At 35.3% G+C, this 248,191-nt stretch overlaps 6 protein-coding genes across 9 annotated transcripts; 4 read left to right on the top strand and 2 right to left on the bottom strand.

Moving 5' to 3' along the window:
- Positions 1 to 38,723: 38,723 nt before the first annotated feature.
- LOC118266947 (annexin B9) lies at positions 38,724 to 67,045 on the bottom strand. Of its 4 annotated transcripts, none has more exons than XM_035580607.2 (9): positions 66,754 to 67,045; positions 65,406 to 65,924; positions 62,447 to 62,623; positions 58,435 to 58,639; positions 51,310 to 51,389; positions 50,709 to 50,781; positions 42,522 to 42,695; positions 41,728 to 41,909; positions 38,724 to 41,250 (listed from the first exon to the last, which is right to left on the bottom strand). In XM_035580607.2, the coding sequence occupies exons 1-9, from the start codon at positions 66,769 to 66,771 to the stop codon at positions 41,194 to 41,196; spliced, it is 1,485 nt and encodes a 494-aa protein (XP_035436500.2). In that variant the 5' UTR covers positions 66,772 to 67,045; the 3' UTR covers positions 38,724 to 41,193. The 4 variants fall into 4 exon arrangements, with proteins under 4 accessions (XP_035436500.2, XP_035436501.1, XP_035436503.1 ...); XM_035580608.2 differs by having other exon boundaries at positions 65,775 to 65,924; positions 66,754 to 67,043; XM_035580610.2 differs by lacking the exon at positions 65,406 to 65,924 and having other exon boundaries at positions 66,754 to 67,040.
- LOC126912157 (uncharacterized) lies at positions 46,798 to 47,827 on the top strand. The gene is made up of 2 exons (XM_050702911.1): positions 46,798 to 47,082; positions 47,182 to 47,827. Exons 1-2 carry the CDS (start codon positions 46,825 to 46,827, stop codon positions 47,821 to 47,823), a joined length of 900 nt encoding a protein of 299 aa, XP_050558868.1. The 5' UTR covers positions 46,798 to 46,824; the 3' UTR covers positions 47,824 to 47,827.
- A 2,435-nt stretch (positions 67,046 to 69,480) lies between the features above and the next one.
- Positions 69,481 to 73,519, top strand: LOC118266956 (15-hydroxyprostaglandin dehydrogenase [NAD(+)]). Its single transcript, XM_035580624.2, has 5 exons — positions 69,481 to 69,920; positions 70,507 to 70,749; positions 71,261 to 71,434; positions 72,593 to 72,738; positions 73,273 to 73,519. The coding sequence occupies exons 1-5, from the start codon at positions 69,633 to 69,635 to the stop codon at positions 73,418 to 73,420; spliced, it is 999 nt and encodes a 332-aa protein (XP_035436517.2). The 5' UTR covers positions 69,481 to 69,632; the 3' UTR covers positions 73,421 to 73,519.
- A 2,325-nt stretch (positions 73,520 to 75,844) lies between these two features.
- LOC118266781 (uncharacterized) lies at positions 75,845 to 87,886 on the top strand. Its single transcript, XM_050702947.1, has 10 exons — positions 75,845 to 76,001; positions 78,813 to 79,055; positions 79,443 to 79,616; positions 80,171 to 80,316; positions 81,050 to 81,205; positions 84,267 to 84,369; positions 84,759 to 84,995; positions 85,547 to 85,720; positions 86,619 to 86,773; positions 87,545 to 87,886. Exons 1-10 carry the CDS (start codon positions 75,906 to 75,908, stop codon positions 87,693 to 87,695), a joined length of 1,635 nt encoding a protein of 544 aa, XP_050558904.1. The 5' UTR covers positions 75,845 to 75,905; the 3' UTR covers positions 87,696 to 87,886.
- Positions 87,887 to 88,816: 930 nt separating this feature from the next.
- On the bottom strand, positions 88,817 to 239,384 carry LOC118266770 (uncharacterized). The gene is made up of 14 exons (XM_035580309.2): positions 238,692 to 239,384; positions 197,566 to 197,856; positions 142,159 to 142,295; positions 99,146 to 99,437; positions 98,184 to 98,773; positions 96,699 to 97,054; positions 96,314 to 96,547; positions 95,647 to 95,835; positions 95,001 to 95,207; positions 94,285 to 94,498; positions 93,737 to 93,967; positions 93,040 to 93,227; positions 92,340 to 92,562; positions 88,817 to 91,971 (listed from the first exon to the last, which is right to left on the bottom strand). The coding sequence occupies exons 1-14, from the start codon at positions 238,705 to 238,707 to the stop codon at positions 91,864 to 91,866; spliced, it is 3,276 nt and encodes a 1,091-aa protein (XP_035436202.1). The 5' UTR covers positions 238,708 to 239,384; the 3' UTR covers positions 88,817 to 91,863.
- LOC118266772 (15-hydroxyprostaglandin dehydrogenase [NAD(+)]) lies at positions 110,600 to 120,790 on the top strand. Its single transcript, XM_035580313.2, has 5 exons — positions 110,600 to 110,825; positions 113,386 to 113,625; positions 115,285 to 115,458; positions 116,896 to 117,038; positions 120,580 to 120,790. Exons 1-5 carry the CDS (start codon positions 110,706 to 110,708, stop codon positions 120,719 to 120,721), a joined length of 819 nt encoding a protein of 272 aa, XP_035436206.1. The 5' UTR covers positions 110,600 to 110,705; the 3' UTR covers positions 120,722 to 120,790.
- Positions 239,385 to 248,191: the final 8,807 nt, after the last annotated feature.

The following is a 248,191-nucleotide window of genomic DNA, read 5'->3' as shown; positions in this document are numbered from 1 at the left end:
AAGGCTGAACCTAAATATTTTATACGCAGACAGTATTCGATTCGTATTACATTTTCATTGTCTTTCAGCCATCCCTTTGGTATTGGTTTAAATATTAATATGTCTCTGTATATCTGATTCTGTAAGCTCTTTGCTATGTTAATATTTTCTTCATATTTATTTATGGTTCACACTGGTTTTTGGTAGGCTTGCAAAGTTTTGTAAAAGGTAATATCGACCTCTTACATTTGTTCTTGTTTTTAAGGAATCTGCAAGACTTGTGGTGAGTGAATAGATTGCTTATTGGTAGACATGCTTCATCGTAAGCCGCATGATCGCTTACCATCAGGCGAGATAGTGACCGAACGTCGTCCCATCATAAACCGAACATGATCGTTTTAAACCAATCTCATTGCCATAATATTCTAAGAAAATTGTTAGCTATGCTTGCATAATGTGCGAGTAGTTAATTCGGTATCAAATAGAGATAAATATGAATTACCTACATTCATCCAAAATTAAGAGAAAGTGCTTTTCTTTGGCATGCATTCACTTTCACCGCTCCCATTTTCGCTCTATTAAGTTAGCTCCTTTAACAACTTAAGTAGTTATTATTTCTTCTTACTTAAACTATAATAGTGGCTTAACTTGTTACTGGTTGACTTACAACATACAATTGTGTTCGTTAAATCTTAAGTAAAGTTAAACTTCACACAATAGACTTGTATTTCTAAGTTACAAGTGGAAACTTATTCCTTTCAATCCTCTTACTTAGTGTTGGTGTAAGTGGATTATTTTTGATGTTAAAAATATCAAGAATAGTTTCAAAAGTTTAGTTTGAAAAATATACACATGAATTTTCTTTGTAATCGGATTGTAAACATATGTAGGTTTTATATTCTGTATTCAATACATTGGTTTTTACTTATGTTTCTAGAGTAAACCACCGGCCCTGCGAACTTTTCAACTTGGATTTTTTTCTGTGCATCGTTGTTAATTTTTTACATAAGAACCTTATATACAAAAAAGAATTAGCGAAATCGGTTACCCGGAGCTGCGGACTACCTAGCGAGTTTACCGGGACTCCAGCTCGAAAAGCAGGTGTAGGAACGGGGTGGTTTTAGTCATTAAGAGTCTGATACTCCATCTCGCCACGTCCAAGGCTGGAGAAGTAATTGGATGTTTTTGTCGTCCATAAAAAAAACAAAGCCAAATCGGTTCACTTAAACCTAACTCCTAAACTAGAGCGCGATACATTTCAGTCTATAACAACGTTTGATTAATTTTAAACTTTATTTTATTCATAACATTACACAAAAATAGTCCTTACGTCAAATGTTTATCGTTGAAAACTAATTTACATTCGCTTGAAAATATAAGAAACACGTGAGTGATTTACGATTGGCCATGTCCCTTAGGAATGAAGGTTGAATAGAAAGTGTTGAAACAGACCTGTCTCAGCACTGAATTGGGTCTAGATTTATTACAATATTCTTGCCGATAAATATTAGTCGCAAAATAGTCTGCCTTTTATGTAGGCTGAGGTGTACTAGTGTACATTACGGTACTAGTCCTACCTATTATTCGTGTGTACCTATAGTCAAAAATAGAGGTCTTCGACATGATAGTAGATAAAGGAATACAGTCGACTCCAGATCTTATTTGTCATGAATTCTAAGTTGTCACGAAACTAAATCAATAGATACATTTTTGTGCACTACATAATTTGAAGAAAAAAATCATTGTTACGTAACCATATGACTCGTAATTCGAACTTCAGACTCTCGAGAATTCGAAGTTGCAGAGAGAGGAACAGAAAGATCTCAGAATTTGCAGAGAATTTGGAGAGACCTAAATTCCGTGGCAAGTTCAAATGTCAGATATTACGTACATTCAGTAATTAGAAATATTTTAAAAGTCCCTTGAATTTCGAATTAACGTGTGTCGTCTGTATATTCGTTACGATAAAATACTAATAAATAATAGGTACCATAACATGAAATCTCGTACAAATTATATAATGGACATGAAATCTCGTGAAAATGATACTTGGTATCTACCAACTTTATTATGATCCAATTTATCTAGATTGGATCATAATAACGTTTTGAATTTCATCCACAAAGGGACATATTTAACTAATATATAATTTCAAATACTAGTTAATGCCTAAATTATTGATGCTAGTGCTATTTAATTGGGACATAATTAGCGATCCTGATTAATCATACTCCGCTTAAACAAACGTATTCATAGGATTCATAATTATATCAGCAGATAAATAAATAAGTCCAAAGAAGCATCCCGTAAGCTTTTTTTGAAAAAAATATTTTTTGCGAGGGGAAAATCATCCAATTATTTCTGCTGCCTCGGGCGAGGCGACAGGGAGTGTCAGACTCTTACTGACTAAAAACCACCCGTTCCTATTCCTGCTTTTCGAGCCGGAGCCCCGGTTAACCCACCTTGGCCCCATCTGTGGTGGTCTTTGGCGCCGTATGCACGGGTCTGGTTCTGGTCGGGCGGCGAGCCACCCTTACTCGCTGTGTGGACAGCTTAGGACCCTCACTTGCGGTGTTGCGTGATCCCCGACGCCCGAAATGTCTCTCGCGACGGCTGGAGATTCTAAAACAGCTTGCTTGCTGATTTCGGCAAATTGCCAATGAAAATTCTACCTTTGTGCATAGCAACAAAGATGAAATTGATGTCGATGTTACTGAAGCGTGTACACTGTACATGCATGTTTTATCTCCCGTTTTGCTTGAGCGCGCATGCATTCTTATTTATCGTTGCACGGGTAACTATTCAATGCATTCAATTGCTTTACAGCTGTGTACTCCGCTGTTTCGCTTCAAGCTTATAAATGCAGCTGCTGAATTTGCAATGAACAGAACTGTTTTCTAACGATAACTGTTTGTACGATATACGTACCGTAGCTATTGTTGCTTTTGTTTGTTGTGTTGACCAATCTAAGCATTAAAGTCCTAAATCTTGTATTTATAGGTGAAGAAGGCACGTTTGGGAATAATGTGTATATGTGAACTTGTATGCTTGTAAACGCACCCACGACACAAGAGAAATACTATTGTTGGGAAAAGTTCATTTAAAAAAAAAAAAAAATAGCGTGAAAGTGCATGAGCAACGAGCAGGCGTCTCAAGGAACAATCATCATAAAATGAAAAAGTATATTTACCGTCTTTTACTTTAGTACCTAGCTTTCTAGCTCATAAACTACGAAACTTAAATACCTCCATATGAAACGAGTGCACCTCACAACTTCTGCAGTGGAAGACACCGAATGAGATGGTATATATAGGTATTATATAAAATAAATGGTACGTAAATACGCTTCCCTGTAGTTAGCTCCCCGCCTAATTGCATGGAACTCAAAATATAGCATTTAGATAAGGTAAAGTTCCCTAAGATCGGAAAAGGAGGATCCTCCGACCAGGCGAGGTGATCGTGTCTGGTGGACTTTCTGCCCAACCTTCGTTGGGGTTTTCGATCCCTGTTTATTCGCATTTATACGTGCGATGTAGGATTTATGACGTCATTATTTAATTGGCTCGTCGGTCGTCGTTGTGTGACTTTTGTCATCTGTCACTTGTCATATTTCACTACAAGCTGCAGAAATCGACACTGGTATCTAGTCGTCAACACTGTATTGGAGAATCGGTTGCCATTTAAGAAAAAGAGGACGCTGGAGAAACGCTTTTCTGCCTACCCTTTTGGTTACTTAAACACGAGACATTTATACAGCCTTTCGAAATATTATATGCGAAACATAATTTTCTTTGAACACAAAAGTTGAAACTTCATCAAAGATTTTGTGTAACACAGTTTATTTATTAACTTCGTTGTATCATTGAATTAAATGATAAACTTCATTCCTTTGATAACATCTATAAGATGTAGCTAATTTAGGAAACTTTAATTACAGTGACTTTTGATATTTGACGAAGTTATCCAGACTTATTTATTGAATTCTTCATTTACAACTTGGTGATATAGTCTGTTAGTTAGTTTATTAAAAGTAAGGCTTACTGTCTATCTGCCGTACTCAGAGATATTTAATGGTTACTTAAACTGTTCTTTAATAACAATTTTCTTCCGAAAGCCATAGCTGAGGACTGGGTTAAGAAATCATTAAATGTCTAAATACGGCCATAAGTAATCTAGTATACTTCTTATCATTGAACATATTAATAATTTGGGCTACTGTCAACGTATACTGCATGTCATACACTTTCGTCAATTATTGGAAGACGAACGCGTGCATCTGCCTTTCTATTACATAGACAGTGTTTTCAATGAAAAGAAGTATCTTTTAGGCGACAACGTTCAGCTAAGAATATAATTAGACATCAAGTTTATTTTTATATAGCATTTAAGTGCTAAGAATAAAAACATGAGTGGATAGTACGCAAACAAGTATAGTACAGAGTAAACCTTGCATAAGCCTTGATACAACATTAAAGCTAGAACGTGTCTGCCCTGGATTTATTAAAAAAAATACCAAACGAAGAAAGAAAGATAAAAATACGAATACACAGGCAGGTACGCGTATCACAATAAAATACTACGCAGTACGCAGTACGAAACTTTTAAAGGTAACCTAAATATATGTGCATGCATTTACATGTAACGTTTTGTTTACGAAGCGAGGGGTCGATGAACTCTGAATACTGAAAAGAGCTACATAAACTAGATTTTTAATTTAATATAGGACTGTCTGTAGTCGCTAAACAAGGCCTTAGGTTGGTTTCTCAGATCTGATAAAATAGTACATCTTATTTTTTACTTCAAAAAACGGTTTAGGAAAATATCAATTTCTACGTAATAGCTTAAACACCTTTAAACATATGGGTTTTTTAAGAAAAAAAAACAAAGTACGACATTTTTTGCCAAAATAAAATGCACATAATATACTATAGCCACTTTTCACCATCAACATGAATAGCCTATAAGTGACCAAAGCCCTCTTCCAACACGGCAAAGGTTTGAGCATTAATCACTACGCTTGCTCAATGCGGGTTGGCTTTTCACCATGTTGCACCCAATTGACTAATCAAATATACAATCTCGCATCTTTATAAAAAAAGGAAAAGATACTGTATATTTCCTCTCTCTTTCTCACTTCCCTTCATGCTATGCTATCAAAGGATCTTTAAAACGATGACTCAACGAATATTCAAAATTAAAAGTTAAGTAACTTACAAAAGAATTTCAATTAAGATTGTTTACGGGTGCCCTTCATTATATAGGACGAGCGATTTCCTTAATATATCAATATCAGTGCGATGCGCCTTAGTTCAACGTCTTTTTTAATGTACTTTTGCCTCAATGTAATCTAATAGAGCTGTTTTCTTTGGTAACTCGCATTAGTATTGGAAAGTTGCAGTTGCTGTTTAAAATAGGTACTTTTTAAATGACGGACTAGCTGATAAAGGTTTTGATCCACATTTTCATACACAACACTATTAAAAACAGAAAATAAAGATAATTGACTGTACGGGTGGTTCGATGGCTGCCCTGCAACGTGTACCGGATCCGATTCCCGCACGGAGCAAATCTTTGTGTGATAATTATAAACAAAATGTAATAGAATTAAAATAATAAAGACTGAAAATCAAAATTGGTTTAGGATTTAAACGAATATAATTGAAAGGCCTTCAGAAAGAAAGTGAGTGCGACTTCTTTGTGATGAAAATAATTTTATATTCCAGAGGAGAAGAGTGCACTTCGACAGGTCCTCCTGTTAAACCAGATGCGACTCGAGGAGGTACTACAGATTTAGCAAAAGTTAAATTTTCATCGCATTCAAGTCGTTTACAAATAGGAAATATCAAGGACAGTTTTTTTTTTATCATTTTCATTTAAAATGTATACACTTTGACCTACTCATTTCTTTTATTTTTCTTTTTCTTTAGCTATATAATGTAGCTTTCATCACTACATAGTATGAAAAAGTCGCTTTCTCTGTCTCTATGTCCTTATGTATGCTTAAATCTTTAAAAGTACGCAACGGATTTTGACGCGGTTTTTTATAGATATAGTGATTCGAGAGGAAGTTTTATAATGCTTGCGTAATATACCATTGCACTCATGCGAAGCTGGGGCGGGTCGCTAGTTATATTATAATAAACAAGTGTTCCTTTATTTATCTGCACTATTTCATGTAAATAAAAGTTTTTAATTAAACAAAATGCATTTAAACGTTAATAAGCTCCGAATAATAAGATAAAAAATAGGTTGCATTGTTTGTAGGGTAAAATATACATAAACTTATTAAAATATAGACATGATGATAAGGAACAAAGACAAGGCAACACGTGGAAGAGCATTAGCATTCCTCGGAGGTAGATACTCTAGTTGTGATAGAAAATAGTGGTGCGCTTCAAAACTAAAACTACATTATTTCATTATTAAACGTTACGTTGAATTAAAATACAGAAAAAGTTGGAGCAGAAACAGGTGGAGAAATAACTATAGATCTACTGCAAAACGTCAAACGGATAATTTTTTAATCGTCTTTAAAAATGAACGTAGGGGATTGACGTCGGTTTTTGATGTTGTTTATTTACTAAACAAAATCGACGACTTTGGTGTAACCCAGTATATTATATGTTTAAAATATATAAATACACCATTATTGCAATACATGTCTTACATCTGCAAATGGTTTTTCCGTATGAAAATTTCATTTTGATCAAAATGCATCATTATTATTATCTGCCATCATCGAAAAATGGTAAGGGTTTGCCAGGGTTCCGACTAGAAGGGCAGGAGAAGTAACGGGGTGGTTTTTAGTTAGTAAGAGTCTGACACTCAACACTCCCTTTCGCCTCGCCCAACGTGGGAATAGTAATGGGATGATTTTCCCACTATAAAAAAAAGTTCATCGCTATCGACACTGAAACTATCGTACACTACAACCCTATAGAGTAGAAAATAAGCAAAGTTTTGTGTCAACGCGTTGCTACATAAGTCGTAACTCATAATAAGACTGCCAACTTGTTATCCACAGAGGTAATTGTATGGGAAACCGAGCGTGTGTTCAGTACCCTCAGTATGAGTTTGCATTACGTTGAACGAAACGAGAGCACGTTCGGCGCTCTGATTGGTTAGTTTATTCGAGCCGGCCAATCAGTTTCGATTTACAAAGGTTGTTTTACTATGAATCTAAGAAGATGTATAGTTGAATAGGTACATTTTGTCACCACCTCTACTCCCCTCCTGGGTATCGTAAGAGACAAGATTATGCGCATGCATTTACATGTAACGTTTTGTTTACGAAGCGAGGGGTCGATGAACTCTGAACACTGAAAAGAGCTACATAAACTAGATTTTTTATTCAATTGAAAAGAAAATTCACATATGCGACACCCACTTTTCACCATCAACATCAATAGCCTATAAGTGGCGACTGCTGACCAAAGGCCTCTTCTAACCCGGAAAAGGTTTGAACATTAATCACCACGCTTGCTCAATGCGGGTTGGCTTTTCACCATGTTGCACCCAATTGACTAATCAAATATACAATCTCGCACCTTTACAAAAAAAAAGGAAAAGCTACTATGTATTCCCTCTCTCTTTCTCACTTCCCTTCATGCTATGCTATCAAAGGATCTTTAGAACGATGACTCAACGAATATTCAAAATTAAAAGTTAAGTAACTTACAAAAGAATTTCAATTAAGATTGTTTACGGGTGCCCTTCATTATGTAGGACGAGCGATTTCCTTAATATATCAATATCAGTGCGATGCGCCTTGGTTCAACGTCTTTTTAATGTACTTTTGCCTTAACGTAATCTAATAGAGCTGTTTTCTTTGGTAACTCGCATTTGTGTTGTAAAGTTGCAGTTGATGTTTAAATTACGCATTTTTTTAATGACGGACTAGCTAAGCAAAGGTTTTGCTCCACATTTTTATACACGTAGATATACAACACTATTTAGAAACAGAAAATAAAGATAATTTACTGTAAGGGTGGCTGGGCAAACGGCTGCCCTGCAACGTGTAGCGGATCCGATTCCCGCACGGAGCAAATCTTTGTGTGAACCACAAATAGTTGTTTCGTTGGGTGTCATGTGTATGTGAACTTGTATGTTTGTAAATGCACCTACGATATAGAAAATCCGTGTGGGCAAAGTTTAAAAAAATAAAATAAATGAGAGATAATTATGAAAAAGAAATGTAATAATATTAAAATAATAAAGACTGAAAAACAAAATTGGTTTAGGATTTAAACGAATATAATTGAAAGGCCTTCAGAAGGAAGTGAGTGCAATTTCTTTGTGATGAAAATAATTTTATATTCCAGAGGAGAAGAGTGCACTTCGACAGGTCCTCCTGTTAAACCAGCTGCGACTCGAGGAGGTACTACAGATTTAGCAAAAGTTAAATTTTCATCGCATTCAAGTCGTTTTCTAGGTGTTCAACAAATAGGAAATATCAAGAAGAGTTTTCATTTAAAGTTAACTTAACCTACTCTTTTATTTTGTTTTTCTAAAGAAAACTACCTATAATATATTGAGAGCTATAGCTTCTCAATATATTATAATAAACGAGTGTTATTTTATTAATCTGCACTATTTCGTTAAAATAAAACTTTTTAACAGAATAAAATGCATCTAAAATGATAGTAAGGTTTAAACAATAAGAAAAAACACCAAAATTAAAAGATAAAAATTAATAGGTTGCATTTTTTGTAGGAAAAAAATACATATAAGAATAAACTTATTAAAATATAGACATGATGATAAGGAACAAAGACAAGGCAACACGTGGAAGAACATTAGCATTCCTCGGAGGTAGATACTCTAGTTGTGATAGAAAATAGTGGTGCACTTCAAAACTGAAACTATCGATATAATTGTTATAAAATATAGATGAGTAAAACTATCTTTATTTAATTGTTAATGTTACGTAGAGCTAAGTAAAATTCAGAAAAAGTGTGTGCAGAAAAAGAAATAAACACGAAACGCAAACGCGAAAGCGCTTCGCTGGTGGAACTCTTTGCCGGAGTCTGAATTTCCTGATGCGTATAACCTGGGTATCTTCAAGGCCCGAGTGAATAAGCTACTTATGGGCAGAAGTACTCCATTGTAGGCCGCATTATCACTAACCACTAAGCGAAATAGCAGCCAAACGTCCATCCATAAATTAAAAAAAAACAATATCGATAATTTAACTAATGTATTTAAATATATATAAATACATCATTATTGCAACACAATGTCATGTCTTACATCTGCAAATGGTATTTCTTTGTGAAAATTTCATGTTGATTAAAATACTTAAAAAAGTACCTACTCGAAAAATGGTAAGGTTCATCGCTATCGACACCAAAACTATCGTAGTACTTACCACAACCCTATAAAGTAGAAAATAAGCAAAGTTTTGTGTCAACGCGTTGCTACATAAGTCGTAACTCATAATAAGACTGCCAACTTGTTATCCACAGAGGTAATTGTATGGGAAACCGAGCGTGTGTTCAGTACCCTCAGTACGAGTTGGCATTACGTTGAACGAAAACATAAGGAGAGCATGTTCGACGCTCTCATTGGTTAGTTTATTCAAGTCGGCCAATCAGAGCGCTGAACGCGTTCTCGTTTCGATTTACAAAGGTTGTTTTACTATGAATCTAAGAAGATGTATAGTTGAATAGGTACATTTTGTCACCACCTCTACTCCCCTCCTGGGTATCGTAAGAGACAAGATATGGGCAGCAGCACTCAGCAAAAACGAAAGGCACTCTGTAAACTTGATCCTTTTTAAATAAATAAATAATCCTTTCCTTTTAAACAGCGATCTCCAAATTACGTGACTGGCTTGAAACAATACTAAGGTCTAATTAGCAGAAGCATTTCTTTGTGTGATCCACATTGTTGTTTCGTGTCTGGGTGTCATGTGTAAGTGAACTTGTATGTTTGTAAACGCACCCACGATATGTATATATATATGCATAGCCTCATCTAGTTATTTGAAATATTGACGTGTAAAAGTGTTATTTTATAATCTATTTACAGAAATAAATATCATTTATCATTTATAGAACAAAATCCTAGTGTGGGGCAACAGTTAAAAAAAATTAGCAAGATAAAGTCTGGTACGATTTAAAATTAATTGAAAGAGGTTATAATAAATATTGGGTAGCTCCATACTTACCTATGTTAGATTGAAGCCTTGAAACTTGGCTCAAGTCAGCAAATCGAATTACGTGCACCTACTACACAGCAGTAGTTCTCACTAAGATATCAGCAGAATTATCTTGAGTGGAATATGTGGTTTAGTTTCTATTTGAAACTGCTACAAATCTTATAATCTATATATTAATACGTGATGCAAAAACTTTGGACCCCTTTTTACGAAAATGGCGCGGACGTAGGAGCATAAAATTTGGTACACTTACACTTATAGTTTATGTGTAGGAGAAGTGCTGAACGCTAATATTTTTCAAAATTAATGCTTATAAAGTACATTAAATCAATAAATAAACCATCACTCACACTACCATGATCTGTATCTGATCGTATCTGACAAAACGTCTAAATCGACCGACATTGCGATGATATTCTCACATCTCATATGAATAGAGTTTTCCTGTTCATGATGCGCCCGAATATATTAATTTGAATTTTACAAAACTAATAGCAATTCGTTAAATACAAATTATCCTTGAACGTATGTTAAGTGTTATTGTAAATTCAATCGTATATGGTCGAATTTCGACCACTAGGCGACCACTAGTCATAAGAAATACTCGTACTTAAGTAAATAAAATATTTAGATTTCACTTAACATATATCTTCGCTTCTGCTTACCCAATCGACACTTGGTCAATTGGGTCATCAAGATTTCTGCTACGAATTTATAAACGTTGATATTAAAACTAGTTTTATGTTAAACTAGCTTTTGCCAGCGGTTTCTCCCGCGTACCCTTGGGATAAAAACTTCAGCTGATACTCTGACAAAAAAATACGTGTTAAATATTATTTTCATTACCTAACTAACGGATTTTTTATTTTCATATCCCGTCATCATCCCTTTTGTACGATTTAACGAATCTTATAACTTTTGTAAACATTAATTAGTTAATCAGATAAGTAGCGAACCAATGGTTACTATATCTGTACTGAATCAATCTTTATTTGCTTATCTGCATACAAAATAACCCAATTAAAATCCCTATTTGACATACTATCAAGAAAATAACCTATGTAAGGACCGTTACCTACTTTACCCACGGAAAAAATTAGGAAACACACTTAACCCACGGCATCTGCCCCTCACGGTGCCTCTCAACAAAATTACCTTCAAATCGAGCTTTTAAATAGATTTCCGTAATTCCTCTCGAAATTCGATGTCGTTCCGTGTTGACTGAATTATACAATATTTTGGATGTTATTTTGAAGATACAGATAAATTGTTGTCTTATGGTTTATAGAAATTGAGTTGTTATTTGAACAAACGGTTAAGGAAAACTGTGAGAGAACCTGACCTAACTTCTATACCTAAGCTAACCTAAATCTAATTTCGAATTATAATTTTGAATTCGACAAACCACATTGAGCTAGTGTGGTGATTAATGCTCAAACCTTTACCTGCCGTGGCATCTGGTCAGCAGTGGCCATTATAGGCTGTTGACGTATTAGTGATGTAGGTATATTATGAACATCTTGAATTAGAATTAGAGTCGATTACTCAATTTGGCAAAATAGCCTTTGAGAAGTTATAAGGTTTCCTCACGATTTTTTCCTTCACCGTTTTGTCAGTACTTAGTAATCTTAGAAAGCTGTTCAGAATACTAAACTTGTGACTAAAGAACACTTTGTCACAAGTACGAATAACTATCCCCAAAACCAAAATCATTTTACTATAAACAACCACAACAAACTAAACATATAGTAAACAAAAAACAACTTCACATCATTAGCGTTAAGACACAAAACAGATTGATAGAATATGAACACACGCGCCAGTCAAGTGATGGATGAAAGCCATCAAATGTTTGATGGTAAGACGTAAGATAGTTCTGTCATTATAATCCTTCGTGAAGGAATGATTTCATCGTGGCATATATGATTTACGTTTGTCTACCATTATTAATTGGAGATTCAGCTTGATGAGGAACGAATTAATGATGAGGATAAGATGGTTTCACACTAATATTTCCTTGAAGGAGTAAGTATATGTGTTTTAGGGGTAGTAAATTCGGTAAATAAAATGTCATAGCTGTTTTTTTTTAAGGTGAAGCAAATACAAAGAGGAAATGTCATAACTGGATTTCCCATTAACATAATGCGTGACACTTTACGGGAAGCACGGGACGTTACAAACCACGCTCCTCTCTACCATACTCCCATAACATTAAGTAACAGTCAGCCTATACTTCTACACGTTGCCAATTGTCTACTTTTTATTGTGTCACTTTTTGAGCGCTTACACCTGCACCTTTTTACTTACAATATCATGGTGTAGGGCCCATTACTTTTTACAGTGCACAAACATAAAATAGCATCACCTCTTTGTATTTATGTTGATTGAAAATCATCAAATTACTTCAAGATAAAAATTAAAAAAATGAGATTCCAAATTTTTGTACCCAACACTGGAAATAAATCAGTGACCTTGAGACATGACCACAATGAAGCAAACGAATTTACAAATAGATAAAAAATACAATATTTTTCGTTTTCAATTTTATTTTTCTTTTGATAGCTGTCGCTTGCAAACCCACTTGTTGCGGAAAGGTCGGAGTCACGGTAACTTCGGTGTGAATTTTCATTCATATATATTTTTTTGTAAAGTAGAAAATGAAAGTGATAAGTATGATAAAAAAGGGTGGAAAATTATTAGTTTTAATACTTTACTGAGTGATTTTACAAACTTTTATAGGAATCACCACTAATCGCAACTTTGACGGTGAATCGCAAATCAGACACTTGCATTTCTTGATTTTTTTATGAAGGAACTCCATAAAAATTGCTCGTTCGTCTCCATACGAAGCTACACTTTGGAGCCAGCAGGTGCTGGTTCACTGACAGACAGACTGACGGGTAATTCAATTTGCCGTTTCGTTTCAAAAGTGCCTAATCAAGGATTAATTGAAATCAGTGCTTTGACTTTGACTTTGAAAATCAAGAATCTTTATAGTATCTACTCACTATACACACTTTTTATAGCCAATTAAGTAAAATTCTACTCAAAATAATTAATTATCAAAATAATTTTCCTATTACATATCATGATTGTGACAGACGGGTACAGTAATGTACAACACAAAGTCAAAGTATACGGCGACTGGTTCGAGCTTCGTTAGAGTTAGCTGTTTGACTAGCGTTGACGTGCTCCCTCTGTACTTGCCAAATATACAAATACGTTATGTTGTGGGCCTTTAAAATGGCGTGTAACTGTGTCATTATTGTTAATTAGTTATGGATATAAAATATAATTGTTTATTTAATAAAAGCTTATAAAGAATTGTCACAAATTGATAAAACTGTGACGTGAACAAAATAAATAAGTAAGTATAATATATTTACTTTTTCTGTGATAAAAAGCTATAAGAAAACTTCAAGATATTTTTCGCTACACCTACGGACATGCATCGTAGTTTGATAATTTACGGAGATTAAAATGATGTCAAATGGAAAAGAAAATGCGTTAGGTACCTAACACAACACCATGTAATACTTATATATCAAAATTAATTCACTTTTTTGAGATAAACGTTTCCTAAAACACTTAAAACAAGAATATGAACCTAAGGTATCCAATTTTCCGCTTATTTGATGGCCAAACTACATGAAACGTGTATTCGTCCTTTTTACTTAACCGTCAAAAGTTACCATTGTGTAGCTAACGTTTCGATGAAACTGGGTAATGTGAGCTAGACTATGCTAGTATTTTAGTTGTAAGTCCTATTATTTTGGTATTCATGAAGTCTAGACTTTAATGTAGTACTAACTAAGGTACACATTGTAATAATTTCAATGACTAAGTACTGAGATCACTAAGTTATTGAATTATGTATGTAAGTTCATGAACTTGCTGTAGGCTTTGTAATTGGTTGGAATATAACTATACAGTATGGAGATCACTCTTTTGACTTAAATGTGATCGTCTACAGAAGCATAATGCAACTTAATACTTCAACGACAACCGAAAATTAAAAAAAAATTAAGATATCAAACAAAATAAATAGTTAATAATTATTAAAGTATTAAATTCTGTGTGAAAAGCTCCATGTCCCTTGATCACAGAAGAATTGTAATATTGTAGGCTAAGAAAAAGCTGTCTAGAAACGTTTCGGACATGTGCCGCGGCTGTTTGTAACGAGTGTTCAAATTAGCTCAAAGATAATAATGCACTTTTTAGCTTACCTACTGGGTCTATTTCGTCATTTTCAGCCAAGATGATAACAAATTAGTGGTTTAAATTAAGTCATAAGAGGTTTCCCTATACGGTATAACTTAAAATCAAAGATGTTTATATGTCATAATACAAACACACGTTGTCTTATTAGTTTATTGGTTGCCCTGGCGGCTGTGATAATATAATGGAGTATGTATAATGACTACATAAATAATGGCTATAATGACTATCAAAAAGTTTACACATTGGAGGCAAACTGTTGTTTTAGAGACAAAGATAGGCAGATCTAGTGGAACTTTACTTTATTAATATCTTTCTCATCTGAGTTACACAGCACACATTTAACATTTTTCCAGAACAGAACGTATCAATGTAAAACAAAGAACAACCGAATAAATTAAAAACAGAACACATCAGCACAGAATTATAAGTAAAACATCAGTGTGACCAACATTGGAACATAATTGCACTGCAGACAACCTAATCATATGTATAAACATTGTCATATTATTAACACAAACCTTCATATATTTTTTTCTAAAAATAACAACTATAAGGCTATATTATTTACACACAAAAGCGTATAAAACCACGATCACCCAATGATTACACTGGTAAGTGCAACCACATGTCCACGATAGGTCATTAATGAGGTCTAAAAGTCGCCATTAAGTCGCCGCGTCGCACTAACGGGCGCGTTATTAAAAGCGGTGACGACAATAGCGTGTGATTGCGGTGTGAAGTGAACTCATAGTAGTGGCCAATAATGATGCTATTACTATTGGTTTGTTACTCATATTTTTTATTTTATCACTAGAATTAACTAGACAAGTGGTAATAAACACTAATAAAAAGTCAAAAGGTTTGACATTTTTGACACTCCTTCGACTAACGTTTGAAATGCCATTTGACAAAAAGTTGATCAGTTTAACGGTGTTTTACTTTCATACCTCTCTCCTCTCTGATTGTGTGTGATCACTACACCTTTTTCACTAATTAAAATACTTGTCGAAAACTATAAAATACAACAATACCCTAAATTTGAGTTGGCTTTAGCGTTCTGATTGGTTGGTTTATTCGAGCCGGCCAATCAGAGCGCCGAGCGGGCTCTCGTTTTGATTACTTTAAAACGTAAAGCAAACTCGTACTAAGGGTACAGTAATCTCACAACACTAATAAAATGACGACAATTTGATTTAAAAGACACTTAAGAAAATATTATTAATCCCTAGACGACCAATTGAAGAAAATGTCCAAATCTTCCTGTCAGAAAATATGCAGAAACAATAAAACAAGTGAGATAAAAAAATATACGAAACTGCCTAACTTTGGCAGACGCTTTGCTTTTGTTCACAATTTATGATTATTAGAAAGTACCAACAAACGAATGAACAAAGTACCAAAGGAATAGAGATATTAAATAAGGTGAAAATATTTGAATTTTGAAGTACTAAATAGGTATTAAAAGTTTTTTTTAGAGTTCAGTTTGAAACCACTTAATACACTTTATTGAAAACTATTATATTTTTATGTTATAGTTATAGGTACTAGTATTGGCAGTAACAAAGTTATGACCCGCTTGATAGTAAGCGGCCACTATAACCTTCACCCGCGTTCCCGTGGGTAAAAAGTCAGCGTCTTTGACGGACAAACATCCAAACAACAACAAACAACCTTGCTCATTTATAATATTAGTAGTGCTTACATTTTCAAGTGCATTATTTTGAAAACTTGGGTACACATTTTTAAAGAAAGAAAGAAACATTAATTATTTCCTTTATTATAATATTATTATTTTTACTCTTACCTTCGACACTAGCTCTTTACATAACGTTTATAATACTATTGTATAGGTACTAACCATCTAAAGTCAAATTTTAATAACTTCATACACAATTCTGAGAGATATATCATCAACCTGAGCAGGTAACATTGATAGTCAATACCCAATCTAAATCTCCGATGACTATGATGCCCCAAGAATATTCAGCTAAACCCATCAGAAAGCAATCGGATAGTTTGACTGACGGGAATCAATCAGTAAACGTTGGTGTATCAAAGAGCGGGTCGGTCTCAATACTCGATCCCGTAACGTATAAACATCGGGGCAATGGAAACGCACTGTCAAACTTCAGGGTTGACAAACTCAAAGAGATACACAGTCAAGGCAATCTCTGATAAATGAAGGAAACAAATGAGTGAAATGAAGTAACAATGAAACGTCAATCCATAGGCTTGACATAGGTTAGGCTTATCTAATGGTTATTTTAGTGCTATTGACTGAATCAATAATCAGTGACAGCACGGTTATTGCGCTGGTTGTGAATTCGATTCCCGCACGGAGCAACTCTGTGAGTGATTCACAAATGGTTGTTTTGAGTCTGGATTCTATGTGTATGTGAACTTGTATGTTTGTAAACGCACCCACGATACAAGACAAAATCTTAATGTGGGACAATGTTTAAAAAAATCGATGAAATATCGGAACTAGCGGTAACAGAGTAATCACGTTTAACCGATCCTATAAAATCGGTTATGCTATCGTATTATTGTCCCTGTCCCTGTCACTTCCCTCCGCGCGCGCGCACGGTGCAGTGGTGCTCTTATCGCTGTTAATTATTTCTTTTATTTTTTTTTTTGCTATCTCCGTGGCCTATTCCGGTTTGTGTTGTTTATGTTGTGTGCCCTGTGTCTGAGTGTGGTATAAGTAAGTAGTTAGGCGAATTAATCCACGTAATTACGTTTTATGCAGCACATTTTCGGTAAGTCCATTTATTTCTTTTATTGCGGGTGGCAAGATATAAACTTGTGTGTAATTTTATAGTTTATTTCTTTATATTCGTACGAAGTTTTATTTCCAATTGTTGCCGAGAATTATATACTTAATAATAAACGATGTCGTCGCATAATGACCCGCCCGATCGTGACGGATTTCGAAAAAGCCGATTAACTCCGCGATCGCCGCCGTGTAGCTCAAAGCGGTTATTCAGCGAGATCGAATCTTCAACGTACGCGACTCCCGAGGATAGGTCGTCCAAGCGTGTACAAACCTGCGTTTCACCGAATTTGTCATCCCCGGCGAGTGAGAGTAATAAGGGCTACACAGACCTTATGACTGAGGCAACACAACTATTGTCGAAAATTAATGAAGTCGTGCTCGATTCGCGTTTAGCCACAGGCAGCAAAACAACGATCGTTGAGTTAACCCAGCGCGTCACGGGTATTGTCGCGATTTTGGCGGTGAAATCGTCCTGCGTCGAGACGAAGCTGTCGAACACGGAACGCGAGTTGGATAAATTTAAAACGTCATCATCAGTGATAGCGGACAGTAAGCCGGTGCAAAATAAGCTCTCGTATGCCGAATCGTTAAAACTGCGTTTGCCCAGCAAGATCGCGCCCGCGATGGAATCCCGCGCGCCGCTTCCGTGTGTTGTCGCCTACCCCACAACCGAGCGCTCAGCTGATTTTGCGTCGTCATCGGCGACTAAACAGGCGCTTATGAAGGCGATTAAACCTTGCGACGACGGTTTTCAAATTGTAGGAGTTAAAAAAACCGCGAAGTCGGGTGTCGTATTGCGTGTTGCTGACGAGCGGCAGATAAAGAAGCTTGAGTCCGTAGCAGCGATTCGTACCGCCGGTTTGCGTTTGGAAAAGCCAAAAGGTCGTAGGCCGCGTATCCTTGTCAAGGACATCCCGGGTTCTATGGAGGACGCCGCGTTTTTGACCTCACTGTATCGTCAAAATATTAGTGGGGAAATCGAAGTAAAGGAGCAAGATTTTATTAAATCTTGTAAAATTACCCGCCGGCGTACTTTGCAAAACGGTCGTAAGTGGGTTGGCATTGAACTAGACGCTAATATACGTAAACATCTTGTTACGACAAAAGATAAACTTTTTATAGATTGGGCTACTTGCCGATTCATAGACGATGTAGAATTAGTTAAATGCCACTTGTGTCAGCAGTTCGGCCACGTTAGGAAACATTGCACGGTTAAAACACCCACCTGCGGTAATTGTGCTGAGGCGCATGAATCACACGACTGCCCTCATATAAATAATAAAAATTTTATTCCAACATGCGTGGCGTGCAAACGTTTCAAAAAACCTCACGACCACCGTTGTGGTTCGCCCGAGTGTGGCACCTACAAAGCTAAACTCGAACAACTCATATTAAACACCACCTATTAAATAATAATATGGATAGGTTGACTATAGGGCAACTAAATCTACATAACGACAGGGTTGCGACGTCCGAGTTAGACAAACTAATAGTCGACTATCAGCTTGACATTGTACTTGTTCAAGAACAGTATCAAAATGCCCACTTAAGGCACAGGGTAGTGCAGCTGAACAGTAGGTCACGAGCTGGAATTTACGTCACGAGATCATCTAATTTCACAGTAACATCTATAACTAATTTAATGACGTCACACTGTGCCGTGGCGGAGATTGCCTCAGAAAACTTTAAACTTTACGCTGTGAGCTGTTACTTTCAATATTCTGACTCAGTTACTCCTCACATTCATCACCTCCGTCACGTCTTGCAGTCGCTTGCGGGCTCCAAAATTATAATTGGCGCCGACGTTAATGCGTCTTCATCCTTATGGTATGGCAAAGTTAGGGCTACTGACATGGAGCGGCGTTGTGCCGTTGAAGAATTCATTGCCGAAATGAATCTCTCCATACATAACACCCCTGATGCACCACCTACTTTTTGCAGCCAAATGGGCGAATCTTGTATTGACGTCACACTTTCTAGTTCGGACGTTAGCTTGGATAGGTGGCGTGTCCTACCGGATGCGTCATGTAGTGACCATCGCCTGATCGTGTACGAATTTGTCTCGGGATTACCCCGGGGTCCAACGCTTTGCAGTAGTGGCTTTAGATATAAAACTAAGGGCGCGGACTGGAACTTCTTTAGCTTATTATTTGCATCTCAGGCCACAGACTTCACTCGCAAAGACCTTTCGGCAGAAGAAGGTGCTGAAATCATGTCGGATACTTTTACTTACTGTGCCGACATTGCGTTTGGTCGGGGATCCTTGACCAGTACGCGCAGATGTGACTGGTGGAATAATTATCTAGTCGAACAACGTAAATGTTTTCGTAAAGCGCGCAAACAATTAAATAGACTAAAAAAACGTAAAGTTACTGGTTTTGCATTTGATGAAGCATTGATTGCGTTTAGAGTTGCCAGGTCACGTTATAGGGCTTCAGTGGAGAAAGCTAAGGGTAACCTGTTGCGGAGAGTAGTGCAGAGGCTGGAAAGCGAGGGTCCGTGGTCGCCTCTGTACCATGAGTTCAAAGCCAATAGATCCGTCGATCTGGCGTTCGTACAGAACATAAAAGTCAACAATGTTCACACCACTGGTATTGAGGAGACAACGGAAGTTCTACTCGATGAACTCATCCCTGACGATGTATCCGAGACAGATAGCGATTATCATCAACAGATTAGGTCGTGGGCGGCTATACCACCCAATTCACCGGTGTCTGATCTACCTTCCATCAATGAGCTCGTAACTGTTATTAAAACGTTGCCTATGAATAAATCGTCTGGTGAGGATAAAGTTTCAAATAAAATGATAATAGAAGCGTGCAAATCTGCGGCTGACGCGATCCTGTCTGTCTTTAATCGTTGTATAGCGGAGGGCGTCTTTCCTCGTATATGGCGACGTGGATTCATTCGCATAATACCTAAGAATGGAAATAAACCACCCGATGACCCTAAGTCATACCGGCCTATTACGCTTTTACCATCATTAGGAAAACTTCTTGAGCGGCTTATCGTTCCTCGTTTGCTGCCCGGTGGACCGAAATTTCACAATAATCAATTTGGTTTTACTGTGGGTAAATCTACTGTAGACGCAGCTCTCTCTGTCCGAACCATAGTGACTTCGTCTGAGCACAAATATGTAGTAGGCATTTTTCTAGACATTTCCGGTGCCTTTGATAACGCGTGGTGGCCAATGCTACTCCTTAAACTGAAGGGTCGTGGTTGCTTTAGTAACATATACAAACTATTATACACTTATTTTCTTCATGGTTCTGTAAAACTGAAACTTGGTAATTTTTCTCGGTCGAAGTCGTTGTCAATGGGATGTCCTCAGGGCTCGGTTATTGGCCCGTATCTGTGGAATTTAGGGTTTGATGACTTGCTCGCGACCCCCCTTCCTTCTGGTTGTACGTTGACTGGATATGCGGATGATGGCCTTTTGTTAATACAATCAAATACTCGAGCCGGACTAGAGAATTTAGCTAAGGACTGCCTCAGTAGGATCTCGCGATGGGGCGAACGTAATCGATTAACTTTTGCACCCCATAAAACCTATCAATTATTGCTTAAAGGAAATTTGAAATCATGGCCGTCTATTAAATTCAATAACGTTCCCGTCAAACGTAAGGAGTCGGTTTGCTATCTCGGTCTAGTCCTAGAAAAAAACTTTTCTTTTATTGAACATATTAAGACTATTAGTGAGAAAGCCAAAAACAATTTCTATGCGCTCACGCGAATTTCGAAGGCTACCTGGGGTCTCTCTTTTCTTACGCTCAGAACCATCTACGGAGCAACCTACCTGGGATGCGTGTGCTACGGGGCACCAGTGTGGGCTGATAGGGCCACAATAGGCGCGGTACGGCGAAAGCTTCTCCAAGGTCAGCGTTTAGCCTTGATCTTTCTGTGTAAGGCTTATAGGACGGTTAGCACAGAGGCCCTACCTGTGCTCGCGGGACTACTTCCAGTCGATCTTGAGGTGCAGCGACGTGCTGCCATGTACTATAATGCGAGACCTAACTTTTCCGCAAACTTTCTAGCACAACGTGATCGAAGCAAAATTGATAGATTGCTCAAGCCTTTAACGGACGTCTGGGATGAACTTCTGACTGAGTGGCAGTGTAGATGGGAATCTTCTACCAAGGGCCGCCACCTCTATCAATTCTTTCCATCCGTGCATGAGCGTCTGGAGAGGACATGGTTGGAGGTGGATCACTGTGTTGCCCAATTTCTTACTGGCCATGGCAACTTTAAAAGCAAATTGTTCTCATTTAAACTCGTTGATTCACCATGGTGCCAATGTTCGACAGCGGAGTTGCAACATGAGCAATCCGCCCATCACATACTCTGGGAGTGTGGTCTCTGGCAATCTGAGCGTGACACTATGTTGGATAATTTAATTGTTTCATCAGGTGTAGTTTATTACACGGACCTTGTGGAGTCTCGAGCAAATTTCCGTGCGTTTAGGCGTTTTTGCCATACCTATTATTGGAAGCAAGTATAACAGCTCACGCATAGGACCCATTTAGTATTAGCATTAAATATTTTAGTTTTAAGTAAAATTTCCGTGGTGCTTGGCGACTGGGCTTCTCCCAGTTGTGCAGTCTCTTTTGTGCCTTAAGGCTTAAGTCATCCTGTCTCCTGCATTAAATTCACCGAGGGAAGTGGAAACTATCGTTTTCTTTTCTTCTCCTCTAATAACATCTTCTGATTTGTTTCGTTGCGGGATCCAAGACAGTCATTCATTTCCCTGGGACGCGCCGGACTTCAGTGTTCCGGTGTTTTCATGTTTGTATCTACTGTAGATCCTGGCTTACAGGAGTTGCAGCGGTATGGGAGGTTGTGGCGGGCTTGTCCCATATCGTATTATATTATTCTACAAAGTTTTTGACCCAGTTAGACAGCGAAATTTTTAATAACTATTGAGAACCCTAACCAAAGTCTAGAAATTCAAATAAAGCTCAATACTACACTCCACAGGTGGCTAAAAGCCAACGTGCTTACGTGATGTGAAATGCACAGGACTTGCTTCGTTAATGCACAGGCCACATTTGCTCATTTGCACAGCCCACGTGTGTCAAATGCTAAATAATGCAACGGCGGTGAAACGTGCTGAGATAGATTAAGTTAGCTTCTGAATTTCTTAAAGTTGAAGCTGCAACGTCACGCCTTTTATCCCCGAAGGGGTAGGCAGAGGTGCTCATTACGACACATAATGCCGCTATACAATGTACACCCACTTTTCACCATTTGAGTTATAAGTCCCATGTAATAGGGGGTGAGCTTTTTGTCATATACTGGGCACAATTCCAGATTCCGCGCTACTACTGAGGAATTTTCGAAAAGCCGAACAAAGTTCAGCAATACTTTCCCCGACCCGAGAATCGAACCCGAGACCCCTTTTTCGGCAGTCGCACTTGCGACCACTCGACCAACGAGGCAGCCTCAAAGTTAAAAGTGGGCACAATTCCAGACTCCGTGCTACTACTGAGAAATTTTTAAAAACTGAAAAAGCCCAATAATACTTTGCCCGACCTGGGAATCGAAACTGTTGTACTTGCGACCATTTCACCAACGAGGCAGTCGTATTCTGAATAATTATACAATACATTTAAAAACGACATTGATTAACGGCGCATTCCAATAAACTACGGATCGGTAGATGTGCCTACGAGCCGTAGAATTTTGACACATTTTGTATGGAGCTTATGTCAAAATTCTACGGCTCGTAGGCAAATTTACCGATCGGTAGTTTATTGGAATGCGCCGTAAAACTACACTAACCTATGTACAATGTACATAAATAGGTACATCAAAAAGCCTCTCACAAAACTGGCACAAAAAAGCATTCATTTTAAATACATAAATTACCTGTTTTACCTTTTTCAAAGGCAAAGCTTGGGATACAAATAGTGTCCGCATGTCCACACAACGATTTGGGACCAAGATGAATCAGCAGTCGGCTTATTGCGGCTACCCTCACTCTTGTATTGTAATTTTATTTTTATCATACCTTCGTAATCCCGAGGATGCGGCGGCCATGTTGAAAATTACGTCATTTGTTTTTTTTTATATAGTATACCTGTGTTTTTTTTATTAAAAAACTTTACTACTTTACTTTTACTTGACTGATTTGTTGGGAAGGTGATAATAATCGCAACTAATTGCAAGATGTCAACAGTTCCAATGTCTGGGTGCTTTTTATGGAATAGGGGGCAAACAAGTAGAACCGTCATCTGATAGTAAGCGATAAGCTGCATGAGGGTGTCCATGGGTGGCCCTGATCGCAACATCAGAGGATTCACAGGTACGTTGCCAGCCTTGAGTTGGGTTTACCTACGATTTGAAAATTACTTTTCTCCTGTAATGTTGAGCACATTCACTTCATAAATAAGTCAAAATTAATTTAAATCCTACAATATCATGCATACGTGGCTGATAAGTACCGTGTATTAAGCAACAAAAATTGGCAGTAATTATAGCATCTCAAGTATAATAATTATGACTGCGATCTAAATTATATACGTAACAAAAACACATCCCACAATTTCATACCAACATGAACCCTTATACCTCCTTAGAAAGTAAATAAAACATGCACAAACTTACACAATACCTTCCAAATGCAATATTCCACAACTTGAAGAGATCTGAAGCCGCCATATTGCATTCTAAGTGCCTTAGAACCGTGTTTGCATTACCTTTGTCCGAACAAAGGGGAACCACAGGAAAAGATTGGAGGCAAAACTATTTCAATCTGGTAGAAGTTTCTAGATTCTTCTAATTTGTAGGTAGCTGGTGAATTGAATTCAGCCGTCAACTCCTCTGCGGTGTTAGAAACTTGTTCAGACGGAGACAGCGACTTGCCTGTCGCAGCAATTCTCTCCGTTCGTTGGTAGTTAGGTTTGTCGGCTCATTGCATCTTGGTGATGAGAATTTTAGTTTGTCTAATTAACATAACAAACTGTATAATAGGTATAAACATTAAAAATCAACTTACTACTGGTAATGAAAAATAAAAAGTACGAGTCTAACGTTTTAAAATAATCTACAAGACGGTCATTCAAATAAATATTAGTAATCTGCCCTATTAAATTGATGATTTAGTTAAATTAAAAATGATGCTCCGTGATGAAAAAATGTAGCGAAACACTACGGTGCTTTCAAAACTTGAAGTCAGCCCCTTTACAAACTTGTCAAGGCCAAAAAAAGAACATCAATTTAATTGGAAAAAGAAACAAATATCGTTACAAGCTGTCAAACATTATTTCGGACGATTTCCTCGCAAAGATTTAAAAAAAAGCTTATAGGATATTTCACAAAGGGGGCAAATATCTGATGTTAAATCAACCCTTTAAAAAGGGGTACAAAATGTCCTTGTTGAATACTTGTTTCTAATACAATACATATTATGTCCTTTGTGATTGTAAACATCGTCTTTTCTGTATTTTAATGAGTTTTCCCTTAGCATAGTGGAAAGATTATGAAACTTTTGTTCACAATCTGTAAACATTGTAGGTATACATTTTTATACCTCATCCGACCACATCTAGTTATTTAAGAGATTGACGTGTAAAAATGTTATCTTGTAACCAATTTAAAAAATAAATCATTTATAACTAACTAAAATACAATTAGTTTTCTTATATATACAATGTGATAGGCTTGGGACTTCTAACCCGTTAAGGCTGAGTACTACATCTAATTTTATCTACAAAAATAATAATATGAGGTGTTGAAACCCTAATTGAAAATATTGAAAAATAGTGATTTTTTCGGTAAAAATAATTCACAAATAATTTTTTCTCACCAAAACATTATCAAACATATGAAAAAAGTAATGAATTAGTTAGCCAAGGTTATTAGCTACCGTTTGTCGTTTTTTTTTGTTTCTACGACGCATACAACCTTTGATATCAAAAAAAGTAAAGAAAATATTAAAATAGCCATAACTTTTAGGGGGAGGGGATTCGACCCCTTCGACCCGGGGACTTTTGTCCATAAAATTAGATGTAGAACTCAGCCTTAACGGGTTAGAAGTCTCAACCCTATCACATTGTATATTTTTTTAGTAAGTAATAAGTTTTTTAGTTTAGTTGCAAATATTATGTTTTACTTCAATAGCTATATTGCGTATTTTTGGTCCCATAAGAAGTTAAAATACACGTCACGTCATTTGAAATATTTCTAAAATAAAATCTTAAAAAGAGAGCTACTGCCGTGCCGTAACGAGAGTAGTAAGAAAAAATAATAAAATTATGGAAGTCAACACCACCTGCCTCTATAAAAACGACTTTTAAAATACTTTTAAATGACATAAATATTTTTACATGAGTGAGCTATCGTCACGCGAGTGTTAACCCATTGCAGCATTGTAAGCCCGAATAAATCACATCCATCCTGGTATTTGAACTGTTAATTAAGTTTGTAACAAGCGGCGTGGACAGGGTTATTCGTTCTCGACTATTATTTGCGAAAGTCAACATTCGTTTTGCATAATGAATGGGGAAATTATTTGTTTCAGTGTGCCTGTGTAGGTAATGAAATGAGTTATTTAACTTATTGTTTAATACTATAAAATAAAACTATATGTCATATAAATCTGTAGGTACAGTGAAGGACAGATCCGCCTGATGATTTCAAAATTCTATTGCTTGAACCCAGCAATTAGGCCATATCCTATAAATATTTCATTAAATAGAAAAGCGGTAACGTCGCAGCTTAGTGACGCAACTCTTGTAATCCTCTGGACAGAGGTGCGTTTAATGTTGTTTGGCAACCTGCACCAGCGCCGACACCGCTTACCACCCTGCTTTATTCGTCAATTCAAGGTCATGAGGCGGGGCTAAAGAGCGGATCTTATGATCGGGTGCAAGCAAACATAAACTTAGTGGTAGTCAGGCGCATGTGACCACCATTGTACCCATTAGCGATTTCATAGTGAATACGGATATTCTTAAGTATAATAAAGTATAATATTCCAGATTAAAAAAGACTGTATTTTTTTAATGATACGCTACAATTACTGCATAATTGGGTGAGTCTAACTTTAACTACGGTATCACAAAAAACAAATAAAAAACATACTCACGTTAAAAAACCGAATACAATAATATACTTGACCGGAACACCAGATAACCTGTCCCCTACGATGTAAATAATTAACACAAAACAAAGTTTAATATTCAACCCAGTCACACGGCAAAAATCATCAACAAAGTTAAATCAATCCGTCGGCTTAACAAAAGTAAATTAACTCACAATTTTACCCGCACTGTGGTTCAATTTAAATGACAATAATGTTTTATAACGGGTTCATTTATTACCCACTCCTCGGACTTTCGGTAAATTGGAAGCTACGTGTGTGAAGGGTTTTGTCCGTGAAAATATGTTTATTGGAACACAATGCGATTTTAGGAGGTACCTGATTCAGGTGATAATTGAGAGTTTTGTGGATATACTATGTGGTGGATTCGGTAGTCAAGTGGTGGTAGGTGTGACTATAGAAGGTTTCGAGGAAAACAAATCAGTAATAGCACAAAGCTCGGAGTCTGGGATTAGTATGGTGCCTTTCCACTAGAGAGGTGCTATACTAGGTTGGCTTCCACAGCAGTGTGGATGTGTTATATGGATGACTTCCCGTCTTCCAATGATCTTTGTCGCACAGCTACATAGTAGCATGTTGGTAGGTATCAGTGGAAATGGTCACATAGTTTCACAGCTTAGCTATTACATTTTCATAGCATAGTTACATAGCACATCTCTGGTGGAAAAGCACCCAATATATTAGACTCGGCGATAAAAAGTCGACCTTATTATAAATCACATCAATAATAGTTTGCTAAAACAACATCAAAAAATGCTTATTTTAAAGTTTACAAAGACGTAGAAAGATTCTGCTAAAAGGAAGAAAAAAATGCGTTCACAATTCGCCCTACGTTCTTCAAGTTCAAAGCATATAAATTGCATTATAAACATCTTAAGATGGTTCAATGCCTCAAATATTTAAAGAAATGATTTTCTCTGGCCATCTTAGAATGAAGAAAAAGGGACTATTCGAGGGAAGAAAGAAAATAACTCTATTTTCATAACGGATTTATACGTTTGCTTGAAGACTCCGCAATGGAATTTGATTTTATTATATTAATTTAAGATGTTATTATTGTCCTATTGAAGATTTGTGGTAGTATATTATATACGTGAAGGTTTAGAAAAGTTTCAGGTGATAAAAGGTATTATTGAGTTTTTCTATTTGGTTTTTTTTTTCGGCGAGAATCGACTTGCGACCTTGCGGCCACTCGACCAATAAGGCAGTCAAGTCTAGCCGATAAGGTCAAAGTCAAAGTCAAAGCATTTATTTCAATTAATCCTAAATTAAGCACTTTTGAAACGTCAAATTGAATTATCCGTCAGTCTGTCTGTCAGTGAAGCTAGGCGTTCGTTCAAAAGTCTTGGACTTCGAATGGAGAAGAACGAGCAAGAAACTCTATCAAAAGTTTACAAAATTTTGATAAAGGAATAAGATCTACCGTTTTGCTAATTACTTGAATTGTAAATTAATGAATACCTAGATATAATAACAATGTGCTGTAATTTCAAGTCTTTGGCACGAATTACTGATGTTCCCTTTGAAGTACTTATAATCTATGAAGTCAGGCTAACATCTATTCGTTAAAGTAAACTATTGTGTATTTGAATTAGGTCTTTAAACTAATCTCCTTCTAATTGGGTTTCTCTTGATCACATAGTTTATAATAGGGATGATGACGGAGTATGAAAAATAAAAATCTATTTAGTTCCTCAATTAGGTAATGAAAAAATGACACGTATTTTTTTTATATTGTCATACAGTACGGAAATCACACATATGAATCAATGCCAATAATATTTCTAAATTGTCTGCCAAGATGATAACAAATATGTGGTTTAAATTAAGGTCATAACAGGTTTCCCCATACGATATAAGATAACAATACTTAGATTGAAGTCTGTTTTTCCTGATGGGTATAACCTGAGTGTCGTAAAGGCCCGAGTGAATAAGTTGCTCATGGGCAAACGTGCTGCATCATCACTTATCACCAGGGAGATAGCGGCCAAACGTCGCCCATAAAATATAAAAAAGGATAACCCGAATCAAAGTTTGGGAGTGGGTGCAAATACGTTATTTCTACGTATAAAATGTACCTAGATGTATCATGTAAATTAAATCATCTACAATTAAAACTGCACTGTTAAATTGTGTAGCATGCATAAGTACTTATAGTTCACAATAAAGTACGTATGAGTACAATACTCATTGTCATTACTGACCAATCAAATTATAGTGACGAGCCAATGATTTTATGCAAATTAATTATATTAATTGGAACAAAATTTCCCATATTTACATCATTAGGGGAATGACTGTCATATTAAATTAATTGGGAAATCATTAAATAATTTTGTTTTGGTGTATAAGTGGTATTGGCCTCGTTGCGTCAAGTGACGAATGCATGCATCCTTCACAAATAAAAGACGGCCTGCTGCTTGTCTCTCTAGGAAACATTGAAAACTGTCTACGTTAAATCTTATTGGTAATTGGTAACCGGTAATTACATACGCATATGGTTCATTTAAGTGTGAAACAATTACTTATATTTTAAATCAATGCCTGTTACTGTGGCCAGTGTTTGGTAAAACGGTTCATTATCTGTTATCACACTTCACACAGTGTAATCACATTTCAAGACTGGTTTACATAGATTCTACTAAGAAAACATCACAGCAAACTTTTCTGAAGACTTATTGACTTCTTTTTAGCCTTCTCATGATCAGATGTCTACTTGAGAACTAAAATTGCTTCCTGATACTTTAGTAAACAGGTTACAATGTAAAGAAATGCGAGCACTTTGCCTTGCGGTTGCAATCTTAACTTTAGTTTACTTTAACCGATAGAATTTAAGTAGTTGCTCACCACTTTATTGGACACCGTTTCTCAAAGTGTGTCTCGATATGGAACATGTCAAAATGATTTGAAAAATCTTCGCTATACTTCACATAACATTTTGATTAAATTGATGATCAAAACTATGTAATAACTAACACTTCTTTCAAAAACAGCTTTAATAAAACTAAAAAACTACTAAGAATAAATCTTGTCTACGACTGTCGTGAGCGTTACACCAAGTAGAAGTATTTTTTATGACCCACACTAGGTTATTCCTCCTGTGTCGTGGTTGCGTTTACAAACATACAACTTCAATTTGTGAATCACACAAAGAGTTGCTCCGTGTAGGAATCGAACCCGCTGCACGTTACGCGGCAGCCCGTTGCCAAGCCACCGCCGTACAGTCAATTCATTACATTGTCAATTGTTTGAATGAACATATATAACTATTAACGTATTTTAGTCTAATCGAATCTATCAGGGATACGACATTACGATTGAGCCGGTAATTTATTTATTTCAATTTTAATTTATCGCTTTCGAATAGGTAATGTTGAGAATCACTGTGATGGAGTATCTCAACTTTCTTCTGATGTTCTTGCACAGGTGAGCACTCGGTCTCGGTTCCCGCTAACCTGCACTTAAATTAACAAGTTTTAATTTCTTGTTAAAGGAAACTTTGTGGACCTGATTTGTTTACTTTGATTAGAAACTATCGTCGAGGTAAAACACTTGTAAAAGGATGAAAACATAATATACAAAACTATTTAATGACTCAAAGAAAATTATGAACTTCTTGGAACGGATAAAAGTTCATGTTTTGAAAAAAAAATCTAGAGAAACAACCACTGCACTTGTGATAACCCCAACAATTCACACTGGCATAAAATATTCCAATGCCATTACGACCACAAAGCTAATACACGTCTACAGAGTAGCCGATAAATACAGAGCAGTCAGAATAAGCTAAAAACGCATTTTCATTTATAAAGATATAAGCAAAAGAATACGCATAATAACAGCGTTGTGTTTATGGCAATGTATGAAGAATACATTTATTGCTAGCTCTTATGGGCAAATTCACTTATGTAGGGTATGTATGTAAAAATAAGCTTAAAATTTGCAGAGTAGGCAGAGGTGCACATTACGGCACGTAATGCCGCTATGTATTGTACACTCACTTTTCCCCATTTGTGTTATAAGTCCCATGTAATAGGGCACTGGGCACAATTCATATTGCCATAATGTTCACCTCTGCCTACTCCTTCGGGGATTAATGGTGTGACGTAGGCACAATTCCAGACTCCGTGCTACTACTGAGAATTTTCGAAAAACCGAAAAACGCCAAGCAATGCTTTGCCCGACCAACGAGGTAGGCAGTCAGTTAGCCAAGCTTAAAATTGTGATACTCGAATCTTACTTTAAAGTAATAATTTACTTGTATATAATAGTAATACTTATTAATTATTACTATATTGATTCTTTATATTTAATACTAGTGGTCGCCTAGTGGTCGAAATTCGACCATATACGATTTAATTTACAATACCACTTAACATACGTTCAAGGATAATTTTTATTTAACGAATTGCTATTCGTTTTGTAAAATTCAAACCTCCTTCAATGAGAAACCTCTTTTCATATGAGACGTGAGAATATCATCGCAATGTCTGTCAATTTTGACGTTTTGTCAAATACGATACTATGCATGGTAGTGTGTGTAATGTTTTATTTATTGATTTAATGTATTTTATAAGCATTATTTTTGAAAAATATTAACGTTCTGCAATTCTCCTACACATAAACTATAAGTGTACCAAATTTTATGCTCCTACGTCCGCGCAATTTTCGTAAAAACAGTTACAAAGTTTTTGCTTCACGTATTAATATATAGATTAATACTTGCACAGATTATAGTTAAAATACGCTTAATTTGTCTCTCTCTTCACCTGAAACGCAATAAATATTCCCATCTCTATCTCGTACCTGCTCTATGCACACACAAAGGTCTAGTTGACACGTATACTCAAATCAAACAACGATGTCCACACAAAGCCTCGCAACACGGCATGTGACGCAACTTTATTGAATGAGGCTTGAAAAAACTATAACGTTGGATGAACTGGAAATATGAAAAATAAGTGAAGTGGACTCTATGTCGTACTCAGAGTCATTTAATAGTTACCTATTTAACCCAGGCCTTAGCAGTTGTTTTCGGAATAAAAACGCAACTAAGGAATAGTTTAAGAAATCATTAAATAATGTTTCTGAGTACGGCAGTTTGTTTAGAATATACATAGAAAAGAGGAGTTTTAATTTTGAATGTTTTAAGGATGCACGTGATAAAAGTTTTTTTTTCTCAATTATTACACTTCCCGTGTCGTAGTGGCCCGAGTGTTTAAGACGAAGAGTGCTTCTCGTGCATGAGAGTGCGGGTTCGAGTTATACGTAGTTTCTAAGATTATTTACATACCACTGATAAACGATGAAATACTACATCGTGAGCAAAGCTCGGGCTTATCATTTCTAATTATAAGTCTGAAATCACCAACCCGCATTGAAGAAATATAAAACTTTTGAATAATTACCTAATATTACCTATCCCCCTATAAATTATTTTTCATTAATATTAAACATTTAAATAATTACCTAATTAAACCACAAAACTACACTGCAAACATAGGTAGGCTAATGTTAAGTCTGAAAAAAATGCGTCCTGAAATAAATCTGCGCGGTTTACTTACAGGGGCAAAACACTTACACGTAATATCAAGTTGCCAGCAGAAGTGGTGTAACTCAAATTTTTTTTTATTTTATACTAGGCTTTTTCGCATATATATTTTGTACTTTATTTATGCTATACTAGCTTCTGCTAACGGCTTCGCCGAAATAGCCGTGGGATAAAACTTATCCTATCATAAGTTCAGCTCATACCCTGTCGTGTATACCAATTTCATCAAAATCCGTACAGTAGTTTCATTGTTTTTATTACTTAACTTTCTAATGTGAACACTGGACTGAAAATAAAATACATACATACTTATATCAACACTTAACTAAAAATGCTGTTCAACGAGACATACACCCTGTGTTAACCAAAAATCTCACACATCAGAGTAGGCTGCGCGACATTGCCGCGTCTGCGCACCTGCTCATGATAAAAAGTCTCTTAATGAGCTTTTCTCTATTAATTACGTGTATTCTACGTAATTTTTATTTAATTTAGTATGTCTTACGATAGTTATTATAAAAATATAAACAACCCAAGCACACCATTTTATTAATTCGAAGGTTACACCATGTCCGTTTAGGAATTATTTTATAAAAATGCGAAGAAAAGGGTGTCTGTGGAATTATCCCAAGTTTTTACATGTAGCGGAAAATTGGGAGGCTCTCATTAGACGCGGGCAATTTGTTTCAGCTCGTCCCTACAACTGCCTTCTACTTTACGTAAGACTATTTTATTGTTGACGGATCTGCATAATTTATGAGGAGGACCACCTCACATTTTCTACGGCGAAGATACGAATAAATTGTAGAAGCTAAAAGACTTAATAAGTTTATGCAATATTAAACTTAACAAATGTAAATAAGACATAGTAAAAACTAACGAAAACTCGTCCAAACATCAACCTAATCAAAACATAATGCAACTCATTAGAATTTACCAAATAACAGTTCCATTAGAATTGCGGAATTAGCAAAACAGTTGGATACATTGGAATTGTTCGCACCCATTCGTACCATTTGAGCAATGGAAATAATTTGTAATTAGCACAGTTGCGATTGGATGCCATGGACACATAATATGCTAATGAATCGCGTAACGCCGACGAATATGCCAACAACTTTGTTAATAAGCATTCTGATAGTTTGCAGACGGCTCAGTGAATAGTTACCGCCATGTTTCAATCGAATTCTCTATTCGTGTTTCATTTTAGCGTTTAATGTAACTAAGATTGATAGATTAATGCTGTGGTTAATGCACACTTCAATTGAAATAGCAAATTAAAATGCTCAAAAGTGCCTTCCTGGTCAATTATAAATAAATAATTTTGACTTTAACTATAAAAATGTATATTGTTAAGTCGAACCGAGTTTTATGTGTGGCATTCGTTCTTGATGTGAAAAGCGTTTAGTGTTAATTGCATAGTTCTTTATAGAAAATCTAAGTAAAATGGTAGATTTTACTCTATAAGTATGAGTTTGTGCATGTTTGTATTCTATGCCTGAGTTCATGTAGATATATCTGTAATGTCGGTAAAAAGTATATAATGATCCTAGATCAAATAGTATACAGGTAGATAGTAAAATAGTATCATACCCATACTCATGACACATCATTCAACTTTTAATTTTTCCTCAAAGTAAAGTATATGTGACAATTACGGTGACTTTTTGCTTGAGAACAATTTTGTTGACAGACGAAAATAACTTATGACATGGGTTGTTCGCAGACATTTTTGGGTCACGGATTATTTCCAAAATGGGCATCGAGCTTCACCTTTGGACAGACAGACGTCCGTCTGTCTGTGTTTAGCTATGTATAATTTTTACGTTCAAAATGGAATTTTAATTGGTGTTATTTGGATATATTTTGGCTTGAATTGTAGGTATGAATATGTGGCGTGGTACTATGTGGCGACACATAATTATGATGCGACACTTGACTTTGTCGCGACACCTGACAAATGACAGACGACAGAAGTCGCACATAGACGACTAAATCAATGGATGACGTCATAAATATCCTGCATCGCAAATGTGAAGTTTATATGCGAATAAACATGGATGGAAAATCCCAACGAACTACAGTTGGACAGAAAGCCCGCCAGGCATGATCACCTCGCCTGGTCGGAGGATTCTTCTTTTCTTAGGGAACTTTACTCTCTGTTCCCTAAAACTGTAATAGTAACACGCCCGTCGCCCATGGGGGTAAGCAGACCCGATGGAACACCAATTGCTACGAATCTTACATAGCTCTTTCGCTTCATCAACAGTTATCAGTCTTTTCAAGCATATTCGTCAGTTAAGACTGGCTGTGCCCATGGACGGATGTGCAATTATCCATACCATCATCTAAATGTAATCATAAGTGCATTGTTGATCTTTTAACCAAACAATTCAAAGGAATTTTAATACAAAGGAGTATTTATGTACATGCATTACTTTCTGCACATTGATACAATTCCAGCTTTTATTTTCGATCAGAATATTTAAAATTGTTCAGATTCAGTCGCAACATTGCAATGTCTGCATTTCCATTGTTCGTGAATACAGGAATGAATGAAATTCCTTGCATTTCATTTTATCGTTTAAATATATTTTCGATTTCTACTGACGTAATTACTATGCACATTACATAGGTACGTATACCACATATGCATGTATTTCCTTCCCAAAATGCATAGTTAGAAGTGAATAAAATTAAGCCCATAATAATTGATTTTGTAGTAAAAAATACTATGCATTTTTTTTACTAAACGTATAACATACATACTAAAATGTAAGTTCATGGGATACAATATTTAATAATATACGATAAGACGTTAGTGAAGAAAATTGCATATTACGTGTAATTGACAATTCTACGAATCACGAATCGCTCGCGAGTACAATATTATAATTTCTCGTAGACAGGGCTACAGAGCTACGACGCTACCATACTACGCCGCTACATTGCTACGAGACTACGCCGCTACGGATGTACCAGACAGGTAATAAACGCAAGTCTGATTAGTTCCATTACGGCTCTATTCATTTCAGTAACATCTTAGTTCTTGTATTACAAGACGCAGATTAATATAATTAGCCGTTGTATAATTACGTAGTATTTATTAACTGATTTTTATTTATAGTTTTTTCTTTATGCTGTGTTACTTTTTTTTGAGGGGGGAATATTATCCAATGACTTCTCCCGCCTTGGGTGAGGCGAAAGGGTGTGTCATACTCTATTTCTCCTACTTTGAGCCGGAGCCCCGGTAACCTGTTACATTGTCCGCAGCTCAGGTGCTACTTGTGGTCTTATTTCACGTCAAAATATCCTCAAAAATATACCAATTAAGTTCAAAATCCTTTACAAACAGAAAAGTAAACCTTCTGTTTATCCTGTAATGCTTCTATAAAAATGAGTTTCGCTGAAAATCCTCAAGTTTCCGCTCCTCAAAGTAAGGAGAGTTAATTGATTGGCTGCATTTTGTTTGCATATCTGATACCCGATTCATCATTCCCTTTATTCGAAGTATCGCGTTCGACTCTGTTATAATTTTTGTTGTAATCGTCATCAATCATTTTGTAAACGAATATTTATCATCCTGAATTAATGAGTTAATATTTCTAGTTGGTTTTAGGCTCGTGATTATTAAGTGAAGTTTTGCTTGATTTTTTTTTAGCTGAGCTCGTTAGTGGTTGGAACTATTGGAGACAAGTCGAAAAGAAAAATAGGTAGATATTTATATTGAACTTGAAGTGTTTTTTTTAACTGGGTTTGAAGATATTCGAACTATATAATATTTGATTCTCAAAGAAAACCACGTACCTATTGATTATTATATTAATCAAATTAGCTATTATTTTAGCTAACTGGAGGCCTTTGTTCAAGAGTGGATGTCTTCCGGCTGATGCTAATGATTAACTGAGTATTTTTCTAGAACCTGAACTAATCCCTGATTTTGGAAAAGTACAATTCCTCCAATCAAGTTACGTGATCACGGCTGAATCACTACTACTTAATAGCACCTACCAATAGCATAACTGGTTATTGTTGACAGAGAAGAAATAAATTTAAGCACAAAACCGAGGTTATTTTAGTCTGGCAACACATGTGTTAAAGTATTGCCAGGCACAAGCAATATTACTCGATTTATCTGGTAATTAATCACAATCGCACTTATTACGAACAAATAATTTATTTGTGTTTCATTTCGTAGATTTTCAGTCAACACTCACGACATGACGCGTTTACTTAATTAATTGTTTGTTCTGATATTTCGAAATTTTACGGTGCATGAGCATGTGGGTTAATTGATTGTTTAATTTTGAGCCATCCGATCTGATTGTAAATTTTAGGTAAAGTACTAAAGGTAATAAATAAATTGCCTAATGTTACTGTGCCCGACCAGGGAATTGAACACAAAATCCCTTGTCCGGCAGCTATACTTTCGACCACACAACTATCGAGGCAGTTTTACCAATTTAAATCAGGGTTGTTAGGGCTGCAAAAATAGATATCCGCGATACAGGCGTGGATGCGAATATAATGCAAATGTGATTAAAAGATAATTAGGTATTTACATTTTAAGTGCATGACCACATACAATAACGCGAAGCAAGAGCGACTTTGACTCCACCCACTTTCTTTCCATGTAGTTACTTGCGTTGTGAATCTGCATCGGTTAACAACTCCGCACTGATTGATACGGATGTGAATGTGGATACGAATATTCGTAACAACCCTGGTTTAGATAATTGAAACAATGTAATTAAATCCATGCGTAGCTATGTTATATGCATGTAGGTACACAATAACTTACTCATGTTCACCCAAACTTCAAGCTATGATGAAAGAAAAATAAAATTCACTCTATTTTTCCTTTTTTTTCTTTATACTTCCTTTTAGATGCATATAAAATGAAACTTCTTACTTACCTGACTTCAAAAATAGTCAGGAAGCTTGATCAACGATTTGCAAAGCTTACTTTAACATTTTCATCTCGATCTCCTACGGGAATGGTATCGAATACTCTGCGGACAAAGTCACGGGCGATTCCTTTAAGAAATAAAACTAAGTTTGAGCTAGTAACCTCATACTCAACAAGTGATTGCAAGTTAACCGTCGGAGTTGTGACCGTACAGTCAACAACATAAATATTGGGAACGTATTTGTAAGTATAAGTTGGTGAAGGAATCTTTAAATACTTAACAATTTATAATATGTAAAAAAAACACTGTTAGCAATTACCCTCAACACGGGAATCAAATTTGAAGTAATAATCAAGCATTTTTCTTTGATTGAATTGAGGTATTCATGCATATTTGTTAAATGGTCGGAAAGTTAAATTATTATCAAACCGAGATCTCATTTTGTTTGGCTATACATAACACATCCCTGTTTGCCACATTGCACGGACCTGCAAATGTATACTTAGCAAAAAAACTCATAACTTAATTTCATAACTCACCTTACCTACAAATCTCCCGAACCCGACTATTATGTAGTTAATTTTGCTGTCGACTGTCCACACATGTCCCTTTCAGAGGCAACCCACTTCAATTTGAAGTCGGTTAAAAATTGAGTTGCCGATTGAATAATAAATAGGTTTAAGTGCACTTCCACGTACCTGGAGGAGGACTGAGGAGGTTCACTACTGCCGATGGTACTCTGTAGGATTTTATTGGGCATTTAGAGGCGAATTAAATGGTTTAGTTACATGTTTAAGAATCGATGAAGGCAACTTTGTTATTTGTGCAGTTTAAGATTAGTAAAATGAGTGTACCAAGTTACGCGTAGGTAACTTCAAGTTTCTGTTAATCACATTAGTCTTAAAAATGTGAAAGTTGGTTTGTTTGGATACTTTGGTCCTATCAGACTAAGTGAACAGATTTCGATAAAATTTGATATAGATTAGACAGGGTACCTGACCTGACTTGTAGTTATGGCGAGAGCGAGAAGATCAAAATTAAATAAGCTTTGGTTACCCCACGGGAACACGGTACCACTGGTAGAATCTAGCTTTACTTATTAAATAAACGTTTGTTCGGCCTTTTGATTGGAGCGCATGAACTGGTGCAAAATCACAGCGCCTAACGCGCTTGCGAACCTAAGGATAGAAAATTTAATAAGGACATTGTTACAGATTGGTCAATAAATATGTTTTTTATTGTATAACCTTGGTACAAACATCGTACTCATCAGAAACTGTTCCGTTCATATTACTTATTTCGTAGGATTCCCAGTATCAAATTGAAATCATCTAAAGACTTAGCTAAATTAATGAGTCATTCTCAAGCAAGCCCCGTGAACCATCTGGAAGGGATGAAACAAATTAACTTGTGAAGTAATTTCAGCTTCCTTCAGATTTGATGCACCTGTTGAATCATTTTCATAACGTAGGACATTTGTTATAGAAACGATGGTTAATAATACCTGTCTCGTTGGTTGAGGGGTCGTAGGTGCGACTGTCAAGCAAGGGGTGTCGGATTTGATTCACTGACCGGGTATTATAATGACGGATGTCGCTTATGAAGTCGGATTTCGCTTATGATTACGGATTCATTTCTGATGGCGGATTATCAAAATAATTATTTTATAAACGCTGCCGCCACGGCGTTTTTTTATTTAATATTTTGCAATACAATAAATTGCTTTTATTTTACGGACCAGTCACAAAGAAATTGCTCTGTTCGGGGTATCGAACCCGCTACTGGCTACAAGTATACGCAACAGCCGATTGCCCAGCGACCGCGGCAATCGTGTAGTCAATAATTAATTAATTCTTAACTAACAAATAACAGTTTTTGCAACAGATATTTTCAGAAATCGCTCCCTGCTCAAATTATATTTTTATACGGAAAGTAGGTAATGATAGGTAACATTTAATATTAACTAAACCTCACAATGAAAAATCTTAACGTTACTTTAATAAAAGGTACAGAAATAAAACAAAACATCACTTACATAATCATTTATTAAATAAATTACACGTTTGAGTGTATAAAATACAGAACAATTGGCGTATAGGCGTCAAGAAACGTTGTCACACAACTAGGCACGTAGAGAGGTCTAGAGCACCCATACCGATACAATAAGCATTTACTTTTACTATATTCGAAACTTTATGTTCTTAACAATAGGGTTGAATATTAAAAGCTATTCAAATATTAGAGAGTAACCTTTGCTATTTTTATAATGTGTTCGAATTATTTCACTTAGGTGTCAATGAACTTTTGATAATTTGAAATAAGAATCGTATAGGCACCAATACGTGAGTATAAACTTTGAACGAGTAGCTTCACTAGTGAATTGGAACCAATTAATGTTTGAGAATAAATGTATTAGTAGAAATGGTATTAAAATATTTCATTTCGTTAAAAAGCAAACATCAGACACGACATTTTAGATAATTTCGTTATTACAATACTGAAATAAAAAAAAAAGGAATTTTTACCCAATCAGCGTACGTAAATTCTAAACAATTGAATTTTCGCTTCATTGGATTAAAAACTAAATTAAATATACTATTACGCTATGACGTACAAAAATCACTGCGTTTTAGTGCATAAGTTTTAGTTGATAGCGGTTACAGGTTTATAATCTGAATAGCTTTTAAATGGGGACTAACGTTATTTTTACTCACCAGATGGAGCTAGTGTAAACGTCTTGTCTTTACGTCCAATAGGGAATTAACTAGTGTCACACCATTGGTCGTAAAATTTCTTACAGCTGACAGTGATTGGACTAAATACTTCTTGCTACACTACGCCATCTGGTAAGTACAAAAACGGTAACCCCCATTTGTATATGGAATAAGGCGTGTGCGCATGTTTCCTTGGTAGTGGTGGGAGAAATCGTAATATAATATCAATCTTATTTGTAATTGTAATTATTAATATTTAAAAATATTGTAAATTGTGTATTTGTTTTCCAATATTAATTATTTATTTTGTATAAGGCGACGTTCAGGAACTCTTGCTTTAAAATTAGTGACATATATTTTAGGCATGTATAATAATTTATATTTATCGTTGAAAAGACAAATAAATAGATATAATTTGAAGCCTGTCTTTTAATTTTATTATCTTTAACTTAAATGCAGACAAACCATTAATTAATAGAATAACAATAAAAAATCTATATTTTAACTTAAATTCTGAACAGATTCGTACATTATTGTGATTAAACTTAATAGTTTTAATTAAAAATGGTATGAAATACAAAATGAACCTTAAAAACACATTTTGATACAAATATAAAAAAGTATAATTACTTTTTTAATATTGTTTTTATAAATGAAACATATACCTACCAAGAAGTAATGAAATATTTTCTACTAAGCTATACGTAATTCTATCCCATAATGTCATAGAGAAAGGGACAGAGCTATACAAAGCACGCATAGCAAATCTAGTTATCTCTTTCTAGCATTTTAATATTGTATATGCTTTAACGAGTATAATAATTATGTAGCTTAAAAAATGGGGCGTCTTTTGAACACTGTACGAGGTACATACATTTTTTTAGGCACAATATATTCGAATTATTTTAATAACTTAAGAGTCAAACTCTGAATAAATATAGAATTTTCAATAATACCAATATTATAATACAGTTTTTTTTTACTTTTTGTAAAAGTAAAGAGATTTTTTGTTCAGATCCCGTGGACGAATTGCGTTAATTTTTTTTATTTTTAATAAATAAATTTCAATGTTTAATGAGCGAGAAATAATAATATATTAGATTTGTATGTAAACAGTGTAACTATACTTAATTAAAATTACAGCTTATTTTAATAAGGCGTTGTATTTTAATTTGCGATATTTATAAATTTTTAATAAGATCGTCATAGTTGAGATAGAAAAATCCTTAAAAACCCTTTTTCTGAAGGGAAATCATCAAAAGATCTAAAGCAATTAGTATAACATTCGAAAGCCAATATTAATACCTTTTAAGGACGTTTAGTTACAATATGTCACGTTAGATGTCACTATTCAATACCGGTATAGCGCCATCTATTGATAATAATCTAAAACTTTTTTGCAGAAAAGTAGTTTTTGCTTTTTTTATTGGTTTATATACAATCGATGTAGGTGCATGTACAATAGTATTCATATGCTGAAATATTTGGGTTTTTTGAAATATGTAAAGTGTAAGATATTCGAAATGTATGTTCATAAAGTCGTTTTTTAAAATCTACATCGATCATAAACAAACCAATATGACGTTGAAAACTTACTGTAGACGTATTAAAAAATGTATAGAAAACTTACTAATAAAAATAATAACATTGAGATACTTCAGACAATCTTAAAAATAATATGAATTACATCGATAACCATTGAGATTTAAAGAGTAATAATAAATGAAACATTAAATTACGATGTACTTGGGAAGCTGATGGCGGGCATCAGGTGCTTCTGAGTTTAGTAGAGGCCGAGGAGCGCTAGCAGACACTTCTTGTAGTGGCCGGAGCAGTCACCCTGGAAGAAAAGGAATGGATTTGATTAGTAATACTGATTTATCTTTTAGTAAAGTAGTTATCTTATTATCGTTTGTTTACGCGTTTAGATTTTTTGTTTTCCTTATTATGCATTTTTATGTACCAGTGGTCAAACCACACTACACTACATTTTGCTTTTTTTTATGTCGCATCTAGCCGACCGATGTTGAATTCAAGAAAAAGTGATATAAAATTGACGATGGAATAAGTCACTTTAAATTTCTAAATATTTAAACAATCATAAAGTTATAACGGTGGGTTAATCAATCGGTTTGCTGTGCAACTTAGGTTACCGGGGTTTAATTTTCTCCATCAACCCCAATCCTTGATCCTAAAAAACCCAAAATACCGGTAAAGACCACTTGCAACAACTCTGATGTTGTTAATGTATACTATCTATACCATTAAAAGCTCAATAATTATAATAGGGATATTCTGAACGTTAAGAGAAACATACCTCAATCCAGCTCTGCAGCGTCTCTCCATATTTAGCCTGGAAGGCGTCTGATATGTCTCCAAGGTCGATCTCGCTCCGTGTGACCATGATGCGGATGAGCTGACGGTCGTTGGTGCCCAGACCTTTCATCGACTTGTGCAGACGTTCCGCGAAGAACATCGGCTTGTTGCGGACGCTTTTCACTGTAAATTAGAATGATTTGTTTAGTAAAGATTTAGTATGTAACTACACAAAGTATTGAATTTGAGTGGGTGCTTATGCACATAAATTAATCTAGACCCACAAATCAATTACAATTGCAAATCAATAAGTTTTTATTATGGAATAGGGAGCAAACGAGCAAACGTTTCACCTGATGCTAAACGATCAGCGCCGCCCATGGACACACGCAACACCAATTTTGTAATTTGTGGCTATGATGGCTACGTAATTAGATGCTAATAGAGCAACCACACATTATGGGTCTAATGCCCATTCAAATTTTAAACAAACACCTTTTGATGCATACGAGGATCAATCTTGCAGCACATTTTTATAGCATTTTGTAACATTCATTCAACGAATCATCTTCACACCTTTAATCCCCGAAGGGGTAGGCAGAGGTGCACATTATGGCATCTAATGCCACTACAGTGTACACCCACTTTTCACAATTTATGTTGTACCTAAGTCCCATGTAATAGGTGGTGAGCCTATTGCCATAACATTAACATTAACATCAACGAATCACTTAAAAAATAAACACTCCTTTCACACACGCCTACTTTAACATTATAACAACATTAAATTCTTACCGATAGCCCTCAAAGCCTTCTCAAGGTCACCGGAGAACTCAGCCTTGATGGCGTCATCGATGTCGTGTCCAGTCAGATACTGGTACTCTTGGAATATGGCCTTCAGCTGCGGGAAGGAACGGGAGCAGAGTACCGCGTTGAAGACTGATTCGTCAGTGCCGAGACGTAGTTCACCTGGAAGAAGAATATTTAAATATATATTAAACACTAGCTACTTCTGCGCGGTTTCACCCGCTCTGCTTAGCTCCTATTGGTCATAGCGTGATGTTTTATATATGCCTATAGCCTTCCTCGATAAATGCACTATTCAACACAAATGGAATTATTCAATTCGAACCAATAGTTCCGGAGATTAGCGCGTTCAAACAAACAAACAAACAAACTCTTCAGCTTTATAATATTATAGTATAGATTGTAATTCAATATTAACCTACGAATAAATATATTTTAAGAAATGGAAAACCTTTTCACATCACACATCAACAGCTTATATGAGGCTACTGCTGACCAAAGGCCTCTTATCACACGGAGGTTGGAGCATTAGGTAATCACCACGCTTGCTGAATGGGGGTTGGCGATTTCAAACTAATAACTAGAAATTATAAGCTCAAATTTCTTCACAATGTTTTCCTTTACCGTTTGTCAATAAGTGTCTAAATAATCTTAGAAAGTACATATAACTCGGAAAAAGTCACATTAGTACTTTGCCGTTGATAGGTTTCGAACCCGCACTCTCATGCATGAGAATGCATTGTCACATGACTAATAGTTATTATGGTCTAATGAAGTTATAAACAACCCAATCATAATAGTTATGACTAATACATCTCCTCACAAATTACTACTCTATCTAATTCAATCTATTTTCAGAACAACACTCATACACCTTTTAAAGAGAATCCCTATTACTCCTACCTACGTCACAAAGCATATAAACAAACCATCAAATGACGTAGATATAAAAACTCGACCACTGGCCTTAAAGACAGTCATTTATTATAATGACGTCACATTTCTGGGTCAAAGCGTTGTGCAATAATGACGTCATGGTTTAATCATCGAATTTGAAGATTAAGGTTGTGACGTAGTGCTTACGGAAAAGGATAGTGGGTTTTTAAAGAACGTCACTATTGGAATAAACTGTGAATAGGCCTCGAACGTTAGAATATTTTATTATGACACAGCTTTGTCTTGATGGGCTGATTTAATGTTCGGTTTTTCTGGCAGTGAATTAATGGATATCTAAATGATGGGATTATTTCCAAAATTTCACATTTTTATGCGCATATACTGGTAACTAAGCGACAAGGAGGCACATAGAGTAGTTTCCTAGAAATTATTACATTTAACACACCATCATAATATGTAGTTAGAGCTCAACAGCTCGATGAAGTATATTTGAACTGTATATACAACAATTCTAGAGAATAGATAAACAGTGAAGTTATAGTCAGAGCTAGTGACGTCACTCATCTTTGGTGTATCTGGTCTGATACTATTTCGTGTGTAACTCATTGGACCTATTTAGCGAATCTGAGTAACATTAATGGATGTATACTAACGTCAGTACATGACTCACACACATCAAAAACTAAACTGAATTACTATATCATCAAGACCATTAGTCATAAAACAAAAGTAATTTTTCTTTTTTACTTTAAACAGGTATTACGCATAGGACAATCTTAGCTCATTATACATACATACAACTAGACGTTTAAACAGGTGATACACATCTTTGTTGACGCTATTTTGATTCATATCACGTTAAAAATGTGGTAGGAAATCATTTGTTCTGTACTATTCATATACAATCCTTTGTTATGCTGACAAGGTCAATGTCATATGTATTGAAGTTAGGATTTTATGGAGCTATTGATAATAAAACTTGGCTTAAAGTAAACACCAAATTAACACCTATTTAAATAAAGATAATTCTTGAGCAAACTGTACTTAAGACAGTAGTTTGGTAACAAATGAAATCTACAACACAATCTGATTCCAAAACACACTAATTGCCAGTTTCAACATTAATTTATTGATGTATTTGGTTACTAAATTTTAATATAGTTTTAAACTTACTCTCCATATATTATAAAATGACTTCTCCCACCTTGGGCGAGGCGAGACGGAATGTCAGACTATTACTGACTAAAAACCACCCCGTTCCTTCTCCTGCTTTACGAGCCAGAGTCCGCAGCTCCGGATCGAACTATTCTATGTCTAGTTTAGAGATAGGTTATTGAAACTGGATGTAGGATTACTTCTAACTGACTTTTTGTTTAATCAACTTATAAAAGGATGTCTTTATATTTATTTCATACATTTTATTTATCTTATATGGTCGGTTATGTAACAAACACTTAAGCTAATTTGAAGGTTAACCTCAACACGATAAGGTGTATATTTCGTCTTGAGGTAACTCTTCTAAGTAGGTACTTATATACAGGTTGATTCACAGTAAACATGAGTTGGAAACAAGTCGAACGCACTTGAACTTTGATTATCATACGAGGGCCTCTTAGCATTCGTTACTTCAATGAAATAATAAGATTCAAAGAACACGAAATGATTTGGAATCATTGTGAGGAAATTTTGTATTAAATACATCACTTTAAATGAGATAAGTGGGCTTATATTGATCATAGTGTGAAGATTTTATAGCCTACCTATAGGCTGCCTCGATAAACAGACTATCTAACACAAAAATAATTATTCAATTTGAACCAGCAGTTTCAGAGATTAATGCGTTCAAACAAAGAAACTCTTTAGTTATAAAGAATCTATATCTATAGATTTATTTATATGGATGTAAGCATACTTGTACATAATTATATGGGTGTGACTGTCAGTATATCTGCGTTCTTGTTTTAAAATAGGAACCAAACTGGTTCGTAATTAAATTCAACTGGTGTCCGATTTGACCGCATTGTTGATTATTATTTTATACAGCCACAGATGCATTATCACATCCTGTATACTATAAAAAATATCGTCAGTATTGTCACTTTATTTTTAAAATAAACGTTGCTCTAGATTTTTTCCGTGTGCGTGGGTGCGTTTACAAACATACAATTTCATATACACATGACACCTAGACTCGGAACAACAATTTGTGGATCACGCAAAGAGGTTCATGCAGGATGCAAAATCAGTATTTAAACGAGACGTCTAGTTTTAATGTTCTTTCCTAGTTAGTTAATTTATTACAACAGTAATCCTACACTTGTGTTTGCGTCACTTTCTTTGAATGAGCAATATAATTATTGCTGATTATATGCAGATTAATCTTAATTTATAATCCTGTCCACTGAATTAAGCACATTCTACTCTTTCATTACATTTTCAACCTTATTTCTTTTGTAGTAGAATTGAAAATGCTTTAAAGATGACTTTGCCTATAATAAAATTAGCACCTATATGCCACTTCAGATATGTCACATGTATTGAATTAGTCCGATAATTTGAAGGCAAATAGTCTAGTTTCTTTAAGGACGCGTTCTCAAATCTGACGTAAATAAGCTATTTTTCAGTACATATTACGACCAAAAGAAACTTAACTGAACATAACTAACAATTACAATAGATAGATCACTTCTTTATCTCCAAAATATTGATTTGTAATGTGAAAAATATATATTTTATTATTGCAAACACGATTTTTCTTTACCTCTTCACACAAAATTGACAAAAAAGGGTTGAGTTTAGGAACATTTTACTGCTACTACACGCATAATTCTGAATCTCAAAAAAATATCCCGGGGAAGCAGACATAATCAAAAATTATACTATGGGAAAAAATTACGAAAATATTTCAAATTGTCTCGGAAATAAATAAAAGTTCCCGTTTAATTTTTCCTCCTATTTTGCTGTCAGACATCACCTTTAAAGCGTAGCAATAAGGGTTATTTTATTTGTTTACTATTTAGATTTATTGGATAGAAAATGTCAAATGAAATTTCAGTCTGCGCTCGAGCGCTGTCGTGGGTGGACGCTGCGTCGCCTGTTACAAAAAATGGCCTTGAAAAAGATCGCTGTACGAGTACAAAATATTTGATATTATACTTCACAAACCAATCTTGATATTTTTACCGACTTCACAAAAAGGAGGAGGTACTATGTTCGGCTGTTTGTATGTTTTTTTACACATTCTGTACGAGCAACACTTTACTGAATATAGAATGTTTCGTTATATTATTTTGAACATGAGGTTAAATCAAAATCCAAGATGGCGCCGACAAGATTTGCCAACTTTCCATCATGGGTGTCATTTTCATGCTTTTTGGGGTCGCTTATAGCGAATATGGAGTCAAAATCAAAATCCAAGATGGCGCCGACAAGATTTGCCAACTTTCCACCATGGGTGTCATTTTCATGGTTTTTGGGGTCGCTTATAGCGAATATGGAGTCAAAATCAAAATCCAAGATGGCGCCGACAAGATTTGCCAACTTTCCATCATGGGTGTCATTTTCGTGGTTTTTGGGGTCGCTTATAGCGAATATGGAGTCAAAATCAAAATCCAAGATGGCGCCGACAAGATTTGCCAACTTTCCAACATGGGTGTCATTTTCATGGTTTTTGGGGTCGCTTATAGCGAATATGGAGTCAAAATCAAAATCCAAGATGGCGCCGACAAGATTTGCCAACTTTCCAACATAGGTGTCATTTTCATGGTTTTTGGGGTCGCTTATAGCGAATATGGAGTCAAAATCAAAATCCAAGATGGCGCCGACAAGATTTGCCAACTTTCCAACATGGGTGTCATTTTCATGGTTTTTGGGGTCGCTTATAGCGAATATGGAGTCAAAATCAAAATCCAAGATGGCGCCGACTAGATTTGCCAACTTTCCATCATGGGTGTCATTTTCGTGGTTTTTGGGGTCGCTTATAGCGAATATGGAGTCAAAATCAAAATCCAAGATGGCGCCGACAAGATTTGCCAACTTTCCATCATGGGTGTCATTTTCATGGTTTTTGGGGTCGCTTATAGCGAATATGGAGTCAAAATCAAAATCCAAGATGGCGCCGACTAGATTTGCCAACTTTCCATCATGGGTGTCATTTTCGTGGTTTTTGGGGTCGCTTATAGCGAATATGGAGTCAAAATCAAAATCCAAGATGGCGCCGACAAGATTTGCCAACTTTCCATCATGGGTGTCATTTTCATGGTTTTTGGGGTCGCTTATAGCGAATATGGAGTCAAAATCAAAATCCAAGATGGCGCCGACTAGATTTGCCAACTTTCCATCATGGGTGTCATTTTCATGGTTTTTGGGGTCGCTTATAACGAATATAAAGTGAAAATCTAAGTTCAAGATGGCGCCGACATAAATATATAAATGACCATGCCAGATCCCCCACTAAATTTCATCAATGTACAAAAAATGTAAATTAATCAAAATTATGCAATGAAAATAAGACCCTTGGTTACTTAATTATTATTCTGATAAACTTGCGGATAAAAATTAGGAAATAAAAAGAATTTAAAAAACCCAAGGCCTATTTCCTGTATTTATCGCGACCCTCTGCGTTTCTTAGTACGCTTGCACAAGGAACAAAACGAGTAATTCAATAAAAAAAAAGATTTATTAATGTAATGTGTACGAATTTTAATATGAATTTGGTTTTAATACATACTGCTAGTAAATTTTTTTTTTATAATATATATTATAATGAATGCATATTATAATTATGATTTCGTGTTTGAACGTTAGTGATTAGATGTAACGAAACCTCATTGGCGTGCGTGTGTCATTATGTCCAAAAAGTCATTATTTGACATTCGCTCTGTCTGTTCTGTTTACATTGTTGTTTCGTTATGATTATGAATTAAAGTAGGATTACTAAAGGTGATATTGGTGATGAGTGATGACATTCCTTCCTTTCATAGCTAAACACCCTATGATAGCATTGTAATTTAATTATTTCTACTATTATAACTGCAATTAACCTAACCTAAATGTAATATTTTGTACTTAGATTCATATAGAAACCGCAAGATCTAAAGGCTTTTAATCATGTTTTTAGTTATCACTAATAGAGCAGCAATAGAATGCTACATTTGGCATGTCAGTACACTATATTTTTTTGGTGGGACAAAGCTCTATAGAGATTCTGGCAATGTCATTTTTCGACATGAGTGTCATTGTTGTGGTTTTTGGGGTCGCTAATATCGAATACGGAGTGAATCATTCGATTTTATAAAAATTGTCTTCTTACGGAATTAATTGACCCAAGACAGGCAAGAAATATGAATTTACGGGCTCATTCCTCGCATATTCAAACAAATATCGTGAAAATAAAGAATTGATGTTTAATTTATTTTATGTATTTTCTTTGTTTGTTCCACCCAGGTCTTGTCACGTTCGTTACCATAATTGTTTTTTTTTTATCTTGGCGACCCCGAAAACCATTGATATAAAACCATAATAAAATATACAATGTGATAGGGGTGAGACTTCTAACCCGTTAAGGCTGAGTTCTACATCTAATTTTATCGACAAAAGTCGGGGGTCGAAGGGGTCGAATCCCCCTTAAAATTATGGCAATTTTAATATTTTTTTTACTTTTTTTGATATCAAAGGTTGTATGCGTCGTAGAAACAAAAAAAAACGACAAACGGTAGCTAATAACCTTGGCTAACTAATTCATTACTTTTTTCAAATGTTTGATAATGTTTTGGTGAGAAAAAAATCATTTGTGAATTATTTTTACCGAAAAAATCACAATTTTTCAATATTTTCAATTAGGGGTTCAACCCCCATATTATTTTTTTTGTCGATAAAATTAGATGTAGTACTCAGCCTTAACGGGTTAGAAGTCCCACCCCTATCACATTGTAGATTAAAAAAACTTAAAAACATGTTTTTGTGATGAACCGAACAAAATAATTTTAATATTAATACTAACAGTAGGCGGAAAATTTAGTATTGTTATGAGAATAATTAGTATAAAAGATATGGCGAAAAAGTGCTCATCACGCTAAATATCTTTTCTTGAAAGTATATTCAAATCTCTTCAGGTTCGGCTGGGCTGGAGTCCATGTCAGGGATTCTACATCCTCGATTTTCGTATGGCGCTAAAATGTGCTCATCACGCTGAACAACTTTTCTTAAGATAGTATATTCATATAAAATGCTCATCACGCTAAATATCTTTTGTTGAAAGTATATTTAAATCTCTTCAGGTTCGACTGGGCTGGAGTCCATGTCAGGGATTCTACATCCTCGATTTTCGTATGGCGCTAAAATGTGCTCATCACGCTGAACAACTTTTCTTAAGATAGTATATTCATATCTCTTCAGGTTCATCTGGGCTGTTAAGTGTCCACGTCAGGGATTCCTGACCCTTGATTAATTTCTACGAGGTATTAATTTGCCACCGGTCCTTGATAAGTCTACAAAGTTTGAACGAAATCGGTCCGTTTAAAATGGGTAAAAATCGAGTTGGAAGAGGTCGGTTATATAGAATTGACGTGTAAAAGTGTTATTTTATAATCTATTTACAGAAATAAATATCATTTATCATTTATCATTTATCATTTATGAAACATACAAACAAACACACATACATACATCCTTTACATATGAAACTAAATAAAAGCATGTAAAAAGTTAGTTTTGCGTTGGCACCATTTGATTTTTGATTTCGAACGCTTACTTTCCGAAAACTATGAAAATGACACCAATCGAATAATCCGAGCCCAAATTCGGCACTGAACGGAATTGAACAACAGATAACACAAAACATTTGAGTCTACGCACGCACTAAACAAAATAAAAATATTAAAAAAGAAAGTAAGAAAATATTCAAACTTTCAAAGTATCAAGTTCATTTTGTCATAATTTCCGCAGCTATCCGTGCGTATGTGTGTATTGTCGAGAGTCGTGTCAATGTAGTGATGCGATTCGATACCTGTCAATTATGAGAACGCGTCCTTAAGGAAGCTAGAACCTTAAAAAGATTACATTCAAACTATTGTTTTGGTACTAATAACAGCATAGAACAACCTAAGTATTAACCTAGGTCGTGTGTCATCGACCTATACATTGTATAATCATGCAATTTTCGACCTTATTTTAACGTTTTATGGTTTATTTTTGTTTGAACTGAGCAGTGATATTTATTGGGTATTATTCACAGATTTTTCATTCTTATGGCTATAGTAATAAGGTTCAATATCTTACCAGCTTGGAGCAAGCTCCTGGCGTCCTCCCTAGCCTTCTCTGCGTCAACGTGGAAGTCCTCAGATCGGTTGCCCTAGAAACGATAGTAAATAAAATCGTTAGATAACATTAAATACATTCATGCAATAGTTAAAAATCCTTAAATACATTCATGCAATATTAAAAAAATATATATTCCGTCAATTTAAAAATATAAAGTTAGTTTAATATCTCATTTGAAATTTACTAGAGGAACTTATCTTACAAAACTCTCATATTAAAAATGCGAAAGTTTGTTACTTCGTGTGCATGTTTATTACTCAATCACGTTAAAATGGCTGAAGGAATTATTGAATGAAATTTACAACGGATATGGATTATGACTATAGCCTTTTAATTCCACAAGAACGCGGGAGATGCCGCTGACAGAAGCTAGTATTTTGATAAAATTAATTAGCATAGTGATACTTAGTATCACCATTGTCCTATTAATCCTGAGATGCTTATCGTTCCTTAGAAGGGTAAGCAGAGGAAGATCGTTTTTAACCTCTTTGTAAAAGAATGCGAGTCACAGACCAAAACCACAGCAAAAAAAAAAAATTCATTTAAAAAAATAACTTACCATAGAGAGTGACGTCATCAGCCGTTTGAAGTTCCCGGATGTGTCACCGCGCAGATCGTCCTCAAGAAGATTTCCGTACACTGTGAAACAAATAAACGTTTAATGAATAAATTAATTCGTAATAGGACATGGGTATTTTGTAACTCGCAGAAAACCGACGTGAAACAACTTGCGTTGGGTGAGTAAGTTTACCTAAGGCCCAATTACTCCCCTTTCCCAATCTTCTCAATTCCCGATTCCCTAACAACTCTTAAATTCCTAACCCCCAAAAGGTCGGCAACACACTTGTAACGCCTCTGGTGTTTCGAATGTCCAAGCACGGCGGTGCTTACTATCAATCGATCCATCGGCAAGTTTACTGTGATCTAACTGCTAGTTTACAGGGTTAAACTACTAAAAAAAATTTTTGAAGTTATTTCATTCTCCTTACAAATACATATTTTAATTGCGAAATTATATTACTCTATCTCTTTGTTAAAACCTTCCCGCTTTCCGTCTAAGCTAGTGGCCCAATATAAATGAAACTTGGCATGAGAATAGTTAGGTAAACCGGGAAGCACATAAAATAGTATTGAATGGGATAATTCACTGAATTACACGTGGGTGAAATCGCTAGCAGATGCTAGTAAAACATAATTTGAACTCTGTATCATCGTTTTAAAGTTGAAAATCCTACGAAAATGTTGACCTAATCACGGATACTGGTGTAATTTCACGATAAACATTTAAAATAAGCAATGAGTGTACTCAATGCTATTGTTCTCTTCACCATACTTTCTCGTAACAGTGACGTATACTTTGGAGGGTTGCCTACAACAATATTACTAAGAACTAAAGAGTTTCTATGTGTGCCAAGAATCAATGATTTTCCCGCTAACAGATTTCCTATTTTCATATCGGTTGATCAGAATCTAAATATGAATATAATGAATCTTGTAGAATGTTTGGAAGTATAAAAATCCAGGACTGGTTTATGCCCAAAGCCTTAGAATTGTGTTGAATAAAGCACGAAGAAAAATTTTATTAGACTTTTCAATTTAGAACTGTAGGTAGGTATAGAGTACTATAATAGTATTAGTAATTTGCTCCTCTATTTATCTAGCCCGGTGGAAATTCTCACAGATTTCCCATGTCGTGGGGTCGATGGACTATTACCGGCTAAAACCACCGTGGCGGTCCTCCACTGCCTGTGGCCGTGATCCGGGTTATCCTTACGGAATTACCATGACATCCTGAGCTTGTGATGTTGAGAATTTAAGAACAAGGAGTATAATATGATGACATCTGATAAAGGACAATGAAAAAAGAAAACATTTACGCTAATTCCATATAACTCGGAATGAAAAAAGCAGAAGTACCGAGTCGTTAACATAATTTGCATAGCATCTGACAGCGTGTAGAAACAATCTCGACCCTACCACATAGAGCTTAAAACAGAAATTCCTCCAATTACAAGCAATCAATCTTCTACTCGAGAAGAAATCGAAGGCTATATTATCTAACTGGCAATATTAAGCAAAAAACTGTTGAATCATCGCATCAAAAAGCCTATGACGTAATATTTCGTGTGAAGTCAGACATTTTGTCAGCGCGCCAAAAATATTGTTCTGTTCCGTATAAAAATCGTTTATACATCGTTTTAATGCCAGTTTACTTTACAAACGAAAGGAATTTTATGAATAACGCAGATTTTGTTATAAATACTTATGTAATAAGATGAGAAAAAGATTTGAAATGTACCTATGCGTGATATTGGTTGCTGGTCGCGTGACTACAAAAGCGACTATCGATATTACGATCTCAAGTTCCATTGTCGTGTTGAGAAAAGTACATATTAATGAATGAAAAAAATATTAGCACTACATAAAGCATTGACATTGTGATACCAATAGATTACAAAACATCTAAGCCTATTCAGAAGTCCAATCACTTTTAAACTAAAAATAATCTGAGTAGCTATTAGTAAAGTCAAAATGATTTTTAAATTAAAATCTCATTAGTATAGTGTATTACAATATTAGGTACATTCCAATCTTTATAAACTTAAATAACAGTAAATAAGAAGAAAACATGACGATACTGCTAATTGATATACAATTTCCTTAACTCGTTAACTGCCATTTGGCACGCTTTACGAAGGATTTGCTTTCAACAGTTTTATTTCGGCAGTTAAAGCTTTAAAGATCATACAAGAAATGGTTTCTGTAGGAAAACTTAGTAACAGCTGAATGTCAGACTAGACCAGACTAGACTACAATATGGATTTTTCAATAGACTCCGTAACGATCTTCACTTGGCATCGTGCCCAAAACCACCAACGCAAATCACTAGGATTTTTCAAACGCATTTTGTACTATGAAACTAGGTTCGCACGTTACACACATTTTTATCCCAGTAGTATACTGTGACATAAAATATATTTGGTATGCAGGTAAAGAATATTAAGATTGGTTCAGTACAGATAGAGACAGTACGCAAACATTGGTTGGCTGCTGAAATGACATGGTTAAAAAAGACATGGCTTCGAAGAAAGCATACAATACAATTTAGTACCTAGATCACAAATTCCTTTAATAAGTAGCGACAGTAACAAAATGTATCTGCCGTCCTCAGAGACATTTAATGCTTACTTAAACTATTCTATTCCTTAATAACGATTTTGCTCCATAAGGACCTTTTTTTAAGGGAGGAAAATCATCCAATGTCTTCTCCTGCCTTGGGCGAAGCGAGAGGGAGTGTCAGACTCTTACTGACTAAAAACCATCCCGTTCCTACTCCTTCTTTTCGAGCCGGAGCCCCGGTAAACCCATTAGGTAGTCATCAGCTGTAAACAATAGCTAAGGACTGGGTTAAGAAAGTACTAAATGACTTTGAATACGGAGGTAATGGAGGCATGTCATCAATCTTTGTTTCAGAATGACAGAGAGAGCAACATTATACCTCTCACTCTGGACGATATTGACAAATTGCTAACGAATTAACATTACAAATGTAGGTCGGTTATTATACCACAACTTCACCTGACACGAAAATGACGAAAAAGGTCGCACGTTTTATGGTAAACATGTTTTCTACAACCGTGTTCGAGAGGAAAAGGAATTTAAAACGAGACAATTAATTATATTTTTAACCATAGCAACGTCACGCCTTTTATCCCCGAAGGGGTAGGCAGAGGTGCTCATTACGACACGTAATGCCGCTATACAATGTACACCCACTTTTCACCATTTGTGTTATAAATCCCATGTAATAGGGGGTGAGCCTATTGCCATATACTGGGCACAATTCCAGACTCAATGCTACTACTGAGAAATTTTCGGAAAACCGAATAAAGCCCAGTAATACTCGACCAAGGAAGCAAGTCATTTTTAACTGTGCACACATACTATTATTATCTCCACAAAAATGGAAATTTTCCATTTGTATATTAGGTACTTATTATATAAAGCCAAGGTGGTAATATAACAGGAAAATTGCATTCAATAATAGTACTCGGAATCAATACCTAGGTACATGACTTTCCATATTATTTGAATTCACTATATAAAGTAAACAAATATGTGAAAGGACCGTGAATACACCAACAAGTGTTTTTGTTATTTATTTAAAATCCAGTCTATTGAGTTGATACTGAACACACACTCATACACTTCTGGGTTTTTCCCCGATCACTATTTCATATTAAAACTCCTTTATGTATAATGACAATGGAAATTAAGAATATCATAATCGGTAGTTGGGACATAATGTTTATGTTGAAGGAATTTAAACTCAATTAACAGAGTATACGGTTGAAATTACAATGAAGAAAAATAAAAGATCTTTTTCGGATTCAGACTATGGATAACGAAACAAAAGAAGTTCACTAGCAGGTCTAGGGGAAAAATATCCGACATTAATGTTTATGTTGAAGGAATTTAAACTTCAATTAACAGAGTATAAGGTTGATATTCCAATGAAGAGAAAAAAGATCTTTATCACACATACCTACCTACGTTATTTAATGTTTATGTTAAAGGAATTTAAACTCAATTAACAGAGCATAAGATTGATATTACAATGAACAGAAATCAAGAAATAAAAGAACTACCTACGTTATTTAAGTACTATAGCACTGGATCGGAACTGACCCGCAGTGGCCGCAGTATATTAGGCGTTTGAAGGAAACGTTTCATTACGCTAGCCCAAGGACTAGTGTCCTAGAAACTCTTAGTTTTGCACCAATTTACGCAATTTCATACCAATCGTGTATCATCGTTGCAAATGGCATTGCTTGTATCCGCCGCGAGATTATAAGCGTAGGTATGTCGCGTTGTGAATGTAAATGAATTGTTCATGTGACTTGTACTGTTTAACTTTATGCTGTAGTGTATTTACTATGAAAAAATCTTAATGAAGTTTTGTTTATCAGTTTTTTCTAAATAAGAGAAACGTTGACATGCCTGTTAAATCCCTTAAACTACTATTTTCTTTGGTGTCATCTCGTCTGTACAAACATACTATTTCACATACCTACACATGACATCCAAACCCAAAACAATTATTTGTGGATCACACAAAGAGTTGCTCCGTGCGGGCATCGGGCCTGCTATATGCTGCAAGGCAGTCAGTTGCCTAGCATCGCACCAACCGTGCAGTCACATTTTGACATTTATATTGAGTGCTATGTAAATAATTGGCCTACCGACGTAACCTAATCACATGGACTTTTATCTATTCTATAACAATTTAGATCAAGCTAATTCTTTCAACTTGCTACATACCTAATTTACGTCTACAGTAGCTATTAAGTAAGAAGATAATCTACATATCAATCAACTCATTATGTCAGGTAGTCATCACCTGACGAGACGCGTTGACGCATTCATTCATTCGTAGCACGATAGAGCGAGACAGATGTGAATAGAGCGAGACGCAAAATCAACCTGTATAATGTGTAGCTATGTATGTATAGAGTATAACATGCCATCAGAATGCCAAGTGCGAGTTTTTCTACGTTTAACGTAATCGAAACATTACACCGTTTAACGTTTTAATTGGTTGGCGAATTGGAAAAGGCCAATCAGTACTTTTAGTACTGGTTTCCTTTACGTTTAAAGTAATCGAAACGTGAACGCGTTCGGAGCTCTGATTAGCTGGCTCAAATAAACCAACCAATGCGAGCGCTGAACGTCATAAGCGTGTCGAACGCGTTAACATATAACAAACTTGCACTAGGCCTTCAGATTCTAACTAGGTACAAACACTACACAATAATTAGAACTGAAATGGGTACAATGAGTGCTTGATATTTATCAGTAGTTAGTATCCGCACGATGACGTATGCACATGAGTGCATACGTCATGTATGAACAAGGCATATAAAAAACAAATACATACATAATTTGAACCTTATTTCAAAGTGCATAAAGTTGCATTTTCTGTAGTCAATGGAAAATATAAGCGTTGAAAAGCTATGTAGGTATGTGGTAAACTGAAAAATAGTTTTGGTAGATTATATTTGCATGCTGTCAAAAGATAAAAGGGTTTTTCCCTAACATATTACCTACCTACAGTATAAATTAATTTCAAGGCTTCCACATACATGGAGATAAATACCAGTTTATAAATACCATAAGACTGAGTAAAATATTTTGTAGTAAAAAAACCGATTACAATTTTAGACCCTAAGTTATGAGTGTTAGGACATTTAATTGAACACCTCAATAAATTATTTATTAGGAAACGTCGCAACTAAGTATCTACTCAAAAAACGAATAAAATTCTCGAAGATATTTTAGCCAAAAAATATGAATTGGTGATAAAATAATAATAATATATAAATTAATATATAATAATAAATAATATATAATATATAATAATATATAAATAATAAAATCGTATTGTGCGACAGCGTTAAAAATATCTAACGCTGTTCCACAATGTCTCGTTGTGAGTGCGTTTACAAACGTACAAGTTCACAAACACATGTCACTCAGACACGAAACAACAATTTATAGATCACACAAAGCCTTGCTCCGCGTAAGAAACGTTGCGCGGTAGCTGCTTGCCTAGGCACCGCACTAACCGTGCAGTCAAAGATATCACCAGAGACGTCTAGGAATAGCTACGATTCAGATTCAGAATACCACAGCTTAGACGTCGCAAAAACAGGTATAATGATAACTATTCAGAAGCCATAACGATTAAATGATCCAAAAATAAAACGATTGACAGCTAACGCCGATTAAAAACTGTTACATTACACAATGGACAACAGACACCAATTAAAAACTGTTCACAAAATATAAGTTTTTAAACTGACTGTCACTAGTAATATCATTAGAACTTTAGTTAAAACGGGATATTTACCTTGTTTATTCCTTTATGTGATTTTGCACTTGCAACAGTGCCAAAATATTGGAAACTCACAAAAACTAATAAGCATTGGTAAACATCCCGTTTTAACTTCTAATGTAATGTTCACAAAATATTTATTTAAACCGGTTATCATTATCGGACAACGTATAACAAAAACAATATAAATAAATTTATGACAATGTCAAAACCAGCAGTTACCAATTAACCGACCCACTAAGTTTAAATTACTGAATTATTTATCATATTTTGCGGTTTACCTCAACGGTCAGTAACATAGTACCATTCCATTATTCAGGATAATAACATAACATTACCCACAAAATGGTAGTTAAAGATGGACTTATGTACGTACATAGTTATGAATAATGATGTAATAACACCCTTAAGGGCAGAAAGTACGTGTATAATAAATACCACTTCAATGGAAACACGATATTTAACTTAATTAAAATATTATGTAGTCTAGCTAGAACAACCATAAATATAACAGAAACGTTGAAATGATACAAGTACTTGCTTAACTTGCTTTACTTACATGGGAAATGATACAAGTGCCTATCACTTTAAGATTCAAAATCAGAAAGGAAATCAAATTAGAACAAGAATAAGAACAACCCCTAAAAGCAAAACTAGAAAAGGGCTGAACCGTTGCGGATAATTCTTTTTTGTCTTCATTAAAAATCTAAAAGCCTCGTGGAGCAAAGTTAAGCTAGATCAAGATAAAAGAAAAGAAAAGAAAAAAAATATAACAGGGGAGGTACTCACTAGCAGTATAAGTCTGCTTGATGACGTTGATCTCATGGTTGGACATGGTGCACATGACTTCAATGAGAACGTCCTCGTCAGTGCCGATGCCCGCGATGGCATCATGGAGCTCCTTGCAGTAGAACTGGGGCAAGGGAGTCATCAGAGCCACCAGCAGATCCTCAAACTTGCCACTGGTTTCACTCTTCAAGTCCGCCACCAGATCCTGGGAGAAGAAAATAAGATTATTATGATTTCTTCACCCAATAGTGGGGAGTTTATATCTTATACTTATTACGTAAAGCTGAAGAGTTGTTTGTTTGTTTGAACACGCTAATCCTTGGAACCACTGGTCTGAATTAAAATATTATTTTTGTGTTGGATAGCCCATTTATCGAGGAACATTATAAGCTATAAAACATCACGCTACGATCAATAGGAGGCGAGCTGAGTGGGTGAAAACGCGCGGAAGTAGCTAGTTTTGTATACTTCTTACTACTAAATTATCTCGTGCTAAACAAGAACATTGTTCAGAAGCGTCGATTTCTAATAAAAATTGCATGAAATGCTATTTGGTCAAGCTTTTAATGACAAACAGATCGTTTTGTACCTATCTGAACACCATGACATTGTACCATGGACATTTAGGAGTAGTTAAGGCAAAGTAAGTAATATGAATATGAATAAGTATGTTTATTTAAACAATTCAATAGACGACACCGGTAAACTGAACCAATGAATAACTGTCAAGTCCAGAAGACCGAACGAAGCATCTATTATCTAAAGCAAAGTTTGTTTTAACTCAAAATGTATAGCTTGTGTAGCGACATCGCACTTTCGGTTATAGCCTTGACTGGCCTTGAGTTGTTCCCATGAGGAAAATCCACTAATGACGAATTAAGTTACGTCATACGACGGCCACGCTTCGAGTCGCGAACTAGTTTAAACTCACTACGAGTTCTTTCTAGGAAACTGTCTAACAAGGTAAAACATTCTTAGAACAGCTAATCCCATATTGCTAGAAAAATCAATATAGAAACATTATTAAGAGCGCATGCTGTAACGGTTTACATATAAACTTAAAAATCGTCCACTGTTGAACACAGGCTCTCCATTCCCTCTAAAATTCATTAAAAGTTCACAACATTGAAAAATACGACTTACGTTACTGATTATATTCACATATTTATGTACGGCGTATGAGTATAGAGTTTCATTAAAATCGGTTTATTTATTCAATGATAATATGTATATGAGAATTTTTTATTTTCAAAAAACTGCACTACGTAAACGCTCACGCTAAAATATTTATGTACTTACCTACTTTTTCCTCATGTGCATGTGACAATATTACTTAATAAAAACTTTTCCCTAATAACATAATAATACCTGGTATATTATGATTTTGGTTTCAACGACAATGATTTCATAATGTATTAATTTGTATCCTATTTCATTTAGATTTTAGAGTTGCTAGTATAAGTTTCAATCCTACGCACTTTTTATAAAAGATCTAGATGTCTACCACCTTAATTGGTTACGTTCTATATGAATGAGTTTATGTACGTCTAATACTTGGTAGCACTCCATTCTAAGAAAGATATAGTTATCATATAGTTACATATCTAGTCAGTGTTACAAGGTTAGTGTTGGGGACAAAATAATCGATAAATGACGTTTCGATATTGGATTGGCCATCCGATCCGAATGTTAGGGGATGGAGGACTTGTCTACGAGTCAAAAGGTGTATATAACCGATGTAAACCTGGATCGATATACCTAATGGCGATTATGCGTCCCGCCGAAAATAGGTTTTGGGGCGTTTTTACTAGGTATTTTGCCTGTATAACTTCAACAGTATTGAGTTTGCATGTCGCAATAATAGCAGGGAACCTATGAGTCTCTAGCTCTCTTATTATCTTCTAGTATAGTAATTGTATATTAAAATTACTATATGCCTGAATGTTGATTGTGAACTGGTCAAAATGTAAAATTAAACTAAATTCTTTAACGATATTTCTACACATTGTTTGAGGAAAACTAAGTTCTGTATGATGCATGATTTCTATAAATATTTGTACTAAAAACAACATTGCATGCAGCCGTGTGACGTGAACACTATAGGTAGACTTAATAACCTAGTTGGAAATGCGGTTATCGTATTCATTAGTTCTCGAATATAGGTACCATATAAACCATAGCTCTAATTTATTTATAAATACGTTATGTACCCCAAGGCCAGTATTAGAACTTACAATCACTTGTTAGATAACAATAACTGATTTTTTTTAAGCTCAAACAAAAATAGCCTTGTAGTAAACACAAAAAAAAAATCAGCGTGCCTATTTATGCCGTACGTTCTATCTATCCATTATTCCTTAACTTTAGTTATAGGCATCAAATCAAATCACTTTAATGCATCCATAGTATACAGTGTGATCAATTTCAATCATCTCTATGCGAACATTTATCAAAATTGATCTAGCAATCTCGTACATGCTACAAATATTTTGTCTACATTCAATGATACGTGTAATGAAACCGAAACGCCAACAGAGAAATTTGGTATTTTAAATTATAACGTCATTAACTTACTACCATATTCAGTGACATTAGAGATATTTAATAATTACTTAAACTATCCGACGACAATTTAATATAATTATTAAATGACTGAGTGCGGCGCTAAGTCAGATTCTAAACTTAATTAATGTATTACCTATATTATAGACGTAAATGTCAATATAGGTAACACTTCTCATAGTTATACCTAAAGGTAAGTCTGCAAAATAAATTCATTGGCATTTAAGTAATTAATTAAAATAAATGGGAAGCGACGTGTAATTAATAAGTTGATGGGAGCTGCCTTTTAGTTAATTGGAAAATTGTCACCCCAAGGGCAGACGGTTGCAATTACTTTCGTATTAAACCAATCCAACGGTAAATGGGTATAAAATATTGTTTTTTTTTTTAACGATCTGAATCGATGTACACGATATTAATGCCTTATAAGTTATAGGTAAGACTTAGATGTAGAGGGATTTTAAGAGTTGGAAGAATGGCATTATGCATGTGGCCCTTTTCGTTAGGTACGGCCAGACCACCACAGATGGAACCCAGGAGGGCTGATGCCCGATCCGGATCTGCGCACAACGTAACAGGGTACCGGGCTCCATCTAGCTATCTCCATCACGACTAGACATCCAAAATGTCGATAAGCGCCATTATAAGAAAAAACAAAAGTAATAAAAATTTATTCGATGACTTATCTGAAGATTCTAATCTTAATACGAAACCGACAATGTAAACAAGTAAACAATGTTGTTAAGATATCGTCTTATCGTGATCGTACCTACAATATAATGACTAAGTACCTACTCACCCACTACTGCTACTACATTCCTGATAAAATTGTTTAGTTACAAAATTATTCCAGTATGCACGAATGCACAGTAACTAAATTTAACGCGTTTTGCCCATGAAATTGTTATAGGGATGGGACTTCTTGTGTCGACATTAAAATATGTCTCGTCAAGTATGTTATATGTTACACAGCGCAAATCTCAAGAAATGCTGAACTGATACGGATAAATAGTTTTTTACAGGAAGTATCAGAGATTGAGGAAAACAATTATGAATAAAGAATTATAGTAACCGAGTTATATTCTTTTTGACACATTTTGTATGGAGCTTATGTCAAAATTCTACCGCTGGTAGGCAAATCTACCGATAGGTAGGTTATTGGAATGCGCCGTTAGTAGTTAGCAATTAAACGTTTGTTTATACTAAATCAATAACATCATGAAAAGTAAATGTTGTCACATAAAACGCATTTCAATTCTTTCTTTAAATTCAATAACAAGTTTTTAAACGAATTTTTTGAACTTCCAACTATTTACGAAAACAGAACAGTATTATGCAAATATTCTAAAAATCATTTAAAATAGTCTAGGCTAGCGCCGCCGGCGCCACAGACCTTGAGCTGAAGAGAAGAGCAAACAAACAAAAATACGTCCATCTCTTTCTAACTTACCTTTCCGTAAAGAGTCTTGAACTCGAAGGCGATTCGGAGACGCTGTTCATTGGTGCGTCTTGCTAGGACGTGGATGATTGCCTTCTCGTCAGTGCCGAAGCCTTTCATGGCCTTCCGAAGGACGGCGGCATCTTCCCGAGGGTCGAAGGGATTTGCCGGCACAACAGTCGGCTTCGTCTGAAAGGGGAAACATCTTTAGTATTGAGAATTTTGGTAGGTAGGTATTTAACTGGATATAGGTAAGAAAATGTTGTTAATAAGTAGGCTAGGGTATAAATATTATAAAGTGTAAGTATTGTATGGTAAAGTAATATAAGCCATACGTGTAAAGAGCTTCGTGCCTTAGTGTAAACAACTTCAAAAATACCATTTTTTTCAATTACAATCTACACAAATGGCGTCATAAAATGCAATCTAAGGACTATTATATTATTGAACGCTGCATATGCACTACAATCACTAGAATGGGTACCCAGGCCCGAAAGACAGGACATCAGCCAATCAGATTGAGGCTAGCGTTAGCGTAAGCATTATTTGATTTAAGCGGTCGTAGAGACATGGGTCTCTTTTCAAAAGATGGTACCTATAATAGAGCTGGTATAAATAGTTCAAAAAGAGTAATAATACAATGCATTATGAACAGCAGGGAGATATTTTCACGATGAACATTATTTAAAGGTTATTCCGATCAAAGAAACCAATAACCAAATCCATTTTTGTCAGTTTAATGGTCTTAATCAAACATTTTAAAGGATTTAACAGACTTTAAAAGGCAATGATCTAAACTACTCAATAACAGTAATTGTATCGCTGATAAACAAGCAATTGGGTTAGATATTCGCTAAAACGTTATCTATAACGCGACAGCACTTAGTTTAATGGCTAAAACATGACCTAATATCGCTTTAAGGCCAAAATACTCTTAACTCGCTAACTACCTATAAAATAATGTAATAGGAACATTCATAACAAATCGAACAGTTTAACTTGTTAACTCTAGCTCGATTGTCTTACAATTGCGAGACACAATTGAAACTAATTCGTCATTGAAACATAAAAGAAAATAAATACCGTATAACGGAACGATTTGAATCCTCGTCGTATACCAATTGATGCTCTGTAAGCACTGCGCATACTCGAATTGGATGTTACTGAAGACATATTAAACTCGATACTTTTTGTCGATAACACAATTAACAGCGTCACATCACTATTAAACACTATTATAGATTAAATATTGTGTTTAGAGGTGAGATTAAAGGTGTATTTGGAGATCACTACATCCATTGTAGTGGGGACCAATGCCAAGACTGAATCGTTCGTGGCTTTGATAAATGTACTGAGAGGCGAAGTGAGCATAACAATGTAATTGCAGCAAAATGTTCCTTGAATAGAGTCACAGTACGAGTAGGTACGTCCACTGTCCAGCCTCCTGTGTTACTCTAAATAATGTGACGTCGGGAATTTAGAACGAGCTCTTTATGTTTTTCTTTTTCTTAATTTTAGGGTAAAGAATTAATTTCAATCGATAATAGTTAATGTCTTCATTAAAATTGAAATCATCATCATAAAAAAATATAAAAAAGAAGCAACACAATTTTACTATATCTACTCTAACCTAATGCTTACTCTACTAATCATTTCAATAATAATTTATTCGCCAATATATCTATGTATCTGACGCTAAGCAGAAGTTACAACGAGGTAGTTGCTAATAGTCAGTAAAATTCTGAAACTCTTAGAGATACCTCAAAAAAAACCTAGTACATAATACATCAAAAGGTTAAATTTATGAGAGAACCGAATTCAACCTTAACCTACATGATAGGGCGTTCTGTTGACCGATTTCCGACGCCTCAGTGACCGTTAAAACTAATCCCATTAAGGCAATAGGCGCAGCGGATCGGCAATTTTGCGAAGTAGAACAGGCGAATTCAGTTTTGACAAGATAATGCTCTAATGCTGTTTCTTTTTTTATTTTGGAACAGTAATTTCTTTGCTTTTAAAATAATGTTTGTTACTACAAATATAAAACAAAGTTGCTCTCCCTGTCCCTTTGTATGCTTAAATCTTTAAAACTAACTAACTATGTAACGGTTTATGATGCGGTTTTTTTTTTTTAATAAATAGAGTCCAGAGGAAGGTTTATATGTATAATACATGCATAATATATCACCATTGCACCCATGCGAAGCTGGGGCGGGGCGCTAGTTGGAATATAAAAATTTTAAAAATGTTTGTCATGTATATGAGACCCAAACGAGTAGGTGTGCAACATACTTCTTATTCATATGCTAACTAGTTAATGGCAAACTACCAATGAAAGTGCATGAAAGCTAAAAATAGCATTGCCAATCAACTGCCAATATCTAATGCAATTGAGTGAAAATTAATGACTCATATTATGGTTGCCATATTTTAAGAGAAAACAAAAAGACATTACTCATCATTAAGTTACCTTTATATTTTCATCGCTATTCAAGTAAATTACAATTGACGACGCTAAAACCAGAGTGATCTAAGTATATTAAATTGAAAAAATTGAATATACAGCTCATACGTTTCCAATAACGCTTAACGCATTTCCTCAATTTTCTCAGAAACATATTTTTGTGCCCTAGATCACTCTGGTTTTAGCATCGTCAATTGAAATATTGAATCAATCACGTTAGATCAGTTACTTACAAATAATTAAATGGTAACAAAGATGATCAAGCCCTTCATTCAAGCACCAAAAAGCATAATAGATAGTAAACACAAGTAATCATGCAAATAATAATAGCATTGTTCTGCTTATCACAAAATAAGTAGCACTTCAATAAGATTAGTTAGTACGACAATAAATAACTAAGAGCCAACTTGTAAAACATAACTCATCAACTTGGAAGAGATAGGAAAATAAGACAAGAATATAATTATATTTGCGAAGTAGCCTATTAATAAAAGCGGTTTAACGTACCTTTGGCATTGCAACATATGATGAAGACGTATTGTAAGCTTGTTGGCTAGCATGAGACTGACTATACTGTTGTTGCCCCTGGTATTGGTTAGTTTGCGGGTAACCCGGACTACTTTGCGGGTAACCTGGACTACTTTGTGGGTAACCAGGATTATTTTGCCCTTGAACAGGGTAACTACTTTGAGCAGGCTGGGCATACCCCTGTTGAGCCTGTTGAGGGTACCCCTGTTGAGCCTGTTGGGGGTACCCCGTTTGAGCAGTCTGTGGGTAACCCTGACCTGGGTACCCTTGAGCAGAATTTGGATAACCCTGATTCGCTTGTTGTCTCGGATATGGAGAATTTTGTTGTTGAGGGTAACCCTGCGATACCTGGGGGTATCCGGGAGCGCCACCAGGCTGGGGTCCTGGGTATCCCATTGTTGGCATTCCTGGCATAGGCATTGGGTTCCCAAAAGACTGTGGGGCACTGTTGCAGAATCCAATATTGTGATAGTATTGTTGTTGCGGGTTTCCTTGGCCCTTGAAGGAAATTAAAATGTACATCAATTCATTATCCTATTGATAATGTGACACAACAACCCTACATATAAATAGCATAGACCTATGAGAGGTCAGGCCTTATCGCTATCCTCATATCAAGTCCTCCATTATTGAACATAGGCCTCAACCGATTACTTAGAGATCAGATTTGAAATTATATTCTTTCTCTCTATTCTCCTAGTTATTAAAAGTAGCAATTCTCCATAATTTAAAATTTAAATCAAATAAAACCTTCATTTATTTGCATAATCTGTACAGATTCAGTCAAATTTAATTAGCAACTTTATAGTTATTTTATCATAAAAAATATTTAGTCACAATAGAATCAGTCCTGCAATTGAGCACAAAATGAATTCTTTCAAAAAGAAAGTAGGTTGAGAACATGCAATAACCTACTTTTAGAAACTTTTGTGTTAAGAATAATGAATTGAAATAAGTCTACATTTGTTTTTATTTATTTAAGTACTAAGTATTACATTATGAATAGGATACTTATTGTTATTTTATAACTTTTAAATGACCTGATCTAAAATCTTCAAATAAGATTATCTATTATAACATTTCAGACATAACTTTCCCAATAAAATTAAGTTTAGATCATTAACAAATTATCTGCGATAAAAATCATAACAATAAACATAAAATCCAACTTATTTTTGTGATAAACAAAACAGTTGCCGGCTAAAATACAGAGATATCACGAAACTAACTTTAGCAAACTCGTTCCGTTCATTCAATCTAAACATGCGTTGAAGAAAACCAAGACCAAGCTAACACTAACTACTAAATAACGAAAATAATTACTTACTTGTTGCCACGGATTCATTTTAATACAACTTTATTGATGTACAACTTTTTACACAATGAGGAAGTGAGCGCCGATGGTTTACTAAAGACCGATCTGGTTTAATATGATGACGAACACACGAGTCAGTGACTAATTGTATTGCACAATAAACACAAGACCCTAATGTGATGACGTGGGATGTTTTCCTAGTCTACTCCTACTTTTTATAAAAACTACTTTAGCGAGAACTGGATGCAATAACCGAATGCTATGACGTCTACAATTAGCAAGCACGCAAATGTCATTGACACTATCATCTGAGTTGACAATTGACATCAAGATAACAATGACAGCGGACGCGCGGTGTTGCCAACTACTATTGCAATAAAACTTCTAAAGTCCACAGATACTTTTATATTTAATAGTTTGTAGCAAAATTCCACGACATAAATACAACTTGTTACTTATATAATTATTTTTTACTGCTAACTACTTTTCTGTGAATAAAACACTTCAGGAATTTCTTAAATACAATCGACCCAAATCTACCAGAGTACTAAATAAAATTATGTTTGGCAACCCTGGTGGATACAGACGAGAGGCGCGAACTTTTGAATTTGAAAATGAATATAATAATTCAATGGAGAATACCGTGGAAAATATTAAATCAAGTTATCTTATCACGACCAAATCACGGCATATTATACTCATTAACATTCGTATTAATCTCTTGTTTGTCAGTATATTATGAGACACAATAAAAATACCTTGTGTCTCGCGTAGATCTGTGTTCCGACCCACAACGTTTTAAGTGCGGGAAAGTCATGGGTGGGCTCCACCGGAGTGATCCTCCACGGTCTCACAGAAAACTCACGTGAAACAACGTTTGCGTTGTGTTTCATTGTATGAGTGAGGTTACCGGAGGCCGAATTACCCCTATCTCAATTTTTCAAATTTCCCGATTCGAACCATGCTGATGCCGCCATGGGTGGCGGTGAATTAAGGATTCCATCGAAAACTCAGTAAAGCTGCCACACCACAAGAAATCATAAATATTTTTATCGGCTTACTTACGTACCTACGTAGGTAACTGTTTAATTATTAAACGGGTAAATTATGTACCTAATTTGAGTAGTTTCAAACCACGTTAGGGGCTTATACTCATAAGCGGCATTGTGCGACCACAAGACGCGTCATAACTGACGTCACACAATCAACTGAGTAAGCCGTTTAACGTCAACGTAAGTTATTTTTATATCTTAGTTTTTGTCAGCGGCTTCGCCCGTGTTCCCAGTATAAAAATACCTACCCTATGTGTTATTATCACAGAGTGCAGACTATAATCTCTCACTGTACCACTGTACTTACTGTACCCAATGTTCTTTAAACTCATCCTAATAAACGTTTTCATTTAAAACAGGTGACCCACTACCTAGGACCTACCTAGATTCCGATAAGATGCTTTACTCAAATTGAAAATTGTTTTTTTTTTATGGAAGCAGATGGTGTCACCTTATATTAAGCTAACAGCACCATCCATGGACAACCGCATTACCAGAGGAGTCATAGGTGCGTATCTAGACACACGGCAGTGTGTCCGCCAAGTTCGAGCAAAAAAACCGACACACCGGCCGTGGGTTATATTACACGAACCATTTCGGGCCAAGTTCGACCCACCTATAACTCAAAATCTATTTTATCTACGCATATGAAATTTCTAGTATCTGTCGAGATCTACTTACTTATTTAAAATACAAAATTTCATTAATGTACCTATTGTAGGTCTTGAGATATTGACGTCAGAAAATCGCTATTTTTACTATACACTCACTGACTGACTCACTCACTCATCAAAAACCTAGACCACTTCCAATGGTCGTATTGACTTGAAATTTGGCATGGAGGTAGGTCTTTAGGTCAAGGTAAAGGAAAAAATCTGAAAATGGCCAAGTGTGAGTCGGTTTTAAAAATAATGAAGGTGTAAATTCATACCCCTAAGGAACTAAAACAAAAAAAAATATCTATATCTTCCAATGGTCGTACCGACCTAAAATTCGTTACGAAGGTTTGTATTTAGTCAAAGTAAAGTAAAATAAGAAAAAAAGAAAATAAACCTTACAAAAATAAATGAAATCCCACCCAAAACATAAATGTGAAAGGCTGCCAAGTTTAATATTGGAATGCTTCGCCTATAAAAGAAGTGAGATCTAAATAAGTACCAAGTTCCATACACAGACCTCAGTTAAAAATGATATAACTTGGCAAGTTTTAATAGAAAATTATATACTTGACTGATTGCGTTTAGTAGGTTTATAACAATGTGTGTGAAAACTTGCCAACTTGTTATATCATTTTTAACTGAGGTCTGTGTATGGAACTTGGTACTTATTTAGATCTCACTTCTTTTATAGGCGAAGCATTCCAATATTATCGAACTTGGCAGCCTTTCACATTTATGTTTTGGGTGGGTACGCTCTTTCCTTGAGAAACCGATACGGTTCGGAAATACCGCCGACGACAGCTCGCTCTACAGTTTTGCTGTGTGAGGCTGAAAGTTTCGAGAGAAACGCACAATTATTGTGGCCTGCCAACTATCTATAATGATGTGGATGGAAACACTGCAGTGTAGGTCGATGGCGAAAAGACGCGGCAGATGTTCATTTACATCATTGTAACAAAGAAGTAAAATCAAAGAGTTTTTATAAGAAGTACCTACCCACCTACAAATAGAGAGTCAAGTCAAAATCACGTCACATTATGTCACCGTGTTAAGTCATCGTTTTGTGGTTTTCCAAATGTGCGTGAACATAATATGTATAAAAATCATTAAGTTAACAAAAAAGAAACCAAAAGTATGATCAATACCTTTTTCCGTGCAGTTTATTAGGGAAGATAGCAAAATGGCTACTAGTAGGGCCTTGTTGGCGAGTCGAAATTACTTTTCAAGTGTAATTTTTACCAATCAAAAGTGCAACACAACACCCACTCCATGTCAGTCTCAGAGTATCAATAGCTCACGATACTTGTTGAAAAAACCATTATGTGACATCAATTTAATTCGTGGTTTACATACGAGATCTAAAGATGCGGTCAAGTATGATTGGCAAAATGCTGCTTTAATCGTCGTGGGCGCTTGTAAAGGCATTGGCGCCCATGTCCTAAAAATGGCTTTGAATGAAGGTGTCGAGGTAATTCTTTTTTTAAGAAAACACAATTTATATATTATACAGATCAATAAAGTAGTACGTAAGATAAAGGAATCATTATAGACCCGAGAGATAGACACTATTTTAGTGTACCTAACCAGGTATAGGTTAAATAAGTTGCCTTCCAGTCCGCCTGTGCCTGCCAACCATGAAGCAAGTACAAAGAGGAGATGACATAATGTGATTGTGCACTGTGACACAAAAAACGGTCCTGCCTAGTAATATTATAAATAGAAGAATGTAGATAGGTTACAAGCGCTCAGAAAGTGGCACATTAAAACGTTTTTGTAGGACCGCTAGGTGGAAATTAGAAAGTTTTTAACGTCCCGTGCTCTCCGTATAAAGTGTCATGCATAATGTTATAAAGGGAGATCCAGTTATGACGTCTCCTCTTTGTTATTCCGCTTTATGCTACCAATCATCGAGATTGTGGAAAGCGGTATGAAGAGGTCGCTAATCTAACAGGGACTATCACAGGCTGTTGATGTTGTTCATCTACCTTGGATTTAACATAACGAATATTGAGTACCATTAATTACCTATCACGCACAATTTATTTTCTTTACAGTCTGTAACCAACTTGGACATAAATGAAAAAGCTGGTTTCGCTATGCAATACGAATTGAATCAGAAATACAGTGACAAAAATAAAGTGAGATTCCTAAAATGTGACATCACCGATGAACATCAACATATTGACACTTTGCAAAACCTTTTGGTCGATAGAAGAAAGACTTATGTAATAGTCAATAATGCTGGTCTAATAGAACAACGTCCAGATATGAGTAAAGAAGCAATTGATAGTAATGTGGTGAGTGATTTTATACAATTTTAGGGAACACTTAGGTATGTCCCTATAAAGAACCTCCTTCCGTTTTTGTTCGACTACTGAAGAGAGCCTTTACATTTATAGTTTCAAATTAATTTTAACTTTCAAGTCAGTTCACCAATCTTCACGAGATTCACCATTAAATGCACCTGTACCCTTAGTACGAATTTGCTTCACGTTAAACGATAGCGAAGCGATAGCGAGAGCGCGTTCGGCGCTCCGATTGGCCGGCGCGAATGAACCAACCAATCAGATCGCACTGTCGTTTCGATCTTATAAAACGTAAAACAAACTCGTACTAAGGGTACTGTAATATTTGAGGCATCGTTAGAGTATTGGCGACTTTTTTAATTTATGGGATATTCCCTAATGAAGTCATCCACCTAAGTACATGAAGGGGGTTCCTAGTCAAGCATTGGAATATCATTGGCTATTGATGATGATGAAACCCTCTTATTCGTTTTTAATCCAGATATATTTTCTTTCTCTTCAGGTTGCTATAGTGACCAGTAGTGTAACAGCCTTAGAGCTGATGCGCAAAGATGAGAAGGGCAGCGGCGGTGCAATTATCAACCTTGCTCCAGTGTCCATCCTATGTCATCTGCCATATTTTCAATGCTACAATGCTACCAAAAGTTCTATTTTGACTTTCAATATGAGTCTTGGCGTAAGTACTTCGATAACATTATGTATAGAGTATTAAAGACTTAACACACATTAACGGTAGCTTTCCCATCCAGCTATAAACTTGTCATTTAAAGGAGATGACTAAATGACTGACCCAGGCATAATAACAAGAATACGAATTTCACGCTAACCCGTATCATTTAAATATTCACTTATGAATTATTTTGTGTTTAACTAATTCTTATAACTTGGTGAACAAAAATTAACAAAAAATAAGTTTCATAATTGATTTTTTTCTGTTGTGGTTTGACATGACAACACGGAAGTAGGTACTGCAAGCTATTATTAGGACATTAGTTTCCCCGAAAATCAAATCGAAATAATTAAACGAACATCAATTTTTAATAACGGTAATATAATGACTTTTTTCTGAAACCAAATAATTGTAAATGTTTTGATCGACACAAAATATATATTTTGTATAAGATTGCACAATCTTACTATATGTTTTGTGTCTGTCCTTGGTTACTTTGTGTTCATTATCTAGTATAAGCAGAATTGTTTACCTATCTACCTCATATATAAATAACTTTCGGCTCAGGTACATCAAAACGCCTTGGTAAAAGTTCACAGCAATGTTATAATTTGAAGTTTTTGTAACGTTGTTTGACGTAGGAACCCTACTTTATTTTCAGGATTGCGCAGATATGCCAAGTTTCTGGACCTTCTTAATTACAAAATATCAATTTTTAATTATGCGGCTTTATTTATTGCTAGGTACCATATTTATACCATATTTATTTGTACGGGTTACGACGTCCATACTTTGGTTTAGCCATGTCCTTTGAACATTAAATCTTATGTCGTATGATATATTTTGTAATCCCGTCCCGGAACCATGCCGTTCATGTAGACATTACATAGCAGTTCATAGACAGCGATTTTCATAGACATTACATTGCGGCGTATTCACATAACAGAACTGCTTGAACCGGTTGTTCAACTAGTTTCAAAGCACGATAGAGCTCAAAAACTGTGCCTCTCGTGAAATAAAAGCATTGGTACGGTGTAATATTTTTTTTTTTTTTTATGAGACATGTAAACGAGCAGACGTATTACCTGATGGTAAGCAATCGCCGCCGCCCATTCTACAGAAAATAAAGTTATTTCTTCTGAGAGAAAATGTGTTTCTTTCCAGGACGAAGAATTTTTCTCGAAGACTGGTGTACGTGTATTGTCCGTGTGCTATGGTGCCACCGACGAAGGCCTCGTTCCCATCGTGAATGCTAAAGACAAGGAAGAAATCGAAAAGTTAATGAAAACCAAGGAAGGTTTACTAACGAAGTAAGTTTTTACATTTTGCTACTTTAAATGTTTTATTCATTAACATATAGAATATGACTTTTTCATGGTATGAGCCGGTAAATGAGTTGACGGATCACCTGATGTTAAGCAATCGCCCATGGACACCCGAAACACCAGAGGCGTTACAAGTGTGTTGCCGGCCTTTTGCAGGTTAGGAATTTTAGGATTGTTAGAGAATCGGGGATTAAGAAGATTGGGGATTCGGCTTTTGGGGGTAATAGGGCCTCCAGCAACCACAGTCACACAATGCAACATAACGCACGTAACAACGTGTTGTTTCACGTCGGTTTACTGTGAGGCCGTGGTATCACTCCGGTCGAGCCAGCCCATTCGTGTCGACGTTCAATTTGACGTTTCAAAAGTGCCTAATTTAGGATTAATTGAAATAAATGCTTTGACTTTAACTTTGACCGAAGCATGACCTTCCTACACTTTCATTTCACTTCTAATGTTGACTTCTAAAGTTTGACTCATCACACATAGGACAATAGTTAATCTTAATTTATTTTGTAGAGAAAAAGCAGCAGCTAAAGCCGTAATTGAAATATATAAAACGGGCAGGACCGGCAGTACTTGGCTTTCAAAGGAGATAAAACCAGCTGAAGACATAACAGAGTTCATCAAAAACATTTACAGTGATACGACAGAAATACAATGGTAATGTGCTTTCGTGCAAGTGATGTAATGTGATAAATTGTGAACGTTGTTGTAACCCTATGTCTATATGTCATGATTCAATAAAAACTTATATTTTTTTAAATTGTGAAGTTTTATTTTCTTTCGCGAAATTCTTTAAAAAAATTACTTCGAATAAGTAGCTTCACTTAACTTTTTTTGTTATGACGTTGAAAAGAACCTTCCTGGTCTAATTGAAAAAAAAAAAATACTTTGAAAATAATTTTAACTCTTATAACCTATAACAAAATTAACTCTATTTTTAACCCCCGACGCAAAAAGAGGGGTGTTATAAGTTTGTTAATCCTTGAGCCTATATTATTTTTAACCCCCGACGCAAAAAGAGCGGTGTTATAAGTTTGACGTGTCTGTCTGTCTGTCTGTCTGTCTGTCTGTCTGTCTGTAGCATCATAACTCCCGAACGGATGCAGTGATTTCAATTTAGTTTTTTTCGTATTAAAGGGGACTTATGTGCGAGTGTTGTTAGACATGTTTGATGAAAATCGGTTGAGCCGTTTTAAAGTTATGGGCGGTGAAAGTAACGTAAGTGGGAGATTAACCGAAGGTCTGCAAATATACTGGGATGGGGTCTCAAATGAAACCGCACTGAAAGAAAATATTGAATGACATAATTTTTTTCGTATTAACAAAAATAAAAAAAAATATAAAAATATTTAAAAAAAATAAAAAAATATATTAAAAATTTAAAAAAATTAAAAATAAAATTAAATATTTTATAAAATACAAAAATATAAAACCTGCACCAATGTAATCTTTAGCCTACTTATAGAAACAAAAACTAGTAAATAATAAGTAAAAAAAAATCAAAGCGAACGAGCTTGACCTTGAATGTAATCTTTACCTTACAAGAATTGAAATTATATGAGTAAATAAATAATAATTATAGTAATAAATAGTAATAATAAATAATAAATTATAATTATAGTAAGTATATGTAACCTAACTTAACCTAACCTATAAAAAGGATGAAATAAAAAATTAAATTAAAAATTTAAAAAACCCCCGACACAAAAACTTAATTTCCCTTTAAAAAGTAAAAAATAATAAATAGAAAAAAAATACGTCGCGTTGGGGGACCGCATGAATACGGACTGCACACCGCCGCCCGCGCCGCTATATTTCTATTTTCTGCGTTATAGTTGAGTACTTAAACATCAATTTACTTTAATGTTAACACCAAGCATGTGATACTTATGACAAAATCGTAGATAAGTAAGAAATAATTAGGAGCGGTCCCCCAACGCGACGTATTTTTTTTCTATTTATTATTTTTTACTTTTTAAAGGGAAATTAAGTTTTTGTGTCGGGGGTTTTTTAAATTTTTAATTTAATTTTTTAATATTGGTAAATAAAGTGCGCCTAAACATATTTTTTGCGCATTTTATCACATTTGCTCTATGCTATGAGTTGCTCAGAGAATTTGCTTTCTTAAATAGTACCTTCGTGTTTAATAACTACATGTATGTAGATAATTAAGTTTTTTTTAAAATTTCCAATTAGGTGCCAACTTTTATTTGAATCAATATTTATAGATATTGAAGTATTCATTGTAAGAAGCAGAACTAAATAGGTACCTGTGCCATCTAGCGTTTCATTGTCCCTGTCTATTAAGTATTTTCTTAGCTAATTACCAATTAATTGCACAAATACTGGAAGAGACAGTACCTACTTACTAAAATGCGACAACTTAATAATTCAATAGTTATTGACGTCTTCAAATATTTCTACATTCGAATAATAATATAAAAATGCTGTGTACGTAACTACGTACTAGGCTTATTGACTCATTAATGTCAATGTCCCAGCCAGTTCGTAGGAATGATCATTTCGAAATGTGCCATGTCACATTTTTTATGAGGGAAAATCATCCAATGACTTCTCCCGCTTCGGGTGAGGCGAGGGAGTGTCAGACTTTTGCTGACTAAAATCAACCCTGTTCGTTGGAACGGTGTTCGAAGAGTAGGAGAAGCCTGCTTTTAAAAATACATGCCACATCATGATACTGTTGGGCAGTAAATTTAAAATCAACTTAAAAAAAAGAATGAGGTTTTTATTTAAACCTGTAACGTATGTATGTTTGTTTGTCCACAATTATCTCGTAATTGGCTGAACTGATTTTGATGTAGTTTTCTGAAAAGTATATGTTGCACTTAGGTTTTTTTTCGGCTTATAAATAATCGGCTTAAAAAACGAGGTTGAATTCATTTTTTTAAATGTTTACGTTAAACTTACCTGTTGTTTCAAATTGTGAAATCCTCACCGGTCACATGGCGAAATGATTAATTCTTCGATATGTCCACGACATTAAACCTACCAAAATAGATAGGTGCCTACTTAAATCAAACATGTTGATATGTACCTACTTATGATAATAAATACATGTATACATATATCTTGATGAAATGTGTACGTGAATTGTTAGTTACTATCGAGTGAGCATCGGAGTGATCATGTACGACTTGAAGGACAAAGTAGCTGTTGTGACGGGGGCATCCAATGGCATCGGGGCTAGTTTTGTTAGAGAAATTCTTGAGGAAGGTGTTAAGGTAAGATTATTTACTTTTTATAGTAGCCTAGCATCAACACGCGGCTTCGTCAGCGTCCCCGTAGGATAAAAAATAGCCTGTGTTTTAATTCCAAACCATAAACTACCCTCTGCACGCTATTCCAAGTTTTATCCGGATCCGTTCAGTGGTTTTGACGTGATTGAGTAACAGGCATAGACACAGACTCACAAACTTTCTTTCCCTCGAGTTTTCTCCTCGAGGGTTGCTTTGTTATCATTTAAATAAATAAATATTATGTTAGGATACCTAAACGTCTGTATAGGTATATTAAGAAGCCTAAACTGTCTAGTTTAGGCTTTTTTTGAGGGGGAAAAATCATCCAATTACTTCTCCCGCCATGGGCGAGGCAAATGGTAGTGTCAGACTTTTACTCCGTTCCTACTCCTGCTTTTCGAGCCGGAGCCCCGGTAGGCTAGGCATTCCGCAGCTCCGGATCAGGGGACAGTTTAGGTTTGGCGCAAACGCAGCACCGAGTACAACCACCGTGGGCTGGCGCACGCTTCGGACACTTTTGTAACAGTATCAGAACCAATCGACAGCCACCGAGGGAAGTGGAAACTATCTTTTATTTCTTTTTCTTCTCCTCTAATAACATCTTCTGATTTTTTTCGTTGCGGGATCCAAGACAGTCATTCATTTCTCTGGGACGCGCCGGACGACTTTAGTGTTCGGGGTTTTCATGTTTGTATCTACTGTAGATCCTGGCTTACAGGAGTTGCAGCGGTATGGGAGGTTGTGGCGGGCTTGACCGATAAAAAAAGCCACTGATGTTCGGAAATCGCTACACATTATGCTCTGCTGCACAGTCTTCGATGGACTCAAATACGGAAAGTTTGTTCAAACTATTGATAAGTGACTGTCGCTAGCCATCAGTAGCTGTCGGTGACCCATTTGCGCCGACCCTTAGACCCTCAGAAAACAATTAAATATTAGAAAACAAACACCTAATGATCTATCTGTTTGCGATAAAATCAAGACTAGGGGCTAAATTGTGTACTATGTTCATAAAAAGTTCACTTTTTAAATAAAAATATTTAAAAAGTTTAGGTATAATGCGTAAAGATAAAACAGAACAGAAAGCTAGTGGTCAGAGTCTGTGTTTCTAGAAGAGTACAATTTGAGTACCTATCTTCAAAACTCTTTTTGAAGTCTCAAGTGAAATAGACCACTAAACTTAAAAATAGGTAGGCGTGCTTCATTGTCAGCCACATTATCGCTTATTAGGTCAGTTAGTGAACTACAATCATAACCGACACCACATTTTCCAAAAAATCATAACTATGTACTATGGTTTATAGTCAAAATCAAATGAAGCTTTACGTTGAACGAAAACGAAACAAGAGCGGGTTCGGCGCTCTGATTGGCCGGCGTAAATTAACGAACCAAACAGATTCGAGTTTCGATCTCGTTAGAGGTAAAGCAAACTCGTACTAAGGGTACTGTTGTGCTTTTTAGTAGTGCGCATCCCTCGGTGTATATTGCCTATGGCACTCTTCCTTTTCATAACTTGTGAAACAGTAGAAAAGTAGACCTGTATACTTACAAATATTATAGCATCCTATATTTTAATATTACATTCACTCGTTTTCAAAACAGCCAAAAGATCTTATCTGCTTTATTATGCTGTGTTTCAAATCTTCTTTGTATGCGATTGAATAATATCTAATCACATTTTTGGCTAACAATAACACTGAAAAACTGACGTCAATTTCAAATTTTCTAATCAGTTGATCAACATCTTGATTGGTATCAATTAAATAATTACCTAAGTTATTTGCGAATATTAATTTACCTAAATCAACATTTTTTTTTTGTTTATTAACATGTTGTATGTTGGACCGCAGATCTACGCGAGACACAATGTATTTTCTATTGTGTCTCATATACCGTCAGACAAGATTTTAAACTCTAGTACTCGTATTTTGATCGAGGCTAGTAGCTGAGCTTAAAATGTTATGCCAAATAAATTGACTTTAAATGCAACCAAATCCCATAGTTGCATGATCAAACAAATATTCACAATCAGAAAACAATCAGATTCTACCGATAAAAGTAGATATAGATTAGGAAAACATGTAGCTATGTAGAAAGCAGCAGATAATAAATCGATCTTCGACCTACATAGGAGAGGCCCGCAGGTGGCTGACTAGGGCAGTCAGACGTCCGCTGTAAGGATGGGAGTAGGTAGTGTACGCGCTTCTTGAGGAAAGGGTAGCCTACCATGAGATACGGTGAATACGCAGAGGCGAGTCTGGTCGAGGCCACAGGCTGAGGAGAGGTGGTTTTAGCCGATAAGAGTCCGGAACCGTCGTCTCCACGACTAGGACAGTCAATAAGCATTTCCGATAAAAAAAGACAAAAAAGCAGATAAGAAATAAACAAAACCTCAAAGTGTAGTTGCTAAATAAAATTATTTTTAATGATAACATTTAAATGGAAACTCATCGCTTCTTACCATATATCATCATCTTATAAACCATTGACGGCCACTGTTGGCTTAGTGACGACAACGACCTAATAAAGATTGGAGGAACGTTTGGTTACAAGTTGCTTCCAAATAGGCACTCAATGACTTCCAATTGGCGGAGGTTTATATTAACTAATTCTGTACAATAAAATTAATTTTAATGGTTTCATTATTACCTAATACTCAACCCTAAGCTAATAGATAAAAGAAAAAAAAAGACTTCTTCTTTTTAAAGGAGAGAGAGGAGAAAGGCTAGCTATTGATTATTCGATAATAAATATCTGAAACTGTAGAATAATAATTTAATAATTTCTTTTCCACAGCACGTGAGATTACTAGATATAGACAAGAAGACAGGTAACGCGCTACAAGACGAATTACGACAAAAATATGGAAAGGATAAAGTAAAATTTGTCAAATGTGACGTCACGGACGATGGGCAGTTCTTCAAAGCTTTAGAAGATGCTAAAAAGGATAATGGTTACCTAGACCTTTTAGTCAATAACGCTGGAGTGGCTGAACAAGACAGTTTTGCGAGGATACGGAAACTGATTGAAATTAATGTTGTAAGTATAAATCATAATCGCTAAGTAAATTGTTTAGCATAAAATGCGTGTAGATTTAAATAAAGAACTGAAATACTTTTGAGTAAAACAATTTTACATCATAGCAAAGATAATGTTGATGAAGCGAAAGAAATATGTAAGATTCGTAGTCAATTAAGCGTTCCATTATCTCTGCCTACTCAATCCCATTGGGATATATCCCTGTATAGCGTGAGGAAATGAATGATAATATTACTAATATTGTCTTTTAATAAATCATTTACAGTAATTAGACTTTTACCAAAACTCACCTTGACATAGTAAATTAAATAGTGACAAAACCACCATAAAACCAAAATTCTCTAAAGTGATAAGGAACTAAATTCATTGATTAATTTATATTTTCAGACAGCCTTAATAAATGGGACTCTCAAAGCTATTGAGATGATGCGTACAGATAAAGGAGGAAGAGGAGGTGCTGTTATCAATGTGTGCTCAGTCGGTTCACTGATACCGGTCTCGCCTATGTTTCTTTACTCAACATCAAAACGCGCTGCAATGCACTTCACAACTTGTGTTGGAGTAAGTAGACGGTGATAACATTTCTATAATAAGTATTGTCACTTGACTAATCGACACTTTATGCCTTATGATCAAGTTCAATAATAGGATCCCATGGTGAATGACACGAATTGATGGGTCAAATAGCGAATTTAAATTTTAGTAATTGTTTTAAAAATTGACTGTCTCGTTGGCCGAGTGTTGCAAGTGCGACGACGGGCAAGGGGTCTCGGGTTCGATTCCCGGGTCGGGCGGTATTTAGAAAATTTCTCAGTAATAGTACGGAGTCTGAAATTGGCAATAGGCTCACCACTTATTACATGGGACTTAAAACATATAAGTATTGTGAGAAGTGGGTGTACATTGTACAGTGGCATTACGTTTCATAATGTGCACCTCTGCCTACCCCTTCGGGGATAAAAGGCGTGACGATATATAGATATAGAATTTTAAACACTGTATTATGCCTCTTGGGCAGCTTTTTGCGTTACTATTATACAAGTAATATCTGTAAGTCTTCGACTTTGACTTTAGAGAAATAAGCTTCAGTACTGACGTTAATTTTTATTTTTTAGCGGGTTCCCTGTGAGAATACTGATGTGCGAGTCATGGCTGCATGCATTGGTGTCACAGACACAGCTATGCTAGAGAAACTTACATGCTACACCAAGGACCTGTATGAGAAAGCACAAAAAGTATTGGCAAGTCATCCAATGCAGAGGTCAGTGGCGCAAAGGTCTTATATGTATACTAGCTTTCCGCCCGCGGCTTCGCCCACGTGTAATTCGGTTTTGACAATTTCATAGATCTGTTTAAGTATTTGCGTCTGATAGTCATCATCCCATGTGAATGAGCTGATGATGGAAGGTACAACTCCTCAACGGTTAGGAGTTGAAAGAAAATTCTTACGAAGTTATACGTACATGTGAAGCTATTAGGTTGACCTGATAATAAAAAGTAAATCTCATTAACGTTAAGAATTTAGGTGAAAATGGATGCGGACAAATTTCGTCTCTTCACTTATTTCCTTTTAGCTGTTTGTATGGGTAGTGTTAACACAAAATAGGGATTTAAAGGCGTGATGTTATTAATGTTATGCATGTATGTACATAATTATGTATGTTATTATGTATGTTAAAGAGACGACTGAAAGTTGTCATACAAAGTCTTTTTTTTAAGGATGGGAAATTACACTAGCGTAGCACTGATGGAAAATAACACTAAGCTATGGTTTTTAAATGGAAAGATGCGTGCTATGGAGGGCTTTTCTAATATCAATACATCGCATACTCGAGCTGCGCAATTTCATCGCACAGCTACATAGCTTGGTATCGTATCGGAAACGGTCACATAGTTTCACAGCTTAGCTATTACATCTTCGTACCATGCTATATAGCACATCTACACATCAACATTAGAACGTAAAAAGTAACGAATGTTTTTTTTACTTCTAGTTCTGCAGCAGCAGCCCGGTGTATGGTTGAAATGTATCAAAAGGGCGGACCAGCTTCTATTTGGTTGATACGAGGAGGTCTACCGGCCCAGGACGTCACTGCACAGCTAGATAAGGCAGATGAGGAAATGGAAGCGATCATTAGAAAAATAGACTAGGAAAGATTACTATTAAATTGACATGTACTATGTTTATGCCTTAGTTGCTGTGTTATTTTTAATGTGTGATATTAATAAAGATGCCCTAACTAAACAACAAAGATGGCTCCTAATTTGTTAATGTATTCAGTTAATGTGAGCCGAACAGCACATATACAGCACCATCTTTTTTAAATTTCTCGTGACTTACCTAATTGTATTCTCCATTCTTTGGATGGCTAAGATAACGATCGTCACTTTTATTTATCTTGAGGATATTATAATAGTTCATGACAGTCGATTGTTAGTTGCCAATGGGTACCCTATACTCAAGAGTATTTGTCGTATTCTTCAAGCCTTATTTTGAGCAGATAAGTCATTCAATGACTCTTACTGATTAAAAGCCGCCCTTACTCCGGATTTTCGAGCCGGAGCCCCGCTACGCAGTTCGCAGCACCAGCTTCTCCACGCCTGGCAGTATGTTGTAAGACTTAAAGTGCAGCTGCACTGTCTTATGGTCTATGAATAGAATTTTCCGATACCCGTGTCAAAGACAACGGTGGAAATGCAGTGTATTCTACTATGCCAGCACCACACAACATACATTTTAGTTAAATCTATGTAATTTTTCTTATACTTACGTTATTCAATTCCAAGGCTCGAGACGATGTCAAAACTAGGAATAGGTATTTTAAATATAACGTGCAGTTTTATAATAATGATAGGTTTATATATTCAAGGTGAGATGGGGTTTCAAACAAAGTTATTTAAATAAAATGTAAAGAATGAAATGTTTTGCTCATATTATGACTGAGAACTAGAAAGAAGTTCCGTTTGTATCTAACTAAACTTAACTATTGTGACTAAAATATTCTTGACAATATTTTTGTATAATTCTATATGTTGTACTGTTTTTAAAAGAATTTCTCGGCGCATTTTATATTGCCTGGAGTTAAGAGACCGTGACCCGTTGGTCGAAAGATGGCGAGATCGCAAGCTGCATTAACCGCATACGACCAACTCGACGCTTGGCATTGGGTTGATCGGTTCAGTTTCCAACCTACCTAAAGTTAATATAATTTTTTCAGTAGTACCACGGTACCTGGAATTGTGCTCGGTACTTTATATGGCAATAAGCTCATCCTCTATTGCACGGGGCACCTGGGCCTGGGCCTTCAAGGATTAAAATGTGTGACGGTATGCTTTACTACATTTTCTGAAGAGATTTTTTTATGATATAAGCCGGTAAACGATCTGTCTGATATAAGCCGGTAAATGATTTGTCCGGGCCTCTTGGGCCTAAGGGTTGTTGGGGAATCGGGGATTGGGAAAAAGGGTAATTGGGCCTCTTATAATGTCACTCACTCAATGCAAGAGTTGTTTCACGTCGGTTTTTTGCGAGAACGTGGTATCACTTCGGTTGAGCATGGCTGTCCCACTTTGAGTTTGTTTTGGACATCTATTTTTAGCATAATTTACTGAATAAATTATAGTACTTATCAGTATGAAGCAGTTCAAGGTCTTTATGAATATTATGCCTCCGCCTATCCCTGCGACATAGACGTAAAGTTATGTTATCTTATGCAAATTTGAATTAAATGATAAATGATGTTTATTTCTGTAAATAGGTTATAAAAGAACACTTTTACACGTCAATATTTCAAATAGCTAGATGAGGCCGGCGGAATTATATTTAACTTCAATTTGTGTGAAGGTTAACTTGATTTAGTTTTGTCCTCATACATTATTAAAATTAATTAGATCAAACTTTACATAAAACGTGTACCTTAGATTAGATTACTTAAACATTGACTGACTGTAAAATATTTACTACTGACAACGACTTGATAAAATGAATTCTTGTTCTACGTCTGTAGAAATATTGTAATTTTTTCGAACTCTAGTAAATGATTTTGCCCTTCAACTATGTGCCGGTATATTATTACATAAGTAAATATAAAATATTAGCTTCGAATAGCCTCGCAGACCTACCTTTGCCTCGATTAATTAGTGCCACCTTGAATTAAAATATCGACGTGTAAAGCCAACTTCACACGATCGTTTACGAACTAAGCGACTTTTTCTCTGAAACTCGATATTCTTAAACATTTTGTTGTAATTGATATACAGATTTGAACAATAAAACTTGAAAATTATTCTAAATACATTAATTGACCGTTGTTTGTGTATTATGAATAGGCAAAAAACATGGTTTCACTGTCACTAATACAGACAGCCTGACTGACGGACTCAATTTGGCGTAAAAGTGCGTAATTTTACTAATTTGATTTTTATTTCTAATCAAACAAAACGAATACTATAGACAATTAAAATAGTTGTCGAGTATCTTACATCGGCAACGACAAATAAATAATGTACAGCCTTGACAATTATTTACATTACGATTCGCATTTTATTAGTAGGTAAAAACTATTCAGACGTTAGCCCATAAATTATACAGTATACTGCATAAAAATAGACGTAGAATAATTCGCTGCGATTTGTGAAGGTTTATGTGAAGTAGCTCTAACTTGTTCTCGATGTATACCGTCTGTCTGTATAAGGTAACATCCAAGAGCGAATGAAGTTTCCAACAAGTACATTTTTGTTTTGATTCAGAATAACTCTTGACTCGGTGTGATACGGCTGACTTTTGTGCAACATAAATTAATTTAAATAGAATTATATTAATTACTGACACAGTTTCAAGCGATTGTGTGAATTAATTAAATTATTAGTGCTTTAGTAAGTATTGTGTCGTGATAATTTGTGTGTTCCATTTTATTTTTTTCTTAATTAAAACAATTGGTTATCTATATTGCAATAAAATTAAGAATGCCAACAACACGATATTATCATTCAGTTAATTAAATACAATTAAGAAACACTTTAGGAATCTCTATTTAACGATTCTTTTGTCAAATATTTGTATACCTACACGTGAAAGAATGATAATTTCTGTATAAAATTTCTAAGATAATATATGCTTTTCACAGCAGTTATTAGGGTGTCTGCCGCATAGAATAGACGTCATCGTGACATTCAGAGGTCGTGTATCGTTAAATTGGAATATCGTTAAATTCAGAGAATGTTTGAAGTGAGGGATAAAGTATTTTTCATCACCGGTGCTGCTGCGGGCATTGGCGCCGCGATTGTAAAGGCATTTTTGGAAGAAGGAGCAAAAGTAAGTAAAAGACTATATTTTCTTAGTGTTATTAGATTGGAACTACTTTTTTTAAGAAAAGGTTTTATTTAACTTTACTAGTTTGAGTCACAAGCAACTAGTATTTTACTCCTTTCCTGATGATAGACTGAATTGATTTTTGGTACACACTCTTTTTAATCTACTTTTTTAATAACTATCTCCATTTCTCTCTCTCAATTTAGCTAAAAATTGGTGGGAAGGTAATTTAGAAGCGGGAGACGGATATAAAATATATTTATCCAAAGATTTTATATATTAGGATTTTATATTATCGGGAAAAAGTGGAATTGCGCGTGCCAAGATTTAACCAAGTCGTACGCAGAAGTCAGTAATAAATAAATCTTATACATATGTAATTTTCTTTCCAGCATGTAGCAGCCCTAGACGTCGATGTTAAGAATGGCACGGCTTTAGAAGAGGAACTAGCAGAAAAGTATGGGAACGACAAAATCAAGTTTTATAAATGTGACGTCACATCGAATGACTTAGATGCAGTCTATGATAGAGTACTTAATGACGTCGAGTATATTGATGTTGTCATTAACTGTGCTGGCATTATGAATGACAGACCTAATGCGTATTTGAAAGAGATTGATGTGAATGTGGTAAGTATTTCGTAAACACTTTTATTTCCATTGAAAATATGAATAAGAGTCCCGATGTTACTTGAAACTAGTCGAGGTTTCCTCGTGAGTGAACCGTGGAGATTATTCAATTCGTTTAGTAGGATTCATAATATTTATTAGGTACTTTATCTTACTTAATCCATTTGTGAGTAATGAAAATACAGGGTTTATTATTTTTCCATTGATTCCGAATAATCCTTTGACTAGGTCAGGTTGTCATGCCTGGGCAGCTGCTACCAACAAATTATGGTTGAGCTGTCACAGGTATGTGACAAATTAAAATTCTGGGTAAAATAATAGCTATGCAACATGACAAGGTAAAATTCATATTTATTTAGGTACTTGACACACTTTTTGACATATTATATCCAATAAATGACCTATAGAAACCTGTAATATTTTCCTGTTTGTGTAGGTATTTCGATTCTATAATACCTAATATTAAAGGTATACTAACTTTGTTACTCTAATATTCTTATTAGGTATAAAAATTTTCATTGTTGTAAATTATTTTATCATTTTTCTTCCAGACTGCCCTAATAAAAAGTTCTTTCAAAGCATTCGACTTAATGCGTGAAGACCAGGGTGGCAAAGGTGGCACGATCATAAATATTTCTTCGATAGTGGGATTGTTCCAAGCACATCTTCTCCCAGTGTATACTGCTACGAAGAGTGCAGTGCTGCAGTTCAGCAATTGTCTTGGAGTAAGTTTTTTCAGTTTTTATGGGTTAGGCGAACGAAGTAACGGTGATCCGTTAGTCAGGTGATCCTGATGGCAAGATCAAGAGAATCAAAGACACATGTAACTTAAGTAAATCGTGTTAAACTGTATCAACACCACATCATGATTCGGGAAAAGTCCACTGTTAAACTAAAGCCTATTCAAACACAATATATACGATCTGTTTAGTGTATTTTGTTATCTTGGGGATCTTAGAAACAAATAATGAATGTGAGTTACATTTGTTGACAAAGTGACATAAAGATAACGATGAAAATCTCCACATAACTTGAATTTGCAACTTGGCTACTACTACTGTTGATTGAAAATGTGGTGTAGTTTTAGCCAACTTGAACCTGTTTGTTGTTTTAATGTTACTAGTGGTCGCCTAGTGGTCGAAATTCGACCATATACGATTTAATTTACAATACCACTTAACATACGTTCAAGGATAATTTTTATTTGACTCAAACTCAAACAAACTCTTTTATAAAACTCTATTCATATGAGACGTTAGAATATCATCGCAATGTCTGTCAATTTTGACATTTTGTCAAATACGATGCTATGCATGGTAGTGTGTGTAATGTTTTATTTATTGATTTAATGTACTTTATAAGCATTATTTTTGAAAAATATTAGCATTTTTCACTTCTCCTTCACATAAACTATAAGTGTACCAAATTTTATGCTCCTACGTCCGCGCAATTTTCGTAAAAAGGTTCCGAAAGTTTTTGCATCACGTATTAATATATAGATAATATAACTACACACAGATTTTTTATTAGGAACTTAGAGTAAGGGCACAAAGATGTTATTTACCTATGCCAAGGTAATTCCTACTTTACGTTAACCTAGTTACGTTGCATTTTCCATTTCAGAAAGAGCCACATTGCACACGATCCGGAGTACGAGTACTCACAATATGTTTTGGATGCACTGACACCAGTTTATTCAGTGCTTCAAAAATGGGAGGTTTTGACAAAGAAACTGATGAACTACTTGCCAAGAGTTTAGGAGTTTTACCGATGCAAACGTAAGTAATATGATAAACTAGAACATTGCCAAAATCTACTGAGGTCATTTGGGATACCCAAAAACGTTTTAAATTATCAACACATTCTTGAGACTAGACTTATTCATGGCTATTAATGCAAATAAACTTATTATAAATCAAATAATAAGGAAAATGCATAAGTTTTTTTGACTAGAGGTCACATTTTGTAGGAAAAATTTCATAATTGACGTGACATGGCAATTTAATAGCAAAATTGGTTTGTTTACATCCATCATTTTTGTTTTTTCGGTTATAATATAAGGTTTTAACCAAGACATGGAACAAAAAGTGAGACGAAAAAGACATAATGATGTATGACCTATTATTTGTTCCTCTTATTTTTGTTGTTTTGTCTGTATTGTACATAAAATTATAGGTACAGACGTACCGACCGTCTGCATCTGACTTATTATTACATTATTTTCTTAAACACTTTTTGGCAATAATAAAAAAAAGTTGATTCTTCAAGTTACTTTTGATAAGTGAGGCTTAGATATGCTAGTAGCTTGCAACGATTGTTACGTATACTTATAAATGTTTCCTTTACGTCTGTCTCGAAGAATTGTACTAGTATAAATAAACAAATATCAACTTAGTTTATGCAACATATTTGAACTTCATCATCAGTATTTTCCTGCTCACTGCTAAACAACAGCCTCTCTCATAGCACAAAAATGGTACTTGACCGAACAGAAACCTCACTGATAGCACACCAATAGTATATGAACTTAAATTTCTCAATTGTTCCAGGATACAATCAGCAGTGGACGGGCTGGTCCATGCTTACAAACATGGAGCGAGCGCCAGCACCTGGCTGATCACATCAGACAGGCCTGCTGAGGATATCACCGACAACGTTTCCAAAGGATACGAGATTATGAGCCAAGGAGTCTTTAGTTAAATCCCTAACTATACTTGAAATAATGGCTATTCCTTAATCTATATACGTATATAAGGTTATTATAGATATAAGAATAATTATTGTGATTTAAATATTATTTTGTAGGGTAGTCTCTACTTTATTATTATGAAAATGGAATGTATACTTTCGCCCTTTTTAAGTCCAATAAATATTTACAGACTTTAAACTGACATCTTGGCTTTCAAATGATTTTATAATATAAGTAATTATTTTATAATATAAGAAAGTTATAAGAAATTAACTAATTAAAGTTATAATAAAGTATAAAAGCCAAAAGGAATTTAGCGATTTATTCAATAGGCCTACGTTTCATTTACGATTATTAATTTGCTATATTTCTGGCGTTATAGTATGTGATAGATGCGGATAGGCGGCCTTAAATTGAGGTATATAAGTATACAATTATAGGGGATGCTCGACTAGTTTCGTGTCCAATCGGAGTTCTCTCTTGTAACTTTATCGCTACCTCGTAAAGTCGCGTTGTTTCTCGCCATTGCGCCTTCGCTACGTAGCATTATGTCATACAAAAAAAATGTGACATTTGACCATCTAAATGTCTAGGTTATTAAATTGTATTCCACAAACTTGGTCAAGGTTTATTGGAATAGCAGCAAATTGTTCGTCGGTCATGTTTAAACAGTTCGAATGAATATTAAATCATATGCAAATTCGATACAACATCAACAAGTTGGAACAAAAATAATTAACATTTGTTAGTTAACAGAGTGGGAGACGCTGTTCTTAATTTTTTCATAATTGTGATCGATTTTATTATTGGGCTCGTTTAAGTTAAACGAGATTATTGACAGGTGGCATACACATTCTTGCTTAGATTAGAACGCTATTTAATAAAGAAATGCACTCCTTTCTATCCCTACAGGTATAAAGATGTGGTAATATATTTAGGGTCGTTTCATATCTGAAGCAAAATACGTCGAGCATATTTTCGGTCGCATAAACGTATCATCGTTTGGGTGTGAACGGTCAAGTGTGTTTCTATACATTTAGGTATCTGTTCTGGCATTACGCGACCGATAATACGCATATTCTCTGAGATATGAAGCGACCCGTTAAACGTACGGAAATAAAACAAAAAAACATCATGCAGTAAATACTTTTATTTTTAAAAACCTCTTATTATCATCATAACTCTTCGTAATCATTGTTTTGAACGTGAAATTATGTAACTCTGCTTATTACAGCTATTATCCATCATTATTGTCTTCCAGGATAACACCTGACTCTGTTTAATTATTATCCGTATTCAATTATCGTATCTGATATGGCGTAACGTATTGGAGGAAAAGAAAACCGGAGTTCTCATTTACATTATGGAAGACGATACAAACGTTCTACTCCATTTTGTCTAATAAATCCTTAAAATTACAATTATCTAAATATAAATAATTAAACGTATTCATAAAAACAATAATAATGACAGCGATATTTATCTAATTTCTAACGACTTGGCGCGCCAACTGCCGCCATCTTATTTTAAACGTCATAAAAAGGCGCGAAATCCCATAGATAATAATTATTGAGCTGCCATCTTTAATTACTACAGTATTATTAAATATTCAAAATAAAACCTTAAACAACTTGAAATAATTTTGTTAATTAACTAAATACTATCAGTATTTTTATTATATTGTTCAAATAAACAAAATATATACATAGCTTCTCTCTGATAAATAAATATATTTGAATTTTTTTCAATCTGTTGAAATTATTAAATTACCTAGATTTTCACTAATAGTTAACGCGATATAATAAACTTTAATAATTTCCTTGGGAAACAAACATATTATATCACTTCAATACATTTCTAAGATATGAATAGTTTTTTTTTAAGATTTTATTTACATCGCTTTTTATTCAATTAGGGGTATATACCATTATTTCTGATGTTTCTACAATATTAAAATTCTTCGAATGATTTTTTTAATAGGAATATTATTTAATATAATTTCTCCGTTATTTTATAAAGCTTCTGATAAAGATTTTTTTTATTGTTAGTTTTAATGTCATCTGTTGGGCGGCAAACGCAACAAGAATGCCTACTCGACACTGGCAGTATAGTCGACAACTTCGTATTGGAGACTTGGTTGCCATCAAGGAAAAAAAAAACAAGAATGCCAAAATAATAGAATACATTGAAGACATATCCATTAATCTATAACATTTTGCTAATTTTCGTTAATTGAACATGAATATTCTTATAAAAATGGCAGTTTCATATCACGTATACGAATTTAGAGTAACGTTTAGAATACAAAGGGCTTAATACGAGTTTGTTTTACGTTTAACGAGATCGAAACGCGACCGCATTCGGCGCTTTGATTGGTTCGTTCATTGGAGCAGGCCAATCGAGTTTCTATATCGTTCATCGTGAAACAAACTTGTACTAAGCCCTCATGTCAACGTTTATTCGATTCCTTCAATCAATAAATTATTAGAAATTATTGCCGCGAATTTATTTAACACGATCTTCGCTACAAAAATGATACACGAACATGATTATTATAATTTTAAATTTAATATTTCTACTTAACTACTTTTATACACGCACATATTTAAACAACCTTGGTTTAAAATAGAGCTGTCTATAAAATATTGCAACATTCTTATTAATAAAAGGAAATTAAAATACCTAATTCATAATAATTCATTGGCAACATCCCGTTTGTCCAAATAAATCAATTTCACTATCGATTAAACTTAAAGACAGCTCTATTTTATTTATTTCTCTAACACCAAGCGTTGTATAATCAATTTAGTGTTCGTGTATCATTTTTGCATTAGACTCCAATATACCTAAATAACGATTTAACAAACCTTGATTAAGAGACACTACAAATATTTACAAAATGCCAATCGATAAATGAAATCAAAATTGTGCTTCGTTCGATCGGTCATCTTACAATTGCTTGTGCGTTTGTCTGCATACTAAAACCACTATAACTTGACACTTAACACATGCCAAATTTATCATACACCATAGAATCACTAGTTCCCGATTTTACCGCGAGTCAAGTTATACTGGTTTTCAAATGTTATTCACAACAATTTATCTTATTTTTTTTTCAATTGAACACATAAGTGGTAACCTTGCATTCTTGATACTTTCTGTGGTCGGAAACAATCGTCGTACGTACTTAGGTCACGCAATGAGCAAAATAATAATATGGAAGGAAGATAAATTATTAATGTATCCGTAAAACAGGTTTAATTACTGAGGGAAATAAATAGATATCATTATTACAAATGTAAAAGAAAAATGAAGTGTTAATAGAGTAGTATACATAAAGAAATATTGCATAAAGCCAAAAGTATTGAAGTCAGTTGCATCAATACAATCAAAATACAGAATTAGGAAATCAACATAAACTTGTATTTTTATAATAACTATCGTGAGACATACTAAATTAACTAAAAAAATCACGATTTACTCACGTACATTAATGGAAAAAGCTCTACTAGTTTCGAGTCACAGAGGGACTCTTCATCATGAGCAGCGTGCGCAGGCTGCGCGACGTTGCCGCGTCTGGCATCGAAACTAGTAGAGCTTTTCTCCATTAAAGTACGTGAGTAAATTGGTGATTTTTTAGTTAATAAAATTGTATTTTCTTAAATTCAACAGTAGCCAATAAAATAATATCTAAATCTATTCATCTTTCCAATAATTCATCACCTGTAACTGTTTCATTAACCATCTTATTTATATCAACGACCCAACTCCAAGTTTGGCCAAGCCTTGGCCACCGATCGACAGCACTTGGTCCAAAATTTATATTCGCACTAACATTATCTACTTTATTTATTTATAATCACATTTATTTACATTAGTATCCTCATAGACATCAGTGACATTATTTTCGTACAACTTTCTATGAGTAACAATTTTGTCTTCACATAATTTCAATTCAAATTCATTATGCTATACCCTCAATCAACCAACAATTGACCCACTACTTAGAGGAATCGGTCAAATATATTTTACTACGTGGCTACCTTTAGAGGTGGTTGTCCACCATTTCGAAAATTTTATCATTATAATAGTTAAGTATTGTTTGGACTCTGCGCGGGAAAGCGGTCACACAGTGGTGACGCGATCTATTTCCACGTATCGCACAGAGTCCTCGCTTGGTCAGCAAATCACTTCTTTTTCGTCGAAGATGGCCGTGTCTGAGGACAGGCTCTTGAGCCGCTGCTGCAGCGCCGACCGACGCCGCCGGCAGGAACGGGCTGCCGTTATCTGAAATGGCAAATAAAGAGTTTTTGTTAACCATGGATATCACAAATGAGGTTAAACTTATCAGAAATGTTTATATACTTTGTGTTATGTACTTGTATATTTGATAAAGTAAAGTACTAAATTGAGTAAGTGTGTACTTCTGGCTCTGAAATCATCTACATAAATTGACGAATAATAGCAACACATATTAAGTCAACTGATAACACCGATCAAGGCTTTTAAGAGCTTTAACTCTTTGTCTGTCGGTAGATAAGTATCGGAGGCAGATAATGCTTCTTCTATTAAAGCATATAAGCATTTTTACCGTGCAGACACTTAAGGATTAAAGAATTAAATTCAAATTTTAAAGTAATACAGATTTAACTTACCACAGCAAAAGCAGCAAGTAAAGTTAGCGCTAAAAACATGAGTGCATAATGCGCTGGTACTCGCAGAAGAGCGGAGCAGTGGGCGAGCCGCTCGTCCTCCCCCCGGGGGCAGTGGGGGATGCCGTCGCACCACAGGGCCGCTGCAATGCATGCGTCCAGAGACGCACACCTGTACTCACATTCACCAGACAGCGCGAACACGCCACCATGGGAACTTGCGTGTCTGTAAAAGTGATGTATGAATATAAAAGCTGTTGTTAAAAACCCCAATATGTTAATGTAATAGAATTCAAATAATAAATGAGGAAAATCGATATAATTGTTTTCGGAGAACGCTTTTAAATGTCCACTAAGTTTGCAACACATTTGATTATCTCTTATTGAAAGTGAACCTTAGCCTACGTTATCGGTTTACAATAAGGTGGGCCTTAAGTTTTATCGTTACTTATGAAAAATAGCAGTAATAAATGTTATTTTAATTTGGTGAACGACTTTTTTAACTTGCTTAACTACAACAACACACAAGGTCCGGAGCTGCGGACAACGTAACAGGTTACCGGGGCTCCGGCTCAAAACAGGAGAAGGAACAGGGTGGTTTTTAGTCAGTAAGAGTCTGACACTCCCTCTCGCCTCGCCCAAGGCTGAAAAAGTCATTGGATGACTAAAACAAGGTCAAATTATAGTTATAGTTAAGACATACCTTCTAGAAAGTTCCAACCACGTAACATAATAGGAAGCAGGTTCTACAGCAATGAGTTCTACACTCAGTGATCTTGGCCAGTCCAAGTCGAAATGATCGGAGGCAGAAGGAGAAGCAAATACGTGTCGGGCAAGAGGATCCACTTCTCTGGACCAACCATCGGAGAAAACTTCCACCATGTCTTCCATCTGAAAATAGTAGTAAACGAATATATTAAAATTATTCCCTAATCTTGAAATGAAAAGATCTCCGGTTCCCCTGAATAAAATCCTAACCTCCAAAAGGCTGGCTACGCACTTGTAATACCTATGGTGTTTTGGTTGTCCATCGGCGCTTGTCCATTTGGCGGTGGCGATTGCTTACCATTAGGTGACCCGTCTGCTCGTTTACCGGCTTATACCACAAAAAATCATTTTGTTGTCTGTTGACTTTCAGTTCCAGTATCATCAAAAATTGTTTCGTTTATGTTATGGAGCCTCTATGTGTGTGATAATAGGATTGTAACTTTTTGAACACAACTTATGTATAATTAGAAAATAGGTATTAAAATGTAACATATCCGCATCTTGGCCCACCAACAAAAGACATTATGTTACGCTATTTGAAACGGAGGTCGACTCAACGAAGTCGTTCTATAAAGTTTGAATCTTTTGTATGGACTATTTTTTTAAACTATAAGTTCATAAACAAAATTTACCTGTTCTTCAGGAGGTTCTGGACAAATGAAAGTAGGTGCAAGACCTCCAGTATAAACTGCTATTCGGTTTGGAGTTCTGCAAAGGTGTCTCATGTCTGGAGCCACAGTGATATTGTTTAGAAGAGTGAAGTTATCTAATTCTGGTTCCCTGATGATGCTTCCTCGGATTTGGAGGTAGAGATACCGGCCTGGAGAAGGATCGATTAGCCAAGGACGACGTTCGCAGCGTTCCTGGAAGAAAAATATAAACTTGATAATTTTACCCAAAAATTTCACCAATTTTTGGATTTAACTGTGTCAAAAATAATGTGAAATGGTAACATAATCGAGAGTAAAAATAAGTCTTCAAGTCGATGTAACTTTTTTCCAGTTTCTTTATTTAACATAAAATGATTAAGGTCCTTTGAAGCACGATAGGCCTTAAAAGGCCACAAGGCTGGAGAGGGTTTTCATACATTTTTGGGCGTTATCCTATCAAATCTGCAATCTAAAGTGCAAAGAACACCAGCCAGTATTAAGGTACGGTTATTTTATGTTAAAATGCTTACCGATTCAGACATCGGATTTGAAGAAGCAAGTCTCATTTCTCCACTAGCACCATAAACGCGATGAGAAGTTTCACAGCCAGCTTCCAATCGTACGAATTCTACAGAAGCTTCGAATCCAAAGGATCTGAAGTCATCTGAAGCAGTCATGTTCACCACGTCGAATCTTAGCTCAGCAACAGTCGAGAGAGAAGTGAATTCATAATCACCAACGTCACTGGAAAATAGAATAAATTTTGTTTTAAATTCTGTCTTCTTTGTTTGAATGAACAGTACATACTGTTTCATCCCCGAGACTAGCATTATTGTAAATATATATCGACAGTTGAACAGCTAATTCATATTATAAGATATTAATTTATATATTTACATATTCGGAAACACCGAATGATTTATACTATAACTCAATATCGCCTCTTAATCACGCTTCTGGTGTTTCAAGTGTCCATGGGCGGAGGCGATTGTTTACTATGAGGTTATCCGTGTGCTCGTTTACCGGCTTATGCCGTAAAAAAAACGCAAAATATGTCTCTTAGCCTCTCAATCGTTGATAACTTTTTCAATTATCCCAGGTTCAGCATTGTTTCCGGCATTTAATCTCCTTTATCTTTTGACTGCCAAAAGAAAACTGTTGAAAACAAATCCTCTGCTAACGTCGGTCACCGGTAACCAAAAAACAGTACGGTACATCAAACAAATGAATTGATGTTATTAGTTACCTGCATAAACAGTCTCTAGGTATTCTGGAACCAGCGTCTCTCCAGGGTTTGTCGAAGATCCTGACGGCTGCAGTAATGTCCCCAGCACAGCGGTACCATGGTGAGTGGGCTGAATGCACAGACCGGCACAGTCGACCTCCACTCCTTATACCCCACACTCGAACTCTTATTACTTCACCAGGATTTGCTTCGAAGCGGTATGTGCAACTGAAATTATAATTAGTGGGAAATTAGTGAATGTTGCTTAAAAGTAATTAAGTAAGAGCTAAACAATAGTAATTAACCAATTTGACTGCACAGTTGGTGCGGTGGCTGGGTAACCGGCTGCCGCGCTACATGTAACGGGCTTGATTCCCGCTCGGAGCATCTCTTTGTGTGATCCGTAAATTGCTGTTGCGGGTCTGGGTGTCATGTGTATGTGAACTTGTATGTTTGTACGCACCCATGACATAGAAAATACTATACACACACATACACTTAAAAAAACCCATACAAAATTCTATCTATGTATTATTTAGCCGAAAAGTACCACACTACAAGCACATGTTTATGATGACAAATATATTGATTAATTTTTAACTATCCGCATTGGTGATTTGAACAAAATCTGTTAAATTGCTTATCTCTAATTAATTCTAGTGCATACCTAATATTTCTATTTCCTCCTCTCCCGTACAGAAACACATCTCTTGGCGATGAAAACGTTATCGGTGGATCAGGTGGTGCTTCTGGGAATGAACGTGAAGCAAATCGTCTGGAACAAGACCCTCGACCCCAAGGCTCTCCATCTTGATGTAAATCCACAAACTCATAAAGCGCTTTGAAGTAAACTGGTCTGAAATTAAAACGAACAAATATTTAGCACAAATAAAAAAAAATGTCATAAGTCTAAAAAAAACTTTTCTCTATTAGTATTATAAGTATTTATATCCCATAAAATAGGGAGTGAGCATATTGCCATATACTGAGTGCAACTAAGAAATTTTAGAATTTATAACCAAAAAAAGCCCATTAATGCTTTGCCTGAACCGGGAATTGAACCCAAAACTCCTTGCCAAATAGGCAGTCAGCACAAAATATCCTAAAGGAAATGCAAGAATACTAGAATAGTAAACAGCAGCAGTAAACTCTCAACCCCAAAGAATCACAATTTCACAAAATTGTCACAGAACTTAAGAATACATGTTGTACAATTCCAAGACTTCCTCGTACCTTGTTAGACATTTACTAAGCACTATACAATTCTACGCTACCAATGGAATATTTACAGACATCAGACTACCGTATCATTTGCATTTTACATCCGAACTTACTTCAATGCGGTCCCCTGCGTCAATTTTAGCTCCAGTGTCAATGAGTCCCCCTTTGAAAGAAAACTTTCTGTTTTTGCACAGGCCCTGGATCTTCGTAACAACGCGTGTTCACATGTCCTTGGGGCACGCTCCCGACAGAACCTTGCGACTAAGGTAGCATTTGTTGGAGGTCGACCCACTATCACTGATTGAGGGGAGGTCGCCCGAGACATCTGCACTGACCTCTCTTTGTCGCTACAAGGAAAAAAAGTTTAGAAAGGTTAATACCGACATATACTTACATAGCAAGTAAATTACATAAGTTAAACTAAATATGAAAATTTTCCAAACATTATTTTCAATTGAAATTTTCAATGAACTGGTGCTAGCATGAAAAATGACTCACCAAAATATATCGCTGCAACCGGGCGATATTCTCATCGGACCATCCCATATATTCAAATGACTCCCACAGTACTCGTCCTCGGGCAAGTTAGGATTTAAAGCGTTTGTCACATAAAATTTCAATACTGAAAACCACACTCTGAAACGTGGAGCTGAAAACGAGGGCCTTCTGTAAATTATGTTGCGACCCGAGGGGCCAGAGGTGTCTATTCCTTGCATGTGGTAAAGGCATGTGGTATTCGGAGGCAAGGAATGTTGCGGGTGCTCCAAAACCCCTCGGCCAGTCCCTCTAATCCAAAACTCGCAGGCCCTTTTGTTCTTCGCGTACGTCGGCGACTGTTGATCCACAAACCTGACCTAAAATTGATTAATTATGTGATAACTGCGACAGACATGGCTTACAGTCCTTTATTATAATGGAAGGTATAATTAGAAGGAATTCATTGTTTGAGGATACCAAGTTGGATATTGTTTGGGGAAGTAAAATACAATCGCTTTATATTGACAGTGTGATTGAGTTTAAACCTTTTTCGGATTCTATTTCAGTCTGCATTAGGATTGAAACATTGGTGAGCTAACAACGCCTACCAAATATAAAAGGGTCATCAAAAAAGTAATAAAAAAGAGTTATATAGAAAAGTGAAAGATTGGGGTCGTCCTAATTTTATAAGTTAGAACAATGTGGGTTGGTGTAGAGTTCGCTCGGTTCATTATTGTGACCGTCCGTGCAAGCCTACGTTACTAATTACACTTTGGCAGGGGCCCAAGTAAACCTCTAGGGCACTACTTGATTTATTATTGTTCACTGAAAACGAAACACTTTAAATAACACTCTACGATGATATATTAGTCCATTAACCTAGTTTTAGGATCATATGTGGAGCGATTAGTTTAAATCTCGTAATTGTTGGAAAGCTCCGAAATCATACCGTTTATGGCAGACGGAAAAAATAAATTAAACACTTCTTTCATCTTCACTGCATATAATGCCTAATTCACTTTTTTCTAATAGAATAAAAATATTAAGGGAAAATGAAATAATAAGGAAAAAATAGTTTCCAATTTCCATAATCTGTTACACAGGGTGCGGTTATCATGAAAAAGTTCCAACCGTTCCTGTAATTCCAATTTGGCCGGTGTCCAAATATGAACTGGTTTTTTTTGGGAAACTCGTATTAAAAGTGGAAAATGGACCCATTAGCGAGAAGGGTGAATACTCCTTTGAGTTTCTAAATTAGGAACAAAATGAGGGATGTATGTGATTTAGTAATGAGGTACTACGTAACACTGGGGATTGTGTGGTTCATTGAAATAGATTGTTGCTGTAATTACCTACCGCATTTAGAACTGTTTATTGTGTAGGTAATGACATCAACGATTAAGCAAATGGCTATGTGTGTGACGGGAGATTTATTGGTGATACAAAATATAACAAAACTTTAAAACTATGTCAGGATGGTAACAACTAGAATATATAAAATCTCACCTCCACTTCCAACTGGAATCCATGAAGAGATTGTGACGTTACTGGTTGTAAAAACGTTCCGAAAGGTGAAGTCGTAAATTCCACTAACAATTCAGGACCACTCGATATCGCCTCGGGCACGGATACACCTCCTCCACAAAATCTCAATATGACTGGATCTCTTGTTGTATAGCCATCGTAAACCGTTACATAGTCTTGAACTTCGTCACATTGTTGCCAAAATTTCAGCTCCCGTCCATTATTACCCCGTTCTTGTTGCGCTGCGTACAAAGCCTTCTGGCTCCTAATGGAAACTAGTTGGCCGTTCGGCTGTTTAACAACAATTAGGGCGTGCTTTCCTTGAGGCACTTCATGCTGTCGTACCGCATAGTAACAAGTCAAGTTTCTAGGGTACACACCGGGAAAATTTGGTGACTGTAACCTACAATTTTTACGATCACAGTCGCTGAATATCCGTGAGCAATAAGTTCCAGAAATCAAATCCCCGAGGTAATACTCGGGAGTTTTTGTCGTCTTGGCTACAGTCGTATCCTCGCCGCGTGATATGTTTACGGGATAAGGCATTGGTCTCAGTTTGAAAAAAGGCCGTTCTGAAATGAGATACTGTTATTAGATGGAGACATTGATCTTGGAATTTTATTATGTAAGACATAAGGGAAGGTTGTGAAATTCTGTTATGTTTTATGAGCAATTCCCTTTGTTGTTCATTTACATATTTGGTTTACAGATTATCTCAATAAGCGCTGGTTTAGATAAAGGACATTTATATGATGGTACAATACAATATTCGTTGATTACATAAGCTATCAGTAAAGCTGATCAAACATTTTTATCAGGCTCTTTTGTGTCCACTTGTAAATGTATTCCGTCCAAATAAATGCCTATGATCAACATTTCGCAAACTATCTTTAGCAACAGAATACAAAGCTGGCCGTTTGTCAGAATCAAAATGATTTACGTACCCGAAGGAGGGGTTCCTCCGTATCGGACGGTGGCATATTCCCTTCTCAAAACCTTATAAGCCATTCTGAAGTCGAAATTATAGTTGTTCTGTTCTTTCGATAAGTGCAAGAGTCTGATGATGAGGGTGATGGATTTTGTTTCGCTGTAGTAGATGGAAGGGCCCCAGGAGGTTCCACACCATGAGCCTCCGACTTGTGGTCTGCTGGCTTCTTGGATCTGCATGTAGCCGTCTGGACAGCCATCTTCTGTGAAGGATGTGAAGCGGCCAAGAGTGAAGCTATCGAAGAGGACCTGGAAAGATGAGATAGTTTTGTTAAGTTTTTGTAGTAGACATACAATAAAGAACAATCTCAATGTTTTCTCAAAGTAATTTACGAGTTTTAGAGAAGGTGCATAATTTTGTTGACTAAATTCCTTTTATTTCTGAAATTGCATTGCTAAATAATTGAAATCCATTAACATGAACCTAGTCTAAACAAGTCCTCAGCTAACTGAGAGTTCTAGTAATTTGCACTCCGCTTTATATGGACCAATTTGAATTAAAGAGCATTTCCTAAACTTCAATACTACTCCTGATGTCGAAGTTAAACGTCAAGTAATGGATTCTATTATTCCAACGTTGACGTGGTTCGTGTGGTTCTAGTTTTGGTCCTTAAACCAATACTGGAACTTAGTCTGATGGCTTTTTAATTTAAGTATTTAATTCAGGGTTATAGGTTTTGAATTAATAAGGATATTTGATTGTATTTAGTAAGATATTTATGATGACAAAGGAGTCAGTAATGACTTACTTTAAAATTACGTTACGTTTGTTTTTAGCTTTTAGATTGTGTTTACTAAAGCCAAAGCCAAGATACACATAGTGCTGGTTTTAAAATAAATATAAACACTACACTAAATGGATCATATCACCGTTCGCTAATACTTCCTACAAAACTCATTCGAAATTATTGAACTGAACACTGAATACTCAATGTGTTGATAGGAACCTATTTTTATCGAATACCCAATTTTTTATAAATTATTTACCTATTTTTATCATTAACATTTTATAAGATGATGAGTGTACGAATTTCACGAACCATACCATATTACAGTTTATTCAACATTGGCGTCGAAAAGCTGAGATTGGAAAAGTAATGGAATTGCATTTCACACGAGTCTCATTTCCCTTACCTATAATGTCGGTTGGATTGACATGTATGTTTGTATGTATGTACGTCTTTATTGCTTTTCATATCATTTTTATCGCACAATTCTCAACCCAATCATTCACGATGGTCCCTTAGCAAATCAGAAACGCTTTTCTTAAATAAAGTGTTATTTTTGCAAGTAAAATATTGTATTTGTTACATTTGAAAGAATGTTTTGTCTGTCAGAGGGTTCAAATATAAGGGTCGTGTCGTATTGTTTGATTATCTCATTGCCTATTATCATTTCTTATATTTTATATATGTAATTAATTATAGGTATTGTTTTATCACTGTCAACTCATGAAACTATTAGTTTTGATTTGTTCAAAAACCTACTTCATTTGCACATTATCAGGCTATTAGTGGCCTCTGCTGACCAAAGGCACAGAGAAGGTTTGAGCATTAATCACAACGCTTGCTCAATGCGGGTTGGCGATTTCAAACTTATGACTAGAAATTACAAGCCCAGTTTTCTTCACGATTTGTCGCATCCTCATGCATGAGGACTCAAACCTACGGGCCACCACTTCATTTACATTTATAAAAACGAACTATGATGTCTCTAGTTTTACATAATTGCATTTCAATAAAAGAAAGGTTACTACCATAAATCTGCTAAGCATTTCTCTAGTCAACCAACAAATAAATAGATGACGTCAGAAAATGCAAAACATCCATGAATTATGATTCACTTTTATTCAACAGAAGTGGGCCAACTGAATGGGACTTAGTAACGCGGAAACGTAAATTGCGGTTGCAAATTGCATCTGTGTATCTGCGGGATAAAGTGTCGATAAGGCTTTACCTCCATTGAGAATTTATGCTTCGTTGCAACAAAGAAATTTCAGATTTTATTTCGTTGAACTACAATCCGGACATTATTGTTCTCTGGCCTTTTTATTGGGGGTGTTTTGTAGACTTATTTTCTAGGTAATTTTTCTGTTTTCAATACTATAATAATTTTAATTCAATTTTATGGGTTTATAGAATCTCTATAGAAACACATTTTCTGCTATTCGTGAGAAGATTACCGATGTCAAAGTCAAAGCATTTATTTCAATTACATCTAAATTAGGCACTTTTGTAACGTCAAATTTAATTGTCCGTCAGTCTGTCTGTCAGTGAAGCTGGTTGCTGGCTGACTGGTGCTCGTTCCAAATCTATATTACCTTAATTGAAAATTCAGTGAAATAACAAGTATTATTAATATTGAATACTTTAAATGCACGAAAGACAAAATCATCACCCTAAATAACAATGCAAATAATCTCAAAGGTATCACTATCAACAAAATGGAATCTGGGTACAAAATGAAATAGGAATCGACGGCGGGAAGTCGAAATGTGAAAGACATGTCCCTTCATATTCGTTCCTCTCAAGCAGAAAATACAATTTTGCACAGCTAGGGATGTTCTCGCGGGTCTTTGATGAAATTTAAATGTGCTCCTGCCGTCGGAAACGCGTTGTGGCGTTTCAATTTATGTTCCGAGAATGTGCGAAGAAAAAAATTATATTAGTGTCTAGACGCGGACGGATTTAAAACTGAGTTGGATTTTAACAATATGGCGCCTACTCTAGTTTACTTTTAATTAAGATTAGAGGTGCAGTTTTCTGTGGACTCACACACGTTTATTTTTTACGCAAGGGATTATTTTATAGTTTTATTTACCTAGCGTACTGTTGACGAAATGAAAAGTATACTGCAGTGGTCTACCTGTATGAAAAACATTACTTCAGTAGAAATTAAAAACCATTTACATTTAAAGTCCAAATTAATTATAGTTCTACTAGTTTCCCTTGAATTAAGAGTCCCTCTGTGACTCCAAACTAGCAGAGCTTTTCTCCATTATTATACGTTGGTAAACCGTGATTTTTAATTAATTTAGTATGTCTCACGAGAGTTATTATAAAGATGCTAGTCCATTTTATTATATTTATTGTTAGAACAAGTATAAATCCAAAGTGTAGGTAGATGTGGGCACCAAAATTGTAGAATTCTTTTCAAAACAAACAGATTCTACATTTCCTTATTCATTGTATGTCTTTTTCGAATATAAAATAAAATATTTAAAACATTTCGCTTCCACAATTTTTATTTTATTCAAATGCATAAGGATTCACTCTGCATTCCGCATTCACGACAATTCTGAAGATTTTCAATTTAGTCATGTATTGTTACGCTAATATTAAAGTGCTCAAATTCTTGTGCTTCAAGTCTGCATTCTTCACGTCAGAAAGTCTAAATTTATATCTACGTATTTTGTATAATTTAAATTGCGTCTTTTCAGTAGTATTTCGGATAAATATTTAATTATCTTGTGGATTTTCTATCCATGTTTATTCGCGTGTAAACTTTATAATATATGCGATGTAGGACTAAATAAGTCATCCGTTAATTTGCTTGTCGATAGTCTATGTGCGACTTCTGTCATTTGTTAAAGGTATCTAGCACTAGGTAGATATCCTCGATTTTATGAATGAATGAATATTCACATTCTGACAGTTAAAAAATCCAGAATGAAATGAAAACTTTGAACCAAATCTCCAACACTAAATCGGTGATAAACTCACCTTTACCAATACGATTTATCATGAAACACAATATGACTCACACATATGGCACAATGGCAAAACACACAACACAAGCGCAGTGGAGCCAGAAAGTAATTACCATTGCTAGCCACATCCAGAATTCATATTGAATAGTCCGATTGTTTTAAAGCATCGAAATTGGTTACCGATTCTCCTCTGGGAATATTGCTGGTTGAAAGCTGAAGAGTAGTGTGAAGAACCGGTTATATTTGAAAGGGAGAAAATTGGTAACAAATTGTAGGTTTTTGTTTGGTATTTTTGTTAGATGGTGTCAGAGTTTTGTGAAAACTCTTGTATTGTGTTTGCATTTTTAATTTTTGTGTAGAAAAATTTGAGATTAGCATGTAGGTAGAAATCTGACTAGTGTACAACTAAGCTTTTCTTGCCAATTATTATAATGATAGAAAAATGGTAATATATGATAAGTATGTCTAAATATGTTCGTCTACAAGGGTTCTAAAGAGTCACAGCCATGCTATATGGAGAAATTTTAAACAGAATTCTTTTAAGGGTATCTAATTTGAACCAAAGCTGCGGACTGCCTAGCGGGTTACCGGAGCTTGCAAAAGCAGAAGTCGGAACGGGGTTTTGAGTCAATAAGAGACTGACATTCCATTTCACGTCGCCCAAGGTAGGAGAAGATGGATGAAAGGTACTTAATTGATAAAAACCTAATGAATACAATTTAAATTGTTTTTGAAAACCAAATACATGTAGCATTACTTGTATAGCTAGAATTCTCTATATCAGTTACCTCCATTGGAACTGCAGACAAGATATTCAAACTTCTACCATCTCCAACTTCGACCAAGTTGAACTGTACTGCGCTTTAATCATTACTTATTCGTCCACACTACTGAATAGAAATTTGAGAGGTACAACTTGTGATACCTGTGTTCATGTACGTTCTTACATTAGTTAAGTTTTAGTTACCAGTCTGTGAGAGTCAGGTAAGACATAGTTTTGATGTGTGCTGAAAATAGATGTGTTGAGTATTTACATTAAAATTAAGGAGAAATTACCTAAATGGGTGTCATCCTCGTTATTATCCTGAATTTATTCACTGCTGGGAAAATTATTTGTTACTAGCTTTTGCCCGCCACTTCGTTCGCGTGGAATAGTGACTTCCGGCAAATTTTTGGTTTTAACCATATAGTTCCCATAGCTATAGGCTGATGATGATGATGATGATGATGATTGATGAGTTCCGATCTCGCGGGATCTTTTGAGATGTGGAAGATATTCCAGGGAACTCTTCAAAAATCAACATAATGAGCTCTGCGTTTGAATTTAATAGATGTATAGTTGTTGGAAATCGGGTTTTAGGAAGATTGGGAAGGGGGTTAATCGGGCCTCCAGTACCTCGCTTTGATTCACGTCGTTTTACTGTGTGGCCGTGGTATCCACTCCGGTCGAGCCGGCTCATTCGTGCCAAAGCATGGCTCTCCCACACTTAGATTAGATATAATTATTTATTATTAAAGTTAAGGAAAAATAATCAAAATGTATAGCATCTTCGCCATTCTCAACCTGAATTTGTTCACTGCTGGGCAAATACTTCATTGTAGAAGAGAGAGGCTTGTCCCAATCTCCGTGTTTGGCAGACGACTAAACTGTTTCAATGGCACTAATCAATGGAATAAGTACCATTTGTTAATATTTTCAGCATTTTGAGAATACCTTTTCGAGGAAAAAGAAGTTTAATTGCTTCAAAAGATGAACCGAGCAAAAGTTTCTCTAAAACAAAATCCCCAAAACTAAGCCAGCTGCCACCATACCGTTTAAGCAACAAAGAATGTTCGACGTGATTCTTTAATTTGACATAACTTTTTTATTTATGAACCGATTGACATGAAACAAACACTTTAAATTTAAGCATCCCACAATAATTCGTGAAAACCGCATCCAACTCCAGTTTCGAGATTAGCGCGCACAGACGAACAGACAAACAGACAAACAGACGACAAACAGACAAACAGACAAAAAAAAGTTAATCACATTTTTGGGTTCGACATCGACATAACAATAACCCCTGCTATTTTTTTTATTTTTATTTTCAATGTACAGACAGCACTTTTCTACGGTTGTTTGCAATTGTGGTTTTCCAGTTTCGGTCCTAGTAATAAAATATTAAACACGTTTAAAATTTAAACTGTACATAGTGTCAAAGTGCTCTCGGTGCAGTGTTTGCAAACAGCGCCATCTGTTGAGCGTTAAGCACTTCACGTGAATTATTTACCGAGTGCTGTAACCCCCGTATTACTAGTAAGCGCCGCACTTAATTTACATTTTGCATTCTATTTTAATTTTATTGTTTTATAATGGAAATGAGTTGAAATTTTCTGTTACAATTTTTCGGAAAATGAACGCATTGAAAGCCGTGGTGGTCACTGGTGACCGAAATTAGTGGAGGATTTGCCTCCTACAATTTTCGATTGGCAGTCAAAGACTTAATGTTTATTTTTCTTTCATAGTATCCTATTTTTCAGTTCAATGAATACTCTTAAAAGAATTTCTAAGCAGTTTAACATTGTGATAAGGAAATTAAGGATAAATACTCCAAAATACAAAGTGAGCACAATTATTCAAGATGTTTTACAAACTTACCAAAAATGTACAAGTCTTTAAACAAAAAATACAACGAACTCCACTATTTAGACTAGAATCTATTATTTAATTAATTCTGCACTATATCTGCCTGAAAATACGTGTTATTTTACCTAAAATATGATAATGTTTAATATTCCTGGCTCCTTGCTATTTTAACGTTCGCTGGGGAACTGAAGTGTTAAGAGTAAATTACGTGCAATGGCGCCAACCGCTTCAACTAAATATGTACCTTGGGTTCTAGAGTAAATAATGCTCAAATTACTACTGTAGATATATCTTCTAGGTTCTTTTATTAATTTGGTAGTGATGAGGATTTAAAAGTAAAGACAACAGAATATTAACTATGAATAAAACGTTTTTTTTAAGAGAATCGCCTTCTATTTTCTTTACCGGATCCTTTCGTTTTTAAATCAGGTAATATCCCTAAATCATTTGTTAAAGTTTGAAAAATACAATGCCAAAAATCACATCAAAATTCCTTCATCCAAACGCGAAATAATCGCACACAAACATACATCCTTTTTAATGCGGTTAAAAACTAAAGGTAAGTCAAGCATTGAAAAAATCTGTGCACCTGAACAAAGTTTACAAGCATTAAGTCACTCTTAAGAATTCTCTTATGGTGCTACAATGTCTAGGTGCCTAAATAAAAGCTGGCAATATTAGCTTTGTCAGTTGTCTTTTAAAAAATGATCTTCACTGATTACTAAAATATAATTTACTCACAAATTTTTACTTCCAAAAATATTGTAGCCTTATACTATTTTCAAAGTATTGAGATGCAGAATTTAGCATTGCAAAATTATAGTACTCGTAGTTTGTGGTATCTACAAAGGCTCTACAAAATATGATTTGATGATTTGAATTTTGCAGATCTACAAAATATGCAAAATTCTTTCGATTCAACCTGCTTAATAAAATATTAATTTGCCTAACAGAAACTATTCTGTTATCAGCAAATACTATCAATTTTCTAAGAAATATTTTTTTAACCAGCACATTTTTTTAAAAATCATACTAAATGCCTGCCTACTTAGGGAGGTCCCTAACCAACTTCCAAAAATCACTCTAGCCTTCTTTCTTGCCACAGATGTTACGGTTGCACTATTCTGTAAAGTATTTCGATTCAGGATTCTAGTAGAGTATCTTCAGAAGAAGCTTTTCTCTAAAATCCTTTCGGTTTATTTGTTTCTCCACAAGTAAGAACACGAGGCGTTCCACAGACTTGCATTTTGTATTTGCGTATCTCACTTCGGCAAGGACAAAGACGGCGTTTGACCTCGGGTAGGGTTGGGAAGTTTTAGTGAAGATTGAATTTTCTTAAAAGTTAATATTTGTTGGTAAATTGCAATTAATTGAATACAGAAATATTTTAAGGCTATGTTGGTAGGTTTAATTGCCATACGTGTGGTTCGATAAAATTTAATTTGATAGTTATACCTTCGTACAACTTAAGTACTACTTTTATCATTACCAATGGCATTAAAAATAAGTATATGTATATTGATTGTTGTTAAATTAATATAGTAAGATAATATGATGTAGGGCCCACCCTTACATGGGTCCCCAGACTTATATAAGTTTGTACACTAGCAGAAGTAGTATCACTGAATTACTTAAAATAGTGAGCCTACCATTTTTATGGTATAAACCGGTAAACGAGCAAACGGATCACCTGATGGTAAGCAATCGCCGCCGCCCATGGACATTTGAAACCCCAAAGGCGTTACAAGCGCGTTGAAACTATTACTAAAACTAAAATGTTTATTATTTTAGTTATTTTTCTATAGAAAACAGATTTCAATCGCCAAATCGCTTTGGCTAGTAACAAGATTACCATGGACGAGTGGACGAACAAAGTTAAATCCTTTTTTATTGTCAACCCTACGCGTTTCAGCTATGAGATTTGTTTGCGGGGACACCCACAGCTCCAGCTTTGTTTGACTTGTGCCTCGTTGAAACGCTTTTTTCCACCAGCTATCTTACTCTTTTATTTCCAAGCACTTTTTTCTTTTAACAGTTTTGTTCAAAAGTGTATCGCTAAAGGCTTTGAGTGTTGTGGTAGAAAAAGTTTCGAGTATCTAACGAGTTTAAGCCGCAAGTTGGTTGCAGTTTAGTGTGGAACACGTTTTGTCCAGAAACAGGCGAGCACATTAAACATTGCTTAGTCGGTGCTGGTTTTGCATAGTTTTAGTTTTAGTTTGCAGAATTTTGCTACGAGTTCATCGAAATATAAAATTCATATTAAACTTTAGTAATTAGAAAACTTCATTTGTGCGTTGAATAGTGTACCAGTTATTAAAATATTTTAGGGAATAAAGGATTTATGTACCTACATACAAGTATGTAAGTAGAACGGTTAGTTCCTACGTGATTTTTACACAATCTCAAAAGCAATTTGATTGCTACTAAGATAATCCAGATAGTGACAAACAAAATTTCTTCTTACATGCGTAATGTAATAATTTCATCTCAGATATATTGTTCCCAAAGGTGGCGCATAACTCGGAAAGATAAGTATCAGGCTCCACTCTTCAGGGATTCGCTTCAAAGATTTACGATTCCTTATCCATGCAGTGGGTCCTAAAAATGTGCGATTTATGACTGACTGTCAGTATTCCCCGGTATGAGTTGAATTGGATTTATTATACGAACTAGTTTCAACTCGTAATTTCAGCACAGTGTGTGCGAAATGATTTTTTCATCCGTTTTATGTTCTTTATGTCTTTTTAGTCCTTTATAGTGCTGGGGCTCTAAAATTTTATTATGAACGTAATTGGTTTTATCTTCTTTGATATTTTTATGTGTACTTTTAGTGATGTTTTATGATTTTGCTTATGTTTTCATTTCAAGTTTATTACGAGACTCACGATCTAGTCTCGAATGTACTCGTGGTGTCAAATGATCCTTTTTATTACTTCGGCAATAGTTTCAATATAAATACCTCAAGCTCCATCTTCCACAGCTTGAAAAACGAGCTGTCTGTTATCTGTTAACATTATTACATGGACACCAAGCGCCCATAAGTTACCCGTCGCATCGTATAGTTTACATATTCTCACCTTTTCCACCTCAATTCGAAGCATGAACCAACCACATTTCCCATTCAACGCCACCCTTAGAAACCAGTCACGCAGCACTTACATTTTTCTTTCATCGCGCTAGTAAAATATGCGTGTACAGTAAGCCAGTACTGGCGCGTGTAAACCGACACTAGTACACTTATATAGAGCTGTGATGACTTGTTCACATACTCGCATTCCATGAAGTGCTATGCTTTGTTTACGTTTTATTATTTTGCGAGTTTGCGCCTCACATGTTAATAAAGGGGAATGTACGAGCCAGAAATAATTAAAATAAAAACTGGAATGTCTGACTTTAAATGTCTGGGAATGAAAATGTTATTTTCCAAGTTAGGGCATGTCATCAGGCCGCGGCCGCCACGCCGTACCGTATGTTATGCGGGATATTTTATGTGAAACGTGAAAAATTGTTTTCGTTGCTTTTGTAACGGGACTTGGTAATCTTTGTGGTTGTGTTTTCTTTATTATAATTACTTGGTTTTTGGGTTTTCATACATGTTTAACGCTTGAGAGTATGATTGTTGTTTTTGAGCGAATCTACGAGTAACTAATTATCTTTAGTTGTAAAATTTAAATAATTCACTTTTCTTCAAACTCGTTTATAAGTATTAAAATCTTGTTAGTTAATAGTTTATGGTTATAATCTTTCAACTGCTTAATACTATGCAAACTAAAACACAAACAGGAAAAGTAGATTTTCAATCAAACGACGGCTATAGCTTCAAAGTACACATTTCTGATGTGACACTACCTTTGTTTCTCACTCTTGGCTCTTCAGTGATCTGTATAAGAGCTATATCAATCTTGGGTTGGTACTTCGAGATGCTCCCTGTGGCGGCTCATTTCGAGTCGAGGGGTTGACGCGGCGAAGCGGCTAAAGCGCCGTCACCGCCGTCAAGAGGCGCAGCCATTGACTACGCAACAATAACGCCTAATAGCAGGCCAGATTTTAACGATGCTTTTTCGAGCCAGAGAAAATGTATAGAGGGGTTCCAAGTACGGATTTTTCGTGAAGCACCTATCTGAATTTTATAATCTTGATCGTTTTTGGATATCCGTGCTTGTGGAATGGCGTGAAATGACGGGTTTTTCGGTCAACGGACGTTTTTAAGAATGTTTGGGTGTTCTTTAAAACCGATATTTTCAATTGCTAACATGCCATTCGGTTTATCCGCATCAATCCAAGCAAAATTACCTATGTTTCGGGTTATAAATGATTATCAAACACAAATATTCCAACTTCATGCGGTTTATTTGGTTAAAACTAATCTTAAAGAAGTAGATACGACTTAAAATATACAAAACCTTCCGTTGTCAATAAAGATAAAAACGTAATCAAAGTTAAAATAACAAACAAATAATCTCAGTAGGTACACTACAATCGCTAAATGGATTTATTATAAGCTATTGATAAAAATTACTGTAGCGATCCGCCACTCATACACATGTATTATGACGTCATGTTCCTTATTCTTTGAAGGGTTTGGCATAGACGTACGACTTGTTCAAGTAAAAATATTTATTTCAATTTGAAGTGAATCATCACATCATTGAAATCTTTATGTTTATTTACATAAAGATATATATATATATATTATACCTATAAATATTATAATTATAATTCTTTTAATACTATTTAAAACAATGTTACCAATTATTATGTAAGTAGATTAAGTACTTTTGCGGTGCCCAAAAGGGCCCATAGTTGGAACATATTACTGTATAAAATTGTAGACCACACTGTACACAATGGATGCATTAAAGTGATTTGATTTGAAATGAAGTTCGTTGCTCATTCCAAAGTGATCAAACAACAATTGTTATAGTTACGAAACCTATAGCACTATGCAGGACCTAGGAACCCTAGAGCACGTACTCCACAAAGAAGAAACACATACTTAATAAGATAAACCAATAAAATTCGTCCAATTCTCATTGCTTATCGTACGATAACTACATAGTATCAGCGTAGAGAAATTAGTTCGATAACACACTTTGTTATGACCGCACGACGCGTTGTCGCTCCTCAATAATATCTATTATCTCTTAAGTGATGAAATAAATGTAATATTTAATTTAAAATGGCCGCTAGTTTTGTGAAAAGGTGGTTGAGTGTTGAAGATAAAGTTTTTTTAGTGACTGGAGGTGCAGCGGGTGTTGGGGCGGGGATTGTGAGGGCGCTGTTACATGAAAATGCCAGGGTAAGTAAATGACGTCTTCGCGTTTCTCAAAGTGCCATCAGACCACCACAGATGGGGTCCAGTAGGGCTGATGCCCAAACCGAGGTTACCGAGGCTCCGGCTTGAACAGCAGGATTATGAACGGGGTTGGATTTTAGTCAGTAAGAGTCTGACACACACTCTCGCCTCACCCTAGGCCGGAGAAGTTATGGTATGATTTTCTCTACTCAAAAACATAAGTACTAATTCACTGTCTACAGTAAACCACTTAGAGTGTTGTTGAACTTGTGACGTATATTGATATGCCTAATTTAAACTGTATTTGAGGGGGTGAAGCAGGTGAAGTATTATTATTCTGACACTAAAGTATGACCTTACAAACTTGACATTAAGCTATTTCGATAGAATAGCAATTATTATTTGCATTAAAACGTGTATAAAAAGACTAACATCTTTCAAGATTGGAAGTTTCCCCTCTAGTAGGTACTCGTAGGTACAAGATTTTTACAATTCAAAAACTTTGCGGTACTTTTTGCATTTCACTATAAAATCTGCATTACTATTTCTTTTGAGGAGGAAAATCATCCAATGTCTTCTCCCACCTTGGGCGACGCGAGAGTAAGTAAGTAAGACTTAAAACTACTCCGTTCCTGCTCCTGCTTTACGAGCCCAAGCCCCGGTAACCCGATAGGCAGTTCGCAGTTCTGCATTACTCTAGGTATAATAATACAATTCATACCTATGCCTATACAACGTGTAACAAAATACCCATATACATCAAGAAGCGCTGATGAATACAGGTTGAATAGAACCTCTACACAAAGTTTCAGCTTAAAATACGATTAAAAAAATTAGTACCAAATACTTGTACAAAAAAATATCGCATAGTTCTTGGTTTCAAATCATACAAACATGTCACAACACTACAGGGATCACTCGCTAGTATTACGAAACATTTCTTCTGTCAATCTGATCGCCTAGTACCTGTCTACCTAATTTTGAATCACGCGGCGGCGCGATTTGAAAAATTCATTACTTGGTACCATGAAAACATGAGTTTAAAAAACCCTTACCGTATCGTTTGTTATGTTATCTAGAAGCCTTGCAATTGATATGTATACCCCCTTTTTGTTACACGTTGTATATGAATCGGTCTACATACTAATGCTATGAATTCCCGATAGAATGTATGTTATTAAATTATCAACTAAAACAATAGAAATTATCTGTAAACATCGCTGAGCATCGTCAAACATTACTGTCGTACGCCTAGTGATATAGTTATTAACCGACTTCAAATAATGGAGGATAGGTATTATTCGCCAATTTTGTTATAACTTTATGTAGTCCATTTAATAACGGAGTGAGTTTATCAAGCGAAATAGAATAAATAAAATTAAAAAAAACATTATAACGCCATCCTGCCATTTTATACCCATACAATTATCAACTTTGTTCCACAAACATTAAAGTTGCTTTTCAAATAAACTTAATCTTTTGGTTCCTTGACATGACATTGACTCTTAATTCATTGATATTGTTGAAGACACACCCCACATGACGGAAACAATGTCTTTGATAATAAAAAAGATAAAATTGTTGACATCTGATAAGGGGCTATACAAATTGATAAGTATTTTAATAAAATAATGATTTCATCATACAGTTCATTGCAAGAATGACATTACAGTTATTATGATAAATTAGTTGTAAGCTTAAATACGATTATAATCCCGGAGCTGCGGACTGCCTAGCGAGTTACCGAGGCTCCGGCTAAGAATTCTGTAGTTCAGGAATAGGAACGAGGTGGTTTTTACTCAATAAGAGTCTGATACTCCATCTTGCTTCACTCAAGGCTGGCGAAGTAATTTGATGAATTTTCTACTCAAAAAAAAAAGGCCTAGACATAAATAAATTTGCAATAACACAAGAGAATACATATTTAAAAGAGAACAAAGAAAAATGTTCACAACCAAAACGCAACTAGTGGAACATAGAGGTATTCGTACAAGCTCAAAACACGAACTAAAATTCTAAACGGATTACCAAAAACATTCAACACACGGAACTTTGCCAGTCCTGTTTGAAAACACACTCGTATTATGAGTCACAAACTGTAAAATGGTAATTTAATGAACAAAATATTAAACTCTATTTCAATGGAACCTTGTGTTATGTAATTCACCATTTTATGTTACCGTTTTTGAAGTTATAGTGGTATCCAAGCATTTATGTGGAAATTATTTTGATGGTACAGTAATAAAGGTGCATAGAGTAATATTTTCGATGTTCAAGCTAAAAACAACGGATTAAGTTTAAATTTCGCAGAAAATTATACAAATAAAATCCGATTTTACAACTAGTGTTATTTAAATTTCAATACAAAAATGTGAGGATATTTAAAAAAAAGTAATTGTTTGTATATTACTTTTATTCAATTTACCTACTCTACCAATTATTATTTGTATACACTTAGGTAATGTTATTTAACATAATTATACAACTACACGAAACATCTTTGTCGTGGGTTACCACAAAATAAATGCAATAAAGACAATAATAAACTTTTATTGCTTTCCAGCACGTTGCCTTCCTGGACATCGCAGACAGAGAAGGTTCAGCTCTGGAGTCTGAGCTGATAACCAAGTATGGAGCTCTAAAAGCCAAGTTCATAAAATGTGACATTTCTGATGATGGCCAATTAGCTGCCGCTTATAGACAGGTGCTTGACAAGTACCGGAGACTGGATGGAGTTATCAACAATGCTGCCGTACTGACTGTGGACGAACGAAACATTAGGAGAATGGTTGATGTTAATTTTGTAAGTATTTTGTAACTAATAATTGGCTCGCCACGCCTTTTATCCCCAAAAGGACCCCTAGGCAGGGTACATTACAACACTACTGTACAATTTCCACTCACTTTACATTCTTCTCAATCTTCCTAATTTCCGATTCCTCAATAACCTTTAACTTCTAAATCCCCAAAAGGCCGGCAACGCACTTGTAACGCCCCTGGTCTTTCGGGTGTCCAAGGGCGGCGGCGTTTACTTACCATCAGGTGAAAGGTTTACTAGCTTATACCATAAAATAGTTCCTTCCTCTTTTTGGAGTAGGTAAAAATAACACAATCTTCTTTTTATCTCCAAGCCGTATTTTGGGACCATGTTTCTTCATACTGGTAACAGAGAACGAAATCTTTAATTAAACTATATTGAACAATATCTTGTCATATACTCCAAATATGGAACTGAAGATAGTTGCAAACTGCTGCGGTTTCTGTCAAGGAACAGAGCGACCGATGTTAATAATTTCTTGACTTATGAGTTTACGCGTGAGTAACACAGACTTATTTGCTTTGATTCAATTAGATACGGAATGCTTTTCATGTAGTGTTTTAATGGAAACGTGTTTTGGTTGTTCAAAAACTGCCTGCAGTATTTTTAGGTCTTTATCTCAAAGTAATTTACAGTTCGGCCTGAGAATTTTAGTACTTAATATGAATCTGGAAATGAAACCATAAAATTTTTCGTTTACAATATTTCAGCTGTGGAGCGCCCCAAACACATAACATAAAGGTACAAAATCTTTTTAGCTAATATCAACGTTTGAAAGTCGCCACGTCACTGATGAACATCTAATATTAGGTAGCTTTTGAGAACAAAATTATAAAAAATAGATCACGCGGAAAGACAATTTTAGTGAGCAAACAAAAACAAAGAAAAGTTATGAAAGAAACGAAACCTTGAATTATTTTTTGTTAACAAAATTACGTTCCGGGCTACGTTTTAGCTGTGAGGCGGAAATTGGTAGTAGCAAATTGATTTTACAACATAAACAAAACAAATAAAAGTAAACAATTCCAGTAATCCAATTTATTAGAGCATTACTAAGCAAATATTTTAGATCAAAATTAATTTACTGTTAATAAAGTTATTGTGTTTTTGTTTATTGTTAAAGTTAGTATTTGTTTGGCAAAACTATAAATTAAACTATAGATATACCATGTTATAAGGGTATCCTCTCGATAGGTACTTAACTATCTATACGAAGTTGAAAATTAATCTAATATTATGGAATATTTCATACACATTCCTGTGATGTATTTGACTTAATATCCTATGTCCCTTGCACGGGGCTGAGGGCGTCCATAGAAGATCTTCATTCTTTCATCAGAAAATAATGTTTCTACCTCCCCTATAAAAACACCTTCTAATGCCCCATAATATTATCTTAAGTCACACGAGGTTGGAACAATGGTATGATTGTCTTGATTCTTCTTCTTTCTCAATTCTTACCTATCAGACCTCATCCTATTACAAACTCTCTTCTCTTATACATCATCCTTCACCTATTACCACTCATCAACTTACAATAAAATTCTTACACTTAAATTAGCAAGAACATGACCCCATGTGAAGATAATAGTTATGGATTATAGTATTAAGATTGACTAAGTAACGTGGCTCTTTATCTTTCAGACTGCAACAGTCAGCAGTACAATGAAGGCGCTGGAAATTATGGGAGTCAATAAGGGTGGTGGTGGGGGCACCGTTATCAATATCTCATCCCTGTTAGCACTCAACCTTGGCAGTCATCTCCCAGTGTACGCTGCTACTAAAACTGCTGTTCTACAGTTCAGTATCGCTATGGGCGTAAGTGTCATTTTAATAAATTATACTTCTATATTAGTGTCATATTTGTATTTTAAACTGCACGGTTAGCGCGGTGGCTGCTGTGCAACATGTAGCGGGTTCAATTCCCGCACGGAGCAACTCTTTGTGTCATCCACAAATTGTTGTTTCAGGTCTAGGTGTCATGTGTTTGTGAACTTGTACGTTTGTAAACGCACCCACGATACAGGAGAAAATCCTAGTGTGCGACAAAGTTTATATTAATATATGTAAGTTTGAATGGATTCTTATAATTAATTCATGCAAAAATTGTACTTGGAATAAATAAACGATAAAAATGCAAGAGTTTCGTGATATAGATGTTAAGTTCCTACGACACTATAGATTAAAGCAATAGTTAATTGATGACAAGTATGTGGCTCTGTTATTGTGGATTTTATTGTGTTCAATGTCTCAGTCAATTAGCTCAACCACGAATTGCAATGCAACTGAAACATCCAGCTCATTCTTAAATAATCGAAACACCAAAGGTAAACTACATTTTAGCGAAAGATTTTATTTTTAAAAATCGCGTGGGTTACGTGTGTCTTTGTGACTAATAAAAGTAACCTAAGTTACTCCATATCAACTACTTGCTAATAAAATTCCCGTCAAAATCAGTACAGCCATTTCAAAGATTAGCCAGAACAAACAGACAGACAGACTGACAAAAAAGTAAAAAATATTATTTTGGTGTATATGTATGTATGTATTTATGTCTGCATGTAGTAAAAAGCGGTTATTTCAATGTTACAAACAGACACTCCAATTTAATTTATTAGTCTAGATAAGATGTAGGTTAATTAAAAACTTATCTATAATCTTTTTCAAAGAACATTTTAAAGGTCTCGGAAGAAAAGAAGTTAACGCTGACCTCTGGTATTTGTTAAATTTTTAATCTAAACAGGATTACGTCAGCTGTTTTGTTGTTTAAAATAAAAGGCCTAGCTGCGAGCTCTATGTTATTTTTTAAGCAAAAAATGTTTTACCCCATTGGTTGAATAAACGCCGATGAAATTCCAGCATCGAGCTCTGATCGAGTTTGGCAAAAAGTTAATGTTAATATTTTATCAATATATTTATATTCTAAGGGCCTCTAGGTTACCACTGAGGTTAAAAGTAGCACCAATAACAGTCGCAAAATATTAGAAATTCAAGCGAATTTATTTTCATTTCTTTAAACTTAATGAAATGGAAATTTTCTATAGTTAGTTTTTAGGGATGGAATGTATCGGAATAGAAATTAAGCCTAGACAAATCTAGCGAACCATTATTATAGCATGCAATTCCGCTTGTTGAGTATTGAGGGCTTTTGTATTACAAACAAGAAGTGTATTAGAAAAATGCTACGTAAAGTCAGAGTGCAAAAAATCATAGTCCAAGAAAATTTTCTAACTTAATTTAAACTTTAATCCACAGGCAGAGGAAAGATATTCAGAGAGCAAGGTGCGAGTCATTACAGTGTGCCTCGGACCGACAGACACGGCCATTTTAAATAGAAGTAACTTGGACAACTTCGACAAAGATCAGCCAATCGCGTCCCGAGTAGCCGTCAGACAGAAGTAAGTGTAATTAGGATGCGTTTACAGTATGGAGTATACGGATATAAGATGACATAAGTTTATCAGTCGCCAGCATCGTATAGACAATCGGAATTAATCAAAAGTAAATAGACGTTTTGTTTGCTACACAAAAAAATGTTAGTACAGTACATTGGGAGTACTAGTGCACATATGTAGTACTTAGTAGTAGTAGTATCGTTACGGCTTTTATCCCCGAAACGGCAGGCGGAGGTGCACAATACAGCACGTAATGCCACAGTACAATATACATTATGTATGCAACCAAATCAGCTAAACATTAATTTAATGACGTAGTATTAGCTTAGACTAATTTTAGTTGAAACTAGCTTTTGCCCGCGACTTCGTTCGCGTGGAATAGTGACTTCCGGCAAATTTTTGGTTTTAACCACATAGTTCCCGATCTCGCGGGATCTCTTCAAAAATGAGATGTGGAAGATATTCCAGGGAACTCTTCAAAAATCAACATAATGAGCTCTGCGTTTGAATTTAATAGATGTATACTCACTTAGGGCATTGAAAAAATAGTTTAAAAACGGACTTAAACTAACTTAAAACTAAAGAAAGCTACGAATTACGAATTTATAACAATTAAAAAAGAAACTATATTACAACCTATCCTCTATGCTATAATAACCAAGCTTAAACTAAATAATTTAAAAGAAACGACTTAAATCTAATCTAATTAATTTATAAATTAGACTTACAATTTTATTAAAAAAACTAACTACAGTAACTACTAATAATCGATATCAAACTAAACCTACGTTAAATAGTTTAACCAAAAAACCAGGAAAACCCAACAAATAAACTTATTAATTGACAAATACAACGAAACCAATTTAGAATATACGAAACAGCAGGACCACTACAGACAAATAATCATACGACTGATAATACACTTTTTCTACGATAGTACCGAAGCGCTCGGCCGATACCCAACCAAATGAATGTAACGAAACCATAGCGCGATCTATTTCGATCCCAACGCCATCTATCGAGGATAAAGACAACTTGGATTATTTATTATACTCCGTTCGGGCATTTTCTTTGTACTAAAAGTTTAATTATATTGATATTATTTTTTTCATACCTTTTTACTATTTATTTACTTTTTTCGATGAATTAAAACAATAACATGAACCGAAGTCGTGTAACGATCGACATAGAATTATCTATACTCCGTTAGAGCATTTTCTTTGTACTAAATGTTTTATTATATTGATATTATTTTTTTCATACCTTTTTACTATTTATTTACTTTTTTTCGATGAATTAAAACAATAACATGAACCGAAGTCGTGTAACGATCGACATAGAATTATTTATAAATAATTTATTTCTTATTTTTATTTTTTGATTTTTGAAATAAAAATATATCTATGTCCTTTCTAAGGTTCTAAACTATATCTGTACCAAATTTCAACCAAATCCGTCAAATAGTTGCGGAGATTAATGGTATAAGCATAGAATGTTCGACGTGATTCTTTAATTTGACATAACTTTTTTATTTATGAACCGATTGACATGAAACAAACACTAAATGTAAATTTAAGCATCCCACAATATATTCGTGAAAACCGCATCCAACTCGGATCAGCCGTTTCTGAGATTAGCGCGCACAGACGAACAGACAAACAGACAAACAGACAAACAGACAAACAGACAAAAAAAAGTTAATTACATTTTTGGGTTCGACATCGACATAACAATAACCCCTGCTATTTTTTTTATTTTTATTTTCAATGTACAGACAGCACTTTTCTACGATTTTATTATATGTATAGATTTTTGAAATAAAAATATGTATATCTATGTCCTTTCTAAGGTTCTAAACTATATCTGTACCAAATTTCAACCAAATCCGTCAAATAGTTGCGGAGCTTAATGGTATAAGCATAGAATGTGCGACGTGATTCTTTAATTTGACACAACTTTTTTATTTATGAACCGATTGACATGAAACAAACACTAAATGTAAATTTAAGCATCCCACAATATATTCGTGAAAACCGCATCCAACTCGGATAAGCCGTTTCTGAGATTAGCGCGCACAGACGAACAGACAAACAGACAAAAAAAAAGTTAATTACATTTTTGGGTTCGACATCGACATAACAATAAATTGTGCCCTGCTATTTTTTTTATTTTTATTTTCAATGTACAGACTTAGCACTTTTCTACGATTTTATTATATGTATAGATGGATTACCTAGTCAAGTAAATAGCGTTAAAAAAAATGAGAATTTCGTATCCATTTTTGATATCTTTACTCAAAAGTCACAGTACTCTGAAGCATCGCGTGTTGCATGCGCTGTATCGCAAAATGCTTTTCTTACACGAGTGACCTTATTTGCGCGTTCCAGATGAAGTTTGCGTTGATGAAGATAGTTTGGCAGCAACGAGTTTCATACTAAAATTGAACAGTGAAAGTTTTGCTTTGCGAAAACGTGCAAGAATTTTTAGATAAGTTACAGCGACAAGTTTTCGGGTTTTTTTTAAGTTTTTAAGCGAATTGACAAGTCTTTTATGACACAGTCTCTGTACAATTTTTACTTAATTTTGGCAGACACATTGAGCAAAATTGATAATGGTGAAAAGTGGGTGTTAGGTTTTTTAATATGTGCACTTTGATGAAAGATTAGATATATGTTTTTTTTAATTCTGTAATCTTAGTACGAGTTTGCTTTACGTTTAACAAGATCGAAACGAGAGCACGTTCGACGCTGTGATTGGTTAGTTCATTGGCGCCGTCCAATCAAAGAGCCTACCGCGTACTCGTTCAACGTAAAGCATACTCGTTCTAAGGGTACTGATCGATGATTGTAACTATAGGTTTTGTTGGTTTTGGATCATGTAAACTTAGGTTATTTACCGTAAATAGTATCTGGAAAGGCACAAAATAATTTATTCAATTTTGGTCTAAAAAGATGTATACCAATAATAGCAACAGTAAAAGATGAAGTCTCAGGTTGTCTGCAAACAATTTCTTCGTTTATATTAAGTTCTGGTTTGTGGTTCAGTTCGCAACACAAAAACTTCCACAAAGTTTAATTTTAAACCGTTTGTATTGAACATTTTAGTAAAGTCTTACCGAACCCTTTGACAGTTCCAATGATAATTATACAAAACATGATTTGTGGTTAAGAAAGCGATTTATTCTAAATAGAAATACATACTTGACATGAAATGCTCAAAAGAATAGGAAGCTACACATAGAGAAAATAACACCTACTTTTCCTTGTTGTATAATGAGTCTCATGAATTGGTCGTTTTTTTGAGTGCCTTGGGGGCCTTGCCTGCCTGCACGCCTTGGGTGAGGCAAGAAGGAGTGTCAGACTCTTACTGACTAAAAATACCCCGTTCCTACTCCTGAACCGAGCCCCGGTAACCCATTACACCAGACTGGTGCACTTATGAATACTCGACCACTGAGACAGTCTTTAATTGAAATTAAAGCCTTTGAAATTAAAGCCTTTTTATGAATTACATTAATAACAGTTAATCTTTTTATTTGTTCTAGGGTTGAATCAGCTGTATCAGGCATACTGAAAGTCTTAGAAGAAGGAAAATCTGGTTCCACGTGGATTGTGAAGAACGATCAACCGGCTTACGACTACACAGAAACGTTAAACACAGCATTTGCAGTCTTATCAGATACATAAATACTTTCGAATTTAAGACTTACTGTGATTATGATAAGATTAAAAATTGATTCCGTTTGCGAGTTTCTCTGCCGTCATTTTTATTCATTCCGATATTTTTGTAATATTTCCTGTAATTTTATGAATTCACCGACATTAACAAATTATGTATTAAGTGCGTGTTAATGTGTATTTTTACATTATTTCTTTTAATTTAATTATGTTTTACCTACCTGTGTTAAGATTTTTTTAAATACATATTAATATTGATTATTTACCAAACTGGTTATTGACTTTTGAATTGGTTTTGATATGAATGAACGTTTCATTTTTATACGAGTTTCAGTTATTTTATAAAGAAAGGGTTTAGAATTTAAAAAAATATTCCTCAAAAACATAAAACCTTTACCACACCAAAACAAAAGCATGTTTATCGAGAATGGAAATGTGAAAAATATTTTTTTAATTCCGATCCAACGTTCAGTCGCATGAACACTGAGCGTTCTTTGTCATCAATGCATATATAGGTTGTAAACGGAACGCTCCCGAACGCCGCAAACAGGTGATGGTAAAAAACTATATTTTTTCATAAAGTTGAAACACTTGGTTTCAAGAAATTACGGAGTACAATGTTTATTTTTTGTAATAATAGTTGTTAATGTTTCGTGAATAATATGAAAACAAAAACGATTATAATTATAAAAACAAACGATCTTTTGTAGTGTTTTTCGAGAGCGTTCCATTTACAATCTGCACAGATACTATATCAGTAGAAACGATGTACCGTATCGATAGTAGAGGAGCCATTCTTAGCACACATCCATAGCAGGCGTCTTTCCATTTAAAAACAGCTAAGCTGAATCCGTTTCCAATAGTGCTATGCTATGTGTAACAATGAATATGGTTCGTCAGCCATTGGAAGCCAGACGCATCCACAGCAACGTAGCATAGCATAACTCTGCTGGAAAAGCACCCTTATGCACGTGATCATGTACTCACTTCATGCATGCCTCTACATAACATCACCAAGCGACTTCCAATACAACTATGCACTCCAAGTATTACCTAACTTATCTCACTTTAGAATCCGTATCACTGGAATCTAGATCCCGGTATTTGGGACGAACAAGAAGCGCAATCATGAGACTAATTTACTATGTGTTCGTAGCAGACAGTTGAAACTTGGCACCGTAAGCAGTCAAAATGCACTACGTCACTGCATACTCTCTAAGGATTTGGACTAATTTATGCTTCGGATTTACCGCTAATCCATACTTAAGTATTCCTGCTTTCTTCCCCCCCTCCATTCCCGCTTCGTAGCCCTACTTTGTAACATGAATAATGTTAGCAAAAAGTTTACCGAAGATGGATTTTTTCAAACTTCACCGAAGCGTACAATCTTCGCAAATGATACGGACTCCGCGTTCGAACTTCTCGTTCGTTCGAATTTACTTTCGCAAGTTCAGTTAGTTCACAGTTTGTGTGTCTAAATGTTAAGATTTTTGTACACAATCATATTTACTTGTTTCCTTTGTTTGTATTCAGGGTACGGAGGTAATATAGAATTGTCCGGATAACTTTCCGCGAGTAGAAGTTACAACCACGTTTGAAATTGGATTCATGCACCATGCTTGCTACTGGGAAATCTCGCGTTAGTTGCCCGCTATGCGAAAAATGTTGGCAATAAATATTCTATGTTGGATTATGTAGATTTACATAAGCTATGTCACATGCCAAGCAGTTCAGGAGAAAATGTTTTGAATTTTCCAGAGCTAGCTCAGGTCATACTAAGGTAAGTTGACGTTGAAATATTATTTTGCATGAAATTACTATGAACTACAACTTTTATAAGAATAAAGTGCTGAAAAGAATTAGGGTGCTTTTCTACCAGAGATGTGCCATGTAGCTTTGCTGCGAAGATGTAGTAGCTAAGCTGTGAAACTATGTGACTGTTTCCACTGATATTGAACTATGTAGCGGTAGCAGCTAAAATGTGCTATAAAATTGTGCCGCGGCATAGCAGCTTCATGATGAAAAACCGCAGCAGAAGCAAAAAAAAAGTTTAGAACAAAAGTAGATAACTTAAAAAAATTTCACGACAAAACCAAAATAATATCAACACAGAAACAAAACTACAAGATACGCCATCAAATATTAAGGAACGGACCAATTAAACGAGCTACAACATCCGAACAGTCACAAGTGAGGCGGAATCAATTTATAACTAAGCCACTGGTATCTGCGGACGTCCATTAGAACTGGCTCTTCTAGTAACCGGGACCCGTAATTATTAATTCAGTGGCGTTAAGTCGAAGCACATCAAATCGGCACGGATCGCCTCTGAATGTTTGCCAAATCCGAGCCCCGCAGTGTTTAACTATTCACTGGTATGTTTCAACGGATCCGAATTAGAGCACTGATTCTACATAAACGTGAGCTGCTTGTTATTTGTTTGTTCGGTTAGGTTTTCTTTACAATTTGTTTTTTAATTAGTTTGGGTTTTTTTTTATTTTACAAATGCCTTTGATGGTCTGGGTATGTGTAGGGAGTTTGTATGTTGCAAGCGTTTTGTTTTTGTTTTGTACAACACTAGCTTACTAATTATATTTACTTTAGGCAGTTATGGCAAATAAATATAAAAAATATCCTTTGTTTTACTGACTAGGTATAGTTTTGTGTTTCTTTTATTTTTTATCAAAACAAAGATTTATGTATGGGATCGTCATGCTTCTGCACGAATGGCCTCCTCCGGCTAGGCCGGAGTGATATGCTTCACAGAAAACCGATGTGAAACAACGCTTGTGTTGTGTTTTGTTGTGTGAGTGAGGTTACCGAAGACCCAATTACTCCTCTCTCCAATTTTCCTAATCCCCGATTCTCCAACAACCCTTAAATTTTTAATCCCCAACAGGTCGACATTTGTAATGCCCCATGGTGTTTCGGGTGTCCATGGACGGCGGCAATTGCTTACCATCAGGTGATACGTTTGCCCGTTTACCGGTTTATACCATAAAAAATCTTCAATCTTTTACTCATCGCACTCAAATGTTTATCGATTTCATAACTTATTTTGCCATTAAATTTACAAATCACGTATTGCGATTAAGTACCTGTGGACCCAAAAAATAAAATTAAACATTCAATTTGCATTCTCAGCTAGAAGAACAGTAACTTAAAAATAAATATGTAAAATTAGAGCTACATTGATATTCGATCCTAAAAACGGAGATCCCATTTTTGAGGGCGATGGACCCGAAAATTTTGCAAAATTATGTCTTGGGAACTGAATAAACTTTGTACCGCATGCTATAATCTGATACTTTTCGTGTATTATGGAAATAAGTAGACTGTATCTATCACTTTCTTTTGCATGGAGAAAGTAATTCTGTAGTAAACTAAACAACGTAAAAACGTAAAATAGTATGTTTTACAAATAAATAATGTACTTACTGTAATTTAATGATTAGCATTTAATAAAATATCCGATTAAAAGAGGTGCCACGCCTTAAAACACAAAAATTGGATCCGTCTTCAAATCCTATTTTTCTTTTAGATAAGGTTTTAGTAATCCACATCAGCATAATTGGAAACGTGTCTTGCTAATTTTACGCTCAAATTGGAGACTGATACAAAGAATTAACTTGGTTAGGGGAATATTTCTCAAAAAATGGTTTCCCCTTGCTTACTCCAGTAAGGGCAGGGTACTTAAGAGCCTATACAAAGTTCCTCCTTGCGAAGCGTTCGCCAATCGCATGAAACTTTTGACTGATCTCAAAGGGGGATGAAAAAAACGTGTAATGAGGGACTCTCCAAACCCGTTTTTTTTTTTTTTTTTTTGTTTTTCATCTCAAATTATTTTGCAAAGAGTTGAATTACTTTGAAATAGGAGCATCACGTTGTTTCTTTGTTATTTTTTTACGACGAAATACTCGAGTTGTTTTGTTTCCTTTTTTTTTGATAATGCGAGGTCCTTATTACGGCTTGACACTTTTGATTTGAGAGAAATATTTTACTTTGTTTGTGCCTCTGCCAAACGTAAAGATAATGACATACTCTGATGATTTTGTTTTGTTAAAATCTTGCTTGTATTCTTCTTTAATTTCTGTTTCCTTTTACCCATTGTCTAATAAAAACTAGTATGGAAGAAAAAGCTATTTGCTTGTGAGAAAATCCACTATCTACTAAATATTGCATTCGTAGGAAACTGGGGCGTGTTTCTAGACATAGATTAAATCCCACAAAAACATTTCATGTTAAATGTTGCCAAGACGAGACCATATAGCTCGCACTGTCAAAAAGTAATCAGATCCCGTGTAGAGCCAAGTTTCTAACCCTTGGACGTAACTGGCGAGTTGGCCGCACGAAAAGAGTTTAGAAGATTGAATAGATTTTTAAGCTCAAGCCCATATGACGAATAGCAAAAAGTCCGTGCGGCCGACTCGCCAGTTACGTCCAAGGGTTAGAAACTTGGCTCTACACGGGATCTGATTACTTTTTGACAGTGCGAGCTATATGGTCTCGTCTTGGCAACATTTAACATGAAATGTTTTTGTGGGATTTCATTTCTTTTTGTAGGTCAAATTATTCTCACTAAGTCGTACCTACATAAACAACTATAAACATATTATACCTACTAACCTATACTACTTAATTGCAAATACCTACTTATTCAATCTTTGAATTTCTTAATTAAATTTGTGAGAAAATTGCAAACGTAATGCTAATACTTTTTATCAATGAAAATTAAAACACTAGTACCTAACTAAACCTTCACCTACTAAACTACTAAATTTATAAGAAAATTGCAAACGTAATCCTAATACTTTTTATCAATGAAAATTAAAACACTAGTATCTAAACCTTTACCTACTAAACTACTAACAATTAAATATTAGGCAAATGGTTTTTTTCTCCGCGATAGCAAACTTTTAAATCACCGAAATATTCCGAAAATTTTTCATTCAACGAGACAACCGTCAACGACGTCTGCCCTCGCGCGTCTGTCCGCGTTCGGGTGCCGCGCTCGCTGACGGGCCGATTATTTTTAGCTACTGCGCGGGGACGAGGGGGCAGGCGGCGGGCGTTGGCGCTTACTATACTTACGATGCTTATGTTCAAAAGTATAGGTTGATTAATAAACACTTACCGAAGTGAAGTGTAGTAATATTATTCATATCTAAGTACTTATGGTTAGGATAATGTTTTGATTTGATGAAAAGTTTGTGTTCTATGTACTTGTGTATAATTTTCAGATCTCAAGCAGGAAATAGGGAATTAAGTTTCCCTATTTCAGATTTTTACCCCTCCGCGGCCGCATTCAGACCTCTAGCGTCAAAAGTTGCGGAAGTCTCGAACAAACTTTCACCCCCTAGTTTAAGGGGTTGGGGGGTAAAAGTTCCAAGTTTTAGGATTTTTTTGTTGTTTGGGTACTAATACTAGCTTACATACCAAATTTCAGTTTTCTAGGACTTCAGGAAGTACCTTAAGAATTTTGTTGATCATCAGTGAGTGAGTGACGAAATCGGGGTATTTTAGATATCAATAAAATCTAAAGTATAAGAGCTATGCAATTGAAACTTTAGAGGTTTATTAAGTCTACCACTGACATTATATCCTGAAAATTTTGTTTATCTGGTATAACCCAAACTCAAGTTATGAAGGTTCAAAAATACGACAAAGCGCTTCGAGAAAAGGTAGGTAGTGCCCTTGCGCTTGCGCTTCGCTTGGCTCGTCTTGGCGGGGGCACTACCGTGCCCCCAGATGCAATAAAATACATTGTCCAATGAGTTGGCCCTTCGCCTGTTTGCATTTTAAAACTAGGCACAAATCCAAGAGTTTAAAACAATTTGTTTGTGTCTAAGTTGTGTTTTTAATCTGGCTGGAAAATGTTTTTGTTTTGTACTTTATCAGTTTTACTTTTTAAAGATACGTATTTTATAGTTAATCTTTATCAAAAATTTTGATTTGGTCTTTGTGAAAACAAAATAGACTACATAAGACTAAAAGAAAGGATATAGGAATTATCGATAAAACAAAAAATATTTTATGCATTAACTAAAAATCATGGTTTACTAACGTAGATCAATGGAGAAAAGCTCTACTTATTTCGAATCACAGAGAAACTCTTCTTATAAGCAGCGTGCACAGGTGCGTTTACTTACGTGAGTTAATCGTGATTTTTAGTCAATTTAGTATATCTCACGATAGTTATTACACAAATAATTTATGCATTTATTAAACTCATACCTCTAGTCTCACAAATTTCACTAGTCCAACGACCCACAAAAATGGAAAAAAATACCATCAAATTGCAACCAATTATTGCAAAAAATATTATAGTTTAAACGCAAAAATCTCGGTATCACAGGGATCTAAGTAATATTTATCGTGTGGAGGGTACGGACACAATTTCCGGTCACTGCGTGGACACAGCTGACCTAGTTTCTGACGCGACTTTGCCTAGCCAAGTCTAATGTATTGTTCAGGATTGCTCACGTTTTTTCAATGTTACTCCCCATCGCATGTTAATTAGTTTGTATAAAATGTGGTGGTTTTATTGTTGTTTCTTGGTTAAGTATGTGTGTGTAATGCTTTTCTATTTTTAGTCTAGTGTGTTAGACAGAAAATGGAAAAAATAGGTTACAAAACTTCATATAATACAGGTTGGATGCAGGAGGATATTTGGAAGTCATTGGGGGAGGCCTATGTTCAGCAGTGGACCACCACCATGGAGTCTTATGACTGAAATGATAATGACAATAATATAATTCAGCTCTTAAAAAGTTTTGAGAAAGGTAATTCAAAAATTAAAACATTGAAAATGATTTTCGATTTTATAGTCTACATAAGGTCTTGAGCTCAACCCTGAATCAAACCTCACGATTTTAAAACACATAAAATAAAAAATCAGACACGTGTAAAATTCTATTCGACTAATAATACCGCATAAATAAAATACTACGAAATATATTTTCAAAGCACTTTGAACCTTATCGTCTTTATATTTGAAACAATGAGAATTATATTCCAACATCGAGTATCAGATTTATTTTACGATACACGAGTTTGTGAAGTTATAATAAATTTATTTTCGTAGCTGCCCTTTTCTGAACCCTGTGTAATTAATAAAGGAAAATGTCAACTTTTTTTCTTTTATTCTAGGCTTATGCATACATATATAGATGGTTTATTATTACTGAAAATAAGGTGATGTTGGGATTTAGGTTTATTTTGATTGAGTTATGTATAGAAATAGAATTCTTTATACACAAGTGTGTGTCTTGTACACAAGTGTGTGAGAGCCATGCTTCGGCACGAATGGGCCGGCTCGACCGGAGTGATATCACGGCCTCATAGTAAACCGACGTGAAGCAATGCTTGCGTTGTATTTGTGAGGTTACCGGGTGCCCAATTACCCCTCTTTCCAATCTTCCCAATCCCCGATTCCCTAACAACCCCAAAAAGTTTCGGGTGTCTATAGGCGGCGGCGATTGCTTACCATCAGGTGATTCGTAAGCTCGTTTACTGTTCCATAAAAAAAAACAAAGAAAAAAAAAACGAAAAGAGGTTACAGAGAAAAAAATGTATGGTCATTTACATTGACTGCCTTTATATTTAACAGACTGGAAAAGTACTTTTGGAAAACAAATAATTTAGAAAACACATTATTAGAAGCATCGTTTACAGTGTAAACGTGAATATTTCTACTTCATTATGTCCAGAACAACTCGTAAAATATCGCACGAGTTCAAGTTAGCACACATGACTAACGACTCCAATTTGTTACCGCCAACGTTTTATTTGAATGCAAAATGTTTGCTAGCCCAGCTATGTCCGGGACTCCATTCAAATTTATGTGGTTTCGAGACGACCGACAAATCTGTGATGGAGCTGAGGCTATGTAGATAAGGGTGCTGGTGCACTAAGCTCTGTTCTGTGTCAGTGAGAGAAGAATTGATAGGAATTGCATCTGAATCTGCAAAGTTATAAACAAACTGTTGCATATTAAGCACTCTTGTATTCGGCTTTGAATAAAAACCACACATTGTCAAAACTACAGGTGATTCTCCTCCAATTCTTCTAAGAAATGTTTTACCTGATACACTGTTTGAGGGCCCCAGATAGGTATCTAAAATAATCTTTAAAATTTTCTTTCGTACTTCACAGTAACTCACTTCGATAGGCGAAGTTTCAAGGCCAAAAGTATTTCTTCAACAAAAATACTAATTTAACAAGAAAAACAGACCGTACTGAAAAAATCTCGTGTACAAACACCCTTAGTAACAGACCGCCAATAAACGAAAAAGTTCGATGACCAAAGTATTTTTAATTAAATGCAAATTAAATGGCGGCGGAGTTTGAAGGGAAACAGGGGTTTAAAACAAGAAGTAATGGCATGTAATGAGAGTTTACCTGTACAGTAATTATAAAGCCCGCATCTTTGGGCCAGGTATTGGGCCAACCTGTTGGGCCAACGGGAAGAGATCTACTTGGTGGTATGTTGGTAGCGACGGTCGGTTGGCGCCAATGTTGGCGACTCAACCATATGTTGTTGGTTTTTACAAGCTTTTATTTAACTTGCAATGTATGTGTGTGTGAAGTGGAATCTTGCAACTGAATTTTGAAGCAGATATTTCAATTAATTGAACTGAAAATTTGTATACATGTTTCATTTGCATGACTATAAATGCCAAGCTGTATAAAGTTTGTTTTTGCAAAGTTTTTAGTATACATTCATTTGTCCACTCATCAAGGAACTTGACGCGCTCCGTAAACAGTGTTCATAGAATTTTGGACAAATAGGTTGGCCCAATATTTTGGCCCAATGTGTGTTGCTGGCTCAAAGGTTTGTTGTATGAGTTTGTGTAGCTATGTTGCGATTTAACGACAATTATTGTTACGTTTACCTCATGTGGGGAGCGAATATAAATGGCGGTCCTTATATTGTTCTACGCAATTCGGATTAAAATTTTATGGCAAGGTTTTGTTTTGTTTTCATAAAAGTTGAATTGGAATGGAATTTTGAGTTTATTCAAATACTTGTTTAACGAAAAATATGGTGTTTTTTATTTTGTAGCGTATGTTGGAGCAATTTCTTTGAAATAGAGTTGAGTAGTTAGTAGTAGAAGTAAAGAAAAAAATACTAATTTTAATACTCAAAAAATGTTCCGTAGAGTAGGCTCCGCATGTACAAAAGGACTGAAATTGTATCATTTTTAGGTTAGGAGGTTATTAGTTTGACCTGTATGTATATGTATAGATCTATGAACCGATTTTGATGCGGTTTTTGGCATAGTATTTTTCAGACTCAGCAGAAAAATTCAGAGAATATTACCTGACCTAAAAAATAACGGCGGTTAAGGAAATTAAAGGTGGTCCTTTTTTGGGAGGAGCGACTCTTTGAGTAATCCACCAATTGTTGTTTTGGGTCTGTGTGTCCTGTGTACGACACACGGCAAAATACTAGTGACGAGCAAAGATTAAAAAAATCCTTATACCTACACATCTACCAATCCCTTCTGCAAATAACAGCCGTTACATAATTATCTAAAAACTACATTCCTTTATTCTCGACTAAAAATGTTCGAACCTTTCCCAACTGACCGCTTCAATGAACCTATTCCAAGTTGGCTGAATAGGTTCACTTAATTTCTTTCAACCGTAGTTCTATTTAGTCAGCATAAAGTAATGAGGATACGACCTTGTTATAATGTGGTCAGTATATTGTGTATTTATTGGATTATATGTACTAGAAACGTATTGTTGAAGTCAATTGTTGGTGGAGGACGGTTTTTTATTTAAATGTGTGATATTGAGCGTTATTTTTGTAGGATTGTAACCAAAATATTGGCATCAAGACTTATTATCGTTTTTTAACGCGTCGTGTGCCGGATTGCAGACACAAGACAGACGGACACAATGTATTTTATATACTGGCATACGAAAGCTCAAGATTATTTACAACATTGTTAAAATGACCCAGAGGTTTAAGACATAAGACATGCGGGTGCGGGCTCAAAACCTACCAAAACGGCAGCTTTTTTTGATTAATTATACTAGGCACACTGAGAAACTTTCGAAAAACCGACCAAAAAGGCAGTCAATTTAATACTAAACAAAATCTTCCTCACATACAAAACAATGACCTACTTAAACAAATCAAATAACACATTTCCACTAAAGAATCGCAACACTCTCTAGGCAATATTAACTCCGTCATTGCTCAGCTTGATGTTACATTCCCCATGCGCGTTCGTAAACAAAGTGATAAAACAATAGGAATGAAAACAAATGCCGAGCGGCATGTTCAATTTCAAATGTTGAGCTGCGTGCACACTGGTGACGTGTGAGTAATGCTATTTTCTTGGAATTTTAGCCGTCGATGCTAGAAGAGGCGTCTGTTTGCCTGTGTGTTTACATGACATCGTAACTCTTTAATGAATAACCCCATTTGAAAGTTTTTTTTTTACTGAAACCTTTTTGGTACTTTTTAGTGCTAGCAAAAATTGCTCGAAAAATGTGTTAATCTGTTTAACTAAACACGAGCACCTAGTTTCACTGACAGACAGACTAACGGACAATTAGACGTTTCAAAAGTGTCTAATTAAGGATTAATTGAAATAAATGTTTTGATTTTGACTTTGACACGCTCAGAGTAGAGTTAAAAGCACTTCTTTATGTCATTTAACAGGAGTTTATCTGAAATTCTTTTAAAATATATCTTTTTATGCAAAAAAAAATGTTGAATGATAAACTCCCACTAATAGAAATTATTACAATCCTACATAACAAACGACAGTCAATGATTCCGTGTTATGAATATAACAATATGACATCAATATGCACGCGGCCTTACGAGTAGAACATGGGAGAGATTTAATAATGTTTCGATTTTGCACAAACTGGTCTTGTAAGGGATTATAACATTGTATGACTTTAATACTTACAGTGTTCATGGTGGTAGATCGTTTGTAATGCAATCTTTTTGGCATTTATTTTGATGAAAGAGATTCTTTATATAATATTTTTAACCGACTCCAAAAAAAGAGGATATGGTGTATGTATGTGCGCGATTATCTCGATTTTGGCTGCACCGACTTTGATGCGGTTTTCAACATAGTATTTTCAGACTTAAGAGAAGGTGTTAGGTATTACCTGGCTTAAAAAAGGAGGCAGTAAAGAATATTGCAGGTGGATTCCTGTTTTGTTAGTTAGGTATATATTATTTAGCTCACCACCTATTATATGGGATTTACAACATAAATTGTGAAAAGTGGGTGTACACAGTGGCATTACGTGTCAGTCACAATCGAGTAATAAAATAATAGACACCGTTATCATTTTCAGAAAAGGTCAAATCAAAAATCGTTCTAAATAAATTAATTAATCCCAGAAAAGGTGGAGATTAATTACAGTCTCGTCGTAAAGTAATACAAAAATACAACACATATACAAATACAAGCCAAAATGGGATTACAACGAGTTGATGACTTACTCCCACAACTTCTTTGAATTTTGTGAGTAATTGTATTAATGTAATGGTATGTATATGTCGCAGTAAGATAGATAAAGCCGTAATATAGTTATATCCCTTTTTGAGGGGGGGGTGAGTCATCCAATGACTCTCTCGCTTTGGGCAAGCCGAGAGAGAGTGTCAGACTCTTACTGACTAAAAACCACCCCGTTCCTACTCCTGCTCTTCTTCGTGCAAGAGCTCCGGTAACCCGCTAGGCAGTCCGCAGCTCCGGGATAGTTATATCCCTAGGGATATAATAATATATTGTAACATACGAAATTAATTCTTTACTATCTCACGAGGAATAAAGTTATAAAAAGTGTGTTCCTGTAAAAATTTAATATTTCCGAATTTTCAGCGAATACATAACAACTTCAATAGAAATTACTTAAAATTGTGAGAACCATTTTTATGTACAAAAAATGCGTATTGACCGATGTCAAGACCGATAAAATGTTTTTCACACTTTAAAATCTACTTGTATAACGATCGGTTCTGCTTCGTACTCGCAATCCCGGTTTTTTTCCGATTCCGTAGAAATTTCGGGAAATCCATGAATAAAAAGTATTCTATGTCCGTCTCCTGGTTTTAACCCCACCACCAATTGTAAGCAAATTAAAAAAATGTAAGTAACATGACTTCTTTTATATCATTTATGTTAAGTAACAATAAAAATCTTTACTACTCTGTAAGCTTAATTAAATTTGGTCTAGAGTGACTTGTTCCATCGGTAAGCAAGTGTATTGTTGACAAAAAGATAGATTTGTTGATAGGGTCCTGTAGGCGGCAATTTCATCGACCCGTTCCTGTCACAAGCAGGGACTACCCAAGATGTACTGCTATTTTCTTTGAAAGAAAAGAAGGCGTAGGCAATATTAACGCCTTTGTAAATATTGTTTGTACGCAGTAAATAACGTAGATATTACTTTGGATGCTGAAGATATGTGTATATAAAAATAATAGCTTCTGCCAGTTACTTCGCCCGCGTTCCCACGGGATAAAAAGTAGTCTATGTTTTATTCCAGACCATATCCAAATTACTTCCCTATCCCTTTAGTCCTTTCGACCTGATTGAGTAATAAACATACAACAAAAACTCACGAACTTTCGCATGTATAATGTAAGATAAGATTTTTTTAACCATGAATTTGTAAAGTAATGAAATCGGTATGTGAAATTTTAAACAAGAACATTACCCATGACTTTGCTCATGTGATTTCGGAAGAAACAATACTGAAATCTCATTATTTTTAAGAAATATATATTTCCTTTAAATTTTATACAAAAACAACAACAACTTGAATCGAAGACAGAAAACATCACAAGAATACTACAAACCCATTCTTTAGATCTACCACAAAACACAGTTTCATAATACACATAAATTTTGTAAAACCCGTTCGTGTGTACAACGCTTAACTTGTTTGTTCAGAAGGTGTAAAATCTAATGTCAAATGGTTAAAGTTCACGATTGCGTCGACGTCTAAGTTTTGTGTTACTGCAGATAACTTTGAACTCACTTTCCCAACAACATCAAAGTACTGAGCTTTGTGAGAGAATTGTGACTCTGTGGGTGAACAAACATGTCAAAATAGAAAGAAGTTAGTGTCAAAATAAAAGTGATTACCTAACCAATACTAGACATAAATATTAAAGTTACTGAATAACTGACTCAGGGTACAGGTAGTTACTATTATCAGAGACTATATATTCAAGTGTGGGAGAGTCATGCTTCGGCACGAATGGGCCGGCTTATTTTCCCAAACTTCTTAATCCTCGATTCCCCACCAACCTTCAAATTCTTAACCACCAAAAGCCGGCAACGTAGTTGTGACGCCTCTGGTGTTTCGGGTGTCCATGAGCGGCGACGATGCTAATCATTAAAAAAATACCATAAAAAAGACGTACACGAAGTAATTTTTCAAAATACCTGCAGGAATGGCAAAGTTCATGTTCCCGTAAAAACTTAGGAAAATTTCAGAAGTTTGGTCATCACTAAAAATATGTTTGTTAGAAGCACGAGTAACCTATTCGAAACGTACAATAAAAACAAACGAAGAGAGAATATTCATATAGAGTAGATAAATGTAAAAAGATAAAGTTAATATTCACTAGAGGTATCTCAACAAAATTCTCTTAATACACCTTTAAAGACTAAAACAGCTATATAAAAACCACTCAAACTTACACCGAAAATATTTTACGTAACAAAATAATCCAGGCATAATACTAAGGTCTAAAATTGAGCCCTAAAACCAGGTATTAAAAAGGTGAGGCGTCTAAAAATACAGAATACAAAGCGTCAACTCAGGCATACGCTTACACCTCGTAATTGTGAGGGTTTTAAAGGGTCGGCCGGGTTTATCGGGGGCAGTAGCCTCCCTTGTGATGTGACGAGCCTCCTCCGGGAGCTAAGCTAAATAAGCATCACTTGTATATCATGAGTCTTTTTTCATTAAGTATGAATATTGTGTCTGGTGATGCTTTGAAGATGGTGGTCTTTTTGTGATGGGAGAGAGACGTGGATAATGTTTGGAAAGATTTTTAGTTGTAGTAGTAAATATTGTATAATGTCAAGACGTGACTGAGCTAGCTAACGCAAGGTCGTGTCTAAAACTCATTCCATTTTTGTACGAGTAAATATGGCCAATTTTTTCTAAACTCCCGATTTTATTGGTGTTGGATACTTCCATACTAATAATTATGCCAATTTTATAATAAATATTCCCTTTATGCTCCATTTTCGCTTGTAAACACTATAAATCCACTCGTAAACTCTCAGGTTTTCAGGGTTATAAGATATAAGGCGCTAATCTACATTACATCATTCAAATACTATTCCAATAATTAAACAGCATAACAGACAAGGTTTATACAAAGAACCTCTCAAGGGATTCAAAAGGGGTTTAATAAAATATTGTTAGAAATAACATTTTATCTCAATATCCCAACTCTCGTGTCTCTTTAAATGGACTTGTGACCCAAATTTTATTGTAAGTGATAGTAGAAATTAAAACACCCTGTGCCTCTCCAACCGTTTTGTAAGTCCCGCAATTAATGGTACTACCTAAACCCAGATCGCATTACGGAATTCGAAATAATAGGTTTCCCTTGTGTTACCTGATTTATAATGAGTGTTTTTTTCTTTTTAAATTGGATTAGGTTTCTGTTAAAACATTTTATATATAGGTAGTAATGTTACGCTTTTTAGTAGATCGAGATTATATATCAGGTACAGTTCTGTGCTAAGTGCTTGCTAACACTTGAAGATTAATGTTCAGAAAATACTTTAGCCGCTTCAGAAATCAAACTCGAGGCTTCTTATGTACTGCTATTCCGAATTGAGTAGAAAATTGATTATTTGGTAAATTATATAACTGGTAAAAATTAGAAGAAACATTTGGTGACTCATTGGGGACATTTATAGGCACTTGTTTATTTTTTAAACGTTCTCCCACATTATGATTTTGTCTTGTGTCGTGGGTGCGTTTACAAACATACAATTTCACATACACAATGACACCCAGACGCAAAACAACAATCTGTAGATCACACAAAGAGTTGTTCCGTGTGAGAATCGAACCCGCGACCCGTTGCACGGCAGCTGGTTGCCCCGCCACAGCGTCAACCGTGCATCAAGTTACACTTAAAGTTCTCTACCGTACAACTTCTAGTCCAATAGATTTTTTAATATAATTGATTGAATTAAATCTTCTCCGTTGAACGCCACTTAAAGTCCTCGAAAATTCTTTCGAAGAATAACAATTTTTCGAATTTCGCTTTTTTCCTTGTTAACAGACAAACTGGGTTTTATACTATTTTCCTTTCCACTTCGTTTTGCATCACTTGACCTATTTCCCTGAATTAAAAATGATTTTTTGTTCCCTCCGATTACTTTTAAAATTAAATTATGGGATGGAGCGGCTGTGTGTACATGGAGAGAGTTTACACATTGGATTAATTTAATCAAGATAAACTTGTTACTAAATAATATTTTTACAGAATTGTTTGTTTTCAACGAAATATTGATGCAGGTAGATACCCAATTATTTTCTCGATTGAGTTAAATAAGAGCTTCAGTTATATATTTCTCCTATAAAATATATAATACAAGAATTCTAAATAAATTACTGGTCACTATATTTTTTCAAAAGCCATGATCGTCCCTGCAGACCAAAGGTCTTCTTCTTCTTCCACTCTTCTATATAAAGCTTTTTGCAGGCAATCCGTGTCATAGATGTTTATTGTTATTTTCATAGATAAATAAGACAAGGTATGAGCTGACTTGGGTGATAGAATACTTTTTATCTCATGGGAATGCAGGCGAAACCGCTGGCAGAAGCTAGTATTCCATAAAATTAAAATTACCAGACTATTTAACACATAATTTAGCATTTCTTTTTCTTTTCTTTAAAAAGGAAGATACGGAAGGAAACTTGATCACAAAGGGAACTCAGAACAATAAGTCTAAATTCTCCAACATTTTTCAGCCAACGTATTTCAGATTAGTTAACAATAGCTCTGATTAAAGCTGAAATGTCTTCAGACCTATTATTTCTTCTGATTAGTACGGCGGCCGGATGAATCCTTAATTAATTTACTTTTTTTTTCTTTATTTAAGTACCATGTAACGTTAATTAGGTAAGGAAGAATATATGCAAAATTTTAGGCAGTTATGAAAATTAGAATTACCAGATAACCTTTAAAAAGGTACAAAACGATCTTAAGACGTTATAGTGACTAATAAGTCAGTTCACTTTCTACCTCGGACATGTTATTATTTCACATGTTACCGCCGTATTCAGAGTCAGTTAATGATTATTCATCCCAGTCCTTAGCAATTGTTTTCGGTACAAAATCGTTACTAAGGAATTATTTAAGTAATCACTAAATGTCTTTGAGTACGACAGTATGTACAGAATTATCCTTTTGGGAAACCATGAATCTGGTCTTAATTATTCAAAGTTTTGTTTATTGTTTAGACATAAATATTTTATTTTCGTATGTAGAACCTACAGTTCTATAAATATGCATAATCCAATAAAATAAAGTACTAATACAAAGCCGTTTATAATAAAACTTTTCGCGAATAGCTATCAAACAAAATAATATTCCCTCTATATTTTTACGAGGGGAAAGTTCTGGAAAAAATAGCAACTAATTCAATCGAAATTCTTTCTCAATAAATAAAAAGATGAATGGTAGAGGGAAAGTAAAGTACTTATTAAAACAAAGGAACCTTTTATAGATTGTAAGCATCTTTGTTCTTTAATATTATTGGAGGGAATATTTCTTTTCAAATAAAAGCTATTATTGGTAAGGCAAAGAGCATACGATTTTAAATCGACATTTTAAAAGAGACTTTAATTCGATGATATACGATTTTATTTGTATTACCAACCATATCCAGTCTTCAGTAGTTTTATTAAGAGTATCATGTTACATGAGACGTACCTTTTTATTACAAAAAAAAAAATTATACAATGTCTCAACAGTACTTTGTCAGCAAAAATCGAGCCCAGAACTAAACTAAATACTAAAAAAAATACTAAGCATATCTTCACAAACTATTATTATACAAAACTGTTTCATTAAAATAAACAAAAACAAACTAAGGATAGAATCTAGACACACGGCAGTGTGTCCGCCAAGTTCGAGCAAAAAACCGACACACCGGCCGTGGGTTATATTACACGAACCATTTCGGGCCAAGTTCGACCCACCTATAACTCAAAATCTATTTTATCTACGCATATGAAATTTCTAGTATCTGTCGAGATCTACTTACTTATCTAAAATACAAAATTTCATAAATGTACCTATTGTAGGTCTTGAGATATTGACGTCAGAAAATCGCTATTTTTACTATACACTCACTGACTGACTCACTCATCAAAAACCTAGACCACTTCCAATGGTCGTATTGACTTGAAATTTGGCATGGAGGTAGGTGTTTAGGTCAAGGTAAAGGAAAAAATCTGAAAATGGCCAAGTGTGAGTCGGTTTTATCAACCTAATGAAGGTGTAAAATCATACCCCTAAGGAACTAAAACAAAAAAATTATCTATATCTTCCAATGGTCGTACCGACCTAAAATTCGTTACGAAGGTTTGTATTTAGTCAAAGTAAAGTAAAAAAAGAAAATAAACCTTACAAAAATAAATGAAATCCCACCCAAAACATAAATGTGAAAGGCTGCCAAGTTCGATAATATTGGAATGCTTCGCCTATAAAAGAAGTGAGATCTAAATAAGTACCAAGTTCCATACACAGACTTCAGTTAAAAATGATATAACTTGGCAAGTTTTAATAGAAAATTATATACTTGACGCATTGCGTTTAGTAGGTTTATAACAAAGTGTGTGAAAACTTGCCAACTTGTTATATCATTTTTAACTGAGGTCTGTGTATGGAACTTGGTACTTATTTAGATCTCACTTCTTTTATAGGCGAAGCATTCCAATATTATCGAACTTGGCAGCCTTTCACATTTATGTTTTGGGTGGGATTAAATTGACCTGATTGAAATCTATCAGACCTGGCCTACTTTCACAGGAGTCATTGTCAAACGGACGCATGAGTCAGCAATCGTTTCCATCAACCTTTTTGTATGGGACGGAACCCGACGCACAATGCACGACCACAGAGCACCTCGATGTGCGTGACATTTGTGCCCAGTTGGCAATAAGCTATGTGTACTACCTATATTTATTTCAGTGTTTATTTACTTAAGGGTGGGTCATAAAATTGTAGGATAATATACCAGCTATTATATTATATTTCACGGAGCAATTCTTTGTGTAATCCACAAATTGTCGTTTCGGATCTGGGTGCCATGTGTTTGTGAACTTATATGTTTAAAAACACACCCACGACACGGGAGAAAATTCTAATGCAGGGCAACAGTAAACTGCGGACTATCTAGCGGGTTTATCGAGGCCCCGGCTCGAAAAGCAGGAGTATGAATAGGGTGGTTTTAAGTCAGTAAGAGTCTGACCTGCTACGCCTCGCTCAAGGCCGGAGAAATCATTTGATGATTTTGAATTATAAATGTATATTTGACATCCGGTTCGTTGTCTATAAAATAAGATAGATGAGATTGCCGTACATGTATTATGTCTACTATCATAAAGGAAATATATAAAATAAAATACACTATCACTTCATTTCCTTCGTATTATGATCTGATTGTGTCCGGTCTAACAAATTCAAAGTCACAATAAGCTAATTCACAGGTCAAACACCAATGAAACACGGTACATACCCCTACTCATATTTTCCAAGAAAAATTACGTTACATTAAGTTCTCATTTCAAATTTTGTATATACTTACCGTTGGTGTCAATTGTGGGCGCAGAAAAAACGATATGGCTTTTACGAAATGATATTACTTACGGTTAACACCTACATCTACTTTTGTAATAACAGCTATAATATCAATTTCTCAAAACAGTAATGTAATAGATATAAAAAAGTAACAGTAAGATGAGCCGTAGTGACAGAACCGAAACAATTTTGAAACAATATACAAATATCTACCTACGCCTCGGCCCACATTGTGCCCTGCCCTTAAGGGGTACAGGGAGAAGGGGAGTGACTATAGGTACCCAAAGGTATGTATAAAACGACATCTCTGACAGGCCATTTTTCATATTCTGCCCATTCCGTGGGTCCCTAAAAAGCTCGAGTACATTTCACCTCATATTTTTGGTACAACCGACTTCGTATATTATAAAAGGGCGTTGGTAAGGAAAACAAAAGAAAAGGCGAGCATAGTTTAGGTAGCGTTTAAAAAAATGTGGTTTATAAGAAAACATTTTAAGGGCGGATGAATTGATAATTATACTTGTTTGTTTATCAGTTGAACAGTTTTAAAAATAGAAAGAAAACCATGGCCCTTACTAGGATTTTCTCCTGTGTCGTGAGTGTCACAGTATTGTTGAGTTTTTTTACCCGACTGCGCCAGAAGGAGGGTTATTTAACAATAAAATTATATTTAGAAAATCCAACAGACCACAGATAAAAGAAACATCTGGTGCAAAGAAAAATTTAAATGAGAATTGTCATTTGGACTCTCACCACCTATTACATGGGACTTACAACACAAATGGTGAAAAGTGGGCGTACAATGTATATAATAAATTGACATCATCAGTATTTTAATTAATTAACGAGTAGTGTAATTCACTGAATATTAAACGTGCAACCCCAGGTATTTGTAGGTGTTTAAAATTATGCTATAACGATAATTTCTGTAACCCACATTTTAGTGATACCATTATTTTATTCATGTTAAAAATTAAATGTTTAGCGGATTTTATGGTTTATCACAAAGTTTGGATTTATACATTCATATAAAAAAATAATAAGAAGCAGTTTTAGCTATCTAGGTGGTGATATTCATTCATTGAATCATATTTTTTAAGTGGAAAAATCATGCTAATACTTCTCCCGCCTTGGGCGAGGCGAGAGACTGTCAGACTCTTACCGAATAAAAACCACCCCGTTCCTACTCCTGTTTTCGAGCCGGTAATATATAAACAAGTACCTGCCACCCACTTTTGTGGCAGACACATAAAATCCCATAAGAATTGCGGCTCCCATGTACAAAGTAAATTTCCTATAAGACCCTTGGGTATTTACGGGAAAACCTGCACTGTTTACCTAACATACTTTCCCTTTTATACAAAATATATGGCTTCTTACAAGTAACGGTTTTACAAGGAGCTTAATATGTTAATCTAAGATCAAACGCGATGGATATGAAAACTCAAAATGTTGGTTCTCGTAATTGTAATAATATTACCTACTGACTGCTTCGCTTTGTTTTTCGAGTCACATATTTTATGACTGCTGCTGAATAATCTAAGTCTATATTCGTATCAAGAAAAGTGTATTTTTTGCTTATGTGGCTTCAGTGGGCATTTCAAAATTTTACATAGTTAATTGACAATTGTTTTAATGTCCACTCAACTAAATACGTGACTTGTGTATCATAATTATTTTTCATGGTATAAGCCGTTTAACGACGAGACGAATCACCTGATGGTAAGCAATCGCCGCCGCCCATGGACACTTGAAACACCTGTGGTATACAAGTTTGTTGCCGGTCTTTAGGGGTTAGGAATTTAGGGGTTGTAATTGTAGATTAATATGAGGAACGATGGTAATAGGGCCTCCGGTAACCTCACTCACACAACGAAACACAACGCACGCGTTGTTTCACGTGTGTGAGGCCGTGGTATCACTCCGGTCGAACCGGCCCATTCGTGCCGAAGCATGGCTCTCCCACACAAATATATGAAATGAAAAAATAAAAAGACTAGATAATACAAAATTCTACAACACAAAGTCAATAGTGTCAGCAGTTACTCGTAATGTAATTAATTACACCAGCTTCTGCGGGATGAAAGACTTAGTTATCAAAGTTCTCGGTAAGTACTAACAAGTACTCCCACGATATTACATTAATTCTAACTGATTATAGAAGCTCAAATATTATATTTCGTTTCACGTTAAATTTATTTAGAAGGATAGATAGACGCCCAAGATAGATAGAAGCTACTTTAGTCTGCTCAATGGAATTTCGGTCTTATTATTTTGATACAGAGTTGAAAACAAATTAAAAATGTTGAAATTGTCAAAATATAACAATGTTACATTTACTTTGAGTAACACTCTTTCAATCTCTTTACTTAAAGACCCAGAATTGTGTATAATTATGCATGTCTCTTAAAGTAATAGCTTAATATGAAAAACTTACATGAAAACACAGGCTAAAGTAATTAATATGATAATTAAGCTATTAATATGAAAAACTTACACAGGCAACTGTAGCCTGATACATTTTACGGACTAGCCATTTATTAATAACCAAGTGCCCAAGAGGGCACTAGCTTTAATAATACAACTAGACATTAAACTGCTATCAAAGGTCACTGACCTGCACCAAGTCACCATGGATTCCACCAGCGGCTGTAATAGTGAGGAGACAGACGTAAGGCACCAGGTCCTCCCGAGGACGATGTAGTTCCAGCTCATACGTTCTTCCGATATCGCCGTAGTAGGTCTTGTTGCAACCTGTGGACAAAGAACGTTTGGAAATAAATGATTTTGTTGAATAAAGTTTTAAGGATTGTATTTTGAAAGAGTCGACATATTATTTTTCGGTCCTCCATGGAGCATCTTCGGGAGTTTTCGACTCGACGGCGCAATATATAATTATGTTAAATGTTTTGTTGCCTGTCGGGTGTGTGTTTTTGTGTTGCACCTGTACTACGTGAGCATTTAATTACGGGAGGGTAAAACACCTCGTGCTGAAAATACATCTACAAACGGAATAACAACAAAAAAAAATATATTATATGATAAGTATAGGGTGGATTTCTGAAAAGTAACGCCTGATTCTATTCTATATAGTTGTTAATATGTAAAGTAAAACCAGATAATGATAGCCTGTTACGCTAACTATACTATACATTCCACATCATTAAACCCACAGTAAGAACTTAACACAACCTCAATTTATGTTTTAAAGTGTATCAAGAACCAAACTACTAAGTGCTCAACACGTTACAAAGCTTTGAAAACTTCACCTAACTGTGTTACGCACCTTTTGTGAAACATGTATCTTATTACAAAGACTTCTTAACATTGTACAGACTAAGATGCTAGCAGATCAACCTACCCCAGTCTGTCAATATTTTCATTGGATTTTCCACTTTACAAAGTAACAATAAAGTTGAAATTCTAACTTGACTGGAAGGTGTAAATTGACTTGCTGGTGTCTGAGCTAGGGAACAAGTTTTGTCTTAGTCATCAATACAAGGGTGAATGTTATGAAACGTTAGACTTTTATGACATAGAGGGCAATGTAATAGGTGCTTTGTTGGTCTGATGATAAAGGAGGTTTTCTTTTGTTTTGTTTTGTTATTGCATGAACAAAGGTGTTGTAACACTGGGTTGCATTAGGGATAGGTCTTTGAGATGATGACAATATGTATGTCTGTTTGTTCAATATAGCTGTATGATATCATTATAAAATATTAACATGAAATATGGAACTTAATATAGTTGTAAATGTACAAATAACGTTTTTTTGATAATGTTACTTATTTAATTATTAAAAATGTCAATGCCAGAATCTCTATAGAGCTTTGCCCCACCAAAAAACTATATTGTACAGGCATGCCAAATGTAGCATTCTATTGCTGCTTTATTAGTGATAACTAAAAACATGTTTAAAAGCCTTTAAGAGTTGCGGTTTTTATGTAAATCTAAGAAAAAAATACCACTTTTAGGTTAAGTACCAGGTTAGGTTAATTGCAGTTATAATAGAAATAATTAAATGAAGTGCTTTATATTATTACAATGCTAGCATAGGGTGTTTAGCTATGAAATGCAGGAATGTTATCACCAATATCACCTTTAGTAATCATACTTTTAATTCATAGTCATAACGAAACAACAATGTAAACAGAACAGACAGAGCGAATGTCAAATAATGACTTTTTGGACATAACTGGCGCACGCACGCCAATGACGTTTCGTTACATTTAATCACTAACGTTCAAACACGAAATAATAATTAGAATATGCATTCATTATAATATATATTATAAAAAAAAATTAAATTAACTAACAAACGGTTTTAATACATACGTATTAAAACCAAATTCATATTAAAATCCGTACACGTTACATTAATAAATCTTTTTTTATTGAATAACTCGTTTTCTTCCTCGTGTACATACGTACTAAGAAACGCAGATGGTCGCCATAGGAACAGAAAATAGGCCTTGGGTTTTTTAAATTATTTTTATTTCCTACTTTTTATCCGCAACTTTATCAGAATAATTATTAAGTAACCAAGGGTCCTATTTTCATTGCATAAATTTTGATTAATTTACTTTTCTTGTACATTTATGAAATTGAGTGGGGCAGGATCTGGCATTGTCATTTTTGCAACTTTATTGAACAAGGGTGGAGTTAATGCCGTAGGCATTTTTGCTAGCTAACCTTTAGGTGATGCAATGAGAATGCCGTCGGATCAATAAAGTAATAGAGAAAAAGAAACGTAGTTTATAAAATGTACACAATATAATATAAGAAACAAAATATATCATAAGTCACGCGCAACTATAATATTAAAAAATCTAAGCACCAATTCCAAAACTCATTTTACAACAAAAATACAAAGTCCTCTTTTCAGCACTAGTTATTTTATTTCCTAGCTATGGTACTTAAGAGATTCCACGTGTCCAATCTCTTGAAGATCACTTCGACGGGCATCGAGGGAGAACACAGGGTCCTACCGGCATTGTTTTATAACTCGCAACAAATTTAATCAAAAGAAAAAAATGACCTCTCCTGACCCTACACGTTTTGTACCGAGAAAATGCTATTTTTCTCCGAAGCAGGATTATGCTCGGATATTGTCTTGACACAACGTTACTCGGAAGTTCGTTTTTTAGAGCCAGTTTGTAAAATTAATATCTTGGACGTATTGTGTCTAATTTTAGCACTTAGTTATAATAACTATCGTGAGACATACTAAATTAACTAAAAAAATCACGGTTTTCTCACGCGTTTAAGCTGATATAGGCTGCGTGATGTCACCGCGTCTGCGTACGCGGTTCATGATTAAGAGTCCTTCTGTGAGTCGAAACTATTAGGGCTTTTCTCCATAATTAATGTATGTGAGTAAACGGTGATTTTTTAGTTTTTATTTGATGATTTCATATGTCAAATTCTCGAATCTTTTGTTAACATAACTGTTGTCTGTAAAGAGGCTACATTAGAATTGCTTTTTATAATTTTTTTACAACCAAAAAAGATATAAATCCTCCAAAATATAACAACAAGAGCCTATAATCCGAGCCTACACATAAAGCAAGAAAAATATTCGCCTCTAACTAAAAACAAACGACTTGTATCACGAACTTCGCTTTGTTTGTGATGTAACGTGTAACTTGCAACGAGACGTAGAACAGAAAGTTGTAGCAACGCTTTCAAGTTGATTGCCTAAACAATAAATACGCGTCGAGTTGAACAGCTCACGAATATGAGTGAGGAATTAGCTGGAGTATTGTGTTTGACTCGTTGCTGTAACAATCTAAAGCAGTGTTGCTGCTAAATAGAACTGGGCTGTGCATTGATCAGGTTTTATCGACACGACTTTATCTGTGTGAAATTACTTTTGATGTTTTTTTTTTTTAAGGGGAAAATCATCCTATGCTTTCTCCCGCCTTGGGCGAGCCGAGAGGGAGTGTCAGACTCTGACAGACTAAAAACCACCCCGTTCCTACTCCTGCTTTTCGAGCCGGAGCCCCGGTAAACCAGCTCAGTAGTACGCATCTCCGGATCAGGCATATTAGGCATATACTGGGCCCCATCTGTGGTGGTCTGATGGCTCTTAGGCGCGCGAAACGCTCGATGTTAGCTGTAGAAGATAACTATGTTTAGAGTCATTTTTGTCTGTCTATCTTTCTTATTAGACTTATACATAAGTAGTAAATCTTGATATAAGTAGTTCTGAAAAGAATAAAAGGTATAATGGAATAGAAATTTCCAATTACATGTTTCGAAGAACTGATTTCCATTTGATTAGACTAATGCGCTAGACGTCTAGACTTCTTCGTTGAGGTTGAGGTGATATATTTTAAGATATATGTTTGTAGAAGGTTGTCAAATAGTTATTCTTAATTTATTTTTAAGATTTTTTTTTGTTGGAATTATTTTAGTCACAGTTATTATTTTTATTTAGTTAATAAATACATTATTGAAGGTATACCATGGTTGATGGAGTACCTAAATTCTTGACAGTAAAAAATATGGTATCGGAAATTTTATGAGAAGTCATGAATTGACAGTGTCGCTGCTTCTGAATATAAATATGAGATGTTCTTCTAAATACGCAACCCAATATAATTTTCTGCAAAATGTTGGTATAGTGCAAACATATTTCTATAATTGCACAACCATACCGGATTTAGCGAGCTTTTCCACCAGAGATGTGCTATGTAGCTATGCTACGAAGATGTAATAGCTAAGCTGTGAAACTATGTGACCATTTCCACTGATACTAAGCTATGTAGCTGTGCGAGGAAAATGTGCAGCTCGAGTATGCAATGTATCGATAGTAGGGAAATCATCCTTTTATTCGTAAACAGTATCATTGGGAGATACAATTACTTTTATTGAAATTATTCTCGTGAAACGCAGATATCAACTGAATATTTTCAACGAAAATAATAATTTAAATACGGCTGGAAATTATATTTGTATTTATTTTATTCTGTATTTGCATTTTATACGATGAAAGTGTATCTTTAATATCATTTATTCGTTTAAATAATATAAAATTTCATTTTCAATGATTGGATAAATAATACATAAGTAGAATAAATCAGAGGTTATGTTTGCATAAACAACAGTTTCTTTATATTTGGAGTAGCCTTTATGCTATTACTAATAATATAATTTACAATAAACTAAAAAGCTCACGAATTAAACTAGAAAACTCTGTATTAACCAGTCATTTTTGCCACCGTTCGCCTAAATATGCATTAACACAACTTTGCACACAAAAATAATGTCTAAATCGAACCCTTTAGTTCCAACCCCTTTGTGCAAGCTACACACTTTCCCCTTTAACTGCACAGTTTTAACTGTACAGTCGGACTGTACAGTACCCTTAGTATGAAATAGCTTTACGTTTAAACTAATTGATACCAGACCGCGGTCGGCGCTCTGATTGGTTGGTTTATTCGAGCCGGCCAATCAGAGCGCCAAATGCGCACTCATTTTGATTACTTTAAACGTAAAGCAAACTCATACTAAGGGTTCAGTTCCTTTTTTAAGTACTTTGCTCTCTACGGGTTCGAATCCGTGCCCTTGTCATACAATTAGTTTAAGTTTTACAGTCAATAATACTTATTACAAAGATATTTCATACTACACGACTGTATATTTAAAACTGCAAAGTTAAATCGTACAGTGTGTAGCGTGCATTACAAAGACCATACCTCTTTCCTTTACTACCTTAGAATACTCAAATGAACATTCATGAACATTACTGTCATATTTCAGTAGCGTGCTTGTTTCTCATTCTAAATGGCGTGACGTCATCCGTGACGAGTTATCAGACTAAAATATACCAATATAATCTGACCCCTTATATCACGCAATAACAATGTAATGGAAGACCTGATTATAATGGAAATGATAGCTATTGGGACAAAGGTTTTGTTTAGTGTGTGTATGTGTGGGTTTTAGGGTTGATGGGTTTTGCTATTAGCTGTATTATCTACATATAATATGTATTATGTTTATAGAGATAATGTTTAATATCTTTTTAATAGGATAAGCTTATGAATATTTTATCCTGAAGATAAATAAATTATGTCATAGTGTTTCTATAAATATGGTATAACAAACTACGACAATAATTTCCTATATGATAGAGGACATTTCAAGAAAATAATGTCAAATTACTAATAGAAAGTACGTATTAAGTACATTTAATAAGCACTTTTTTAAGGGGAAAAATCATCCAATGACTTCTCTCGCCTTTGGCGATGCGAGAGGGAGTATCAGACTCTTACTGACTAAAAACCACTTCGTTCCTACTCCTGCTCTTTGAGCCGGAGCCCCGGTAAAGCCACTAGGTAATCCGCAGCTCCGGAATATGCATCTCTGCGTGCCCCTTTCCAAAAATAGAAGCGTCAAACATAATGTTATATTAAAATAGAATAATTTGAGGTCACGGTAATCACAATAACGGTAGTCATTATTATATAATCAGTCAAACCTTTAATAATAGTGAATTATAAAAACCATTAGGTACAGCTTAACCGCTCATTAATCAAATTATAGTCATTATGCGCTTGCCTTGGGACATTTTCTTCATATTTTTTATCGAAGTAAGAATTTACCCCTCTGGCTGTATGGGGTTAAGTGATTTAAATATGAGCTAATGACAGTTATTCATAATATTCATTAGCAACTTTTGAAAGTTAACTTATAACATGAAAATATCAAAACAATTGGACGCAGGTCGCTTAAAAGCAAATAATCTGGAAGTGATTGGGGGATCTGGAAGTCATAGTCTCAGTAGTGAACATCTTAAAAAAGGTACTTCTTCGGATTTATATGTACTTTCTAATCATATTTAGATGTCAGACAAACGGTGAAAAAGAAACATCGTGAGAATACCTGGATTTATAATTTTTAATTATAATTTAAAATCGCCAACCCGCATTGAGCAAGCGTGGTGCTTAATGTTCAAATCTTTTCCGTGAGAGAAGTCTTTGGTCAGTAGTGGCCACTATAGGCTTTATATCATCTGTCTCAACAGATAATGATGAATAAACCGTAAATATCAACACTCCGAACTTGCAACCATAAAAGTACAATCCGAACAAAAAAACCGAAACTCGTTAAACAAAAATCATCATCATATCATTTCAACTGTGAAATAACCGAAACTTTTCAGCTTAACATGCAAATTTGACAGTGACATATACAAATGAGTATCGTGTTTGAACTGAATTTCAGTATTTACAGTGTCCCAGGAACGTTTGGTGCGCGTTAAATTATTTTGGACTCATTACGTAGTTGCTGCGTTGCGTTAACTGGACAGTTTAAGCGAGTTATTGTGTTTAATGGGTGACAGTCACCAAATACTATTACGAAACAGACACGAAAAGTAAGGTTCAGTTTCCTAGATGGACATAGTATTGAGATGTTTAGTGATAGTCAGTGATAGAGGTAGTATATATCTTAATTTTTTTTTATTATCAGATACAAATATTAGTAAAGAAGGCAGTGGTTTTTTTGTATGTACATGAATATTCCAGATTTATAAACCAGTTATACAAATTAATTGTGTGATTGAAATATTGAGAAATACATTTTCTGGAAACATTCTTCGAATATATTATAACATCGCTTTTCTAGGACCTCATGATAAATGATATGGCATATTTTTGGCTAAGTCACGTCAGTCAGTCACTAAGACAAAAGTTTTATATACATATAGGTATATGTTCTGTCCTATATGTGTATATTCAAAAAAAGTTATGCAAATTAATTGTGTTTGTATCGGTAAATAGTTTAATTTTATGTTGGTATGTACCAATATTATATTAATTAAACATTAAGTTATATTTAGCATAATCAGTTTAATAAACAAAACATTAATTATATTATTTACTTAGTACATTTAGATAAAACCCAAATTATTTATATTTACTAGCGTTCAAAGTAAATACCAATTAGTTTGAATTGTGTAAACTATTATTAATTATGTTAATTGTACCGGAAAGTACAGGAATATTTGGTCGGATTAGTCTACATATTATGTATTACTCGTTAATATGGTAAATAACGCAGTCTGTTTGATTGTTTAAATAATACTAAACGTATTGTTGATGATATATAATATGACTGCACGGTGGATGGGTAACTGGCTACTGCACAAGGTGTAGCGGGTTCCATTTCCTTACGAAACTACTCTTTGTTTGATCCACAATTTGTTGTTTTAGGTCTGGGTGTCATATGTATGTGAAATTGTATGTTGGTAAACGCATCAACGATACAGGAGAAAATCGTAGTGTGGGGCAACGTTTAAAAAAATATCCTTACAATTGGAAACCTCTAAATTTTTTTCAGAAATAGCAAAGTTTCAATTGGTACCTGGTAGTAGACCAGACCACTATCACTTGAGTCTTTTATAACACCGAGCGAAAAGTGAGTGTCACATTTAAAATAATGACTTCTGTTAACTTTACAAGGAATTACAGACATCTTGCTCAACAAGGTAGTGATCCCATAATTTTCTCTTCCTTCAATACTAAAAAAAAATCCTGAAGTGAAACAAAAATGAAAAAATGTAACAAAACAAGAGCCAGTTGCTATTTCACTTCTAATAAAAACACTATACTTTTTCCAGAAGAAAAATAGCTTATAAATATTGCCATGCCCTCAATTTCACCCTCATAAATTTTGGTACCTATGGGAACCCACACCTGGCGCATCCCATGAACAGTTCATCATTATGTACCTCTAGCTTATTGGAAACTGGAAAAGTAATAAATTATATACCATAATATTGCTTCCTCGAAATAATGTCATGATTAAAATGAAAACTAATTTATGTCATAATACTTTATAAAATATAGCAAAACAATCTACTATATATAGTATGAAATGTTGTGCACGGTATTTGGAAATAGGTTTATTAATGGAATTCACAACATAACTGATGAAAATTGTTACATTGTGAGTGAGGTTAGCGGAGGCTCAATTACCCATTTTCCCAATCTTCCCAATCCCCAATTGTCTACCCTTAAATTCCTAACCCCCAAAAGGCTGACAACGCACTTGTAACGCCACTGGTGTCGATGAGCGACAGGGATTTTTAAATAGGTTTACCGGCTTATACCCTAAAATACCACCTATGGAAATAATTTCATTCACTTAAAATCCTTACAAACCATATCCCAACTCACATACCATGCTCCATAACACTTATCATAACATACCCATATCTTTTCAAGTTTTCACTAGCCAAATCGAATTCGTACAAAGCGCTGCAACTTAGCCAGACTGACAGAACAAAGAAACAAACTTGTCGTTTACTAAAAGCTCTCTCTTTGATTGCAGGAGCCGTACGAAGGGAGACCGAGGTATTGGTATGATAGTGTGTTTGTGGGACACGGTACGGCCACTTGGCAGCCGAGGGCCCTACAGTTGATGCATTTCGGTACTTAGAGCTTCCGTGCTAGTTTTTATGTCTGTGGTTTTTTTTTCTTTGCGACTGACGTGTCGTGTTTTGTTTATAGAGATGGGGTGTTCTTTTTTTAAATTTTGGGGGATGGTCTTGTGATCTGTTTGGAATATCATGTGCCTAATAACTGTGTTATGAAAGGCAAGACTTCATAGAGTTTAGGGTGCTTTCTACCAGAGTATGTAGTAGCTGTGCGAGGATAGAGGTGCACCTCTTCACATCTTACATCGCATACTCGAGCTGCAGCTAAAATATGCGATGTATCTATAGTAGCGAAGACATCCATAGTACAAATCCATTGCACGAATCAGCATGAATCTTTCCGTATAAAAAAACAGTAAGTTTAGTTGAATGAGCTAAGCGTACGACGACGAATATGATTGGTGGAAGTCAAACGCATCCACAGCAACGTAGCATAGCACACATAGCACATCTCTAGTGGAAAAGCACCTAAACTGTGATAACTCAACAGAAATGAGTTCTAATATCTAGCATTTTTATTATGCTCACCATAATTTAAATTCAAATTATCAACGAAATTGAACCCACCGATGAGAGAGAATTACATAAAACAAAATACAATAATTTAAAAACAATAAGTCTAAATAGAAAAAGAAATGAAAGCCAGTACGTGTTGTAAAGGGACCGTAACATCGGCAAACATGTAAAACAATAAAAGAAAATAGCATGTTATGAAACGTGGAATGAAATATGTATGCCTGTGCCTACCTTTTTTATTACAGTAATGTTAGATCTTAAAATTGAATAGTATTGAATCAGATGGTGACGTGTTTGGTATTCAAGATACCTTCATTACATTTATTTAAATGTACACAAAAAAATTAAATAGTGGTAAATAAAGCGAACTTATTACATCACTTCTGGTTGAATGTACTAGAATGTAAAAGACACACCCAAACTCAAATGCTGTTTGTTGATGTTCTATTTTATTTTCTAGTTTACTTTTTATTTGTCGTTCTATACAATTGAATATGTATTACTTAATGTTAACAGCACTTTCTACCAGTCATTCTATTAGAGAAACCCAATAGTTAAATATATTTCTTCAAATGTCGTACCGCCTCAAACATTTTGTTCTCACCTTTTAAACCTTAATAAATAACTCAAGACCAAAATTATCGAGATTGGACCAGCTGCTCTCGAGTTTTAGCGAGACTAACCCAATAGCAATCAATTTTATATATATAGAGATTATTCACGAGGTGACTTGTTTAGCTAAAAAGGTCCCAAAACCTTTGTCAATACTCCCTCATAGTAACTTCTAATTTTAGTCTGACTCCAAAACCTCATTCCAATATATCGTCTCAAAATGAAACTCTATTTCTGTTTTCCCCGATAACATTGACATAGTTTCATGGCACCATAGCGTACAGAACTCCTTAATTAAACCCGTCCCTAACAATATTTGACCGGCCGACTTGAAATACGATATTTCCCACTATGCTGCAATACACATGGTTCTAAATACCCGGCCTAAGCGATAAACATCAACCCTTTAAATTAACAGTCACATGTGAATATTTCACAAAGTGGGCCCAAAACAAAGAGGATAAAGCGAACATAGAAATCCGAATCTCACATCTTTTGTTACCACTATCCCGATCATCATGTGAAAGTGTGTGTGTGTCTGTTTGTTTCTTCTTCTTTTAAGGCAAAACGGAGCGACGAATTGACATGATTTTATAAGTGAAGATAGTTGAAGGATTGAAGAGTGACATAGTCTACTCATTGGTCTTTTCCTAAAATGGGGGTCGAAGTTTGTAGCGTTTCGCAATTTTCAAGATGGAAAGCTGGTAATTGGTACGCAGGCTATTTGTGACACTAACGAATAAATCATTTATAATCATTCATTTTTGTAAATGCCTATATCCTCAACGCCTTAAAATAGCGCGCACAAAACCGCAGGCAAAAGAAAATTCTCTACATATCAGTATAATCGCGTTCCTTTGTTACCACCCAAGTTTCAACACAGGATTCCATACAAAGCTATGCAGCGATAAAAACTTTTGTTCACGAATACCGAAACCGTTTATCCGATTGATTGGAAATTAAATTGTTGACGAAAAATTTACGCACTTTCGGCTCGTTAAATGTTAATTTTAAACGGAATTCCGTATGTCAATTACGTTTCCCTTTTCCGAATTTAATTTGGCCTGTTTAATTTTGTTCGGTATCTCTATCTGATGTATTTTTATTTTAGTTAATATGTGAATAACTGCCTCGTTGGCCATGTGTGGTGGCAAGTGCGAATACTGAGCAAGGGTGCTCTAGTTCGTTCGAGACAAAGTATTATACTGGGCTTTATTCGGTTTTCCAAAAAATTCTCAATAGTAGCACGGAATCCGGAAATGTGCCCGGTATAATAATTATGGCAATACGCTGATCCACATAATATTTTACTAGTATGGCATTTGGCCATAAGTTTAGTTTAGTATAAGTTAACATTATTGCTACAAAGTGAACATAATAAAACAAAAAGATAGTTCTTCTTGAACATAATTAAGACATTAAAGTCTACACCAAACTCATACAAGTAAAACCACACCATCAAAGAACAAACCGAAACCACATATGAAGATACAATCACCGAAAGCAAATGATATTCACATGACACACGAGTATTGCGACCGAGCGACACAACACGATGTTTGCCGACAAACAGATCGAGAGCTGGACACAATAGAACCTCTTTGTATTTGACTGAGAGTATCAACCTTTGTCAATACTACCAGATGATTTCAAGTATTAGAATTTCCATTTGTTCCCTAAAAGCTATGGAATTTTAGCTTTGTAGGTGTGAGTGAGGCTTTGAGATGGGTAAGGGATTACGTTTTATTGATTTGAGTGTTCTTGGCTTAGTAATATTTTAAGGTCTAACTGCCGTACTTAGAGACATTTATTGATCACTTAAACTTTTTCTTAGTAAAGATTTTGTTCTGATAACAATTTTAAGGACTTGGTTAAGTAACTAATAAATTACTCTGAGTACAGCGGTAAGAAATTAAATGAAAACTTTTGAAAAATGTTACTAAATTGCTTTACCAAAAATTTAGTCTTTGACTGCCACTAGAAAACTTAAAAATTGACTTGACACCTATGGCATGTAACAAGTGAAGTGAAGCGCAAGATTGCAGTAAAATATATAAAAAAATATCAGTTAAAATGTCTTACAGCTCATCAACGATCACCTAACCTACAAAATTCAACTAAATTGCAAAATTTAATTAACATGAAATAATGAAATTCACACAAATTGACAGATCGCTGAATTTGATAAATTCCACGTGATAATTAATTCCCTAATTGCAATTAGAGAGGAAGATGCGGAACAAGTTTCTTGGAGGGGAGAACATGACGTCACGTAATGACGTCATCCCCAACATAACGAAGTAGGTACCAACCAACTCACCTCCGAAATTTAATTACATTATGTAATAATTACACATATGTATACAGATGGTAGCAGTGTAATTTTATATTATAACTTTACATAGATAATTATGTAACAGATACAATTAATGACTTCAAAAACCGAAATTAGAACAGAAAAATACTTTACCTTGTCATTCAAATCTAAAATAAAATGTAATAATAGGCAGTTGCAGTTTTATAAACTTTTTTTCATGATAGCAGTGCAGCGTAATAGCATAATAACATAAATAGCATACAGATAGTAGCAGTGTAACTTTACATACATAATTAAGTAACAGATACAATAATTTCGTTGCCATTAAACCACGTTAAAAACCGACTTAAAAATCATAAACAAATAACCAAAAAAAAATATTATTTATTGTACTCAGTACCAACCCACAACATTCACTGAAAGTAAAAAATTCGGGGCCATAAGTCCTAATCCTCCTCCTATTTGCGAAGTCGGTTAAAATAATTATATTAATAGTAAAACAATACCATGATATTGTAAAACTTTATCTACATTATTGTAACCGTTCACTCTAACTATAAAAAAAATAAAAAATTATAAGCAGCCAGACTTATTGCTTAAACAAAACAGATTGTGTTTAAAGCCCTACCAGACGACCTTTAAAATTTCAACACGCGAACCTAACGCGGCTGGATAAGCAAAACACCCGATATCTATTTTTACGGCGGCAGCCTCTATTCATCTTATCTTGGCGGGTTTATAGGCAGGGACCGGTAATGGTGTTTACCCAAAGAAGCCTGCCCCCAACAAACTGGATTGCGATTTTTTTTTATTTATTTATTTGTTAAGTAACTTCATTATCGGACTTTTCTGTTTATTTTTCGACGCTGCGACAATTTTGTCTGATATCGCCTTTACGTAACGACTTTTAGGTTTGTTTTTATTTATTTTTCTTTATTGTGGTTGTTTTCAATTACAATGGGGTTTTAAGAGGCTATCTCTTGACCTATTTTGTTTTACGGTCCTTTGAGAGAACAATCGAAGTAAATTATATTGCGACAGCCGTGGATTTGTTTTATTACTTTTTAACAATCGACAGTGGATTTGACTTTGAATTTTGATTTCACTTTGATGCGCTGAAGTTTGTTTCTTCTTGTGGAAAGGTCAAAAACCGAAAATACCTTGAGTTAGTAACACACCCTATGTTGGAATCTAAAATAAATTCTCATACTAAGAAGTTGCAGCTTTATAAACTTTTTTTTTTACCAATTAGTCTGATAAAACAATGAAATCTTTTTCTAAACCTATTTACAGAGAGTACTAAGTTGAATTTCCTTTGTGTCTTGACCTACGAGCACTACGAGCAGTAATTACAAATGCTTAGATAGAAAAAGCCAATAGCAATTAAAGGAACTCTCCGTGTACTTTAAATCTACTAACAGAAACCACGTATTTGTTAGTTTGTTTACATTATTACAGAAGGTAAAGAGAATTGAAAATATACACATACACATTTTACTTCATATGAACAATAGTAATTATTATATCTTATAACATAGCTAAACACTTCACTAATTTCATTAAGATTTAAATTACAGAGATAATAGGTAAACATTTACTGAGTCAAGTTTATTCATTTATTTCCTATTTATCCTCAAACATAATAATATACCTAAATGCTTCAGAACACACGAACATTAATATTTCAAACCCGAATAACATACACAATTCACACAAAGTTCAATGACGCAAGTAAGTGAAACGATGCGTAGCGGTTGCCTACGACATTGTAGTTCGTAGCACCGTAGCAGCGTAGCACTGTAACTACGATTTCGTAGCAACAATACAATTATGTGTGTGTATTGTATTTGTGACATATTTATGGAGTGGTTTATGATAAGTAGTTGTACGGAACAATATTATAATCATCTTCAATAGTAAATTCATAAAAAAAGATAAATAGTTTCAGTATTTTTTTGAGAGAAATGCAGAAGTCATTCTTTATTGGTTATGTATTTAGTCGGTATTTATAATTACGTTGATATTTAAACTCACTTCAAACAATAAAACATAACATTAAAACAATTTAGAAAACATTATGCAAATCTAGCGTTTAAAAATGCAAATCTAGCTATCTGAAATTATCTTAAAGAGCGAAAAAGAATCTTGAAAAGCGAAAATTGCTAGATCAAAGCCTTTGGCTTTGTGAGGCTTTTAGTAATTAAAATGAGGCACGCCTAGTTACAGTAGTCTATTCATTCAAGTGCTGCTTGGTTGATGAACATGTATTCTATGTAGCTTAGAGCCTGAATTCCAGTACATAAAGTTTCTAGTTGGTTCTATTTTGCGTATTAGAGGATGAACTGAAATGTTCATCTGTGTTACACATGTCCATGATTACTTACATACATGGTAAAATAAAGGTTTCTACATTTTGCTTCTCTATTTTGTTTATTATATGACCATTAAGTTGTGAAACAAATTGTCCTTTTATGAAACACGTGATAGAATTTATGAACAAATCGTAAAGTAGTTTCAAAATCGTTTAAGTCTAGGTTAAATAAGTCCAATCTTAGTAGTATTGTGGTCCTATAAATAAAAAAAAACCAAAAGCCAATAGTCACTTATTTTGCTAAAGCTAAATACATAAATCGACGTTCATTCATTAATCCCTGAACAAAAATTAGATGATATTAATTAAAGGATAGTTTCAACCTTTTCAAGTATCGTCAAAGGACTTGTTCAACACATATAATGTAACCATATTTACAATCTACACACCAATGTGTATTACGTCATTGATTGGTTGCTGAATTAGCTGCTCTTGTGGTTTACCGATGTGACATCTAGAGATTAACTGTACTATCTGTAAACAATAGATAATACATACAATCGTGATATATTGACAAACTTAATGATTGTATTCTTATGACTGTCAGACTCAGACTGAAGAGTGGGGTATCCTTGCCTAACTAAAACTATCCCGTGGGATATATTCGTATAATTACTACATACTAACACTGGATCTAGTAAAAGGATCTGTTTTGGAGTTTATATAATAAAACTAACGATTTAAAAAAAAAAACAATAAGTTTATGTAATAAATACCTATTTACGTCAATACATAACACTAAAATGTTCAACCCTCAACTGCGGCCGTGTTAAACCTATTAACCCACAACTGCTGACCGCAAGGTGTACTGTAGCCTGTAATATGCAAATATGCGGACGACGGTCGTTTAGTACCCATGCATTGTAAATACGAAACTGCTGACTTTGTGAACCAGGTCGTTTGCTCAACAAATTTGATCAAGGTTATTGATGAGCAAGCCGTTATACTTGGAAATGAGGGAATGTTCTCGAATAATTAATGCTGTAGTGTTGTCTTCGAGCTGATGAATACTGCATGAGTAGCTTCTGATGCCGATTATAGTTTTGTTGGTGGACTGAAGTTTTCTGGACAGGAATGTGGAAGTGTTAATTTTTGTGTGATAATAGTTGTGGGAAGCCTTTCTTCATTAGTGAATGTCTTTCGGTTGATGTTAAATACAATGCAACGTCATGCCTTTTATCCCCGAAGATGTAAGCAAAAGTGCACATTACGGCACCTAATGCCGCTATACAATGTATACCCACATTTTACCATGTGTGGTATAAGTCCCATGTAATAGGAAGTATTACCATATTGCCATATACTGAACACAATTCCAAACTCCGTGCTACTACTGAGAAGTTTACTAAAAACCGAAAATATCCAGTAATAATTTTCCCGACCTGGAAATCGAACCCGAAACCCCTTGTCCGGCAGTCGCACTTGCGACCACTCGACCAACGAGGCTTGAAATGCTAATAGAATTAAACCCCAACAGTTAAAAGAGACAAAGTATAATGACTAGGTACCTGAACAAACAGATTTATTTTTGTTATTCCACCACAGAGGGTCGCAAAACATTGTTACTTAGCGCAGTAAAACTTCCCACATTTTGTTCCACAACAAAAGTATAAATTAAAAACATTTCTAGAAATACTGCGCCGAAAAATATTGCTGTAACTTAGTTGCAGCTTTACGTTATATAAGTATAAAGTTTCGCCTCTTAAATTGCCCACTGTGCAGGATAGGCGCAGGTCTTTCCGAATTTCAATTTAACTTGTAATAACTTGGCCAAGTTGTCGAAATTAGCTCGGGGGCAAATTTACGAATTGCGAACGAGAAAACGATACGATGTCTGTCTAAAAATTTGAATGGAAGCGATGTTATTGTCGGTTGAGTAAGATATTGCTTTGATCATCAGCAAATTGTATTGACATTTTTGATGTCACGATCATTTCAATGAGTGCTCAGCCGATTTCTTTTGTTTCCTTACGATTAGATTGATAGTTGACAAATTATACGTAATTTTGTTCATAGCAAAGCATTTTGTGACCAATAGTAAAAACATTATTTTTACATATACATACATAACCTCACGCTTGCCTCCCATGAGGGTAGGCAGAGACAAAGAACACCAATTTCTATGAATCTTACAATTCTTACATATCTTCCATGATCAGGCACAATATACACATGATAAAAATTTATAAGCTACACTATACTAAATCCAATCCAACCCGAGGTTCAAACTTTAGACCTCATATATCGTAGTTATAATTACAACCACAAGACCAACGAGGAGGCTACTGTGCTTATTAGCTATTTCTGTTTTGTATTAAAAACGCCGTGAAATCACGAAAAGAAAAAATATTCATTAAAGAAGGGAAGTTTCGCCTCCAATTTTGTTTATATTTAACATCCGGCTTTCCGTATTTTTTATTTATTAATTTTAAATTTCCTTTGTCCGCACCGTACGCTAATTTAATAAAATTTTGCTTTTAATAAAATTAATTACGTTTTTTCTACTCTTGCTTACTAAAACTGCCACTGTTATCAAGTGGGTTTGAATGAAGAGTGAGACTTGAGTTCAGTCTTATCCCTGGGCAAAATATACTAATCTTGTGTAGAATGTATCCGAAGCCTATAACTGCCGTACTCAGAAACATTGTAAGATTACTTTAACTATTCCTTAGTAACGATTTTGTATCGAAAACAATTGCTAAGGACGGTGTTAAGTAACCAATAAATGACTGTGAGTACGCCAGTAAGTCAGTAATTTGAAAACTTTCTTCCAATCCTAACTTAGAACCAACCACGCCTGTTTCCAATGTCACCCAATTTACGAATAGCAAATAGGAGATATAAAAAACAAACGGGACAAAAAGAGAGAGATTGCTTTCAGAGGAAATATTTCAGTTTGCCGCTACAGTGCTGCTACATATAAATATTGATGTCAGCTTTCCAAACGCAAGCAGTGCTCAGTAGCCATGTTTGTCGTTTGGTTCCAGCAAATATTTTGCAAGCACTTTGCTTTGCAAATTAGACACGTTTTGTTTTTGTGCTTTTTTCGTAGTTAAATAAATATATTTACATTTTATTGCATGAGACTCATAATATTGTTGGTGTATAGTTCAGTTATGTTAACGTTATGATTACTTGTTTATCATTTACAATGTAATTTTTTTAGTAAAAAATGGAATTTGATATCCAAGAAGTGTTAAATGAAGCCTGGGACTTCGGCTCAAAGCAGGAGAAGGAACGCGTTGGCTCTTAGTCAGTAAGAGTCTGACACACCGTCTCGCCTCACCCAAGGCGGGAGGAGACATTGTATGGTTATCCCCCCTTAAAGAAAATCATTTCAACTTTATTACTACAGTATTTAACAGTCATTTGTTTTTCTACCTTCAATAGTCAAACCCGTATTTTTTTTGAAAAAAAAAAGTATTTTTCAATCTATGAAGTAATAGCCACATTTTTGCTTTAGTTTACCTCTAGTGGTTTTGTTTTGTCACCCAAAAATCGAACAAAACCCTTTGCGAACAACAAAGCTAAATTGACAATAAATAACCAGTTATTACTCTAGGCCACATGAAGAGAGATTTTATTGAACAAACTGGCAACGGTAACGTATGTCGAATATGCAACGCAACCGGCAATTTATTGCCGTTTGAACTCTCCTCTACGGTCGAATAATCTGACTGTTCAACCCGATACAGTTATTTTCAATATCGCTTGATAAAACATTTTTGTGTTTGTTTTATTTTAGAATATTTTAATTGTTGGGTAAATATGAATTCTGTTTTAGAGTTTCGGTTTGCAAACATAACTGTTTCTCACCATCTTTACTCTTGTCGTGGGTGCCGTAGGTAACCGACTAACGATCTAAGGACATCACATAATAATATAACAGACATATGTCTATTTTACAGGTATATTGCATAAGATTTGCTCTGTGCGGGAATCGAACCCACTATACGTTGCTCGGCAGCCAGTTGCCCAGCCACCGCGTCAATTGTACAGACAAAAAAAACATATTATATGACATGAATTCCATTCTATTTCATACATATCTTAGTGTAGGCAGATAAAGTGTGCTACTTAATCCTAAATTTCTAAGATACTACTTTAGCTTCTATCACAAATCCTTTTCACATCCATTCTAGTTCCTTTATCCTCATAAAAGGTATGAATAGAAACATTTTCGCGATAATAACATTTAATTTTCACTTTATATGCAAAGTGAGTGTCCACTTATATTGTGACATAGTAAGCTCTCCTTTTTTTCTCTTTGTTGCTTTCTCCGGAAATTTTATTTCCTTTATATTCTCGGAAGGAAATAGTTTTGTATATCTAATGTTATATGCCTTTTTGAGTTAGTTAGCTTTACTTTTTGTAATATTTTTTATTATTTTTCACTGGTGTATAATAATGTATCTGTAATCTAAGGGTGCTTTTTCCACGAGAGATGCGTCATATGGTACGTTGCTGAAGATGCGTTTGGCTTCCATCCACCATCATATTCATTGGTACACATAGCAGAGTGCTGGTGGAAAAGACTCAGCAAAGCTATGTTTTTTGTATATGGAGCTAGGGTGCGTGCTATGGATAGCTTACCTACTAACGATATATCGTTCCTCGCTGCATAGCTTAGTATCGGTGGAAACAGTGTCATAGTTTCACAGCTTAGCTATTATATTCGTAGCATAGCTACATAGCACATCTCTGGTGGAAAAGCACTCTAAGATTGTTCAATCCGGGAATAAAACCAAACTCTCCTTGACCTAAATCAACGAGAAATTTTGTGAACATATTATTTTAAGGCATAGGTAATTTTAAAAAGACTGTCATGCGAGTTAGCAATCAACATACATTAGTTACTATGTTTATGTATCACAAGCGAACTACAACGAATGTAAACGGAGCACGAAAGCCGACGTTTTGTAATTTACTAACAATTTTATTAGGTTAACTAGTTTTTAAACATACGGCCTTGGCAAGAAATTCCAGTTAGACTGAACTAGGTTACTAGACTTGTAAAAGAAATAAAAAGTAACAAACGTGCTGTGGGTTTTGTTTTAGTGTTTATGTTTAAATGCTTTCATACTAATTGTTTTGGGTTTGTAGTGGTTATTGCAACTGTTGGTGTATTCAAGTATTTATTGCTTCTATAATTTACACAAACAGGTGCTGAAATATAAATTAAACAGTAACAATTAGATAAAGATTGCACGGTTGGTGTGGTGGCTCGGCAACCAGGCTGCCGCGAAATATCTCTTTCTGTGATCCATAAATTGTTATTTCGGGTCTGGGTACCGTGTGTATGTGGAATTATATGATTGTAATCGCACCGACACAGTAGAAAATTCTAGTGTTTTTTTTTTTAGATGATTGGGGATTAATCATCCAATGTCTTCTCTCGCCTTGGGCGGGAAGGAGTGTCAAACTCTTCTGACTAAAATACCACCTTGTTTCTACTCCTGCTTTTCGAGCCGATAACATAATAATTAATTCAGTATGTATCACGAAAGTTATAATAAAACCTAAACCAACTTATAAGTACTAGTTCGAAAACCTATACAATATCATATTGATTTGTATCTCACATTCTAACCACGATTTTCCAAAAACATACCTAGTATTTTCATTGGAACATTTTAGATATTGTTACATCGAAATATTTATGAAACAAATACCTATTTGCATATTTAAACGAAACACGAAACCCGAACAAAGTTTAGCTAAATAATGAAACGAAAAATATTATCCACATTTTAGAAATTTACATGAATGTATAAAATATCTGTTGTTTGTACCTTGCCTATAGATATCCGTATTTTTTTCTTTTGCCTCTGTCTTTGAAAAGAGAGTCAACTAGTTTTACACAGGACAACTAATAATACTAAGGAAAATTTATGTAGCAAAAATACACATATCCCCATCCACTCCTCATCGCATTTACGGTATGAATCGTATGTCATAAAAATGTGAACTATAATAAAAAAAAAAATAACTTGTAACCTATAACCGAAACTAATATTTTACGCAACCCGTTCTCTGTTTTATGATCAAAAAAGCCTAAAAATAACACTATTAACAAACGAATACTTCTTCTCCCGATCTGAAAACTCACCCAAAAATATACTTTTTAACACTCATGCTTCTATCTAAACACTTCATCAATAACTTCACATTCCCATTATTCAAACACATTCCTAAATCAAAATACACCAAAAAGTTTAATTTCAAACGAATAAGTTTGACCAACGAACATCGCATTTAACAGTCGGTCGCGAGGCGGCGTGTGGCAAGCCTAATGTTCCGTGAGGACAACCAGATGGAATAAATTAACGTTCAACTATGCAAACCACGCTTGCTAACTGCACAGTTTATTGTTTTTTCTTTGCACAAACACAGATTCGTGTTGAATATTAAGTAAGTGGTCGGTGAATATAAAATGCGATATTATTTTATAAGAAATTCGAATCAGATTAGATGCGCAAAATGAGTAAAAGCACGATTACTTAAGATTACGTGATTCAGTAAAATAATAAAGTCATTATTTTGATTACTCACTGACCGAAACTAGTAACAGATTTGAATGAATGAAAATCTTCGCGAAAACCTAAAGCGATCTAAAGATTAGGACCTTTTTTTGATGAGGAAAATCATTCATTGACTTCTTCCGCCTTGAGCGAGGCGAGAGGGAGTATCAGACTCTTACTGGCTAAAAACCACCCCGTTTCTACTCCTGCTTTTCGCACCGAAGCCTCGGTAAACCCGCTAGGTAGTCCGCAGCTCCAGGAAGATTAAGACCTAAGCACAAATTATATTCACTTCAGAGTCCACATACATAAGACCTCAACTCACTACCTGAGTCTTATAAATAAACCACAGAAATACAAAAATACGTATTCAACATTCCGCATATTTTGTGCCGAAAGTAATTCTATTCAGCTTCAATACATTAAAGGTGTCCTTGGGTCTTACGCAAAAGAAACTTCGAAGCATTCATATTGCTCTACATTACGTAACCACGTAAAGGTAGCTCCAAATCTTCTTAGGAACTAGTTACTAATGTATTCGAGCATAACTTGCCTTACAATGTCAAATAGTAACTTTTATTGATATCCATTTGAATTAAATTAGTTTCTTTTTAATATGTTTTTTTCTTGAAAGGTCGTTTTGTATGTGATTTTGTGTAAATAGAGGTTGATTTTGGCCTATATTGGTATCGTAGAGTTACCTAATATACTCAGCATTTAAATAACTCCTAATATTAAATTAATAACAGTATTTTTATCTGCCCTTTTTTGTTGACGGAGGGATACGTATAAGACTAAGTGTGAGATTTTTACTTCAAAACCACCCTGGTGGCCACTTTCTGCACCTGTAACGGGGCACAGAGTCCTCTAAATAGACCTGCTCCAGAGCCTGTGCCTGTTACTGCACAACCCTAGGAATACTGAATACGTATCTTATGAGCCTCAATGTGACTGCACGGCAGCACGTAACCACTGTGCTACCGTCTTCCCTGACATTTATTGTCTACCTAGGTATTGCCGCGAACGCTAATAAAGAATCACTGTAAAATCTGCCAAGCAAATTCTAAAAATGCCATAGCTAATATTTTATCGAGATCGCGTGCAAAACCATTTAATGAGTTCATAGCAATTTCTTCGAAACAAATCAGACTGCATTATATAATAATGCTTGTTATAAAAGATTAACCCATTTTCTTCTACGTTGCTTAATGAAATAGTTATTGGATTTTTAAAACGGTTTCTGAGTAATTTTAATACGGGTTTTCATACAGTTGGGACAGAAGTCTTATTGAAAAAATAACTGGAAATAATAACAAAGCAAAAATAAAACAGAACATTGCTTCGTTAGTTTAGTTAAATAGTATAATTAATTCAGGAGTTAATTATAATATTTTTGTATAACACCGAACATAATTAAAAACTACCTTTTGAAAACGAAATTAAAACAGGTATAATATGCTTTTGACCTGCGGTCTACCTAGCGGGTTTACCGGGGCTCCGGCTCAAAAAGCCGTAAGTAGAAAGTAGTCAGTAAGAGACTGACACTCCCTCTCGCTTCGCCCAAGGCGAGAAATGATATTCCCTCCTCAAAAAAAAGTACCTTGCGTTCTTACGTTCAAACCTATATAAAATACTGGACTTGAATAAAAGTTTTAACTTGAAATGCAAGTACGTCCGCCATTTTAGTTATGACGTCAGCTGCGCCTGCATTTAAGATAAACTTCACTTTGACCAGTTGAAAAATGTGTACACTTTGAAGTTATAAAAGTTTCGAAGTATTTCCTTTACTTTTGGCTTATTTAATTTATTTTTCTTAGTAGTTCCTTAATTGCAGTATACGACTGCTGCTAGTTTAAGAATGTTATTTATATTTCAAGTTATTCTCTAAAAGTTGTCGAATAAGTTTGGAGGTAGTTCAGACTAGTTTCAATAAGTAAACCGTGAAATTATGTGACCGTTTCTACCGATACTAAGTTATGTAGCTGTGCGAAGATGATGTAAAGCCATCCATAGCACACGTCCATAGCATGCATCTTTCCATATAAAAAACATAACTTAGCTGAGTCCATTTCCACCAGTGCTAAGCTATGTGTACCAATAAATATGATTGGTGGAAGCCAAACGCATCCACAGCAACGTAACATAACACATCTCTAGTGGAAAAGCAACCTAAGTACGGTATAGCAAAGTTTACTTGATTTCATACTGTAATATCGGTTTTATAGTATTTCAGAGGCACGGATCACGTAATACCATGGTCCCATGAATGTCAGAAAAAGAAATATGATTCAGTTTTTTACGTGCGCTGTCGAGCCGAAATGTTTGTTTTGCCGAAACGATACGTGGGAGATATGTACATTCGTATTATATGTATGTTGATTTTATTTAACGACAGTTCTTTTTCTCATTTTTTTTTCTATATGTATTTTCTATTGAGATGGTGCATATACCTATATATTGTGTAGTGAAGTTATTCTATAGCTACGCTGTAATTTATACTATCAATGTCTGATACAAATCTGTTGTTCAATTTTATGTGAGCTACAACGTTATAATGATAAAAAAATAACAACAATTGCCTAATTAAGCCTATTCTTCTTCCTTTACAGTAGTATTAATTCATATGAATCCTAAATTTAATAAGAGGCGAAACTAATACTTGTCTAAATATAAATCTCGTTCATCATCAACAAACCTGCCAGATAAAAAAGAAATAAATTCAATTTAATTAGAATCAGTAAATAAAATCTAATAATGTAACAATACCTATTCTTCTCTCTAATTATAATTACTTTCGACGCATTCTCAATGTACAGAATAAGATCTTGAAGTCGGATCTTAAGAGATCTCACAGCGAGTTTTAATTGTATTGTCTCATAATTAGAAAGTTGCCGTCTTACTGATTTAATTATAAAACTTATTTCTTTCCTCCTATTCTTTGAACGAATGTAGAAAATGAGCACTTTTAGTTAATTATGTCTCGAATTAATGATTCTGTACAAGAGTCTCCAGACTGGAATTTAATGAAGTTTGTTAATGTTTGTTGTTAGTCTGCGACTTCTACGACTTGTTTCTAATAATAGTATTTATTACTCATCTTTTTTTATGACGGGGGAAAAGCTTCAAAGGACGTCTAGCTTTTTGGTGACTAGGGAGGGTGGGATTTTTACTTAAATAAATCCACCCCGGTGGCTACTCTCAACACATGTAAGGAGCACCGACTTCTCTTAATATACCTGCTTTGGAGCCCCAGATTTACTTATCTACTACTTTTAACTTACTAATTGTGGTTAAAGCTATATTCTGACATAGATTTCTGCACGGAGCAACACTTAGTGTGATCCACAACTTGTAATTTCAGGTCTGCGTGACATATGACTACTACGACACCGAAGAAATGTTTGTTGTTTTAAACCTTGCCCCATGGTTTAAAAAAGAATAGTATTTTCTTCAATGTTCATGTTATGTAAAATTTTAAATAGTAAAATTTCAGCTTCCAACATTTTACTCTCAATTAGAATTTCAAACCCTTTGTTTAGGTTTCAAAAGGAACCACGCAGCTAATATCACAATCAGAAGTATAGACAAAACAGTATAAATTCCAATTAAATTATAATTATTACAATCAATTTCCACCACATTCCACAAATACATAGTAGCCTAAATGATAAATGCTTGCAATGAGCCAATCAGTTTGCGTGGAGTTCATTACTGAAAATGGGGATTACGAAGATTCAATTATGCGACACGATGAATACTTTTATCCTGTGTTATTATTTTAATTCAGTTTCAGATTTAAATTAAACTCTGTGTATTTGGAAGGGATTAATCATTTATGTCGTGCCACTGCTGTTATGTTGGATTTATGTTCGGAGAGAAGGGATATTATTGTGTTAAATTATAAGTATCATGAAGCATATTAAGTTAATAGTTTTGTATTAATATTTGGGTAACTGTTTAATGAAGTTACTCAACTAATATCAAATCATTACTGAGGCCCTCAGTCGCGAGTTGGTTTATTTTATAGTCTAAAAAATATGTATCTGGTTGCACTTCGCTACTACTTTGCACTAGATTATTCTAGTCCCAAGACCTAATTTTAATCACCGGAGGAACATTCCCAGCCATAATTGAACATAAAACCAAAATCCGCCCTCGACAGTTTCGTCTATGCAACTAGAGCACGCTAACCAACGCTACCGCTGTTCTCCATAACTAAGCTCAACGAACAGTTATTGAACCGATATTTTTTCAATAAAGCAGCATGATTAAACATGCCTTTGCCTTCACTCAGTATATGGGCCATAGGTTCAAATCCGCGCAAGTAATCCGATTGGCCGGCCGACAGGACCCGAGGAACGCTTTGTCGGCCAGTCGGTCGCGTCTCCTACACTAATTCAATTTTCATAGCTCGTGACACCAGTGCACAGCATTATGCTCGTTGTATAGCAAGCGTTTTGCTATATTAGCTTAGTAAAGGTGATGTAGGTTTCAGCTCATTGATTAAGTGTAATCATGGACTTTTATGTTAAAACCTCGGTTCTTTTTTCTATTGGATACATTACACTTTAAAATGATCAGATAAGTCCATGAAATAACCGACTAATAAATTCAGATTATAATAATTATTTACTCCCAAATGATCTAATTGAGATGAATGATTCCGATAACGTCTCCTCACACTATGTTTTATCTTTAAAATCAAAACTGTTCTCTGATATTATAGGCAAGGTACTAACTAACTATATGTAGCTAAGCTATGCGACACCAAGTCAAGCGTGTATGATGCTAACATCCTTCCATTCCATCCTCGTAAGTTCTACAACATTTTTTGACTTTACTCATAGTTTTAATGCTTAGAACATATTTCTAGTTCAGCTTCATATAGTTTAGCTGACTATCAGCAGCTCGCACTATGACAGTCGTTAGTTCTTCCTCCGTCCGACACGATAAACGCCTATTTACTAACACTAGGGACGAAATTGCCCTGCCTAATGGTTAGTGTCGCCGTTAAAATTTAGCTGCAGTTCCAATGTGAATGTCAAGCGATTTTGGTATTTAAGTGCGAACCGGAATTTTTAGACGAAGAAAGGAATTTAGGTTACGGTGTTGTAATCTTTATTGTTGAATGACTAGGCTTTTTTTGTCGTTCTGGTATTTAAAAAAGAGTTGGTAGTTTTTTTATAACTACTGAGATCTACTACTGGTAACTCTAAATTAGCTATACTTGGTTAGATGACCTACTTACATCTGAAACATTAATAAAAACACCTAAATGTAGCTCATATCAAGCGGTAATAATTACACCCATAATTCAAAAATAATTATACCCATAAATTCAATCCAGTAGATACTGATAATAGCGCGTTCAAACAAACAAACTATTCAGTTTTATACGTACGAAATAATAAATGTAATATAAGATAAAGTTCTGACGTAACACTCCTCTTACCTACCTGTTTGATAAATAACAAGCCCCACCTGATCCTCAATTTTACACTGAAGTATCCACTTACGGGCTTATTCCTCCTAAATTCGAGAAAATACACCACTACGTAAAGTCACGTTTTGAAGCAACATTTTCCATTTGAAATATCGCCTATCTACAGCAATTTAGTCAGCAAGCATCATAGTTTAAGTCGACCATCGTAAAAATGTTTGCCTTAAAATTCCAAATTCCTTTCGAACTCAGGCCATTACAGCATACAACCGAAAATGATCCTCTTAGTAACCGTTTTACCTGTGATAATGGTGTTTAGTGCTATGGTATGTGGGTACAAAATCGTTTGAACATCCTGGCTTGATATCAGGTACAAAGTGAAGGTTTTTATCGACAAGCTTTGGCGTCTTTCTAGTAAAGTCCCTGAGGGTAATTCTGTTCCTGATGTTACCGTACAAAGCCTTGATGTAGATTCGATTTGGGTAACGTGGCCGTCAGTCATTGCTCGTTGATTTGCTATGTCGATATTGCCGATACATGCCTTAACGTTTATTTTCTCTTGGCTGTTACGTTACGGCAGCCATTTTGTACGCAATGATACTGTTTTGAATAAAGAATTGTGTTTTATTGCTTTGTTTTACTTAAAAATGTTATTGTCGATACATAAATTTTAAATAAAACTGACCTACAATATTAGCTAAGAAAAAGACCAAAATTGACGGTGGTTTTTAGTTTTTCAAATAGTTGAAAGACCTTATAAAAATGTAAAACTTGGTAAGTAGGTACAGTTATTTCAATCTCACGGCGAAAGTGTCAATTCTTTTGGACATCATTATGTTTTAGTACCACGGAATACAGAAACTAGAGAAAGTGTCACGTTTAGTACCGATATCGCGACTACAAGACCAAAGTTAGTGTATGTTGGTGTTCTAGAATTTTCTACTTACAAGCAAAAAAAGTAATCAAAATACCACACCAAAAAACTCACAAGGATATGAAAACATAAACTTCCAATAACGCATGACTCAACCCAATAATAAGGCAGCAAAAATATTGTAGTGCCATAAAAAAAAAATATTCTCTGAGAGCCCTTTAATAGACCGCGTTTGTCGTAAACTGTAAAATTCCTTTTACCGAAGGAAATGTTTCTGTTTTCCAACTGAAGGCAAGTTTTATGGTGGCACATAACTGACTTGGACGCTCGTAAATGTTAAAGCTTTTGAGTGACTTGGACCTTGCAATGTGTTGACACGTGGTTGCTAGGTTCGGTTATAAATTGGCTAGGAACATGGAAGGGTTATTTCCAGAACTATTTAATGTCTAGGAGTAAGTAGGTTACACGTTTTCTTCTACTTTGTCAAACTTAATAAGCGATTTATGAGTATACTAGCTTCTGTCAGCGGGTTCGCCTGCGTTCCCATACGATAAAAAGTGTCCTATCATCGAAATCAACTCATACCCTGTCTGTATACTAAATATCATCAAAATCCACCTAGCTTCCCTGATGGACAGACTGACAGACTATTATTTAGTTCTTTATTTGTTGACATTTCAAAAGTACCAATTTATAGTTCAATTGACTTTGACTAAAGTTTGACTTCTAATTTTGCGAATTGGAAAATCAAACCAGAAATTTAATGGTCGATGGTACAGCAACTTAACCAACGAGGCTGATCATCAAAAACGTTCTCCTCAAAATGAAGGGTTAGTTTTTACGCGGTTTGTGATAGGATCGGAAACAAGTTTACTTTCACTACTTCGTAAAAAGGATTTTTATAGTTTTAGGTCTAAATAAAATGTCACATTTTCTTCAGGATTCAGGATAATCCAGTATGTCCGCAGTCAGCATAATATCTGTAAGATTTTGTATATTTTGTTTACCAAGAATCAAATACCCTTTTATCTCTTAAGGGGTAGACAGAGGTATACATTACGGAACGTAATGCCACGGTACTACTGTACAACGTACACCCACTTTTCATCATTTGTGTTATAAGTCCCATGTAATAGAGGATGAGCCTATTGCTATATACCGGACACATTTTTAGACTCCGTACTACTACTGAGAAATTCTCAAAAAAGCCCAGCATTGCTTTGCCCGACCCAGGAATCAAATCCGTGACACCTTGCCTGGCAGTCGCACTTGCGACCACTCGACTAACGAGGCAGTCCATCATGATTTAAAACAATGGAATAAATATTGTTCGATAATTTTTCTATTATGAGGCAGCTAGATAAAAATTGAGTCGAGAACGTGATTTGTAAGGTCTCACGCTCCCTGTAAAGTGTCACGCATTATGTTAAAAGGAAATCTAGCTACGACACCTCATATTTGTATTAGCTTCATGCTCTAACAGTTATAAAAACATTTTTCAGCTAATAGATATATCAAGTACCTAACCAACAGGTATTCCTAGTTCTCCTCCAAGTGAGCTGGTTATGCAGCTGATCTTTTAAACAGGTTAGCCACTAAATCAACAGGTTAGTTTGAACTCACGATCGCTACTCAACGTCTTAGTACATAAGCTGCCCTCTATTTACATATGGCTTCGTCTAACGGTCATCGGGTTACCGTATATCACGGAAAATAATGCCGTGGTGTAATTTATAATGGTTAAACAGCTTTTTCCATTACATAAAATCCCAAAACTCTTGGCCAAAGAATAAAGGATAAATATTATTAAGTGTATGTAACAGATACATGTGTATTTTCATTTAAGAAACTTCTATAAGACAAGTTTCAGGATACTAACCCTAACCTATACTATCTATACAAAACGTATACCGTAAGATAAAATAACAACAAATTGATAAAACCATGCGCACATTCCAATGATACTAGGAAGAAGAAATTAGGCGGAAACGACCGACAACGTACGAAGACAGCCGAAGCGTGCAAACGTAATGGCGGGCAATACGATGTGAATTTACAGTCATATACATTTTCATAGCGAGTCCCCAGCGAGCAAGATACAGAGAAGCGAGAAGACACGAATCTTTACACGCTTCGCTTGCGACATCCACCTTCGTATGATATGAATGCAAAATACCAAAGACCTAGCTTGAATACTTCACCGTTACATCGTGTATGTCACCGATGAACTGTTTTTTATCATGTATCTATTTTTATTACTACTTCTATTATCTAAATGTCGAGGGCTCACTATATTCTTCTTTCCACCAGAGATGTGTTATGCTACGGTTCTGTGGATGCGTTTGGCTTCCACCAATCTTATTAATTGGTACACATAACTTAGAAACAGGCGGAAAACGGTGGAAACGGGCTCAGCTGAGCTATGTTTTATATGGAAAGATGCGTGATCGATATATCGCAGGCTCAACCTGCGTATCTTCTTCGCACAGCTACTTAGCTTAGTATCAATGGAAACGGTCAGTTGCACAGCTTAGTTAATACATATTCGTAGCATAGCTACATGGCACATCTTTGGTGGAAAAGCATCCTAACATTTCTAATATTACTGGACTCAAGACTAGGCATATGAACCTTTATTTCTTCTCCCACCCATGAAAAGGATATCTTTACAAACATTCCACTAAAACCCTGTAAAATGCTATAATTACCTCCATTCACGTGTGAATAATATCCCACATCATTTTCACGTGGGCTCATAAAAATTCAAAATCTTCATAAGACCAGAGAACAAAAAAATGCGTATAATTTCAGCATATTCATTTGAATTATCGTTTATTATGCGGCGCGGGGAACGCCGCAGTGGATTATCTTGCAAATACAATATACTTACGGCCGTGGATATTCAAAATGGCCACCTTTTTTCGAGCCTTCCTTCTGTATACGAGGTATACCAAAATAATATGTTAAATGTTATGCGGATACCATTATTTTTATTTTAATAGCGTTTATTTTTACTTGTATGTGATGTTTTTTGAAGGTGAGTGTGTTAGAAAACAAATTCTTAAATGCTTTTTCTGTCTTGCCATACTTATCCATATTGAGTCATTTAATATTTAAAGTAATTGAATTCATGTTAGCATGTAATTTAGTTCAGTCTGATTCTATAATATAACGGTAAACTTAGCCAGTAAACGAGCAGACCATCACCTGATGGTAAGTAATCGCCGCCGCCCATGGACACTCGAAACACCAGAGGCGCTTATCATCATCATTCAAGAATATGTCACATAAATATAAATTCACGATGATTTAAAAAAACATGTGATTCTTTACTGCATCAAAAATGTGACTACAATCAAACTTTAAAAATAATACCCGAACATTTCGTTCTCTGTACCGATTAAAAAATAAAATGCTGAACTATTTTTTCCTTCCCATTATAGCAAAAATGTCACGTAAATTCTAGTAAAAATGTAATCGAAATCCGATTTTTATTTCACCCTTTTTTCTCTCTTTTCCTACCAACTGACAAAGTTGGACGATTATATTCGAAATATACGAGTACAGCGTTTTACGCTTTACACAGAAAAACCCTCTCTTTTTCCCTTGCGCATTAATTCTCACATATACGAAGTTTTTCAACAATTGCAAGCTATGTGTTGAGTACTCGAAAGAGTACAAAAAATCTCAATGAATCCTTTAACGATTCTTTTCAGAATAAATTATTTGATACAATGACATTGCTTTCTCTTTCCTAATGGGAAACCCGTGTTTGGGGCTGCTTTCTGCGTAAAATACTGACGTAATGAATAAAGAGTCAGTAATGATCTTAGGTAGAGAAAAGCTTAGAAAATCAGCTTTGTATAATGTACATTTGTATAAGAACCATTGTTCAGCAGTGAACATCTTCCGATTGTTGAAGATGATGATGATAGTGTACATTGTTTCTTCCTGAAACTTGTTAAAAAACAATCTACTGATGATTTATTTGTATGATCTAACTAGTAACAGTTTCATATTATTGCTTAAGATTCGTAATATGTAGTTTGAATAATCACACAGTGTCAGACCGTTCGACATTCGACTGCAAAATAAATTATCTTAAATCTCTCTCAAAAGTACCTCAAATTAATCTAGTTCATGTTATACAACTTTCTACAATATTGCCGTGTCAGTTTAAAAGTTCCTTTTAAAATAAATAGCCTAGCAATATTAATCAGAGTTGGGAAATAAAATATAGTTGGAAAACTATCGTTAAAAACTTTGTTCACTAATGTATAGTGATTAATGAAAAAATATTGCACAGTCATGCTCCCGTTGGCTATAGACTCGCATCCATTCATTTTAATCTGATTTCTAAAGAACCTTCACAGTTGGTAGTTTGTGAAAAAATGATCCGTATAATGGACGAACTGACACGGTTTGGTTTTAGTTTTGTACTTAATACGATTAGTTTGAAAGTGACTAAGTTGTCTGCTTCGTTGGGGTGTTTTTGCTATTATGTTAAAGCAAGATGTTCCGTGTTCGATCGCTGTTGTTGGGCAAATGATAGTGATAGGAATTCTCAGTATGTTTTAATCTGGGGTATTTCATATTACGTACTAGTTTTTCTACTAAATTTCACTATAATTAGAGGGTTTTCGGGGGAAGGGAGTGTCTTAGTGACTTAAAGCCACCTAGTTCCTACTCTTGCTCTTCGAGCTGGAGCCACGGTAACTCGCTAGGTAGTTCGCAACTCCGGATCGGGCGTCAGCCCTACTGGGCCCCATTTGTGGTGGTCGGATGGCTTTTAGAGGCGCGCACGGAACACGACGCACGGGTCTGGTTCTGGTCGGGCGGCGATCTGTGTTTACCGACCACAAACTCGCACATTATGAGGTAGCATCTATTTCCAAGAACTTACAATGAAATCACAAAACGCAATTAGGTACACAAGATGTACTTTTTATGATCAGTCATTAAACTCGAGATGACAGTGAAGCTGATTTTGTTGATCACCTGACTATAAAAATATCGAAATAAAAATTTAACTTAATTTTACCTTAGAAAGTAGGTATCTTCTTTTATGAGTTTTCTACAATCGAAACTTTTATTCTACTTCTCTCATCGAATCACTGAACAATTTCCTTATACCTATCTAACCGACTAACAATAAAAACTACATCTCAGCATTTTATGAATTAAGTTGATAATGAAAGTATTAAGGAATAAAGCTCTTAGTTGCAGCCCTGGCGGGATGCCAAGCTTGCTTGCCGAACGATTATTTTCCATTTTGACTTATTATACAGCCTCGAAAATGTTTTAATATCTTACTGTGGAGTAATGGAGTGGATTGGCAGTGTTACGTGACTAACGTGTTTTTGTTCGATCCTTTTGAGTGAGTATATTTCTGATATTTTTTCGGCTTCGTAAATTGTTATTTTATCTGATTTTGTTAAATTGATTTCAAATTCTTTCTTTAGGCATTTTTTTCTTTGTTTCTATTTCATGGACGTAATTATTCTTTGTTAAAAATCAGTAGTGGGTCACTATGGACTATATCACTCGTGGATATTTCATATTTTAAAGATGTTACTGAAAACGAAACAAAATCTTGTATTTGTTAAAAATCGTCAATAAACGTATGTATCTCAATAACAAATCAAGTACCTAATCACTTATAACCCATAGCATTATTACTTAAATCTTTTTACCCCATCTAACCATTCCTACACACCACTTTTTTTTTTTTTTTTATTGTTAAATGGGACGACGTTTGGCCGCTATCTCACCTGATGGTAAGTGATGATGTGGCCTACGATGGAGCACGTCTGCCCATTAGCAACCTATTCACTCGGGCTTTGAAGACACCCAGGTTATACCCATCAGGAAACACAGACTCCGGCAAGGAGTTCCACTCCCTAGCAGTTCGCACAAGGAAGCTTGAAGCGAAGCGCTTCGTGCGTGTGGGTGGGATATCCACCATGAATCGGTGACGCCTCGCCGATTGTCTTGTGGTTCGATGATGGAAAGGACTAGGAGGAATCAAGTTGTGCAATTCCCCCGCACACTCTCCGAAATGTATCCGGTAAAAAACGGAAAGGCTTGCGACCTTGCGCCTGTGTTCAAGGCTTTGAAGCCGGGCCTCCACAAGCGCATCATCGTTGATGAGCTTCTTGGCACGCCTTTCAATGTGTTCGAGCGCATCCAGCTGGCATTTAGCCGAGCCGTCCCAAAGGTGAGAACAGTACTCCATACATGACCGAACCTGCGCTTGGTACAGGCTCAGCAGTTGTTCTGGTGTGAAGTACCGTCTCACCTTCGAGAGGATACCCAATTTCCTACCAGCCAGATGCGCCTTCGACTCTATATATGAGCCGAAGTTTAGCGTTGGCGATAGAGTTACGCCAAGAAGCTCTAGATGATCCGATACTGGAACAGATACATTTCGGAAAGTAGGAGCCAGCGGAAATTGACTCCGTTTGGCGGAGAATAGACACGCCTGGGTTTTGGTAGCGTTGAACTTGACCAAGTTGGCGTCTCCCCAATCGGAGACTGCCTTCAAGGACGAGTTCAACCGTTCGACCATGGATTCTCTTAGAGACTGGATCTGTGTTCCGCTAGTCCGCGCATCGGACACATACCTTTCAACAACTGTGCTGTCATCTGCATACCCAAAGATACCGGGCTTAAGCAGGTCGTTGATGTGCAGCAAAAAGAGCGTTGCTGAAAGTACTGACCCCTGAGGAACTCCGGCGTTGATGCCAAATTGGTCAGACGAGCAGCCATCGATGACTACTCGAATTGACCGATCCCTCAGGAAGTCTGCAATCCATTTGCACAGATCAGCGGGAAGTCCATATGCAGGAAGCTTGCCGATAAGGCTGTCGTGCCACACCCTATCAAAGGCCTTTGATATATCGAGCGAGACCGCTAATGCCTCCCCGTGCTTCTCGATGGCCTCGCTCCAGATGTGAGTGGCATACGCAAGAAGGTCCCCAGTAGATCGGTTGCGGCGAAACCCATATTGCCGATCGCTGAGGAGGTCGTTACCTTCAAGGTATGCCAGGAGCCTGTTGTTAAGTACACGTTCCATACTCTTGCAGAGTATGGACGTGACCGAGATAGGTCGGTAATTATTAGGGTCGGCACGACTACCTTTTTGGGCACAGGCTGCACGTTGGCCAGCTTCCATGCAACCGGCACTTGACCCGTCTCCAAGGAAAGGCGAAACAGACGTGTCAGGACTGGAGACAACTCAGGCGCACAGGTTTTTAAAACTACGGCTGGGATCCCGTCGGGTCCACTGGCCTTGTTCACGTCGAGATTACGCAACGTCTTATACACCTCCTTCTGTCGGATGCGAATTTTGGACATTTTCGTCTCGCATACGTTATGTAGAGAAGGAGGTATAGCGCCACCAGTATCAAGACGTGAAGACTCCGCAAATAGAGAAGCAAACAAGTTCGCTTTCTCTACTGCGGTGTGAGCCAGCGTCCCGTCAGACCCCAGGAGAGGCGGTAGTGAGGGGTACCACCACATAATCCACACGAAAATAAACCTTACTATAAACAACAGTTTTAGTTACAACTAATTAACCAACTCACATAACCGAAACCACGTATTACCAGCAAACTTAGTGTATCAAACTTAGTCTAATAATGTAATCAATTTAAGGTCTTGGGACAAAGATATTGATCCTAGCACAAACACCAGCAACTCAAGGTACTCCAATCTGTAAATATGTTTCATTGGATTTTCAACGTTATATCAATAACATTAGAGTTGAAAATCTAATAAAGGAAGGAGTAAGTTGACCTGCTGGCATCGGTACAAAGTTTAGAATAAAGTTTGTAAGACCCTGTTTTCGAAGCGAATGTGTGAACTTTCGTTCTTATTAACCACTCCACGCGATAGTTCTAAACCCAATTAATGTTTACACCCGTAAGCCTTTTCAGTTCTTTAATCTTAACTTGTGTTATTAAGGTAAGACTTGGAAATAATTTGTTTGAGAATATCTGTTTTTTTATGTTTTCAAGTATGGGAGAGTTATGATTCGGTACGAATGGGCCGGTTCGACCAAAGTAATACCACGGCCTCACAGAAAACAGTTACCGGAGATCTAAATACACCCTTCCCAATCATCCCATTCCCGGTTTCCCCAACAACTATTAAACTAAAATTCCTAACCCCAAGAGGCCCTTAATGCACCTGCAACGCCTCTGATGTTTCGGGTGTCCTTTGGCGGTGACGATTGCTTACCGTCAGGTGATCCGTCTACACCACCGTCTTACCAACACGATTTTATAATATTCAAACCAAAAGTTCTCTCTTAAACTATTTCGTACAAAAACAGGCATACCAATAATCTTACATAACTGTATCTCCAGAAATAGTCCACGTTCCTCTTTTCTCCTTCGCATCAACCCTCAGATTGAAGGTTGAAAACATTCGTTTTATTGCCTCTCAGTGCCAACTATACGTAGTTCGGCTCAAACTAGTTTTCTTCCGTCCTTGACCTAATTTCCACCTTCAGATGTTGTTTTGTTCATCTCAGTACCACGTATGGCCAGGTCGGAGTAATTACTTGATGTTCAACCCAGTTTTTCATCTCTACTTACCCTTGTAGTGTAACGAGTAAAGTTATTAAAGTATGTGTTCTAGGTCTAGGCTAAATGTTAATGTTCGTAGTTTCTTTTGTGTTAGTGTTAGTGGAAGTACCATTTGTTCTTTTTTCGTATTTCAAACAAGCGGTCTACGTTAGTACCTAGTTATCCACGTTAGTACCGTACTTAAATGGTGTCGAAAAATTTGAGTATTATGTAATGCAACACAACTTTCTTACGACTCATTTTGAAAGAGAGCTTTAAAACCTCATATCGTCAGTCTTAAAATAGAGTAACGGTCCTTTTCTCCATTCGAAACGACAATTTGGAACATGTACCATGCTTCATTGACGGGCAGAATGACGGACATTACATTTTTACGTTTCAAAATGCTTAAATTAATTGTACCCTCCTAAATTCTCTTTCAAATCAAACTACCCCAAAACTTATCTCAACAAAACGATCAAAAACAGATACAAGTACCACCGAGTAAGTAAATGAAGGCAGTTACCAAACCCTTCGACTTCGTGCCAAGAGAACATGCAATCACCCTGATTCGGAAATAAGTTTAGCTTGCCAACACGTGTGGGATGTAGAATCTGATCACAACACGTTCGTGAGCCTTCTTAGTTTTGTAATCACGTTCGCGTCTAATTAGAAGAGGCCGTGTCGCAAATGAGACGGTTACTTAAAATAGAGTGGTCTTGAAAGGTTTTGGTTGGTGGTGTAAGATTTCGGAATATTTTTTTGGGTAGTGTAAGCGAATTTTTATCTTAGGGATGTTTTGAAGATATCCGGAACTGCGGTAAACGTAACTGGTTAACGGGGCTCCAGCTTAAAGCAAGAGAAGTAATGGGGTGGTTTTTAGTCAGTAAGAGTCTGACACTTCCTCTTGCCTCACCCAAAGCGGGAAAAGTCATTGGATGATTTTTTCCCCCAGAAAAAGGAATCCTCAAAAGGATGGAATTTTTTGGAGACTACAAATTTTATTTTTATAATAATTTGGTTTTAACTTATTATCATTATCACCACCAAAACGCTGTGACTGTTGATTGCAAGACGACGAATCTCATCTACATAAAACCGTTTGCCATAATCTGCATGCTTGGCAGACGGACGATTCGGATAGCAGTTTCGAGTTTCGGGTGTATCAGATAACGTTGCCGGCTCTTACGACGTCTCTTTTCCTACTCTACCAACAGATTTAAAATGTTTTTTTTTATGAAATAGGGAAAACGAATATGATGGTAAGTGATAAAAGCCACCCATGGACACCCGCAATATCAGGAGTCACAGGTGCGTTGACGGCCTTTTAAAAAAGTACGCTCTTTTCTTGAAGATTTGTTGAAAATTCTAAATGTTTGGTGCTATAAAATAATCTTTGTAATTAGGAGACATTTAAATTTTACGCAGGTCTCCGAATAAACTTAGTGGCGTCTACTGTTTTAATTCAACCCGTATGTTTATAATGCCAACCTCCTTATTTTGAAAATCACGTTCCTAACTAATTAACAAAGCGGCGTATTGTAATGAGGTGGTGACTGGAATTATTAAGAAGTGGTTCTTTAGAATGGATTTGGTTGGCTATGAGAGTTAAGGAAGAATATTGTTGGAGACAATGCTTTAATCCAACTTTAAAAAGAAAGTTCTCAGTTTTACCTGTATGTATTATTAACTCGCATTTGGATACCGTTTTTAGCATATATTTTTTCAGACTTAGGTAAAGGTTTTAGGGATATTGCCTGACTTAAAAGAAATGGAGGCGGTAAAGAAAACTGAAGGCGGTTCCCTTTCTTTTTAAAGTCTTATCAGCGTTCTAGAAAATATACTAGTTATGTAATCTTGGGACACAGGCTAGAGAGCAGACGAATCGCCTGACGCTAAGTGATCGTCGCCATCCATGAACAACCGCAACACTAGAGGAGTTACAGTTTTAGAGTGTTGCTGGCTTCGTAAGAAGACCAATCTCCGGTAATAATTATTATGATAATTAAAAAATGTACAGACAGACACTAGGTCAAAAGACATGAGTCAGATTCAACCAGTTACGTCGAAATACTTGTACACATATTTAACATTAAACATATAAACACAAAATTCTCACTGAACCAACATAATTTCTGGCAAACCATTGTGCTGTCAAAGGGAAAAACATTTAAAACGTTTTGAGAGAATTCTTTCGTGGCGACGAACATCAAAAACTGCACATAATACAAACAAAATAAGTAGAATTCCTTAACATACTCGTATATGCAGGGAATTCCTTGCATAACGTAATTTGGTAAGTGGAGCGGTTCGTACTGAATTTTATACACGTATTTACGTGTGGTATGTAAAGTAGGATGTTTGTTTGGAGGTGTTAAATATTTTACTTGCTAAGTACTCCAAATGTTTAATTTAAGAATGATTAGATCGGTTTTTAATAATAATATTGATCAATAATAAAGTCTGCAAAATTAATTTTACAATTACAACTGGCGAATGGACTGAGCTCAGTTTCCAATACATAAGTTTGATAAAATTACTGATGAAAAGTGGATAAGACCACCTCTTTGATGAATAAAAGTTCTAATATTTTGTAAATTTACTTCCAACAAGCATTTATTCATTGCGACTCTCTTTAATTATAAACTGCGAACGTCATCATGAACAGCGTGATATAACGTAATCAATGGATTTAAAAAATAATAAAATGTATTTTACAAAATACAGAACCATATTAAAAATATTATCCTTTAGCATCGCAATAAAATGAAAACGGAATACCGAGTAAAATGTAAAAAGTTGTTTCCGCGGAATAACTGAGTTTTATTGGTAATCTTCCTGCTACGGAACTACGGGCTGTGTTACTACGAAATCTCACCTCGCTACGAAACGAGTACTACGAAAATGAATCCAGTATTTTCTTTTAATACAATAAAATATTCTAAAATAATCGTATTTTCATTGATTAATTTGACGATATACTTAATTCCTCTATTTTTTTTAAATAAGTATGCAATTTGACACGAAAATTTAATGACGTCATAAGTTGCGATCTCCTACAAAATTCATAGAATAATATCGTTTTTGACATTTCTATAAACGTATTGAATTTGATTAGTTGATATAACTAGCAAGAAATAAGTCTCGATATAATCTTATAGAAATAAGCTATTATGTAGAAATCTACCACATTTTGTAGACTACGAACTTTTACTACGAACAAAATGCTGTGAGAAGTACCCACTGCATTCAGCTACTTGCTAACTAACTCACTTTGCTCCAAACTACAAGTGATCAGATTAAAGCCTCTATACAATGTAGTTTTACGCTGTATCTAGTCCATGGACAAATATTTTGAGAAAAGCTACAAGATTGTTCATTTGAGTTCTCAAGGTACGGTACTTATTAATTTCATTCTTCTCACTATGAATCATGATACTGAAAGTAAATAAAACAACTCGATCAACCCATTTCCAGCATCCGTACTCCAAACAGCCTTTGTACTACGAATTCCTGTTCAACTAATATTAGATACTATGCAAGTAATTCTCGTAGACATTGCTACGCTCGGCTACGAACGTGCTACGCCAGAGCTACGAGATTGTCTTCTGTGTGTAGCAGAGAAGGCAGTGTTTACAAGTTAATGTGTGCCCTGGGGTAAGATTTTAGGCTTACTGAGAGAACTGTATGTACATATTATGTTAGAAACTAATATATAGCTATATGAGTTTAAATGTTGGTACATACATATATGACGAAGCCAAGCGTTTCAGTACAATAGTATGTGTGTGATAATAACTAGATAATCTGTAGCTAATACACTAATTATTAATTAACTCACTGCATTAAATTGAGTGCCTCACTGATTATTGCACGATATTATTAATTAATTAATAAACAGCTAATACAAACTAAACTTTAAACCATCTTTGCTGAAGATATTCATCAATCAACCACAATGTAACTTAATTTTCCAACTAAGATTTATACGTAAACGTTTAAATGAAAGTTTTAATTAAATTAACATTGAACAAGATTAAACTAGCAGTTGGATAGTTATCTATCGTTCGGTTAAAAGTTTAAAGAGATTAATGGTTATCTTGCAACGTAGTTTTAAAGCCACGTAAAACCTCTATATAATCTGCTTCCAACTTGAATAAAGTATTAAAATGTGGGTTAAATATTTTAAAAAGGTTTTTTTATTGAATAAAATAATAAAGGATAAGCAGTAAAGAAAATCAGAGAGAATGGTGTTCCACGGTGTACCCTACTAATATTTTTACCTAATAAAAATAAACAAAATACGAGGTATCAGATTTGAATCAATCACGGGTATATGTTTGAGGTAACTTCAAACATTTAGATAGGTTGAACTGAAAAAATTGCTATTAATTTTAAAACTTACAAAAAGTAGGTATACTACAAGATTTTTTTTTTCAGATTTCCATTAATGGCGAACTGTTTTGTTATTATTATATTTTACTACGACAAAATAATAAACTTTACGAGCGTAACACAGAATAGAGAGAGCTAGAAACTTTTTAATAATAATATTGTTTCTCTGAATTTTCTGCAACGAATCTGCATTTCAACTCCAGGTTTCTCTGAAAATTGTCTTTTCAGTTTAATACTGTCAAGTTCTTTGATATTTCTGAAAAGTATTCCTTCAACACAGTTCATAATATTTTCTATAACTGAAAAATTCTAATATTTTTCAACTGTGGTATTATGGGTCTTACAGTTAATTTCAATGTATATAAAAATCTCGATTTGCTTAGTCAGAATGCGCATACTTATGTTCATATTTGTTGTTATTTCATCGTTATTGTCAACCACTTATGTCTAGTCCACTGCAGTACTATCTAGTAGATATCTTCTACTTATAAGGGTCTACCAGGGAATCTTAACTTGGCAAGCGGTTAGAGCTTATAAGGTTCATATTTGTCAGAGAGTACTGCGATCCGGTGTCTATCAGCGTTTTGTTGTTTTAGTATCAAATACTAAAAGACTCATCACAAATATTTATTGTTTACCAAAACAACTTTATTTTTGTTTTAAATTATCACTAAACATCCACCCGCATATACTACAGTTCATCCGTAATCATGGCGCTTGCAACAGTACTGAAATATCAGAAACTCATAGTAATTAATAAACATGGTAAATATCCCGTTTCAAATTCTAATTAAACTTTATTTTTCATCGCAAAAAAGTCTCAGCTTACAATTGTAACACTCAATTGATTTCTTAATTGATCAAACCGCAATGAACAATGTAATTTCAATCATAACAATCAGAACACACGGTTTGTTTCAGCACGCAACCGTTTAGTTGCATAACTTGGGGAACTAGGTAGCGTTGCTAATTAACTCGCTGCCTCTCCAAGCGCTTCCATAGTATTTAGTGTTCCACTTGGAAATTTATACAATCGCTAGATTCGAAAACTTTCTCAATATAACAGCCAATGCAATGGAAACTCTTGTTGTCTGTTCGACTGTTTAGTTAAGCAAAGGACTTCGATTTAGTATCTACATAATGTAATGTATTAAGTAAATTATTTCTAAAATTATTTCTAAGGATTATATTAACTAGTGGTCGCCTAGTGGCCGAAATTCGACCATATATGATTTAATTTACAATACTACTTAACGTACGTCCAATGTCCGTTTAATAAATATTCTGTCTCGTGAGACCGGGATACTGTATTGAATAATGATGTAACTCTTATTACAGTTTTTGTTGAGAGAAACTTTGGTTGTTTTAATTCGAGGAACTCTTTATATGAAATGGATTTCGTTGTCTGTATAGGAAAGATTTTTATTTGTGAAGGTGAGCGAGAGCGATCACCGATGACTGTTCGATATATCGATCACAAATGCACTACTGAGCAAATTGCATCAAGTTTCACGCTTCAAAAACATCATTGAAAGTCGAAATCCCATCTTTGGATACAAACTACCCCAGTTACAGCAACCAAATCAAATAATAAAGACAGAATTTCCACTGACTTTTCCTTCATCTCTTAAGACACTACCTAATTCCATTATCAAAATAGACATCATAAAATACAGTAACATTATGTTAATTAAGTATTGAAATTATTCCCCACTTGTAATTGGAACACCAAACCGTCCCTTATTAATTACGGACCTAATATTTAATTGGCTCGTATTTCCAGCACAAGTTGCTGTGATTTTTCTCCTCGTTTCGCTAAAGCAATTTATTTTCACTTACTTCCAATGTCCGTTTAATAAATATTCTGTCTCGTGAGACCAGGATATTGTATTGAATAATGATGTAACTCTTATTACAGTTTTTGTTGAAGGAAACTTTAGTTGTTTTTTTTATATGAAATGGATTTCGTTGTCTATAATGGAAAGATTTTTATTTGTTGTCTATCACATCTACTATTCGCTACATACTATTAGTTATCATTATTAAAATCTATCTATACATATAATAAAACTGTAGGAGTGTAAATTCGGTACATTGAAAATATTTAAAAAATATGTTTGTTACCAATCATGGCAAAATGACTGAAGATTTCGGTATGAAATTTTGAACAGGGGTAGAATACGGTCTAAAACACATAGGATACTTATACTACAGGATCGCAGACGAATTGCTGACAGAAGTAGTTAAAAAAAACATTATTTTATTCCTCTATTTCAATGTTACTAGTAGGTAAATTTCTAACAATTTCATATCTTTAACCACAAACCGTCCCTATTTTATCAACAAGCAACATCAGCGTACTAAAACACATTAGGTACACATATTACGTTCCCAGCATAATATCGTCTAAGTTCCCAAATCAAAACACCCACGACTCCCGTATCTTGAACACAACATTCGCTTATATTGGTCCAAATGGTACGCAAGATGTAAACACAATACGGCCCACACTAAACTTGGGTTTGTATTAAATTTGCATCAGTAATGAGAACGGGATTAGTATCTACTACTCACAGCTAGTAAACATTGAACGTGCCAAAGTTCGCGTCGAAAGCAAATTAGCCCAAAGGGAAGCGTGGGTACAGATGGTACAGTCCATAGCCTTAACCAGGGTTTCCCAAACTATTGGTGAATTTTTGTCAGTCTTGCCTGTTTTACACACTCTAACTAACCGTTTTATATATTTTTTCTTTTTATATTGGTAACGGTTTAATTTTCGAAAGGTGAGGTGTTTCTCCTAAGTTTGGACAAGTCGTAGTCTACACTTTGAGACCCACTGGCTTGAATGAAAGTGGTGAACGTGATGTCGAGCCAATTTCTAGTAATACAATAGTAATTGTATTGGCTACGAGTTACGTAAATGAAGAAAGAATTTCTTCAGGTTTTGTGCTCCTTTTTGCTTTAGAAAAGGTGTGTTTTTTTTCCTTAAAGTGGTCTGGGTTTTATATGGGTGTATTGATTGAGTACGGTTATATATTGTGAGGTGAATTTCCAACATAAAACTTCTATTTGTAATCAATGTATGACCAGCCTACTAAAGTATTATACAACTCTATATAAATATTGAAGAAAGATTGACAATGTAAATGTACTTTTTCATTATACCTAAATGAAATAGGTTTGACTGCAATATCTGCAATCCGCAATCGTCATTCAACTTCGATTTAAAAATCGGTCGCAAAAGAGAGTTTAGAATTAACGCCGCATTCTCAGGCATTTTCAGTTCACTGAACAAAAACTGCTATCGGCAAAAGGCAGCTAAATTCCAACTCCCCACTTCTAGTAAACGGCATAGTGTTCCTTAATTCGCACACGTAGAGCTCTGCAGTGTTTGAATGTACTAGTAAACTCGCTCTTTTTATGTACGTTGTACAGTTTAGGAGTCTGGACTGTCCTCAAACGGATCGCACGAACAAACTAGTGTCAGTGAACGGCCAGGGAAATTGCAGTGTTGCGCCCCACTAGTGAATTTTACGACTGTCCGTGATGTCGTGCGTTCTCTGTGCACGTAGATGTACCACTTTAGAATCATTTTAAAGCGCTTTTATGCTACTCTGCTGGAATTTTACGACTGAATCGTTTAGTTGAAATTTTCGTAATAGTTCTGGATAGTTACTTATACTTACTGTTACTTATTAATGGAAGCACCACACTAATATTATAAATGTGAAAGTTTGTTTGTTTGGATGTTTGGATATTTATCCGTCAATCGCATCGAAACTACTAATTGGATTTTGGTGAAATTTGGTATACAGACAGGATATAAGCTGATATGGTATATGGATACTTTTTATTCTACGAGAACGTGGGCGTAGCCGCTGGTAGACGGTAGTAATAAATATTTGTATTAAAATAAATACCGCAAAAGATTTTTTAAATTCCAATTGGTTTGAGCAAACATAATTTATGTTATACAAACTATCTTAAGCTTCGATTCATTTTCCTGACAGAAACACAGCGTCGATATACATTTTCCATCTTGATTCATATTTAATTTCAACGTCTCGAGATTACAGTCGCGGCGCAGGCGGGTGGCTTGCGATTGCGGTTATTTATCTTATTACGAGCGACACAACGGCCATTATCCTTTGTTTATCGCCCGGGGGGTTGGCATTGTGGTCGACGTCATTAAAACTTAATAATGGTGGATTCAATCCGCCGTACGCCGCGCTTACCGTCCAACGACCATGTGTTTATTGTTAAAACGGGAGGAAAAACCCTTTGTGATTTCTATTTGTTCACTTTTTTGAGGACAGATGGCCAGTCAGATAATAAAGTTTTAATCTTGACGTCACATTACGAACGGCCGCGTCGAATTAAATTTTCAATGTCGACGGAAATTATGTAACATTCATCTTTTGATTCGGAACCGTGGCATTGTTGATTTATTTCTTCCTAACAAGGGCTGAAGTTCTTTTGTTGTATTCTCGACTTTTTTACCTTGACCCGAAAAATGTTATTATGGGGATCAAGATGAACTTCGTAAATTATCTTTTCATTTACATCTAACGTTAGCAATACAGACATATCTACAGATATACCATTGTCTTTATCTATTAGTACAAGTAGGACGATACTAGCATAAAGTGTTAGAGCAGAATAGGTCACATCCTTTCTGCTCCGATTATGCAGATTATCCCTGCAATACCGCACACATATCCATTGATACCCCGAGGAGAATTTTATTCAAGTCACTTATTTCAACTTTTCATCGTACATTTTATGCAAACACTATCTTCTTTACCTTAATCATAGCGCCTGAACATTACGTACCAGAAACCGCGAATATAAGCCATAAAAACTTTAATGCCCACAAAATTTGATTAGCTTTTCAAAAAAATTATAAAATCAGGAAAAGGGGAGCCACAGTTTATTATTTCATTTAAGTACAGCCCACCTTTTGGTAAATTAGTGAAGGGAGTCGGGGTAAATTAACGAACCGCGTGATCTTATTAGCTACCTCACTCAAGCCATTAGGCTGGCGCTAGCTGGGACGCCATTGTACTTACCTGTTCAAATTTAATAGGACCCCTTTATGGGTGTAAATTCTCGTAGAATTGTCTAAGCCAGGGAGGAAAGTGCGCGCTTAGTTGTGTCATTAGTGCACAGAACGGAGTACTAATTGTGCTCACATTAGTACCCGCAAATTGTTACTTGTGGCCAGTGATGGTACAGCAGTGACCGTGGTAGAACGTGAGATCAATTCGCAGAAATTGCTGTGGTTGCTAATTGAGTGCCGAATGGACGAGAGCCGGCCGATATCCAACATTAATGGCGCTTAGGTCATTCGCCAATTCTCATAACATTACGTAATGTTAGGTTGGGCAGTTTTTCCACAAAAGGGTAGTCAAGTTGATTAGGGTTATGCACGGAAGTGGGTACTTATCATGAGTTAGTTCTGGTTTAATGTCGGGTTAAAAGTATATTGTGTTTAATAGGCACTGCGCTGTGACTACTAATTCTAAAATTCCTTAACCTGGATTTGCTAATCAAAACTTTGTACACAAAAATCGCTATTTCACCAACAAAATAACCTAATACCAATACGCATTGCACCAAATAACAGCAGCGAAACCACTAAAGAAACTGTTCCTCTACTCCGAAGTAGGTTACATGTTATTAAAGACCAAAATCGTTTAACAGACTTCAACAAAGTTTATTTGAAAGATGAAAAATATGAAGTTTTCCAAGTAAACACGTCAAGTGTTGGAGGAGTTGAAATTAGTTGGCGTACTCCTATTGAAGGCAGGGGAGTGAACTACAAAAGAGCAAAATAACCTGCTATCTACCGAGGCGCAGGGCCGGCCATTTCTGTTTTTTTTAAAACCGCGATATTTTTTTATTTTTATTTTGCGTCGAAAGTAAATGAAGCATTGTTTGGTTGGAAGATCACAGATTTTTTGGGGGTAATGTTGTTTTGTGTTGTTATTTTTAGAACGAAGATGAATTGCAAATTATGAGAATAATAATAATAATTTTATTATTTTTGCTATTTCTAAACAAGCATTGAAAATTAATTGACGATTTAGATTAAACTATTTGAAAATGACGAAGGCAATAGTAATTCAAAACTTATTTACGTTTCAACCATGACCTATTCTGTTTTTCCAAATAAAAACAAACCTTACGTAATCTACAAATAGAACCAAAACACAATAATAGGTCACTAAAACAAATTCAACAAATTACGTCATTGCAAATTGACACTTATATCCAAGCTTGGCAAAGATAATTTTCCCTTAACACGTATTTTACTTTTCCAGCTCTTATTAAGGAAAAAAATCCCATTCTTAAGACCCTATTTATTAAAAACAGACAATTTGTATTCCAGGATTGTCTGTACATTGTTATGGCTATATGACCAGTTTTTTTAATGAAATAGGGGGAAACGAGCAGACTGGTTACCTGATGGTAAGCGATCAGCGCCGTCCATAAACACCCGCAACACTAGAGGAGTCACCGGTGCGTTGTCGGCCTTTTTAATAAGAATACTCTCATTTCTTGAAGGTTTGAAGGTCGAATGAAAATATTATTACATTTGTAAACCTAAGAAATCAGTATCAAGGTTATAATAAATTGAGAAGCACCAAAGTTTCTTTGTTTTTTGTTTTGACGAACTCCATTGAAGCTGACGATGTTGTCCGATATTGTTTAAGTTATAACATAATGCTGTTATCAAGTTTTTCTTTGATGTTTCGAATCTTTAGATAGCTAGATAGATGAATCGTAAAGCCTCGTCTCTACTAGGAACATTTGTCGAGCGACATGTTGACATTTCCGAAGACATCGCCGCGACATTTTTGAAACTGCTCCATGTCGCACAGTCAACAATTAATTCGTTTTATCTAAGTATTGTTATCTTAAGTCTTTGATCCTTTGATCCTCCGCAAACGTCGCGTCGGTCACCGGTGACCCCCGTGGAGTTTACGAGTGTTAGATGACAAAATAAAAAATGTATTATCACAATTAATGACACTGGCGGATTTAATAGATTTATGCCCAGTTATCTGAGCTTACTTTTATAGACAGTTTATCTATTCGTCTGCACTATTGATTTGATAACCTACGAATGTGCGTTTCTGAACAACGTAATGTCAGTTAAACTCCGAATAAACTTCGATTAACTTAACTGACCAATGCTCGCCGTTTATCGGTTCCATAACTTTATTTGACGTTTCATTCTGTGACATAGGCTTCATAAACTTTTATGTTTATACGTATTATTTAAAACTATTATCAGTGAAAATTAAATATTTTAATGAATATCAGCAGTTCATCAGAGTCCGACGTGGAAGTACTGGAGTTAATTTCGAATATATCAGTATCCCGAAACTTACGAAGTAGGAGAAATCCTTTCGAAATACATATTTTCTTATGAAGAATTTAAATTGAGATATCGTTTTGAGAAGAACACTGTAATACACCTCAGTGAAATCATCAGCCCTGCTCTAACTCTAGATAACTCAATGATATTATATACTAGCTTCCGCCCGCGACTCCGTCCGCGCGGATGTCGGTCTCGCGTGGAAGTTTTATTTCTCCATTTTGAGTAACTCTGACAATGACATCTTAAACCTATCTATTGATTGGACCCAAATACGGCGAGGCCCATAATAATTAAGGAGATCCCTCTATTAGAGGTACTGCTGTTGAGCTCGCGTTCTGGAATAAAACTGAAAAATAAAGATTTTTTTCTACGTATTTTTCAAGGATAAAAAGTATCCTGTCATCATGCCCAGGATAGTCATATATGATAATAAACCAAGTTTCATAAATCGAACCGTATTAGTTTTCACGTGATGCCTGAACATACAGACAGCAGACATGTTCACATATTTCGTGCTACGTGTGAAACCTCTTATATTACTCGTGCACACCATTATTGTATCGACCCGGAAACCCAGTGGTCACTCCTAATCACGATTATATTTTTTAAAGAACTGTCAGTGATGTTGTTCATGCAGCCGCTGTATATATAATTATTGTAAATAATAAATAAAACTATTTGTGGCCACACATCTAATAATAATTAAATTATTATAAAATATTCCATAATAATTTACAACTAATTTAATTGATAAAATTAATTTCAGTCGATACTTTTTTATGAGACCCACCTAGTGGCGTAATAAGGAACTAACTATCGGTTTCATAGTTATAGAACGGCTCTTCGCGCATTCAGAAACGCATGAATAGGTAACCGAGGTTTATCTTTTCCATAACTTTATTGAATCGATAGTTAGTGACAGTATAACTGATACCTCCAGAAACCGGGCATTAGTCACCTATAATTTTTATACCCTGTCATCATCCCTATTGTCATTTATAATAAAAGATAAACCTATTGTTATACAAAAGCCGCCATTTTGTATTTCGTGCTACGTGTGAAACCTCCTATATTACTCGTGCACACCATTATTGCTCGGCCCGGAAACCTAGTGGTCACCAGTCACGATTGCGGCTATGAGAGCAAAAAGGGTTAAATAGGAATAAAATGGCAGTCATCCTGTGTCCGTGTTATGTAATGTCAGTAAAATAATATGCTTTTGTGATGACGATGATGATAATGGTGTAAATGTATGTGTAAAATAATAGAAAAGGTTTGGATGAAACTGAGCGTGGAGATTGATTTATTAAGGACTGAAATAGCGCATATGCTTTATTGTAACAACGTCACACCCTTATCCCCGAAGGCAGGCAGAGGAGTTTGGAACTGTGCTGAATGTGCATAGCACAGTAAACTCAACTGAGAAATTTTCGAGAAATAAGATCAGTAATACTTTTGCCCGACCCCAAAATCGAATCTGAAACCTCTGTCGCACTTGTGACCATTGAAGCAGAACAGTGAGCTTTATTGATGTATACAATTTACAATAGAATACGTCACGTGGACGATATTGTGGGCAAAAATAGAGGCTTAAGGTAATTACATAACACATGGCATAACATTCAAAATAGAACAAACTCTATGTATATAGAATGAGGTCTACGCAAGTTCTATGTACCTAACTCCCAGAAAATCGCAATTCTGTTTAGAAAAATGATCATCTCAGATTTCTGTGTACCACAATTTAAATCTGCATGCCAACCAAAATGCAAATATCAATTTGCATTCACAAAACAATTTCACCACATCTGCAACAAAATAGTCCGAGAGACAGCGAACAGAATTGTACATTAATGCGATCTTTATATGGTGTTACAGTTACAACAGATCTTGGTAGGAACGGGTAGAGAATTGAATTGGGACCCGCCATGTCCCCGCATTCCCAAACTCAATTATATTTTGCTCCTCGACTATACGGCCGGGTTTGTGTCAGTTGGCTATGATATTTGTGGTTCCATTAGTATACGTGATAATACGATTGTAATATTAGGTTCGGGGTTGTTTTTATTAACTTGCTGTATTTGAATTTTGATTTTTGGGTTGGGTGGAGTTTTGGTACGGAAGCGTTGGTCAAAAGATGAATATGTGTGTAAAACCAGGGGCACGATACATTTTATTAGACTTCAAAAATAAGAGGAGGTTATCAATTCTTTAGGGGTCCTTGTGGCACCGACTTCTAATCTATTTATCGGTAAGCAACTCATGAGTACGTATGACAAATAATAGTTGTTTTTTGCTTTTTAGAACTGCGGTTATTTTGAACGCTAAAATTTTATTTGTTTTACGAAAACTATGAACACAGTTAATACGGTATCCTTATTTTCTATGCTATGTTTTTATGTGGAAAATTACGTGTTATGGATGCGTACTATGCATGCGTGTTATGGATGTGTGCTAGGGATGGCTTCCCTACTATCGATACATTGCATACTCGAGCCGCGCATCTTCCTCGCACAGCTACATAGCTTAGTATCAGTGGAAATGGTAACAAAGTTTCACACCCACACCCTATTAGCTATTACATCTTCGTAACATAGCTACAAAGCACATCTCTGGTGGAAAAGCACCCTAACCATCATATTACTCGTAATATGCTAGACTATATTCGACGCATATTCGTGTGTAATGAGTACTCTCTGTTTAATACCGTAACAGTGTAAGACGGTAATTAAATGGGAATATGCTTGACAGTATTAAATTCCTATCATGAATAGAATGTAATATCAAACGCTCGGCAAACGGGACAATCTCTTTGTTTTCTAGTTTCTTCATAAATTACGAATCGTAAATTGATTAACTTATTATTGTTAGTCCGTTTTCTTTTTTATAAATAAAATACTATACAGGGTGATACTACGTTTGCAAAGCCAACTTGTAACTATGAAGTTGATAGTGTTGAAGACAAAAAATATGTTTTTTGTTTATACAGTAATTACTGTATACTATATTTATCCATAAATTTATACCGAATAGATCTTTCTCAGAAAAACTTATATAAAATTGATAGTACCACAATAAAAAGCATAATCCGAACTTAAGCCGGCCTGCCTCGTTCTACAAGAGCGAACCCATTATAAAAGAGGTTAGAGGTACATTTAACCGACCTCCTTAGCTCTAAGCGAATCCTTTTCCTACCGATGTAAGTAAGAAAACTCGAGTAATCCTGCAACTGACCCCACCCGACCCGCACCTCCGATTGGCTAGAAAACTAATGGCTTAGGCAAGAGCAGGTCAACCTAGCCCTATATATCATTTGATTTTCGATTTTATACGAGAATGATAAAGTTGAAAATCGAATAAAGAAATTTGAAATAAAGGTATAGATTGGTCTGCAGTCGATTGTACATTGTGTTTTAAGTGTGGGAGAGCCATGTTTTAGCACGAATGGGCCGGCTCGACCTGAGTGATACCACGGCCTCACCGAAAACCGACGTGAAACAACGCTTGCGTTGTGTGAGGTTACCGGAGGCCCAATTATCCCCCGTCCCAATCCCCGATTCCCCAACAACCCTTAAATTCCTAACTGTAACGCCTTTAATGTTTCGTGTGTCCATGGGCGGCGGCGATTGCTTACCATCAGGTGATACGTCTGCCCATTTACCTAAAAAAAATATGCCTCCAATCTTATTGAAAAAGCTTAACATTTCCTCAAGTAATTCTTCCAATTTATCACTCCAATATCAGCATTGTCTCCCTACGTTAGATTTAGATGTCAAATCCAGAAGGAATTAGAGTATTGTCACCTTTATTTATGGTTCGGCTATTCAGAGGTTCGCAATATCTTACGTCTTTGACTGTTAAACGATTTCCGCATCGCTTTTAGTGCGTCTGGTTTTAATTCAAATTTATTTTAAAGAGTATAACTGAAGTATTGTCGTTTGAGTTGCTTCAAAGGACCTTTTATAGTTTTGTACGTTTAAAATCTACATGTTATGACATTTTTAATGGAATAATATGTACTGTTTATTATAACTTTCATGAACGAGAAACTCGAGTAGTTTCAAGCCACGCCAGGTGACTCATATTCATGAGCAGCATTCTACGACACATATCGAGTTCCTAGTCAAACAGTTATGTGAATAAGTTGAAACATAAAATAAATAACACTGTAGCCATTTATTTATCTAGGTATATCATTCCAATATTAATTGTTCTGTAAAGTTTAACAATAATTCAATAACCCTGTAACTGAAAGCTCTTGAATCTAGATGCAGTGAAGCAATTAGGTAACGACACCTGCACTATCTCCTTCAATGGATCGTGCATACCTACGGAATTGGCATAGGATTCAATACTTTTTATATTCAGATTTTAATCTGTTGAAGACTATAGGTTTTGCATATAAAGTACCTACGTGTTACGTATAAATAAAGCTTTTAAATATAAACAGTATTTAAATAAAATAAATTGAATGAATAGTTCCTTGGACAGCGACCTAAATAAAAAAAATACTACCTAATTAATTTCTGTTATTGCTATTCATTGCATTAAGAGTATTTATCCAGCGAAAGTAGAAGTTCAAATGTTGTCATTCACCTGGAATTTTTTATTCATTAATATTCCTTAAACCAAATAAATAGCAAAACCTTTAAAACCCGATTCGCCAGTAGCAGGGCGTCGTGTGTCGCATAATGCTACCCATGAATATGAGCCTATAGCTTGAAACTAGTCGAGTTACTCGTCAAACAGTTACGTGAGCAAGCCGATAACATAATCATTACTTAAGTATGTCTCACGAAAATTATAGTAAAATTATAGCAAAACCATTTATTAGACATATAAAATTCCAAACAAAATTCTTAAACGACAGAAACTAGAGCTAAATTAAAGTACGAGTACGTACGTGAAACAGCCGCTCGTAGTAGTAGCTCGGATAATCCTATATCATACTACATCGCACCTTATGTTAAGCTCTTAAGCCACGACAGGTTATCAGCTTCGAGCTATTTTACTACACATTGAAATACCGTGTAAGTGAAAATGTCAAATCTTTAAAGAATTTTCAATCTTATTACTTTGCTATAAAATTGGAATTTGTGAAAGAATATTTGAAGTTTATATAGCTTATAACTACACATTATACAAAGAATGCGTCTGTATAGAAGAATATCTTGTTACAAATATTTATCCAGGTAGGTTTCAATATATGTATTCCTTTCTACGTAACATTTTCTCACAAAAATTCACTAATTTTCTCAAATCCGGTAAAATATCAGGTAAAATAATGGCTGAGCTCGCAATTTAACTAAACACCACATCTGCGTAGAAGAATATCTTGTGTTAAATAATATAATTTTATCCAGGTTAGGTTTCTATTACAATTCCTATACTATATAATATTTTCTCACAAAAATCTCACTAATTTTCTCATATCCATTGGTACACATAGCACAGCATTGGTGGAAACGGCATAGCATATCTTACTCACACAGCTACAAAGCTTAGTATCAGTGGAAACAGTCACATAGTTTCTCAGATTAGCTATTACATCTTCGTAGCATAGGTTACATAACACATCTCTTGCTAAAAAAACACCCTAAAACCATTTCTCGGCACTTGTATACGGAAATTGTGCATATATTTTCTCTCTCTCTCTGTCTCTTTCTTTCTCTCTCTCCTTTTCCCTTACAATTAATTCGTTACGGGATCTATGCTCGACTTAAATTTCCCTCGGGGAAATGTATTTAACTAACCGTTACTGTTTTCTGTCTTTGTTTCTCTCATATACTACTTACTGTCTTTAAGTTGTGTGTTAGTTAGAATTAGGGGTCTTGGTGTTCGTTTGTTGGGCCTTTCTTGTATCTACTTAATTTGGGTCTGTAGTTAATGAATGGCTTTATTCCGAAACATGCATTGAATACTTGACGATTAAAATCGTGTCTTTTATTTCTCATAAAGCATGAGGAGTTGTATATTACTTTGATTTTATTTTCCATAATATTGTAGCTATGGATAACGCAAATGTATTTTAGTCATACATTTACAGTTCCAGGTTACTTTCTAATCTGATTTTTGAGAACAGAATGTGTAACAGGCAAAGGATTGCTTACTTTAAATACGGTAAAATCAAAATAAGCACTAAACACTATAACAATAAAGGTTATTTTTGCTACCTACCAAGAACTGATTAATTTCTTAAAAGAAAACACCTTTTATTCCAATAAAGAGCCTTATTCTCAGTTTAGCTGCTTTCGAAGTAGCCCATCAAAATTATAACCCAAGAGAAACTTTTGGCTGTGAAAATTTTCTGGAATTTTGGCAACAATTACTTGTTTGGATAGACCCTTTCCAATAATCCCTGAAGTTTATCGGAGTTGTAACTTCAAGATAGATTCTTAATGCGAAACTTGTAATTTTAATCTTCCCTCATCAACATAAACCAAAGTTTCTTCATCTTTATTGTCAGTTCAAGTTTGAATCTTAATTCATAAAAATACCTAACTTTATCTTAAAGGTACTTTGTTTGTAGAGTGCCCGTTAGTGCGGCTGCCGAACAGGGTGTATCGGGCTTGATTTGTTGTTCAGGCAAAGAGTTATTTGGGTTTTTTAAACAATCTTTTTTTGCTTTCTTTTTTATGAGGGGGAATATCATCCAACGTCTTCTGCTGTCTTAGGCGAGGCGAGAGTGAGGATTAGTCTTTTACTGACTAAAATCCATCCCGTTCCTACTCCTGCTTTTTGAGCCGGATCCCCGGAAAACCCGTTAGGAACCTGCGTTCCAAAAGTAAGAAATAGGCTAAAACCCATCAGCAAGAAAAAAGGTGACGTAATACGTGTGTCATTATATTTTGCAGTAGAAGAAAAAAATATCCGACTCCATTCTATCCTAGCCCATATGAAATCTATACAATGTATGTAAGTACATGTTTATACATGTAGCAAACTGTACCCTTGCCGCTCTCAGCTGTTACCACGTCATGTAGAATCCAGTGCCTCGGAAAAAGGATTATAAAAGTGCTAAAATGTTCGCTGGCTTAGTAAGGAACTGTTTCTATTTTACTCCTTGTTACTTTGAGAATATTTTTTATCACTTGTGTTTTATCATACTGTTATCAACGAATACTTTCTTTAGTAGATAGTTTCTCAGCATTGTGTTTAAAGTTCAATTACCTTTGATATTTAGGTTCTTAATAATAATATGATCAATATTTGGGCTTGAACCGTTTTACCTACAGTAATACCATGTTATAATCCAATGGTAGGTAATAACTGGTTAAAGATATTAAATTATTTACAATTTGTCTTTTTGTCTTTTTGTGTATTATTTTACAAACAACTAGCTGTGCTGTAACCCGCGACTTCGTCCGCGTAGAATAAATGACTTATGGCAGAATTTAGGCCGGGTTTTTGAATTATCAATTCAAAGAATATTTTACGGCTGTAACCAATATCATCAGAATCGATTCAGTAAGTACCTAAGTTATAATATTAGCAACTCTCCACCTCCACGCTAAACCTACAAACAACACAGCAAACGAACAAACATCAAAATTCAAAATGGCGGATGATACTCACGTGTGCAATGTCTCGGCTCATCAGACGAATCCCCGCAATCATTCGTACCATCACAGAATCGATTAATCGGTATACATTTCTTGTTTGCACACAAATACTCGGAGATTCGGCATCTAGTATCGTTTCCATGTAAGACTGGTAGCAGTTCAGGTTCTGGTATATCTTTGGGACTGTCTCGCTGGTAGATGTATACTTCTTTGGTCTTCGGTGCTTCGGTTATCAGGTCGCAGTCGGTGAGGTTGAGAAGCGTTGCTATGATAATTCCAAGGCCTAAGGCTATGTTGCTGGCACCTGGAACAATGGGGAATTTGATTAGTAAGTTGTTAGCATTTACAACGTCACAACGTCATGTCTTTTATCCCCAAAGGAGCAGAGATGATATGTTGATTAATATGTGTTTTAAAAAGGTTTGGTTTTTCTGATTTGTTATAAGAATCATCGGGTTTTTCATCATCAAATTTTAAAGCTAATATTTACGTAAGTAAACCGTTGTTATTTAGTCAATAAAGAAAAACAGCATATTTTTTAAATTCTCAACTCATTTTCTCTTCACGCCATTTCAATTACTGTTGCGACTTTTTCTGTAAATAAGAGAGTATCGACCAGTCGCATTATTAAGGTACTCCCAACACACAAGGTAGACACACAAGTTGATTAGAAACATAAGCAAACATGACGCAAGATCATGTTTGTTTTTAATTCCCTTTTGTTGTGATCTTTCCCTTCTTTATCGCTCGCCGCTCTAATTTCATCTTTGTTATGTACTGATTTAGATTTAATTTCTGTTATCTTTTGGAATTAAAGTATCTACGTTTTGTTTTGTGTTTAAGTTAATATAAAGTTAATTTAATGAATCAACGTATACTGCAACGCTTAGGTATCTACTAAAATCTGAAAACGGTTGTAATAAAAATATGTAAAAAAACGTGGCACGTAAAATACTAGCCAGTATTTTACGTGAAGTGTTCAATTTGAATAACAACTAAACGAATTGAGAAATGACCATAAGATCAGTGGAAAAAATGATCGTATCACCCAAGTCAGCTCATATACCAAATTTCATTTAAATCCGTTCACTAATTTTAGCGTGATTAACGAACAAACATCCCCTTTCTCAATTTTATAAGTGTGATTATTTCGCTACAAAATATCAGACCCAAATATAGCAGCATAATCCTACCAATAAAACTACCAAACCGTATCAATAAACAAATCTAAAACAGCACAAACCTATAAATAAAAATCTCTTTCTTTAAACTCTAAGAACAAGATATTAGCACGGATACAAACCGACTACAGAGGGAATCTTCGCAAAAAAAAAAACATTATTCAATGGCAGCTCCACAAAAAATAACTTTTCAATATAAGCTCGTTCATCTTTTCCCAACTAGAAAACTTCTTGTTCCCCCGGGTTTGAACTGAATAGCAGTATTTTAAGAGTAACTCATCAATCTTGCTCGGTACTGTCTCAATGACATCTTTTCATGTTCCGCGTTTCGTATTGAAACGAGTTGAAAAGATTAATTTTATTCAGTGTTTTTTGAAATTGTTGGTTTTAAAATCGGTAACTTGGTATACCTTTTTATGGTATAAACCGGTAAACGTGCAGACGGATCACCTGATGGTAAGCAATCGCCACCGCTCATGGACACCCGAAACACCAAAAGCGTTACAAGTGCGTTGCCAGCCTTTTGGGGTTAGGAATTTAAGGGTTGTTGGGGAATCGGGGATTAGAAAGATTGGGAAGGGGATAATTGGACCTCCGGTAACCTCACTCACACAACGCAAGCGTTGTTTCACGTCAATTTTCTGTGAGGCCGTGATATCACTCTGGTCGAGCCGGCCCATTCGTGCCATTGCATGCCTCTCCCATACTTGTATGAATATTATATTTCAAAACATATTTAGAGTAACTTAGCCTTAATCAATAACTTGGTATACCCATCCGAATATGTTGAGAAGGAAAGCTTTGATATATCGAGTTGTTATGTGGCCTAAACGAGTGTCTTTTGGTATTTGTGATCGTTTTCCATCGCTAATCAAAATTTATGGTATTGATATTAGATTCCGAAATGTCACGTGATGATGCGTGACGGAATTCGAACATGAACGTAACTATACAAATAGAATTACTTCGCAGCAGTCGTTTCTCGTCTAAGGACTTTACTCGTAGATTTCAAAACTCTCTTGATAGTATTTGATACTTCAACACGACAATACAATCATGTCTCAAGTTTCTTATCTCAATTCTTTGCCTTTTATTTAGTTTACTAAAGCGTGTACTTTGACGTCTCTTATTCTATATTTTTTTTTTGTGGTAATATAATGTGTTTTTAAAGGACTTAAAAAAGTTCTTAGCTTGACCTGTTTGTGTGTAAGTTTGTGCGTGATTATTTCACGTTTGACTGAACCGATTTTGATATGGTTTTCAGCATAGTATCTTTCAGACTTAGACAGACGAAGAAGATTTTAAGTGTATTATCTGACTTAAAAAACAGGGTTAGCACTTTTAATAGAAGGCAGTTTTTTAAAACAACTTATGTCAATGATTAATCAATGACCATCGTCTATTCCAGAAGATTTTATTTTAAAAGCAAGGAGAAGGAGCACCTACAATTTCGCTATAAAGCAAGCTAGTCACAACTTCATTAAATCTTCTACAGGTCTCTTTGAACAATTTCTGTACCAAAACGTGCTACAACATTATTATCGCCATTCCCCATTCAGAACACTCCCCAAAACAACACAATAGCCACTAACAAAGACCGAAATAACAAAGACTAAGGTTCTAACTTAGGTGTGAATTGAAAATTAATATACTTCGAACAATGTTATATATCGTCAGATAGTTCATTATTCGCCGATCGTGTACATGCACCGCTGAACATGGATCAAACAATCAGCGGGCGCACATTGTAGGAAATGAAATAGAGGGGAAATTTTACATAACCACCATGTGGATGGAGCCATTTCTCTCCTATAATGTGACGGAGATTGGCTCTGATTGTGGTGTTACTTTTTACGTTTTTCACATATGAGTTTTATTTAGACACTAGCAGCTTCACTCGTATCGATAACAGACTTTGTGACTTCATTTTCTAAAATAAAAGTATAAAATTCTCAGTTAGTCCTTATTACATCAGCTACCTGCCAATAAAAATCCCGTCAAAATCGGTCCAGCTATTTCAGAGATTAGTCGGAACAAACATCTATGGTGGAAAAGCACCCCTATTGTTGACCTTCAGGAATCTCCATGGGTCGTTTCTAAATCGATAAAGAATTTCGATACTAACTGCATTAGAGGTGAAGATTCAGATTCATTTGATAGTGCTGCAGCTACAAAGTCAAAGTCAAAGCATTTATTTCAATTAAACCTAAATTAGGCCTATCCTAAATTAAATTGTCTGTCAGTCTGTCTGTCAGTGAAGCTAGGCGCTCGTTCCAAAGTGTAGCTTCGTTCTACAGTGTGCTATCCGGTTTCTATTAAATGTGTAGCCTTCTAGAATATCTCTTATAATGCTACTTGGTTCAGACCAAGTAGCATTAACCTGTATGAATAAGTCTGTATGAAGTCAGCTTCATACAGACTTATCCATACAGGTTATACCGCTACTCCCTACCTCTACGCAAATAAACCAATGTTCTCCATTATTATGCAAGTAGTTTTTACTAGTCCAAAGTTTTATGAACTCTATAAAAATATTTTTCCGTTCCTGATTTCCCTTGCGATTTATACGAAAATGCAATTTTATATTTTTGAACCGTTGAACTGTTTTAAAATTAATAGGTGTGTTTGAATGTTGTATCTAAATATTTGTTGCAATGGACTGAGAGGTGTAAAAATATTTTTTTTATTGCGTAGATATCTAAACATTTTTTGAAATACAATATTCATACAAGAGCCATGCTTTGGCACCAATGGGCCGGCTCGACCGGAGAGAACGGCCTCACTGAAATCCAACGTGAAACACCGCTTGCGTTGTGTGAGTGAGGCAACCGAAGGTCCAATCCCCCTAATCACCGATTCCCCAACAACCCTTAAATTCCTAACCCCCAAAAGGTAACGCACTTGTAACTCCTCTGGTGTTTTGGGTGTCCATGAGCGACGGCGATTGCTTACCATCAGGTGATCCGTCTGCTTCTTTATCGGCTTATACCATAAAAAAAGAAAAATACTAATACTCTAATAAACACAAATATCATATAATACTGGAAGTGAACCACAACATTCCTAAACTTTGTAAGGCTATGTGCGTAGGCGGGTTGTTGTTTTGATTTCCGAACATCTTGCCCTACACGCATTCTGTGTAAATAACAGCATGACGTCATCTGCCTGTTACCACTTCCAGTAATTATTGTTAGTGTAATATTAGCAATTTTAGATCATGTTACGTTATCATTAATGTTACGAATACATATCTATCTTGTCTATCTATTTAGAAACCGCTGAACAGACATCTTTATGTTAAGTGAGAACTACATAGATGATATTTTTGGATAAGTAATGATAAATTACAATAATCTCTAGAATGGTCAAAACAATTGGGATCCTACATCACAAAAGGGTTGAAGGATTTTGACCAATCACGACAAATAAGAACGCCTTTTTTGAGGGGAAATGATCCAATGACTTATCTCGCCTTGGGTGAGGTGAGAAGCGGTGTCACTCTCTCATACTGACTAAAAATCACCCGGTAACCCGCAAGGCAGTCCGCAGAACGCACCTTTGAAATTTTGTTCAAGCGCGTAATTCTACTGAATCAATACGGGTCTTACAAATTATCTAATAATACCACCATATGTATTCTCGTTGAATTTATCAATAAAAATATTCATAAGAGACAAGAAAAGCGAAAGAAATTACCTTTATGAAGACCAAAATATCCCTCAGAGATTTCTTTCCTCATAAGAAAAAGATAAATCTATTAATACACACATAGGTACTCTTAATACCATTACAGAAAATGATAAAAGTAACTTTATCACTTTATCAATAAATGTTATTTTTGCTTGTAATTGTAGCTCAACCCTCTGGGCTAGTAATTAATCATCCTTCCTTTTGTTTTGCGGCGGTCTATTGTTTTATTTATGAAATATCTTTAGGAAATGTTATCAAGGCATGACCTTGACTTTTTATACAGACAGAAAGAAAAATTTTGTTAATCTTGATGCTTAAGCTAAACCCGCTTCTCATGCATAAGGGCGCGGATACTTCACGGCATCAGAATAAAACAGTCTATCACCTCGTTGATTCGTGATGATGAGTCTTGAATACTCTTCTCAGTCCTATTATTTTCTACACACCATCTGTTTGACCAGTGACTGTATTTGTCTTATTATACAACTTATAACTTAGTATGTACTCGTACGTACGTAAATATTAAGCTGAACGAAAAGTACAACAGAACTCTTATGTAACTCCTTTTTTTTATTAAAAAAAACTTTGTTTCGCACTAAAATTGTGTCCTGTACTGTGAATGCGTTTACTGTATTTGTATTTTACATGACACCCAGACCCGAAACAACAATTTCTGGATCACACAAAGAGTTGCTCCTTGCTGAAATCGACCCCAGCAGCCAGTTGCCCAGCTACCGCACTAGAAAACGCTTCTGTTCTCAAAATAAAAATTAGGTACACCCTTCCCCGTTACACGTCGCCATTTCTAAAGACGGCTATTCATGCTCACAATATTATCGCATGTCACACCTCTCTACTATTATTGTATGGCACATACACCCTTGTCATAGGAAGCATGATCTTCAAGCGATAAGTCATTTGGATTGATGGCAACATTCTGGGGATCTATTCACCTGTTACATTTGTGACAGTTGGATGTTGGATGTGACATTATAATATGTTATGTTACAATATATAATGAAGTATGTTCGGTTAGGTTTATGAAGTTATTGGGATTTGGTTACTATAGTAACGTGTTTGGGTGTTTTAGTTCGCAATATTACATGGAGAATTGACATATCTTAGTCAACATCTGTAATATAAAAATAAATCGGGCGGTTTATAGCAAAGAAAATAAAAAAAAAACAAGAGAAATGCAGAAAAACAGGGAAAGTCATTTTTCACATACAGTGCCATCTCTGATACAAGAATAAGTCAAGCCTTCTGGCGGCGAAACAGAGTTCGCCGCGTTTGCTAGTTTCTTAAAAAATGTGTATACCTAATACCAACCTTTTTAACCTTCATAGTCGGTTATGAACAACTGATAAAAACTAGCCTTAGTATCAGCTTAGTGGCCGACAACAAAGCGTAATTTTTAATCTTTTAAGTCATAAACAGGTAAAAGCGCCAATGACTATATTTTACCAATATTAAACCCTAAAAGAACAGACATAAGTTATAAAATTGACCATCAAACTCTAAATTGGTTTGAAAATTACCAAATTTTAAAGCTAGTAGTCATTATATTAAAGAAAGTTCTGCAGTAATTTGTTCAAGTAGGCAAATGAAGAGAAGTTTTAACGGCTTGAAGAGCAGGTGCAAAAGTTTGGCAGTCGTACTTAAATTGAGCTTGTAATTACATTCTGTGCGTGTCAACATAGGTGTAGGGGGGGGGGGGGGGTTATTACGCAAATTCTCAAACGAGTTATGAATAAATTAAGTTTACACGATTGCATATGTTTTAAATTGCAATTCGTTTGTGTTAAACAGAATGAATGAACATAAAATAACATTATTTAATTTTGATTTTATATTGTATCTTAAAGCCTCGTCCCCACTAGGAACATTTGTCGAGCGACAGGAAACATCGGGCGATGTCGGACCTCAGACGACATCGCCGAGCGACATTGTTGACTGTGCGACAAGGAACAGTTTCGAAGACATCGTCCGATATCGCCCGATGTTTCTGAGCACACATGTCGCGCGACAAATGTTCCTAGTGGAGACGACACTTTAGTATACAACGACTTTAATTAATTCCCTATTAATCACAAATATGCTAACTCATAATGACCATCCGTAAAACAAATAATTATAAACCTTATTAGCATATAAATAAGTTTAAATATAAGTTGCAGGTCGTTTAAGCCTCGTGTGTACTTTCAAGGCAAGTAATAAAGAAGTTTTGCTGTGAACACGCGAACACTGGCCGGTTGTGCAGTTTTTTGCGGCCATGCGAGTAAAACTGGCCGTTAGTAAAATGTATTCCATATTTAAATATTTATTTATGGTTATGATTAAAAAAAAATTTTTTTTCTTACTTCAATTTATTTATATTAACCATTCGTTGATCTAGTGAATGCAAAGCTGACGGCTAAATTTGAGCTCTTTTGTGTCGAATTTATGAGTACTAATCTCTCTCAGGTCAGTGCCCCATTTCTGGAGAAACAACTAATAAACCTAAACATAATGTAGTAATATATGACTCTTATATTTTTTTAGGGCACTGTTTTTTTCCAAATAAAAAGGTTCGATCAATGAAAAAATAGATAAATTTGTTAGAACAACAGCCTGTTAAATTTTACCTACAAAAATCCTTTCTAGTACGCGTTGCCTAGCAACCAGCTCACACTGTTTGCTTTGTGTGACCACGAGAGCAGCGTGTGTAATTCATGGAAGTTAGGTAACCTACAGTTTCCAAGCTCCCGTGTTTGTCCAGCCAATGAAACGGGCGCTTCGGTTAAAAAATAAAACTGTTAACTAATGAAAATCGTTTTTAAGAGCTACACTCCAGTTAGGTCCGGTTAGAGTGGGAATTTTCGTTTTTTATATTTAATCGTGTGTAGCGAGATTGTCGCTTGCGAGGTAAATTCTAAGAAGAACATGACTTGAGTTGTAACACTATTTTATGGAATATTAGGTTAGGTTTTTATGGAATAAGTTTTTAGATAATATTTTTTGGGGAATAAAACGCATACAAGCAGTCGAATCTCCCGATGGTAAGCAATCAGCATCACTCATGGGCATTTAAAACACCAGAGGAGTAACAAGCACGTTACCGATAAATACGACAAGTATGTTACCGACATGTTGAAAAAAGCGTTCTTTTCTTGAAGCTAGAATTTACGTTACCAATATTTTGCCCCTTATTTTAACAATATTATGTACCAATGACTTCTACCAGCCTCCTCCTCTAAAATAAAAACGCAAACCAAAAAAATGGAAATTGCGATTACCTCTCAACACTCTCAGAGGCAACGTAAAGCACTTTGTAAAGAGTTGAATTAACACGTTAGACTCTTATTAACGCCCATTACGTAAATTGGATGCTAATTCAAGTTGCGTTCAGGCGCTACTGCGGTAAAACCGAGCGCTAGGTTTTGCTGATAAAAAGTATTACTATGTTATACGCTTTCGGATACTGTAATTTTACTTTCAAAGTTGAATACAGCTAGATTATGTTGATAGTGTATGTGGTAGAGTTTTGTTTCAGTATATTTACTAATCAGGGACTCTAATTATATTTCGTTTTTTGTTCTGGCTCGAGGAGTAACGAGTAGGGACGGAGTAGTTTTTAGTCAGTAAGAATCTAACTCTCTCGCCTCATCTAAGGCGAGAAAAGAAGAAGAATTTTCCCCCTCAAATATTTATATGGAGCCGCTGAAAGCAGGTCGTTTACAACCAGATATGATGATGTTGATGATTTTTTTTAATAACAAATGTCCCTGTCTTATTCTAACCTTACTCTTCTAATGTATGTCGTAAGAGCCTTCAGGTAAGTTTTATTTAACAGGGACTGGGCTGCAGCGATCTCTATCTTGTATTTGTTGGACTGTTGTGTATCTTTTGGACTGTTATCTCGAAACTGTCCAGTGTTAAGATTATGGCAAACACCTCTTATGTAGAGGAATCACATAGGCTGACAATGGATTGTTACGAGCTGTTTATAATGGTTTATGTGAGACATAAGCCATCCAATACAAAAATCAGTGACAACATGATCAATAAAGTCACGAAAAGACCAGAATAAAGAAAAAGAAAGTCATAAAAGCCACAAAACAGAGATTCAACCTTGATAGGATTACCTTAGAGTAGATAATGCTTTAACTTCAGATGGTATAGACATGTTGAGCACGGATTGGAGATAAAAGTATCAAACTATGTTACGTGCTTTCTCGGTTTAGTGCAAAACTTACGTAGCTTGGGTTTTGGTAAAGGATTTTCTGGTAACTATCTAGAGTAATAAATAAAATTGGGGACTGTTTGTTATATTGAAATACGAGTAACCGCTTTTTACTACAAGCATATGAATATACATACGACATATAACTACACCATTTTGTTTATAATATGTGTATGTCTGTTTGTTCTAACTGATCTCTAAATTAGCTGAACCGATGTTGACGAAACTCTTACTGCCAGGTAGCTAATATACTAAGGAGTAACTTATAATGATTATTATCTTTATTATCCTACGGTTAACTTTCCTTTATCAAACTAGTGTTTCTCTGTGTGACTAAATACTCTAAACATACATTAACGAACCTAACCATATTTTAAGTCAACAACTTAAAATGTCAGGTTTCAAAATTTAGGTCCTAAAGGGGCAAGGACCTAAGCAAAAGGAACATAATCCCTAAATGGGATTTTGACTGAAACCCAACTTTCGGGTATAAAGCACCCACTTAATGATGATCTCAAAGAGGGTTTAGTTAAAATAGTTTATAACTTCACAAGGGATTTACTCTTTGAAATACTGAAGAAACAATTTTGTTTTAAAGACAGTTTTAAATTATATTTTAACGTTAACGAAACAATGTTTTAATAAATTAATGGATGGTTAAAATATTAATTAATTATGTTGTGATGTGGAATTATAATATCCCAAAGGGATAGGGTTGGTAGACGTAATGTTTTATAGCTTCCTCGAAAATACTAGCTACTATCCGCGCGGTTTCACCCGCTCTGCTCGGTTTCTTTTGATTAGTACCTTCTTCGAGCAAATGCACTATCCAACATAAAATAATTATTCAAATCGGACCGGTTTGTTCTGGAACTTAGCGGGTTCAAATAAAGAAACAAACTCTCCAGCTTTATGTATTAGTAAAGATATAGATGTAGGAGATATATTATACGTACTTGTTTCTATGTTTTTACATAATCAGTCCTGTGATAGGGTACTTCTGTTTATAAAAAAATCGTTTATCTTAATAGGGTTTTTTTGTAAACCATAATATTATGTAAATATAAAACTTAAAATCAAACAGGCATGGCTCATATTCGTACTAGAAAAAACGAGGCATCTACCACATTATTGATAACGTGTGATATAAACAAACCACGAATCCAAATTGCTATGCCACTGCCGATCAGTTTAAATTGTTATTAAGTGAATTTAATATGAATAACGAGTTAATATCCAGGTTAATATCCTGACAGTAACCATATAACCACAACTGCGTTCAGCAAACAAGTTCGAACGAGAATTGCCGATATATTTTGTCGTAAAATTCTATTACAATGCAAGTTTTATACAATATTCACAATATGGAATATAATCTTGTTTAACCATTGTACGTTTCATCATTATCATTAAACTTGGCTTAATTAATAAATAATTGTTTAACAAAACCCTGCTCCAAAAACTGATTATGTATGTAGGTCATGCAAGTAGGTAGAAAATTGGAGGCAGTGGCTTCCTTTTGTAGACTGTAATGTCCCAAACCACGAGGCTGCTGAGCTATCGCGACTGCCGATCAGTTCGTAAAGGCGTCGAGGAAGGCAATTTGATTAATACGCCGAAATTCCGCTTGTTAACTAAGCGGTCCTTTGGGGCACGGGCGCATAGAGTGGGGACCTAGGCGCCCACCCAGTGCCTCAGGGAAACGGTGGCAAGTGGTCACGTGCTGCCGTGCAACTTGCACAGCAAGGCTTTGGGAAACACGTCTCCCTAGGGAAGTGCCGTAACAGGCGTTGCACCGTGGGGTTCCGGAGCAGGTCTATTGAGAGGACCCGGTGCCCCTTACAGGTGTTGAGGGTGGCCACCGGGGTGGTTTTCAGAAATCCCACACTCCCTAGTTATCCCCAAAAAACTAGGCGTTTTGAAGGTTTCCCCCGTCACCAAAAAAAAAATTAATATGTAATGCAAGTAGGTACAAAATAAAGGTCAATGCAAAATAGTCCTTTTACTTTATACATATAAGAGTCCGTTTACTGTACATGTAAGAGAGGTCTTTCGCATTCCAAGTGGGTAAAGTAATTACCATGTGGCAAATTTCGAAATTTAAAATTATAAATTCAACTGAATTTGATCGAAACTAGAGGACGTTCGGCGTTGTGATTGGCCGGCTCTGAAGAATCAACCAATCAAACGTGTTAAACGTAAAACCATCTCGCACTAAGACCTTTGTTCGCAGGTAGGTACTGTGAAACTAATTTCATAGACATAAATAAAACTCTAATAAAATAATGAATAGAAACTTCAAAAAAAAAAACAAACTAGTGGAAATAAGGTAATCGAATGAACGGATCGGAAAGGGTAGGGTACGGTATTCCCAATGGAAATTATGAGAAATCTAAAATTCTACGCGAGACTCAATAGATCACAATGTGTTTACTAACGTTCTATCCATCACTCTTTCAATATCTGATTGCGTACAAAATGTTCCTTCGAAGATATATGGAGATCGGTAGGTACCTACTGAGATCGCTCGATTGGTCAAATAACCGGAATCGAAGCTAAGAAAGATCAGATTTATTAAGGAAGAAATCTTGGATTTAAAGTTCTATCAAAATACTACATTGACAGCCTATAAGTGGCCACTGCTGACCAAAGGCCTTTTCTCAAAGAGAAGGTTTGAGCATTAATCACCACGCTTGCTCAATGCGGGTTGGCAATTTCAAACTTATAATTAGAAATTATATGCCTAGGTTTCGTTTTAAAGTTTTTCTTCGCCATTTGTTAGTGGTGTCTAAAAAACATATGACTTGGAAAATGTCACATTGGTACTTGCCGTTGGTAGGTTTTTGGTTAAAATTCATTTGGTAATTAACGTTGATATTTGTTAAGCTATCAAGTTAATATAGGTATATTTTAAAGCACACCAGTTAAATTGAGTTATGGAACCCGCCTCCAAAAATATTGACTCCTCTTAAGCTCACACGAGTAATAACTCACAGTAGGATCACTCAGTTACCCTTATCCCTTATCCATCAACCCAGAATCGATATCCATAATCAAAACAAATAATATTAAGACATTGGATTTAACTTATACCCTTGTCAGGACGTCATCAAAGATAAAACCCACTTGCTCCCATTTCTTGTTCCAAGTTATTGGTAGGCTATCAGATCTCTGCAAGTTCCCTTATTGGAAACTTGTCAAACGCGAGGTGTGACGGGTCGCGGAAATGTCAGGGCAAAGAGACATCTGTCAGATGGCCCGGGTAGGGGCCCACTTGCAGCGGAAAATGGCAATTTTTTTTGAACTTTTTCTACGTGTCCTATCTGTTGAATGTAACGCCCGCTTTGAGTGTAGCTAACAACCTGAATGGGACGCGGACTGCGTCAATATTTCTCTTGGAAAATGGTCGGCGTAAAATGTTACCGAAGCTGGTCGGTGTAGATATTTTTTTTTATAGATTGCACCGTTTTTCCCTGAATGTGGACGTACAGGTGATAAATAAAATGGAATTGTGTAACAACTCTTTTGGTGTTTGCAGCAAAAATATTTATTGTGTACATATGTAATTTTCCTATCATAAATTATTCGCACTACTGCTAGTATGTAGGTGCGGCTCAAACATCATTGCTTTATGACAATTCATGACGAATGGCATTGTAATTACGAATCTTATAGTTAAGCTCAGTGTACATTAGTATTTGGTATAAGGCCAAATCAATAAGCATTATCATCCTTTTAAAAATGAATTCTTTTAAACCCGATTTCATCATCCAAATGTAGACCATAACAAACCTGCTACTGTATGCAAATTAATTCAAAATCGTTTGCAAACGAGCCCCACCCCGATCGCGCTACAGCTGGCCCTATCTCATAAACTGATTCGGAGGATCTACGGTTTAATTAAATTATTCCCATTAACACAGTTTTAGCTGTAATGCTTCTGAAATTTGATTAATGTAATCAACTAGATTACATCTAGAGTACTCGAATGTTATTGAAGGTCGTATGGAATGTTTCAACGATGTTTATTTTGTGCTGCTTTACTATATTTTGAGACGCAAATTGAAATTCTTGTTTGTATTATCTACCTACTACTTGATTCAAAAAGGCAGAGGTTACGGAGTTCACTAGTGAAATTATGTGTATAATTTATTGAAGTATCCATGCATACTTCTTATGGCCTTTCTTGGTAAAAATGATGTAGGAACGGGGTTATTTTTAGTCAATGAGAGTCCGACACTTACTCTTGCCTCCCCCAAGGCGGGAGAAGTCATTGAATGATTTTCCCCTCAAAAAATAAAATGTTTATTTAGACACGACCATAATTTCATAGTAACTGGCCAGCCAAAATGTAGTCGATATAGTGAAGGTAAGCGGAACATATCAAAGGTACGATACTCTGTAGAAACTTAGTCTCATATTTGTTTAGTGTTCAAAACCACTGAACTAGTACACTAACGGTATCTACCTAGATGTGGTCGAATTAGGTCACAAGAACCAAGTACGTTACCAGCTGTAAATGTATCGAATATATCGGAATATTGTATTCTCACTGTATGTGGTGTAAGTAGTCAGTAATTACTGCAGAACGTGTGTTGACTATCAAAAGCTTAGAGATCTACTATTGCCTAGCTTATAACACATGCAATGGTACAACTTGAATAGGCCAGCTTGATCACGGAAGTATCATCACGTCCATCGTCCTCTTACATAATACCATGAATTGATTTTTGCGCTTAACTGCCGCTCTCAGAGACAATTTAATGATTACTTAAACTATTCCTCAGTAACGATTTTGTATCGAAATTAATCAATAAAGACTGGGTTAAATACCCATTAACTGAGTACAGAGGTTAGACATTAAAAGGACGCACAGCGTAAGATGTCCACCGACAACCATCGCAGTTCGTTCGTTAAGGTCGCAGTGAGACGCTGGTTGCAGGTCGCTTCCAACCGGCCTATCTGGAAGTCATTGAAGGAGGCCCATATTCAGCAGTGGACGTCTTATGGTTGATATGATGATGATAAGACATTAAAAAACATACCCTATAACTATATTAATCTAATTCAATTTACTTCAACTCTAACGATATCAAAAACAAGACCTAAAACTAACAATTTCCCAAACTTTTCCTTTCAATTATTGACTGAGTTTCTCACTTTCAGTTAATATGATCAAGGATCGAACTAAACGAGTTACAAAGCCTACTTTCGAAGTTAACGGAGTTCCCCAATTCGAAAGGATCCCAACTGGTAACTACACAATACGAGCCACCTAAGACTTTGGGTTGGACCGTAATTTGTTGATATGTGTTATGTTCTTGTTTACTTTTAGATACTGAGGCCTTAGTACCAGTTTGTTTTACGTTTAACGAGATCGAAACGAGAGCGTGTTCGATGCTCTGATTGGTTGGTTCATTCGAACCGTTCTATCAAACTGCCTAATACATTTTTATTAATAAAAAAATATATTTTTTGTCTGTCTATCTCTTTACTCTAGCTGATCTCTGAAACGGCTGGATTGATGGGACGTTCATTGGCTTTTATAAGCTGGGATACCTACATAGAAGTAACTTAGGCTACTTTTATTTCAGAAAAAAATCAAAATTCTGTCGGAAATAAAATAAAAATCTAAAATTCCATAAAAAACATGATTCTACGCGGACGAAGTCGCAAGCAACAGCTAGTACAATAACAATAACTTCAAGATCAATAAGTACTCTCACAGCGTCACAAATCTGAACAATCCCAATCTCAATACAATCCAATAAACTTGAACTATTTCGAGTATGAATATAAATAAATGCCTCCTAAAGCTAAGTTTATAACGGTAGGAATATTATTATTTCATAAGAACAAAGACTTGTAGCATTTACTGAGAGCCTAAAGGTCTCAAGTAAAGATATTTCACGTTGCCTTTAAATAATCCTTTGGTACCTTCACTTAGAACTCCTTTAGCCATTTAAGGGCTAAGATTTCCTTTGAAGATTCTCGTTTTATTTTTAGATTTGTACATTCCATTTTCCTCTCTTTTAGTAAAGGTATTTTTGTAAAGGAGAGGTCTTAAAAGGGTAGGTACTAGGTACTAAGTACCTATCTGAAATTACCGTGTGGGTTGTAACTAAATGCAAGTACCTATGTACAATTCGTTGATTGGTTGATTTATTAGCACGTGTGCGTATTGTTCCAAAATACATACTACTAGTCTTCCGATACCGCGGGCGCGGGCGCCTCACTGATCATGCGAAAGCACGTGCGCGCGAAATTTTGTTGTTTTGTCTAGTATACAAAAAAGTTTATTTGGGAAAGTTATTTGTAATCATAAGTACAATCACGTGTTTAAATATCGGTCACTAATTACCAGTCTCCCTATATAGTTTATTACTCATTGCTCGGCTCTTTTTGGTCTTAGCGTAATGTTTTACAGTCTATAGCCTTCCCCGATAAATGCACTATCTAACACAAAAATAATTATTCAAATCGTATCAGTAGTTGCGGAGATTAGCGCGTTCAGACAACCAAACAAACAAACTCTTCAGCCTTTTATAGTATACTAGCGGACCCAACAGACGTTGTCCTGTCTACACGTCTTTAATTAGATTTTTTAATAAGCTAAAACATTCAGGACCTTTTTGATGAAAATTATTATTAAAATGTTATGACAATATCTAACGTCATTAATATTTGACACTGCGATGGTAGCGCCGTTTGTCGGATCCAATGTAAAACATTCCAAAATCAACAACTACTAATAAATTAAAAATTAAATAAAAAGCATTGTCCAGCGGACAAAATTGTGAATCTAAACCATTCTCAGATCCTCTTGAACACACACAAAAAGTTTCATAAAAATCCGTCTAGTCGTTTAAGAGGAGTTCAGTGACATACACACGTACAGAAGAATTATATATATAAAGATATATTATTATATAGATTAATATAATTTATTTCTCCTATCAACCTTTTTAATAATTCAAATCTAAACTAACTTATCAGGCTATTGGGTCTCCATTCATAATTAAATCCATGAATAATCAATACAAAACTAAGTAATCACTTAATCCTAACTTGTAGGTAAACAGTATGTTTGTTATTCCAAGGGATTATAGGTACAGAATTGAAGAAGATCTATGATCACCCGGTGGGGAAGCTATTCATATAAATCCTGATTTAAGGAAATTAATCAAAGGAGCTTAATTGGCGGTCATAAGGTTATTGAATTGATAACTGACCGGAATCGGTTTGTTACGGCAATTTAGTCCTTAAATTTGTGTAAATAAGAACTTATCTAGTAATAGACGTCTAATCGAAATAAATAGCATAGAATAGATTGCATAAAAATGCAATCATCTAGATTTCATAGGAACAAAAATACATCAGAGGCGTTCCTAGTGCGTTGCCGGTCTTTTAGAAGTTAAGAATTTAAGAGTTGTTGATGAATCAAGGATTAAGAAGATTGGGAAGGGTGGTAATTGGGTCTCTGGTAACCTCACTCACACAACCAAACACAATGCAAGCGTTGTTTCACGTCAGTTTTCTGTAAGGCCGTGGTATCACTCCGGTCGAGCCGGCCCTTTCGTGCCGAAGCATGTCTCTCCCACTTTTTAATCCTCAAATATGTAACTGTTATACAAATATTTTTACATACAGAGTTTAGAAGTCGTAAATATTTACTATAAAATACACCAACCATTAGGTTCGTGAGTGTGTCGCATAAAACCCATAGTTTATAGCGCTGTCTGGTGCTCCCATTTTTATTGCAATGTATATTTATTTCACATGTCATCTGTGACGATTAGTGACTGATCTATGTGTTTTGAAAGCCAGTGTTAGTATTTTTACATATACATACATAGTTACTTTAACTGATGCATATGTCTATCCCATGGGGGATGGGGGTACCACGAAACAGTAGAAAATCCTAGTGTGGGGCAACGTTTTTTGTTTTTATATTTTAAATAAAAAGAAAATCGCACTGATATTGTAATGTGAAAGTTTGTTTAGATGTGTGTCCGTCAATCACGCTTACTGAAAGGATTTTAATGTTTGGTATACAGACAGGGTTTGAGCTGACTAGTGTGATATGATACCATATTTTTATCCCACAGGAACGCGGATGAAGCCGCTGGCAGAAGCTAGTACATAAAAATAAAATGTATGTATGAGTTCATCGTTTCGTATCTTCAGAATCACTTGAAAACGTCTTTCAATAAAATCGAACATTTTCTTCAAAGAAACGTAAAATCGTTTATGTGAAAATAGTTTAGGAAAGAGCCATTAATTTGGGTGTGATTTTATTGTTTTTGGCACCGACTCCGAATATTGTTTCACACATAATAAAATACTTCCCCGGGTAGCGATATTTTAGACCCGACACACCCCTAGACCCACACTAGCCAATATTTTTACAGCGACTCGCCAGTGTGTGGAGAACTGAATATTATAATTTCGTTTGTATAAGGCCCTACTTTAGTGGAGTATCGTTTAAGGAGTGACTAAAATAATTCTCTTTTGAGTATCATTTATTTAAGCTTTTTCGCTTTTGTATATTTTACGGAATCTTAAAGTCTACTGATATTTTTTTCAACCACATTCACATCCCTAAGAACTTAGTAACTTATATCAGGTCTAACTGCCGCATACTGATATTTAATGTTTACTTAAACTATTCCTTAGTAACAATTTTGTATAGAAAATAATTACTAGGGACTGGGTTAAGTAACTATTAAATGACTTACGTGATTAACTATTAAATGATGACGTTAACTTTCTTTCCATTTTTAGTAAATCAAAATACGTATTAAAACTGGTATTGTCAAAAAATACTCTCAAATCAAGAAATAAACTTGAATAACAGCAATGTAACTCATAATATTTTCGCTGAAACTAACCGAAATCTCATCAAGCATTCCGCTGTCCATATCGCGTGACAAAAAACAACGGCCAAGCTAAAACAACAACGTGGGGCATTAAACGCGAAGTATGCGAGTATTTGACATGAAATTTGAATAATCCGGCCAACCCTAGCTGATGCCTTGCGTAACAACCCTATCAAGTTACATTACCGTGACCGGGCAGTGACGTCACATTTTGCGCGGTTAACACCCTGTGTCTAGAATGCTGGTCAGCGCGCTAATTAACTAATGAGCTGTCAAATTGTGCACGGTTGTGTCAGTAGTAGATGTATCTGGTATCATAGTGTATGCAGTGAGTGAATAATTAGTTGCACTAAATGATGGACCTAAGTCTAAATCCCCATAGGATATAATTACTTACCTTATTCGAGTAGTGCTTTTCAAGATTTTAATAGGAGTTAGACAAACTTCTTTACCAGTGAAACTTCACATAATATATACATAGTGTTGAAAAAATCGTGAGAAATAAATCATATCATACATCAACGTGAGTATAAGTGGCCACTGCTGACCAAAGGCCTTTTCTCGCACGGAGAAGTTTTGAGCATTAATCACCAAGCATGATCGATGCGGGTTTTATTGGTTTCCTCACGGTGTTTGTTGGTAGGTTTCGAATCCGCACTCTCAGACGTGAGAAGAGGACGTCAAAAACCTCTGGGCCACACTGAGAGATTTAATATAGAGGTAAAAATCCTAATAACAAGTACGTGCCTTATAATTGATCGATAGTTTTATCCTGTTAATACTTTTCATGAGATTAAATAGAATAACCTTCTGGAAACTAAGTCCACCTATGAATAATAAAGTTTATGATTGGTATTGAAAAGGGTTTATCCTAATCCTAAACAATAAGGTTTCGCTGAGCCTCTACCGTTCCGTAAATAGAAATAGACACTAATCACTTAAATCATAAAGGATAATTTCCGATCACTTTTCACTTATTATGTAATGAGTCCAATATAATACGAGATGATCTTATAACCGTGTGAAAAGCACGAATGCGGACTCAGTAAAAAAAACAAAACACTTTTCCTGACTCGTGAATTGGAAGACACCTACTCCCTTCTTGGTGGGAAAATCATCAATGACTTGCCCCGGATCGACGTACAAAATGTCAGACTCTTGCTGACCCACCCCGTTCTTACACCTGCCTTTAAACTCCGGTAGGCAGTCCGCAGCTCTGGATCAACACCATTTCCTCTATATTTATTATACTCTTTGGACACCTCTTTCTTGGCAATCGCTTTAGAGAACACACGAGCAGATGAGCCAGTTAAAAAAGACTATGATACCTTTTTTGGTATGTAGTCTAAATAGTGTGATCACCGGGTCCTCCAGAGCTGCTCCGGAGCCCCCACGGTGCAACGCCTGTTACGGCACATTTCTAAGAAAACCTCAATACACAGATTGTTCTGAAGAAATAGCATATTTTCTACATCTAATTTTATGTTACCAACTCCTGTAACATATTGTTCAACCTAAATCACGAACCGACGACTACATATTATCAGAAACACATAAATTACAGCCTATCATATTCAAACCATATTTTATTGTACACTGTTTATTTATTTCGGATTTTCTCTTTTTTCTTTCTCGACTATAATAGAATTGCTTTATTGTTTTAGATCATGACTGATGTTCACAAGGTACTAGGTACGATTAGTTCAGTAGTAACTGGTTTTTTTTTGGAAAAGTTTTTTTCTTGTATCGTAGTTGAGGGGTATTAAATACTTTACAAACCTTAGTGTTCCACAGTCTCATTGGTACCCTTAGCATGAGTTTGCTTTGATTGGCCGGCTCAAATTAACTAACCAATTAGAGCGCCGAACGCGCTCTCGTTTTGATTACTTTAAACGTAAAGCAAACTTATACTAAGGGTACAGAAATATCAGCACCACTGATAAAAATCCCCTAAGTAATGACTTCCAAAACGACCATCTATATTCACTTGAAAGCTAGTGGTTTTCTAAGACGTCCATATTTTTTTTGCTTTAAACATCTATCTCGTTCCACATCTAGTGGTTTCCTATGACGTCATTCATCAATATCATTTCTTTTTTGCTTTTAACCTCTATCTCGTTCCACAGTCTAATTTGTAGCAAATCAATACGCAATCAACTAACATACATAAAAAAAACTTTATAAATTATATCTTAGTAGGTATTCTGCAGACAAGGCTGAAAACCACAGGAGGTTAACGAGATCCCCTCTATATTTATACCTAGTGAGACAATTCAATTGATTTACTATTCTGGACCACATTTCTATAACAAATAAAATAAGTAATTTTCTACTATTTCAACCAATTTGTACTCGTATTACGAAATAATGTCTCGAAATATCTATCTCATTTGGTATTTGGGATTACTTTTAGGAATAGGTATCAATCATATGATTATGATTGTTAACATAATGATCACATTCATGTAACATTACGCCTGAAATTCTGCAAAGCGAGATGTAAACAGCTAATCTTAGTAGAGTTAACTTAAGTTTCTAATGATTGAGCCCGGTATCAAACTCTCTCCGTTGATGAATGAAACTCCGTTCATGTATTAATGATTCTAATATGAAACTTTTAACTCATTTTGGAAACCGAAGACCACAATGTACTCACCTGTTTTAAAGATTAGCGACGCAGAATACTTGTAGCATTAAAGGATACGCTTTTGTAGAAGATAAAATAGCATACATCATCATCAAGCTGTTCTCGTCCACTGTAGGTGCTGCTCATAGGCCTCTCCAATGGCATGCCTCTAAGCTCAATCTTCAGCTTTTCACAACCAACCTCTACCAGCCACCTTACGTATACATACAGTACAAATAAATGAACTCAACTAAAACTCACTGACAGGGTAACTCTGAATAAAGAATGAAAGAAAGCACAAGTCTTATAATCAATAAAACTGTTGTATAACCAAGTTTATATAATTATGGAGCTAATAATAGTGAAGACTACGTTATTCTACTTCAATTTATCGACCCAAGTGTAGTAGTTTCTAGAAAATAGACTATAAATAATATAATTTATTTATACGTCGTCGTCTAGTAAAGGATACACGACATAAAAGACTGTGCACACTATACAAATTATGATAGTTCTATTCCACTCCTTTTGGGAGATGGCGGGACGAACTCGACATCTATGACAAGGATTGACCGCAAAAACCTTTCACAGAGAGGAGTTGAAGGAGAGTAGGGAGGCCTTTGCCCTGCAGTGGGACCTTCATGGCTGAAAAAAAACTATACTACTAATGGTTTTATTCGTGGCCGTAGTAGCTCAGAGGTTTAAGACGCTCGTTTGTCATGTATGAGTGAGTTCCAAACCTACCAACCGCAAGCACTAATGTGACCTTTCCAAGTTATATGTACTTTTTAAGATTATTTAGACACCACTGACAAGCCGTGAAAGAAAAATCGCGATAAAACTTGATATTAAACAAAACAAACCTTCATACAGCACAATCAAACAACTAATAAACTGATAATTCATCAAAATATTTAAATGGAATTCTGTAGTATTACCACCGGATTAAGGTTCTAAATGGATTAGCTGGTTGTCATCAATTGACCGATTTGCATCGCGTATAAGCGTGTGACGTAGGTGGCAGCGCGCGATGATCTGATTAGATCAGCTATCGAGAAATTAGCAGATAATACAAACATATTAGGTGCTGATATCTTGTTATTTGATTATGAACACTTTATACGATGACCTTTGATTGCTCAAAAATCGACTGACTAAATTAAGATTTAAGACTTTTTTTCGTTTTATAGGATTCACATAATTGTGTATGTGGCAGGTTGAGCTTATCACCATACACCAAGTTCGAAAATCTTGGTCTAGTGATATTACCATTCGTTGATAAATTGCATTGTCTGAAACATACACTAGTACACCTCTATAGGTGCATCCTTTCGAAGAATATACTTCGGGAGGTTAGAAGACTACCTAGCGGGTTTGCCGAGATTCCGGCTCGAAAAGCATAAGTAGGAACGAGGTGGATGTTAGTCAATAAAAGTCTGACACTTTCTTTCGCCTCACCCAAGCTGGAAAAATCATTGGATGATGTTCACCCCTTAAAAAGGGTTGATGATTTATTAAACCTCTATTTTGACCCACTTTAAATGTCCATAATACTTCAAACAAAATAAACATAGATCAAGTTCTTGTATGCAAGAACAAATTTCCTCTTTCAGTAAAAAATCTCTGATAGCAGGGCTCACTTAATCCATAATGTGATTCAGTATATCGGACCAACCGGACCGAGTGGTCCCGAGGGCATCGTTACGGCAACTTTTGACTCGAAGTAAGGATCAGGACATAAATGGTTGGATTAGCTTACACGTGTTGCAAGTGATCGGTTATGTATTTTATTGAGTGCTTGTAGTAATTGGTTCTTGTTGGTGTGTTAATTTGATAGTAGCTTTAGTGGGGGTATATGATTGGAGGAATAAAATATGCAATTTTATTTGTAACTGGCTGACCCGGCAGACTTCGTACCGCTTCAATGGCGTGATTTTTTTATATTCTCACCTTTTAAAAAGTTTGCCAAATCGGTCTAGTCGTTCTCGAATTTTAGCGAGACTAACAAACAGCAATTTATTTTGTATGGATGGATAGATTATTTGTGTACGCTCAAGCGTAACAATCTACAGTTATTAGTTGTACTGAAAATCATAATGAAAGGCAAGTTTATTGTCAAACAGAGTATAATTGCGGATATCTCCATAGTACTACAGACACTTAGATAGTGGCTATTAACACATTGAACGTCGTGGTGGTCACCGGTGACCGTCGTTAGCGGAGGATTTGCCTTCAACAGTTTTCTATTGGTAGTCAAAGACTTAAAGAACTCGGAAATTGATTCATAAACCCACGATAGGTATTACCAAACCTGACTCTGTTTACATAAATTCAATGTAAAAAACAAACATCAAAGGAAATCCTCGGCTGTTTCCTTAAGTTAGCGTAAATATTTTTATCGGGGCAGCAAATAGAATATCTGATATAAAACCGAGACTGCCTACTAATCTGATTAGATCTAGTAAACAAGAGACGCGAAATTAGGTCAAATTTCATGTCGAGAAAGTCACTTTAGTCCGACGACGCGTTCTTAAAAGCCTACGTCACTGTGACTAGGGTAGTAGATATATTTTTAGTTGGTGGATGTAGCATATTTTTATAACGTTAATTAATTAAATATGAATGTTCAAAATGTACGTCTATAATGATTTGATTACCATAAGACTGGGTTTCAAAATGCTATACAAGATTAATTATTATAATGTTATCGGCTTACGCACGTAACTATTTGACGAAGAACTCGACTAGTTTCAAGCCATGCTAGAGGGTCATATTAATGAGCAGCATTCCGCGACACACGATACGGCGATTGTCGCGATGCTACGCCTTTATAACGATTATTAGCGTGGCTTAAAACTAGTCTAGTTCCTCTTCAAACAGTTACGTAAGCCGATAACACAATAATTAATGTAGTAGATTGGTATCATGTTAGGGAAAGTTATAATAAAATATACTTATATAGAACACTTTATTACACTTAAATAGACAGCATACTATAATAAATCAACATACTACAAAATTCAATTACATTATAATAACACTGTAACAAAGCACACAGCTGCCACAAAAACATTGGAAATAATAAAAAAGCCCTTCAAAGCGAGGTGGCAAAACAATTGAACGTACAACAAAAAATAATGAATTGCCATACAATAGTACGCATTACCATCCGACTCGGTATAAAGTCAACGAATAACCCCCAAATATTTTCTTTGTAGCAATCCGGGGAATGGTTTATTTAGATTAGCGTCGCGTCAACTACCTCTCTATATTCATGATGTGCCTTCACAGGCACTTTTCTCTGTGCAGATAACTTAGGAGCCTCAAACTCGGAAATACATAACTCCAGTACAGACCCCAAGCAATCATCCCAACGCTTTGATGTCGAGCATTCATGCGTCTCAATGTGATAGAGTATAAACATGCCAGTAAGTATAGGTAAAGAATAAAATGAAATTCGTTCCCGATCTACGGCCTTAAAAGTCTGTATAAGAAACTACCTAACTAATGCTTCAATTGCGAAATATGCTCACAAAGGAATTTCGAAATAGAACTCTTATAGTAGAGGAGAAACTATTGAATTTTAGATTCTTGTGAATTGAATGAATTGAAATTTGTTTCAAATTAAATATTGAAATAGTTAATGAGTTGGGTTATTTTATAAGTGCTCCGTTTTATTTACATTTAATATAATTATATGAGGATTATTTTGCAATAAAGTAAAATGTACGGTTAAAATACTACGGTTATCACCATATAGTATTTCTGATATTTAAAACGACACAGGATTGTTGAAAATGTGATACAAAAAGCAATTTTATTTACCATACCCGAGAATTGTATTAAAATAAAACGTTTATCGAAAAACACTACGATAAAACTTCAAATAAAATCAATATAAAAACCGCAGTCAATTTCTGTATTAATTCTCTTTTACAATTTTGGTTGTAAAAAAGATTTGAGTTAAAAGCGTTTGTATGTATTTATTTTGCACACCAACATGTTGAAAACTGCATAAAAATTCAATTGATTTACGAAACATTTTTTAACATGAAACTGTTTTAAAAATGTAGTTAAAATACATTATAAATATGTCAATTGATTAAAAGGAAGACTTTAACACCACAATAAGATCAAAGTTTTATCAAAGATTCACATATTTGAGACTAAAAATGTCAGCAACGCTTGAAATCACAATGATTGAACCGTACAAAGATGATAAGATCAATTTTTCTATAAAATGGCCCTCAAAACAACAGTCTAATAATACCGTCATTGTTTGAACAAGAGTCAATTACGGAGTTTTGTCTTGCTAAGTGAAATTGGACTTAACTGACATTGTTTTCTCGAAACAGGGATTAATACTGTCGTCGCATTTCAGAAATCTCGTTACAACTTACTCAATGAGCCCCTTAAGGCAATTCTGAGACATTCGTAGCATTTTCTTGGGACAACTAAGGGCAGGGGATGAGTAGTTCCGGAGCTGCGGACCATCTAACGGGTTTACCGGGGCTCCGGCTCGAAGGGCAGGAGTAGGAACGGGATGGTTTTTAGTCAGTAAGAGTCTGACACTCCCTCTCGCCTCGCCCAAGGCGGGAGAAGTCATCGGATGATTTTCCATCCTAAAAAAAAAAAAAAAAAAAAGGGGATGAGTAGTGGTCTTTAAAATGGAGAACAAACTTTGGGATTACTCAAAATATAGAAAAAACATTGTCAATTTTGAAAGTGCAAAGAATTTGTGACACCTTTATTTTTAGACATTTTATGAGAGCTTGAATATTCACACAACGTTGAAGATATTATATTTACTTTAGTCACTATGTTACCAGTCTCCCTAGACAAATGGCATTTAAACTGTAGTTGAATGAGGGAAAAGAAAGGTCATTGTGTGGGATTGACTCTGATATTCGACATTGTATATTCAAAACTTAAATACATACGCCTCATGTACATTGACTTTTCAACTAATATTTAAATGCTATTTGACTTTAAGAGTCGGTCAAATACAAACTGGTCACGGTGAATGTGAATTATAAAACAATTACTCACAGCACATATTAAAACGTATCTCAAGAAAAAATCATCAAAAATAATAATCTAGGTACTTACCTTGTACCTTACTAATATTATAAATGCGAAAGTTTGTGTGTATGTTTGTTACTCAATCACATCAAAACGGCTGAAGGAATCGGAATAAAATCGAGCTTTTTATCCCCCGGAAACGCGGGCAAAACTGCGGACGGAAGCTAGTATAATATATTAACTTACCTTCTGCAAATAAACGCGTTAAAACAAACCCACAATTTAGAGAAAGACCTTTCATACGATGTTACAATGGCGTATCCATCAGTTTTTACGTTCACATGAGAAGGCCGTAAGTAATATTGTTGTGGTGATAAATTGGTACGACATGAGTGTAATTTGGCTTCTATAAGCGAAGCCCAGGTGCGAACGGGAAATTTAGATTATCTTACATAAGCCATGTTTGATGAGGAAACCAGTCAGTATGAATCAATCTTCCCTCGTAATAATTTCGCAATTTTCTCATGTAATTTTATACGGGCCTCCGTTTTATTTTCTAGGTTAGTCCATTGAGTTGTTGAGGGGTATTATTTGGGTGTTTTGAATGATTACACTAGCTGATGTTAATATGAAACTAGTTTAGAAATTGATCACAACATACTCACTGATGTCTGACTACAAAAGACCCCTATGTAATTAATGTTTGAGTCTTCCACATATATTAACTACCTCGTTGCTCAAATGGCTCACCACCTATTACATGGGACTATAACATAAATCGTGAAAAATAATAGGTGTACATTTTATAGCGGTTACGTGCCGTATTGTGCACCTCTGATACCCCTCGGGGATAAAAGGCGTGACACTGAATATATATCTGCCACATATGTAGATGCAAAAACCATGTTAACATAGAATTCTGAATAAAAACAAAAGCCCCAATAAATACATTACAAAACATAGCTAATATAACAATAGAAGGCAATTGTAAACTTTGCGTAGGCCCAATCATCGCACGCCTTGAATGCCAATGAATTTTAACGAGCACCGAACAATTTGAAGATAGTAACTCCGTAATTAATTGTCGGAATGGTGCTCTATATAGGCTCGGTTGTTTGTTTGTCACGAATATAACTAACGTCTTTATTATGGTGTTCTATTACCCCAATTGTGTAGTTGTGGTAAAATATAGTAGTTGGTTTTAATTGTAGGGTGAGTCGGCCTTGAACTGTGGTAGACTTGAACTAGTAAAATGGCTATGAAAAGTTGAATATTGTTGTATGAAGAAGTTTAGTTCGTAATTACAGATTGTCAAGTATGTTAACGAATTAATAAGAGGCATTTAGATTCACAGTTATTTATTAACGCCAATATAACTATGGACTCCAAAAACCAAGGTGATTATAGCCCCAACCAAGAAAACGCACATCCATTACGTCATCAAGGCAGTTGTTTATTCAGCAAGAGAAGACATATCAGTAGAGCAATTCCAGCTAACGTCAAGGCTACGCCATTAATATCACTCGGTACGCCGTTTATATGGATTACGTTGATGTTTTTGGGACCAATTCCTTTATATGTGACGGCTTTCTCTAAGGTTAAGGTAATCCGTTGATTAAATCGGGTAAATGCTGGCGTCCTTTTATGAATGGCTAGTCGGAATTAGAGATGTGACAACATGTTTGTTTCTGGTCCGAAAGAGTTATTCAGGGTTAATGTATTCACTGCTTTTGGAATGAAGTGCGGATATGTATGATGTGTTTGTTCTGATTGCCGATTTGTCCGCAAAATGGCGGACTCTCATTTTTGAAGGTATCATATTTGATATCATATTATGATATTCTTGTTATAAAATATATTGATGTTGTCATGGGCACAAGATCATAAAAAAGAAACCACACCGATGTTGTCAGCTCAATTGCACCCAAATTCAAATACATAAACCTCGAAATCTGTTCCCGAAAACGAAACCATTGTTGGTAACAGAACAGCCATTTTCATTGTACGACTCAGTCAATAGAAGAGCAATAATAAAACTAGAAAAATGAAGGGGTTTCCAATAAAGTGCTGGCAAATAGTGGACGAAGGCAAATGTTGGTTCAGCGATGCCCGGGGCTTAATCAAACTGGGAGGTAAATAACAAATAACGAGGGAATTGACGCCTCTTCCGCTAACATTGGGGATACAACAAGGGGTATGAATGTGAGCTGTAATCTAGGAAACTTGGAGCTGCCTGGTGTAGTCCAGATTTGACTACGGTGCCGTTATTGCTCTTTTTAGAGCAAATATTCTTTTGATATTCGTTCATATTGAAATATTATATACTATATGCTATCTGTTTTTTTTTTTACTCTTAATTTGGGTCTGGTTTTATCTTATTGAATTCCGTCTACTTTTTTAACTGCCTCGTAGGTCGCGTGGTTGTAAGTATGATTCGATCAAGGGGTCTTGGGTTCAATTTCCGGGTCGGGCAAAGTATTACTGGGCATTTTTCGGTTTTTCGAAAATTTCTAAGTAGTAGCATGAAGTCTGGAATTGTCCCCTGTACATAGCAATAGGCTCATCCATATAACATGGGACTTATAACACAAAATAAATGGGACATAACATAGGACTAATAATCGTGACATTGCTGTTTTTAACCCATAATCCAATATCCAATATTTTTTAAAACGTAATCAATAACTTAGCTTACACCGCATCGTAACAACAAAAAGGACAGCACAATTGATTCAAATAGAACTTACGTGACTTAGTAACAAAACAGTCACACAGTGCTAAAGGAAAAGTGTTTCCCAATGTCCTCTTTTTAAAAACATGTTAGCACATTGCCTAAGGGTATAAAGATCGGGTAGGAAATCCGACCCCCTTTTGGCCAGTCCATCCCACCCCCAGAAACATCCCTATTCCGTGGTAAATGTCATTTAGTAAATCTATATCGAGTAAACAAATAACAGCCTCCGGCTTTCTGATATGTTCGGCCGTCCAAAAAGGAACTACATAGTTCTTTTTTTATTATGTCGACATTGGTTAGAGAAATAACTTGTTTTTGTCATGTTCGTGTACTAATTGTTTTATCAACTCCGTTGTCATTTGTGGGCGGAAAAGAAGCTACGTGACGTCTTTTATTCCCGTAGGAATAGGCAGAGGGGCACACTATGGCACGTAATGCCACTGTACAATGTACTTTTCACCATTTGTTTTATAAGTCCCATGTAATAGGAGATGAGCCTATTGCCATATACTGGGCACAATTCCAGACTACTGACCAATTTTCTCTGAAAATCCGATAAAAGCCCAGTGATACTTTGCCCGACCTGGGAAAAAACTATTTTTCCCGTGGGTGTCAAACACTTTTAAGAACTTATTATTTTATCATCTTGTTATACATTGTTCGAGAAGCCAATTTTTTACAAACACGTTTTGTATAACAATGCGAATTACATAAGGCTGCATTTGTAGCTTCTGCTCATATACTTGTAGGTATGTAGCTACCTATATCAGCATTTCTACATCACTAATAATAGCGTTTTAGATCGAAAAAGTTAAACTAAATTAAGTTTACTTAACTTTTCACTCCAATGTTAAAATATTTAATAAAATTAAATCGTCAACTTGATTATTTTAGACCAAAACTTTGAGTTTAACAGGAATTTTAGCCAAGAGTTGGGGAATTCGATGCTTTGTTTAATTTTGTCAAATGGTTTCTTTAACTGAAATAAAAGTTAGATTAACTTTAATAAGCAGTGAACTTTTCGAAAATTCACTTAAACATTACGAAAATAAGTTTTATTTTCTTTTGAAACTGCATTTATTGTAAGTAAGAGAGTGACAGAGAGATATTCAAATAATTATCGATCAATTGTTGGTTGGTGATTGATGGTGACAATTTATAATTTCTAAACAACTTTCACGTTCCATTCCTGTTAAAGATTATTTAATAATCGTTATAAAAATAATATTTCGTATCTTATTCTGGAATTTAAGAACCTAGGCTTGTGCATGTACATGTACTTAGGCTATAGTGAGAAGTAATTGTAGTATACAGTACATCTGTCTTTGCTTTCGAAGAGGTAGGTGTGGTGACAGCGTTTGACAAGCATTTCCAAGTAATTTCAAACCTGGTTTAGTTACGAATTTAAATGCAAAGCGACAGTCTAGTGGTTGCCTTCACAATCCACTAGGGACGACATTCAGACATTCCTAATTATATTCATAGTCTGAATTTAAGGACTTGTTTCACAATGACTACGGGGTACTACGTCCGAATGGCCCAAATCGAATGGCCCACTAAAGGAAAAAAAAAGGAAAACAAAGGAGTAGTTAAAATAAATGAAAAATTATTAGAAATTACATTCGCAAACATTATATTAACATAAAAAAAATATATTATTAATATTTTTAATATATTGATATACAATTGTGAGGAGGTCTCTCCGTCTCGGGTTTGCTTATCTGTCCAGTCAATAATTCGTTTATATTTAGTAGTCTGTATTTTCCAATACCTTTCTAAAGTTTCAGGCTTCCTTTTTGAAATTTGTATACCATTAGGTTTTCTTATCTAATTTAAATAATATTTGATATCATTAAAGTTGACCAATATTTGGTTTGACTTTTATATATTTTCTAATTCTATTGTTCCATGACTCTACAATGTTATTTGTTTTATGGTATTCATTATGTACACCAGATATTTGACTTCACATTATAAACATAAACAAATATTTTTGAGGGATAATAACGTCAGCTCCTTTTCTAAAGCAAAGTTTCTTAGCGCCAATTGAGCTATTTCGCTTTTGGTACAGATTTTTGTTTACATTTTCAAACTTTGGTAAATGGACTCCTTTTAGAGCAAGTATTTGCATATGTTCATTAAATAGTTTAGGAACCGGAATACATACATCGTGGCGAACAGCGTTTATACATTTTTTTTTGTATACTACCAAAATACACCGACCGTACCCAAATATACATTGCACCCGAATGTACATTATGTAGTTCCTCATTTGTTTTCCTTTTTTTTTTCCTTTAGTGGGCCATTCGGACGTAGCTGATTTTTGTTTACGTCCGAATGGCCCATGGGCCATTCGATTTGGGCCATTCGGACGTAGTACCCCTACGTAGCCGCTATGTATGAGATAATTTGAAGTAATAATGTAATTTGTATGCACTATCTGAAAGAAAGAAAGAAATAAAAACAGTTTATTTGCACCGTTACAAAAGTAATTAACATAAAATAATTGATCAAAAATAAAATATCTGTCACATAAGTTTATCGGGCACTTATATGAAGGTGGTGAAACATGTTAATCTAGAAACTACTGGCATTTGTATGGACATTGCAGTAATTATAATTATTAACTTACTCATGTCAAATAGAAAATCAGACAGATATGGTTTTACTTACCTATATTTTTGTCTATCAATTTATTAGTTTTCAAAGCTACGAGCTTGATTTATAAATAACATTTCTAAGGTACTAACAATGAATGAGCAGTAAGCACCATAAAGACTATCTAATATTATACTCACGAACAGTAATCAGTGAAAAGAATGCAAAGGCATAATCTTATGTAAACATGTATGTATTTCAATACATAAGGTAAACTTTAAAAAACTAACAGAAGAGCTCTCCTAACTAAAAACGTACAAAACAAACAATGAAACAGACCGGCACTGCTAAATAAATCTCTCTAAACGCTGCTATTTACGTAAACCCCGAAGTTACGTCACCGCAAGTCGTGCATTATTCAAGAAAATGCTTTATTATAATCCGGGTAAGGACCAAAATGCTACGACCTCTTTCCAAGTCTCCAAGGTCAAAGTGAACAGGCTTAATTGGAATGTAGGCCTCCCATAATAATTCCCTTTGATTCGTTTTTTGCGCTAAAACTCTTAGAGGAATGACGAATGACCCTTTGAATTGAAATTAAGATGGAGGAATAAAAGCTTCGGTGTCGTCAATCGGTAAGCATTTTTTGGAGTAATCGAGTTTCAGGTTTTCAATTCGTTGAGTGAATTTTAATACTTTCTTTTATGAAAAATTTACATTAAAACATCGTAAGGTGCTTAGGTAAGAGTTGTAATGATTTTACTTTTGGAATATTTTTGTTTTACTTCCATTATAATAGAAGGTGAGTTACCAGTTTTGGATCATCAACATTTTTTTATGGTATAAGCCGGTAGACAGCCTAATAGATTACCTGATGGTAAGCAATCGCCGCCACCCATGTACACCCGAAACACCAGAGGCGTTACAAGTGCGTTGCCGGCCTTTTGGGGTTAGGAATTTAAGGGTTTTTGGGAAACTAGGGTTTGGGGAGATTGGAAGGGGGTAATTGGACCTCCGGTAACCTTACACATACAACACAACAAAACACAACGCAAGCGTTGTTTCACGTCGCTTTTCTGTGAGGCTGTGGCCATCATTTTAATTTATTTCTGAAAAACAAAATGTAAATCTGTAACAAATACCCAAACGAAATCATAGCCTTCAGGAATAATAATTAAGGCAAAGCAAAAAAGTAAACAAAAATGTATAATTAAGGGTTTAGATACTCGTATCCTTTACATGTATGTATCAAATATCACTTTTTCAATTATTGTAATTAAAATTTACCAGTTACGACATGTTATCATCATCATGAACTGCCCATGATAACTCACTGGACAATGAGCCTTCTACATAAGAATATTTTCATACTTTCCACGCGCAAAATTAGAGACTGCAATTTAAAAGATTTAAGCTTATCAGAGAGCGACACTGTCGGGTATTTGTCATTTATGCAGTCTTTTTCACCTACCGAAAGAGCCTGTCATAAGTGGGTGGGCGGGTGGTCATAAGTTCCACTATACTGTGAAAACGGAGATCGGCACGACGACGACGACCCGCGGGCGCTGAATAAGAGTCCTGTTATGACTTGAAACCGATAGAGCTTTTCTCAATCATATTACGTAATAAGCCGTTATTTTCAATTTATTTAGTTTGTCTCACAATAGTTATTATATTTTTCTATAGTATTGTAAATCTCTTAATAAAAATTACCTTGTATTACTTCACCTTGTTAAAACATAATGATAACTTACACAGGTCTTTGAAAAATATTTCTTTGTAAGCTTAAGAGAGTATGAATACATTACTTAGTATGCCTTGTAAGGCATATCGTCTTGAATGAAACTTTATTTAACGAGAGCTTAGAGACACCCTCTGAGAATATAAATAGAGTTTTAAAACACTAGAGATGATTTCAAATAGAAAGATACTTGAAAGTTTTATATTAGTCATATTTGTATGATATGAAAATGAATTTCGTTTTTCAATTAAATTTATTTATTATTAAGAGTCTATTCATTTTTTAAGGGGCAAATCCATCCAATCGCTTTCCTGCTTTGAGCGAGGCGAGAGGGAGTTTCAAACTCTTACTTACTAAAAACCGCCCCATTCCTACTCCTGGAGTCGGCTCCAAAAGCAAGAGTAGGAACGTAACGTAACGTAGTTTACATAAGTAGCCCGTTAGGGCCTAGCGGAAACATTGCGCTGCGGGTCAGAAAATTCGAATTTAGGGACGTTTCAAACAATCACAGCCATAATAATCGACCTCATAAATAAATAAAAAGATCAATAGAATAATCCATTCCATTAAGATTTACAATATCTAATATTCCATTTCAATACACCACCAATCAACATTAGACTTTAATGGTATTTACCCAGAAACTATTTCAGTTTGATTTGTGGCTATTATACAGTTCCTGATACAGCCATTTTGCTGTCAAAAGTAATGATGGTATTGATTTGATTTATTCCGAATGGTTATATCTTTCCAATCAAACAACCCATATTTAATACTTTATGTACTGAAATTATATTATTATTGTTGTATGAGATTGAAATAGAACCATTATACATCTGACTAATCATAAAGAAAACGTAAGACTTAATATTTAAATCTAGTCTAATAAATAAAATTGAAATGTCTGTTTGTAATATTGAAATAACTGCTTTACACTATATGCATATGAATATACAATACGATACACAATACACACCAAAATAATATTTTTTAAATGTTTGTACTGGTGAATCTCTGAAACGGCTAAAATTTTTTTTTTGGCTATTTTTGTTCTGGAAAATTTCTGAATTGGTTAGACAGATTTTATCTTGACTGGTATTGGCAGAGTAGCTAATGTACTAAGGAGAACATTAGGCTACTTTTATTCATCACTAAGTATGTAATCCACGCGAGCAAAGCCGTTGGCATCAGCTCTATGTTCTCAATTTAATTTATTTCTTGACTAAAATTACCTAGTTGCGTAATGGTGGCAGAGTAAAATAGGTACATTTGTTACCATTCCTACTCTTCATTTAGGTGTAGTAAATGGTCTGTCTACATTTTATTTTCCAAACTTTCATTAATTTATAATAGAGTACCTTATTCCAGCAACTCAGTCCGCGTACCCACGTGATAAAAAGTAACCTATCATACAAGTCAGCTCCAGCTCCGTATACGAAATTTTATCAAAATCTGTTTAATAATTACAGCGTGATTCAAACAAACTTTCACATTTATAATATTAGTGTGATCAGTGCAGGTATTTCAGAACAATATCATCAGTATTTCAGCTATCTATCTACGTAGATTTAGATGAATTCATGGTATTCACACAATAGTGACAATGAACAAACAAAACAACCAGCATGGCATTGTTTGATTGATCAACACAGAGATTTGGTACAATAGAATCGGTTTAGTCAAATTGGCTAGAATAATTAGTCACTGTCCTATCTACTTACCTATGTATATTGGTACATAACATCCTAGGATTATTATAATAATCTTAGTGGAAGTAATAAAATGTCTTTTAATCTCTGAAGGGGTATGCAGAGGTACACATATGCGATGTAACAGCCTGTTCTCTCCAGTTATGTGTGAAGACCATGCTTCGGCAGAAACTGGCGGGTCGACTAAGAGTAATACCAAAACCAACTCGAAACAAGACTTGCATTGTGTTTCACCGTGTGAATGAGATTATTAAAGGTCTAATCTTCCTCCCCCCCCCCATACTCAACCCCAATCCAAACCAAAAGATCGATAAAATATACATCCAGAGACGGAAACCTTGTACAAACACCAAATCACATTCTAACCTTTGTCATCAATTTCTGTTATCTTGATCAAATTTAGGAATGAGAATTCACAGCACAAATTTATATCGTACATGAGAATTCACGGTGAATTAAACTTCTACGGACCAAATATTATATGCTTCGCTAAAACCTCCCCGGAGTGTCTCCGTTGCGTACAAGAGCTGATGTATTATCCCACTTTATATTTAGACAAAGAACTTAAGAGGTTTTATTGTAATGCCCTGTTATTTATAGTAGTTAGGTAACAGTGGTAAATTGGGTATTCTAAATTTAGGGTCTGAAAAGATGTCTTTAAAGTGCAACCTGTTTCTTGTTCGAAATTATATTTCTTTAAGCGATAATAGTCAACTTTTGCCCAAAGGCCCTGTCAGATCTATTTCTATGGAAAGTGTCATAACATGTAAAACACCTTTACGAGTAATCTTCATTATCATCGGCCAGAAGGTTTCAAATCCCCCTTTTTCTTCGTTCAGTTGACATCGAGTTCAGTGTCTTATTTGGCTCCTGAAGAATCAACCACACAAATCACTCAGCATTCTTAAAGCATCCACAGACGCAAAGATAATTTTCAACACTTTATACTAATCCACCTAACACAAGACAACACAAATTAATCCGAACACGTACCTAAACGATCCTAATCCACATCATTAACAAACTTTAAAGCGATCCCCTAAATCCACAAGCATTTTCACTGCAACTATTAATACAGTTGTTCATTATACCCATTTGGTGGATTCATCTCGAGGGATAGATTAAAAACTCAAGCGGTAACAATGGCGCTCCATACATATAACTAGGTGTAATAATGGCTTTTATAGCAGAGTCATTAACGGACGTCGTTATTAATAATGACTTTCGGCAATTAATAGAGAATGTGTTAACGTTAATGGTGTGTGTGGATGAATATAAAGGAAAACATTCGTATTTTCTTTAATGTGTATTTGTTTTGTTGGAACTGACTGGAGTTTCTGTAGTCATAATGGTAACTTTCATTGCGAATACCGGACACTATTCTTAGTATGCTTTTCCACCAGAGATGTGATATGTAGCTATACTACGTAATAACTGTGAAACTATATGACTGTATCCACGGATACTAAACTATGAGGTTGTGCAAGGAAGATGATCCCCTAAATCCACAAGCGCAGTTCGAGAATGCGATGAATCACTAGTAGAGAAGTCATCCATAGCACACATCTTTCCATATAAAAACATAGCTTAACTGAGTCCGTTTCCATCAGTGCTAAGTGTACCTATGAATATGATTGGTGGAAGCCAAATGCATCCACAGCAACTAAGCATAGCACATCTCTGGTGGAAAAGCACCCTTACATTCTACCTTTCTAGGAAAAATATTTTAATATATTGGGATGAATGAGGATAGAAAATCCTGTAACTTGACAGACAAGTTTACGAGCATTCGAATGGTCAAACATTCTTAGATGTTACGTAGGTATATCGGAAATCCTCACTAGACGACATCCGTTGAATGGATAAAAATAAGTATAATCGAACAAGAGTTTGTCTGAGAGTAATTAGTCTTCACCTACACTAATCCATTCAAGGATAAACCTTACGTCATTGACTTAAAAACTAATTCCATTAAGAACCAAAAAAAGTGGAATAATCAGTGCTACAGACATTTTCCTATGTCCAATAACGAAGGAAAATATATGAGAGACCCTTCTAATTTCCGTACTGACCTCTTTGGATACAACTATACTTAGGGACCTTCCCTCGCCGGTTTTACGACTCACGATAAAAGATACGACACTTTTTCACAACGAGGCAACAGATGCGTGAAGCCATCCAATATACAATCTCCATGAATGACTTTGACTTTTCTCAAAAGGAAAACTATATGAATAACCCTATGGAGTTAGTTAATTGTTTTTGTTGTAGCGTGAGATTATGATATATGTTTGTGTATTTTTATGACATAAAAGAGATATAAATGATTACTTTAATTTATGTAAGTTTCTGCGATATGGAGTCAATCCTATGTACATTCATCAGGTACAATTTTTAAAGCATAAGCCGGTAAATGAGCGAATGGATCACCTGATGATAAGCAATGGGCGCCACAATTTTAGGCTTCTTACCACTACTAATGATTTCGAAAATCTAAGGATTTTCACTCGAACTCGTAGCCTTTAAAACAAAAGTTCACAAAACTATCGAAACCATTTGCTATATATGGATACACATCGTAGCTCTAGGAATCGAAAGACTTCTACCGCATCGAACAACAAGCGGGCCAAGTGTTGTAGAGTAGCACAAACTTAAAACTTTCAGTAGTAGCACGAATCCTGTATTTTGTTCCTTCATCCTGTATTCCTATAAATTTGAGATGAAGGTAAAGAATTCACACAGACAGAGTTACACTAACAAAATAACTGTAACAAAAGATTATACAACACATAAAATAACAGAATAAATATAACAAATCCATCCCAAAAAGAATTTAAGATATAAATAAGGCTTCATCATTAACAGAAAGTAAATTGCAGAAAAAGAAGAAAGTATCTTGGGATTATACTGAAAGTAAGAGTGACATCATCATGACATTGATCGCTGCTATAAAGAGTAGTATGCAGGAATGACAAATGAATGTAGAGAACGATGTGTGTGAAGGACAACGTGGAATAGATGGAAATAAAAGCAAGTTGATGCTCTGGTAATCATAATTTATCACCTCCGTCTCGCTTGAGTATTTTCCTTAAGATAACGGCTTTAAGATGTACCCATTCAGAATATTTGATAAAGTTTCCAAGGCTAATGGATGTATTGAAATTGTACGGAGTTTTGTTCTTAGTATTGTGATGAAGAAAGCTTTTCTTCTAGTCTTAATAATGAATCCTTTAGTATTTAGACTGTCTTTGGTGATAAATAGTCTAGACTTTGAATACGCAGGTCTAACAATAAATAAAAGTAATCTCTATTGTTGTTTTTTACGGTCTATACATCAAACATTTCCTTTTTCCCAAAGATATTAAATTGTTTTCTATATTGCCATAGTACTACATGTTTGTGGCTTAATTCAAATAGCAAAATGAAAAAAATTACAAACCTATTCTAACTCAACTTGTTAAATGTCAGCAACTCATTTGAAACAAGTTCGCTTTGTGTTTGGTTTGATAAAATCTGAACCAACAGAGGAGCTAATGAAAATACTTTCGAATCAAAATCGGTTTGAAATTACAAAACGTTTATTAATGCGACAGGGATACCTCTAGGGAGTTTGTTGGGACCAAAATTAGCGTGAACGTGCTGAATATAAAATACGGGTCCCAGTATTTATTAATTTCACCATTGTTGTGTTTTAAATACAATGTGCGATATATTTTTTTTTACTTTTTGATAAATTATTAGCATCCGCTGGGTAACAATTGTTTTATTCTGGTCCACTTAATGGTTATAATTATATTCAATCGAAAAAGGCTGCGTAACACACTATGTCATATCTTTTAACGGTCCAATTTGAATTATGTTAATACGTTTATGTCCTAATTATTCAGATAAATTAGTTTAACGTAGCTTTAAATGAAAAGATAATTTATATCACCTTGTGGTTGATCGACCGACCACAAGGTGACCGCAAATCCTAGGACTATTGAAGCTTCTAAATAACTGCTTAGCCAATATGTTAGTTTATTGACAGGTAAGCCTAAATAAGATGAGGGCCAACCAGCTAATCTAGAAGTCATTGGAGGAGGTCAATGTTCTGCAGTGGACGTCTTTAACTGATATAATTAAGCCTGTAAACCGTTTTCCAACATTTTTGTTACTCGTGCAGATATATATTTTTAGTGATACGAGCTTGTAGATTGCAGTTGAGAAATTATGTATGGTAGTCTCGCTATAACAAACCAAAGAGGCAAGTAAACCATTGAAGATAAATTTAGTCTATTTTTTATAAATGATATTCATAAAATAACTAAGTACCTCATATCACATTAAACCATTAAAACCTATGCTGATGAAACTATAAATTATCCACAAATCCACAATAAAACCAGGGCACGCCCCAAATTATATAAATCCCAAGTTTGCTCTCCTTTATAAGGTTGACCTTGAAAAAATGAATGAATTGAAAGCCTTATTTGAATTGGCGTAGCCTCCACAAGGTTGCAAAGGTTAGACCAAGGTACTAAAAGTTCAGGGACCCAGACAAACTGAAGTCTACAACCTTTTTATAAACTGAAACACTCTTTACTTTCTGAAGGGCAGAATTTACACCCTTTTTACGGGTCATTAGACTTGGACTTACGTTTTCATTTATATTTCAGTCTACTTTTAAAGAAAGTGTGCGCTGATAGTGGCATTATTTTTACTCGTGGATATTTTTTTGTTTTGAATTTTAATTATTATGATAAGGGACATTAAAAGTCGTCTTTTTCAGTCATAAAACGAAGTTCATAATCGTAGCAAGTATTTACTAAAGTCTACATAATCTGTAGTAATTTTATCTGTACACTATTGGAATTTGGTGAAAATTAAATAGGACATTTAACTAGTGATAAGTTATACCATCGCGTTAACAATCCCATTGCTGAAGGAAGTCGGTTAACAAACCCATTTTCTTACACGAAGAAGGAATGAGTATTGATTATGACGACCTCGCTAGATGTCCACAATTTCAGATTTAATATAATCTTATTACAATTCCAATTTCTTACGATTTTTCCTCCACCATAATAACGTTGAAGTTGAAGTTTGAGAGGCGAGCACCATAACTCAGCCACTGGCGATAAGTAAATGTTCTAAAAGTGCTCCCCTGTCCAGGTTTTCGAGGTTATTTCGCCTGGTGTTGTAATATTTATAAAGGATGCTGAAAAGTGCGTCCCAAAGGGTCAAACAGAGATGTGCTTACAGAATACTCAGTTTTCGCCAGTTCTTTACATTATTTAGTCCTACATTGTAAAAGTTGCCCCTCAATACATGCATAGGGTAGACGTTACGTTTAGATTTAGTACTGTATTCTATTGATTGTACTGTGTGGGACTTCAAACTAAAGACTTTGCACTGTTTTTCAGCAGCAAACAAGCAGACGGATCACCTGATTATATGCTATCGCCGCTGCCCATGGACACCCGAAACATCAGAGGCGTTACAAGGGCGTCGCCAGCCTTTTGGGGGTTAGAAATTTAAGGGTTGTTAAGGAATCGGAGATTGGGAATTGGGTTTCCAGTAACCTCACCTATACAACGAAACACAATGCAAGCGTCGTTTCACGTCAGTTTTCTGTGAGGCCGTGGTATCAATCCGGTCGAGCCGGCCCATTTGTGCAGAAGCATGGCTCTCACACACCTAAATCGTATCGCATACAAGTTGGCTGTTGTATACGATAACTACATCAGGATGATACGATGAAGAAAATAGGATGTAAAAAAATTAACGCTTTTAATCTTCAAATACTTATTTGCTTCTCGTAACGTACTACTAACTACCTACTTCTACTAAGTACTCTGTTTTAATACTCTTGACAGAGTCGTGATTGCTCAAATAGTATACGAAGGTAGTAGTAACCCTTTTTGCAGAGAAACATAAGACTGTATACATTACGGCAGCATATCAAGTTTCTCAATCCATCAAATTGTTTCATACATTTTGTATTGTATTACAAAAGCAATAGAGAAGAAAATATATTAAACAAGTACATACCGAAGCAGGTCAATAAGAAGACATATGTACAAATTAATGATATAATCTTAATAAGGTGTAAACTAACGTGTCTTAGTTAGCTAACACAAATGTAATTAGTTGATTGATTTCAACACCTCTTGAGTAGTCTTAAGTGCATTGAGTACACAGTCAAGACAATGAATATTTAATGCAGATGTTTGTTGCAGGTTCTACTCTATTAAGATAATATAGAATTGATTTTACCTTAGCTCGTAGTCGAAATAAAACCTTAGAGCTATGCTGTCCTACTAGGGACCCTTCGACTAACGAACCAATTTACTCGTATTTATAAAACAAGCTGACATCAGCATTATTAGTAATAAATCTAGCGATTAGTAACCATACACCGTACCGTCTGGTACTTATTATGGTTTCCCATTACCAGTCTTCGAGCGCATGTCTTCTCCAACAACTTTCTTCAAACCCCACTAACCAATGAATAAAGTGCACAAATCACCAATAAAACCGTTTTACGAGAAACACAGGAGTCATAAAGAACACATACCTAAGTAATTTTATGTAGGTAAGCATAAAACTTAACTAGGTAAGTACATACTCAACTAAATCGATTTCAACAAACTCGACCAACAAAAAGGTTCAACAATAGGGGTTTCTATTGTAATGAAATGAAAGTAAGATCCAATAAAAACCCCCAAAATATAAGTTACATAAAAGGAACTCACCTTTTGAAATTCTCATTTTGAAGACGCTGGCTCACTCCTCACTCAAACGGTCACAAGGATTCCATTATTACGGACTTTATCATTAATCCTACGAGAATTATTTCCAACTATATTACTCTACGAACATTCTACAATCGTTTTTAACGTCACTCATCATGACTAAACTACTCAAACTTAATTAGTGAGAGAAGTAAGTATTTATATCCATAATTACAAACTCCACGGAGTATTTATTCACACAGTATCGCTAATTAGCAAAAGAGAACCCGCTTTTGCGGTAAATGTCAAGAGAGTGCAACTGAAAACAAGGTTGGGGTGCTAGCGCGGGAAAACGTGTCAAGGTTATACTGGCATCTGAATGAGAACGCGAGGGACACTGCAATCAAAACCACCACGCGATCACGTAACCGACCTACACTTACGAACACTATTACTAATTATTTACAACGAAATTCAATAAAAATATCCGTGCAATCAGTCATTTTAAAAATCCAAACACACTAACTTAACCTAAACACACAACACTAGTTTAGTTCTGACGCTGTCAGTCGCGAACGCATCAAAACGTTAAGTTTTAAACCGCGCTGCACCACTTTCAAACTATGGCATTTTATTTTTTTTTAATTCCCGTCCGTGAGATGGTACCGCGCGCGATGCAACATCCCTCCGCCGAGCACCGAATGGACTGGGCCATCCGCCGGCAGAGGCCGCTGCCCGCGAAATTGGCGCAATTTCGACGCATGCGCGGTGCATTTGCGAACCGGCGGGACCCGATGCGACCCGACGCCCCTCGCTTGATAGAAAAATCGAGGACGTAATGTGACGTCAAGCACTCGTACACAATATGGGTTAATCGTACGTAACAAAAACAACATTTGGAGCTGATGATAACTCGGCCTTGCAGCTTCTACCTTGAATTACGTCATCGTGGTATGCGTGAGGTAACATTGTTTTCCGTCCCTGTCTTCGCACCCTTATCATTCTCTCCGGCTGCTTCCATTATTCTTACAAGGAAAAAAGTACAAATCTCTTTCCTTAATCCCGATGGAGGTAGGAGATTGTTTTGAATATTCGACCGCTCTGGTGGGCCCGCTACGGCAAACGAAACTCCATTACGTTTCATGTGGGTTTCCCGGGGATTGGAAGATAGTGCGAAGAGGTGCTTCTGCCTATCAAGATAGCGATTAGGGAGGCGATTAATACTACCCAATCAAATTGAATCTATCGTAAAAAATAAGGTTTTCTTTCCATGATTAGGTTTCAGATATCGAACAGGTTCCAACCCTAAGTAAATTCAAGATAATTTTCCTCATAGCCCGGGGACAAGTAGCTAAGGGTCGACTTTACTGCAAATAACAATTTCTCTGAATTTATATAACGCTTTCTTTAATTACTTTAAAGGTCAAAGTTACTCAAAAGCGTCACTTAAATAAACTTTTCTCAAAGAAAGAGTTAACATTTAGGATAATAAAGAAAATGGAACTTACTAATTAAACGCCTGATAGAAATGTCAGGGCAAACTTACTGTAACGAGTGTTGCGACATTGCGTTTAGGGGTTTCAAAGGAACTTAGTAAAACAAGAAGCGGGCAAGGGAAGGAGGTGGATAGTTTGAGTAGTTTACAAAGCTTAAATTCCCGTAAACAGTGGGAATTTGCATATGGAGGTCGCTAATTTGCTTTCAGTCTTTTTGTAGAAGCGGAATGGCAGTTGCTAAATTGCAGTGTTAAGTTTATTGAAACAGTGTGCATATATTTCGCCCGTATTTATTCAGAACGTGTTAATTGAGAGACATTTTGGGAGTTGTGGTTACCTAAATAAATACAATGAATAGTATTTTTATTTTATTTTTACACAAGGTCTTACTTTACTAGTTTACGGACTTTTGACTGCTTCATTGATTGCGTGTTTTTTTTTTGTTGTGCGTGTTCGATTGCTGACTATAAGATACATACATACATACGTATATAACCTCACGCCTGTCTCCCATGGGGGTAGGCAGAGACAATGGGATTGGAGTCCGGCTCGATTTCTTTCGTCAATCTGCTTTCACCCTAACTTTGTACATGTCCAAACCATCGTAACCCTAGAGCTGAGCATAAGAGGTCTTGTCTGTATTATGATAATGAGCTGACAAAGCAATATTGGTGAACTTTTGATGTTTTTTACAGTTGCCAGTCAAGAAAAATAATGGTATAATATGGCAATAGAGTCGCCCTCTAAAGGTATCCTGGAAGGTGAAGTTACAACTTCGCCCATAACTTAAGGATTTCGAATATTTATATACCTATTATTCATAGCTAATAGTGCCTCAAGCCTTCGCAGTACATTGCACAGACTACATTGTGACCTTGTTGACACGAACCAGATTATTAGCAGTGATATGAAACACTGCCGTATTTCATAATAAACGGTGCAAGGAGTGGCTAGCCCTTCTAAATTCTTAGTATAATTGGTAGAAGGTAATATTAAGCAGGTATTTGACTGTTTAGTGTATTGAAATGTAAATTGAAATTAGTCTATTTTGTGTAAGACTTTAGTGGTTGGGTTTTTAATTACTTGATACAAATATAGGTATACATTTATGTATATAGAAAACAGTTTCTCTTTGTATAAACTAACTGTAGTTATTATTTTTTATCTACAGTTTTCTGTATATAGCCATTTTTCTTACACATCATGCCGCTTTGAGATAGTCGTCTAACTTGTATAATTTTCATCGACAACTTATACCAGCCAGTCTTTCGGTCACGTGAAGTGTCAACCATCCTCTTTACAATATCTTTGTAAAGGAGATGTGCATTTGGAACTAAAATCTCAACCCCGATCGGTTCATAAGTATATTTGCCAATTATAGGCTATTAGACTTTCAAAGGCTAGCTTCCACCTTGGTCAAGGGTTAAGCATTGCCATAGGAGTTTGGAGTTCCAAATAGGACTATTATTAGAACTTATGACGGGATATTTACCATGTTTATTCATTTTGATGAGTTTCCGATATTTCGGCACTGTTGCAAGCGCCATGATCACGGAACAATGAATAAACATGGTAAATATCCCGTCATAAGTTCTAATAATAGTGTTAGTGACCATGTCAGTTTAAAGACTTAATTCGAAATAGGCGTTCTATACTTTCTGAAAAGGACAAAGGTGTAACTCACACCTTTACTGGTAACAAAAATTAAGTATAAGTAGATACTAAACACACATTTACCTTCATTATAGGCTTAGTTCCATTACAACTACACTCGCGACCGACCACCGACAGACATGAAACACATCACTCCACATTAAGCAGAGATCGTGCGCACTTTATTCGTAGAACAACAAGCCCTGCATACTTATAGTGCTTTAAGAGGTATTCTAAGCAAAACAAAGCTTTTATCGTTAATCCTATACGGTATCTAAGTAGTTAGTTTTACGACTTACATACGTGTTCTTTATATAAGTGAGAAAATAATACATTAGGTGCAGATTAGGTTTTCTAATCAAGTTTCGTAATTAGCAGTTCACGATTATGTTAAAGTTTAGTAAAGTTATTGGTTTACTTTGTTGTAGTAATAATGACTTTAGTTATTGTTAATGCTGTCAAGCAAGTCTTGGCTTCGATTTTTGAGTAAAGTAAAGCTTTTGCCGACAGCATTTGTATTCATGTCCGCTATTTGATAACTTCAATCCCTTAAGTTTTCATTAACTATAAGACATATGGCCGTTTTCATCAATCTCAATCACCCTTTTTTTGAGGAGATAAAATCATCCAATTACTCTTAAGTGTTACTGGCTTTTACTCTTACTGACTAAAAACCACCCCGTTTCTTCATCTGCTTATCTCACGCTTAAACTATGATTTAACTAAAAGTATGTAGCATCTACACTTACTCCTTTCTTGTACTATGAGGTGTCACATATAGGTTAATGAAAACAAAAATGACCTTAATTACGTGTCACCTATCTTAGCTTAGGGGTTTCTTTAGGAGAGGTTAGTGAAAAAACTCTAAAGCCAAAAAGCCAAAATCTTCAAATACTTCTAATCACCATAATGAGCATTAAAATTGCAACACAGTACTGTTCTAAAGGTCACAATACTGGCAAGCCTTAGTGTGGCGTACCTCTGGCATTTAGCTAGTTAGGACATTTTAGGGCCACACCCTTTGGCCTGTCCACATTTAAGTAATTCCTTTGTGGCTTTGCGTAAGGAGGCCGACACATCAAGGTACTCTAAACTGTCAAGTTTCTTAAAGAGAATTACTATTATGTTTGTACATTATTTAAAACTTGGGTCGAGTAGGCACAATACTAGAATACTTATTTGTTACTGCTCTTAACTCCTGTGGTCTTGCGTCTGTGGGAGGCGGCGAGCACTTATCATTAGGTGATCTGGACGATCTGGATTGAATCAATACGCACTTGTAACTCCCCTCAACAGCTTTGGTGCTGTGAGTATTCATGGGTGGCTCTTACCACTATCATCAGATCAGACCTATACTCGTTAGTCCTTTCATACACAGCTTTCATATCATAAACAATGAAACAGTCGAGCAAAAGTACGACTTCTGGAAAAGTATTTATGATTGAAAATTCCTAGTGTTAGCGCGGCAGGTGGGAGCAGTTCCTGTGTATTACTACAGGCTAAAATGGATGTAATATATTATTACCTATGTAATTTATATGAGCCACTGCTTTCTTCTTTAGGTACAAACAGTCAGATTGTTACGTAAGTTGTTCATTAATTCCGTTTTTCCCAGTCTAAGAAACAATTTTATAATTACCGTTTTATCAAAATCTAAAGAAGAAGTCGTGGGCGTCAACCAATTATCCAAATGGCAGCCAAGAATACAGTAGGATTATAACACAGAGATATTTCCCAAGATATCGCGTCTCCATCATTCATACAAGTTGTTCGACCTGACGTCGACAGATGCCTTTAAAATCTACAGAGATCTTATCATTGTTTCTTCTAATAATATTAATTGTTCCTACACGGAGCTTTCTAAAGAGTTGACTGGGCGATGCTAGACCTTCCTGGCCGATTATTCATACATTCGTAACATGGTTCCATGGCCCGTGTCACGATTTTCAATGTTATCATCTGTCCATCTATTTGAGATAACATTAGACGTTTGAAATGTACCTTATTTGCCATTAAAACTACCGATTTTGATGCTTATAACTTTACTAATAAGGTATACGACAACAGAAAGAAAACGTTGGTATTAAAACATTTTTATTTGCTGTCAATTGTATCTCTAAGTCAACGGAATAGAACTCAAAATTGACTATTTGGACTGTAAATAAAGATATGTTGCATTGGTTCATATCGGTAGCAGATCCGCTTGTTTGGTAGCGTTGACAAATAGTCCTGATACTTTGTCATTAATCAGAAGTGCGGAAGACAACGACTGATCTTGATACGTTATATGTGATTTTCTTAAAGAATAATGGCTACCTACTATTGTTTTAGTTTAGTCGTTTAGATTGAACAGGATTGCGTTTACTGATAGCACACCAAGATAAAGTTTAGATATTATTTTTGCTATTATGAATAAATATCATTTGTCTGAGGATATTTTTATAATTTTGGACAGTTAGGTATGTCGTGTAATCTAAGAAGTGAACTCTCTCTTGAGTTATCTTTAGTCAGGTTACAAGGATTTTGGTACAGCTAGCTTATTAGGGTGCTTTCCACCTTAGGGATGTGCTATATAGCTATGCAACGAAGATGGAAAAGCACCCTAGATAATAGTAAATATGTGACCAATTCTGATTACGAATATGACTACTATAGCCCTATGTAGCTGTGCTATGAAGGAAGATGCGCAGCTCGGAGTATTGCGATGTATTCGATAATAGGAAAGCCATCCATAAGCACACATCCACAGTATGAATCTTTCCATATAAAAAACATAGTGTGGCTGAGTCCGCTTCCACACATAGCTTATGTGTACCAATGAATATAATTAGTGTAGCTGTAAGCCCACAAAAGCATCCACAGCAACGAAGCATAGCACTTCTCTGATTGAAAAAGCACCCTTATGTATTATCAAATAATTATTAAATACGTATAATATTATATAATCTTTACGTATGATTATAGATTTCCTAATCACTTACTTGAACCTGAAAAATACATATACCATAATCCATATAAAATGCAATAAACCATGAGCTTAAAGCATTTAACATAATCTTACTACCGAACTATAATCCCTTCAGTTAACCAATGCAAGTGTCGAGTTAACCAGTCAATTTGTAATCAATTAAGGTACTATTCGATGTTTGGTAATTAGCTATTAATCGTAACTTAATATACTAACATTGCTTTACTGTGTATTAGAACGAACTTCAGCTTAAGACTACATAATGTAATAGGAATCAATTTAATAGTTACTATTTAGTAAGATGTCACTCTATTGACGTATTGTTGTACCTATGAGTTATTTACACTGCCTAGTTGATATAGTTTTCGATAATATGTTTATTTAATTTCCTACACTATTTCTATTACTATTAACTATTTTGTCAATTTTATCTTTTTGCGTCGAAAAGTATACAAAGATTCTTGGAATGTAATTCTTTGTAACTGCAATAAGAGTGTAAAGTTTTACAGACATTTTGACAATAACTTTTAACTCCCCTCAACTGCTTTGGTGCTGCGAGTGTCTATGGGAGGCTTTTACCACTATCTCTAGATCAGAGTAATACATATGCTTGTCAATTCCTTCATAAATCAGAAACAATGCAACAGTTCAGCAAAGTAAGACTACTGGAAAAGTATTTATGATTGAAAATTCTTAGTACTAGCATGGGAATTTTATTTTCTTTAGCTTTCGTTCTTTAGCTTTATGCACTGAAAAATAATCCAACCATGAAAAAGTCAGCTTCATTAAACACCAACTACTCAAGACTCAGTACTGTTTCCAATATCTGGAAAAAGCCTAAAAAGAAGTAAGTAAAATGTAACAAATAAGAGAACCCTATATTTTTATGGTTGGTCGGAATATATTCTATTTCCACCAAATGGTAAGAAGCTATAAATCTTTCGTTATGTGAGAGGTTGGGTCTGCTACGACCGCTACCTAAACCGATGCTGTTTGTACGAACGATCTCGATTCAGTTTATATTAGGTATAGTGAAAAAACTGATGTTATTGCCTATACAGATAGGCAATAACATCAGTTTTTTTCATAGTTGTTTTATGTTTTATCAATTTCTTTGCATCATATTATTAGATATTTTGCCAATTACATTTTGCCAATTACATCAATATCATTTTCAATCATTGCATAACAACATTTTGTCACCTCTGAAGTACACTTGATGGGAATGAATGAACTTAACCTAAGAACTTATGCAACAAAAGACAAACCACTGAACAATAAAATCAAAATCAATATATGACTGAATTGACTCACACCTCGAAACCACATCATTTTCAGCAATTGTCCACTTAAAACAACCCGTAAACTAAAGCATTCTTTATAATTACAATCTTAAAGACATACTAAAGTCTTAACTCTAGTTAACAAAGCATTTTTATCTACCTACATATTTTACACAAACTTAAACAGAACATTTTTATATCTACTATCACATTATTTCACCTGAAATATCTTGACATTGTCCCTACATAACGTTGCAAGGCGGAGTAATGTGATTACAGCACAAACGTTCACCCTGGACAATTGTCCCGGGCAAGCGTTCCCAGGTCTCCACTCCATTGTCGTTGTGTCTGTGTAACAATAGCAATGGATGCTGCAGATTTCATTTTCTATTTTTAGAAGCCATGCGAGGACTTATGGGACATGATCACGCTTCTATTTCCTAGTGGGGGAGTAGATAGGTTGTTTGGTTAGTGTTTTGTGATACCAAATAATCCCAATTATATCTAATCTTGAGTGAAAATCTTACCAAACACTGCCTTCAATCTTAGACTTCGTGGTTTATGAAAAATGTTTGAAAATAAAAAGTCTCTATGATGTCTTCAATCTGGACATTGAACCTAAAACCTAACCAGCGACGCAGCAAAAATTTTCTAAAGTAACTATAAACTTTTTATAAGTAATTTTGACAAAAATGTATAAAATTTTATTTTAAAGGGTAATAAATTGTGCATTTTAATTAATAATTACATATGTGTTATGATGTAAATCCTAATGTAACCACTACTGGTTGTCCAAATAAATAATAAACAAACATACCTAATGGTTTTCAGTAGGTACCTCTAGTTAAGTACATTCGTACACAAATTAACTTCGTTAGAAATATGAACGGTTCAAAATTGAGCGTGTAAAATCATCGAATACTCAATTTATAACAATGCTTCCTAAAATTACTTCATCTGCAAGTACGTGACAATGAATGCAGATGAAATGAGAGATTTATGCAGTAACTCGTTTCAACTCTTTTAATATTTTTGCTTTAAAATATCTCCTTTTGAGGCTGATCCCGGCTTTCATTTTAATGTACGTTTGTGGTAGACACCAAACCGCATCTCTTGAATATTATCTTTATTGAAATATAATATTTGTAGATTTTAATATTTATTTTAATATTTTAATAATTATGAACAACTGAATGGTATGCTTAGTATAGTAATCTAAACAAATGTTGTTGAAAGTATAATAACCTATTAAGATTATTTTAAACCAATTGACCAATGAGGTAATCATACATACATAACCTCATGCCTGTCTCCAATCGGGGTAGACAGAGACAATTGAACGACAATTCGCATCTTACATACCTCTTTCGCCTCATTAATGAGGTAATCAATAGAAGCATTATTTGTCAATTTTATTATAAAAATACTTAGCCATTTTCATGAAAGCATACACATACATACTCACCGCAAAATTAAATACCTCTGTAAAAGGATTTTGAAATGAATGAACACTTCAGTACAAGTTTTGAACGCACACCGCTATTGTTGAAAGTGACAAATTACACAACATGAGAACTGAGAGCCTCTATTCACAACTTTGAGTTGAAACTCAGTAATTCTAGTATTTATACAAGTACCTCGTTGTAAGACAATGTTTGCCGTGTGGTGAGGATAGACTATACAGTAGAATATCTACATTTGTCACTATACGAGTACCTATTCTTCACGAGGGTTTCTTAAGAGCCAATTAAGGGTCTACTTAGTTGACAGAGACTAAGTACTAGCCTAATCTAATATGTATGTATGTATAATAATAATGAATCTTCCGATCGATTAATAAAATGAATCTTCCGATCTTTATAACTAGACATCTATAGACTAGAGATATTATAGTGCACAAGTGTATGCGCAAACACAGATGCACTTTCTGTTCTCTCAGACAGCAGCGGTCTCTCATAAACCTGAACCTTTTAAACTACAACCTGCTTTTTTTTAAATGGAACAAGCCCATCCTCCTATGCCGCTAACTGCTACCTGCCTGCAGCGTAGAGATTATGACAAGCCTTACAGTCCATCTGTCAGCTGTAATTGAGTCTCCGGTAAACTTACACAACGAAACCC

The sequence above is a fragment of the Spodoptera frugiperda genome, chromosome 23, assembly GCF_023101765.2.
Source record: "Spodoptera frugiperda isolate SF20-4 chromosome 23, AGI-APGP_CSIRO_Sfru_2.0, whole genome shotgun sequence".
Taxonomy (NCBI): domain Eukaryota; kingdom Metazoa; phylum Arthropoda; class Insecta; order Lepidoptera; family Noctuidae; genus Spodoptera; species Spodoptera frugiperda.
Note: the sequence above shows the minus strand (reverse complement) of the source record. Positions and strands in the feature narration are given on the sequence as shown.

Bases quoted from the DNA above. Each gene is read 5' to 3' on its own strand.
- LOC118266781 (XM_050702947.1), top strand. From the start codon at position 75,906: ATGTACGACTTGAAGGACAAAGTAGCTGTTGTGACGGGGGCATCCAAT. The intron at 79,617-80,170 runs GTAAGTAGACGG...TTTATTTTTTAG, and splicing joins ACTTCACAACTTGTGTTGGA to CGGGTTCCCTGTGAGAATAC. The intron at 86,774-87,544 runs GTAAGTAATATG...CAATTGTTCCAG, and splicing joins GGAGTTTTACCGATGCAAAC to GATACAATCAGCAGTGGACG.
- LOC118266956 (XM_035580624.2), top strand. From the start codon at position 69,633: ATGGCTACTAGTAGGGCCTTGTTGGCGAGTCGAAATTACTTTTCAAGT. The intron at 69,921-70,506 runs GTAATTCTTTTT...TTTTCTTTACAG, and splicing joins CTTTGAATGAAGGTGTCGAG to TCTGTAACCAACTTGGACAT. The intron at 71,435-72,592 runs GTAAGTACTTCG...GTTTCTTTCCAG, and splicing joins CTTTCAATATGAGTCTTGGC to GACGAAGAATTTTTCTCGAA.
- LOC118266770 (XM_035580309.2), bottom strand. The intron at 98,774-99,145 runs GTACGTAAATCA...ATCTCATTTCAG, and splicing joins CGGAGGAACCCCTCCTTCGG to AACGGCCTTTTTTCAAACTG. The intron at 95,208-95,646 runs GTATGCACTAGA...TTATAATTTCAG, and splicing joins GGAGGAAATAGAAATATTAG to TTGCACATACCGCTTCGAAG.
- LOC126912157 (XM_050702911.1), top strand. From the start codon at position 46,825: ATGGAGTCAAAATCAAAATCCAAGATGGCGCCGACAAGATTTGCCAAC. The intron at 47,083-47,181 runs GTGTCATTTTCA...TTTCCAACATAG, and splicing joins TTGCCAACTTTCCAACATGG to GTGTCATTTTCATGGTTTTT.
- LOC118266947 (XM_035580607.2), bottom strand. The intron at 51,390-58,434 runs GTGAGTACCTCC...TTTGTTTCACAG, and splicing joins CAAGCAGACTTATACTGCTA to TGTACGGAAATCTTCTTGAG. The intron at 42,696-50,708 runs GTAAGATATTGA...TTCTTCTTCCAG, and splicing joins CAGGAGCTTGCTCCAAGCTG to GTGAACTACGTCTCGGCACT.
- LOC118266772 (XM_035580313.2), top strand. From the start codon at position 110,706: ATGGCCGCTAGTTTTGTGAAAAGGTGGTTGAGTGTTGAAGATAAAGTT. The intron at 110,826-113,385 runs GTAAGTAAATGA...ATTGCTTTCCAG, and splicing joins TGTTACATGAAAATGCCAGG to CACGTTGCCTTCCTGGACAT. The intron at 113,626-115,284 runs GTAAGTATTTTG...TTTATCTTTCAG, and splicing joins GAATGGTTGATGTTAATTTT to ACTGCAACAGTCAGCAGTAC.